The sequence below is a fragment of the Cydia strobilella genome, chromosome Z (genome assembly GCF_947568885.1).
Source record: "Cydia strobilella chromosome Z, ilCydStro3.1, whole genome shotgun sequence".
NCBI classification, from domain to species: domain Eukaryota; kingdom Metazoa; phylum Arthropoda; class Insecta; order Lepidoptera; family Tortricidae; genus Cydia; species Cydia strobilella.
Window position 1 is genome coordinate 49,101,116 of NC_086068.1, and position 238,188 is coordinate 49,339,303.

Consider the following 238,188-nt stretch of genomic DNA (forward strand, 5'->3'; position numbering starts at 1 on the left):
AGTTTAGCGAGTAAAATCAAGCCCTGAAAAGCCCAATGATCAGAGACATACTGTATACATATGTATCTATAAATTTCATTTTTTCCTCCCAATATGATCTACATGACTCATTAAAGCAGGTATTTACATAGTTTACGTACACTCCTTCGTCAGCGGTATGAGAATAAAATTATATTGATTTAGATGAAAAATGATTGATCGTTGAATTTGGTATGAAAATAGCGAGTACCAAGGAAGGACATAGGATAGTTTTTATCACGAAAATAATCATTGTACGCGGTCGAAGTCGCGACTAGAGGCTATAAAATCTAAAAACAAGTTACGAGTATATAATTGATTTTCGACTCAATAATGCAGTGATCGATAAGTTCATACATGGACGAAAACTAAAATAGCACTAGTTTCTTTCGCAAAATATTTTTTTTAGTCGTATTTCCTGTCGTATGTGTACCAAATTTCAACTTAATTGGTCCAGTAGTTTTGGAGAAAATGGGCTGTGACAGACGGACAAACAGACAGACGCACGAGTGATCCTGTAAGGGTTCCGTTTTTCCTTTTGAGGTACGGAACCCTAAAAAACACGTAAGCAATTAAGGTAAGGTGGGATAAGACTATCACCGGGGTAAGACTATCACTTGTATGGAATCCTCATACTGCATGTTTGTCTTGCCCGTTAGCAAAATAAACTATGTTAGTCTTACCTTACCCCACCTCGCGCACGCGCACGAGTGTGCAGTGGGCTTAAGGTGAATATCACGTGTTAAAAAAAAAAAAATGAATATTGGCGGGAAGCTCTTGTTGCGACTTTGCAATTTGTGTATTTTATTTGTTTGCCATTGTTTCATTTTACTCACAATCGAAGTGAAAAGCAGTGTGTATAACTCAGGCACAAACGCGTATTTTTATCCTCGGCTATATTGGTCCTCGCTTAAAATTATAACTACATTTTGTAGTTTATTTCTATAATAACTATGCTGTATAGTAAGATTTTAATAATTTAGTAATATATAAAACACGGATATTATCCGATTATGCTTTATTGTGTACAGTCGCCATCAGATATATCGGAGCAGCCGAGGTGCTCAAAAATCCTCTATTGTCAAGGCGTTAAGTACGTGTTCAGATATTTGTGAGCACCTTGGCCGCACCGATATATCTGATGGCGACTGTACTATGGCAGTGATTTGATTGTCTTAGTCTTAAAAAAAATACTTTGTGCACTAGAGCATAAAAGTAGCATTTTGTGCAGCCTACATCTAGCACAAAGGAGAACTTTACGAGCATGAGAAGTGAAAACGTTGTTTCTAGTAAGTAGCCTTGCTTTTTATTGTCTCGCAAAAGGTGAGAAAAGTATTCTCCTTTGGGCTGTTTTCGTCTTGGGCGCTTCGCACAGGAATTAACTCGTAACACCCTCGCTACGCTCGGGAGTTAAATCTGGGCCCTCATTTACCCAGGATTCAATATCGCGCCCGTGACACAAAACGGTGCTATATCCCCTCTGCGTAGTATAGTAGATTATATACTATAAAATTAAAGTTTGCCCAAATATTCCCACGCGATACTGCCATAAAAAGCTAGAAATGCCATTCATCTGTTGTGGACAGTTGTGACAAAGCAGGTAAACAACCATTATCCAAACAATTATAAGACGTTTACGATGTTTGTAAGGTAAGGACGATGTAAGCATTTACAACATCTCGGACATTGTCACTAAGTAGGTATATCTAGATCCTAGAATGTCGCAGAGATGCAACACGCAAAGGTTTCATCAATGCAGGAACTAGATAAGTAATTAACACCTTTTATTGAAGACAGCATAATAAACTCATTTCTATATGTACTATGTCACAATTCCACAATTACCTACATTCACAACGCAAGCTTTGATAAGACTTTCACTTCAATGTATTTACGAGTATAAGCGTGGTATCCAAGAGTACTTACAAACATTTTGTCAAGCCCGACTAACCAATTTGTTTGAATTTATTCATTTAATCGGCAATAATTAAGAATTATGTAACAATTTTCTAGTCAAGGGTTTTCGAGTTAACTACATTAAAACTAGAACAATTCTTAGTTTTTAGAGGTGAATAATGGTTTAGGAAACGATTACACAACGCTGGGCGGCAGGCCAGGCAGGGTCAGGGGGAGAACTGACTCAGCGACCTTCACCCGTTACTTCGGGGGTGAACCAATTGTTTACCCAGCAACGCGATTCACAGAACCAACAAAAGCTAACTACAACTTTTAGGAAATATTGATAGGTATGCGATTATCGGGAAGCGGAGCATGATTACAATAATGATGGATTGTTCGTTATACGATTAGCTAGCCTAAATACCTTTTGTTACGAGTAGGTTAACGAAGTTACAATGCCTGTAAGACAAGAAGAAGGTGTGGAAAGGATACGGCCGCTTCTCCGTACAAATGTAGTCCCCATTTTCCTCTATGTATATTGACATTATGGAATATATTTTTACATAATTTGATATATATTTACCATATACATAGCTATGCTCCTACGTTTGACTTTTTCGATTTTATGATTATTTTAAAAATTAGGGGCGAAAAACAGATTTCATACAAAAATTTTAATGCTCCTAACTTTTATAATACTTAAAAATTCGAAAAAAATCAAATGTAGCTGTGGTTGATATTCAACTAATTGTGTCAAAATATTTTTAATAATGTCAACATCCAGAGAGGAAAATGATGACTACGTTGGTATGAAAATGCGATTTCGCGCGGTCCTCCACTTTCGTCTTAATATGAAGAGGAAAAGGGACGGCCACTTCTTCCCACAAAGTAGTCCCCATTTTTCTCTCTGGATATTGAACATTATGGAAAATATTTTTACCTAATATAATATATACCATATATAATATGTACCACAGCTATGCCGGACGTTTGACTTTTTTAGATTGTTTGATTACCTATTGTAAAAATTAGGACAACACATTTCATATAAATCTTTAAATGCTCCTAACTTTTATAATAAATAAAAATTCATAAAAAAAACAGACGTAGGGGCATAGCTGAAGGGTACACGGAAAGAACATGTCTAGTCACTTTTTTCTTAAAAATGGAATTTTTATTTCAAAATGTAGAGCTCTTAATGAACTATTAGCTATACCTTTTGCTACCACTGTATAATATATGTATCACAATTTTTTTTTTGTTAAAAAAGACCTGGTCACGGAATTACCATACATTTTGACATGGTTCCAAATTTTAAAACCTCGATTACTCAAAATGTTACTAAAGTGACTAGACATGCACTTTCCGTGTACCCTTCAGCTGTGGTTGATATACATAAAGTGCAGCAGGGCAATCCTGACTGCGGGAAATTTCAACTAATTGAAATGTCTTCCATGTTTCACATTATTAACTTCAGTGTCAACTATGTCCAGATAGCGGAAAAGCTTGTTCATAATTTCACCATAGATGGCTTTGATAGACCGAATAATTTCTCATCTAATACGCGATTATGTTGTTTTCTACAAAATTCCTTGTGTGCACGTGCGACTTGGCTCCTCAAATATTCTATAAAAATAGTGGTCTCTAATTTGTTTTTATACGTTTTTCAAAGTCGAGTCGCATATTTATAGCTTATTTTATGTTTGTATGTAATTTAATGTAAGTAAAGTAGTTTATGTTATAATAGTATTTTGACGATAGTTTAAATAACCCCACTAAAATGGAGATGTCGGCTAATTTCGTCTGTTTGGTATTTGAAATTATCCCTCCATGTTTAATATGAAATTAAAGAAACACTAGTGATGTAGGTACACGATTCGAGGTTTTTATCGATGTCAATATTTAAGAATACTGACCCTGTTAAGGACTATCTACATTTTTATTTTATTACCCATCAAATTTTACATTAATTTATACTATGCTATAGTAATTTTAGTTTTTTCTATCGCAGATAAAAAAAAGATGTGTAAACCAGTAGACACATTATCGACTGATTTTTAAGACACGAGTCCCATCAATATGTACTATAGAGACCAGTTCATAATTCATAATTTTTTTATTGCATGATAGTGAGTACAAAAGGTGTTAGTATATACAAAAGTCCATCACAATCTGCCGAAATCCAGCACGCAATATATCTTAATTCTAAAACTACAAACTAAATTAATTTGAAATTACCCTGATAAAATCTTGTAAGTCTTTTTTTGGAAAACTTAACGTAGCTACATAAATAAACGGGTTCAATGTAGATCCCTTACGCCATGCCTTAGGAGGACAGGTTTAGTAGTACTAGTTCACCGTAACCAAACTTATTATCAATAGTTATAATTACAACCATTTACCTTTATATATATAAAAAAAGCATTTGAAAGTATACAGACTCAACATTTTTGGATGTGAGTCTAAAACAATTAAACCTAGATAACTAATCTACAGTATGACGGAAATCAATTGTCCGTAAAAGTACTGAAAGTATTGTAGATTTTAGTTTTCGGTAGTCAAAGTCGTACTTTATAACTTACCAGTCGAAATTGTCCCGCTGCACCTTACAACTAATTGTGTCAAAATATTTTCAATAATGTAATATGTAATTATTATATTATTAATATGTAATATGTATTTTCAATAGTATAATATCCAGAGAGAAAAATGAGGACTACGTTTGTGTGAAAAGGCGATTTCGCGAGCGTCCTCCACTTTCGTCTTAATATGAATAAGATTTGTTGTACACTAAGAAGAGAAGTATAAACTTAATGATTTGACAAAAACAGGTACCAACCTATCAGGCTTCTTATTTAATGTACTAAAGTAAAGCATACGTTAAACACGAGCATACGTTTTTTAGGTACCGATTCATTAAGAAATGTAATTTAAATATAGCAAAAGAACAGTTTATTTTATACCCTTTGTACTGGTAGGGACTGGAGTCTGAACTAGAACAATTATTGTCTAAGTCAGTGTAAAAACAGCCATTTTCTACATGGAACTAGGTATGTGCATGTTCGTTCGTAGACATATAGATCTTGGCCCACTTCAATGTAAAAGAAAATTGATTGATGAAATGAAAAAAAAATATGAAAGAATGACATAGTAGGAAGTTCTCATTGTATAGTATTCAATCCAAGTTAGCTTTTATGAATACTTACCAGCAAGTATAAGGTTTTTTCCGCGTATGATAATGTTGATATTACAATAATGGCATTGATTTATTCTGGCAGCCGCCGCCGGCTGCGGCGAAGGTGGCGAGCACTGCAGCACCCTTGACCTCGCTGAGCTCACCACCAACCCCACGAGCTGGTTCGAGGAACCCACCCCCCGGTTTAGTCACACTAGTCACAGCAGACAATGGCCCAGTCATCGACTAAGGTCACATCGTGTAGTACTGGGTCAACTAGGGCAAGCGTTCAAATAATATTATATACGAACATTTGAATCATGCAAAAGATTTAGTTAAAAAAGTATTTTCTGGCGTTAAAGTAATATAGAATATTAATTTGACGGTAGGTATAGTATAGGTAGGTTTCTATTCCCGTACCTATCTATAACTTATGTTGATGTACTTGTGGAATATCATTCTAAAACTTGTAACGCTTTAATTTATATAAATATATTGTTTATGAGTAGGTAAGTACTTTTAATTGAGGTTTGTGTAGCTATAGCTACTGATGGACCGAGCGGTGAATAATAATGAAGAGAAAAAAACCGGCCAAGTGCGAGTCGGACTCGCGCATCGAGGGTTCCGTACATTACACAATTTAATCAATGTATTTTTATGTGAAACGTGAGTGAAAGGTAAATTGCAGTTTACGATTTATGAGGTATAAAAAAAACTACTTACTAGATCTCGTTCAAACCAATTTTCGGTGGAAGTTTGCATGGTAATGTACATCATATAGTTTTTTAGTTTTGTCATTCTCTTATTTTGAAGTTAGAGGGGGGGGGGGGAGGGGACACATTTTACCACTTCGGAAGTGTCTCTCGCGCAAACTATTCAGTTTAGAAAAAAATGATATTAGAAACCTCAATATAATTTTTGAATACCTATCCAATAGATACCCCACACGTATGGGTTTGATGAAAAAATTTTTTTGTGTTTCAGTTCTAAGTATGGGGAACCCCCAAAATGTATTGTTTTTTTTTCTATTTTTGAGTGAAAATCTTAATGCGGTTCACAGAATACATCTACTTACCAAGTTTGTTTCAACAGTATAGTTCTAATAGTTTCGGAAAAAAGTAGCAGTGACATACGGACGGACAGACAGACAGATGACGAATCCATAAGGGTTCCGTTATTTTGCCATTTGGCTACGAAACCCTAAAACGAGCGTCAGTAAGAAACGCAATAGACACGTGGATACCAACCAGTGTGGCCTTTGATTTCCATTAAAACGCAGGTAATAACTACATACCGCAAGTCACCATCTAAGTACATCATTAAACGCTTGCGTTGACGCCGAAATACTTAGGTATACCTGGAACTTTCAATTATTATTCAATTTCTGAAAGTTATTACATTATATCCCAAATTGTAATTCGCAACTTCGCTTCAAATGTAACGTCAGTTACGGTGGAATAACCCTTGGGATCAATAAGTTAACCAAGAATATTTACCGGTTGAAGATTTCCTTCTTCCTACTGATAAAGTTCTTCTTCGAAATATTATTGACAGTCGTTAAAGCAATATAAGTACCATATTTATATAATAAAATTCTAGTTATAAGTTATTACATTTATACGTACATAAACCATTCTACTAACTACCAATTATGTAAAACATTCCATATGGTCTGAAACTGTAAGAAGTCATGAGCAAGCGGAGTCATGTGTTACGTTTGCCTCAATTATCTCATTGATACTAAGTAAATAGTTAGTGGAAAATATGATGCTATAATTTATGATTTTGTTTCTCGAGAAACTTCAATAACTGCGTATATAGGAAAATTGCGGGCATGAAACATTAGCTATGATTCTCCTGTGCAACCGTACTTAGGTACCTTGAAACATTCCGTGGCATAATAATTGTTCGCAACTTGAGATTGGAGCCTACCGATGAAGATGATAAATACATAAATGCTATCAAAGAGAATATATAGGATAGAGGGGTACTGTCATAGTAAACTTTGTAGTCACAGTAAATTTACTGCCATCTATCGACACACGATTAACACTAGAAATAAAAAACAGGCTAAGTGCGAGTCGGACTCGCGTTCCAAGGGTTCCGTACATTACACAATTTAAACAATGTATTTTTTATGTGAAACGTGAGGAAATGTGTTTAAAAATCCCGTAGGGGTCGGATCAAAAACTAAGTAATTGAGTCCGACTCACGCTTGACTGCAATTTCTAATAGGTTTTCCTCTAATCTATAGGTAAAGATCTATTTTGTGTATTCTTTTCAAAATTTTAGACCCAGTAGTTTCGGAGATAAAGGGGGGGAATGGTCATTTTTTGCCTATTTTCTTGAATAACTTCTAAATTGTTTATCCTAAAATTATAAAATATATATCTGAGATTCTCACAATGAGCTCTTTCATTTGATATATACCACGATATAGTTTGAAATTTTTAATTTTTTAATTTTCTGATTTAACCCCCAAAAGTGGCCGCCATGTTTAAAATTAATTTGTTTACGTTACATGTCCATCTTTGGGTCACAAACTTACATAAGTGTACCAAATTTCAACTTAATTGGTCCAGTAGTTTCGGAGAAAATAGGCTGTGACAGACGGACAGACAGACGCACGAGTGATCCTATAAGGGTCTCCGTTTTTTCCTTTTGAGGTACGGAACTCTAAATATCAAAAAATGTATGTATATATTTAGATAAATGATTTTTTTTATTTGTAGTTATTATTTTTATACGATTTTGACCCATGTTCTTTCACTGATGTGTTAAAATTGTTAAATATCAAACGAAACCTTTAACGCCATCTAGCCGAGAATAGGCTAAATATTGGTATTGGTGGTAGCGCCATTTGTGCGAGAACCATATGTCTCTTAACAAGCAAGCAATCTCCGCTGCTTCAGTTTAGGCACTTCGTTAGTACATAAAATACAAAAAGTTAAATAATATATCAACACAAACAATCTAGCAAAAGTACTCAAGACAAATTAATTGTCTTATATCCGATAGTTGCATGTAGATGTGCAATTAGTGGTCTGTTATTTTTCTCTCTACCTACCTACATTATTTCAATTATAGGATAATTGGTGACTGATTGCTTCATTTTAGGGTTCCGTAGTCAACTAGGAACAGTAGGAACCCTAATAGTTTCGCCATGTCCGTCTGTTTGTCTGTCTATCCGAGGCTTTGCTCCCGTGGTCGTTAGTGCCAAAACGCTGAAATTTTGCATGGATATCTTAATCAATGAATGGGACAGTGGTAAAAGAAAAACCAATTTTTTTTTTATGTGGGGATGAATTTTTTTTCGCTCCTACCCTATGGTGTGGGGTGTCGTTGGATAGGTCTTTCAAAATGAATAGGGGTCGTCATAAACCATTTTTTAATAAATATAATATTTTCGGAAATAATGGCTCCGAAAGAAAAAAAAATTGTGTCCCCACCCTCTAACTTTTGAACCATGGGTCCAAAAAATATGAAAAAAATGTTCTGTTCTTTCGATATTAATTATCATAAATAAATGGTTTGAGAATTTAATAAAAAATACCAAATTTAGCTTTATTGAATGATTTTAAGTCATAAACTTTAAATTCCATAAGAAACATTTGTTTTTTTAAATGATGTTGAATGTAATTCTGAACGCACAAGTTGAGTCGATGCAATTTCAAAACGCATCGTCAGAAATGTCAACATTGTCAACAAAAATTTTCTCACCGACTCCGATGTATTTTTACACAACTTCCAGAGTTTTCTGTTATAATATCGTATTATCGTAAAAAAATGAGTGATTCCAGTGATGAAGATGATCTAACGCCTGTGGATGCCTGTGGATTTCCTCGCTACAGTGAGGGGAAAAGTTTTGTGATACACACGGGTGCAAATGTATTTTACTTCTCGTGTGTTGAAACACTCGCTACGCTTAGGATTCTATTTTAGAACCACTCGCTTCGCTCGTGGTTCAACTATAGAATCCTTTCGCTTGATCGTGTTTCAATTCCACACTCGCGGGTAAAATACAACTTTGCACCCTTGTATAACAAATAACTATTTTAATACAGTTGCTCAAAAAGTGCTACTTTTCGTGGCTGTTTAGCGTGCGGAAAGTTGGTTTTCGCGAACTAGTGCTTTTTACTTTTCCAATTTTTTAAAATTTTTACTTGTTCCAATTCATGACTGATGAGTGTTAATATTAGTTTCCTTTAAACGTCGTAATCAACACAAAAACCTACTATTAATGTAAGAATACGAAAAATATGCATATTTCATATTTTATTACTTACCTCTTCATCATTATAAGTATTATACCACGTTTATTTTTTAATGTTGAAAAACCGTTCTCAATAAGTTGTCTGAATGGAACGGGACGTCTGTCAAAGAAGAGGCGTATTTTCTTACTGCAAGAATGTTTTAAGTTTCCAAAGGCAACATTCAATATTGTTTTTATAAATATAAGATATAAAAATAATCGTAAATAACTATATTTAGGTAATAATAGTACGTTTTAATATTTACAATTGTTTCTGTCTTATAGAACATGCATTTGAAAAAAAAAACCTTTCATTGAAATGGGTTCAATAAAAATCTAGTCTAATCGAATAAAAGCTAGAAAAACACCTCTTCGTAATGTCAATGTCAATGATGTCACAGAATTAATAATATAAAAGTTGCGAATTCCATTCCTTACTTGATGATTTTCTTATTTTTTCGCAACTGTATTAAAAAACGTCGTTCGATACACGTGCAGAAATGTCATTCTTCACTCGTCCCGGTACCGGTCATATCTCGGTACTCCTGAAGTAATGACATACTTTCTGCACTAGCATCGAAATGTACTATTTCACACCACATCCTCGACATTGCCCAATTACTTATATATCATGCAAACCTCACCTAAAGTAAGTTATTATTGCTGTAGGACTCTATGGAATAATTTTTCATACGAATTCAAATCTCATTATTAACCAGCGGGAGATTCAGATTATGAGATTCAGTACCATATCATGACCCGACGGGTTATAATGAGATTTAGTACAACCCGGCAAAATTAGAACTTATTTGAAAATCAAACTGGCTACTACAAGCCATATATGTATGTTACGCAAAACAAAGAAAATAAAACAAAAGCTGCGAGTGTCGCAAAACGCTGCAGTATTAGCAGGTTGAAGTTGAAAGATTATAATTTGTAGGTAGGTACGTTTTTTTGAAATAAGGCATAAATATATATACATTCTCAAACTTTAAAAAAATATGTGTACGCTCTTACGCCTTAGGCAATAAAGTCGTGTTCACATAATTTTGAACCATTTGTCTGGATCGATATTTTTGGCTTCGACTGTACTTTAAGTTTTAACAAAACGTTGTTTCTAGTAAGTAGTCTTGCTTTTTATTGTCTCGCAAAAGGAGAGAAAAGGAGAATTCCTTTGGGATAAAACTGTTTTCGTCTTGGGCGAGTTTGAATCCCTCGCTGCACTCAGAATTCCGTTTCAATTTCGCTACGCTCAGGAGTTAAATCTGGAGTTCATTTACTCAGGATTCAATATCGCGCCTGTGACATAAAACTGTGCTTTATTCCCTCGGTGCATAATCTACTCGTCGTTCGTCGTCGTGTGAATCAGATAGGTTCATAACAATGAAAATTATTAAACGTACTTTAATTTAACTACTTATATTTCATTAAAAAAACCGAGCAAGTGCGAGTCGGACTCGCCCACCGAGCGTTCCGTACAAATTTTTTTTGTAATTTTTATGTTTTACAAATTTATAGTTTTCAGATTTTTTCCTGTAGGTACTAGTAGTGAAAGACGATATTACTTGCCAAATATCATAGTTCTAGGTCAACGGGAAGTACCCTATAAATTTTGAATCCCTTGAGAGGGTCGAAACATACGTTTTTTGCGGCATAAACGGCCGTATCTTTTTTTACGTTAACTTAGAAGTTTGATTTTTTCACTGCTTCATGGGACTGTAGACCTGAGTACTTAAATATGGTTTTAATTTCAACTCAATACCTCCACGCGTTCCCGAGATAAAGGGTCTTGACAGACAGTCAGACGGACCGACGGACAACAAAGTGATCCTATAAGGGTTCCGTTTTTTCCTTTTGAGGTACGGAACCTTAAAAAAGACCTTAAATCCTATGGTCAGCATCCCGGCTGACTTCTTGGTGTACGACCTTTTTGGAGTTACTGCCTTGAACACAAAAATAATCCAGGGGAGGCCGACTACTCGTAAGCTGTCATCCAGACGCCACGACACTGAAGTGTCAAAACTTAAATTGAACTTTATGCATATGCACGTAAGTCTATGTTGCTCTGTGGTCTATGACCGATTAATCGGTCTTTGGCATTGATCCTGCGGTGCGTATATATCGGTCCTTTGGCGTCCAAAAGGTTAATATTGATTTATATTTATTTTTATTTTTATTATAAGTCAGACAATTGTTTTAAAAATTATGCTAATACTCGTATGTACCTATTTACTTTACCTACTTGTGACATGAAAATTATAATAAAAAAAACAGTTTTCTAATTACAATCAAAAATAGGCAAGAAAGGCTGACCACAGGTGCATGGCTGTCCACTGGAGCATTTACCCTAGGTATCGCATCAGAAACTTAATTTTCCGAAAATGCAACCCTTACCTGATGAATAGTAAATATGTGATATTATGTTAATTTTATACTTGGTCGAACTTTAGACGTCTACACTCGATTAAGTACTGTAGAATTTACACCGTTTTTGCGAGGGAAATTTCACTTTCGACCAGTAGGTATAAATTCAATTACATATTTTCGTTTGTATGTTTTAAAACAGTGGAAAAGCTAGTAGTCACGGTGGACTATATTTTTGCAAGATTTTTATCTTTTTAGGTAAGTACTTAAAATGCAGTTTTCCGCGGGGTGAGCTTTCGTCAAGTTTAAGTTTAGGGCGGGCGGAACGTCGGCGGCGTCGAGTCGACGGCTCCTGCGGCGACGGATCCGGTGCGAACGGCGCGGGGTGCGCCGGGCGCCGTTATAAGCGGCGGTTATCGGCGCGCCGCACACTCGCTCTCCCAATCTCGCGGGCTGCGGTAGGTCGTGCCGAGGGCGCAACGATCGCAGTCACATTTCCCGCCACGCGTCGAGCACACATTTTCTTTGAAATTTCGTGTAATTGCAAAGAAAAAAGTGAACAACGGGAGATCATTGGTGCCTTTGACGAGTGTGCTGTGATATATGTTTCAACTTTAATTTTATTTTCGTTGGTACTATTCCGGCGATTAGTAAAGCTTTAATCTTAATCACGCTAGTGAAACGAAAACATACATTTCGACCGACGTTTCAAGTAGTAAGGATTTCGAGGACTGCAAGCAGCAGCAAGTTACAGGCAAGTAGATACAATTCTTTTCATTTATCATATCGGCGTACCTACAGCATAGGTGTTCACTTCAGTTCTGTCCATTAAATAAAGATAAGCAACGTTAGTTGTAGCATTTAGTTACTAACATTCTTAAAATGTATTATAGGTAGGTTTCTACCTACTTACCTTTAGGGAGAATTGTCTTATTACTGAAACTTGTTAGCTTTGATTAGGGTACAGTGAGCATCAATAGTAGCGTATGAGACTATGCATCAAAAGTACAATCTCTAATAACTTTACTAAAAGAGTCAGAGGGGTGAATGTAAATAATATGTAGCTCATACTGAAAAACTTTTACTATGGGGCCAACTCTGAATTGCTAAAAAAAATATCACCTGTTCCATAGAAAACATTGACTGATTTACCGAAATGTATCAGACGGAAATTTTTTTTGAGTTTCGGGGTTGGCCTTATGGTAAAAGTTGTCAAGTATGACCTACATGTTCACCCCTCAGTTTGGTCAGTGATAACAAAAGCACCCTGTATATAAAACAATTGTGTGGCAGATGATGTTGACGCGTTGTTATGCTAATATTAATGCTGACTGATTTAGATGCTGCACATTTACAGACAAATGCATACAGTATCTTTAGCAACTTGAAATATAAAGCAAATGTTTAAATAGTCTAAGCTAACCCTGCTCCGCCTTGGCAGCGATAACATTAATGAACCTACCTATTATTTTATGTACCTAATCGTGATTATAATATACAATTTAGTGTTACTTAGGGACGAGTAATATACCTATTAGTAGTTAAATGAATTACCTGACAAAGCCTAAGAAAAAACAAACTTGACGTGAACCGAGGTTATACAGTTAGACCAAGAAAAGTCTGCAACGATTTTGATAGCACACGCAGTGCAAGTGTTATTTATACGTCATAAATTCATAGAAGTTTGACATTTAAAATGACACTTGCACTGCGTCTGCTATCAAAATCGTTGCAGACTTGTCTTGGTCTGACTCTACGTCTCTGTGTATATCTGCAGTTATCTCGCTGATAAGAACTGATCTTAGATTATGCGCTAAATAAAAGAACACAAAAGTACACAAACTACATAAATGCGGTGTTGACAACCTGACCTTAGTTTGCTTGCTTTAGTTACTTTTGACAAATAGCAGGTTGGATTTATACAAACGTGTATGTATCTATGTATAGAGTGTGTGAAGTGGCAGAGTCAATAAACAGTTTGATTCTCAAAAACGTTTGCCCTGTCAACAGCGTGAGCGAGGCTGCATGAGTCATGAGCTTGTGCATCGAACCCGCACAGTAGGTTTTAACTTTTGGAAACCAGTAGGTTAATTCCTTGTCATGATTTCGGTTGTTGTCTTTTTAATCAACGACGACAAAACAACCACAGACTTGTGTATCATGTGTATGTAGGTACCTATAACCTTTGGGTTGGCCGAAAGGTTTTGAGGACGTGAGATGGCGCGTCGTCGAAACGTGCAATGTAAATAAGGTACAGTCCGCAACAAATGCGTGTATAATTTTTAGTGTACACTGATTTGTTTCTTAAGCTTAGGTAGGGACAAGGTCGACTCACGTAAGCTTAATCTGTTTAAGGGTAGTTTTTAGGGTTCCGTACCCAAAGGGTAAAAACGGGACCCTATTACTAAGACTCCTCTGTCCGTCTGTCTGTCACCAGGCTGTATCTCATCAACCGTGATAGCTAGACAGTTGAAATTAACACAGATGATGTATTTCTGTCGCCGCTATAACAACAAATACTAAAAAGTACGGAACCCTCGGTAGGCGAGTCCGACTCGCACTTGTCCGGTTTTTAATTAGAACAATCCGGCGAAAATTAGACAATCACTGCTACTGCACCGCTGTAGCTGCGATGCTAAGACGGACATCGTAGTTGGGCTTTTTCATTTTAACTTGTACTTTAAAGCGCTACTAAAGTTCTGTTTCAGTAACGTCTAATCGTTACATTGCTGACAAAATGTATGGTATTTGACATTGACCGTCAGTTTTGTGACGATTGCTAACCGGCCGTTAATGGTACACAGTTAAGTGAAAATGCCTAGTTATGTCGCTTAAGAAGAAAATAAATGCAGTTATCTCTATTAATCTGTCTAGTCTCTACATACTACACTAAACTTGTCAATTCAGATTCTTTCTTTCTTTTGGTTTATTAATTAAAAGAATATATGCCTTAAAATGTATTGTACTTATATACGTATTTTGTATAATATCCTAAATCTTGTTGTACGTGTATGTTGTTACACTTGTCTATCATATATTTCACTTTCACTCTCATCTATTCCAAGGGTAACTGGGAGAAATGTCTTAAATTGAAAAACTTATCAAGTAAAATGTTTAAGAACTTATTCTACTTACCATTGGCATTTTTTTATCTAAGTCTAGATCCCTGGCTTCTTAAAAGTGATTCACTCAATATCTTGTTTATAACGCAAGCTGGTTAACTGTAGATAATCATGAACTTTAGCAACCACGAGTCAAACAATGAGTCAAACGGGGTCCCTTTGTTTGACATAATTATTGAAGTCATAATGTAATGATTGTCATATTATCATTAGTCATAATTCTGAAACCGTCAACTTTTCAGGATTTTTATGTTAGGTTAGGTTTGTTTTAGGACAATCCTGAAAAGTTACGCGTTTCTGAGAAAAACCAAATTATGGCTAACGAAAATGTGGACAAACAATACATTATGACTTAAAACTACATGGAAAACAATAGAGAACCGAGTCAAACACAACCATAATTATTTTACATAAAAATATTTTCTACGGTAGTCACACGTCTGTGTGGTTCACGAGTTATAGCAAAATATAGATGCTTCAAAGCGATTAGTGATTACTATTAAATGACGTAAACATCGCGTCTGGTGTGTGACCTCTCGAGGTGTCTTTCTGGTGAATCATAATGTTTATTTGTAGAACATTTCAAGTTCTATAGTGACCGTGGAGCTACTTGTAGTCAGACCGGACACAGCGTATTCTTGGGTCATACACATTTTATACTACCTACCTACCTAGGTATGCTTAACTCGTTCGCATTTTCCCTGTATGTAGACATCAGAAAGTTAAGGGAATCTGAAGCTATTTTTACAGCTTACAGGCGGGATGCATTTTTTCTGTAGGTACTTGACTCAAATAAGAAAAACGGGAAATTGTCGTGACCTTTTTTCTAAAATGCGTTTTTTACTCTCTTGTATATATTAGGTATGTTAGTTTCTGATTGCAAATTACGCTGCCGATCCTTATGCCTGGATCAATCCACACCTAACGAGTATAGTGGCGAGTCAGGGGGCCTAGCCAAGGTGACAATCGTTTGGGCTTCGCCATCGAATCGCTTTGTGGCTCTCTATCACTCTTCCATAATAGTGTGTCAGTGACAGTTGCGTTTCGTTCGCTACGGAGCGTTAGCGATTGGCATGTTGTCTACGGGGCCAGTGCTCTCGACCGAACGCTGGCAATCGCCGAGTGCTCAGTCGAGTACTCGGCCGAGAAAATAGCCACAATCACTTTACTAGACCGAGTGCCCACCCCGCGCTGACTCGCTCACTGACTCACTGGGTGTAGACCATGCGCTCGCCCTGCGCACTCGCCACTAGCCGATATGCGCTGCAAAGTGTATACTACCCACCATTTGATTGAGTATTTAACTGTTAATCCGTCCGTTTCTAAGTAACGAGAGCTGATTGCAATTCCCTAATAATAGTTCTCGTAGTACCAGGATCAGGTCTCCTTAAAATCCAAGGTCTTGTCGAAATACGTACGAGACTACGACCTTTCTCCCCAACAAGTTATTCATTCCTCGTTTTGTATTATTATAATTTTCTTATATTATCGAATGATTTTATTGCGATTCATTATTAGATAAGTTAAGCTTTCGCGCACGTCGTCATTGAACACACTGTGACTCGCAACAAGATTCAAAATTGTGGCTAAACAGTCACTCGGCCATTTTACTCTCTTAGCCGAGTGATATTTTATTGTGTCGCCACTGTTCTCGTTAGGTGTGATCCAGGCATACGTGATTATGCAGATTATTGCAGATGGCCAGGGTGACGCTCATCTCATTAATATTGCGTGCGGGCGTCCGGAAGAGGGAAGGGCGCAGACGCAGGGCCACGGGCACAGCCCCGAGAGATGCGCGAGCGCCGATAATCAGCGACACGTGGTTACTTGTCTTGTTATGACATACTAATTAGCGGTTTCTGAAATTCATAATTAATGAAAATACACAAATAGATTAATTATAAATTACATGTATGTAGGTATAAATAATCTATCAAACCGGTTGTAAAGGTAACATGTATCCCCCAACCTTCTAAAACTTGCCAACAAAACACAGTCTTGTCTGACAATAGAAGTGTTTAACTTATTATTTAAACAAGCTCAAGCGCAAAAATTCAGTAAAGTGTAAATTATTATCGATTAGTTCCGTCATTATTCAGTAGAGAAACACCCACTTTTTATCATGGCATTCGTCATAAAGGAAACAACAATTAGCGACGTAAGATCGTAGCCCCCCGTCTCAAACACCTATCAGGTAGAATTTGTATTCACTATAACATTGAGTCTGAATAAATTTCGCAAAATATAATTGTCCTATAATCAATCAGTGCCAAAATTTGTAAACAGTGATCAAAATAGTTAAGAGCTAAGCGCACCTATCTATAAAAAATATTTAACGTTAGGTAAGAGAATTGATTTGATTCCAATGTCGACGGTGAAACCGTCACCTCCGACATGCTTAAGCGAGCGGAACATTGCTGGCGACACCTCTATCAGATTTGAACTTTCGGTTCCGAAACCTCGTTGTACCCCCTAACCCCGCTCCGGCTGCAACCGCTTTTACCTACTGTCGCTAAACAATAAATATAATTATAAATAAAATAAAATAGTTAAAGCAATAGACAAGTCGCTCGTATTCTGCTTTGCAGTTATGCGGGCGTTACAATTTTACTATCAGGTTAATACTTACGTCGATATCAATTTTGTCTCAGATCGCGCAGCGCTTCATGACATATGTACCTACCCATGAAAGTGTGCGTAATTTATAATCACGATAAGAAAGATAAGATTTTAGCTGAAAATTCAGTGTTTCAGTTGTCTTCACAATGAGTGTACCCCCTTGTCAAAGCGAAGTTAGTCTCTTATAAGTAAGATATTTATTTGAGTACATTTTAGCTATAATCTTTTTTATCGTTTTTGGTTTATCGGTCTATATGTGTTAGTTACTTGCACCGTCGCTGTTCCTTAGTTAACAAAAGTGTCTACAACAATAATCTTTTGAAACGATAATCATGTTTGCGGGCGCACCCGCGCGGTGAATCGGTTCCTAGTAGGTATGTAGGTCATCACATTGTTAGTAATTTTATACAGTTAACAGCAGAAGTAGCTAAGCTGGCGGGATGTTCAAAATTATAAGGACACATCTTTGAACTTACATTTTATTAGGGAGTAGGCGTGTGTAGATCATTTTTTACATTTAATCCACTTATTAGTTTCTGCTGCTGACAATACTTACCAAAGGGTCATTTGAGATTCAACTAAAATTATGCGTCTAGCTAATAAATATGTTTCAAAAACTTCAAAACCTACTGAAATACTTACTAAGATCTTGATTTTGTAGTGTTTTTATGTAGTTACTTTATAAATCAGTTTAATTAATATAAAGGTATTAAATTGTTAGAGAAAAAAAATTGTTTAAATAAATGTCACTTTCCATCAGGTGTGACTAGGGCCAATCGCCGATCAATTTATAATAAAAAAAAAAATAGATATTTCTCAAATATTGGCATTCTTATGCATAATTTGCACTGCTGTAAATATGTAAGTAACTATGCGTACGAATTAAATCTCTACCAATTTTACATCAGATTTGTATAACATAATAAATGATATAGGTAATCTAAAATTCTTTGTTACAGATAACAAAGACTCAACAACGTCGTGCAAGCATAATAACCACGCCCGAGCTATGAATAGATAGTTTAACCAGTAACAAAACTTTAAAAGTTTACTATTTTTACAAGTGTAATGCCAATTAAGAATTAATTGGCCTAGTGATAATTGAAGGTGCATTTAGAATATAAATAAAAGTACTAATGTACTTACCGTTAACAATAAAAGGAAGCAAAACTTCAAGACAAATGACGTTCGTGAGCGTGAGGAGCACATTGCGGATAGGGCTGGCGGCGCTGACCGCGCTGGCGCTGCTCGCGCGCGGCAGCGCGGCGCCCGCCTTCGCCGGCACCGACAACGCCATGGTGAGTCCGCCATACTTTATATTATTCACAATACTTTATTAGTATGTATTTGCTACTGAGAACGATAAGTATACCTATTATGTAGTGTTACACACGAGATGTTTATTTTTTAAGATCTAGTAGGCTAATAAAATAATTGTAATACTTAATCAAATTAAGAAAATCTGTGTCTGAGGCAGCTTGATAAACATTTCGAACGTATAAGTAATATTTATACCGTTATATTTTGGACAACTGTTTCATTTTATAATATAGTTGTTTAAGTTTATTATTTTAAAATTAAAAATGTCCCTTCAGAATAGGATAAAATATTAGTTATATTGAACGCACGCTTGTTAGACCTAATAGTGACTTACATTTGAATAGAATAGAATAGAAGAAATTTATTTAAAAAACACTTAAATTTAACCTTAGTATTACTTGAGACATACAGAACACATTTGCTGTTCGCGTTTTTATCAACCAAATAAATATTTCCCGAGATATGTTAAAAAAAACTGGCCAAGTGCGAGTCGGACTCGCGCACGAAGGGTGCCGTACCATTACGCAAAACACGGCAAAAAACACATTTTATTCTGTTTTTAGTAAGTATTTGTTGTTATAGCGGCAACAGAAATACACCATCTGTGAAAATTTCAACTGTCTACCTATCACGGTTCATATGATACAGCCTGGTGACAGACGGACAGACAGACAGACAGACGGACGGACAGCGGAATCTTAGTAATAGGGTCCCGTTTTTACCCTTTGGGTAAGGAACCCTAAAATAGACTAGCCAGGACAATTTAAAATCGGAATTGGCAATGACTCGATTCGCAAGATTGTCTCCGCTGACTCATTGATTCCGAGAAAACGAAACGGCGTCTTTAAATCATGTTGAATTGAATCAGTGTAGTAGTCCGCACCTACGTCGGAGTATATAGTAACAGCATCGTTCATTCATAGTGAGTTCACAACCAGAGGCGATAAGAAGCCGGCCTCCACCGACCACTCCAAAACAGTTTGTTTGTCTTCTCACTTAGTTTGCGTAATACCATATAGGTATGAATCATATCCACAATATGAAACACACGCTACACCTTAGCAGGATATTGGTCATTAGAGTCAATGAGTTTGCGTCATTTTCATGTTTATCGGTTATCCGTAACGATGTACTACAAATAAAGTAAGTAACCAGTGTGTATCCACTAGTGGACATGGACAAATTCGGCTTCGACTAAATTATCTTTATTACATTATCGTTAATCAATGATCCCACTACTCACGGATTTTAAATTTAACGCAAAAAGGAAATCCTTGCCAATGAAATACCTAAGTTCGTTAGAAAATATAACATGAGTCAGTAAACCAGTCGCGAAGCCAAGTTTCGCCGGCATGTTCTGGGCCGTAGTGGGCATACCGACCAGCGACCATGTGCTTGCTAACTTCACCTTCGTCTAGTATTTAGCAATAAATTATATAAAACTTTTTTTAAACTGATAATCATTTGATAAGACAAGTGTGATGTAACTTCTCATCTGGGTAATCCTTACCCTACCTGTAATAATTTAACTAAGTTCTTTCGTAATGCTAACGGTACTTACTTTATTATTATTTTTTCACAATAACAGTTAAATGGCATAAGTGAAAAGCGTATCTTAGTAGCGAAATAATATAATTCTAATAGATTTCGTTGCGATTTAGTCAGTAATTGATTAGCTCTTTTCACAACAAATAATAATAAAGCGATTGCTTGTACTATGTCAAGGTAGTGACAGTTCATTCTACCTACTCACCTTGTTTGATACTGAACATAAAATAATAATTAAAGTAAAATTAAGTCGTTTTAATAAACTGATACTTTTTGTTATTGTAATGATAAAGTTTTTTTTGTACTCGTCGTAGGCTCTTTAGACAACAATATATAGCATAATTTATGATCCATTATTAGTAGGTAAATAATAAGAAAATAACGAACAGCTCAAGGAAGATAGCCATCATTGTACATTGAGACCGGATTATTGACGTGTGATTAGGAAACTTGTTATAGGTGAGTAAGATGGAATTATTGATGAAGAAGATTATACATAAATAGGTACATATACGTATAAGTACTTAGTAGTCGGAACTTACAAAGTATAAAAGAAAACGAATATCTATGTACTAATACAATACAGTGACATATTTAACTATCAAATAAAAAAAGTATTGAAATGCAGAAACGGTTACTAGGTTACGCCACACCATCACCAACATCGGAGCCACATCGTCTTTAGTCACGGAATCGTAATGCCATTCTGTTTCCTGATGTTTGCTATGGGTAGGTATAGAACAAGTTACCTACCAACTAAAATATTTTTTGACACTAACTTTTATTGCAGACTGTACTTTCTCTCCATTGCATGTCTCAAGTACTTCTCGAGGTATTTCTTATGAACCTAAAATCAATCTGTTTTTTTTTTCCATCGAAGACTTCATTTGGCTATCTTCTGACTGCATCATCAGATCAGTTCCATGTTACTATATTATTATATTGCCATCGGATATTCGGAAGTATGCCAAATTTCCCCTCAATCAGACATCGGGAAGTGGTTCAAATTTAAGTTGCAAGATCAAGTTTAAGTTACAAATCAAGATTTGGACAAATATAATCGCAGTGAAGCTAAATAAAAGTGTGTTAAAAGAGGCTCAAACACAAAAATACTTAATGAAAATAACGAATTCTAATAGTTAATATAGCATTACCCTTATAATGATTTTATTGCACTTGTGACAATCGTCATAAAGAATTCGCATTTCAGATATGCATTATGTGTATTTTTTATATGTATATTTTTTATGTATATGTAAATGCAAAATGTATATTTTGTCTTGAATAATAATAAATTCACTTATACACCCTAATGGCGAATAGGTACTGTTAAATCCCAGGTGCCCTTAAGTGGGGGGGTCATTCTCCTGAACAGCAGGAGAACAATGGCCCGGCCAGAAAGTGCCAAGAACCTGATGCTCTTTGTTTTCATCACTCCTACCTGACTCGATTAATGCGATATAAAAATTCGACTCGTGTCTCGATGAGCGGACATCTCTCGTTAAATTTCCTACGACTTAGAGGTACAATGAACTCGCGAGGCACATTCTTTGTGCGAGTTAAAGTAATGTTTTAAAATGCCCTAAATGAAATAAAACTATGAAAACGGATTATATCGCGTATATTGAATTTATAATACATCCCGACGTTTCAAACCCTTTACAGCGTTCGTGGTCAACGGGTGACTGAGGAAAAGACACACAAAAATAATGAACCATAATAAACTATAAACTTTAAAACATATTATTATACTCAGAATGTCCAACATCATCCAACACAAAGGTTACAGTCTATGTCTCAATTGTTCCTTTATCAGATGGACTACAGGATCCCAAGCTGGTGGTAGAGAAAAGTCATCTTCCCTATTAAAGTTTGGATATTTCTTAATCTCAATGGCCTTGCCCTTGACTTGGCCTTGTAGCATTCTGGGTATGTATCGCTTCTCCTTGGCTAGAGGCTTATCAACTTTATTGAGTGCAATCACTCAATAAAGCCAATAAGCCAATGCTTAATCCATGACATTCTCCCAGACTGCAGACCTAGGTCGATGGTGCTTGACATCAGCTGTGTGTTCCTTCACCCGAGTGGAAATACTTCAGTTCGTCTGCCCGACATATGATAGGCCAAACTTACAGTCCAGCCTGTACACTCCTGCAATCTGTAGCGACAAACGCCTGGTAAATGTCGTATGTCGAACAATTTGTATAGCTCTGCAGTCGCGAGAGGCGCCAGGCAGTGGTTCTTCCGCTCCGCATCGCACTGGCGTTTTAGGAATCTCGTATCTCGACATCGCTCCAGCATCATTCCGTGCAAAAAAACGTGTCCAAAAATAACATATTTAAGCGGACAATGCTACCAACTAAAGTCTTTTAACCCCAGTCACGACTCACGATCCTGTGAAAAGCTTTTTTAAGATTTCGCAGCAGATTATATTAGTAACCTTACAACGGTTAGGAAGCGTCGTCAGTTATCTGAAGCGTGCGTAAGATATAAGATAATTTAATTTGAAGCGGAAAATAAGGACTATAAACAAGAAAAAAACTGTTACGATTGCTCTATTTTTGAGAATATGTTTATAACAAAAAATAAAGTCTTTTGTGGGTACCTTATACATTTTTGGTCGAATCTCAGGAAGTGTATGTCTGAGAAAGTAATCACAAGTATACAAATAAATAATAAGTACAATAAAAATAATAAAAAACCGGTATTCTGAACTTCTTAAGTGATTCTCAGTGCATATTTCTTTTAAACAGTAAACCGGTAAATCGAAGTCGCGATGAGCACGAATAATTGTAGAGCGCGTATTAGTGGGCCAGGCTTTAAGTCACCGACACACTTGTGGACAATGGCCCGCAGCCTCAAATCGCCCGAGACAAAAAGAGACCCGGTCACCGCTAATACCGTAATATGCAGTTCATTCTTAAAACTAACGGCTTCCGTTATTTTCAATGTCATATGGACGACGTTTTAGCTCTTTTAGGGTTGACGGTGTGGCGTGCAGACGAGGGTATGGCGGCGTGGTGACGGCGGTCGCATGCGCGGCACGCACGCAGGAAGCGCCGGCGACCTTCGGCACGCGCGCCACGGTCGCTGCCGCTCCATTGTTCGGGGCAAACATCACATCGCTGCCCGCACATTGGCGTGCTCTACTTACAATTTGACATATCATAATAGTGGCCAATTAAATCCCTGTCACATCACTATGAATGCCGTTCCAAGGTCACATAATGACAAAAATTAGGACAGGCGAGCTAGCGGTTTAAATGAGTTCTCGAAATGTTGATTGTAATTGTATCTATTTTTCTGAACAAATAATACTAAGTAATATAAAACAGACACGTAGGTACCTACCTACTACAGAAACTTGAAAACATCTCCTTTGACACGTGTACTACAGACGATTGGCGATAATTAGAAGATTAAAACCTATTATCACTGAAAACTAAGACAATGTGCTCTCAACACGTGCCCAACGTGCCGACGACGGACAAAGGGCAGACTCGCTTGAGTAACAATAGAAAAAATATCAACATTTTCTACATTCTACTACGGAAAAGTAGAGGTTCACACGCGATTGATTCTATTTTAATCTTTTGACAATCACATCGTAATTGAAACTAATTACTGGTGCAATTATCCATTGCATGCGCGGATGAATGAGCTGAGCTCAGAGCAGCGACGCCGATGTCCGCGTCGCCTTCTCCGGCTAAACGATACTCTGCTGCTCTACAAGCTGAAAGCAGCTCCTTTTTACAGAAATGTGTCAAATCTACATTCTTAATTAAATAACATTTGATTCATAGTTACAATATAGCAAGTTATAATTACACTACATGTTGACTTTGGAATATAGGCCACCGAAGGAAGACCAAACATTGCCAATCGGGGGAAATAATTCGTGTATAAGCCAATTTTGTCATAGTTGTATTGTAGGGAATGGTGTTTTAAACAACATACTAAAAATACCCGAGGGTGGGGGTGAAGCTAACGGGTAGGTGGGGTTTTAGGGTTTTTTTTAGGGTTCCGTAGCCAAATGGCAAAAAAACGGAACCCTTATAGATTCGTCATGTCTGTCTGTCTGTCTGTCTGTCCGTCCGTATGTCACAGCCACTTTTTTCCGAAACTATAAGAACTATATTGTTGAAACTTGGTAAGTAGATATATTCTGTGAATCGCATTAAGATTTACACACATAAATAGAAAAAAAAAAACAATATATTTTGGGGGCAACAACAATATATTCCAATATACTTAGAACTGAAACTCGAAAAAATTTTTGTTCATCAAACCCATACGTGTGGGGTATCTGTGGAAAGGTCTTCAAAAATGATATTGAGGTTTCTAATATCATTTTTTTTAAACTGAATAGTTTGCCCGAGAGACACTTCCAAAGTGGTAAAATGTGTGCCCCCCCCTGTAACTTCTAAAATAAGAGAATGATATTATTATGTGTGAATGCACAGGTAGCTTAAAGCCTGATACGTGCACATCAATGTCCACTTGTGTTTTGTAGTCTTCGAAAGTGTTCATCGAGTTTGTTTTTAAAAGATTTTATCGAGGGTGCACTGATCACTGACTCGGGCAAACTGTTCCACACTTTCACTACGCGGTTCGTCTTCGCGGTCGTCTGGGGTTGCTATTACTCTGCGTCCGTGTCAGTTTCAGAGTGTCCTCTCAGCCTGTCATTTATGTTACGTTAAAATATATCGCTTAACCCGGGTACGTTGTAGTGTCCTGTGAGTATTTTATATGTTTCTATCAAGTCACCGCGTTGCCTTCGCTGCTCCAAGGTTGTCAGGCCCAATTCCTTTAATCTATCTTCATATGGTTGGTTACGAAGAGATGGTACCAATTTTGTGGCTCTTCTCTGGACTCTTTCAATGAGATTTATATCCTTAAAATATGGATTCCACATAAAACGAAAAAAAATATATGATGTAAACTTCCATGCAAACTTCGACCGAAAATTGGTTTGAACGAGATCTAGTAAGTAGTTTTTTTTAATACGTCATCAATCGTAAACCGCAATTTACCTTTCATTCAATCAACTCCCATACAACAAACGTGATTTTATGCCGTTTTTTTTTTGTAATGGTACGGAACCCTTAGTTCGCGAGTACGACTCGCACTTGTCCGGTTTTTTATAGTTTTTCTTACGAAAACACATACACGTAACTCGTAACTGACACGGGAGGTATAGGACACCCTAAGAGAATCCAAACTGGCACCAGTGGCACCGTCAGTGATAAAAAAAGAGCAAATTAATAAAAACTTAAATCGGATATAATAATTCCAAAACCGTGCAACTTTTACAAAGGCCATGTTAAGCTGGTTTGGATCCTCTTAGGGTATCCTACCTCGTGTCAGTTTGACGTGCTATTTTTGGGACAGCCTATATCTATCTTGTAAAAAACTATACAGATAATTGAGACACAGGGAAACATACTTTGAGAGCCAGGAAAGTTGCAATAAAGATTATTTAATGTTTTTATTTTTTATTTACGTACAAGATTATTTTTTGCTGTGGGCTACCGTTTAAGAGTTATTTACGAAAAACTAAAAAAACGACCTTAGAACAAATTATATGTAACTTTCCCACTTTAATATATTTTAAAATATAGATCCTAGCAAAAAAGTGTACTGAATCTTTTTTTTAGAAATTTTTTTATGTAGACTACTACATATAGTAGAACATTTTTTGCTAACAACAACAACAACAATTTTATGTAGATTACTTATGTAGTAGAACATTTTTTGCTACGGGCCACCGTTTAAAAGGTTTTTACGAAAAACTATAAAAAGGAACCCTAACCCCCTCCCCTGCCCCCTACCTGTAAGCTTCACCCCCACCCTTAGGTATTTTTAGTATGTGGTTTAATACACCATTTCCTACAACTATGCTAAAATTTGCTTGTACACGAATTATTTCCCCTGTATTTCCTTCGTTTGGTGGTCTAATAATAATTTGACATGAGTACGGTTGTAAGTAAGTGATCCTCGTGATACCTACTGTTTTTCAAATAATTACTGATGTTTCCTTGTTTACAACGCATGGCTAATACTACCCACATTCCTGAAGCCATTTACGCTACCATCGCGAATAAATTACCGTAAGTAATCATTAGTAAGCGACGCCAAAGAAATAAAGCACCGCCGCCCTAAGTATTACGAGCTTCAAATGATACAAACAACTTGTTACATAATATTACATTTCCTAAGTTGCACGCCTCTTGCTGTAAATCATTATTGTATCTACACATAACAAGGGCTCATACGAGTATTGTGCCTCATAGGTGAAGCACACAGCGATGCGTGCCGGCACCATTACGACACAATTGTGCAGTGCATCTATCATTAAGATACCAGTAATATCATAAACGGCTCGTGGTCAAGATATTTATTTTATGCAAACTTGGAAAAAAATTAGCAAGTCCACGAGCTGACAGTGGCGCAGCGAAATGTGCAGTCATCCCATCGGTATGTAGGATGGTTTAAACGTGCCCGTATACTTTATCTTGCAATCGGATGCAACTGCGTGATACAGATTGATAATTAGGAATAAATTAAGTACGACACCTTATTAATTAAGTAACTACTTGTATACTTATGTACATATAATGAAATACATACGCAGTAAACGTCTGAAAATGCATTCATTTGTTTGGTACAAGTTATGGCCGAAGCGTTTTTGAAGTAACTTGCAGTGTTTTTTTCTTCTTCTGGAGTAAGATGATGATGAAAAAAGATTGTTAATGCGTGCTGAGGTGGCGAAGGCAGAGGACGCACCGGTACGTGTAGTGTAATGTAATAGGTCATAAGAATTATAATAAGCTTAATGCATTTGCTATTGATTGTCCGGCTACAATAGGCCAGCATATTTTTTTATAATGACGCCACTTGCATAGATACTTCGAAAGGAAATATTTTGATTTCTATTGGCTGAAATTTACCTTTGAAAAATATCGTGAAATGGCGACGCAAGCGTTTATTTCATTGAATAAGAATTCGCAACAGAGATTAGAAGACAAGAGCGGTTTCTCCATGTAAAGTATATATAATATCAGAGAAGATTGTAGTAGGTACTTACATAATCTACTTCCTGGTATCGGTCGCGTGACGTGCTCTTATAGCAATAATAACATCATGGGTCATCTAAACCGGCCGAGGTACCTACTATCACAAAGTGACGCTTTACAATACCATCCCATAAAGCGGCGGAAACGTAATTACATTCACGAACTTACTTAGAGCAAATTAAATTTTGATCATAATATTGTCTTCGGTGACCGCGATAGTTACTTATGAAATAAAACTATGAAAACGGATTATATCGCACACTGTAGCTTTTCCTCAGTCACCCGTTGACCACGAATGCTGTAAAGGTTCGAAACGTCGGGATGTATTATAAATTCAATATACGCGGTATAATCCGTTTTCATAGTTTTATTTCATAAATTTTGATCATCATTGGCATGAACTTTAAAAGCAATAGTTTTTTTAAGTCTTGTGTAGGTACCTACCGGAAACAGGTATTATACATAGAATTTATGAATGACTTCTCTCGTTTATTACATATATTAGCTTTTTATGGTTTCCTTTTATTTTGTACTTACATAATGAAGTATTCAAAAATAAGTTTTTGTCTGTCAGATAAGTAATATAACATAACCATGCAGGGCGAATTTGAACTTTGCGCTTAAAATTATACTAATGCCGCTTTGCGATTATGGTTATTTTTACTATTTAAAATTATTGTTCTTAGTCTTTAACCACCCTATAGTTTATCGTAATAATTCATGCTACCGTACAGCTCAGACTGTAGGTACCTGTCAAGATCCGCGTCAGCGCATGATAAGAGTACGTACGGTTACTAGTACCTTCATAGGTAAGATTACAAACATTTCTGCAACACATTCGTAAGAGGAATGTTGTTGTAACTCGTACTAAATTTGAATGAAAAGAATTTAGTTACCTAGCTGGTGACTTCAAATGTTCAAATAGTAAAAAAAAATGCCATAATATGTAGCAAAGACCTATACTATACTATACTATACTATACTATACTATAACTCCGTATATGATGAATAAAGTCTAAGGAAAAAAACGTGCCTCGGAAATCAAGAAAATTTGATTCTCGCACAGATGGCGCTACCGCCAATACCAACGTTTGGCCTTTTCTCGGCTAGATGGCGTTGTAGGTTTCGTTTGTTATTTAACAATTTAACACATATCAGTGAAAGAACATGGGTCTAAATCATATAAAAATAATAAATACAAATAAATATACATATTTTGATATTTTTATTTTTAGTTTTAATCGGGTGTCGATAGATGGCAGTAAATTTACTGTGACTATAAAATTTACTATGACAGTACCCCTCTATCCTATATATTCTCTTTGTATGTAGGTACATACAATCACAATAGCGATAGCCGCAACTGTAACCTAGTGCCCGATGGTCTACAGAAATGTTTAAGAGTCAGCTGCAGAGCTTCTGTGGAAGCTAGCAGCCGCCATACAATTGATGTTACGCTTTTATTATACAACGACATTCTGAAATCAGAATCAGAATCAAATGTTTTATTTGTGATAAACTTAAAACTAAAACTACATACAAAGTATAACTAAAACTACAAGCATTCATAAAATAGGTAAGAGTTAAAGTTTACCACGAAATGGTCTCGCCTCAGCATAATACTGACCCGAAAGTCAGCGCTGATCTTCCGGCGAGACCATTTTGGGCCACGATCGCAGCCGTACGACACGGCCCAACCATAAGCTGAACGCAGCCTTTGCAGCAGCGACCAGCGCCATCTTGTCTACTGTCTATGGCAGTACTTGACAATGACATTATTGACAATAACAAAAAATGGCCATGGCGTACAACACGATAAAATATATTTTTAGCTTTCACTCGTTTAAAATTTACTTTTACAACTATATCAGGTAAAATAAAATGTAATTTGACATGGACGTTTAAGTAACATCATAAATTCCAATTTTATTCAGGGACCATAATTTTATATCCACCACGCAGGCTTCATCAGGTGAACACAAACTCACAATCAGCCACAGGCTTCGTCACAAAACAATACAGCGGTATAATCTGCAACAGGATTCTTACCTCACTTACTTACTCTAAAAGTATACATTAAAAACCCTACACATAAAATACACCTTCTAACTCGCCGCCAGCAGGCAGTGTGCCCAGCCATTTCCCCGTTGAATGGCGATGCTAATTCTCTGGGCAAAAAACCCGTGGCTTCCACCAAACGCGACGCCAAATTCTTATATAAGCGCAGGGCGCTGGGCCCCCATGGCCCGTTTCGGCCCCAAAAGGCTCAACTACCGAGCGTGCTGTACTTGCGCCGTTTGCTATCCTCGGCTGTTGAAGCCGCATGACCAGTACCAGTGCTGGTGCCCAGTAAGTAGGCCGCGGCAAAAGTGTCTACGCACGTAGCGTCCCAAGCCAGAGGCCGCCCCATACTCCAGCAAAATGCCGTCGGGCCTCTTGCCGTCATCCCTCGCTAAACCAACACGAAAGTTTAAAACTCACTACTTTTTAGGGTTCCGTACCCAAAAGGGTAAAAACGGGACCCTATTACTAAGACTCCGCTGTCTGTTTGTCCTTCTGTCACCAGGCTGTATCTCAAGAACCGTGATAGCTAGACAGATAAATTTTTTACAGATGATGTATTTCTGTTGCCGCTATAACAACAAATACTAAAAACAGAATAAAATAAATATTTAAGTGGGACTCCCATACAACAAACGTGATTTTCTTGCCTTTTTTTGTGTTATGGTACGGAACCCTTCGTGCGCGAGTCCGACTTGCATTTGACCGGTTTTTTTAATTTTAAGCTTAAATCTTGTTACAAATAAGTTTTTGCAAAGCTCGCTTGACACTTATTATAAACTAGCGACCCGCCCCAGCTTCGCACGGGTTACCCTTAAAAAATTATACACCTAAACCTTCCTCAAGAATCACTCTATTGATAGGTGAAAACCGCATGAAAATCCTTTCAGTCGTTTTTGAGTTTATCGCGAACATACATATAAAGTCCCATAAGACTTCCTTCGTATGACATCGTACACACACGCACACACATAACATCTATCGTAACATATATTTATGTCTGGTACTAGTTTTCGTTGCTAGAAATTGTAAATGTAAATTGGGCAGTTTGTCCAAGTCGGCCAACCCGCCATACAAAGGCCAACATTTTGTCGAGTCATTAATTTCAACACGATACCGAATATGCCCTTAAAGGGATCCCCACTATATTTTTACACCTTGTATAAAACTTGTACCTACTCGCTCTATGTTTTTGTATTATAATTTTTAGCAACGAAAACCAGTACCAGACATATAAGTGTTTCGTAAATGGCAAATGGTCATGCCAAGATTCATGTAATTTTAAAATGAGAGCGTAATTTCGATGGGAGCAGCTTTTTGGCGGCGGGTTCGCTTTAAGCCTAATTTTCTGACACTTTGTCCGCATAAAGGATCCTTTTCTATTTATTAACCTGTGTGATGTTAATTATTGTCTACAGATGGGGCAAATTTTGATTTAAAATCTGTGTTTGATCTTTCATGAGTTGCACGCGCAGCCCGGCCGCTCGATTTTGTGTTTACAATATCCATTATTGATCTCCTTTTAAAACGTCAATAGCCCCAATACCACCAAACCCAACGAGTACCACCGAATACATCATGTATTGGTGGAATACCACCAAATTTGAATTATTACAGTAATTGGACGTGATCTATCAAATTTAATTTATTACAAAAATAATTTGGCAATCTCAACAAATACTAATTTAAAACTGTACTAAGCAAGCCCAAACATGACGGCTATTAAGATAATATAACGAGCTTTCAGATAAATTAAAGGACGAAATATCGGAAAATAAATTCACACATAAACTCAAACAATTTCTAATAAATAAGAACTACCTCAAGCCTTCAAGAATGTATTAATGATATCGAAGAAAAATAACAAAATAGATCTAGGTACATAAATATCTTCGGTCTGCCTCTATTCACAGCATTGTAATGCCCCTTCGGCCCTATGCATAATAAAATCCATTAATACATTATATTCATATTTTAGCTAAGTAGTTGTGACACTGATAAAATTAGGATTTTGAAATTGCAATTTGACAACTTTTTACCATTAGCCTATTATTATAACCTATAAAAAACGACATCATTAAATTAAAATAATAATTATTAATATTAAATTGACAAATCAATTCAACTAACCTAGATATATTCCTAGATTAAGTTTTAAGATTTGCCGTCATTTATTTTAATTTAATTTAATTACTAATAAGTAAGTTTTATTATGTTACCTTATACTTAGACTAGCCTAGAATAGAATAGAATAATAGTACTATTGTGTGCCCTTATAGGGTGTCATGATCTAGCTATATATATAATGTAACACCTATTGAATGACAATACAATATACAATACAATATTGAATAAATTGAATTTGAATTTTAATAGTGAATGTTTCTTTGCTATTATTATAAAGGTAAACGATGTTAGTTTAATTGGACATTGTATCCACTAATTATTACTATTTATTTAAGTAGGCACAGAAAACTATGTATGTATGTATGTAGTACTTCATTATACCTACCATTTTAGCTTTCAACATGTTGATTGTTGTTGGTAAACAACAACATATCGCTATTGTATAAATGGCCACATAGGAATAGGTAGGTGCAATAATTTCATTTTTCCTTTACAATATAATTAATAATGTGGCACGTGCAATCGTTCATGTATGTGGTAAAAATACATACAAACGTAGGTAATACGTGGGTACGTAATGACCGCCGGTGGCTGGATGATGAGCGCAGTTTGTAGTCGTCATTAAATGCCCGCACGGCATGGCACGGTGCTGCAATACTTTACCTGCAGCAAATCATATCAATCTCGAAAATTTTACTTTGTTCTCAAATACTTAGTAGATTAAATTATAATAAACCAGCCACATTGAAGCCTATTGTTTACCTACTAACACATCTTTAACTATGTAGTCTCCGCTCCGGCTTGGGCAATAATGCATTTGTATATCCACTGTTCGTAGGTACTAGGTTTGTGCTTATTTCAAACGATTGTCGTGAAATGTTGTTGAGCAGCAGCTAATGTTGTTGAGCAGCAGATAATGTTGTTGAGCAGCTTCGATAATTGTATGGATTTATTTGTCGATTAAATGGCGGAGCCATGGACCTTAACAATGAAAATCACTTAACAATGAAAATCACCTTACCTCTTTTTCCAAGGCTCGAAAATGTCCTTAAATTATTATCTACCTACTAAGAATCTACGAGAAAGTGCGTCATTGTTTGTTTTACTGACCACATTTATGTAAATCCTACCTGCTTACTTTTACTTACAGTACCGGTCAAAAGTTCACCCTTTATTTTCGGTACAAATGTATACTTTCGTACGATAGTTTTTTTGCAGTTCGGATGTCTTAATTTCTTTCCAACTGATCCGTTTTTGTTTTCAGAGATGTGTTTGATTAGTTAGACACAATTTACGTATCTAATATAATATTTTAGAGAATGAGCTGTTTAGAAATGTACGTAAAATGTGTCTGACTAATCAAAAACATCTCTGGAAACAATAACGGATCAGTTGGAAACAAATTAAGATCCGAACTACAAAAAACTATCGCACAAAAGTACACATTTGTACCGACTACAAAGTGGAACTTAAACTTTTGACCGGTACAGTACTTTATCGTTAAAATGTATGACTCAACTACTCACAACAGACTACAAACCTACTACTTGCAAACTTTCGTGTCTGAAATAATCATTTTATGTAACGCTCTAGGTAATTTTAATTTTTAATTCTATCTTTTTCTCGTAATTCAAACAACAGTATATTATTTACGGTCGCGACTACAACTTGTAGTAGGTACAAAAATTAGGTATACGTATGTACAGTCGCCTTCAGATATATCGGCGCGGCGCTAGAGTGCGTGTTCAGATAGTTTTAAACACCTCGTCCGCTCCGATATATCTGATGGCGGCTGTACGTACCTATTATGCCACACTTTCTATGTAGGTACTTACAACGTTTGAGTGATACATTATCATTCGGAAATAGGAAGACGACGTCTTGAGTTTACTATTAGACGTGCGGCGCGGCGTGCCGTGCCGAGTGTAGGCCAAAATATTCGTGCCAGTAAGTAGGTATGTGGGGCGCGAGCTGGGCCCGCCGGCTCCTGCACAGCCTGCGACCGTTACTCGCAAATCTCGGCCCATACTGACCCAGATACACTCCCACTGATATTAATCATACGATGACATTATTTTATGCGTAAAATTACTTTCTTATCCGCCAACAAGAGCTTTCTTATTAACCATCTTTGACACATTGGTTTACCTAATAATACATTGGTCCGTTACATGAATGTGGACCATAAAGTTCCATTTTATTTGTTCTATAACACGTCATAATATTTAAACATACATAACTTATTCAAGTGTAAAGATTAATATAATAAATTAATGGAAAAATCTGTCTATTTCAAGGAGGATACATAGTTTCCTTTTAGACAATGTTTTTGAAGGATTTTTTCCTATAGGACCCCTTAGGTTTCTTTATGTCCGTCTGTCCGTTCGTCTATCTGTCCGTATGTTACTGCCATTTTACTCAAAAACTATAAGCTATATTTTAATGAAATTCCGAAAATTGGTGTACTTTGAGAGCCGCTACAGTTTCGAAGCTAAAATAAACAAAAGAAATATTAGAAGGCACTTCATACGTTTTACTTAAAGTAAAAAAAAAACAGTAAAAATCAACCTGTGGAACATCATTCGATAGGTATTTAAAAACAAAATAAAGTTTAAAAAAAAGTGTTTTTAACTATATTAAGTTAGTGAATTGAAAATAATCGCTCCACAATTTAATAAAATTACGCTCCCCCACAACTTTTGATCAGAACGTACAAAAAATTTAAAAAATATTAAGCAAACATAGCTTAAAGAAACTTTTCCTTCTTAGTACCTAAAAGTTTCATATCTGCAAGCTACTTGTTGAATGGAGTTTTGAAACATACTCGTATATGTGTTATAGCTTGTTTGTTAAAGTACTCTCAGTCGCCATTCGGTACCGCGGCCAAGTGGTCGAATGTTTTAGTCTGGTTTATGAGCCTTCACTTTAATACTGTATACATACACTAGCGAAAAATAATCTATCATATTTTTTCAGATACATTTGCATATTTTTTTGGTAATTTCTCAAAAACGGCTCCAGCAATTTCGATTAAATTTACAATATAGGGACGTATAAAAACAAACAATTCGATCAAAGTAGGGTATATTTTTAAAATAATTAGTTAGGCCGAGTTTTCGCGGTAGGCCGGTGGGTATTAAATTGTAAAGTAATGATTCGATTTAATTTTCAAACCAGAGGCTAACGAGAGCGAAACATCGATCCATCTAGGTTTTATCGTTGATAAGATTCGCTTTTGAGTGTTTTCAAATAATAAATTCAATATTTATAACATACATTAAGGCCGTTCCATCGGTTTGCCGCTGTCTTTGTCACATTTCGCAAGAAAGAACGGGAAAGAACATACGCGCCAAGTGTCAATTTTGATCGAATTTTGTCGGTTTTTATTTATATAAAAAACGTTACCTTACAATATCGAAATTCTAAAGCTATGAAATTACTATTTATGTTAAGATTGTTTTTTCTTCTTTTTTTGTTTATAGTATCACATAATAAATAACCGAGTAAAGTAGGATTAAAAGTCCAAGTTAGAGGTTACTTTGGGAATTAATTGTATCGAGCGAAGTGTCATAATTCGTGTATCGGAAGCTATGTTGTTAAAGATAATATAGTCAAGAACTACATATATTTTTTCCACGTCTACGAATATCAACGCCTCTTAGAAAAACATGATCATATAAGGAGATTTTTCGCCTTCTGGCTCAGGGAATCGCCTTAATTGATGAGTGTGAAGTCCCCAATCCGCATTTTGCTAACGTGGCTGACTAAATGCCCATGTTGCCACGGGCAATGGGGCGTAAGTATATATATATATATATAGGATATAAAGTCTAATTTCACGAATTTTCGAATAAATACCTGCAAGAACAGGAATATGATAGATTTTTTGCCGCTACTGTACCGACATACAACCTAACAATGGTTACCATGAACGGGTAATATAAAATGTAGTTCTCTTGAAAGTGCACAGGAAAGGCGTTATGCGTGCTGTAGTTAAAGCATAAAGTGATACTGCATGGAAGTCAATGCCCGCGGTAGTAACGTGAATGTATGCGCGCCCAAAATATGCGGTCTTGTACAGACGATGTACAGCGCTTGAAAGGTAATGAACTTGATGGTATTAGATGGCATTATTAACAAATCTCAGTACCTACTTAGACTCATTATACAGAGCAAATGCTTGAATCAGACACATTTATGAAGGCAATTTTCTCATTGAATGAAATTATTTAAAGACGATTATCACGCTATGATTGCGTACAATAGTGCTATGAATGTTTTATCAGGAACTAAGCAAATATTGACAATTAGCCTCATCTTATGGATACCTCAGTCTTTAAGTTGTAGATAATATTTTTTGAAGAAGAATATTTTATGATGTTCGTTTGGTCACGAAGTGTTCAATATCGAGCCGTGTACACGTTGGTAGTGAACAAAAGCTCATCCCGCGCGGCGGCGGGCACTATTTGCCGCGGTTGGCGCTGTCGTGCCAATGCGAGATACGTGCGCGCCACTTGCAATGCGTCGCACGCCTGCCACGCCACATCGCAAGGTCGTCCATGGCTGAGCCTTACTATATCCGCACTCCATACATAGTCATTTAAATCTACCTACCACCATCGGGCTCCATAATATATATACGAGTATTTCAGTTCCCTTACAAAGAACGGAGCCCGAGCCAATAAGATTATTAATTTCCCACGTACCAAAGTGTCGTATTACTAGGAGCCATAACGCCTTCAATATTTTTATTTATGTAATGCAAAAAATCCATCATTATATTTTTTGTAAATTAAACGAGGTTGACGAGCGCGTAATCCTTATTATAAACACAACACAGATGTCGTGTGATCGTGTCTGTCATAGAGATTACGAGATTTTTTCCGAACGTGCTTTGTTCGTTGAAGACGATACGAGATTATATATTTACGTCAGCTCATTATCACCCTTACTCAGCCGAAGTAGTTGACAATAAACAATGGCCCGTATTTTTGCGATAACCGGTGATAAAAAAAAGTAATTGTGTGGTTGTATGAAACCGCGATGCAAGTGAAACTTTTTTTCGGATTGTCTGAAAATTTTCAGATAAGTTTAAAAATATCTTGAAGATATGGGCATCAACAAATATTCAAGAAAAGTCAAGATCACCGACTCCGAAAATAAAAATAAAACCGGCCAAGTGAAATGTCTTTAAAAAACCTGTAGGGGTCGGATCAAAAACTAAGTAATTAAGTCCGACTCACGCTTGACTGCAATTTCTAATAGGTTTTCCTGTAATCTATAGGTAAAGATCTATGGTAATTTGGTAATTTGGTATGGTTGGATATGGTAAGTTTTTCCCTATTTTCTTGAATAACTTCTAAATTGTTTATCCGAAAATTATTAATAAAATATATTTGAGATTCTCACAATGAGATCTTTCATTTGATATATAACACGATATAGTTTGAAAAAAAAATATTTTTTAATTTTCTCATTTACCCCCCAAATCGCCTCATGTTTAAAATTCATTTGTTTGCGTTGCATGTCCGTCTTTGGGTCACAAACTTACATATGTATACCAAATTTCAACTTAATTGGTAAAGTAGTTTCGGAGAAAATAGGCTGTGACAGACGGAAAGACAGACAGACAGACGCACGAGTGATCCTATAAAGGTTCCGTTTATTCCTTTTGAGGTACGGAACCCTAAAAAATAACTGAAAATTTGGGTAAGTACGTCATACCGACAAAAATGTACAAAAACAGCTGTTATTGTTTAATGCGACATTGAACACTAACAATTTCAATTTATGAATGTCACAAGAAAAGGGGTTGATTCGATTGTAAGATTATGACATTTTTGTGACGTTACCATTCAAATCAGGAAGGTGCTGGCGCAAAATTGCCAAATTTCGATGTTAGTATGCAGGTTTAGGGGCAAGTTGTTTATTTCGAGAGCTCGATTGTCGCCATAAAAGTGTTTTAATTTTGTTCATGTGGCCGATAGATGAGATTAACGCATATTTAAATTCTGACCAAATTGTCTGGCCTGGCCTTATTTGAATTTTGAGTCAAAACATTTATTTAATTACATAATAATTACTTATCCGATATCCTTGTCTTAATTACTATAAAATTGCACAATTTTCGAAATACTGACGAACAATTTAGTTCGCCTAATTCTGGAGGCAACTATTAGAGTAGCTATATCAAGTGTATTTTTTCATGTTCATTTGTTTTCTTATCCATGTTGCCTCATCTCATTATGTATCAAACTTTAAAATCTTATGATGAAGTTAGTTAATTTAAATTATATTTGTTAGGCGTAGCTGAAGTTTTGTTGGTTTGCTGAGTTGTTTGTTTGTTTGCCGCAGATGTACCTGGCGCAGTACGGGTACTTGAGCCCGACGGTGCGCAACCCGTCCAGTGGACACATCATGGACGAGAGCTCGTGGCGCCGTGCTATTGCTGAGTTCCAGAGCTTCGCTGGACTCAATGCGACAGGTAATTAGCGGCTCGTCAGATGAATTCATCATTTTGTACCCACAATTGTCACCACAAGTTGTAGTATTTTTACAATTAAATCTGTTTTGGTGATCCAAAAAAAAACATTTCAGCTTTCAGTCTGTGAAGTAGATATAAAATCTAAATGTTTCGTTACATAGATACTTGCTATAAAAACTATGCACAAGCATTGTGCACAAGTTAGTAATTATTTCTATTCTATATTGATTGAAATAAATCTTCCGCACACACAACATGACTCGATGACTCGTGCGCGTGACCGTGCATTTCTTGGATTACAAGGGTTTACGTAATTATGTAATGGTAGCCCAAGAGGTCCGCCTTGGCCTTGCACAGGCGCAAGGCAGCCGCTCGTTAGCTCCTCGACCTACAATTTACCGGCCCTGGGCCCCGACTTCGCAGTCGCCATCAAACAAATTGCCAATCCACACAACACGCATATCAGCTAATAAATACCTTAGAATTACATGGGGAGCTACTTGAAACATCTTCTGACACGTACGTGCTTTGACACGAGAAGTAGTTTATTGGTATCGACTGATATTATGTAAGCAAATAACGCAGCGACGCACATTAATACATTATTCATTAGTAGTCCGCGCACGAGTTTCATTTGGATTAGTTAGAAGCTCGGACCGTGCCGTTGACTTAGTTCGAAAACTTACCTAACAACCTTAGGTAGGTATTCTTTCTAGGCACAAGACGACGTTTCAACGTCTAAAGATGACGTTTATTGAGGCAAGTTATAGCTATTTAAATTGACAATGTGGTTTTGTAATTACTTCCTTCGTTTTAGCTAGCAGAACAAAAAGTACAGGTTTTGTCTTTGATTTTCCTTATTATTGTTACTTACTTCGTTGTTTTCTCGAATGACACATAGTTTGTTCTTTACATCTATGAGTACCTACTAGCAGTGCATTTGTTTGTCTAAATAGCATTTGTTATTCGTCAATTAATGTTTAATTAAAACAATGCTTCTTCAGATTATGTACATCATAAACGTAGACGAAGGACTAACAAAAGATATAATAATTCGTGCCGATGTAGCGTTTTATGTCATAAGGAATGAATTAGAACGTGAGATGATAAGTCGATGATATTATGAATATATAAGGAGGGCGCAGTGACATGTGTGTGAATGTGTTTGTGGCAGGCGAGCTGGACGAGGAGACGACGCAGGTGATGTCGCTGCCGCGCTGTGGCGTGCGGGACAAAGTCGGCTTCGGGGAGAGCCGTGCCAAGAGATACGCGCTGCAAGGTACCTACTTATCATTTCTTAACTTTAACGTTCTCATTTCTTGTATAATTTTTTACTCTGCTAGCCAGGCGATTTTATATTTGCAATGCTATATCTTAATTTTTGTTTGTACTCGTTGTATTTAAAAAAAAAGTATTATGTATATTTTAGTGATATTATTGTATATTTAAGGACCAGCGAAATTCCTTTGATACCGCATAAATTACCTACCTACTAATGTTGAATTGTGTTTTTAATCTTAAGAGCCGAACTCTGGCCTAAGGGAGAAGGGAAAGAAGGGGATACACTGATAACAATATATGAGGGGAAATAGGTATACGAAAGTATGAATTTTGGTTAATTTTCAATTTCTTAGCCAACCCCGTTTCCTCCCATTTGGTGGCAGCCATGGGTTTACCTTTCCATTGATAATACAGGGTCCCGGTGGCGAGTGAAAAACCTGACCTACAAGATCTCCAAGTACCCGTCGAAGCTGAACCGAGCGGAGGTGGATGCCGAGTTGGCTAAAGCGTTCAACGTCTGGGCCGACTACACCGACCTCACCTTTACCCAAAAACGATCTGGACAAGTCCATATCGAAATAAGGTAGCTTACCTATCCTATAGGTACTATTTTATACTATTATCACCTTAATACATGTCCCTTATACTATAGGCTCTCTTTGTTCTTCAAAAACTGATGAGAAAGTTGCATTTTACAAGCTTTTATTTTACTTGCAATGTAACTATGTATGTTTGTACGGGTCAAATGTTGCAAGTTAAATTTAACCCACTTTCCGACTTCCGATGAAGCTGAAAATTTGCATACATATGTAAGTCGGGTGTCAATATAATATTATGGTACCATCGAGCTGATCTGACGATGGAGATAGGAGGTTAGTTGCCTGTGGTAAGAAAAGTAAAGCTTGTACTAAGAATGAAATTTTCGCCAAAAACTTATTATTCACAAGAGTGGCAAAGTAATATGATGCAAGTTTTGAGTTGTTTCCTCGTGTCTCGTGCTGATAGAATGGACTGTCAAGTGATGATTTTGAATGATGATTATTTAATAACGTTCATTTGGATTCAATTTGTAATGTTTTTTTCTCGCATTTACATATGTGGTGATTTTTTTGTGTTTCACTCGGTAGCAAAGTTTGTTTATCCCTCATGCCTTAAAACCCATGCAACGCCCAAGATTCCACTTCGAACCACTCGCCACGCTCGTGGATCAATATTGTTTACCCGTGCTAACGAGGGCTTAAACATCAACTGTGCCCCCTTGTAAAGCAAGCAATAATTTAGATTTGTGTTCCTCGTAAGTTCCAGCGTAGTTGTACAAGATTTAAAAGTTATAAGATTTACAAATTAAATTCGAGTTTTGTAACTTATAGAAATAAAAGAAAGTTCCAAACTCAAAAGCTAATAAATTGCTCTGGGTGTACGATGATAGGTATAAGTAGTATTGATGAGTATAATCATTCATTTTTGTAAAAATAAAAATAAACTTATTTTACATTACAAGGGTATTCAGACAAAATCAATATAAAAAAGCGCCATACCAATTTCTTGCACCTTTTAAATGCCAACATGAGTGCGACCGCACTCGATTAGATTGTTATGATATAGCATTATGATTGTAAAATATAATTATTCCTCTAGTACTTATTTTAATAATTATGCCAATTGTAACCTCCAAAGAAATGAGGATCACTTGTTAAAATCAGATATTGTGCCAAATCAGAAATCACAGCACGTCGATATTCATTGACCAGAATTAGTATTGTGTACGGGGTCATTCGACTGTATAAAATGCGTTTTTCGTTACAATTCACGAATCTCTGTTGCGTAACGAATGCTAGTATTACAAAAAACGGAAGCGAAAATCCCAAGCGACACAGCGCAATGAGAACGTCCTTATCTAGTGATACTCGCATTTTATTGCAGGTTTGAAAAGGGAGAGCACGGGGACGGCGATCCGTTTGACGGGCCCGGCGGCACTCTGGCCCACGCTTATTTTCCGGTAAGGAATTTAAATCAGACTACGTACCTAGTGACACTACATACCCAAATAATATATTTCTAACTAAACAAATACCTATTCTTAAATATTTTTGAATTAAAACAACATCCAGAGAAATGAAAACGGGTCAAATTTGTACAGAATATAGAATTAGAATTATACAGAATTGTACATAGATGTGCCTACCAATTTTCATTAGTTTCATTACTCTCCTTAGTTTTTAAAAATTGCGAGCACTTGAACTTAAAGTTAAGAAATTCGGTGTCCAGAAGAGCTATTTAAGAGCTTGTTAGTGTCAGACCAAGATAATTCTGCAGCGATTTTTATAGCAGACGTGCTAGTGTTATTTAATTGTCATGATTTCATGGAAGTTTGGCGTTAGATAACTCTATCTTGGTCTGACTCTAAATAAATCTACCTCCGTTTCGATTTATAATTTGTGCATGAATGAAATACATTTTTCACATCACCAATTCAAAAAAGGGGTTTTTCTTCCCTGCTAGGAGGGATCAAAGTGGTACTTTTCTTCCCTGCTAGGAGATCAAATCAAAATAACACTTTTCTGTTCTAGGACACAATTTTTAAATTTTTTTGCACATTTTTTTTTTGCTTAAATAATATTTTTAATCCTCATAATTACCTCATAGGTGATGTGAAAAGGAGTATGTGTCACATGGTAGCAAAATTATTTCTATTAATATCACTACGCGTAGGATTCTACTTAAGAATCCCTCGTTACTCTCGGGAGTCTATTAAAGAATCCTTCGCTTCGTTTAGGATTCAATGTACGTCCTCGCCGTAAATATGTCATTTTACTCCCTTGTGACACAATCTACTATTATTATAGGATTTGTTTCCTACTTATTCACGAGTTACTGCAAGGTTTAATTTTCGTGCAGATTTACTACGTGCAGTTTTAAATTGAGTGGCATATCTTTAAAAACAAAGAGAAAAATAATGTATGTTACGACACGATTACACTATTAAATAATATAGACTTCTGTATGTGCCACATAATTTATTTATGGTGAAATGTGGCGGAAGTAGCATATTGCAGTGTAACAAATGAAAGTTTACGCCATGAAATGTGAACAGTATGTTCGTTTTGGATACAAATCATAAATTTCCGCTTTGTGCTGATATATTTTTACATGACTGACAGTGTCTTTTATTTTAGGTGTACGGTGGTGACGCGCACTTTGACGACGCAGAGATGTGGTCTATCAACTCGAGGAGGGGAACTAACCTTTTCCAGGTGCACTATTATTGCTATCGTTACTTATAATGTATTCATTTATAACACATAACACCGGAAGTATGATTCACAGTTATTGCTGCGTCATTTCTGTAACGTACTGCGTCAGTAGTTGCTCATCGTGCCCTCTTACATTAATTTAATTACATGTCTTTTAGTAGCACCAATTTACGATTTTTATTTACTGTTTTTTTCTAGGTGGCTGCACACGAGTTCGGACATTCGTTAGGTCTCTCGCACAGTGACGTTCGTTCCGCGCTCATGGCGCCCTTCTACAGAGGTTACGACCCCGCCTTCCAGCTAGATACGGACGATATTCAAGGCATTCAGGTAACACTCAGTGTTTATCATAATTTAATTGTACAGTTGGCCTAGTAAAAAACTATGCGTTTTATCATAGAGTAACTGATACTAGAGCGGTACTGTCATAGTAAATTATGTAACCCCAGTAAATTCACTGCCATCTGTCGACACACTTTAAAACTAAAAATAAAGATTTATAAAAATACGATAGAATGTATTTAAATATAGATAAATGATTTTTTTTATTTGCATTAATTATTTTTATGATTTTGACCCATGTTCTTTCACTGATATGCGTTAAAATTGTTAAATAACAAACGAAACCTTCAACGCCATCTATACGACTGTAGGCCAAAACTAGTAGCGCCCTCTGAACGAGAATCAAATTTTCTTGATTTTCGAGGCACGTTTTTTCCTTAGACTGTATCCATCTATTACGGAGTTATATCTATCTTTGGTTTTATCTACAAACGCATTTGTCTGGAAATCTAAAAAGGTGAATATTTATCTGGGGGCACGGTAAATCGAGCAAAACAAAGAGGCACGGCCGTACCATCCTTTTCTCGAAGCCACTCAGGCCATTTTCAACGTACTGTAATTTTGTGATACCTCTTTCACTAGGTACTCAGACCTGAAAAAATAGGAGAAATATGTTTAGTCAATAGAAATTACAGGTGGTGAGGGCATTATTCGGTTTAATTGTTTGATTATCCCACTTATATTCTTGATTATTTATGATAACCTAAGTATTTAAAATGTGTTTTGCATAGGCACTCTACGGGCGTAAAAGTCAGACTGACATCGGAGGTGGCGCGCTGGCGCCGGCTGCGCCGCGACCCACCACGGCACCGCCGTCGGCAGAGGACCCAGCGCTGTGTGCCGATCCCAATATCGACACTATATTCAACTCCGCCGACGGAAACACATTTATATTCAAGGGTAATTAACTAATTCACGATTTTTATGGTTCCGTTTCCGTACCTCAAAAGGAAAAACGGGACCCTTATAGGATCACTCGTGCGCCTGTGTCTGTGTGTTCGTCTGTCACAGCCTATTTTCTCCGAAACTACTGGGCTAATTAAGTTGGAATTTGGTACACATATGTAAAGGGACCCACTGATTACCAGTCCGCATGCTGTCTGGCCTTATCGGGCGGACTGCGATTATTGCCTGCCGGCAATAAAAGGGCTCACTGTAAGTGCATTGTCCGATCCGATACCGGATGTAGAATCCTACATCCGCGGGAGCGCCGCCGTTTTTAGCGGTCACGCAAACTACAACAAACATTATGCCTGCACATACGCACACAAACAAATACTATCGGTCCGACAGATGACGGGGGACTCCGACATGGCAGAAGTTATCGGAAGCGCTTTTCCGATATCGGATGTTGGAAGGCGCCTGACTCCTGTCTCCTGCAGCTAGCCTGTCTGTTTGTGTGTCTGTCTGTCTCCATATGGCATCAAGTCCGCCTTTTTTGCGTTATCTATCGTTTTTTTAACCGCCTTCATTAACCACCTTAAAAAAAAAGGTTCTCAGTTAGTATGTATGTATGTATGTATGTATGTATGTATGTATGTTTGTTTATCCGCGATTATCTCGCGTTTGGCCTAACCGATTTTGATGCGGTTTTAATAAAAGTGTGTGTTACATTATGGAAATGGTTTTAGTATACATAGAGCTGTACCTAGCGGAACTCAGGTTTGGTGCAGATCAGGTTTGTTTTTGTTGGTTTGGCACCGCCTTCAAAACTAAGTAATGAGGGCTATCGTTTTTTTTGCTTAACAGTTGGCGCCTCTGTTGATGGTGGTCCAAAAGACTAAAGAACAGCTGTCAGTCATTGAAGTGACAAGTGACATTTGACATTTCGAACTTTGCGAAGACCACCATCTACACTAGCGCCCCTAGCGGCGAATTCATACGCGTTAGCCCTCATTACCCGGATGGTTATTAATTTGCTTCTCCTTGGATTTCACGGGCCTATAAATCCCGGTCTTTTGATAGGCTTGCGTGAGGATATAGATCCAACACGTAGAGGCCCCCTTGGAGAGCTTTAATGTCATGTAGAACGCCTGCTGGAGCCCGTTCACAGACGCAACAATAGACACGCAAAATAGGCGCCAGTCGTCGAGTTGCGGAAAATCGCACGAACTACAATACCGGTCTATGGATTGAAGTTTCGGTGGACAATGAGACTGGGCTATTGTAAAGAAGTCCGGACACCTGCCATAACAATGCTAACACACGTTATCGAGGCAGGTGGTGACTTGCCTCTGACTAGATGGGCCCCTGAAACTGCTGCCGGCTGGTCGTCTTCAGACCAGGAGCAACACCGGTGTGAGCGGCTCAGGGGTGTTGAGATGTGCGCCGACACTGCTGTTAACAGCCACTGTGCCAACTCGCGTTTTATGCATCTTTCACTTCCACCCCTGAAGCATATAGCTCTAACGACTCCTCTCTGGACGGCCAATGAAGGCAAGCCAGAGCCTAGTTCCGCGGGTCCCCTCCGACCGACGAAGACACGTCGGTGACGAAGACCCTGACCGACTCTCGGGAGCACCCGGGTCGGTGGGGTCGTTACTCCCCAACAGCTCGCCACAAGCTGCCCTGCGGGCAGCAATTAATTTGATTGTTGTTAGGTATTAATTACTTTTTAGCAGAAATTTGCTTTACGACGGGATAGGGACTGGACAAGGATAGGGGTGGGGTATATAAAAATTATTTTGTGTTTTTAAGTGGGTTGGTTTTTTGAAGGCGGGTCCCTTTTTTAAAAAAATAAATGAAATTAAGTTATTTTGGTTTTTTGTGATAATGACTTAATAAATGAGTAAATCAATACAGAAAAACTTGCATTTTACTTCCATGCAACATCCGATATCGGATGGCAATGTGAAAACACTAAGAATATCAAAAATATTTTTTTTTATACTTTAATAAATTTCTATGCAGAGTTAGCTTCGCTTGGTCCGACTCTACTTCTATTTAAAACATTCCCTCTTTACGTTGTGGAAAAACGACAAGAAATGTCACGGGTAAAAATTGGAATATCGGGTAAAAATTGACATTTAATTATCGAATTGCCAGTAGGTAATCCTGAAATACAAATGACAGACGAATTATAATGTAACATTTTCATAATTTGTATGCCTGTCTATGTTATACTAGCTGTTGCCCACGATACGTTCGCGTAGATTTGTATGCCTGTCTATGTTATACTAGCTGTTGACCACGATACGTTCGCGTAAAGTTGTATGCCTGTCTATGTTATACTAGCTGTTGACCACGATACGTTCGCGTAAAGTTGTATGCCTGTCTATGTTATACTAGCTGTTGACCACGATACGTTCGCGTAAAGTTGTATGCCTGTCTATGTTATACTAGCTGTTGACCACGATACGTTCGCGTAAAGTTGTATGCCTGTCTATGTTATACTAGCTGTTGCCCGCGATACGTTCGCGTAGATTTGTATGCCTGTCTATGTTATACTAGCTGTTGCCCACGATACGTTCGCGTAGATTTGTATGCCTGTCTATGTTATACTAGCTGAAATAAATGTCATATACGAAGGAAAAATGACCAAAGCCTCCAGTGTCCAGAGCTGGACACTGGGCGCCACAAGCCCTTGGGAATTGTCATATACTTGGAAATTTCGACCCATGCCACCGTGACCGGATAGCCGAGCGGTTCAGGCACCTGTCCGGTAAACGGGGGTACGCTAGTTCGTTTCCAGCTCTGGACACTGGAGGCTTTGGTCATTTTTCCTTCGTATATGACATTTATTTCAGTTTATAGTTTAAATAGTAGTGTGTCTACTTGAAAAACCACAAATTAAAATATTTTCATAGAAAATAATTTAATTTGTTCTTAGAGTATTAATGGCAGCGCCATCTCTCTTCGCTAGCCCGTAATCACCCGAGTTGATTCAGTTAGAAGGTCGAACCATACTGTTCTACCTTAGAGATGGCCAGGGGGCGCCACAAGCCCTCGGGAATTGTCATATACTTGGAAATTTCGACCCATGCCACCGTGACCGGATAGCCGAGCGGTTCAGGCACCTGTCCGGTAAACGGGGTACGCTGGTTCGTTTCCAGCTCTGGACACTGGAGGCTTTGATCATTTTTCCTTCGTATATGACATTTATTTCAGTTTATAGTTTAAATAGTAGTGTGTCTACTTGAAAAACCACAAATTAAAATATTTTCATAGAAAATAATTTAATTTGTTCTTAGAGTTATACTAGCTGTTGACCACGATACGTTCGCGTAGATTTGTATGCTTGTTTATGTTATACTAGCTGTTGACCACGATACGTTCGGCGTAGATTTTTATATTTATTGTTGTAATTCTACATGAACATATGTGTCGAAAAAAATATTTGTTCTAGATAGGTACAAACTGCCAATCCCTTTTTAACCCTATTAGGGGATGAATTTTCATAAGCACTGAAAAGAATTTCAACCCTCCTTTAACTACCCTGGGGGATGAATTTTCAAAAACGCTGCAATAACTTTTTTTGTATTTTATTAAAATGAAGTTTCAAGTTCTCAGCTTAAATACTTGAACCCAATACGAACTTTCATCCCCTTTTTAACCCCCTTAGGGGTAGAATTTTTCAAAATGGCTTTTTATTTCTTGCACATAATATAGTTTCGGCTCTGCGTTGACGAGTTAGTCACTTTAGTCAGTCAGTGAGGACAGGACATACGCAGCCTATCGAGCTTAATTTGAGACTATTTCACTGACTCCTTGGTACGATTTAAAGAAACAAAAGATTAACAAGCTCTATAAACATGTTATCCAAGTGTCCTCTTCATGATTGCTCAATTGAACAGCTGCGGAATAATTTTTCACGTACTTTTTGGATCCCCTTCAATACCTGATCGGCAGCTAAATATGCTACGGTGACTGCTAACCATCAGGCGGGCCGTATGCTTGTTTGCCACCGACGTGGTATTAAAAAATGATTTCTTTAATAATAGTGCGCGCGATACCGATCTCCAGACATCATTGTCAATTAATGTTTGTCTCATTTAAGCGCAAAATAAACTTAAGTCAACGTATGGGGCTACTAAAGATGTAATTATTTTATGTTGTCGTATACAGGTGAACATTACTGGCGGTTGACTGAGGACGGAGTAGCATCAGGGTACCCGCGTCTCATCTCGCGCTCGTGGCCCAACTTGCCCGGCAACATCGATGCCGCCTTCACCTACAAGAACGGCAAGACCTACTTCTTCAAAGGCTCCAAATACTGGAGGTACAATGGACAGAGGATGGATGGCGACTATCCGAAAGAAATTAGCGAAGGTAATGCCTTATGAATTTCGATATTAATTCTATTTATTGTTAAAACTGAAATTGAAATATAATGAAAAAGCACTACATTGCTCAATTTCATTTGTTAATTGTAGGGGTATTCTTTCAAACAAAAACAACAGAATAATTTAAATAATATAAATTAAATTAGTACTATACTACGTTATTGAGCTGTTTATTAAATTTACCTAATAACAAAAGCTTCATGCGACCCCAGCGGCCGTACATGTGGATTGTATGCAATAATGAGGTATATTTCCGTTGTATAGGTACTTGTAAGTTTAAAAGTACCTTTTTTGTACATTTTAGTGACGTTCGGAAATTGTGTACAGTAATAATGATGAATTATTTTTAGGTTTCACTGGTATTCCTGACAACTTAGATGCTGCGCTCGTGTGGTCCGGAAACGGCAAGATTTACTTCTACAAGGGCTCTAAGTTCTGGAGGTTCGACCCTGCGCAGCGGCCGCCTGTTAAGTCCACCTACCCCAAGCCCCTGTCCAACTGGGAGGGCATCCCTGACAATATCAACGCTGCCCTTCAATATACGAATGGCTACACCTACTTCTTTAAGGGAGGCCAGTACTGGAGGTTTAACGACAGGACGTTTAGTGTAAGTCTTAACAATTATCTGGGCTTGTTAATTATTAATTCAATTTTGGTCTTTAATATATACTCATTTAATAGTTATATTTTACATCTAGTTGTAAATATTTTTATAAGCACTATAGCTTGCCTAGATTTCACAATTAAGAGTCCCCGGCAAGCTCGATCGAATTGCACCTTCCCATACAAACGGAATTTCATTCTCATTTTCAAACTGCGTGTTGGATTGTAATGAAACTTTGCACATAATTATTGCCTGTAGTTAGTTTATATAGCCCCAGTTTATAAAACAGATGAAATAGAGCAAAAACTAATTTTGTATGAAAAACTTAAATTCGCTGTATTTAATATTGTCTTCGGTTACTCATGAAATAAAACTATGAAAACGGATTATATCGCGTATATTGAATTTATCGCTGTATTTTTTAACTATGGTATCTGAAGCTACATAAACTAATTACAGACATAGATATACCTTATCCTATTGTAAGTACAAAGTTTCAGAGCAATCTAGAAAGTCATTTTAAAATGCGAGCGTAACTACGTTTGTATGGAGAACCGAGCTTGCCGGGGACTCTTTAAGTCCCGCAATCAATAAGATGCTTGACTTCCATACAAACTCAACCCCGTTTTTAATACCTTGCAGGATGAATTAAAAAAAAACCCTGATATTAGTTTTATTCTCTTTTAATAAAATACCTTTTTACTAACCCAGGTAGCATTTAGACGTCACGTATAAATGACGTCATTATGAAATCACTTGTACGTCGCTGACGTCACTTTGCTACCTGGGAAGTTTCAAGTTCCTAGCTTAAAATAAAATTTGAACCCCATACAAAGTTTCAACCCCTTTTTAACCCTATTAGGGAATGTTTTTAAAAACGCTTAAATTACTTTTCTTGTGGCAAAAGGCATGGGACTTTTGGGTGCATACCGTGGTTCTAGAATCCACGGAGTATACATATTTTCAATTTTTTTTCGAAGTCAGTCAAAGTCTTAAAATAAAACACTACATTAAATGATTGATTGATTCATTAATCTAGAACATTTTAACCAATCTAAATAAATAACAAAAACATTATTTATTTAAGAGTGAACCAATCTTTCTCTCGATTGATTAGATTGAGTTATAATTTGCGGTATAAGTTCGTAGACAATTTTTATACAATCAAGTTAACTTCTTCACATAACAATATCTCGTTGTCTTCTTAAATGGATGTTTGTAAAAGCCTTTTTAAACAGATGCGGCATCATTTGACTTTAGGTTTGTGACAATATTTTTTTTGTCCTCATTTCTACTATATTGTGTTTGTTAACCACGTAACATCTCAAATCATGACATTGAATAAGATTTTATTTTTACCCTGACTAACTTGGAAAAAAATATTTTAACCTGTACGACTATGGATTCTAGAACCATGGTAAGCACCCCAAAGTCCCAAGCCTAAATTGAAGTCCATATGGTTTGGCAGGTGGACTCGGATAATCCCGCGTTCCCACGCAGCACGGCTTTCTGGTGGCTGGGTTGCTCGAGCGCGCCGCGCGGCACAGTTGGAGGTAACGCGCGGCTGTCTGCCTCCGTGCCGTCGGAAGACGACGTCGGCGAGATTCAGTTCGACGCAGGTAGGTTCGGGGACCCGGGCCACGACCGTCACACCTTAGCTCATTTCAAATTTACAAACGTGCAGTTACACCGGTTAAACTACATATTTGTAACATTTCCAGGCTCGATTAAAATATTTCACACTGGAAAAACCGAAATACCTTTACAATTCGGCACAATATTCAATCATAATTCTAATAAAATAATAAAGAGTTTAATTTTTTGATTTAATTGCGAATTGTAAGCGGCATTATTAGTTATCAGTTCCGTAACATATTGCGGGTTTTAATGGCGGTTGATTTGTTAAACTTAATTTTACTTATGTATATGGGAGATACTTCGTCAGCGTCACCTTATAATATTCTAACGTGATTCGGTAGTAACTGTATTAGAGCTACACCGCTCCCGGCACGACAACCAGGGATGTGCATCGAAGACATCTATTGCTAAATGTGCGCTTTTGTGTTTCTTTTTTGGATTATGAATTATGTCTATCAATCTTAATTTACGTTCTTCAAGTTTTGTTGAAGTAATTTTCTCTGTATTTCATTCTATTTCACTTGTGTGCGTTTCTATTTTGTGTTCATTTAATATGTCTTCTATTTCAGTGCAATCATTACTAATCCCGTTTCAGTTTCAGTACTTTATCGATAACATATGCTTTGTTATTACTTGCAAATAAAGACTATTTAAACAACTAATTTTCCATATAAAAGCTAAACTTAATTACTAACTGTTAATTAACCACTAACCAAAAATAATTAGCCAAAATATTCCGTCACTTGAAATTACATTTTCTCATTTGCCGTATAACGCTTTTAGCCGATGCTGCTTAATGAGAGAGGTTGGTCTGCGGTGTGGGGAGTGAGCGGGACTGGTCCACGTGGCCTCAGGGCGCCTCCGAGCCTACCTCCGCGGACGTGGCTTAAAACCGAACGAGACTTTAATAACACAATAATCGCAAGTCTCGTTCGGATTTTTCCACTTGGAATACTTAACATTAGCTTTTAAAAGTTTACAAACAGTAAATATTTGACTGTAGTGGCTTTCACAACTCACAAAGCAAATAATACAACACTTTATTTGTTGAGCACCTTATGTGTGTACATAATTTTGCGAGTGCTGTGCACTATCCAGTTACACAATTTGTTAAAGCAGCACCAATTGTTTTGTCTGAAATCTACACTATTATGTCTCACCTACATGACGGTGCGTGGTAACAGTTCACGTTTCGATGTGTGTGTTTGTGTATTTTGTTTTTCTAGGTGTAAATCCATCCGCTCCCAGATCATTCTTCTGGTTCAGGAAATAGTCTCCGTGGAGCATTCCTGAACATTGTATATAGAGAAATTGCATAAAGAACAAAGACTCAATTAGTTACATAGGAGAATATATGCGAATACCAGTGAGATTATATACATAAGCAGTGATTTAGAGCGGCCCGCTTGTCACGCGCTGACTGTACGTTCAGGTTCATTTCACGTACCTATGCATGCTTATTGCCTGGTAGAATAATGCCTGCATGTGACGGATTTTGGTGCTTGTATACATAATATTATATTTAAGTAATTTCATGGCTTGCCGGTGCTCATGGCTTAACTTATGTAGGCATACATAATATTCATATGTATAAGATTGTGTGAAAACGAATCCGAGTAAGATGTAAGATTTAGCAATTAAGTAATATGTTTCTGACGAATCAGCAATTGATTTGCCTACATCTACGAGTACAAGTTGTTTATTGTTTATTCTGTATTGCATTTACATGTTGTTACATAAAGGTGTTACAATATAATTTCGAGTACAGTGACATGGATCCTGCAAGTTGTTTATTACATTACAATTTATAAAGGTTGTACCTATTTAATTGACCGGGTATTATCTAATCTGGTATTACCGAGGGATGTCCTCGGGTCCTCGCGTTTTAGATCTGGTGAAACCTGTCAAGCCAGTGACGTGGGCAATACATATTGTTATGAATTGAATGCGGTTCCAGTTGTGCATAGCATGTTCGCCTCTCAGCTATGCTTTACTAGGAAACGACGTAAGATTTTTACTATGCATGTAAAAGTGTGAAATGCACTTTCTAAAATAAATAAATCCACCCACGTTATAAACTGGAAAAAATAGGTGTGTATATATATATTTTGTATGTACCAACGAGTTAACTACGCATTGCTATTATCATTGACAAAATGCACTGTAAATATATTTAAATCTCAAAAACTCAAAACACTTTCGTAAACTAATATACCTACCTACTTACTGGCAAGTGAACGATTTGTTACTAACCAAAGATAATTGATTATAATAGAGAGGTAGTGTTTAGAAAAAAACGTACCCCTTAGTTTGACATCAGAAAACAGATGGCGCTGTACTGCGCCATATGATTTGCTGTCACTGAATTGTCAAACGTCAACTTTCGACAATCAGAGTTACCGCAGCTGTACAAAGCCATCTCGTTTCCCTGTCAAACTAGAAGCACGAAATAGTCTTAGATTTTACGCATCTTATTCAATCAATGTATCTTTGTTACTAACTAAATATACAACACATTTTTAAGCATGAATAACAATGACTCCACTGTAGTAAATAATGTAAGAACACACTTTAACAGAGTTTAAGCGGTATTTGTTTTTAAAACTCAACTATTTAAGAGGTAAATTCTTAGACTGATGTACATTGTACGTCCTAATCTAAGAATCCTGTGAACATGGAACTGAGTGGGTCCATTGCATGTGTAATTACGTGTGTAGAATAGAGATATTATGTAGTAGTTAAACGTAGTGGGTCAAGTTAAATCAAGTAGTGGTTAGAGGGTTTTGGTTGCGGTGGATTAAGTATCCTTTTTAAAGGAAAGTTAATGTTTCAGTGGTCAGCGTCCAGTCGGGCGGCGCTAGACTGTAGTACTTGAGCGGCCGTGAGCCGTGTTATATAGGAGGGCTCCCTCCGCCGCGACAACAATCACCCGTAATTGTAGGTTTTTGTTTTCATTTTCAATTTTGTTTCTTACCTAAGCATTTGACATGGCGGTAATTTCGCTGCTCAGTTCTATTTCCGCTCTTCCGACTTTAGCACAATCGAATTAAGTAGACTTAATCCGAAATCCTTCCAAAGATATGAATTTGGTATGTATGTTAATTAAAGGTCTCTTTTTCATGACTGTTTGACATTTGGGGACCTCGAGGAATCGCAGCCATCTTGGATAATTTGTACCATCCTGGAGAAATTTGCATTTTACTCTAAATATACGTTCTCTATGAAAATATGGTGTAAGGCAACATTAAAGCTTATTAAATTCTACACAAAACAGTCCTAGATATCTTTGCGGAAGAAATACATCTTGTTATATAAAATAATAACTGAATCCAAATTTAGCGCTTATACCCTTTCAGGGGATATTATCTTAATATGAAACTTGGAGGAATATGAATTCCACTTTTGTCTATACATTTGTACATGTTCTACCCCAATATCAACATTTAACTCGACTGCGACTTAAACAGAAAGTAGGGTTATGGGATTAAATACTGAAAATCTGTACACCCTGTAGCTCCTTGCCCTTCACAACCTGTTTACGCTTGTTTTATTAAAGAAAAGTCAATACAGCCGCCTTGAGAGGACGCCGAATATTAAATCATATGTTTACTCCTAGCGCCTAAACTATTAAGTGGATTTCAATAAAATAGACATCAGTAGATCCATAATTGGTACACGAGTGCTATGCAATACAAATTTACTAAAATAAATGGAGGAAAAATGTTTAGGACTTCAAAATGTAACTGCAAAAACAAATTGTAGGTCTTAAATGGGGTTTAAACAATAGTGACAGTGATGACATTTGACACCTACAATTTCAGGGATCCCTGTTTGCGTGTCATAAAATTGGAGCTTCGGGGACCACGGGGATCAAACGCCATCTTGAAAAGTATGTCTTTTTTGGTTTTTCTGTTTTTCTCGGAATATCTGGGTTTAATGTGAATACTGTGTATGGCGATACGAAAGCTTATTAAATTCCACACTAAAAAGTTATACAACACCATGTCCCAAAAACGAAGCCTTTTTCTAGAAATAGGGCTTACAAGTTACAAGGGAAGCTTACAACTTTCCACACATTTTTTTTATTCGTGGTTGGGTAGATAATGTTTTTGTGTTCCAAAAATTGGTAAAAAAATTATACAAGTATTTTTTTCTGACCGGTCTTAAAATAATTTTTTTGTAGGAGATGATTAAGACCTTTTGACTTCTGAGCCATATTTCTAGAAGAAAGCTCCGTTTTAGGGACATGGTGTTTTATACCTTTTTTGTGTAGAACTTAATAAGCTTTTGTTTCGCTATACACAGTATTCACATTAAACCCAGATATTCCGAGAAAAACAGAAAACCAAAAAAGACATACTTTTCAAGATGGCGTTTGATCCCCGTGGTCCCCGAAGCTCCAATTTTATAACACGCAAAGTAAAAATATGATTTACTATTCGGCATCCTCTCAAGGCGGCTGTATTGATTTTTCTTTAATAAAATAAGTGTAAACAGATTGTGAAGGGCAAGAGGAATCTACCGATATGTCATTTTAAAAAATCCGTCCAGTGTCCTGATCTACAGGGTGTACTGATTTTCTGTATTTAAACCCATAACCCTACTTTCTGTTTAAGTCGCAGTCGAGTAAAATGTTGAAATTGGCGTAGAACGTGTACAAATGTAAAGACAAAAGTGAAATTCATGTTCCTCCAAGTTTCATATTAAGAGAAAATCCCCTGAAAGGGTATAAGCGCTAAATCTGGATTCAGCTATTATTTTCTATAACAAGATGTATTTTTTTCGCAAAGATATCTAGGACTGTTTTATGTAAAATTTAATAAACTTTAATGTTGCCTTACACCATATTTTCATAGATAACGTATATTTAGAGTAAAACGCAAATTTCTCCAGGATGGTACACATTATCCAAGATGGCTGCGATTCCTCGAGGTCCCAAAATGTCAAATAGTGTGGACATGAAAAAGAGACCTTTAATTAACATACATACCAAATTTCATATCTTTGGAAGGATTTCGAGGTTAGACTTAATCCGATTGTGCTATTAATTTTATGTCAAAACATACAAGTTCTTATTAAATATTTTTGGATCGTTTAATAATCGTACGGCATAGTTTTGCCGTTGTATTTTTTCAGCAAATTGTCTAAAAACAAAGGCATACAAGAAACAAAATTAAAAAATATATTATAAATTATAAGGAGAGCAAACTCAAAAACTAAGCCTAGGCCTACAAATCTTTTATTTTCACTTGCCCAGTATATAACACATTCACCGACTGAGGCGGATTCTCCGTTCGTAGGCTCTTTTCACTACGAAGCGGATAAAACGCGTTATCGGCTACGAGCATAGCGCGTAGCTCGCGCTGGCAGTGAATGTGTTAAAGAACTTGTAAAATTTTGTTTCTGAGTCGCAATAAAATTATAATATTACATATTATATTATAATTCATACCTAGGTTTAGGTTATCATTATTTTTTTCGACGCTTTGATTCTTAATTTTTTCTGTTTGAATGTTTAGGTAGGTACTAGGTACGTAGGGACTAGGCATGTCATGTACTAAATGTTTGTGTTACAATAAATTACACCGTTCCGTTTATTAGTAAAGTAAGCACGCACCCTAGCTTTGCACTTTCCAAGTTCCTAGCCAAATAGTGAGACTCGCTGCGACTAATAAATAGTGTCGAAGGAGAGTACAAAGGCTAGATGACATATGGGCCTCGTTAACTGATCGTGGTTGCAGATGGTGAGGAGGCGTCTGGTGGGAATGGCAGCACGAGCGCGCGCCTGTCTGCCACCATCGCGGCGCTGGCGCTGGCGCTGGCGGCCGTGTGCTCCCGGTTCTAGCAGTGCGCCTGCGCTACCTTGCTATTATTTACAATCGATGCCTAACTGATCTTGTGACATGGTGCGACAGCCGACTGGCTACAGTCGCGCCGCTAACCGCGGGAGTTGCGCCCGCGTAAGCGCCTCGCCGCTTCACCGACTGTTATTGTGTGAGTGTGCATGTCAGGCTTCGGTATATTGTGTATAGCGAACGCCAAGTGTGATGATGATTGCGACCTTTTATACTGTTACGAGAACGATAATTTAATGCAAGTCATAGTTTTTATACTTATTATAAATAGATGATGTAAGAACGAGTGTGATATTGATATGTAAGCGACGATTTTTGAATAAAACTAATGAAGTAAAATAAATTTGTTTCACCTGATATTCCCAAAACGTCTAGCCGCCCAGAGACCTATTTATATGAAGGTATCCCATTCTATATCCATTTTGAATCTTTTCATTTACCTTGGCAAGTTTTGACGTGTGGGCGGCTAGATGCAATGCTATAAGTAAAATCTATTTCAGATATATGTTGGTAAGGGTGGGATTCCACTTGTCCAAGATCTTCGTCCAATGTGCATTGCGTCTCACATTTTTTAAGCAGAATGAAACTACCACCTAAATATACATAATACACAGAATACATATACATAGAATGTGAGATGCACATTGGACGAAGATCTTGGACAAGTGAAATACCACCCTAAGTACAACGACGCAGATGGTAATAGCTATGAATCATAGCCTATGATACTCGATGTTTCAAATAAGATCGTGGAAATGAGTTACCCTCTTACTCATAAAACTCGGCAAACCTCTGTTAAATTTGATCTCTTTCTGACAAGCACAAATATCAAAAAGACAGAGAGGCACAAACAATTTTCAACGTCTTGTTATACCTCTCTCGTCTCAAACGTCTCACATTTTTAAGCAAAATGTGACGCAATTTTAATTTGACAGACGTTTATGAATAATGCCGAGGAATAATGCCATAAATATTTAGGGGAGACAACATGGTCCCCAAAATTTTGTCAACTTTAGCCAGTCTTGCCCTAGTCCCCAGTGCAGAGCGTGGCAATATCGAGGAAGAAAGATTTACCGAATAAAGGATGAGTCACGTTAGACCGGGCCGTGTCCGGACCGGAGCTTCCGGCGCTTCGTTTTCTATGGAAAGCATCACGTGATCACCTGTCATGTCATAGAAAAGTTAGCGCCGGAAGCTCCGGCCTGGACACGGCCCGGTCTAACGTGAGTCATCCTTAAAGCACTAGCAATTTCCTTCCCTATGCGAAGGCGGTTCAAAAGGACTAGATTCTCAATTCGGTTGAATGTTTGGTTTTATTAATAATTTAATGCTTGTTACCTCAGAACTCCGTCATTTATGGGCCGATTTGGAAAATTAAGCCTCATGTTTAAAAGTATTAGTCCCATTTGTATCATAATCTAGGTCTATGGATAGGATCTATAAGGAATCAAGGAAGCTCTCCAAATCTTATGGGCACGGCAAATATCTATTTTTGTATTTTCATCTACAAATCAAGCATTTGCATTAAAACAGTGCTATTTGGTGAAATGGAACAAGTGACGATAAATTAAAGCACGACCGAAGCTCGAAGGGAATGTTTTAAATCGACACGAGTTGCGAATTACCTATTCACACACATGTATCGTACAACGTTTTACAGTACATATAGGTAGCCCTTAAAATTTTCAACATAGTTATGTAATGTGCTTATTATCGATTTATCGCACTAGTGCGGTAAAGTATAGTACCATATGTACTGTAAAAAATATATTCGCATTAGTTTAAAAAAAAACATGGCCAACATTTGCAATGAAATATCCCTCACAATTTAATAGTATAAATAATATTGTAATCGCATGACTAGAGCCGGGGCAGCTAACAACTTTCGGACCAGCCCTGCCACCACAATACTGATCATCGTCAATCAGCAGTGAACTGACATTAGAGGAATCTAGCGAACGTTTTACTCGTATAGTGCGACATAAAATAGTAAAAAATAAATGTTCACTGGCAATAGGATTCGACTCATTGTACCTGCGACATAGCAACGCAAACCATGGCACATCTACTGGCGTGCCCCGCATGCCCGCATCACTGCTCGGAGCTGGATCTGAGGGACGCGACAGCCAGGGCTGTCAACACCGCTGCCTACTGGGCATCCATCGTATAAAAATAAAAATGGAACCACCACACGAAAACAAGAAGATGTGATAAATTGATATTATTTGCCAGAGATTTTTAATTATTTTTTCACCTCAGCAGCTCGAACAAGCCTACTTTCGTCACTCCAGGGAGTGAAACAAAGTAGCTTTTTTATTTAGTGAAGGCCATGAACTGCCGCTTCATACTTTTATTACTTTTTTTTTGGTCTGCATTATTCTGTGTAATTCGAAATACATTTTCATTTTCATACATTTTTATTTAAATCATACCCCACAAGAAATTGTTAAATGTTTTTACCACCATAAGGCCGATTTTTGAGTAAAAAAACAACAAAAAGTCCAATAGAGACAACCTGAAATGCATGCATGAAACAACCTGTACTAGCTGTAGGTATGTTTTTCCCGTACACATTGCCGGTGCCTTGATTTATTCACATTTTCCATACTTAGTACGTGGGGTACTTCCCCAGTCGACTTTCATTAATTTAATCGAGTGTCAAAACGTAGCTAAATAAGTTCCACTTCAGTAAACATGAACAACGTTATCAACGTATGCAGTTGTTTAATGCAATGGAAACTTATTGACGTATTGTGTATAGTTCCATTTCATAGCATGATTGGGGTGACGTGAAGGTAGTTTGACCTTAATTTATGCATAAGACTTCGTTGAAGGGTAATTAGTTATGAATGAACAGTGTAAACACTATAAAACTGCATGTGTTCTTTTCAGTATCTGTAATATAGCACAATATAGTTCTCATTTCTCATGCTCTGAAAGAGGGTCATTGTTGTTCTAAAAGGTGTGCAGAAAAAAACACGTGTAATTGTGCGCGCAATTACAATCCGGCGTATTAATAAGATCACACGTGTGTATTTTTAGTGTGTAATTGTCAGATGGTTGACTACTTAAACATAATATGTTCTCACTACTGAGGTGAAAAAATATATGTGCAACACGAGAGCAAAGTTATTTTACATCTCGTGTTTTTGAGTCCCTCGCTACGCTCAAGATTCTCACTGCGCTCGAGCGCCAAAATACCTCGGCAGAAATGAGTGCCTTTCATCCCTTGGTTAACAATCTACTATACTTTTAAGTTGGATTAAGTTGTTATTGTACTAACCTTATAAGGTGCCGCCTACTCACTTTTACATAATTAGATATTACTTGGCGGATTATTCTCACCTGTTATCTACTAGTTACGAGTACCAAGTTGTTATTGTTATAACTGGTAAATATATATATAGGGAAAGATATTGCCAGTAGTTGTCAAAAATTAACTTTCAACATAGTTATGTAATGTGCTTAATATCGATTTATCGCACTAGTACCATATGTACTACTTTGGGACTCGGTAAATACCAGTAGCTAAAGTTGGGAAATATTTCCGAGTAAAGGATGACTCACGTTAGACCGGGCCGTGTCCGGGCCTGAGCTTCCGGCGCTTACTTTTCTATGACATGACAGGTGATCACGTGATGCTTTCCATAGAAAACGAAGCTCCGGAAGCTCCGGCCCGGTCACGGCCCGGTAGTACGTCTAACGTGAGTCATCCTTAATTACCACAACTTTCACGAGTTTTACTTATTATTACTTATTAAAGAGACTTAATCGCGTATAATTAAGTTTTAAAATTACTTCGGTTTCGTCCCCACTCCCCGTTCTAAAGGCGTTACAAACCTGAATTAGCTATGAATGTCTTTATCTGACATTTTGACTTATGTAGGTATTTGTAAGAAAGGGATGAAACATAATTTAACTAATTCAGGCTCGTAGTTCTATGAATAAGGGGGTAAGCAGCTGCGCGAGTTCTTCGGACTACCCGCACTTGGTCGTTTGTTGGGACGATGGTTTTAGGATCTCATACGCTTGGAATCTAGTCATTAGTATGTAATTATAATCCCGCAACCCCCTTAGAATATTTTCAAGTCCACTATTAAAAAAAAATGATTGCTCCCGATACAAACATTCAACCCATTTTAACTCCATTGCGGAATAAATGTCTAAAAACGCTGAAATAACTGTTCTTGTTTTCCATTATTAGGACATTTCATATTACAAAAAATTTTGTTCCCGATGCAAACATTCAACCCTTTTTTCACCAACTTAGGGTATGAATTTTGAAAAACGGTGAAATCAGTTTTCGTCTATTTTAATATAATGCCCTTTTATGAAGTTTCATGTTCCTAGCTTATATTATGTCCTTCTAAGCATTTGTTATCAATTCAAACTCAACCCAATTTTAACCCTTGGGGATGAATTAAAAAAAAACGCTGAAATGACTTGCCTTGTATTCTAATAATATGCCTTTATACAAATTAGACCCGCACTCACAAAAATGTTTAATCTCCATACAAACCTTCAACCCTATTTTCATCACTTTGGAGGATGAATTTACAAAAACGCTGAAATTAGGTTTCTTCTCTTTTCATAAAATACCTTTTTAAGAAGTTTCAAGTTCCTAGCGAAATATAAAATTTGAAACCCATCCAAACTTGCAAACCCTTATTAACCCTTTTAGGGAATGATTTTTTTAAAGCACAAATTACTTTTCTTGTATTCTCATAATATGCCTTTGTACAAAAATTTAAGTCCCCGGCAAGCTCGGCCGAATTTCACCTTCCCATACAAACGGAGTTTCCTTCTCACTTTAAAACTACATGTTGGATTGTAATAAAATTTTACACGAACAATGACATGAGGTATGAAGTCTGTAATTAAGAATAATTAATAGCTACGGCGCGGGTAGCTATATGCACACCTCGCCTAAAATGGATCGTTTTATTCCCTAGTCATACAATCTACTATTATTACAGACCTAGATAGACCTTACCCCATTGTAAATAAGTAAAAAGTTTCAGAGCAATCTAGAAAGTCGTTTTAAATGAGAGCGTATACTTACGCTCTCATTAAACGTACGTACGTATTACGTAGTCGTTTTTATGGAGAACCGAGCTTGCCGGGGACTTAAGTCACGCGCTCAATAAAATGTTTGACCTCCATACAAACTTTCAACCCCTTTTTACTACCTTGCAGGATGAATTTTCAAAAACGCTAAAATTAGTTTTGTTCTCTTTTAATAAAATACCTTTTTACGAAGTTTCAATTTCCTAGCTTAAAATAAAATTTGAACCCCATACAAACTTTCATCCCCTTTTTAACCCCCTTAGGAGTTGAATCTTCATAAACGTTGTATTAACTTTTTTATAATCTCATATTATACCTTTCTAAGAAAATTTTCGACCCCTTTTTATCCCTGTTCGAGGATGAAATTTTAAAAACGCTGAAATTACTTTTCTTGTATTCTAACAAATATGCCTTTTTAAAAAGTATCAAGTTTCGCGCTCAAAAAATTTATTGATCTCCATACAAACTTTCAACCCCCTTTTTTTCAAAAACTGAAATGAGTTTTCTTCTATTTTGATAAAATACCTTTTAACATAGATTCAAGTTTCTAACTAAAAAAAAACTAATGCCATACACTCTCAACCCATTTTTAACCCCCTAGGGGTGGAATTTCTAAAAATCGCTTCTTATAAATGTAACCTGGTGTGCAAATTTAAATTTTCTAGCTTTTGCAGTTTCGACTTTGCGTTGATGAATCAGTCATTCAGTCAGGACACGCATTTATAGATAGATAGATGTTTATTCCCGTTTTACTAAATACCACCAAATGTTTTTTAATATTCAATAGTAATAAAAATACATAGATAAGCAGGGAGGGGGTTAATTTTTGGTTTTAAAACCAATCTGCAGGGGGCTATTGTAAAAACAAGAGAGAGAAGGAGTAGGATATCTCCTTTCGTCGAGTTTTGTCTTGTCCACATGTCAACATGTATCACAATGTACTATTATGGAAGGACGCTTTAGCAATTGCATATTGGACTACAAATAAAAAGACACATTTTGTGTTTTTAATTGGTTTATTTAACGTTTTTCTGGTTCTCCAATAATTTTTATATCTACAAATTCCTCTTACCTTAGTAATTACAAGTTTATGACAATATTTTTCGTTTTTATTCCATTTTCATAAACGTATTCTTTAATAAACATCTCCACAATTCATCATAACACGGTCGTGCGACCTACTGTCTCAATCGTTCTAACTCTTAGGAAAATGCAAATAATATTAATTCCAAAATCTGTCTACAATCGAACGTGACTAATCTTACTTCGAGTGTGGAACGATGTCTACCTACATGCGGCAGCGGGCCGACAGCGAGTGTGGTCACGGCAGTCGGCTTCGGCAGTCGGCGGTAGGGGCACTGAGCACAGCCAGCACAGGCTACGCAGGCGGCGCGCGCGCGGGGCGCGGGGAGGACATCACGCCGTGTCAGCGGCTGGCGTTACGCGTCACGCCGCACTCGCCCTCCCTCCTCTCCCTACGTCCCGCGCACCCGCGCGTTTATCTCGCTCGCCACCGCACGCCACCTTATCGCACGCTTAGAGTAAAACCACTTAGAAGGCGTAGCCTTAGTACACGACCACTACTCGAGAAACACCTACAACACATCCTAGATCATATCAATATATTGGAGCCCGCGTGCTGTGTGCTGTGGCAGTGTGAGCCGGCCGGCGGTCGCGCATGCACCGTTGTGCTTACGGCAGTAATTACGAGTAACATTTTATTCTACGCTACCTCTCTCACTATCATTTAGGCATCTTTAATGATATTATATAGATAGAGATTATAATTATTGTGAAGTGCGATCCTATTGGACAGATTGACGTTATTTCGTCATGAAAGTTGTTAAAATTGTAAAATAAAAAACTGAATTCTTTCCGTTTGAAGTACTTTTGATTTCTGGCAATTGTATATATATTTATATGATCTAGAACTGATTAAGAATAAAGGGGTTGACTGGTGATTTTTAAAATAAAATAATGTAAATGAAGTTTGTAATCTGACCCTAGCACCTACTTTGAACAGATGAAACCTAGAACAATAACAAAATATTTGAATATAAACGGTTCCTAGGTAAACTCGTATCTAAACCAACATAAATCTATTAAATTAACACAAAACATTTATATTGAAATTTAAATAACACTAATTACATGTATTATATTAATAACACTAATTTATGAACAAACACGTGATTTAAATAAATTTCTACACATTTGTGACTTTAAAATAAACAGCATATACATAATAAAAGGTTGACCACTTAACGTTCGGCAACGTTTACAAACGTACAAAGAGAACTCCGGGATGCAGTAACTAGGACCATAAAACGGTCATCATATGTATCAACATTCGAATAACGCACGACTATGTATTTGGATCATCATAAGACTTTAATTACAATTGTATCTTAAGTACTAACCACCTTCATTTCTCTATATATTGAAAAATTGAAAAGGCCATAACGTTCTATAAACTGTTCGTTAGTCACTGCGGCCAAAATCCGCAAGTCGCGCGACGGGCTCGGCGGGCAGCAGTGTTCCGGGTGCTCTCGGGACGAGTCATACCTACCGATGCAATCCGCAAGTCGAGCGGCAGGCTCGGTGGGCGGCAGTGCTCCGGGTGCTCTCGGGACGAGTCATACATACCGATGCAATCCGCAAGCCGGGCGGCAGTGTTGCGGGTGCTCACGGGACGAGTCATACCTACCGATGCAATACGCAAGCCGCGGTGCAGACTCGGCGGGCGGCAGTGCTGCGGGTGCTTACGGGACGAGTCATACCGACCGATGCAATCATTCCCATGTCCGAGCGATTATCAGTACTTAGTCGTTGTAAAATACTCAAAAACACAGTATCATACCTACACGTACCTACAGAATAAAGGCCAAAGGATCGCGCCGTTAATATTCGCAAACTTAAAAATACGAAGGTGAGACAGGTTTTAAAAGTACCTCTATTAGTAATTTATTTAGCATCATGCTTTATTATTTATTTTAACTCAAACCCTTACACAAACATATAAAAATGTGTAAGCTTGTTAAAGTTCATCGTATCAATGGTCAACTTTCATGAATATATTTTGAAATTTATTTTGGCAGCGGATATTCTCGGACCCAATCGAGAATGATGTCTATTCGAGTCTTCATTCTATAGTCACTTAAAATTTTACGATCAGATAGTTTCACAGATTCGAGTAGGTAAAGATAAACCGCGAGAAATTTGTTTGTATATTGACGGTACTTTAGTTATATACGTACGGACTTGTAGGTTACGAATTTGGAGGTTTGTTGCGCGATATACCTACTCAGTGAGGAATAAGCCACGAATGCTTCGATATTTAAGACTTACTTAATGTTCGAATTTAAACTGTTGTGAGACATACTTAACATTAAATAATTTCACGGTTTAGACTCGCTTGTCGGAACATGTCGCGCGAGTGACTAAAACAAGTGAGTCTAAACCATGAAATTATTTAAACTTACTTAATGTACTTATTCTCACTTCCCTAATGGGATTACTTCATCACTTTCGTTATCCATGTCATTAGGCAATACTGTCCATTTGCAAACGTACGATTCAAATATTGAAAGAAATCAAGTCAGTTATTCCATAAACAATTAAAGATCGTTAATAGAACGTTAAATTGTATATTAGTTGAAAACAAAGTGAGGTGGGTATTGGTAAGAATAATTGTACCTAATGCTTATTGCAGTGGTTCCCAAAGTTGACTAGTTCCGACTCACCTAACAAAAACTGCCAAATTCGGGACCCACCTCTTGGCCGTCTTAAAAAGGGGGCATAGAATATTATTAGTAACGCTCGACCCATGCTTAGGGAACTGTTGGCTTATTGTATCCACGTCTTAAGGCGCCGGAACAAGCGTAGTTTACACAAGATTGAAAAAAGTGTTAAAGGCGTTTTACTCACTTCAATCCAATATTTAGTTAATTTAGTTTACTAGTTAAAAACCTCAAAATAATTATTAGTTGATGATTAATGATGAAGTTCGACAAAAGAAACAAATGGTGCAAATAATAGGTACCTATTGTGTCGACTACCGATGCATGACACCACCAGTCAATAAATTTAATAATTTCGTGATTATTGATCTTTCTTCACAAAATAAAATCCTTGATTCCCGTTGAGTTATTGTTACTAGAGACGCCATACCAAACAATTAAATTGTCACAATCACAAACTGCACCACGTGACTAAAACGTCGTAAGCGCCATGAGTTTTATGGACGCGTTTTGGTCGTGAGTTTCACGCTCCGCTTCTATAGTTTGTTGTCAAAACAACATCAACTCATGGCGCAAAAGACTGGTTCTCTGTGCCGGTTCTATACGTTAGTAATCAATGTTGATTCCTGCCCTTTTTGTTAGACGGTCTATATGACATCTATATTTATTGAGACGTAACATGGATTAAATACGTTTACTGAAGACACTTAGGTAAATATAAGATGCAAGTACAATTTCAAGTAAGTAGGTAATTTTGCTTACAGACGAGTTTTGCGGGAGTGTAACGGCGTAGCGCAGCGTGTTGCATGAAAAGCGTGGTGAACTCGGCACGCTGATTGAAACATACTCCGGTAACAATTCCGGTAACAACCAGAAATTATGTAAACATTTATATTTATCCTTATTTTATTTCGAAGTCAGTCACTTTAAACTAACAAACTATCTAGGAGTAGCGATAAAACGTCTTAAACTTTTCGTTCTGCGGGTCTAAAAATAATTTTAATTGATAGATCATGCGCTTTATTCGTTGCTATTATTATATAAAATAAACTACAAATGTATACTCAGAACTTGGACAATGCAGGTTTAGATACTCGTAGGTTAAATCAGTAGCAATACACGTATGTCTGATTTCTAAAATCTCTGATAACTACAACAGGTAGGTACGTATCAATCTAAATATTTGTAACACGTGCTTGCTGTGAATTGAATCCCCATAATTATATTTAGAATGCTTATTTTGATTATAGTGACTGCGAGATGCCCAGTGACCCCTGCAGTAGCGTTATAAAATATCTTTGTTTTCATCCAATTCTATAATACACCTACAACATCCAAATAAAATAATACTTATGCCTAAAGCTTTGCTCAAATCTAAAAGATCGCGTTGCGGGATGTGGTTACTTACATATGAATACCTACGTATTTCCTTGATCTGATTTAACAGATAATAAATGCGATTCGGTTTATGATTACGCACATATAATAAGTCCTTTATAAATTTTGGACAAGATGGGCCAAGAAATACTACGAAAGAAATCATCTTAATATTCTTAATATATTTTATTTACATTATTTTATTTTAAATTGAACGGCGCTGATACAGATTTTAAAAGCCCGGTAACGATTTTAGAGCAAAAATGTAAAATTGATAGATTTAGTCGTAGAAATTGTACACCTTCTGTTACGTAATATCTAAATGACAAGTATTGGTTTCTATTAGCACGTCTTCTCATCTTGCCTTTTAATAATGAGGTCGCGAGCGTGCGTCATGGGCTATGACGAGAAGGGGCAGTTTTTAAAAATTCGTCAAAAAATTATGGTGGTAAATTATACAAAATGATGTATAAAAACAGTTTCAGCAAATGTTGTAGATTGTTTAAGTACCAAAATTACGTTGAAATAAAGTCGATTTTCAGAGAAATTGTCACTTGTTTTAAAATAATTTCTGGAGAAAATTGATTTCGTCTAACTTTCATTTACACTACTTCAAAGTCATAATAACAAAAATGTAGGATATGTACAATACAAAATTACCATTTTTAGCAATCCAAACTACACGAAATTTACAAGTAAGACCGACAAAATCAGTTCTTTACGCGCGTTTACCTAACTAAACGTCCATCAGAAAAAAAATCATTACTAATTTCATTAAATTAGTAATCAGGCTCATTAGCCTAAATTATCTATTTAACGGCAAGATAAGAAGACGAGCTAATAGAAACCAGTACTTGTTATTTCTATTACGTAATAAAAGGTGTACAATTTCACCGACTACATCAATCACTTTTAAATTTTTACGACTAAAATCGATACCGGGCTCTTTCAGTGGCTCCAGTTTGGTACTTAGCGGTACGCGGTACCAAAAGCCTTCATACCAAAGTAACGTTACTCTTAAAGATGTGGTAACAAATTTCAAATCCAGGTTCTACATCATAATGCTCTCACTTAGATTTGGTCAAAACTTTGCATTAGCACACGAAATTCCTAGCGTGATATTTATTGAGTCTCTTATACATATAAGCCATAACGGTTCCATTTCACTGCGACAAAAATATCAGAATTCACAATCATTACCTATTTACTAATTACTGCGATACCTGATACATTTTACTAATTACTAAATTGTTTGAATTCTCTCTGGGTGTTACGGCATTCATGGTTACGTCATGAAGTAGGTACATACGATTAAATACAGATATATATTGTTAACCATAAACTTATACATAGTATCCAAATTTCAGTTAAATTTGGGTTAGTCATATTATAAAATATTTATACTTCCATAGCATTTTGGAATCTCGGTACATATTTGTATGGTATTTCAGGTATCTGTCATAAAGATCATAGGTAGAGGAGAGTCGTCTATACCTATTGTACCGCCTGTTAAATTATACCAACTGTTTTCCCATCAAACAACCTCGTTTATTTACACGTAAGGCACCAAACAGTGCTCCAATGGAATTAAGCTTAATAATCTAATCAAGAATGGCATACGACTACAAACGAAGGAAAGAGAGAAAAAAATATGATTTTTGTCGGACTTGATCTAACCTCTAATGTGGGTTTGTGACAACATAACTTGTGATCTATCGCCATTAACAGTAACTATTATACTACAAATATAAACGGGTTTTTTGTGTAGGTTTTAAAAATTGTCTAATTTTTATGTTTTCGGATTTATACTGATTATTTAAAATCAATAGCTAGGTAATCGTTTAACCCTTCGTATGTCTAAGCACTGATCAGTACGGACGAATTAAAATCCATTGTTTTCCATCCAATAAGTTTAAATTCGCTCGCATTGATTAGTGCTTATACATACGAAGGGTTAAATCGTATATAACAGGACATAGGTACGATTTAAACGACCAAGTATTTTTGAGTCTTATAAGTATGAATTGGCTTCAGGCAATAAATATTTGTTATTTGACCCTTAAATAAGCAATAAACTTGCAAAATGATTCATAGATACAATTAAAATGGGTGGTACGATTTAACCAACTCGTCGGCTAAATCGTACCAATGGCAGTGCCTCCGAAAAAAATTTTTTTTTGGCTATGTTAATTTAATCTCAGAATGCTCATATTCTTCATACTGAATGCAGCCAAGATACTTACTGAACATTTATATGCACACTCAATCACATTTATAACTACCTTTATAAACAAAATTTCCATATTTAAGTAAAAACGGTTACGATATAACCGACTCTCCCCGAACCTAATACCTACAATATAAATTGCCATCGGTAATCTGTTCATTTTTTGAATCTGTGACCAGTATTAACTTCCGAGAATAATCATCTGTACAAGTACACTAATTTCCCCATAAAGTAGTGTGCCTCGTCATTGCCGCACTTAATGAACTGCGATGCAGCATTACAAAGTCCCTCTCAAGCGATAACTAACTTGTAAAATGTTTTAGAAAGTTGCACCATGAAGCCCTGTAGCCGACAGCTTGGCCGTCACTAATCACAGGTGACGTTTTATCACGACATATTAGAGAGTGATTTACTTATGCTCCAACATATAAGCAATTTAGTAAGTCTGCTGTATGTTGTGTCTGTTTAAATTCAACAACCGGTGTCGGAGGCCTGCGCTCTTCAACTCACCCACCAAATTGGATCTGGTGTCCATGAGGCTACATAGTGTCCTTTGAGGTACCGAACGAGAGGAAATAATTGAAGAGATTTGTATCTTCGGAATAGAAAAAAAAGTACTTACAGCGCTTACCATTGTAAAACTCCGAGAGAGCTTTATTGATGGCGTTGCAATTGTACTAAGTAATAAGTGGTACCATTTACACAAAAGCTAAGGCACACAATTTGTATGCAGGTCAAACAGTCCATATTATGTATTTTTCTGAACTACTACTAAACGTAACTGTAAAGAAGTCCATGGATTGCAACTCCAATAAGTCGGTAATCGCTTAAGTGTAACATTATATGAATATGAAACGTGATGACATTTCAAATTATTGCTTAAGATATATACGTCAGAGTCTCTCTCAAAGATATTACATGTACCTACTTCATTTCGCTCTTGGGCATAGTTTTTTGGAGTGGTACATTAGGCACTCTGGTCATATTATGGGACTAAAACCTACACATTTGCGGTTTTGAATACATAACCCGTAAGTTATTGTTAGTCTTGGTCAAACACAATCTTAATCACAGAGCTCCGTTTGTAGATGCCAAATGAAAATGACACAAATGTCAGGATAATTTTACCGGTTTGGTTACAATTCTCAAAAAGTTCGAACGCATCGAGTATGATACTAACATTGAATACTTTGAATATTCGCGTCTACCTATTGGTGTTTTCCTTACTTTACTCTAAGGAGCAGGACGATAATCTATGTCTTTATCAACTACATTGAAACGCTGATTAATCGTGAACGACCCCAAAAGCATGAATAACTGCTTGTTTTGTGCGTAATTGTGACAGTTAACTATTTGTATAAACTAACACCATAGATATGGTACTTATTATACATACGTAGTGAACAAGTGACCCGCCTAGCAGCACCCGCGGCCGCGCCCACAGAGCGCGCGGCACCTGTGCGTGTGCGCTCACCGCAAGCGAGGAAGCGATCGCCGATATAATTGGCTACATTCATCAACAATATTTTATGTTTGTTCAATAAACACCAAGTTAATGCAAAAATGGGAAACCGCAATTTTTAGTAACATTTTTGTAAAAATATTCCATTAAAAAAAAACATATCTTCTTTATTGCACAAATGAATATTAAACACTTATTATATAACTATACATGTAGGTACTTAAATGCATTTTACGGCGTTAACTTTATCTTCCATGATTATTTCCATACATTTTTTTGCTGCCGTGTGGCCTGACTAACTTCACAGGCCGTACACTTTTTGTATGGGGCGTTTTAATTAGGAATTAAACGAAGTTACCTACAAGTGAAGTTGGACATTTATTTTCGCATTTAAGAAGTTTCTGGGGCACAAAAGAGAGCAGAGGTTTATGCCATATAGTACAGTGTTATTGACCCTTTTTAATTAACATTAGTAAATAAATAGTAGGTACCTACGACTGAGTGTTAAAAATAATAAAAAGTGTCGTCCAACTCATTACTGTAAATTGATTAATTTCCTACAGATTTAACAAATAAATATGTACAAATTCCCAATGAATTCTTACATTTTTATTGTGTACCTAATGAGACTGGACATTAGTGATTAAATAATGACCCTGAGGCGATTTGAACTCTATAATCTTGTTATGAAACGGTTATAGATATGATTTGTCAGCTGTCAACATTGGCATTTCTGGTTGAAGAAATGTCACTGTTAACAGCTGGCAGATCATATGTATAACCGTTTCATAACAAGATTATAAGGTTGGAAACGCCCTCCGTTATGTAGTCGCCTGTTAAACTCGCTCGCGTTAACCAAATAATGCTAAAAAGAAAGACAGCTATCATAGCTACAAACTCTATTTGTAGAGTTTGTAAAGCGCCAGCCGATTGATTGCTGCTCGCCAGCGGTGAGACAAGGTAAGGTGGAAGTTACTCCACGCCACAATGGCGAGCCAAAGCGAGGCGACAATGCGAACTGAACCATAAGATTAAACTGATTATTTACATTTAATGTACAGACTAACGTGATTCGTTTGAATAGACTTAAGGAGCACGGAAATTATGCCAATCGTGTTCCTAATGAATTAATTCTCCGGACATAGTTTACAGCTAAATACGTAAGGTTTCATACACTGTTTTACATAATCAGCTTCTTTGTTCATATTATTTGTGCGTTAAACATTTACACTTTATTATGTACATTAAAACGTACGTACATTTAAAAAAAGAACGTACACTCTCACCAGAGAGTACCCGTTAGACTAAACCTACGGAGAAGGGCACTGCACTCTGCGTCTGCGTGCAGCAGGCAAGGGCGCGCCAAAAGCCGCGCGAGGCGCTGCTTCCGCCCCCGCCCCCGCCCCGGAACCAGGCCAAACCACTCATGGATAACTTGGGATATCTACATATTTACTACCAATTATTGCTAACTTCGTGTTACTACAGAACCAAATTTTATAAGATTCCATGGCGAGTGGACAGGGACTGTGACATTAAAAAAGTCCATTTACGCTTACTCCCTAGCTCTACAATGCTGTTTGGCTTTATCTATCGCGGAAATGAATTGTATGTAATAAGTATGCTCCAACGACATTCTAACCGAACTTCCTTCCTTTCGTTTGGTCTTTCGATCTACTCGAATACAGAATAGCGAATACTTGAAGATATCGAGATTTAAGAGTAGAAAAATCCACAAAGAAGGAATATACGGTCAATGTGTAAGTTTTAACGAGTGCTCGAAATTGTTTCATAATTTATCATCCTAGTAATTCATTTATTATTACTATACTTTAGACACTTTGATATAATTTAGTACATACATGTAAAGGTTTTCATTAAAAATGAATCCCTTTGAGACAAGGGAAATTTATATAATGGATTACGGATCTAGATTATAGATAATAATAAAAAACATAATAATGACACGTTGCTTGCAGATTTATAATGTGTAGGTACCTCTATAAGGACCGCAACCTATAATCATTTAATTTAAGCAATCTAAAACATAATATTTTTAAAGGAATAAGCGTATTTTAATCATTCCTTTATCCATGAGCTTGAATAATTGTTATGCGGATCTGCTTCCTAGGTACTTCCACAAACAATCAGCTTTGACTTGGTGGTCATTGAAACCATACATCATTTCTACATAATATAACTACTTATGATGATACTATGATTTACCAAGTGCTTTACGCGTTGCAATGATATTGATATTGTTAAGTTAGTTTTAATATGTAATGTTAAAAAAAGAAGGGTGTAATGTAAGTTTTTAGTTGCCAAAAGTAGTTAAAAATTTAACACTTATTTCTTAATAATTGCCCAAATACCTGCAAAAAAATATCGCTTTCGGCGTGGATATTGCTTTATACATAATCATAAAAATTCTAATGGACATTCTTTTTAATCGGACACTATCTAACTATACAATCAATCTTGGAAATAGAACAAGTATTTAAGTGTATAAGTGACATAGTGGATTGGCATTTTCTCGAAAAGTCTTCTAGAAATCGATTTTCGCTCATGTCATGTCACAAGCGCGAAACTGGTGGGAGTAGTTACTGTTACGTCATAAAGTCGCCAGTAGAAACTATTTTTTCTTTTAAACATACCATGTGGGGTACGAAATGAAAGGGCTTTGTGAGTAGATCAGAATAACACACTGTAACATTTTCACTACTTAGTCTAACAAATTGTTAGAAAACGTTCAAAAATTTCACATGTTATATATTTGTAATCTACTCGTAAAGCCCTTTCATTTGGTACCCCACATGGTATGTTTAAAAGAAAAAAGTTTGTACTGCCGACTTTATGACGTCACAGTAACTACTTGTCATCTCAGGACATTATACTGAATGCATTGATACCATATTTACCCATATCCGAGATGACATGAACGAAAAGTAACCTAAAACCTGTTCCGCCGCCCTACTAACAGCAAAGAAATGGCGCGATTGTGAGACGTTAGTGAACGGCGACCGCGTGAATAACGGCTGAGTTCAGTGAAGCGGTGCAACGGACCGTGCGCCCTACGGCGACGGCGGCACAGGCGCGCCCGCGCCGCTCTAGGCCGGAGTTGGTAATGCGCCCGACGCCGACGGCGGCACAGGCGCGCCCGCGCCGCTCTAGGCCGGAGTTGGTAATGCGCCCGACGGCGGCACAGGCGCGCCCGCGCGCGCCGGCCTAGCCCTGAGTTGGTAACAAATTAAACACCTAACAAGCATTAATAGACCTTTAGCACCTTTGTAGTGACTTTGATTAAGTACGGAATTGGGAACAACGAACTTTTTTGACATATGTACACGATAAAAAACGTAAAAAATAACTTACTTAATATTATTATCATTTATCATTTGAATACAACAACTACATCCCCGCCTGAGGACAATATTTTCAACAAATATCCATTCAATAAAGTCTTCATAACCATTATTTATATTTTGTTATCGATCACATTATGTTCAACGACACCTCTATATTTTTAATATTTTTCAAAAATAAGTAAAAGTAACAAACATTGTTATCAGATCTTCATACACGAACGACTATATTCCTGATGAAGTTTGTTTTACACAATATCATATCTTTGACATAATATACATATACAATAATATATATTAAAAATCAATTCATTATAAAAATCATTATCAACCATGATACATCTGGCAATACTTGAATGATAGTTCATAAGACGGATATTATTACATACAACTTGCATTATATGTATTATTAGTCGTATTTTACTTCTTACAAAACAACAACTACTTTTAATTATCCCTAGATTAGTTTAATCAATATTTTTCATAGACCAGCACTTAGGCGTCGGCAGAGCCAGGGCGGCGCGCAGCTTTCGCGGCGGCGGCGGCGGCGCGCCTCCGAGTCCCACTCGTTACTACCTACTTCAATGAAGGCTCGCGAATCTATCAAAACAAATTCTGACACAAAAAAATACCAATTCATCTGTCAACTATCTATTGTTCCAATGAGCAAAATCACTTTCTTCAGTTCTTTAAGTACAGTGCCATCCGTGTATTAGTGCTTACTTACAACCTATAGCAAAGTAGGTATAAATCCTTTTATGATACTGAACAACGCGGAGCCAACTACGGCCAGTAGTTATTGCGAAACCAGCAGAAGTATCATCACATAGTAGGTGAAGCCGCGTTACCCAGTGGTGAGGATCTGCTTATAGTCATGTAGCAGATTTGTTCCTAATATAATTAATTAAAACATTTATAAAATAAGGATGGTGTTGTAAATCAACTAAGTCATTGACGGTAGATCGTAAATGACGTAGATAAATTTCGTTTTTTCAACTTTTAAAAAATACTGCCTCTATGTAAACTAGTTTAGCAAAAATAACTAAAAAGTATAAAGTGCCTATTAACGATGTTGCTGTAAAACTCTATTTAAAATATACCATCTTCACTTCAAGCAAAATATCGTTTGTGCCTGAAATATTAACATACTGGCCGGAACTTCGGCTTACGAGATTAAATGCATAAGTTGAGTACATTTGGTGTTTCTATTTTTTGGCTTTTGAGTGTATCGAGCATTCGGACACAAATATTCACTTAGAGTAAGTACGAGCATCGCACTCGCGAGGCGCGGCGACGGCCCCGCCCCGCCAAGCGCGACCATCATTGAACTCCTAACCGCGCGGTAATTTATTATCATAATACAGTACTAGTAGAAGTTCTGATCGCAAACATACGATCGCGAGACGCGGGGGTGCGACGCACATGAACGTAAAACTATAACCTCGAATCGCGCACATTCACTAGATGCTTGTAGGCTGTCCAGTGGGTCCGTAAGTGCGTGGCGAGCGGCAGCAAGAGCGCGACGGCGAGCAGAGGCGGACGCGGCGCGCGAGGCGGCGCGGCGGACGGCGCTGCGTACGGCACGGAGCAGGTCGACAGGCGCTCCTCCACCGGCGCGCAGTGCTCGGCCTCGGGCCGCGCCGCCTCGCTCAGCCGCGACTCGCAGCGGTAGCACAACCGCTGCTCGCAGTACCAGTAGCAGCACTCGTCCCATCCGTAGTTGGACTTATTCTTCTGTGCGCCCGTTTCTGGTATTCGGGGGTCTGAAAACATTACAGGTTTACTTTAATTTACGTTCGCCTACTTCACTAGAGAAAAGTAGATAACAGTGGCGGAGCGCTCGCAGATATCGATTTTCCCCAACTTGCCGAATTTTCAAACATATAAGACATTTTCTTTGAGCTGACGCACAAAAGGAAAGCATTGTTAGATCCGGCTTTTTTACGAATATTTCTTACTCGCGCCACTGGTAGATAGGTACGCTCATACATCATACACATCCATCACGTTAGATGTAGGTAGATACAGTTTGCAGAAAAAGTAACTAAGAAAACAAAGTTTCAAAATCATCTGGACTATCTGTTATCGGCATTTTCCCACCATTTGGGGTAGAATGCGTGGGAAAATTCCGATAACAGGGTCGAGTGGAAAAAACGAGGGGAGGCCTTTGCCCAGCTGTGGGACACCAAAGTAGGCTAATAAAAAAATAAAAAATAAAAAGTGGACTATCTAACTTATTCTCCTAGGGCCGGCTTGCATTAATACGATTGTGTAGAAAAGGTAACTAAGCAAACAATGTATTCAACAAGATCTAGGCGATATACTTAACTCTCATTTTCTTAGGGCCGGTTGGACTAACAGCGTCTGTCATTGTCATCGTATGGCAGCTGCTTTCCCCCTTTTTGATGTAGATCAGGAGGCTGATTCTGATTTAACTTTTGACCTTCAAATTGGTCACGCTGATTGGTTCATGACATGAGAAAATGAACGTCATGCCTGTGATGCGCACTAATTAATAACCAATCGTAACGTCGAGGTCGTGTCAAAACATGACCAATAAAACACCCTCACCAGATTGCAGAGTCGTCCCCACAATGACGGTGAGCGACCACCCGACAAGGTGGGGTCCGACACCATACAGGCTCCAAAGCAGGGATGCGGAAGAGCCCCCTGACACCCTCCCAAAAGTGTATCGAGAAGCAACACACGACCCAATAAAACAGTAAATCTGTTCGTTTCTTACTACAATAACTTTTTCACCACACCAGCTGCTAAGAAAAGGCTCTCTTGATTGTTCGAAAACTGAAGAGAAAGGTGTATTTTATCCACATGTGAGGCAAAATAACCAAATGCAAATTTTGAGTTGTTTCCTTATGATGGCTGGTAGAATTGACTTTTAAATGATAAATATTTAATATTCATATTCATATTCATTTTATTTGGTAATATTTAATTACATGTCAACCTTAATATAAAATATATTACCTATACAAATATCATTATTATCATTAGAGCGTCTTACACTATGTATTAGAGAATAACTCCCTATGGTCGTAAAACGCCTGCTCGAGAAGCCATTTTTTGAGCTTAATCTTAAATATAGGCGCACTTGGTGCAGCAGTAATGTCAGCCGGTAGGTGGTTGAGCACCTTACGACCCATGACGTTCGTAAGTTTTCTCGATTTTGCGAGTTTATGTGAGACAAGGGGCAACTTTCGAGAGCGAGCGCTGCGGGTCGCGTACCTGCGCGCAGCCACATCATTGATCACGGGTGTCGCATTTACCTCTTCTCGCGTAGTCACTGCCATTTGCAGGATTAAAAGTGAAGGCAATGTTAAAATACCTAATGATTTAAAGTGGGGTTTCGCCGAGTCCGTTTGGGGTACGCGCGCTATGGCTCTTATTGCGCGTTTTTGGAGTCGAAATACCCTCTCCCAACCGGCCGCCGTTGCCCACAAGTCGACTCCATATTGGAGGTGCGCATGCACGGTCGCGAAGTAGCAAGATCGAACGATTTCCCTTGGGAGAAATCGCGCCAGCCGTTTTAATAGGAAGCATGCCGTTGCTACTTTGTTGCATACTTTGTCGATTTGGTGACTCCAAGTCAGGCCTCTATCGAGTTCAAACCCTAAGAATGCTGTGTTTGTGACTTGGTTAACCCTTAACCACCTACGCAAGGTCTCTCAGACCTTTGCAAATACAAAATAGTGAATAACTCAACACGTGTTCATTGCACGGACCTCTGTGACCCTGTACCTTTCCCTGCAGCCGTCTCAGTGCCGGCCATGTGATCGACGCCTTCGGACATGTGTCTTTGTGAATTTGGTGAGCAAAAGACTGTCGTCGGTGGTCTCAGCGACCTTGCCTAGGTGGTTATATACTATATCTCGCTGGTCTCTGAGACCTTGCCTAGGAGGTTACGTTTATTTTTATGGGCTTGTAGTTTTTAATATTTTAACGCATTTTATGTTTTTTCTTTGTAAAATTGTTATGCCTGCACTCCACTAATAGGGGATGGAGGGTAAAAGTTACAAATTTCTTAATTTTTATGATCTTTGTATAGAATTCATATAGGCTTCATACTAAATATTTTATCTCTCTAGGACATCGGGAAGTGCCCTGGGTACACTAGTTCTGTATAAGTATTTAGAACTGCACCCCCTTTATAACGGGGTGCAGTTTTAGGATAGCAAGCGGGGGAGGGTGAGGGGGGGGTGTTACGGTACAGCGTTTTATGTAGACCCTAATAGGCTCATCAGGACATCGAGAAGTGTCCTAGTTTTACTTGTACACCCCCTTTTTTAGAGGTGGGAGGGTGAAAGTTACAGATTTATTAGTTTTACTGTTTTATGTAGGTATCTAAAACCTAGACTACATGGGAAAGTTCAGCTTTCTAGGACAGATATAATGAAGTATTGAATAAAATGTGTAAGTATTGTATTTATTGGCTGTGCATTGGCTGCCGCGAAAAATGGCTATTTGAATAGCTTGCAATTTTATAATGATAATACGTTTTTATATAAAAATTATAGCTAATTAGCTAGACTGATTATTGTTCTTTAAGATTTATTAATAAAAAAATATATCATGCAAATAATATTTTGTGATCCCTTGTCCCAAAGGATTTACAATGTTTTTTTTTGTTAAAAGTAAGAAAAATGTTATATGTTAAGTTCAAGCTATATGTTATTGATTAATGTTGTATCGGTATTTGTTAATAAATGCCTTCAACGAATAGATAGGTAAATATTATTTAATTGTCCCTCTAACATAATTCTTATAAATATTTTAGACCCATTTCAAATAGTGGTCTACCAGACCTTTTGTAGGTGGTTATGCTATAGAAATCGGACGTAGGTAGTTAAGGGTTAATAAGGTCGCCATTGATCGACACTAACAAGTTCCTAATCTGCCGCCCAGAGAGATCGAAATGTATATGATGCGTTTTCTTTATGTTTAAGATCAGACCATTATTTGTGAACCAGTTGGATACTGTTGCCGCGGTCAAACTTAGCTTCCTCTCAAGATCGTCGTACGTCGGGGCGCTCACAACGACGGCCACATCATCGGCGTATATGAATGTTTCACCGGTTCTAATGGCGTCCGGTAGGTCGTTCAGTAGAAGGGAGAAGAGAATGTTGGAGACTGAGGACCCTTGCGCTACGCCCATGTTAGTGGTCACTGAGTCAGATCTTACTCGATCGTGGTCGGCGACCACAACCTGCCTCCTGTTCCGCAGTAAGTCGGCCATAAGTGACAGCGCAGGTCCTTCAACCCCATAGTACCTAAGTTTGCTGACTAGTACATTTCGATCTGCTACGTCAAAAGCTAATAACATTCATAATAATAACATTTGCTTTGATGTGTTTGATATTTTACAGTTAGTATTTTTCTTGTGTTGGTATGGTGAAAAATGTTGTGTTTCACTCGGTGGCAAAATTTGTTTAACCTTCGTGCCTTGAAACCCTCGCAATGCTCAATATTCCATTTTTCGAACCACTCGCTTTTGGAAGTATCGAGACGGCCAAAGCCACATATTTTGAATAAGGTGTAGAATTTGTGAAGTTAAGCCGTGTAGAGTTAGAAGCTACTTACATGAGATCTGATAATTTTTTGGCAGTGCGAGTCATATGGTCTCGTCTTGGCAAAATATTACATGAAAATGTTTTTGGTACGATAGTTACATCAGAGTCGGCGTCCAGTTTGTTGATTGTGAATGTTGCAAACCTGAGTTGGTTTGCAACATTCACAATCAACAAACTGGATACTTTAAAAGGATACGTTTGCATCAGGCTACAGTGATCTATCGGTCGGTTCAGTACTAGTCTTACTGGTTATGAAGCTTTTTTTCCCGAAAGCATGATGATAGCAAATTGATAGCAAGCCGCTTTGCCGATTTTTTTCGAAAAACCCGTAATTTCGTCCCTTAGCAGCCGAGGTGAAAGCGAGGTCTGTTAAAAAACAGAAAAAAATCTACAAGTTTCACGGATCATCCGATTTCGTTAAATTTGGTGTCAATTGAAATAAAATAACTTTCTTTACCGTAAAAAAATTGAAAACCTATTTTTCCTTTTACGATTTATTTATGCAAATAGTGTGTTCCACATAAAATATGGCTACGAAAAGTACTTTATGATAAAATCAAACATATTTTATATTGTATGTTGAAAACCGCATCAAAATCGGTTGAGCCGTTTATGATATTCAAGTTTTAGAATTTGGCTAAGTTTTATTTACATGGCGATTTTTAGTACTGTCATATTGTTGAGTCGGGACCAGGGATTCTGTTAATGACCAAGTTTATGCGCCGTAGGTTAGGATAGGCAGGATACACATGTCGAAGTGTAAGAGTTTTGATGGAAGGTTGCTCTTCATGGACCAGAAGCTCTTCCAGGCGTTTTTGATGCGTGGATCAATTTCCTTGAATTTTCCTCGAAGGATGCTATCTGGCCCAGGCAGGTGTATTCGTCAACAAATTATGTATCGTGCCCATCTATAGTGACCCTACGTTTCACGCCATTGATCATTAACTGGATTTTGTCCTATTCATTTCGAGTCCGTCTTCAAGACTTACTGTGCCTTCTAACATTTTCTCTAAATGGGGTGCAGTGTGGGAAAACAAGACTATGTCGTCGGCAAAACGCAGGTTTGTCAACCTTTTTTCGCCGACGTCAATGCCCATTGTTTCCCATTTGGCCACCAGCTTCTGGACGATTTCCTGTAGCCAAAAGGTAAACAGCTTTGGAGATAGTGGGTCATCCTGTTTGACCCTTTTTGGATGCGGAATTAGGGCCGGGAACTTGCAGTTTGATGCTTGTAGGACTTTTGCAGTAGATGGTTCCGATAAACTTGTGCCTATAACGCAGCTCGCGTTGTTCGCTGTGTGGCAAACGATGTGTGTTGCCCTAAACATGGGCCGGACCTGGGGTAGCCCCTTTTAACGGCTACTGGTATGTACAAATTCGTAGGCAGTTTTCCGCCAGCCCTATTTAGGCCCTGGGACTCCAACACGCATATGTCCATCATCCCGTAGCATCCTGACGTAACTCCTGCCTTTATAAGGTTATCTGGTCCCCTAGAAACCATTTTATTAAATTGTATGATGCACATACGGAGCACAGAACGGTAAATGAAATACGCAAAATTATTATTACAGTAAAGAACAAACTTGTAACTAACCTTCCCTCAACTTTAGCTGCACTTCACAAACATACGTTGCGTGCAGCGTACCGTGTGGGCCATATACAGGGTAATTTATTAAAATGGGACACCCAAGTGGCACCAATTTGGTCAGAACTAAGTCAACTAGACAAATGCGTCTGACGTTGCTAACGAAGGCTCTGTGGTTGTCAACGCGTCGATTTGCCATGTAGTGCACCGTGTTTTTGTGAAGGTATATAGCAATAAAAGGTGAGTAATAAGTAAGTAGCTAATAATACACATAGATATATGTATCTTTTCAGGGTATTAGAACCGTATAAAAATGATTGAATATGATATCAGTTCCAATTTCATACTTTTTTCAACTTTTTTTTAGGGACATTCTTACACAAATTGATTAAGTGACACGGTAAGCCCAAGGAGGCTTGTGTTATGGGTACTCAGACAATGATATATATAAATACTTAAATACATAGAAAACACCCATGACCCATGACTCAAAAACAAATATCTGTGCTCATCACACAAATAAATGCCCTTACCGGGATTCGAACCCAGGACCATCGGCTTCACAGGCAGGGTCACTACCCAATAGGCCAGACCGGTCGTCAAACTTAAAACGATATTACGTAAGTCTTTTTCCAGTTTAACTATTATGGCCAGTACGAATGAGGACGTATAATATACACATATTTTCAACGTAGAAAAAGTAAATACCCACAAAATACTCAAAATTTACTATGATTTACATGCTTCTTGGTCTATAAAATAAATAAAATAATTTATAAATAAAACTAAGCCAACTTCTGAAACTTGAATTTCATAAACGGCTTAACAGATTTTGATGCGGTTTTCAGTATATGATGAGAAATGTGTTTAATTTTATGACATACTTACATTTATTATTATTTACATTTTACTTTTTTATAAGACATTATTCAATGTGGAACTACTATTTGCACAAATAAATCGTAAAAGGAAAAAATTGGGTTTCAATCTTTTTACACTATTTTATTTTTCAAAATATTTTGTTTTTATTATTTTTTTTACAATAAAGAATGTCATTTTCTTTCAATTGACATCAAATTAAACGAAATCGGACAATCCATAAAACTGTAGTTTTTTTTGTTTTTAACAAACCTCGCTTCACCTCGGCTCCTAAGGGACGAAATTACGGAGGGTTACTAATGTATTACCGAATTTTTTTGCCAAATTTTCATATCCCAAACTATCTTTACCAAAAAATTTAAACACAACTAATCATTTCCCAACTTAACAAGTCGCATATAAATATTTTCCAAAATGGTATGAAAAAAAAATTGAAATTTCCTTAGTTTGACAACATTTATTTTAGCAAATTATAATTACTCGAAATGATTAGTTGCCAAAGAATACAAAAACCATAACGAAATTTGGTCAATTTTTTTTTTCGATAAATTAAAAGGATCCTAATTACGGATTCTTCGAAAAATATCGTTTTATAGGGCCTGCACTATCATCTTGCAAAGCGGCTTACTATCATTTTAGTGCAGCTTTTTTTATAACAAGAATGACTATACGTACGTATTAAAAATGGGTGTCATTTAATCGATCTGCAAAATATTCCTTTTTTGATGAACAAAAACATATATTTGTTCAGCAACATAAGATTAGCAAGTATTTCTAAACCAGTTCGCAATTAATTGCTGCTTTGGTTGGCAAATTAATTATTCCGTCTGCCGATCAAATAATTAATTTGCCCACTACTCCCCATTAAAAATAGAGCGTTCTTACTACGGCTGGTCATATGCCGCTGACGGTGAGCTAAATAAGATATGGCGACGCGCACGGTAATAAAATTTAACATAACATTAACATTGACATAAATATTACAGGAAAAATAACACACATCTTGATTTTTTTTAATTAACAAAAAGATTTTCGAATTTAGTTTGAAATTCACCCACCTTTGCGTGTTTTTAGAAACATATTAAATTATTGATCTAATTTGCTTAACAACATTTTAGAATATGCTGAAACAACCTTTGAATAGAAATAATGTATAATTGAAATAAAAAGCCTTGCATTTATGTGTTACATGCAAGGCATTTGGGCATCAATAAAAAAATGGAACTTCGTTATAAACAAAGCGAAAAGTAAGGGACGTAAAAAATAAACTACCTTTCTTTGGAAGATTTCAGGGGCGGTCTGCTTCCGCTTTCCTGTTATAAGCTTTAAGTCGTTTTACACTCATTACGTTACAAGCAAATTACCATGCAAGTAAATTAATGGTATACCTATAACAAACAACATAAGAACCAAATCTAATAATTTTTAAGAAAAAAAAACCGACTTCAATGGGGGATGCCGCTGAAAGTTTACTTATTGTTGATGGTGCACTCTTAGATTCCAGACAATGAAATCAAAAAGACAGCATCTTTTGCCTAATTATGTAGAAAAGTAGGTAAAACCACCCACTTTTCTAGTAGCATTACGGTTCTGTGAGGGTCGCAGTTCTAACCTAACCTAACCAACTTTTCTGATAGCATTTCGTTTCTGTAAGGGTCACAGTTCTAACCTAACCTAACCTACTTTTCTGATAGCAGTTCTGTTCTGTGAGAATGGCAGTTAAAAACAACAATAACGTGAACTGTGCGTCATTGAAGAGTTCCGTTCTGATCATCATCAACAGTTCCGCTTCATCAAATGTGACATTTTTAAATGTAAGTGTTTGATTTGTTGATGAAAATACTAAAATCACTATATGTATGCCTTAAACCTTTGAGGAGTTCCCTCGATTCCTCATGGATTCCATCATCAGAACTGCGTTTTGACAAAAACGGGACCAATCTGTATGTATATACTTACAAGCAAAACAAGAATTTTCAAAATCGGTCTAGAAATGACGGAGTTATGGAGTAACAAACATTTAAAAAAAACAACCGAATTGAGAACCTCCTCCTTTTGGAATCTTGAAGTCGGTTAAAAACAATACTATATTGTATTGAAATTTCTATGAGATTACACTAAATACACCTTTCAATAAAAATAAAAATTGTTTAAATCGATTCTGATAATGATAGATAATTATCTCTAAACGAATGTAAACTGCAGCTGCACTGTTGCGGCGTCGTTGTTGCCAATTTCCTTGATAAAATGAGTGACGTTTGCCGCCGCATTACTGCCGCGATTATAACGTTCAATTCGTCACTCATTTTATCAAGGAAGTTGTCAGATACTCGTAGAGCGGCGACAACAACGACGCCGCAACACTAGTGCTGCTCCATCCGAACATCACCTCTTAGATGGATACAGTCTAAGGAAAAAACGTGCCTCGAAAATGAGAAGATTTGATTCTCGATCAGATAGCGCCACTACCGCCTACTCTCGTATAGATGGCGTTGACAGTTTCGTTTGTTATTTAACAATTTTAACGCATATCAGTGAAATAATAAATGGGTCAAAATAATATAAAAATAATTCATGCAAGTAAAAAAAATCATTTATCCATATATAAATACATTTTTGGATATTTTTATTTTTGTAACAATACAAATTCTCACGGCGCGCGGGCTCGAATACTTTCTCGCTCGCACAGTACTGCGTCACACCGGCCAGCCACCGAGGAGCACCGAGCGCGCACGACGATCGCTGACCGGACCGAATAAAAGCCGCGTCCGCGCCGCATCAGATTGACTTAGCTTGCGGCAGCCTTAGCGATAGGTACACCTCTGTCCTTTGGCGAGTAACAATGAGTCGGGAGTTCGATAGCCCACTTGCAGTCTTCTCCCAGACTTACCTAGGTCCCTTGGCGATAGATTCATAGACTGTCCCTTGGTTATTTTTACATTGTGAGTTGAGACTCACAGCAATGAAAACTACCCGCATTTTAAGAAGAAGTTATGCCTACACTACATTTTTTCTACATACGAAATGGATGTAAACGAAATAAATAAGGAGGCAAACGACGAATCATCTAAAGAAGGTAGTAACAAAATAAATTGAAGACAAAGTAGCAACAGAAGAATCCACAGTAACACCAATGTAGTTGATGTATGCTATCAGACCAGCTTCACTCCAGGGGGAGGGTTCTGACGAACACCCTCTCAGGCGGTATCTACGGTAGGATAGTTCCAACTAGTCGACTTAGTGAAACTGGGAGACAGCGTTCTACACAAGTCCTGGTACTCTCTCTTTAGACATACGTGTGCCAGAGGGAGAGACTATAACAATAAATACAGATCCTGGTACTCTCACGGGACGTCATCGGGCACCAGAGGGGGAGAATATAACAATACAGATCCTGGTACTCTCACGGGACGTCATCGAGTACCAGAGGGGGAGAATGTAACAATACAAATTCTCACGGCGCGCGGGCTTGGATACTTTCTCGCTCGCACAGTACTGCGTCACACCGGCCAGCCACCGAGGAGCACCGAGCGCGCACGACGATCGCCGACCGGACCGAATAAAAGCCGCGTCCGCGCCGCATCAGATTGATTCAGCTAGCGACTGCTTTAGCGATAGGTACACCCTCTGTCCTTTGGCTAGTTTCAGTGGGACGGGAGTTCGATAGCCACTTGCAGTCTTCTCCCTGACCTCCCTAGGATTTAGCTAGTGCCTTGGCGATAGGTTCCCGACTGTCCCTTGGCTCTTTGCAACGGAAGTAGGCGTGCTCAACCTTGCCGTCTACTTCACGTTTTAATTTAGTTAGGAAGTAAACCTGTTTTGTATGAACCCGTAATTACTACATCTGTATGTACTTATAGGTATATAAGTCAATAAAAAGTATTGTTGACATTGGCGTTTGAGTGATCAACCCTAAACCCTACATTTTTAGTTTTAATCGTGTGTCGATAGATGGCAGTGAATTTACTGTGGCTACAACCATGGAGACTATATAAAGGAGCCAAATCTCTATGTATGAAAAGTGTCCATCAAAAAACAGTAATTAGGCGGCGCCACCATACACCGAAATACTGCCAAAAAACAACCTACGTAATTTGGTCGGTTTATTTGTTGCCTTATATGGCTTATGTCCCAGAGCCTAACTAGCGCCACCGGAGAGATTAGGAACTATTATTTAAAGTTGAAAGCGATCACTTTTGCAACAATTCTGCCATAAGAGATGTGCATCCTTTCTATACCATCCATAGCTACAACATTTACTATGACAGTATCGCTTTGCCTATATTATAATAGTCCTGGCGGTTCACCCCGAAATTCAGTACAATGCTGCAAATGGTTAACACCAAGCTATGAAAATCGGCACGATATACATACAAATAAATGTCCATATAAATCAAATTGACCCGAAGCCCAAAAAAACAGGAAAGGAGTAAGACATATTTTTGTATAAAAAATAATAATTTACAAACCTATCTTGTGTGGTATTAAATGAAAGAGCATACTGAGCCGGTTTTAAAAATATATCACATCATTACATTTGTCACGTGTAAATTAAAATAAAAATAATTTTCAAAACATACCAAGTTTGGGCTCCTTCAGATACAATATGGCAATTTTTTTTGTACAATATACTACAAATGATACGTGACACCCTCATATCTAACCTCAAGAAAGCAATTTTGAAAATAATTCCATTAATATATTTTTTTTATCAAATATTACAAAGTAACACAGTTATACTTCAGTACCTATTTTACGAAACTTATGGAACGTACTGCAGATACGGCACATATTAATTGGTGGGCCAACAAAAACATTTTGTTTTATGTTGTAGTAGAAACAATTGCTTCATAAGTCAGAAACGCGCATGTGACACCCTTCATATAGCAACATCCATACCCTACGAAAACCGCTTAGCGTTGATTGTTAGTCTTCATAGGCTACGGAGGCCAAAATCAAGAAAAAAACTGTCTTAAAATTGAATTTAGCAAGGAGCAGGTACCAGGGCCTCATGTTACGAGGAGGTGTCGTTGACCAACTCGCCGGGGACGCCGGGCCCGGCAGCCGGGGCGCGTATGAGTATGAAGGTATCGCGGGCCGCAGCAGCTCGCGTATCTTAGTCTTAGCTTTTGGTTTGTTTACCTATATTATTCTATTCTAGTTAAAAGTATTATTTTTATTGTCTCGTAGAAAAAGTTTTGTATACAATAGTGATATAATCAAGCTTTTCAATCTCGTACCTTACTTAAGCAACTCAGCAAGCTTCGTTGCTTAAACACTGTACTCGACTGAAAAGCTCTCTATTATATCACGATTGTATAAAATACTATTTTGTGTCATAATTAGGTACAGTAAGTACTTAAAGCAACGGCGCAAAGGAACACATATATCTACTAAATAAGCGTATTGTATCACCAGGGAATAAATAAAATGATATTTTGAATTTTGAAAAATGCAGTCTTATCAAAACATTACATATCACAGTCAAGCTGCAAGTGTCGTAACGCAGTTCTTATATACTAAAGCACAAAGGCCTATATTGCTCCCGCAGGAGTTATGGATTGTGGAGAAAAAAAAAAGCTAAAACTTCCTAGAGAGTTATAGTTTTTTTTATTATGTCACTAATTCAGACGAACCAAGTAGGTATAAATGAGTTTTACTTTTAAAATACTGACGTTTATAATATAGATAGATAGATAGAATACTCTTTATTGGCACACCTCAGTAAAAGATAGAGCTTACAGAAACAATTGATTAAGGATAGAGGTAGACAACAGGCGGTCATATCGCTGAAGAGCGATCTCTTCCAGACAACCTTTGGATAGCGGAGACAAATCATTTATTTAAGAAGAGTAGTGTTCTACTTTCATACACACAATTACAGTAAATAAACATATACAAATAAGAAAATTAAAATAGACATACATAGACATACATAATAAATATATATAAAACAGACTAAAAATATAATAGATATAGCAGCAACATGTCAGCCATAGAGTAAAGGATAACTAGGTGTATACACTTATTAAGGGAGAGATAGATAATGTTCTTTCAGTATTTTTTTGAATACAGCAAATTACTCTATGAATACAGCAAGATTGAGCGCGTCTAATGTCCAGAGGTAAGGAGTTCCAGAGTCGAACAGCTTGGAAGGTGAAAGAAGTGTTGTAAAATTTTGATGAAGAGGATGGGACAGAAAGAAGCAGATTGCGTGACAGCCTCACAGAAGTAAATAATATTTTTATAATATATAATATTTTTGTTTATGTTTAAAACTATCTAATTTGAATAATTTAATAGCCGCTTAATCAGAATCAGAATAGCCATTTATTAGTAGTCGCTTAATAGTAGATTGTTAACCAAGGGATGAAATGATGCCTTTCACCCGAGTTAAATACTCTACTTTTCATTTCGAATACGAGGAAAGTAAAATGCATGTGTGTTTTTTTAAAAACAAGACAAAGTATACATTTTTATAGTATTTCTTGAGGGTACTTTCAATTAACAATTTAGGCAAAAGTATTGTTATTTATGGAATAGGGAGTTAAATATCAGAATGGAAATTTTATAACAAATTCATTTAAACCCAAATTTCAATTGCTTATTGTAAAAAATAATCGTACTTGGAACGTAAAATGCTCTAGTGCAGACATGTATCATTTGCTGCACACCTTTTAGAACAACAATGACCCTCTTTCAGAGCATGAGAAATTAAAAATATATTCACACAATTTTCAATCGTAGCTGAATGCCGGATGGTCTGTGCCTTCGATGCCTAACTTATCAAAAAATGACAATATGGCGGACGAATGGTTTGAAATGTCACCGTATTTAAGAATTAATTCGCTTAATAAAATTAAGTTTTTTCTTCGCGAGTGTGATGAAACACATTGAATGCTGATTAAAGATTAAAGTTTTATTTAATAGACACGTAATTTATAGCTACAAAACAGCAAGGTTGCATTGCATTATTTTAGTCAGTACGGGGGGGGGGGTGCTCAGAGCTCAATCTCCACCGACTTGCCTATTTTAAAACCTTATCAATGTAAGCTTTATTTTTTAATAGACGTAATGACTTGTCAATCGCAGACAACGCTTTACTCGTGCTCAATAAGAGTATTAGGGTTCCGTACCTCAAAAGGTAAAAACGGAACCCTTATAGGATCACTCGTGCGTCTGTCTGTCTGTCCGTCTGTCACAGCCTATTTTCTCCGAAACTACTAGACCAATTACGTTGAAATTTGGTACACATATGTAAGTTTGTGACCCAAAGGCGGACATGTAACTTAAACAAATGAATTTTAAATATGGGGGCCACTTTAGGGGGGTAAATGAGAAAATTAAAACAATGTTTTTCAATATCGTGTTACATACCAAATGAAAGAACTCCTTGTGAGAATTTCAATTACATATTTTTTATAATTTAGGATAAATGTTTTAGAAAAGAAAATAGGCAAAAATGACCATTCCGCCCCCTTTATCTCCGAAACTACTGGGTCTAAAATTTTGAAAAAAATACATAAAATAGTTCTTTAAAGTCTGGCAAATAAGAGTACAAATTAAAAAGTGGCAGCACTGTAGTGTCGTCCCGTTTCTCTTAGATTGATTTGAAAGGGACGACACTACAGTACAGTTGTACTCTTATTTGCCAGACTGTACTTATAGATGACAGGAAAACAATGTGCAGTCAAGCGTGAGTCGGATTTAATTACTTAGTTATTGATCCGACCCCTACGGGTTTTTTTAAAGACATTCTTCACTCACATTTTACATAAAATAATACATTGTTAAAAATTGTATAATGAACGGAACCCTTGGAACGCGAGTCCGACTCGCACATGGCCGGTTTTTTTATAGTTGAATAGTTGAGGGAGTTTCAAGTCCCTCGCACACAAAAATGTTCGTTCCCGCTCCCGCTACAAACTTTAAACCGCTGTTTCACCTTAAGTGATGAATTTTTAAAAACGCTAAAATCACTTTTCTTGTATTTTATTAAAATCTGGTTTTTACGAAGTCTCAAGTTCCTTACTTTGAATAAAACTTGAAACCGATACCATAGAGTAACTTATACTAGAGCGGTACTGTCAGAGTAAATTTTGTAACCCCAGTTAATTCACTGCCATCTGTCGACACACTTTAAAACTAAAAATAAATATTTATAAAAATACGATAAATTGTATTTAAATATGGATAAATGATTTTTTTTATTTGCTTTAATTATTTTTATGATTTTGACCCATGTTCTTTCACTGATATGCGTTAAAATTGTTAAATAACAAACAAAACCGTCAACGCCATCTATACGACAGTAGGCCAAAGCTAGTAGCGCCCTCTGAACGAGAATCAAATTTTCTTGATTTTCGAGGCACGTTTTTGCTTTAGACTGTATCCATCTATTACGGAGTTATATATATCTTGCCGATACCAACTTTTATCCCCTTTTTAACCCCCTTAGGAATGAATTTTTCAAAACCGTTTCTTATTTCTTGTACTTGTACACAGTATAGATGGAACCCGATGTGTAAAATTCAACTTTCTAGCTTATGTGTTTCGGCTCTGCATTGGCGATTCAGTCAGGGACATACCTACGCATTTATTATTGTATCATCTTATTCCTCATTTTAAGTAAATATATTGACTGTATGAACTCTGTTTTTTTTTCAGCAGATAAAATAATGAAGTAAAATACATAAATGAAAAAAAAAAAAAAGTTTAGAGCAGATGTGGATAAATGTAGGGATATATCCAAACTAACCGTTATACACTATCCATCCGACTGAATTTGAATTTGAAAGGAATTAGACTAATAATGCATTTACATACGAACCTAGGCATAGAAAGGTAGGTTCGCCGGCGTATTGTGTGGGGTACGCTGGCGCGCGGTCTGCGGGCAGGAAGTAGGGGCAGTGTTGCTCAACCAGCTGGCAGACGGACAGGCAGGGCTTGAGGCGAGCCAGCGGCCGGCCGGGCCCGGCGGCGGCGGCGCGCACCCAGCGGCCCACCACGCCGCCGCCGCGCCGCCGGTCCAGGTGGCCCACGCGCTCTAGGTGCCGCGCGCGCCAGCGCGCCGCGTGCTCGGCCGGTGCCCGCCGCGACCGCCCGCCCTCTTCGCCGCCCTCCTCGCCGCCTTCTTCCACCCACAGCGGCACTATAGTGCTGCACGCCCACCGACGATACGTCTCCTGTAATTGTAAAATACTAAACTAAATATTGTTCATGTCATTCATAATAATCGACCACCTGCTAAGTAAGTATAGCCCTCTAAGTCCCAGAAGCATAAGTTTTGGTTTTGAATTCGGAAAATTAAATCAGGAATAAAGCAAATTGGGAACAATTCAAATTATTTTATGAAATATTTTGATTTGTGTTTTTCAAGTAGTCACACTACTATATATATAAATTATAAACTGAGATAGATATTATACACTAAAGAAAAAGTGACCAAGTCACCGGTGGCCGGGTGGTCTATAGTGGTCAGGACGTTAGCCGTGTAAGCTGAAAACGCGGGTTCGTTTCCCGCCTCGGCCACCGGTGGACTTGGTCACTTTTTCTTTAGTGTATGATATCTATTTCAGGAATAAGGCGTTTATAAGGGACTTTGGGGCTCAGAAGTATAAAGAAACATGTGTACCTATATTTTAACTGTTCGTTCGAATTTAAACTGTTGTGACACATACTAACAATAAATACTTTTTCGGTTTAGACACTTGTTTTTGGTGTAATGCTACGTAACACGCAAAATACGAGAAGCGATCGAGATTGGGCGGCGCCCTAATTTCAATCGGGATAGCGGCTGGGCTGTGCCAGTGAGTGTTGTGACAGTTTAGTGGACATAGTGAGTTTGTGCTGTGTGTCGCTACAAGTGTGGTGACCCAAACCCAAACACACCACTGTCACCACTATGCCCGTCTACAACGACAGCACAAGACCTCCCCCAACCGGTTTTCTCGGCGCGCGCAGCGGGCGACGCGGACGCAGCGCGCCGTAGTACGCGTCTACGCGATACACGGCCGTCGTGAACGCTGCTCGCACTGTTAGTGCTTGAGAAAGGAGACCTAGCTCTCCGAAACGTGTCGCGCGAGTGACTAAACAAATGAGTCTAAACCGTAAAAGTATTTAAGATGGTGTTATATTTAAACACCAAATTATTATATTTTAGTCTCATATAATTGTTGGATTTATCGTTTTTGCTCGCCCAGTACAAATATTCAGCAAATATCGGATCGGTCGAGCGACAAATCTAACTTCATATGTTTATTATATAAACATATAATGTTTACTATATAAATATATAACGATATTATTTCATTAGTAAAACATTAAATAGATAAATTCAAGTGTCATTTTGTCATTTGACATAAGTGTTACTAATGGGATTGGGATGCAGTTAGTCCCACTGTGATACTTAAGAGTAAGCACTTACTGTCATTTAATTGTATTACTTATACCGGGTCCGATTGCATAACAATTTGTTACTAATAATATTAGCAAAAGTCTCTTTCTAATCAATGGAATTGGAAAGAGACTTCCGCTAATATTATTAGTTACAAGTTGTTATGCTTTCGGCCCCTGGTTGTATAATTATGTCTATTCATATTTTCTCTAATATTTTTGTTATTGTGTAACATAAATCTCTATGTGGTTTTAAACTACACAAAGTTTTACAATTAATTCTTGGTGCGTTCATTGCGTGGTTTATAATACGGCGTAAACAGTGCGGTTACTGCAGGGAGATATGTCCTTTTAAAATGTTTCGCAGTCACTCGTCGGAATAAAGCGCATAAAACGGAATATTATACTTAATTACTTATTACAACTTATCTTGCTCATCGTCATCATCATCATCTAATGGCAAGTTCTAATGCTAGTTTGATCAGTCGATTTCGAGGCCAGCCTTGACAATTAAAACTTATATTTGTACCTACCTAAGTAGGTAGGTATTTAGGTATCTTCTATAGTTTTAGTAGGTAGGTACTTATTCGTAAAATGATTTCTAAGCGTCGGCAATCGGCAACCCTAGCGTTCGGTTGTGCCGCTTCCGCCGCTTCGCGCGGTGTGGGGAGCTGTGCGTTGAAGGTCACTCCATAGTATTTATGTGTAGGTATCAAAACGGTAGGTATTTTTGCGTTTTCTTTGAGAGATAAGTAAGTTTGAGTTCGTGTTCGTGTGTTGTGTGTATTCTGAGCTATGGGCCTGTACAAATTTGAAAATAAAAAAGTAATAAATACTGTAGTTGAAAATGTTTCAATTCGTTACCTTTATTCCTTCCTCCTTAATATGATAAATGACCTAACATCGATAATATTTTGATATTGCCGTGTCGACACAAGCACATCTCTCAGAAAGCAATAAAATTCTTCGGCGAAAATGTGATAGTGTGCCTGTTTTGACACTTGTGACTCGTCCGTACACAAAAACAGATCGAGGTGTGCAAGATCTGTCTGTGTAGTGTGTCATTTTCTATGTATTTGTGTCGTCATTACAGATTGGATTTTGTATGTTAGTGTGTGAGAAGTGCGACTGTGAGCACGTTACCCCCGCAAAAAATGGCAGAAAGATTTGTACGGTAAGATATCGCTTGGGCTCCTCCCTTCCGACGTGTCGGAAGGCGGTGTTGCTCGAAGCTTTGAATACTTATATAATATTATAGTACATTGTGCAACGAGGGGGGTACTTAAGTGAAATTTTGCATACGAGGCCTGCGGCTGCCGTGCATTAAAGACTCGAGTTTGCAATATTCTTTCCCCCGGAGTTACACAATGTTTTTCATCACACTTGCGGAGAAAAAACTAAATTTTAAGCGAAATAATTCTTAAATACGGTGACATTTCAAACATTCGTCCGCCATAATTGTCATTTGACAGATTAGACATCGAAGGCACAGAGCAATCCGGCCTCGATTGAAAATTGTGTAAATCTTACCTTTAAACGAGCAATTCTTGTATATATCTATATATATTTATTTATATATTATATATAGGGGATCTCGGGGGAAACGGGTCTAACGATTTCGATGAAATTTGCTATATTGGATATGGGGGTTTTCGGGGGCGAAAAATCGATCTAGCTAGGTCTTATCTCGGGGAGAACGCGCATTTTTGAGTTTTTATATGTTTTAGCAAAGCTCGGTCTCCCAGATATTATATTTTAAAAGGCTATTAATTAATCAAATTAAATATTTTTAAACAAAAACATTACAATTAAAATATAAACGTTAGTATTTTGCAAATAAAATTAATTTTGTACCTTGAATTTTAGATTTAGAGAGAAGTATTTTACTTAGAGCCTACTTGGTTCGTATGAGTTAGTGACATAATAAAAAAAAACTATAACTCCTGTGGGAGTAGAATGGACTTTACCGGGAGCAGCGGCGGGAGCTGCGGCGGGAGCTGCACATGCGTGAAATAGCACGCTTACTGAGCAAGTGTGATGAAATAGTTATTTGTGCAACAAGAGAGGAAAGTTGGTTTTTCTTGCGAGTGTTTATTTTGAGTCCCGAGAAAGCGAAAGATTCTATAATTGAATCAAGAGCGTAGCGAGTGATTCTAAGGTAGAATCTTGAGCGTAGCGAGGGACTCAAAAACACGAGATGTAAAATAACTTTGCTCTCGTGTTGCACACATAATTTTTCACCTCAGTAGTGAGAACATATTAAAGGTTAAAATGTATTTCGAATTACACAGAAAACAGAAAAAAAGTATTATAATATGTACCATACGATACGATACGATACGATACGATACGACACGACACGACACGACACACGACACGACACGACACGACAAGACACGACACGACATTTCATGGCCTTCACTAAATTAAAAAGCTACATTGTTTCACTCCCTGGAGTGAGGAAAGTCGCACTTTCCTCACTCCAGGGAGTGACGAAAGTAGGCTTGTTCGAGCTGCTGAGGTGAAAAATTATAAACACTGTTATAAGGAGACATGAGATACTTCGCACGGCTAAGCATAAATAATAATGGTACAAAAAATTCTTTCGCATTATTTTGACGTCTATATACTCTAATTAGTAATTGATCGTTACGAGGGTATTGCTCGTGCTGTGTAGGCTTGGTTAGTCAAAGGATAACATATGATGAAGAGATCGATTATTGTAAATAAATATTTAGATAGTCATTATTAATTGTAACATTTATAACTATTCGAGCGAGACACGCAGATAAATATTGTTGATTCCGAACGCGGCTATAGAGTGGCACTTGAAGACTTGAACTTTGACAATCTAATCTCGATGCGATTTTGATTTGACTTTACTCTATGGCATCTCGCTCTATCCATCCATACTACATATACTATATACTATACTAAATGCGAAAGTGTGTCTGTCTGTCTGTTACCTCTTCACGCTTAAACCGCTGAACGGATTTAGTTTAAATTTGTCATAGAGATAGTTTAAGTCCCGGGGAAGGACATAGTATAGTTTTTATGACGGAAGTCATCCTTAAAGAGGGTGAAAAGGGGGGTGGAAATGAGAATATTAATGAAATGCCTGTTAATTGGTGTAAGCATTTAAGCATATTTTGCTCAAAATTATTGCCATTAGATTATATCCAGGCGATATACTTGAACTGCTGGAACTAATTCCACGCAGACGAAGTCGCGGGCAAAAGCTAGTATAATACAAAAGTATAGGCGAGATGTTTTATTAAAGTTCGCTTCGAATGCAGCTCGAGCTCACTTAACTCTGGCATATGTATGTACTTGTAGCGCAAGTAGCGCAACAACGTAAAATAGGATGTAAGCCGCGCCTGGCATAGCTAGCAGATATACAGGATTTCGCAGATAACAGTACAAATCATGAAATCGTACTACTTATTATTAAAATATATAAAAAATAACCAAGGTTACATCAGATGACACTCTTGCTAACGTGGGCAGGGAAACCCATTGTCTAAAATGTAGATATACGAGTATAAGTGAAAGCGAATGGGTAACTTGACTACCCCGGATCATGTCGAATTAACTTGAGAAGTTACCGGTGTTCAGATGTTATAATGTAATCTTAATGTGGTACGACCTTGACACAACATCCACTGTATTTACGCGCACCAGTCAGCGCGAGCAATCGTCAAGCTCGTATTATACCAAGGTAGATAACCTCAACAAATCGTACAATTTGAGTACCGCTTGGGATGGTACAGACAAATCCTGCAAAATAAGTATTAATCGTCAGTTTTTAAAGCATAGAGCTGCTTAAGTTTAATTTTTCATTGATTTTTGTAATTTTTTAAATAGATGGCGCCATACTGCCCATGACTGGAGCAAAAACCGGACAAGTGCGAGTCGGACTCGCCCGCCAAGGGTTCCGTACTTTTTAGTATTTGTTGTTATAGCGGCAACTTGTTATGCACGAAATATGTTTATAAGGCGTGCCTGTAGACTTTATAATGAATGCGTAAATCTTTCTAATATTGATGTTTTTGATTGTGATATAGTCTCCTTAAAGAAAGCATTTGTTTGTGAAAAAAAATAGCTAGTGATATATTCTATATTGATGTATAAAATATACACGGTGTTACTTGAGCCACTGAAAACCTGAGACACCCCAACAGTTTATTTTAATTTTAAACTCATATTGAGTATTTATTCTTTAATCCGATAAATATTTAAAAATATATTCGTTGTTTAGTTTTCTTAACAATTCTATTCGACTGGTAATTCTACACAAGATACTTCGTCATTAGTGACATCAAAGAATTGCTAGTTACCATCGTAAACACTGTTAACTGACCATTTGCATACCTTACTACAACGAGATAAGGTTTACCAATGGCAAGTTAAGGGTGTTGCTCATTGACAAATAACTTGTAGACTGGGCATGTAAAAAAAATAAAAAAAAATAAAAAAATTACCCCATTAAAATAAAGCGCAATCGATTCTCCTATCGAATCTGAACAAACTGTTTTTAGGTTTTCAGTGGGTCATGACACACCGTGTATACCTAGATATATATAGTATACACTGTGTATGGTGTATATAAGTGTAGTACTTAACTTTGCAGGTAAATAAATTTAGAATTTGTGGATAATAGTTTAATAATTATATAAATACTAACCTCAGATATTTTGTAGCAAAAGTAATTAAAAAAAAAACATTGTTTAAAAATTTATAAAATGTAGCACCTTTATATTTAACTAAGGAAACTGTAGGTCTAACTTTAAAATGCAATGTATAATTACCAAGCACTTTGTAAATGACCGTTTGTTTCTTGTTACATAATAAAAAAAATCTGTAAAAATTTCAACTGTCTACAGCTACCACGGTTGATGAGATACAGCCTGGTGACAGACAGACGGACAGACGGACAGACAGACATACGGACAGACGGACAGAGGAGTCTTAGTAATAGGGTCCCGTTTTATACCCTTTGGGTACAGAACCCTAAAAACATACTTTTAATTTGTTCATAATATTGAAACCATTGGAGTAGCTATCATTAAATACATCGAAAACGTAAAGGACGAGTAGGACATTCAACTTAACTAACTTAGCGGTTTTACTCACGTGTTTTTAGTCACTCGCGCGACATGTTTCGGAGAGCCTAGGTCTCCATTTTCAGTACGTGACGCCCATCCATCGTGACCGCTACTCACTCGGGCACTGTTAGGGCTTGAAAATGGAGACCTAGGCTCTCCGAAACATGTCGCGCGAGTGACTAAAAACACGTGAGTGAAACCGCTAAGTTAAGTTAATATGTCTCACGATAGTTTAAATTCGGACATTCAACTTGTAACGCATGAAGCGGTAGAAATTTTACAGGTGTCGGTGAAATAACAAAAATACTCCAAATTTTCTCCATGATTGGTGCCGTTAATATATACCTATGACGAATATTGACGCTTAGTTTTTGTATGTGAAAATAAAAAATGATAAATTAACCAAGCAAGGCGAGAAGGTAAATGTACGTGGTATAGAGCCGGTTACTCTTGACGGTTCTCGACCCTTCTCACTGTTATCTTTATAGCCATTTTTAAAATTACGTCTCAGGGAAAATCACGTCGCTCGCTGAGGCAGTGATTAATTAGTTATCAAGAATGCGAGCACGTTGCGTACACCGTCCGGCAAAATACATTTCTGAATTTCCTGATAAGGGAAATAAAGCAGTTAAAATATAAGCACGATTTTTTACCAACGAAAACAACAAGTTTTACATAAATATAGTGATTCAAAGGCAAATGTCAAGATTGTCAAGTTCAAATGTTATTGTATTAGGTATTTTATAGATATTATCTGCTACAACCTTTTAACTTGATATTTAGTTGTTACTGTTTTAGGGTTCCGTAAATTCCGTACCAAAAAGGTATAAAAGGAACCCTTATGGTGCGACTCTGTCTGTCCTTCGTCCGTCTGTCTGTCACATTGCTGAATATCCCGAGATTTAAAATTTGGAATAGTTATGAAACAACGCTAACCCACATCAAGTGTTTTTTTTTATTAACCATGGAAAATGCCCAAAGAGGGGGCAAAATTTCAAAATCTTATTAGTATGTCAAGTGGAGTATCATTTTTTTATAACATTAACATTATCATAAATATTACAGGAATAGTAGATTGTTAACCAAGGGATGAAAGGCACTCAATTCTGCCGAGGTATTTTGGCGCTTGAACGCAGTGAGAGCGCCAATAGTCCGAGGCAGAAATGATGCCTTTCACCCGAGTTAAACACTCTACTTTTCATTTCGAATACGAGGAAAGTAAAATGCATGTATTTTGTTAAAAACATGGTTAAGTATACATTTTTATAGTATTTCTTGAGGTTACTTTCAATTAACAATTCAGGCAAAAGTATCGTTATTTATGGAATGGAGAGTCAAATGTCAAAATGGAAATTTTATAACAAATCCATTTAAAAACTCAAATTTCAATTGCGTATCGTAAAAAAATTAAAAAAATCGTACTTTGAACGTGAAATGCTCTAGTGCAGACACGTATCATTTTCTGCGCACCTTTTAGAACAACAATGACTCTCTTTCAGAGCATGAGAAATGAAAAAATATAAGCACACCTCTACTACTACACTGATAAGCTTTTTTAATTATCAAAAAACATTTTTTTTTTAATTTAACACGCAATTTTACCCCTCTTACAGGTGTTTATTATACTTGAAAATTTTATGAGATTCTTAATCGGATTGAAATTTTTATTGTCATACTCTACGACGATAGATTATTTGCTCCTGTTATTAAATAATATTTTATTTAGGTTTCTTAAATATACTTTACAGAGCACATAAGAAGCACAGCGAATCGTGTCAGGAAATTGATATATACCTTTAAAAATCTTCGAGATGTCATGGATAAGCCACTGCTCAAATTGACCTACATTGCTCTAGCTCAATCCGTCATTACGTGTTTCATCTCAGTGAGGGGTAGTGCAGCAAACATATCTAATACTTCTAGAGAGAGCCCAACGATCGTTACTTAAGGTAAATTATTTTTTTCAAAACCGAGAAGATTCTCAACTCACTGTGTGTGTGCCAATTGTTCATATTGCGTAGTTCAGCATCAGCACACCAACATATACTTAATATACCACATTATGACCAATTACTGAAAAAACGCAACTTTGTCTTTCCTTAACCTGCACCTAACCTTTCCTGCACTTAAGTCGCATTTTGCTAAAAGATTTGGTTTATGCAAGCATTTAACAGTATACAAGATAGTCAACAAAGACATTAAAACCTGTTCGGTTAGAGAGGCTCAATATAAAATCAAAATATGGTTAAGCACTTTGAATTATGGTAAAACAGAAAAAATATTAACATATTAATAACATAACACACGAGTGTATAGATCTTTTCCCCAAAATCGTTAATTCCGCGTAGCAAATTATCCATGCGTATTTTTCCACGCGAATTTCTACCCATACCCTTTTTAGGGTTCCGTAACCAAATGGCAAAAAAACGGAACCCTTATGGATTCGTCATGTCTGTCTGTCTGTCCGTCCGTATGACACAGCCACTTTTTTCCGAAACTATAAGAACTATACTGTTGAAACTTGGTAAGTAGATGTATTCTGTGAACCGCATTAAGATTTTCACTCAAAAAGAGAAAAAAAACAATAAATTTTGGGGGTTCTCCATACTTAGAATTGAAACTCAAAAAATTTTTTTTCATCAAACCCATACCTATCTATGGATAGGTCTTCAAAAATAATATTGAGGTTTCTAATATATTATTTTTCTAAACTGAATAGTTTGCGCGAGAGACACTTCCAAAGTGGTAAAGTGTGTGTGTGTGTCCCCCCTCTCTAACTTCTAAAATAAGATAATGACAAAACTAAAAAAAACTATATGATGTACATTACCATGCAAACTTCCACCGAAAATTGGATTGAACGAGATCTAGTAAGTAGTTTTTTTTAATACGTCATAAATCGTAAACCGCAATTTACCTTTCACTTACGTTTCACATAAAAATACATTGTTTAAATTGTGTAATGTACGGAACCCTCGGTACGCGAATACGACTCGCACTTGGCCGGTTTTTTTTATCATTCGCTTGTTTCTCTATTCTCAAATTATCGCAACCTTTTAATTTCTTACGCTATGATTTTCCTTCAATCAATACTTTCGGGCGCTTTTTTTTTTTCGAATTATTTTTAATAAACGTAATGGGGGGGGGGGGTAATAACCGGAGAGTTTATTGAATAGGTGTCGGATGAACGATTTCTGCAATCTTTCCAACATCCGTATGTACTGTTGTTCATGGGGACTCCAAATTATCGCATTCGTCTCAAGCCGGCTTCGTACATACGCGTTGTACAGTATTCTGAGGGGCGTTCTGAGACTTCTGAGCACTGAAAGATTTTGACTGGCATATATTACGAAACCTAGGCATTTACTTGCAGCCTTGCTGGTGCTGACAATATGGTAAAATAAACAATAGTAATAATAAATAAAGAAGATATTAATTATGAGAAAATTTTGACCTAAGAATTAAAAATGTTGTGATAAATTATCGTGTGTGGTATCATACATCTCGGTCATACATACCAACTGATGAAAAGGCGCAGTTAAAGGGTTAAAGAGTTATTTTCAGTTGGATATATGGATATTACGTATCATTTTATGATTAATATGTACCGTATCGCAGTACAGTTCCATATGTCTGGTTAAATAGGTATTGAAGTAGAACTGTGTCACTTTCTAATATTGAAAAAAAAAAAACAATGAAATTATTTTCAAAATTGCTTTCTTGGGGTCAGATATGAGGATATCACGTATCATTTGTGGTACCTTCTACTAAAAAAATCAGCCATATCGTATGTGGAGGAGCCGTAACTTTGGTATGTTTTGAAAATTCTTTTTGTTTTAATATAAAAACAAGGCTTAAATGTAACGATGTGGTGTATTTTTAGAATCGCCTCAAAAAGCCCTTTCGTATGATACCACACACGATAGGTTTTTGAAAAGTTTTTTTTTCTTTTTTCATACAAAAAAAAAAAGTTTCAGCACTATTTCCTAAGGGAATTTTTTTAGGAACTGCGGGTCAAAAATTTTGTTTTGACCTCTAGTATGCGAGTGCCAAATGGCTAACCTGTACATCGATTTGCGGTTTTTCCTTGAAATTAGGGTCGAGCGGCTTCCACTACAAGGAATTCAGTATAAGTATTGTGTATTATGAGTGAGAGAGTGTGTGTGTGTGTGTGTGTGTGTGTGTGTGTGTAACCTTAACATCGATTTGCGGTTTTTTATGCGAACGGCTTACACTATTGCCTTCGTTTTTAAAGTCGTTTAGCTTTAAGTTCTAATTTTATTAAAGTTGGTGTCATAGTCTGCAGTGTGGCATGCATTTTGGTATTTTAGCTGATATCAGTGTATTCTTTAGCGCCTAAGCAATAAAAAACTAGCAAACTAGGAAAAGTGCCATCCTACGAGACAGACATAACCCAGTGCAGGTGTCACGGGCAATGTATATATCTTGCAACAACATCTAGCCACAGAATAAGTAATAGTATGATCTAGCAGTGTCTAACTAGAATAAGTTTACTTAACATTGTTTAAATCATAAGATTCACTAAACTATTTTGATTTTTGATTTAGATTTTTTGATTTTCAAGATGTGGGGAAAAAATAAGTACTTCTTGTTTCCGCCTTTTTTGTCTATAAATTCAGAATTTTTTTGTGTGCTAATAAACGCTTCGAATACATTTTTCCATACTTCATTCCGAGTCCAATAAGGTATCACACGTATTTTTAGGAGTATAAAAACATTTTACTTAAAAATAGTAGGCAAATAAATATGAAGTAGATCAATGCCGGTTGCGGTAACAAGCTAAGTACCTACTTAACAAATAAATGGAATAGATCGAAGAGTTTCCGTTTGTCGGAGCGCATCCGACAACAGCCACTCGGAAAGGAAATTCGCACTTTATTCAGTTCGTGGGCAACTCTTCGTCGGTCGCATAGTTTCGATAAATTATTAAATAGGCTTGATGGCATTTGTTTATGAATATAGTATCAGTCGATCAGGTTTGTTTTTAGGATCAAAAGTCTAAATTGCATTAAATTCAGAAATGATAGAATGGTACAATTACTTTTTACCTTTCTGAAAGTAAAAAAAAAGTAAAATTTTGAAACTGTCAAGTCCTGTATTTTTTATCATTTCCATATATTATTTTAATATTCACATTATTGTGAATAATTGCTCATTTGCTATCTATTTTACTAGATTTTGTTATAAAATTCAACATGTGTCATTATCCCTATTACAGGTAGGTCTACTTGTTTCATCATTCGGTCTCCTGGTTGTAAATTAAGCACATATTGAATATGATCAAGTTTTAATAATGTACCAGTATGTTTAGTACATGACTAGACTAGTTATTAATTTTTCAGTTACAGTTAGCGTCAATAAACAACGCGCCAAAAGTGTCTGACACTGGAATATTTTTCCAGATAGAGATATATTTCGACAGTTCGAGTTCAAGTATCTGCAACAGTTAAATTATCCTATCTGCCAAGACGAGCAAAGCGAAGCGCAAGAGCACTACCTACCTTTTCTCGAAGCGATTCGTCGTTTTTTTTAACTTGGGTTTGAATTATACCAGATAAACAAAATTCTCGGGATATCAGGCCAATTTTATTTTCAGGACTGAGTAAAAGTACCTACGGTATCTCGAATAAAAAACAATTTTATTAGATGATATGCAATAATTTGTAATCCACATGTCAGATTCAAGCACATCCAGTTTAGATGAAGACAGTTCCATGAGTGTCTCGTCTGGTTATTCTGAAGCTAGCTCAATCATAAGTTACGTTGATTTAGATTCAGAGGGCCTACCGCGAACACCGAAGTTCCCGAATTGCGGGCATCTCTCTTTTACTCCAATCAAGGCGTAATTAGAGTGACAGAGAAAGATGCCCGCAATTTGCGAACTTTGGTGTTCGCGGTAAGCCCCAAGACTTCGAATTAAAAAAAAAAGTTTTTGATTGAAAATATTTCCTTAGTTTTAGTTATGAAATATTATTTCATATTCTGCAGTGAATTTCGACGAAGTAAAATATCGTGATTCGAATAATCCCAATAAGACCAACATTCACTGTTTATAGTCCCCGATACTAAAATTACAGTTCGATTACCTACCCAATCTTTACCTATCCAGGTTTGTGCTAAAATAACTGTTGGACTGGGCAGATTGGACTAAATTCTTACCTATTTAGTTTTGTACTAATACGACAATTGGTATTGTCATGTATTTTCCATCGAACTGTCACTTTAGTATTTGAGATATAAAAACAAGTTGGTTTACACCGAGCTCCCTTTAGTGAGCTGTGGCAAAGAGCCGGAACAAACGGATTCAAGTATCATGACCTTTAGTGTCGTACTATAATTACATCACAGTGTTGTCAGCATAGCAAAATCCGTAAAATAGCACCGGCACGCCCCCAAATCCTACGACGCTTCACTTTCCGCACAGACTATCGTTTCGTTTCGTCCTCTTGACCGCGGCGGCACGTGATTGGTCAAATTAATTATAGTTGACTACAGTGTTTGCCTGTGAATATTATAGTTGAGTCAGGAGCCAATAGTGAAAAGTATGCGATTTTAGTTTGGTATACGAAGTCTTAATTTAACTATTACAGTCTACGAGTAGAAAAATATATTATCGTGATTTAATAGGGGGTTTCTTCGGCGATGAAGGATAGTTATTTAAAAACATACCTGTCGGTAAATATCATTAGGTACGTTCCAGTTCAATATGCTTAAAAAGTAAGGTTAAAATATATTAATGAATTAAACGACTTCTCTGCATGAAACACTACCTATAACCAAAGACAATAGAGTGTATAGAGGGTTATTGTCATAGTAAATTTTGTAGTCACAGTAAATTTACTGCCATCTATCGACACAGTTAAAACTAAAAAAACCGGCCAAGTGCGCGTCGAACTCGCGCACAAAGTGTTCCGTACCATTACGCAAAAGATGGCAAAAAAAAACGTTTGTTGTATGGGATGGGATTTGATGTTATAGCGGGGGTTAAAAACGCAGTTCAGGCACGCTGTTTTTCCAATAATTCAAGCTATTGGCACAGAATAAGTAATAGTATTCATACAGAACGGCCACGCACCGCCCCGCCCCAATTCGAATTACCTCGCCCCGCGACAGCAGATTGACGACCTTTTGCCGAGCGCTCAGTTTTTAACCCCTCGTATGCTCAGTAGCAGATCTGCTCCATATATATTCAACTTAAATACGAAGTTGTCATGATTGCTATTTAAATGGCAATTTTTTGACGTAGTATACGAAAGGTTAAGCAACTTACTCACAGAATGACGCATGCCGCGTGTGTGCCGTTCACACATAGAAACGCAAGTGATTTTTGATGTATAGCGTGTCCGCCCTGTGCTATTGGTTTCTAAACAAGTTAGATAAATTAACTATGCGAGCACTCGGTACAGTACAACTATGTGTTACATACAATTGATACACAGGTTTAAATAATTATTTACTGATACAAATTAAAAGTATCCCAACCGCGTTATATATGTCGATATGTCGCAGTCAAATTTCGACATTTTACAAACGGCGCCATTTTACAAACGTTTTCACATTTGCAAATTGCCGAAGGCAAATTGCTAGTGCGCTCAATAGTGTTTGCAGTTTTATCAATCTCAAGGTCACCCAAAACCGAATTAGACCACCCCACTATCCACGTGGTCTTGTCTGTCCTACCCCTAGAGAGCAATTACGAAATACGGAGGCACGGAGGGAGAGCAGCCCTCGCCCACTGTGACCGTGCTTCGTTACGCGAAGGCGGAAGGGCTGCTCTTCCGCAGCGCCGCAGCCACCCAGAACCAAAAGCTTCCTCCGTCCCACGCGCCCCTCATAAGTCCGACGAACTTCAGATTTGATGGACATCCCAGCAGCACAACACGTGGCAAATTAAAGAACTAATTCGACCAAAATGCCGCGGCAAATTGCAAACGGCGCGGGAAATGTCATAAGGTATTTTACAAAATGCCGACAGTTTACAATTTGCTTTCGGTAATTTTACAAACGGCGGATTCTCACAATTTGCCTGCGACATATACATGTTTATGTACGGTGTTGGAACAGTAAGTAATAAATTATAAGCACCTTTTGAGACCTCAGCGTGACGCGGCAGCCAGGCTCTCCCATCCATCAGAGAAGAAACTGCCTAGATATTTAGCAAGGATTATCACTAATACGCCAAGCAAGATATTATGTTCCGGCATTTATAGATTAAGAAGTGATAAACAGTCGTTTCCTTGAGACACGCATTTTTATCTATTTTGTCTTATTATGCTTACATTTCAGTCAACTTTTAGTAATTCTTTGGACGTTAAGTTTGATAATGATAACTGTAAGCTTTACTTTCTAAACATCGAAATGTATCGCCGACTTAATTTAAAGACATAAAAAAAGTAGGTAACATCTATAGAATATTTGAATTAAAAATATAGGCTGAGTTAAAATTTGCCTATTCCCAGTATTCATAGGAACTATACTACTTACATTATGTACAAGATAATATATACTTACAGGAACTTAAAAGAATTACCAAAAAACTTAAAAAAAAACCGGCCAAGTGCGAGTCGGACTCGCGCACCGAGGGTTCCGTACATTACACAATACTAGATCTCGTTCAAACCAATTTTCGGTGGAAGTTTGCACGGTAATGTACATCACATATTTTTTTTAGTTTTATCTTTCTCTTATTTTAGACACACATTTAACCACTTTGGAAGTGTCTCTCGAAACCTTAATATCATTTTTGAAGACCTAGCCATAGGTACCCCACACGTATGGGTTTGATGAAAAAAAATTTTTTTGAGTTTTAGTTCTAAGTATGGGAACCCCAAAAATTTATTGTTTATTTTTTTCTATTTTTGTGTGCGGTTCACAGAATACATCTACTTACCAACTTTCAACAGTATAGTTCTTATAGATTCGGAAAAAAGTGGCTGTGACATACGGACGGACAGACAGATTGACAGACAGACAGACAGACCGATATGACGAATCCATAAGGGTTCCATTTTTTGCCATTTGGGTACGGAATCCTAAAAATGCAATCTTATAATGTTCTTATGGAGTCTTCTTTTAGTAGGTAGCTAGGCGGAGGAACTAAATAAAAGCGCAGAGAACGCAATACCACCTTTGGCCTCAATTTGAACCACAATTTGAACTGTCGTTTGCCCAATTTATCATACTCGTCATGAAAAATCAATCAATGAAAATAGTACATTTTATTGCAAGTGTGCAAAGTGTGTCATTATGCACAAATCCCGAGAAAGACATTGGATAAGTACGTAACTCGTAAATAATTACACTAGCACACGTACCATGAAAGTAGCCAATTTTGCCCGCTTTTTCCGAAAACACCTATTAAATTACATCTTAAGACTTTTTTGCTCAGCACGTCTATTGTGCTCTTGCATCAGTTTATTTGAAGAAAAAAAATTAATTATGTATTTACACACTTTTTTGACGTTTTAGAGGGTGGGCAAAGATATCCGGAGTTTTCGCCAACATTGCCCACGTCATTTGAGTGGAAGCTTAGTGGTATAAGCGTGCGACTTTCAATTTCGTTCCGATGACTTTTTCGGAACTTATGTACGATATATCATTTATTATTTACCAGACTAATCCCAATAAGGCCTAGTTCCCCTAGAAGATGATGATGTTGAAGTAAAATTTAACAGAACAGTTCTTTGATTGATGTAAATATAAGTTTTGTTAGCGCCAAATTATATATTCAAATTATTATCACGGACCGATCCGGTATCCCCGTCGAGGGTTTTGTAGAGGGTATTTCGTAAGGCTTTGCTTACCAAAGCCGTTGCTAACTAAAACCCTTTCGTTTCGCTTTTTAAGCGCTTCATAATACGGGTAAGCTGAATACCAGTTCCTAAGCGCTAACCTTGGAGTAGTATCGATTATTAATTATTACGCGTACCTATGTTATTTTAAACTTTCTTTTCGTAAAAATAGAATCGAATATTGCTCGTTTATGTTTAAAGTGAAGGATTGGGTGTCTAACGTGTTGACAGCACAGGTGTGATAAAAAAAAAATTAGGAAGGGGATACTTCAAGGATGCCCTTTCATTTTAGCGGTATCTCTGAAAGGGAAACCTCTTCCTAGAGCTCATTCAAATGAACGGGTAAGCAAAGGGAAAGCCAATCGTTGGGGCTATTCGATAAACGATTAAGACATTTAACAGTAAGTTTAGAAGTAAGGGGTTGCCGGCCGAATGCATATATACATATATATGTATATATATGGGATAGTTATGAGGCCGACAACCCCTTTCCACGCCGATGTGTGTATAGTGCTTTTCTCAAACATGCAACGAAATAAATAAAGAAATCTCCACGGAATTAAAGTCTTATTTCTAAAGAAACTAAAAGTAAACGAGGCACAAAATATAACTACCACCTATATGTATATTTATCACACGTGTCGTATATTTTACACATGTAGTTTATCAACTTATTACAATATTTTTAAGATATATTTATGTATCTGATTTTTTCGCCTTGCATCCGTCTGACTGTAGTTTTAGCCACATAACTAAGATTACATAGTTTTTATGTTGATATTATGCTTCACATACACCGTTGTCTTAAACATTAAATATAATTAACAGGTATTAATTTAATATTTTCGTCAAAACTCATATAAAATAACACAATCAACAACGCACAATAAATCCAACTACCTCCAAAACGATTAAAAAAATACCTACGCGTGTTTGAGTAGACATTTTACCGCTAATATTTAAATGAAATATTTTAAATCTGTATTTGTAATTATAGTTTGTCAAAGGACATAGACAGAAAGAATCATACTAACTTTATCTTATACTAGTACTAGCTAGTTTTTTTTTGTTCTTGTTTACTGCCAATTTGGTTTGACCAACTACGAGTATAAATTTGCAATTCAATATTATTGGAACTTGTTAATAATGTTTTATTTATGATTTTTTTGGAAATTTTATACAAATAAAACTGCAAAATATACCAAATATCGTTTATTGCTTTTTTAGGGTTCCGTACCTCAAAAGGAAAAAACGGAACCCTTATAGGATCACTCGTGCTTCTGTCTGTCTGTCCGTCTGTCACAGCCTATTTTCTCCGAAACTACTCGACCTATTAGGTTAAAATTTGGTATACATATGTAAGTTTGTGACCCAAAGACGGTCATGTAACGTAAACAAATGAATTTTAAACAAGGGGGTCACTTTTGGGGGTAAATGATAAAATAAAAAATAAAAAATATTTCAAACTATATCGTGTTACATATCAAATGAAAGAGCTCATTGTGAGGATCTCAACCATATTTTTTTTATAATTTTAGGATAAACAATTTAGAAGTTATTCAAGAAAATAGGCAAAAAATGACCAAGGGGGGGGGGGGCTTTATCTCCGTAACTACTGGTTCTAAAATTTTGAAAAAAATACACAAAATAGATCTTTACCTATAGATTACAGGAACACATATTAGAAATGTGCAGTCAAGCGTGAGTCGGACTTAATTACTTAGTTTTTGATCCGACCCCCTACGGGTTTTTTAAAAACATTTCACTCACGGGTCACATAAAAAATACATTGTTTACATTGTGTAATGTGCGGAACCCTTGGAACGCGAGTCCGACTCGCACTTGGCCGGTTTTTTTAATAGTCGTATTGGCAGAATGTCATTCCGAACCAAAAATCAAATATTGGTTATAGTTTTTTTTTATGGCTGAATGCCATGATGCTGTGTCACAAATATATGTGAAATGCAAATTAAAAAAAAAGCCACTTCCCAGCCTAGGCCTGCAACTTTGTATCAAATTTCATTACAGACCTCTCGTCTAGCCGCGCCTGAGACGTGATACTTCCCAGCCTAGTATAAAGAACGTAATATCAATATTACATAGCATGATTGAGAAAAGGCTTTTTTCTGGGAAGGGGTGGACGGGTCCCTGATTATTACATGGCTTTAACTTTTTATACCTATCTATACTATCCATATATGTATAGACAGAGATACGACTGCACATTATATAGAGTGGAACATTTCTAGAGACTGAGCTGAAAGGATAATTTTAAAACAATATCATTAAAATGAAATCTTTTTATATCAGTGACAACCCTATAAAGTTAAGTTACTAACATTTTAAATTGACACATGTCATGCATGTCTTTCATCGGATCTACTTGCTAGGGTTGAAACATACAGATTTTTGCACTAATATTTAACAAACTGTATCTCAAAAACGGTTAAAAATATTAACGTGATTAATAAGTGAAAAATAACGTAACTACGTAGCCTAAACAATTCCTCGTTTGTATAATCCAGGTATTGCAGCGCATCGGGCATGTTTGCGGAAGCGCGAGTAGACGGCTTCCATGCCATTATTCGGAAGAGTAATAACGGCATACTGGGCGTGATCGCTAGCAGTTTAAACTCCCCCATAGCGAGACACTGGAATAGCCTTCATGTAGTGAGTTGACCTGACGGAATTTTGTTGACATTATTAATATTTATTTTGTATTTGTTGAATTTTTGTAATGTGCCTTTTTATTTGATTTATTTGTTTAATGACGGAAATTTTAATTTAATTTAATTTTAAGATTTTTTTAAGGTTTATTTATTGTTATTTTAATTGTACTCGTGATTTTAATGTAATATGGATCTTGTTATCTGCAATAAAGAATACAATACAATACAATACAATAAAAGTCCCTCATTCTGTTCCACCCGACATAGTGACTCCATATTACAGTGAGTATATTGAGTGATCACATAGTAGGTACTCTGTGAATGTGTGACTTATTTAAGTGAATAAAACACTCCGGAATCCATAGGTGTATTATGGATTCACAAAGCTCTTAACGCTCTGTACGCATTATAAATGCTAATATTGTTGGTATACTAGTAAAGGCATTGGATTCTTTATAAAATAATAGCGTAGGTTATTTTTTGGTCTGATAAGCCCGTATTTTATTTATTATCAGATTTTTGGCGATTGTAGGAGCATTGGTGATATGTGCCTAATTCGCACACAAAATCGTGAAGGAGAAGACTTTTGCTTAATCTGCCTATAGACCAGTACTTGTAATTTCTATTAGGTAACAAAAGGTGTAAAATTTCACCGACTAAATCGATCAATTTTACATTTTAGATTAAAATCGTTACCGGCCTTTTAAGACGGAAGTGGAGGACCCGTGCGAAATCGCCTTTTCATACAAACGTAGTCCTCATTTTGCTCTCTGGATATTAACATTATTCAGCCACAGCTATGCCCCTACGTTAGATTTTTTTCGAATTTTTAATTATTATTAGAGTAAAAAGCATTTAACAATTTGTATGAAATCTGTTTTTCGATCTTTCGAGTTTTACAAAAAAACGAAAAAAGTCAAACGTAGGGGCATAGCTATGGTCAATATAAGTACATCAAATTATGTAAAAATATTTTCCATAATGTCAATATCCAGAGAGGAAAATGGGGACTACGTTTGTATAGAGAAGCGGCCGTCCCCTTTCCTCTTAACTCGCTACACCCAAAGATATATGTAACTCCGTATAAGATAAGTAAAGTGAAAAAAACGTACCTCAGAAAATCAAGGAAAATGTATGCTCGAATAGATGGCGCCATACCTTTGGCCTATACTCGTCTAGATGGCGACACCGTTTGATATTTAACAATTTTAACACATATAAGTGAAAGAACATGGGTCAAAGTCATACGGCGTTCTAAAAAATAATCCGACCCCATGGACCCGAGTGCTCCAGAGTCGGTCAGGGTCTCCGGCGTGTCATCATCGGTCGGAGTGGAACCCCAAGAAGACCCACAGGACTCTCAGCTCTGGCTTGCCTTAATTGGCCGTCCAGAGGGGAGTTGTCAGAGCTATATGCTCCAGGGGTGGAAGTGTTAAATGGCATAACGCCGCGAGTAACTTCAGAGAAAGCGCAGCACACCTCTCGACACCCCTGAGTCGGTCACGCCGGTGTTGCGCCTGGCTGTCTTTACGATGGCGCATCAGGTGCCCATCTAACGAATGCCGAGTCACCACCTGCCTCGATAACACTGGATAGCAGAATGTCATGGCAGGTGTCCGGAACTCTTAGCAATAGCCCAGTCTTATTTTCCATCCAAATTTAAACCATAGAACTCTTTCCATTTTTCTATAATAGCTCCCAGTGCAGCCTCTATACACTCCACTCTATCCTCTTTGCTACACCTTAAGTATTTGTAGGTACTTATACTCGTACTTGCAATTCCAAGAGAAAAATTCTTTTAAACGCTGTTCCAAATTAAATTAATTACGAACCAAATTCAGTACCATATCTTGAAACCTATATTATTCCGAGGCACTATTTAATTAATGCCCAGAATTTTCTCATGGAAGTTGATTCATTTTCGGCATTTCTGCCTGACTTAGAAGCGCTACCTGTTCAATAATGCACGGCGTAAAACTGTTTCAGAGTTGTTAAGCCGTTACCATTAATAAGAAAACGGTTTACCTACAGAAAGCGATTAAACTAAATGAATTGTTTATTTTAGGTACCGTACATTAAGTTAGGGGGACAGTCACACTATTGATGGCCTATGTAGGCCAATCAAATTAGATTTTTTCGATGAATTAACTCCCAGCAAGTTAGCCTATAATATTTTTCAAACTGGAAGGTTACGATGATAGATGTCAATTCAATACAATTTTGCGACATTTGGCATTTTTAGGTTATAATTAGTATGGAGATGATATCTATCATCGTACCCTTCCAGTTTGAAAAGTACTATAATGAGCTATGCTGTGATCTATGATTAGCGCATTGATATTAAAATATGACTTGATCATTTTGAAACATATTTTACAATGCATGTGCTCGAAAAGTGCGTTTCCTACGGAGCCATATCATGCGGAAAGTACTACTTTTCCGCACTAGTGCTTTGTTTTCAATTATTTTTACAGTACATATGGTGCTACTTTCTTTTAAAAGAGCACTTTTCCGCACTAGTGCTTTTTGTTTTCAATTTTTTAATAATTAAACTTATTTGCCATGATATGTTTTTTTATTTACTCGCACAATGCATAGTAAAACATTGTATGATACACGTGCGTAAAGATGATTTCCGCACTTGTTGCATAAATAGCTATATACGCTCACTGTTATTGATCAGTAATCTTTCACAATAAGTAGGCACCACTCCGCATTTGACTGCCTGAAATCTCCATCCAAAAATTTAAAGAATTCAAAAAAAGTTTATTCGTGTTTTGAGATTTAAATTCCAAATTCCAAAACATAGTTATAATCAGCATTGTGCCAAACTTCATCTGCTAGTCTGCTACCTCTCATTTGGCAATTTTGCCATAATATATCCGACGTAATTTATAATATTATTATGAAAATTGCTCAGAACCATGTAGACTGTCCTGATCTACTATCTAGCAAACTTGAAGTTATCAGTCCCCTCACGCATATCCTCTCGCACTAAAAAAACGTTCCATGTTCCCTTCGTTTATACTAGTTACAGGAAAAACTTCTTTCTTCTAATAGGCCAAGAAATAAATGCTCAAAAAAGTTATAGAGGGAAATGCTTGGAACTCAATGTTTGACTTCGTAGTTTTGTTTAGACTAGTTAGGTGAACATATCAAAAGTCCCCGCCCGTAACCCCTGTTGCCGGCGGGGGGGAGGGGGGGTTTGAAGGTTCCATTTTTCGGTTTTTCGATTATATCTCGGAAACTATTCGTCTGAGCGACATGGCCACTTATACAAAATGAAATGTGATTTAATTTGTTACAAGTTTTATTCAGTGAGGTTTTTCGATATCTTGTATAGTTTTTGAGATAGGTATCCGCTCTTGAAGGTTTATTTAGGACTCTCATTTTAATTAATAACAGATTTTAAAATTTTGTTTTTAAAACCTGACGTCGCAAGCAGACATCGATCGGGAGCAGACTGAAGTTCGCGGCGAGCAATGGAGCCACCGGGTCGTCCTTTCGCCACGCGAGGTACATACACTTTTTCCTTCTATCTTGATATTGATATAGTTCTGCGCGTATCGCAGTTATCCCCTCTCCATAAATATTGCCGCAACTTTGAATATTCCCCATTACACAATTACTTGTTATTAAAAAAAAGTTGTGATTGGTGAATAAAAGTTTTGATTAGCTAAAAAAATGTTCTACGTGTCAAGCCTCTTGTGCGGAATTTTACAATATTTGACGTAGTCAAAGTGGGCGCAGTTGCTCGCGGCACAATACTCGTCGAGACTCGACGTTCGACGGTGGAGTTCTAATCAGACTTCTGGTTAGTTCGTTTTGTAAGGTACCTATACGTTTGAATCTGGCCGAGTTTGGTAGATGTTACGATAGCTAGATATAGCTGCTCGTAGGTCTAGGGAGACAGTAATTATTGTGGCTTTAATATTGCAGCGGCACGGAGCAGCTGTGACACAGCGAACAATGCCGGCTTCATCTGGCGTGGCGCGGTAATGGGTCACCTGCTGCAACTTGACAATGGCAAATGCGTTCAGCCGGCAAACAACGTGTATGCAGAATTATATATGTCACTACTTCACCCTTGCTTTAAGTACATCTTAAGTTTGAAATTGCTCTTAATTAAATGAACATACTCGTATATAAGGTATATCGTTTTGACGAGTTACAATACATTTTTGAACAATTAGTCACCATGTCATCAATGCACTTTCGCGAAAACTAGTTTTGACTGAAAAAATTCAGTTTAAACTAGTTTTCACCTGGGCACTTTATGAAAACTAGTTTTAACTAGGGAATACGCGTTTTCACTGAAAACGGATTTTTAGGGTAACATTACATATTACACAGAAATGTAAAACCTTCACCACGTGTACAGCTCGCAATTTGTTGCACGGTAAACAGGTTCTACGGGATAAATCCTTTTCTCTAATGCTCTTGGAAAGTTAGTTTACAAAGCTCATTTTCTCAAGAAGCTCGCTCGATTCTCTATTGTCCTGAATTCAGACCTTTTACTTACAATGTAGCTACTCGGCAACAGCACAAATGTTGCATTAGACATTTATACTTTACAACGCAATATTAAATAGAAACCAACAAAGGAATGTTATGTTCAGCAAATAGATGAATAGTATGTTTACGATATTTTGTTTTAGTATTTTGACACAGTTACTAATAAAAAGTTGCTTGTTCAGTTCATAACTATTACAATTTTAACTATAAAACTCCCGTGAGACTCAAACATATTAGTAATCATCCCCGACCCGGTTTAAAATAATCTAATAACTATTACAATTTATTACAATATTTTTTTGCATGATAAAATATTAGTAAATACAGCATCCTTAATTTTCACGTGTATCCAGATAAACTTGACCTGTGCTGAAAATTTTGTAAGACGTCCAAATATTATTTATGAACTACAATGAATAGTTGTTTGTTTTACAAGGGGGCAAAGTTGTTATTTAACCTCTCGTGCTAATATTGATATCCGAAAAAGCGAAAGATTCCAAAATTGAACCACTAGCGAGAGTGGTTCGAAAAGTTGAAAGTTGCGAGGGTTTCAAGGCACGAGGGATAAACAAATTTTGCCACCGAGTGAAGCACAATTTTTCACCACACCAACGCAAGGAAAATACTAACTGTAAAAGATCCATTCGAAACCGAATCCATTCGAAATGAATGTTAATAAATATTTATTATTCAAAATCATCATTTGAAAATCAAATCTTTCCACCGAGTGAAGCACAATTTTTCACCACACCAACGCAAGGAAAATACTAACTGTAAAAGATCCATTCGAAACCGAATCCATTAGAAATTAATGTTATTAAATATTTGTTATTCAAAATCATCATTTGAAAGTCAATACTACTAGCCCACATAAGGAAACTACTCAATATTTGCATTTGATTACTTTGCCACACATGTGGATTAAATGCAACTTTCTCATCAGTTTTTGAACAACCAAGGGAGTCTTTACCAGCTGGTGTGGTGGAAATAACATTATATCTCCCTAAAAATTCTAAATATGAATAAAGTCTAGTACATTAAATAGCCATACAGATGATCAGTAGGTACTATTAGGGTTAGGCCTGCCGCGTTCCTGCAGTGCCTCCATCATGTTCGCGGAAGCCAGATTTAAGTATTTATAATTAGACTGATATGGGTGTACTATTTACTGTACGTGTTGCCTGAAAATAAAACTTTATTTATTTTATTTTATTATAATGTTGGTACCGCGACTATTTAGCGAGACTCAACAATAATGTAGCATTGTTACCATCCGTAGGAAAAAGGGTGTGTTTTGTGAACTGAAAGTGCCGATGAAGATAAACGAATTTCGACACGTACCGTTTGCGATTCGTTTTGTTCAGCAAAGTGAGCTCATAAGAGATATTTAATATATAAAGAGGCTTAAAATTGGAATAAAGAAATATATATATATGTAATATATATGTCGGAGCGTGACTCCAGAAGGACACATTGCAGCGTTACATTTCAGTTTTAGACGCCTGTATACAATCGATTAGCAAAGTGTTGCTATGTATTACTTTGTTGATAATGTAATTTATCGAGTTATGTAGAGAGTAACGCCATCTATTGGCATTCTTGTTGAAATAAGATTAGGTACAGGCTTCGGATCGACAAGTGGTTTAGCTTGCGCGAAGTTAGGTACGAGTTGGCAGTTTTGTTGGTAACTGGTCAAGCAAGTTGGCCTACATTCATTTTGGTGGGAGCGATTAGGCTCCGCCGCTCCGCGGCATTCATTCCAAGATTCTCGATCGGACCGTGCTAGATATCGGACGTTAACCAACCTCGTGCCTAAACTCACTACGTTCCTGAAGGCTTATACCTAAAGGATTATTTTGAAAGCTTATAGATTCCAACATTATTTAATCATTTAGCTAAGTGTTTTATTCCAAGTGTTAATTTGATTTCTTATGAGTCATTAGAGGTTTACTATTGTAAATATTAGAAAATAAGTGTTGTTTTGAAAAGATGTGTCCCGCCGAGTTTGTTGCCGGTCCCATATAGGGTTAAATCTTCTCGGGTCAAGAGGTGTACGGTTGGAACCGGAATAGCTTTGTTTGACGTTCATAATCGCATTGTAATATGCCTACCTACTTGAATAAAGAATTGAACGTTTCGTGATTCTTTTATTTTAAATTAAATCGATTTCCGTGGCTAGAGTGACTAGTTATTTTATCATTCAGTACGAAAGTATAGTAGGCACTAGGTTGACGAGTCCGGAGTATTATTTCATACACTGGTAGCAGTGGTAGTATACTATTTAGCTGTGTAGGCATACATCGCTGTACTGCGCCCACTACCGCCACCGCTATAGGCCACCACTCGCCCCCATGTCCACGACATATATATATATATATATATGTATTGTGCATGTGGTTTCATTTTATTAAAGGTAGGCGGAGTTTCATCATCTATAGGTATAATATATTCTTATAATTAAGCAGTAGAGAGACAAATCAAATCAACAAAATGTAATAATCTATTGATTCATCTCTTGCAGTCAACATAAATAATCATAAACTAGGTTAGTCAATAGGAAGTTAAGCAACACCCCAAGCTCTATTAAGTAAATGTCGAAGTAAATAGTTGATGCGCGCGCCGTGAGCCGTGAGTGAGCATCAAATATGCAGCACAACTGTAGCGGCTCGCCGAGTTGCCAGCGCAGCCACCGGCACGGAAATCTCGATGCCAGACAGCTGACACTGATGGACACGCCCCGATGTGACAGGAACTAGCTCATACGATTGTGTCAAAACTATTTCGGTTCCTTTGCAAGGTAACAAGGGAATTATGTAATTGGTTCTGAAGATGTAAACTCATGGTGTGTATTTAAAATTCTGATACAATACTTGTAAAAAATACACAGTAGGTGTACAAAGCTATTAATTACTCATAACATGTTGGGTATGATTAACAAGTTTAGTGTTTCGACCACTACAATATATACCAATAACACTAATTCCGCGTGCGCGCGAATTGCGTGCACGGATGAGGAATGTTAGGAATGTGTGTGTGATTTTGCCAATATTACGTTATCGATAATATACAACTTGTATTGCCGCCGCGCGCAAGTTAAATAGGTAGGTACATAATTATGAAAATAAAGATTAACTACTTTGTATGTTTTTGTTAAATAAAAATAAATACACTTTTTACCAAATTCTACATAATTTGTATTGTATTGTAATGAAGTGAAAATAAATGAAATATATTTATTGTCAGGGAATGATTGCCATGTAGACAAATACATTAAAACTAGAATACGTATTAAAAATAATCCATATTCGGGTTAAAGATATTTTATTTGTCTCAAAAGAAATATTACATTTCACTTAATGAGATAGTAATACATGCAAAAATTATGTTGGCTACTGAGCGTTAACAGTAATGCAAAATACATATTATGTTTTTTAGAGGGACAGTAATAACAAAATGAGCAAAACAATAAAAACTGACATAAGCTAATTAACAGATAATAACTTCTTGTGGTGTTTTTATATTCCCAAGTGTGCGATTCTAAAACATGTGGCGGGTAGGCATATTAAATATTCTTTGTATACACAAATTATCTTAAATCTTAAATGAAAGTTCACACGCGGTTAAATGATCTAAGAACAATAACGAAATGCTCAACTAGAAAGACGTGGAGAAACTGACTGCAAATAAATCCATGGTCCATAATGGTCAAGCAGATGGCATCGCATTCTCACGCCGATAAGGACTCGACAAAAGATATTAGACAAAATAATTTTTTAAATGGAAATGCTGGATTTGTTGATGAAAATACAAAAATCACTATATGTATGCCTTTCAAATTTGAGGAGTTCCCTCGATTCCTCATGGATCCCATCATTAGAACTCGAGCTTGACAAAAATGCGTCTTGAAAACCTAACTTGCTTACCAATCATAACGAAGAGGACAAATCGCCAAACGTGAACTATGCGTCATTGAAGAGTTCCGTTCTGATCATCATCACCAGTTCCACTTCATCAAATGTCACTTTTTTAAATGTAAATGCTTGATTTGTTGATGAAAATACTAAAATCACTATATGTATGCCTTTAAGATTTGAGGAGTTCCCTCGATTCCTCATGGATCCCATCATCAGAACTGCGTTTTGACCAAAACGGGACTAATCTGTATGTATATACTTACAATCAAAAAAAGAATTTTCAAAATCGGTCCAGAAATGACGGAGTTATGGAGTAACAAACATTAAAAAAAAATTTAAAAAAAAACATACAACCGAATTGATAACCTCCTCCTTTTGAAATCTTGAAGTCGGTTAAAAAACCGAAGGTAATAAACACATTTTTTTTTTGCTAATGTCATGTCAATAGTACAAACGTGCAGATGGTGCGTAACAGTAAACTCTACAATTGAAATTAGAGTACAATCTAAATTTGGGCTAATGTAGCTATGTACAAGCAAATTTGCACTAGTAGATTGAATCGACAAGACTTGATAAACTTGCTTTCTTATCGTTGCCAACCAAGGTTCCGGGCGAGTGCGGGGTGTGATGCGACGTACGGGCGCGGCGCATACCCTCCCACTTCCTCGACCTCCGAATGCACGGAATTAGCGCGCGGACAGTAAGTAGGTTTAGTAGGTGTTAAGACCAGTTACTGTACATTTTGGGTTACGTATTTAAGCGCGCGGTTTGCAGTGTTGAACATATATAACGTTGAATGTATAGTGTCATTAGATTATCTAATGTAAAGTGTAATTTTTCCTACATCCCGTTGATGAACGCTGCGTTTTTCGCATTAAACAACCGCACGCTTTAGGGCCGATAGATACAGACGGACTGCAATTTATATGGGAACTGTACGCCGACTTTAACCCTTTTCGGGAATGAATTTTTAAAAACGTTTTAATCATTTTTCTTGTATTCTAATAATATGCCTTTGTTCAACGTTTTAAGTCCTACGCTTAAAAAAAATGTTTGGTCTCCATACAAACTTTCAACCCCTTGTTCACCCCTGATGTGTATTCAAAAACACTGAAATATAGTTTTCCTCTATTTTAATATAATACCTTTTAACAAAGTTTCAAGTTCCTAGCTTAAAATAAAACTTGAATCCCATACAAACTTTCATCCCCTTTTTAACCCCTGAGCTTAATGCCGATGCGGATGTAAAACAGGTCGGTACAGGGCGTCTTAGCGGAGGCGTTAGTGCTAGGTAATTTTGTCATTAGCAAATAGGAATCGCGTTACGTTTTTGTGATTCGTCGATCGAGCACTTATTTAGCCTATGACGGACAGCAACAAGAAGTGACGAGTTTAAATTGGACTTTAGTATAATAATGCGATTGTAAGGTGAAGGGTGTTATATGAGTAGTGTTGTCAGATTATAAATAGACGTTGTAATTTGCGTATATTCAGTTTTGTCAAATTACTTATTGTGTGGTTTTGTTCTAAGTGTTTCGTTTCGAGTGAAAAAACCAGTGGCAGCGGCGGCGCAAAGTGCGACGAACTTTTTTTTTAACAAGACGAAGATGATCGTGAAAAAGCTCACTGTATTATCATATTATCGGAAAGAACTTACAATCACGTCATCAAAAAAAAAACCATTAATCTATGCACCCGGATCAGTTCAACTTGTCCAGCGGTGAAGTGCCAGTACAAGGAAAAAGAGATCGCTGATATTTTTGTTTATTTTGATACCTATGTATATTATTATTTTTAATTGAATAGTGTAGAACTAGAATAGTTCAGTAAATAGTTATTTTACCAATAACAAAATCGTTTATATCCAGAAAAGTTGGCCAAGTTACTGTTTATTAAAGATAACGCACCTGTATTCTTGTTCAAATAAGTACTAAATTTCGTTTTTCTTTTTAATAAAAATTACTAAAATGTAATATTTCACGTTTTTTATGTACCTTATCTTGACATCCGCATCCGCATCCGCGGATGTGAGTTTTTAAATATCCGCATCCGCGGACGCGGCATCCGCAACATCCCCGGTCCCTATTTCTGTATCTGCATACTGCATCTTTTGCTGCACAATGTTCTATGCAGCAAATTTTATTTTAAGATTAGTTTTATTTATTTTTAGTTTTAGTTTTTAAGTTTTATAAGTTAGTTATTTAATTTAGACATACATTACACATTGTTATCCTAATAAAGTGTACCTTATGCTATTATTGAAAATTGATAATATAATGTTCTATGCTCATGTAGAATATATAACCACCAACATACAAATCCACGCGTACGAAGTCGCGGGCAACAGCTAGTACCTATTGTAATAGACACATGAGACATGCCAGTGGGCCAATACCACGGGACGGCCGGAGCGCGCCGGAGGCCCCGGCAATGCAGTTGCCAATGTTGCCATCCACAGCAAAATATCGACATCCCACTGATCTGATTAAACAGAGTTGATTCCAGCCTGCTCAAATCCGACTTAAAGTACCTACTTATCTTAACGAATTGCCTAAAGCTGACTTAAAACTTAAATATACTAAGGATTTGGTCAGAGTATGCCCTTGGAAATATAATCTAGTTTCAGTGTATTTTTTTTCGTGGCTCTTGATCCAAAATTGTAACAATTAAAGAAAGGTGATAATTGATACCAGAAACCTAATACTGGGTGAGCCGATAATAAGGCAAAGTTAAGGGCCTACTTAATGTTGATTGACCCACAAAGCAAATGATTGGAGATATTGTCGCAAAATATATTGTACCTAATCAATTGAATCGCATATAAAACATAATTAGACCAATTTACAAAGTTAAATTTCGTAAATACGTATTAATAGTTTTACTGATTTCCTTTGTTGTTTTTCGATAGTTTGGTGGGTAAACAATATTTTGTAATAATAAAAATATATTTACTTACAAAAGTATACCCATAATGTATAAAACTGGCACAAAAGAATTTAATTGTTAATGACATCAGATAACTGTGTAACAGTAAATAACTTCTGTAAATCGACACCACTGAAATTAAAATGACATAAAAATCATAACAACATTATCACGAAAAAACGAGTTCGCATGGCAGCCATCGAGACAACTTGAGACTAGGACTAGGATTTGCGTTGCTATTGAATATCGAGGAGGAATAGACTTAAGTAGGATTGTAATTTTTTAGACTGACCCTAGGGCAGTGGGCATTATTCATAAAACTTTATGAGCCTTAATTAGCCGTAATGTTTTATCTCTTTCTTACAAATACATAAGTCAAAATGACAGATAAAGACAAACGATTCATATCTAATTCAGGCTTTAATGCGTTTCTGAATAACGCCACCTTTAGGCGAAGCTTCAATGAAACGTTCGATTTCATTATCGCGATGTTAGTCGTTAAATTATAGTTTGAAAACAAAGAAACTGTCTAATGAATTATGTTTACAATTGATAATTAATTACAAGGTATATAAAAGAGAACCAAAAATTTAACTAGTAACTGCGAACTCGATTTGATAAAAACTAATTTATGAGATGAGAATTAATTATTGAGTAATCTTTGTTTGCCTCCTGCAACACTAAGTTAAAAAAAAAACCGCAAAACATATCGAAAAAAATATAACATTTTCCGAGTATTCTATATATCTTGATTTAATTAATAGAACACCTTCAAAGTTGCCTTAAGTATCAGAAGAAATGCAAAAGAAAACCTTTGAACAAAAAACACGAGCTCGTTATAAAGTGAATATACAATTGTATAAGCGTTCGCATCATTTAATTTTGTAATATTTGTACATACATATATTAAATACATTCGCAGCACAGGGCGGTACACGCGCGAGGCGGCGCGCGGCCGCTTCGCTCGACAAACCAAATCACACCTAATTTACTTGAAAAACGGTGATGAAGACGCTGAACATTTCTTAGCTAAAGGCTCGTTCCTTTTATTCAAGAAATTACTCTAAGATTTTAGATTTAAGATTGGTTAGGTTGGTTTTGTGGAAGTTTCGGAGCATAAATAAGAACGGAGCGGTCGCGCGCACAGACGCGTGGGCGAGTCACGCTGTACTTTCGACTTGCTCGTCTTAACATATTAGGCAAACGCTCCTTAACATTATCATAATATTCATAATTAATAATAATAATAAATAATATTTCAGCCTATAAACGTCCCACTGCTGGGCACAGGCTTCCTCTCATGCGCGAGAGGGATTGGGCTATAGTCCCCAGCCCCACGCTAGCCCAATGCGGGTTGGGGACTTCACATACACCTTTGAATTTCTTCGCGGATGTATGCAGGTTTCCTCACGATGTTTTCCTTTAAAAAGCTAGTGTTAAATATCAAATGATATTCCATACATAAGTATTATCATAATTAGGTAATAATAATCGACAAACATATGTAGCACAAACATATAAAGCACAAATTAAATATAGTTTCCAGTAAGTGATATATCCCTTTTTAACCGATTACTAAAGGAAGTTTATGTTCTTCCAAAATATGAAGTATTTTACTTAAGCATTGTACAGTTTCATGGAACAAAAGGGAAGTATCCTTATCTTATCACACACTTCATACTCATTTAATCTGAAATTTTACATATAATTTACTTACGAGAGTTAAACAAACCTGAAAAATTAAACAAGTTAAGTATATGTCATTACTTACGTATATATTGCTTCAATTCGCTAATGCAATGAAATCATTTATTCATGAAATTCAAGCAAATTAAACTCGCATAGATAAGTTGAAGCAATAATTGTGGGTTTGTCACATACCTACTCTACTATGTAATACGAAAGAAGAACCCAAATGATCGCTTCAGCCCTGCTGCGGGGAAGGGGGGGGGGGGTGTACGTACGTAGTACGGCGTAAGGTGTAAGATGGCGAAACATCCAGGTTGCTGTTGCATACTACTCATTTGATTCTACTGTTTAGTTTGGTGACATTCATGGTGGTGACTTATTATGTACAAAATTACTGCGGTTTGTCACAGAAAACGGAGATGTATTTTTCGTTCCGTTGCAAAAAGATTTTTCCCCTCACTAGCTCGGAAAGTTGTCTTTTATCCTTTAAAACTAGCAGGGAAAAACGCATTTTATCCACTAGTGGGGAAAGTAATTTGACCGTGGATGGAGCGTGTTTAAGTAGCTTGACAGATAACAAAACGTAAAACGCTCATAATAATGATTCGTTTGATATTAATTATCATTAAACAAATGGTTTGAGAATCTAATAAAAAATACCAAATTTAGCTTTATTTAATGATTTTATGTCATAGACCTTAAAGTTCCATAAGAAACGTTTGTTTTTTAATAATGATGTTAAATATAATTCTGAACGCACAAGTTGAGTCAATGCAATTCCAAAACGCATCATTGACATTTCATACGTCAGAATTACAACATTGTCAACAAACTTTTTACTTACAAACTTCTCACGTAAAATACAGAATTTCCAGTTTTTTGTTATAATATCGTAAAAAAAATAGTGATTCCAGTGACGAAGATGATCTAACGCCTGTGGATGTTGTACTTTCCTCGCTATGGTGAGGGGAAAAGTTTTGTGTTACACACGGGTGCAAATGTATTTTACTTCTCGTGTGTTGAAACACTCGCTACGCTCAGGATTCTATTTTAGAACCACTCGCTACGCTCGTGGTTCAACTATAGAATCATTTCGCTTGCTCGTGTATCAATTCCACACTCGCGGGTAAAATACAACTTTGCACCCTTGTATAACAAATAACTATTTCACCATACTAGCTCGTAATAATTATTTACGATACAAGTTCGGAAAAAAGGAAATTCGAAACGAGTGGGGCTAAATTAAATCACGACCGAAGGGAGTGTTTTAAATCGACACGAGTTGCGAATTACCTATTCGCACGTGTATCGTACAACGTTTTACAGTACGTACGGCCCTTTAAATTTTCGACATATGCACGAAAAGTAGCACCATATGTACTGTAAAGGTTCTCTATTCTTCAAACCCGATGAGAAAGTTTCGTTTTTTAAGTTCCAAGAGCGGCGAAGTATATCAATACAAATATAATGTGATGACTTTTAATGATAAATATTAAATGGCGTTAATTTGGTTTTGATTTGTAGTGCTTTGCAGTTAGGTATTTCCTCGCTTTGGGCAAGTGAGTGGAATGTTTAAATTGTTTTGACTGTGACTGTTTCTTAAATCCAATTTGTGTACTCCGAAATCAAGCAGTTACTATCCGGTATCCGCCGAGATATAATAAGGGCCGGATAGGCCGGATACCGGATAGTATCCGAATATCCGGTGCATCTCCAGTAAGTTTACCACGGAGTACAATAGAGATAGCAAGTATTGGGCGTTCCACTATGGGGTAATTGCGTCTATTCGAGTTATTTTTTAAACAACATAGTTAATATAGCTCCCTCCATCTAGAGAAAAAGGCCAGAAATACTTGGAGGACAACACGTAACATAGAGGGCGTTTTACCGAATCGTATTCAAATAGCTATTTTGAGAATTAGTTTCACCCCAGACCTACACGGTGTATGAGGTAAGTCCACAAAATCCCTTTACAACCTTGTTTTTCTTTAGATATTTGGTAATATTTCGTAATAAATGTGCTCAATATTAATAATAAATGAGACATGCAAACCACAATCTGCATTAATATGTAAGTCTACTAGAGCCCATAGCCATATTTTCTCACAAGCTAAAGACCGACACACAAAGCTACTAAAGCTTCGACAAAATAACGACCTTGCATTACCTACATCTAGCCTAACATTATACCATTCAGGACCTCATACGATGTGCATAAAAATATATAATAAGATTAGTACAACCGGATTAAGTCTCACCTCGAAATCCTTCCAAAGATATGAAATTTGGTATGTATGTTAATTAAAGGTCTCTTTTTCATGTCCACACTATTTGACATTTGGGGACCTCGAGGAATCGCAGCCATCTTGGAAAATGTGTACCATCCTGGAGAAATTTGCGTTTTACTCTAAATATACGTTCTCTATGATAATATGGTGTAAGGCAACATTAAAGCTTATTAAATTCTACACAAAAAAGTCCTAGATATATTTGCGGAAAAAATACATCTTGTTATAGAAAATAATAGCTGAATCCAGATTTAGCGCTTATACCCTTTCAGGGGATATTCTCTTAATATGAAACTTGGAGGAATATGAATTCCACTTTTGTCTATACATGCACAGTATTCACATTAAACCCAAATATTCCGAGAAAAACAGAAAAACCAAAAAAAGACTTATACTTTTCAAGATGGCGTTTGATCCCCGTGGTCCCCGAAGCTCCAATTTTATGATACGCAAACAGGGATCCCTGAAATTGTTGGTGTCAAATTTCATTACTGTCACTATTGTTTAAACCCCATTTAAGACCTAAAATCTGTTTTTGCAGTCACATTTTTAAGTCTTAAACATTTTTCCTCCATTTATTTTAGTAAATTTGTATTGCATAGCACTCGTGTACCAATTATGGATCTACTGATGTCTATTTTATTGAAATCCACTCAATAGTTTAGGCGCTAGGAGTGAAAATATGATTTAATATTCGACGTCCTCTCAAGGCGGCTGTATTGATTTTTCTTTAATAAAGCAAGTGTAAACAGGTTGTGAAGGGCAAGAGGAATCTACCGATATGTCATTTTAAAAAATCCGTCCAGTATTCTGACCTACAGGGTGTACTGATTTTCAGTATTTAAACCCATGACCCTACTTTCTGTTTAAGTCGCTGTCGAGTAAAATGTTGATATTGGGGTAGAACGTGTACAAATGTATAGACAAAAGTGGAATTCATATTCCTCCAGGTTTCATATTAAGAGAATATCCCCTGAAAGGGTATAAGCGCTAAATCTGGATTCAGCTATTATTTTCTATAACAAGATGTATTTTTTCTACAAAGATATCTAGGACAGGGCTCGGAACCGGTATTTTTTAAAAACCCCGAAATAGCCGAATATTTTAAATTTTTTTATGCTTATTACGTAGGTCTGAATCATGTATTTAGGAAACAATTTTGCATTATTAAAACGTCCCATTAAAAATGAAATTATAAACAAAAGAACGAAAAAGAACGTAATAATACCGATATTTTTGTATGGAGCAAATACCGGTTTCCGACCCCTGATCTAGGACTTTTTTGTGTAGAATTTAATAAGCTTTTATGTTGCCTTACACCATATTATCATAGAGAACGTATATTTAGAGTAAAACGCAAATTTCTCCAGGATGGTACACATTTTCCAAGATGGCTGCGATTCCTCGAGGTCCCCAAATGTCAAATAGTGTGGACATGAAAAAGAGACCTTTAATTAACATACATAGCAAATTTCATATCTTTGGAAGGATTTCGAGGTAAGACTTAATCCGGTTGTACTATTATGAGCTTCCCAAGTTGTGATACTACGCAATCTGTTTTTATTTCCATTCACTTAGTAAGTTAGTAGTCTTAATTTTCATCTTTCTAATGTATATTAAAAGCGTTTTAAAACATTTTCGGGGGGGTCAGAGAAAAAAATTACGGGATTTTCATAATTGGACTGATATGTTAAAATCAAACTTGACCTCATAGCAAACTTTTCTTTATTAATTTAAATATACGTCATATGTAACCTTACAAAAATTAACTTAAATTTATCTTATTTAAACTCACACACCACTCAACACATTACATTTAGAAGATAAACGAAAGTACCCGCGTATTTAACAGCGGGTGGGTAAATATCGGGTATATACCGGGTAAATACGCGCTCTCGGGTATTTACCCGGGTAGTTAACCATCTCTAGTCGGAGCGGTGCCAAGACTCTCGGCGAGAGGCTCTCGACGAGTGTGAAGGTACAGCCGGCAACACAGTCATGTCATGTCATTCATCGGATCTGCTTACTAGGGTTTAAACATACAGATTTCTGCACTAATGTTTAACAAACTGTATCTCTAAAACGGTTAGAAATATTAACGCGATTAATAAGTGAAAATAAAGTAGATAGCAAAATAAAAGTCCCTCATTCGGTTCCATCCGATACAATTGTGATATCGTCAAATTGATTTTAAAAATCTGAATGAATGTTGTTGGAAATACTGTAGCCGATTAAATTCGATACAAAATTGCGGTATCGGCGTGATCGCATCGCGGCCTGAGCCACTCTTAACTTTTTGGGTCAAGCGGATTGTGACCGGTGCATCGCGCACGCGGTCCCAAGTCCCCGGTCTCCTACTAATTTATTCCGTCTAGTCTTGTACACCTTGCCAAAACGTCTATATATTAGGTAAAAATTACATTGATTTTCCTCTCGAAGGATGTGTAATATGGTTGCAAACTGGTTTATTTACTTTGCAGCTCTGTAACATTTTTGTCCCAGGATATTAAAACCGAGAGATACTAACCTAATCTACTCAAAACTGCTCTACAATTTCTTCAAAACCACCCTTACAGAATACAAGGACTTTTCTAAAAACGTTAGTGATTACTACTATATATCTTAAAGAAGAAACTACATATTTTTCGTGGGACCGTGCACGAAGGCAGCGCCGCCTAGCGTTCGCAACAAGGTAGGCGCTGTCAAATAATGAGCTCAACAAAATAAAGATTGTTCCTAAAAATATTTACTATAATGCACTTAACAATGTGCGGAATCTTTTCATTTTTAATGTTAAATACACTTGGTTTTTGCTTTACTGAAAATAGTAAGAATTACCATTACGTTTTGATGGCCCACTTCGTGATCCTCTTCCTGGGGATACGTATGATGCTTGCAACTCTTGCAAGTATAAAAATTTTGCCCTTTTTCACAGGTTTTAAACAACACATTTTATGTTAAAGATTATGCTTTTGACGGGCTTTCAATAACTGTCATTATAACTAATACCTAAGGGCCCGACACTCTTTGATAGAGAAAGATAGTCTTACTGCGATTCCTATAAGAGGAAAGAGAAAATAGTGCCATGATTTGTCCTTATCACCGACCGGGGTGCATCATAGGTAGGAGGCGATGGCGAAATACCGGAATTTATAAGTGAAAGAGAAGAAATCCTATGCTGCCCAAATTTTATATAAATATTCTTTCTCTTACCCCCGGTCGCTCGGTGGCGCGTCTATAACTACTTATATATACTATATCTGTAAATACCTATTACAATCACCTAATGTTGGTACACTGTACTATTTTATTAACATCCAAGCAAAAATCTGTGTTGACGTAGACTAGAGAAAATATATGATATAAAAGGCTAATTTATAGCTTGGTGTTGAAAATAAATAAAATTTACTATTACTGTTTCTCCAGTATTATTGCAGTTATTGTGACCCATTTTTACCGTATAGTATTAAGTAGTACCATAATCGCTTTTTGTGCAGCACTTTAAAGATTCTTTTGTATGGCCCTATAAGCGTTCTAGGAGCTAATTTAAAGAACTTAAATGCTCTTTGACTTATAGAGCCAAAACACTTAAAAACCTTAATAGTACAAGCAGTCACAATGGTTACCATTATAGGCCTACTATATCACCTTTTGTTACTTGGGGAACTATGGTACGAATAGCCCTTTTTTGCATCTTGAAAGCAGAGTGCATTGTATTTATAAATGTCTTATTGTCAGTTCGTCTCTCATACTACGGAGCGCATATCAAGCAGAAGTCATTGACATGTTTACATGATGCACTTCGTGTTTCCAGTATAATTGTGAGTCTATATGTATCCAAACATTTTCCGACAATGGAATTAATTGAACTTAGATACCTATTATAAATCAGGTATTACTTCAATCGACAACCATTCTACTACAGCTTCCAATAATAAATAGCCGCGTAATAAATTTGAGTAGTTTGTAGTATAAATGTACCGTTGGTAAATGTTTAACTTTCATTATACCTACAGAGAACTCGGAGTAGGTATTGTAAATACTAGGAGAGACGCCTTTCATATTGTTTTATAAAAAGTGCTCCACTGATTGATTATTGTTAGTTTAGAAGAGAAGCCAACAAAAAAAGATGCAATACTCTATTTTAAAACTAAAATAACTAAGCATCAATTTTAAAGGTTATTTTAATGGACACCACAGATCACCCGAGGCAGAGGCAGGCCAAAAAGGAGATGGCGAGACGACCTGCGGGCTCAGCACGGTCGCATTTATATTGCCTGTCACCATGCCTGTCACGTTCTAACAAGTATGTAAGTGCGAAAGTGACAGGCATAGTGGCAGGTGATAAAAATGCAACCATGCTGACACCGCTGGACTCTTTTTGTGGCGGCTATAGCGGGAGCATGCACAAAGCCGTGACGAGTGGCGGAAGACAGGGGAGGCCTTTGCCCAGCAGTGGGGCACAATAAAGGCTATTAAAAATAAAAAACCGGCCAAGTGCGAGTCGGACTCACGCACCGAGGGTTCCGTACTTTTTAGTATTTGTTGTTATAGCGGCAACAGAAATACACCATCTGTGAAAATTTCAACTGTCTAGCTATCACGGTTCATGAGATACAGCCTGGTGACAGACAGACGGACAGACGGACAGCGGAGTCTTAGTAATAGGGTCCCGTTTTTACCCTTTGGGTACGAAACCCTAAAAACAAAACTCGTGTAGTGTTAACAGTAGTTAGTTGCACTATTACTTAACCTGCCCGATACGCTACATAGTCAGTGTCCGGTCGGTACTTTGTCTAAGTCTTCTAGAAATCGATTTGCGCACAAGTCTTCTCGGAGATGGGTATATTTGGTATCAGCGCAATCATTATGATGTTAGTATTATGTCCTGAACATAAATATATGAGATGACAAGCGCGAAAATGGTGGGGGTAATAACTGTGACGTCATAAGGTCGGCGGTACAAAGAAATTTTTTTTTTCTTTTAAATATATTTACCATGTGACATATCAGTTGAAATTTTCACAGATGATGTATTTCTGTTGCCGCTATAACAACAAATACTAAAAAGAACGGAACTCTGGGTGCGCGAGTCCGACTCGCACTTGGCCGGTTTTTTATTATAACTAACACTAAATGGGTATAAGGTCTGATATGTATAACAAAATATTTGAATTAGAATTATATTACGATTTGAGAGTAATTTTCACGGCATTTCATAATAGAAATAAAAATAAGAATTGATGTAGGTAGATAAGTATAAGAAAAACATACTCTGCGGTGCTAGTTAAACATGTTAATAGTAATAAGATTATTAGTAGGTATGTTGCCACCATGCGCATATAGGAGTACCTACAGACCCTGGGTCGTGATCGTAACTTTTAATTACCCGCACTGACTAAATAACGATGTTAATCATCTTACGGTCCGGCGCGCCGGCACAATCGACTCCTTCACGACTCAGCTGCGAGCTTGCCCTGCCCTCTTACTAGAGGTATCTCTGTATACTTCACTATATTGCTAAGAAACATGTACCCCTTAAAGCGGAATCCTAATAAGGTGTTTGCCTTCGGTATTCTGCGGCACTCACTCGTTACTCGTTTCGCTATCATGTCCTTAGGATCGATTAAGAACGTTATAAGATGTATGAAATTACTTGCGGCTGTTTACCTAAATAAGTTTTCTTATTTATGTTGGTAAGATTCAATAAAAAGGAAGTAGTAGGTTTTTCTCATATCATGAACAATCAAACGACGCTTAAGCAAATCATGCGTTGGATACCTGATTTAGTTCCTACTAATTTTAAGGTTAGGCATTATACTTATTTCGTCAACTGCATCCTCACTATGCTATGTTACCCCTAAATGGATTAATTTATACATACCTACGTAGTATTAGCGGTTCATTAAATTTATTGCTATACATATACCTTGAATAAGGGAAAAATAGTTTCAGTGTAGTTACCTACCAACTTGAGAGTAACGCTAGAGATCGTCATAAAAAAGTTTCGAAAGAGAAGTGTGAAGTTTGAGGGAAGACAATCTGAGCGTGTGCGGGGAGTGGAGGGCCGGCGGGGTGATGCGAACACGGCGCGGAACGGGGGCGCGGGGCGCAGAGGTTACGGATCAGCTGGGCGGCGGCCATATTGATTCTCCGGCCTGTTTGATCGGCGCCTCCCGTCGCCCGCGACCGCGTCTCTCCACTCACTAATAGATGATAACTTTTATGATTTCAACTCAAATCTGAAGCTCGGCCACGCAACCCCCAAGAGACCACCACGCGACCCTTGCGTTTGCTATACCTACCTATCCGTACCAATTCTCGGAAAAGAAAAATCTTAATCATAAGAAACGTTTAACATTCATTATGCAAGCTTCGTAATATTTTTAGATAATTTGATATGCATTACAGGACGATAATTTTAAAGCATAAGGAAATTAAATACCTAGGTACTGAAGAATAAGGACATTTCCTCCCATTTCGCGTTCAGTTTATAATACCTACAAGTACAGTCTGTACTGTACGCCTCAAACTGACCAACATTTGTTCAGCAACTTTTTAAAATTATGAAATTTTTAGATTATACCTTTTTCATACTAATTAAATATTATTTTCAATGTACGCATCTGTGTGTTTGACGTTGCTTGTCACCCTTTAAACATAACACATTTTGCAATACATTGCGTCTTAGAATAAACTTTAAAGTGTAATGAAAATCAAAACACAAGTTATTTTTAAAAGTTAACAGCCTCCAGTTTAATTTAATGTTCCTGTTACAGGAAACACCCGGTATACTCTGAACTCTGAAGGAGTTGAAGTTATTTCTCAGTATTGTTCGGAATTGAGGAACTAGACACACCAAGACCTCTGGACTAGAGATGCCACGAATAGTGGTTTTGGCCGAATACCGAATACCTACTAAATATTCGGCTACACTCGGCCGAAGCGCCGAATATTCGGAAAAAAATGTGTACCTACTATTTCCAGTCACATTTAAGTATTATAAAAAGTGGTCGCCTACAAAAGACACTGTTTGCTAAATTTTAAGTTATGTTGCTCATTAGTACGTAGTGTGTGTAGGTAAGAGTCAAGTGAATCTAGTACGAGTAAATAAAATCATTTGCCAACAAAAATTGTTGTTAAACAGAAAATATTAATTTATAACAATTTTCCAAGAATATCTTCCTCAGCAATTTTTCTTCATAAGTAGGTGTAATAGGTATTTGGCCGAATAGTACGCTATATTCTACCGAATACCGAATATTAGGCAAAACATTCGAATAGGCTGAATACCGAATAGTTTCCGAATATTGTGGCATATCTCTTCTCTGGACATTGAACCTAGTGATGGCCTCACCAGAATTCACGTGCAGCCCACCTCTTCAACCTTTCGCTAACATTTCTAATGTTCTTGCATTATTGTATGCATATAATTGTCATCTGACCAAAATTTTAACATGTGGGGGCCCGATTTTATTACAATTTCATATCCTATCTATTGTGACTTACGGTCAACTGTACTGATCATGGCCTGGTTTCTCTTATTTTCCGACCTATAGGTACTCTGCCTGCACTGGATTCGAATGAAGCATACAATCACTTATATAGGTACTTACCATAATATAGGCTTAGACGACTTAGACACCTTCACTAATAACTGGCCGGGAAAAGCTCTACAACGGAAGTCATGGAAACAGGCTATTTAAAATATATATAAATACATATATAGGCTACGAAGCGAGCACTGCGCCCGAAGATGTCTCAAGTACATCTACACAATCTGCTGTGGAATGGAGTATCGAGACAAACCACTCAATAAATACATGTGACGCCCCGCACCATTAATTTTAAGAGCTACAACACGGCGTAGGTACACGTGCATGAGCATGACTAGTAAAATCTCATCTATTGAACACTGTCCAAAGTGTCGGGTGGAGTGGCGTAGACGAATTTCAAGTGTTATTCTTTAAAGTTGAGAAGGCGCGCGTGCAAGAGTAGCGGCTGAGACGCCCTTACACTGAATTATCGAGATCCGTATGTCTTCCGGCGTCGTCCAATCCTCGGCTCTTTTAATATGCAGCTGATCTCATACGGTTAATTATCGCTACATATCTACTAAATAATTCAGTGATAAAATACGACAGGGCCATACATAACTGACCGAGCATTAGCGAAGCTCTCCGGTTAAGGGGCAAAAATGCTTTCGTATGTCTGGATGTTCTCTGCAGGTCGCAATCCTCAACCAATTCTCGTGAAATTTTGTTAGCAGGATAATTTTTTTGTTGGCAGGATATAATTTTCTTAACAGGATATAATTTTGTTAGCAGGATATATTTTTTTTAGGAGCATATAATTTTGTTAGCAGGATATAATTTTGTTAGCAGGATGTAATTTTGTTAGCAGGATGTAATTTTGTTAGCAGGATGTAATTTTTTGTCGATTCAGTTATTGGAATTTTTTCAAAATGGAGATGGGGGTTCGCGAGGTCTACAGCTCACAGAGCCACTAATACCTATACACCTAGGAGTGTTAGGGTCGGCAACGCGCATGTAACTCCTCTGGAGTTGCAGGCGTACATAGGCTACGGAGACTGCTTAACATCAGGCGGGCCGTATGCTTGTTTGCCACCGACGTAGTATAAAAAAACCCACCGTGTTTTCAAAATGGAGATATGGGGGATCGCAAGGCCTACAGCTCGCAGAGCCAATAGTACCTATACACCGTGTTTTTATTGAATTTCGTTAACGTCGGGCCGGGTATGGCTAAGTACGAGGGCTGATTGAAATTTTTTTTTTACATTCTTCTTATGCCATTTTCAACAGTCATTATTTAGCTGTCATCCTGCGAATTTTCAGTTGGCGTCATTATTTAAAAACATTCCGGCCGCTCTAAATTTACGTGTAGACAGAAATTAGAACAACTTACTGTAATTAAATATCTTCATAACCTAGAACTGTATGAAGCAGATCCTCAATACTTTTTGACAAGATTTGTAACTGTGGAAGAGACCTGATTTCACTACCTACTACACGCCAGAGGCCAAACAGTAATCAAAGGAGTGGGTTCATGCTGTATTTTCGAATTAAAAAAGGGCATGGCGATTTTATGGGCCAATAACATCAGGGCGTCAGTTATTTGGGATGCAAAAGCAGTAATAGTGGTTGACTATGCTGAGAAGGACGTCAATATTATTATTATTGCAAACTCTTACGCCGTTTACGCGAGGATTGAAGGAGGATAAAGCCCTGAACTATTGGCATTTGACAAAGGAAGTTCTCTTTTACTAGGATTATGTACGTGTTTAGTCACAAAAATCGATGGCGGATCTTCACAACTTTGTGGGTTTTAAATATTGCACCACCCACCCCATTCATCCGATTTAGCACCATCGGGCTTCCACATGTTCCTACTATTAAAAATACATTTGAGTAGTAAGAAATTTTCACATGAGAGGTCCATGCTGAGGTGAAAGGTTTAGTCATGTATTTTGAAGGCTTGCAGAGAAACATCTTCAAAAATGGTGTAATGGCCTTAGAACTCAGATGTAACTAGTGCATTGAGCTCGGCGAAGACTACATAGAATAATAAAAATATTTAAAAAATCTTCGAATTTGTTTTCATACTTAGGCCGCGAACTTTTCAATCAGCCCTCGTATACGTTTAAGAAAACTAATTGTCGTAATTAATTTAAAAAAAATGTTTGTTGCATACATGCGTTGTTGTAACACGGGCATTACATTTAACTCAACCAAAAAAATTAAAACTGACATCATCCATCATCTCCGTACTGTTTGTCTAACCTTAAAACGCAAAATTGAATCGAGATGACAACTGTCACCGTATCCAAGCTGTGTGAAAAATAGTATAGTAGATATTAGTGGTTAGAAAAAAACATTTTTATTTCTGATGATAAGCGGTTACCGTAACCCATGGACATTAGTGATAGATACCTAGACTAGATAAATTTTCTTCAAATAGGTAGCACAAATTGGGTTATTCCCACTACCTTGAAGTAGTTGTGGTCGTTGTGGAAAGTTTTCTGTAACATTTTGAAACGAAGTTTTATTAGCCCTAGTGCCCCTAGTTTTTAAGCTACCGAATGACACTACAAGTGCGCCCCTTTTGGCACCATAAAACTTGAAGTAGTGCAATTTTAAAATGGTGGTTAAAAAGTTAGTATGGGCATGATTTGTCGATAAAATTCATCCCAAGTACTATACGTGGTTAACGGCTCCAATATAGCTATCCAAACACATGGGTACCTACTTTGTATAACCTGTAAAATAATTCGTTACTACAGAGGCCGTGTAAGTCCTTTTCACGCCGAGGTATATATGTATGTATAGTACTTTTCTCAAACATGCAATGAAATAAATAAATAAAAAACTCCATGAAATCAGTTTTATTGATTAAAAAAAAAACAAAGTAAACTACACACAAAATATAACTAACACGTATATACGTGTCTAGTCAATATCTTTATTACACGTATATTTTACACGTGTCGTGTATTTTTATTACCCGTATATTTTTATGTTTTTTATCTTTGATTTCTTCGCCTTGTATCTGTCTGACTGTCGTTTTCGCCACATAACTAAGTTTACATAGTCTTTCATGTTGATATGATGTTTCACAATTCACATACATCGTTGCCTTAAGCATGGAGTATAATTTCCACAGTTTTAACGATTTTATAGTTACTTCCAGTTCTTTAAAATATGCCACAAAAACTGTTTCTAATAAACTGTGGGCATTTTTCTTAGTTTTTCAAATAATAAAATTGCCATAAGCAACCATTATACTTTGCCTTTAACTTGGCGGCAGCAAGTTATTTAAGAACAATTCTGCTTACACTGTCAATGCCAACTCCTACGATTACAATTAATATTAATTTTATTTTTTCGTCGGCATTTTCGTCGGAACTCACATTAAATAACAAAATCAACAACGCACAATAAATCCAATAAAACAGAATTACAGGTTTTTTTAACTTTGCGTCCATAACAATAAAAAAAATACCTAAGTACACGTGTTTGAGTAGACATTTTTACCGCTAACATGTAGATGAAATATAGTTGGTCAAACCAAATTGTCAGTAAATAAGAACAAAAAGAACTATACTCATCCTTTTCTTTTGGGCGCTAGTACTAGTGTAAGACAAAGATAATATGATTCTCTCTGTCTATGTTTGAAATGAGACAGTCCTTGACTAACTATATTTTAAATGTTTATTTGTGTAAGTAGTTAAATTTGTTATTTAAAATTATTGAATTTTGTTAATAATGTCTTATTTATTCTTATAATGTTTAAAAAAAAACTGCAAAATATAGCAAACATCTTCTTCTTCTTATGGTGCCGTCTCCTGCCGGAGGTGGCTATCATCAGGGCTATTTTAACTTTTGACGCTGCAGCTCGAAACAGCGATCTGTACGGCTAAGATGGTCGGCTCCTTATCATTTGTCACCATGCCTGTCACATTCTAACAAATATGTGCGAAAGTGACGCATGGCATGACAGGTGATAGAAATGCGACCATGATACCGCTGCTGGTACTCATCTTGAACCAATACCAGGCTTTTGAGCCACGAAGTACGTCTTCTTCCACGTTTTCGTTTGCCTTGGATTTTCCCCTCGATTATCAGTTGGAGGAGGTGGTATTTGTCATATATACAATACATGACTAAAGTACTGCAGTTTCCAAATCTTTATAGTCTACAAAATGTCTCTTCTCTTTTGCACTCTCTGCAACACGCTGTCATTGGTTACTCTACCCGTCCATGAGACTTTCAGTATTCTCCTGTACACCCACATCTCAAATGCCTTTAGACGTTTACCTATAGCTTTAGTGAGTGTCCATGACTCAGCACCATACAGTAGAACCAAAAAAATACATAGCACCGTGCCAATCGCACCCTGGTAGAGATTCGGAGGGACCGGTTGCAACGACGGTGATTTATTATCAGGAAGGCGTTACGAGCTTGCTCTATTCAGCACTTGATCTCGACACTGTGATCGCCCTGGTCATTAACAATACAGCCTATTCTTTTCAGGGTTCAGCTTTCGGAACCATACATAAGAATCGGGATGATGTAACATTTAACCATTCACCACCTCCAGTTTTAGGTTTATTTTTCTGTTAGTTAAAAGTTTCCTCATTTTCTGAAAGGTGATTCTTATATTTTTCAAAATCTTAAAATTTTGATGAGGTTGCTGTGTTGGACTATCGAATGCATAGCAAACATCGTTTATGGTTTTTTTTGGGCGTAGTGGCAGAATGTCATTACAACCCATAAAGCAAATACTGCCTACATACTCGTATAGTTTTTTCTCAAACATGCAATGAAATATTGATATTATTTTCTTTACATTAGGCTGGGAAGTATCACGTCTCAGGCGCGGCTAGACGAGAGGTCTGTATGGAAATTTCATACAAAGGCCTAGGCCGAGAGGTGGCTCTTTTATAATTTCCATTTCACATGTATTTGTGACAAAGCATCATGGCATTCAGCCATAAAAAAACTATTACCAGTTCGGAATGACAATACGCCTATTAAAAAAAAAAAAGATATTTGATATACACTTTGTCAAGGGACTGTCTCATTTCGGGCGTAGACGGAGAGAGTCATACTGTCTTTGTCTTGCACTGGTGCAGGCGCCCAGAAGAAGGGGATGAGTGTAGTTTTTTCAGTTCTTATTTACTGACAAGATTTGCTTGACCAACTATATGTGGGTCAAGCAAATCTTGTCAGTAGCAATGTAAAGCAAACTAAAGTAGGGCAACACTCAAAGAGCAGTATTCATGCAGTATTGCGCTAAGAAAAGCAGCAATGTACATCGAACCAATAATTGTTTTTTTTTCCGCTGAGCGCGCTCTTTGTACGTCAACTCAAATTGCCGATCGCGGTTTATACTTTATTGAAACATTTTGAAATGGTTATTATTATGGAGTAGAAACGATGATAATATTGTTAATCAATAGGTGATTAACAAATTTGACAAGATGAAAAAATATTTAGAAACGGATTATGTTGGAAAAAAGAATGTGAAACACATCATTGCTTCCGCAGGTACATATCCTACTGGATTTTAATATTTAGCTTACTGGGCGGTTCCATCCCCTTAGATCATTTTGTAAAACTAATTTATTAAACAAAGAATTTTGTGTTTGTATAAACCACTGAGCAGTCACTGGTAGGGTATCACTGTAACTATTCCTCTCACGATTACAGGACTTATTAAATATCAAATATATGGACTATTTACATTTTGATATGATTTTGTTTTAGAAAACATAGATAGGGAGCAAACAGAATATCAGCACTGCGATAGGGGGCTGTTTTGGACGCCAGTTCAGAATCTGAAGGAGCTCGAAGATAATAAATATGCCACTTGTTAATGTAAACAATTGTATTTTTGTCACATACCTGTGTACATTTTTATATGGTTGTATATTATACACATTAAAAATAAAAACAAACAATTGTTATTTTGGTGTGTATTTATTTTATAGGTAAACAAGATATACCTAACTTTAGCTTACGCTATAATTCAGGTCATTCATCGAAAGAATATTATTGTTACCAATGTTGCTCTCAATATTTTTGTTAAATTTCAAATAATAAGTTTATTTTTCGCGTTGGTTGCGTTGTACACGTACATAAACCGCCGTAGGTAAGTTGTCTAAAGAGAAAATACTACGAACGCCTTATATTGGGCGAGTTTTAATCCGGCAACAAAATATGTAAGGATTAGATTGATGTTGCGAATGAACGGCGATATATTCAAGGTTCTTAATACTGCTTAAAAAGTTTCTTTGTAAAAAGTCGAACCAGTCGCTGAAAATATTAGACATGTGGGCCTATGGACGGTTTTCAGAACTCCATTTGTGGTCTTATTGGATAGATTTAGGCATATTTTTTTAATTTTATTTATGCCTTTTAACCCTAAAACAAAAAAACAGCACATAATCTTAAAAGTTCAGTGCTTCCCAAGTTCTTACGCACGATTATACATTGTGGGCACCTTAAGTTCATGCACATTTGCATAATCTTATTTAATATATTGGTATTTAATGGTGACAACAGAAATTCTCCTATAAAATAGAGACGATTCAAAATATAAACAAACAAGATGGCGATCCACATTCACAGATAAGACACAGATGACACGTGATTTTGGAATTATTCGAACACAGTGTTGCTAACCCGCGATTTTTCAAATTTGCCGCCTTTTTCTACTGTCAAGATTTGCTTGACCCACTATATTTTCCAGTTTTATTTGTATAAAATCTACAAAAAAATGAATAAAACATTATTAACAAATTTCAATAATTTTAAATTGCAAATTTAACTACATATACAATTACACTAAAAATATTTTATTTCAATATTAGGGGAAAAACATGTCTACTCAAAAATGCGTAGGTAATTTTTTCATCGTTTTGTAGGCAAAGTTGAACATTTTTCATTCTGTAATTCTATTTTATTGGATTTATTCTGCGTTGTTGCTTGTGTTATTAGCGGAAGCAAAATTGACTTAATAACTTGCTGCCGCCAAAATCAAAGGCGAAGTGGATGCTTAAGGCAATTTTATGAATTGAAGAACTAAGAAAAATGCTCACAGTTTATCAAAAAGTTTTTGTGGCATATTTTAAAAAACTGAATGTAACTATAAAATCGTCAACACTGTGGGAATTATACTCCATGTTGAAGGCAACGATGTATGTGAAGAATAATATCAACATAAGACTATATTTACGTGGATGTGTGTGTAAAATGTGTAAAATATACGACACATGTGATAAAGATAGGTAGGTGGTAGTTATATTTTGTGCCTAGTTTACTTTTAGTTTTTTTAGAAATAAAACTTTGATTTCGTGGAGATTTCTTTATGTACTTATTTCATTGCATGTTTGAGGAAAGCACTATACATACATCGGCGTGAAAAGGGGTTGTCGGCATCATAACTATTTGGCCTCACTACGTTCGGCCGTCTATATGCATTCGGCCGGCAACCCCTTACTTCCCAGACTCTGTAGTAATGTACTATTTTTAAATGGCTGAATGTCATGATGCTGGGTCACAAATATCTGAGAAATGGAAATTAAAACAGAGCACTGCCATTTTGTATGAAATTTCATTAAATATATCTCTAGTCAAGCCGCACCTGAAACTTGATACTTCGCAGCCTATTATAAGCAACATATACTGTGTCAAGCTATTTCCGTCAGTAGAAAAGAGCGGCAAATTTAAAAAAAGTAGGCGCAAAGGGTTATTGTCCCATAGAAAATTTGAATTTCGCGCTTTTTTCTACTGACAAACTTGTTTTACCGCCTGTAATATCAATATTTCATTGCATGTTTGAGATTTTTTTTTACATGTTACTAACAAAAACTGTATTTTATATTAAGCTTAGAATAATTTTAAAAGTGGAAAAATTACTGCCTTGGGTGAGACTTGAACTCACGGCCTCTGGATCGATACTCCAGAGCTCAGCCAACTGAGCCACCAAGACCTCATCCATAGTCAGCAAATCTTCCCACGTTTTTGTATTTTATATTAATTGAATACAGAGTATATCTAAGAATTTTAACTTTTATTCCTAACTAAGTTTGATATTATCATACTACATATAATGGATAAGAGTAACACAATTATATAAGTAGAATATGAGGATAGAGACGAGAGAAAGAGAGAGAAAAAGAGAGAGAGATAGAGAGAGAAATAAGTGAAAACCATCTGCATAATTAATACAGACAGACTGTACTTAGCCTATACTCATTAAATGTCATGAAATTTACTAGGTATATAGATATATTGCAGGTGCAGCTTTGTCCAAATCCTAGTAGGTTCCTAGGTATACTGTAAATGGAAACAAACCGTGAGGTAAATAATGTAATTATTGTGTAGGTAAGTAAGGCGTATTTTTTTTTCTTCCTTCTTCCTTATGTACCTACTTATAATTATAATATAAACGCAAATGTAACTGTATTTGTCTGTCTGTACGTTTATCGCCGGTAAACTACCTACTTAAAACTTTAGAAAGCTTATGGACTAATGATAAGCACATGCTAATTTATTTATGAAAATCCAACCCAAAGAACCCATGAGGATTGAGCCGTAGCAACAACTAGTATTCTATAATATGTAAGTAAGTATGTATACAATAAAAGTAATCTCCGGGATTAAATATCCTGAAAAGAGGTCGTACAAAGAAAATATTATCCACCTTAAAATTTTATCAGTGCTTAAAGACTTACCGCCATTAAATGAAATATGAATGAATAGGTATTGTTGATTTCTGTAAAGACTTTGTTAAATACAATGAAGTAAGATACAATGGGTTTATATTAGTAAATTTCCGTGCAACAATATTTACCATCCACAATAATATTCAATAACTATGTGTATAGTTAATAGTTAACCACCTTCGAAGTTTGTTAACGTAAACTAAGGTAAGTATTGCCTAGTCCGTATTGAGAGACCAACCGTCCCCAACAAGTAGGGAGTATACTTAGGAATTAAACGAACTTACCTGTAAGTGAAGTTCGATTCAAAATAATTATATTAGCTGCACAAACTTCGAAATGATGTATAATAACTTATAGTAGGCGCTATCAGCGTGCCTTTGATCATGACTTTCAGAGCAATAATTCAGAGTAAATAAATAAAAAAAATCAACGAGAATTCACACAGCTGTCGAAACTCAAGTGGGTCTCTACTCTATTCTAGTATCCATACGAAACGAACAGTTATCGATACGAAACGTCAATTCAGTATGTTTTTTTAAATATAAACCGCACGACATTTGATCTCGAGTGACATGAGAATGGGGACTTCATTCCTTTGTCTATAATTTTAAAAAAACATTCGTCTTGACCAAGGGCCTGATAGAGAAAGATAGTCTCATTGCGATTCCTACAAGAGGAAAGAGAAAATATTTAGTGCCATGCTTTGTCCTTATCACCGACCGGGTGTGATCATAGGTAGAAGGCGATGGCGAAATACCGAATTTTATAAGTGAATGAGAAAAAATTCTATGCTACCCAAATTTTATATGAATATTCTTTCTCTTACCCCCGGTCGCTCGATGGCGCGTCAATAACTACTTGTATATACGATCGATCCTTGACGGAGGATCGAATTGCTGCCATTACTGCTGTCATTTGTTTGTTAGTTTTATGCTGTTACGAAAGTAGAATTGTGAAAAGTTGTTTGTAATTTACATTTTAGTTGAAAATATGAGTAGTTTGTTTCTGTATATGTTCAAATTTATTTTTATTGCATTATTTTAATATCTATAGTCTATAGATATTTTACAGGTAGCACTAGTAGCAATGCAAGTCATTTCCCTACGGCTTCTAAACCCATCTTAGAGTACTTATGATATGTGTGTAAATAAAGTAGTGTATGCAACTGTACATAATTAATTAGGCCTTAAAACACTCGTGTGATTCTATTATAAAACTCGCTGACGCTCGTTTCATATAACCACACTTCTCTTTTAAGACATATTATTATGTATCAGTTGCATAAAATACTATTATGTACTTACCAAAAAATTGACCGATTAAATACAAGTTACAATATTACAATTAAAAGAAATATTGGTAGTTTTGTTGCAACATATAATCGATCCAATAAAATTGATTTAAATTTATGAAAGGAGAAGGTAGAAATTACTTGAATTTAATATGATTTCCTTTCTATTTTTTTTTATTAACAGTAACTGTGTTTCACTTGCGGAATATGTACACTTTATAAATCTTGCATAAAATCCCGGAGGATAGTTAAGAGCCCGGTAACGATTTTTGAGCAAAAATGTAAAATTGATAGATTTAGTGGTTGAAATTATACACGTTTTGTTACGTAAGTAATATCTAAATAACAAGTATTAGTTTCTATTAGCACGTCTTCTCATCTTGGCTTTTAGTAATGAGGTCGCGAGCGTGCGTCACCGGTAATATATGAAGAGAAGGGGCAGTTTTTAAAAATTCATCAAAAAATTATGGTGGTAAATTATACAAACTGATGTATAAGAACAGTTTCAGCAAATGTTGTAAATTGTTTACGTATCAAAATAACGTTGAAATTAAGTCGATTTTCAGAGAAATTGTCACTTGTTTTGAAGTAATTTCTGGAGAAAATTGATTTTGTCTAACTTTCATTTACACTACTTCAAAGTCATAATAATAAAAATGTAGTCTGTAAAAGGTGGAGTACAGGATATGTGTAATAGAAATTTACCATTTTTAGCCGTCCAAATTTTACGAAATTTACAAATAAGAGCGACAAAATCAGTGCTTTACGCGCGATTATAACCGTCCATCAGAAAAAAAATCATTACTAATTAAGTCAGTCTGTTTTTAAAAAATTGATCTGTAAAACCGCAAGATGAGAAGACGTGCTAATAGAAACCAGTCCTTGTTATTTCTATGACGTATCAAAAGGTGTACAATTTCAGCGACTAAAACCATCAATTTTACATTTTTACGACTAAAATCGATAACGGGCTCTTAACACAAGCAATCGAATGATCCAGCGTAACCTGACCAAGAACTTCAAGAACTGAGTGAACATCCGCCGCTCGCCAAGTATTCAGGGGAAAGTGGTGTAATCCCGGACAGCCGTTAATTGTGGACGTTCATGTTTTGGGCGATACGGAGCCCCTTAACCCCCGTGACTGACCGCCATCAGGGAAATGTTCTTGGCACTTTTGATGCTCAGATGTATATACATTGCGATGGGGGGCTGCCGACCTGCTTCACGCTAGGTGTCGTCAGATATTTTCGCGAGGTTTCATGTAATTTACATATATTTTGAACTACCTGTGTCTGTAAAATTCGTTCGCGTGGTGTTAAGAGCTTTGAAATTGTTATAGACGCAATAAGTTTAATTGAAAATTTAATTTTTTTTATCACTAATACATGATAAATGCATGATATTTTTTTTGTAAAAAAAAATGGATACTTAACGAGGTAATAAGCACGAGAAAAAAATAGCTATTTTTTGGGTGAAATTTTCACTAATAATCATACAACGGAGAACGCATAGTGTTGGCTGTTGTATCCCCAGCCAACACTATGCGTTCCCCGCAAAATCAGATAGCCCGTATACACGGCCTATGATAGATCTGAAATAAAAAATGTTTGAATCAAAACATTTTCGAAAATACTCGGTGTAACATGAGGAAACCCAATAATTTTAACAGCATATTCCTGATCATATTTAAACACTAAAATGTCCTGTAAACTTTTCTGTAATTCTTCTAGTTTCAGAGTTAATACCAATTAAAAAAAAACAAGGTTTTATTGTTACATAGTGCAAAACGCATTTTTGATGGCGATGTTGCCACTATGGGAGGTAGTCTAAGTATCCTTATTGATAGATGTCAAAAAGTGACAAGTCGTAACACTGTAAAAACTAGGTTTTACGAAAAATAAAAGTCCATTTTAAGTGACAAGTTAACCAATAACATTTACTTTTTATGTACAAATACATTTAAAAAATCTAAAAAAAAAAAATTTTTTTTTTTGCGAAATTGACCTAAACTCTTATTACATTTTTTCCTTCTTTTGGCCTCAGAAAGCTCGCGTGGTTAAAATCTTTCGGCTTCCTCGTGAACACCTTGTATATGCTTGTAATACACTTTATTATACCTAAAGCTGACCTAGGACTATTATAGCTACAATGGTTACAACAACAACATAACATTCTTGCAAGAGTTAAATTAATTTACAAGAATAATTTCGATACTGTTCAAACATGTAAAATTGCTTGGAGTGCATAGTGTTGGCTAGATCCAACATGATCAAATATGCAAATATTGTTTACTTATAGACTAAAAACTTTATTAAATTTCGTTAATGTAAAATCGTTAGGTATGTGTTACAACATATGAATAAATTATAATTACATACTTACCTAGTTAAAAACCGCCAAACACACTCAATAAAAGTCTTCAATATTCAACTTTTTCAAAATTGCCGCCATCTTGCTTATAAATGGTTGTAACTTTTTTTAAATACAGTATTGCCATCAAAAATACCAAGCGTTCCATTTCTCATTCAGAATCACTTTTAAGACCAAGATAATATCTAGTTTTGGAAAACTAATCACTTTTAGTTATGTTGGCTGCTGCGCATCCATCACCATGCATAAGGGTTGTGTCCGCAATTCACCCACTTTCCCCTACTTAATATTTTTTATTTTTTATTTATTTATTTTATTTAAATATGAAACAAACGGTCATACATAAAATATTGTAAAAAAATCTTCATTTTGCAAATGGAATTCAGCTAGCCAAGGCTTCTTGGCTAGGCCCCTGATAATAAGTTGACAATGGTCTATGTTTTCGGATACGTAGGGCCATTTTGTAATATTTTGAGGTAAGGATTTTATGGGGCCTCTGCGATTGGCGATGGAGGCTCCGATCTAACCGTAGCTCAAGCGACCACTAGCATCTAGTTCTCGTATGTAAGCATTGCCAACTCACTTCAGGGGGATAACTAACTATATATATAATATTGTCTTCGGTTACCGCGATAGTTACTCATGAAATAAAACTATGAAAACGGATTATATCGCATCGGATCGGATTATTGCCTATCGGGTGTAGGGTTGGAGCCGGCATAGTTTATTTTTATCGCGTATATATATATATCTTTACTTGAAAAATAATTATAGTGTATAACTAGCCTTATGAACCGATTTTGCATGTACAACCAGCCTTAAAGTTTGTAGTCTATGATTGTTCATTATTTTAGTATGTGGGTATTTTTGCATTTTGTAATTTTTCCTCAGTCACCCGTTGACCACGAACGCTGTAAAGAGTTCGAAACGTCGGGATGTATTATAAATTCAATATACGCGATATAATCCGTTTTCATAGTTTTATTTCATAACTATATATAATCAAAGAGAATTAAGAAGACATAGTGCTCACTGCATTCATAGGATTTATTACCAAAAAGACTATTATTTTCGTAGTCTACATCTAGCGTCAAGTAGCGGAACTATCAGTACTGCTAATCGACACTAGATGTCACATGTGTCGCGACTGACGAAAAGTGTAATCTTCAGAATTCTCTTTGGTATAATACAAACGATTACCATATTTTCTTAAGCGATGTTTAGACTAGCAAGAACTTGCATGAAATTCTCATTACATTGCGGTATCCGTAAAACAGTTTGAATGCAATTTACCTTAGTAGTCGGCAGTGTAACGTAAATTGCATGCAAGTTCTTGCTAGTCTAAACCTCGCTTTATAAACGAGGAATATGTTTTATACTTGCTGCTGTTCTTTGTAAACCTTTATTTCTGACTAAGATTCTCTGCGAAAGTTTTGATTTGATAGGTAAGTATATTCATATTCTTTTATTGATAAAATTACAAATTATACATGTCATAAATATTAATAAGTAAGTGTATGTCAGTTTAATCACAATTCATTTAAATAACTATTATCAATTGAAGTCAAATAAAATAAAACAATAAATAACATGTAATAATAGTACTTATGACTATAAGTACTTATTGAAAGACATCAGCAGGGAAACATGCGACCCAGTAACACTAAAAGCATTATAATGAAAATATTGATCTCTTGAAAAAAAAATAGCTACTTAAATAGTTCATACTTGCAGCGTGCTCAGCTCTTGCTATGAATTCATATCCGTTAAAGGTTAATTTATTACTGGTATGATTAAAGCGATACGCCCGGTAGGTAGACTTTGTGAATAACAGTCCAAATAGAAGCTGAGTAACGTTTTGTGTTGAGTTGTCACGCCCAATTAGGGGAAAAACGAAATACATTAGTTGAGCCTGCCCACAGGAGAAAGGCTGGGACAAAAAAGAGATTTGCAGGGAGTCTAGAAATTGCAAGTCCGTGCCACGCTGTCACGTGCCACCAGGCGAAGCCCCGACATCAGCCGCATAAAAACCATCCATCACAATTCGAAGAGCCTTTAAAAAAGACGTAAAAGTATCGTAATTCCATTGTTAATTTAATCTTAGGATTAAAATGTGCCATGTTCTCACACATTTAGCTAAAAGTGAAAGCGAAAGCGGAGAAATCAATACGATTTGCATCCAATCATTACTAGTATGTATTAGTTACGTGACGCGGAATCCTGAATCTCGATATGCATTCCGCTAAACAATTAAGACAATAAAATAATAGTACTGGACCGCGAGCCAGGCGCAAATTTCGTCAATAATCGCCTCCCGAGCGAAAACTCTTATAGCGGTTAACGGCTATGTATGATGAACCCTCGTGAACGTCAGCTGCCGCTCCGTTGGTGGGTTGAGGAATGGCAGCCACCTAAACGCGTAACAAGGTCTTTCCACCGCGATACAACCGGCTGACGATTTGTTTTATTAACAATAGCATCTAAACTATCATCAGACAAAGTATCAAACGGGAGGCGATGACGCCGATGACTGAAAAGAATTTTCGTTTTTACATGTTCATGTTACTAGCTGACGGTCTTTCCACAGCGATACAATCGGCTGACGATTTTGTTTATTCACAATAGCATCTAAACTATCATCTGACAAAGTATCAAGCGGGAGGCGATGGTTAAATGTTTTTATAGATTATTTGCTGCCATTCCTCAACCCAACAACGGAGCGGCAGCTGACGTTCATGAGGGTTCATCATACATAGCTGTTAACCACTATACTAGTTTTCTCCCGGGAGGCGATTGGTCATGGAAATCTGTTCCTGGCCCGCGGTCTATACGTAACAAGCTAGGGTTCTTACTCGTAAAATACAAGGGCCGAAGTTACAAAACAATACGTAGACGAATTTTCTAATAACAGCAAACACCTAAAATTTACCTACGAAATAGCTAGGAGGATATAACCAAACGGAGCCGCCACGTCTGTAATTTGCTGTACAAAAAAGTCTGCCAATTTTTGCGGGGGAGGGGAACGTCTATAACGTCAAAATAGCCATGTCAGATAAACGTCAGTCCATACATTGTGTATGATCATTGGCCGACTATTTTCGACAGAGGGGAATGCCTGTTAATGGCTACTCCGTAGACGAAATAGGCATACAAGAGTAAAGGATGACTCACACTAGAACGGTCCGGTCCCGGGCCGAGGCTTCCGACACTTCGTTTTCTATGACGGGTAATCGGTGACCACGTCATGCTCTCTATAGAAAACTGACGTGTCGGACGCCGAACCCGGACCCGTACCGTTCTAGTGTGAGTCATCCTTAAATCAGTTTTATTTGTAGATTTTTTTTGTGTCGGTTCTTCTGGAAACAAATAAATCACTAATAAATACCAGAGGACATCTTACACAGATCAACCTAGCTCCAAACTAAGCGAAGCTTGTACTATGGGTGCTAGGCGACGATATACATACTTTTATAGATAATTTAGATAAATACATACATAGAAAACACCTATGACTCAGGAACAAATATTTGTATTTATTACACAAATAAAGTGCCCTTACCGGGATTCGAACCCAGGACCATCGGCTTCACAGGCAGGGTCACTAGTGTCACTACCCACTAGGCCAGACCGGTCGTCGTATATAGTCTCTGTGTCACTTAAGGGGCCCCCTGCGGGCTGAGCACGGGCACGGTCGCATTTTTATCGCCTGTCACCATGCCTGTCACGTTCTAACAAGTACGTAAGTGCAAAAGTGACAGGCATAGTGACAGGTGATAAAAATGCTTGTACATCTTTTTAAAATCATTATCTTGCAGTTTCTGAAAAAGTAAGTTAGTATTCGGTAATGAGTAAATTAATGGCAGAGCAGAGGTAACTCGCGAGAGCAACAACAGTGCTGAGAGAATTGATTTTATGTTCATTATATACCTTCCTACTGCTGCTGGGCCTGCCTCAGCCAACCGACAAAGAGCTATAACTGTCTCACCGAAAAGTAATAATAACAAAAGAAAAACATTGCTACAATAGCTATGAAACTCGAAACCATTCATTAATGGGACTGGCTTTTTTATTTATGAAAAAGAAAATATTATGTAAGTAACATTACACTTCTGTCAAAAATGTTTTAAATAAGTATACCTTACCTAACGTAGGTATGCGTATTTGAACATGTAAAATATAAACAAAAAATTAAACTAAAATCATATAAACTAACTGCCAATTTAAAGTATATACCGGGTGTTTCCTGTAACAGGAGCATTAAATTAAACTGGAGGCTGTACTCCTTATGGCCGAAAGTTAAACACTACTTTTCAACTCCGCACTTATTACTTAGGTACCATATATCGACAACACAGCTGCCTGTAATAAACCCTACTTCGACGCAATATAGTACATTACTACAGAGGCTGGGAAGTAAGGGATTGCGGCCGAATGTATATATACGGCCGAACGTAGTGGGGCCGGATAGTTATGAGGCCGCAACCCCATTTTCACGCCGATGTATGTATTGTGCTTTTCTCAAACAGGCAATGAAATAAATAAAGAAATCTCCACGAAATTAAAGTTTTATTTCTAAAGAAACTAAAAGTAAATCTTTATCACACGTGTCGTATATTTTACACATGTATTTATCAATTTATTGCACAAATTTTCAAGACATATTTATGTATCTTATATTTTTCGCCTTGCATCCGTCTGATTGTAGTTTTAGCCACATAACTAAGATTACATAGTTTTTTATGTTGATATTATGCTTCACATACATCGTTGCCTTAAACATGGAGTATAATTAACAGGTATTCATTTAATATTTTCGTCGAAACTCATATTAAATAATACAATCAATAACGCACAATAAATCCAATAAAATAGAATTACAGCATGAAAAATGTTCAACTTTACCTCCAAAACGATTAAAAAAATACCTAAAAAAAGCATTTTTTTTTGTGTCGCAGAAAAAGTATTGTATACAATAGTGATATAATCAAGCTTTTCAATCTCGTACCTTAACATAAGCAACATAGCAAGCTTCGTTGCTTAAACACGGTACTCGACTGAAAAGCTCTCTATTATATCACTATTGTATAAAATACTATTTTTTAATAGGCGTATTGGCAGAATGTCATTCCGAACCAAAAAGCAAATATTGGTTATACTTTTTTATTATGGCTGAATTCCATGATGCTGTGTCACAAATATATGTGAAATGGAAATTAAAAAAGAGCCACTTCCCGACCTAGGCCTGCAACTTGTATGAAATTTCATTACAGACCTCTCGTCTAGCCGCGCCTGGGACGCCCCCGCCTAATATGAAGAACATAATATCAATATTTTATTGCATGTTTGAGAAAAGTGAATTACCTACTGTCGTTCTGTGTAGTATAGTACCTACATACCTGCGCCGCACCGCACATTGGTAAAAGTGAAACTGAATGAATGAATGAATGAAGTTAATAGAGGAGAGGCCAATTCGTAGAAACTACCTTATTTACGATTTTCGTAGGAGCGAAAAAGTTTGTACCGACAAGTGGTATTGTTGGAATCAGCATGGTCTACTGATTATCAAAATGCATGTTGTCGCTTCCTAGGTGGAATGAGTTTTTATGACGTCACAAAGATGGCGCGATTTGGTGTTAGATTTTGTCGATTATTGCTAAAACTATTTAGCCGATTAAACCAAACAACACGTGTAGAGCATTCTTCAACCTAAAAAAAACAAACAAATCAAAATTAAGGAAATCCAAACTAATTTTTATTTACATTTCTAACACGCATTAATTCATATTGGTTTTACCTGAAATTTTAATGATTAATACAAATAAATCAATCCCGACCTTGTTGTCAAATAAATAAGCAAAACCAATTCTAAATTCTTAAGAGTTAGGTTCTTGCAATTATGTTATCGGGCGTAGTTGCCCATTTTTTAGGGTTCCGTACCTCAAAAGGAAAAAACCGGAACTCTTATAGGATCACTCGTGCGTCTGTCTGTCTGTCTGTCCGTCTGTCACAGCCTATTTTCTCCGAAACTACTGGACCAATTAAGTTGAAATTTGGTATACATATGTAAGTTTGTGACCCAAAGACGGACATGCAACGTAAACAAATGAATTTTAAACACGGGTGCCACTTTTGGGGGGTAAATGAAAAAAAAAAGTTTTTTAAACTATATTGTGTTACATACCAAATGAAAGAGCTCATTGTGAGAATCTCAAAAAAAAAATTTATGATTTTAAGATAAAAAGTAGAAGTTATTCAAGAAAATAGGCAAAAAATGACCATTCCCCCCCTTTATCTCCGAAACTACTGGGTCTAAAATTTTGAAAAAAATACACAAAATAGATCTTTACTTATAGATCACAGGAAAACCTATTAGTCAAGCAGGAGTCGAACTTCATTACTTAGTTTTTGATCCGACCCCTACGGGGTTTTTACAGACATTTTACTGACGTTTCACATAAAAATACATTGTTTAAATTGTGTAATGTACGGAACCCTTGGAACGCGAGTCCGGCTCGCACTTGGCCGATTTTTTTAACAATGCAATGCAGTTGACATTTAATTTCGATAATACTTGCCTGAAAATGCGGAAGCTAATATGAGAGCTTTTAACCAAATGTATTATAAAATTAACATTAATGATGACATCAAAGGAATGTAACAATTAAATAAACATGCAAATTACTTATAAACTAAAATAAACCTAAGAATGAGGAAAACTAAATAACAAATACATAATTATTACCCCCCACTTTGATTATCTCCCGGACCAAATGTGCCAAAAATGCTGGCGGCATTACCTCGCTGAACGGCCAGTGAAATCTGTTAAACAAGGAAAGAACCAGAGCGGGGGTCGCAGCCCCTTTCCCTTAAGCGTCGCCCTATATCCTTAATAAATGCTTTTAACTGAATAATATGCATATATGGCTGTTAGCGTGTGCTCGAAGTACAAATAAAAAAAAAAACTTTCGTACCTAAGGCCAAAATGCAATTTTCCACCCGGCTATCAGCTTGTGAATGGTGAACTTTCCGAATAGGAGAGATGAAAAAGATATATAGGTATTAATATCGAGATGTGAGTGTAACGAATGCCGTAGGTAACTTTGTCCAGTTATTGGGTGGAATATTCCAGGGGCGCGCGGGACGAACAGCCGCGGCGGCGCTGGCCGCGCGCCAACACCAACACTAATGAGGGCTAACGCGTATGAATTCGCCCCTAGGGGCGCTAGTGTAGATGGTGGTCTTCGCAAAGTTCGAAATGTCAAATGTCACTTGTCACGTCAATGACTGACAGCTGTTCTTTAGTCTTTTGGACCACCATCAACAGAGGCGCCAACTGGTGAGCAAAAAAACGATAGCCTTCATTCGTTGACGTATTTACATAGTAATTGCTTCGTTTTTGCTCTAAGTGTAACCGGATCTGGTACTCGTCTAGCACTAGCACGCACCTACAATTCAGGTAGGACTTAGGAAGTAGGACAGCGAGGAGAAGCGAGCTCAGAACCATCGCGCACCGATATATTTCTGATTCCTGAGATAATCACTTTTGTATAGGGTCATTGCGCTAGTTTCTGTCCAGCTCTAGTTTTCGTCTACTAGACGGAGTTGGTACAAAAAATTGCGTAAAATAAAATCAAAATTTGGACATTGCATTCCTTAATGTCTAAACAATAGATCTATATACATAAAAATAATCTTTCGCAAGTAGCGAATTAAAAAATAAAATATATTAATTGCAATCCATCCAGTGGACGAAAACTAGAGCTCGACGGAAACTAGCGCAGTTACCCTATTTCGCACCCGTGGCAATTCAACCATTTATTTTCTGTTAAGAGGGGTCTAACGCAAAATTGTAGTTTTTATATTATTATTGAGTTTTTGAACGTTTCAATCAAAGGCAAAAGGAGATTAGACATTAGACTACATTTACAATAAAATTTGTAATTTTCATTTATTTTCAGTTGCAGTTCAGCAATTCGTGGAATAGCAATTTCTCTTCGTTCACTTCGTCCGAAAAAATCGCTCTTCCAAGAAATACCATGCCCGTCCTTTGCAACAATGTATTAAGGGTCTCCGGCAAGCTCGGTTCTCCATACAAACGTAGATCCGCTCTCATTTTAAAACGACTACTTAGATGGCTCTGAAAATGTAATTAGTTTATGTAACTTCAGATACCATAGTTAAAAAAATACAGCGAATTAAAGTTTTTCACACAAGACTTGTTTGTGATCTATTTCGATTGTTTTATGAACTGGAGCAATATAGACTAATTTCAGACCTAGATATACCTCATGACATTGTATGTGTAAAGTTTCATTACAGTCCAATACGTAGTTTTAAAATGGGAGCGGAACTACGTTTGTATGGGAAGGTGCAATTCGGCCGAGCTTGCCATCATACCATTGTCAGCTACATTTATACCACACGCACCAATAAAAGAGTGTGAATGGGACACACTGGTGATACAATATTAGTAGGTATCCTAATAGAGTAACTTATACTAGAGCGGTACTGTCATAGTAAATTTTGTAACCCCAGTAAATTCACTGCCATCTGTCGACACTTTAAAACTAAAAATGAAGATTTATAAAAATACGATAAAATGTATTTAAATATGGATAAATGATTTTTTTTTATTTGCATTAATTATTTTTATGATTTTGACCCATGTTCTTTCACCGATATGCGTTAAAATTGTTAAATAACAAACGAAACCGTCAACGCCATCTATACGACAGTAGGCCAAAGCTAGTAGCGCCCTCTGAACGAGAATCAAATTTTCATTATTTTCGAGGCACGTTTTTTCCTTAGACTGTATCCATCTATTACGGAGTATATCTATCTTTGCTATTACTTAATTTTGAATAATATTATATACCTGTGGGTTGTTTGGTGGAATCAGCAACAATTTGCCATTAACCCCTCGTATGCTTAGACACGTATCCGTTCGTGACTATTTAAATCTCAAGGGCCTGACATTCTTTGATAGAGAAAGATAGTGTTATTGCGATTTCTATAAGAGGAAAGAGAAAATAGTGCCATGCTTTGTTCTTATCACCGACCGGGTGGCATCATAGGTAGAAGGCGATGGCGTAATACCGAAATTTATAAGAGTAACAGAGAAAAAATCCTATGCTGCCCAAATTTTATATGAATATTCTTTCTCTTACCCCCGGTCGGTCGGTGGCGGGTCTATAACTACTTGTATATACTATGTATATGGTTACATAGATTGTTTAAATGTCAATGTCACTTTTTCAATGATCAAATGAGGGCTAACGCGTATGAATTCGCCGCTAGGGGCGCTAGTGTAGATGGTGATCTTTTCCATAGTTCGAAATGTCAAATGTCACTTGTCACTTCAATGACTGACAGCTGTTCTTTAGTCTTTTGGACCACCATCAACAGAGGCGCCAACTGGTGAGCAAAAAAACGATAGCCCTCATTTGACAGGCCGCATACGAGGGATTAAATTGTTTTTTTTTAACATACAATATTATTATTTTTTGGCCCGGATACTACTCCTTTATAACATGCGGAGATCAGTATCGTATCGGTGTGACATCTTTTAAGCATTTTTCAAATTGGGCCAAAAGTTTATAAATGAAGCGACTTCGTATTACTTTCGTAGACGTCTACGATGCTACGAATGACAAGCTACGACAAGGCTACGACGGATGCATCGGATGGACGGAAGTTCTACAGATTTAGGTTTATTAACTTGTTACGGTTTGGCGCAATTCATTTATTACGTAAGACGATTTGTGCCAGTTTTTGACCCCTCCCTCCTTATATTACGTAAGAATGTAAAGGAAAAAAATTATACACGTTTGGTTTGTTTTAGTGTTCCATTTTTCAAAAAAATCATTTTTGGTACGTTTATTTGTACCTACAATGGTACTGGAACCTGTCTAAGCTAGCTCTGCACCGTGTTTGATAGCATAGAGTGTGGGAGTATTATTTTAAACGTCATAATTTCATAGAAAAAAAAAATCGCATCTGTGACCTTACATAAGAACTATGAAACCCCCTCCCGGTCCTTCTAAGAAAATATAAGACGCTCGATCCCCCCCCCCCATCCGTCTTACGTAATAACTGAATGGCCCCTTTTTGGTCTTATTTTGATTAGGACATGCTCCGGGGAAATCCTGATTCTCAAATTCCCGGGAACACCCGGGAATTTTATGGTGTCGAAAGACCCGGTACTGAAGACCCGGTACCGGTACTTCCCGGTTCTCATCAGTATGCGTATCTATTCCCATTTCAATAGTAGTAATGTTTTAGTACTTTAGCTCGGGGCATTAAATCACATTTAATAATGGTGCTATGAAACGGGGGAACAAATAATTTTTTTTGGGTACAAACCAACCAACCTTCTAGTAAAGTAAGCATTGCAATCGATATTACGGATAATTTCTGATACATCGTTCAGTACTTTAATGCCGGTTCCAAAATGGACTAAGTTATTAGTCTAGTAACCTATGTATGTTTGTGTCGTATGTATTTAGACGAATTTGGTGTTTATCTATACATTTTGACCCGGGTGACTTAAGCTATATCTTTAAACAACTTTTACATCTTAAGTAGGATATTACATTCGAATATTCTTCTTCTAGGAAGTTCGTTCTATATGAAAATATTCCGTTCTCGGGTTGAATTTTTAACTTCTGTATTCCGTACCGTCATAGCGCTATGTGTATCGAGTACGGCCGTGTGACTCGTACCTCGAAACCTTTAAGCCCAGGCGGAGGCAAAGTGTGCCGGTTAATTTCGTAAAATAGGTTGAATGCTGCTCCTGGATTTGCTCTGAGTATAGGACAGGTATATTGTCGCAGGAAAATGATCATAACAGAGATTTGGCCAAATCTCTAAGGGATATGATCATCTCACGCACACACATACACCTCATAAGCAGTTTAAAACTTAATTGATCTACTTCCACTTATTTTTAGGGTTCCGTACCTCAAAATGAAAAAACGGAACCCTTATAGGATCACTCGTGCGTCTGTCTGTCCGTCTGTCTGTCTGTCCGTCTGTCACAGCCTATTTTCTCCGAAACTACTGGACCAATTAAGTTGAAATTTGGAACACATATATATATACCTGAGATATTCACAATAAGCTCTTTCATTTGATATGTAACACGATATAGTTTGACAAACTTTATTTTTTAATTTTCTCATTTACCCCCCAAAGTAGCCCCCATTTTTAAAATTCATTTGTTTACCATGCCCATCTTTGGGTTACAAACTTACATATGTATTCCAAATTTCAACGTAATTGGTTGATGAAAAAAAAACACACAAAAACGGTCGAATTGATGGCCTCCTCCTCAATCACCCAGAACCCCGGAAGGCATTTTTCGTGGCCAAGGCCAATGTTCTTTTGATTAGTGTAATCCATAATATGCAACAACTATACACATGTAAGTTAATTACAGCAACAACTTTGTACATGAAATGCAATGCGTTGCTATTTTTTTAATCTCGATTGTACAGCGGTTGCCAGTGTTACTAAGTTGCCAGAGGACGGAGGACGCAATGGATAAACTTTATATAGCTTTAACTACGGCAACTATGATTACCATATGAGTGTGCTGCTCTAGTTTCTATATTATTCAGACAAAAGTTTTAATGATGCAATACAAAATATAACAATGATTTGAAAACGTATTACACTGGCATATTTCTAGCAAATGGACTTTAATAGTTATAATTGTAATTATCCTAATGCAAACTTTGACATGACTGTGTTATTTCTAAACTAAACAATTTATGTTTTCACTTCAGTAGTAAACATATTCTGTTACGGAAAAGCATGTAATTAACCGAGATGTAAATAATGTCCCTATATATGTTCGTGTTAATAGACGCAGTAAATATTATATACCTTCTGTAAATCGAGACACCAAGTAGATTATGCGCCGTGCTAATCTAAATATGTATTTGATTATTATCATACCCCGTTATCAATGTTGCAATTCATTGAAACTAAGGGTTGGCAAAACTATCTACCTTAGGGAACTCTAACTTCACATTTGTTGCCCAACTTCACCCCAATAAAATGTTTAAATAATAATTTTACAAAAAAATTACACTCTAAATTACCCTAACATCGCTACCCGTCCCCAACTTCGCCGAATATTTTATTTTTATTATGAAAATTATATTAAAACTTATTCCAAATCTTCTATACATTGAATTACTAAACGGTCATGTTACAAGTTACCTATAGTGGAATTATGATTTAATGTTAAGGCCAAGTTGTGCACAAAAGACGAATTTAGAGTAGGTAGGCAGGGAATTTAAGCTTCCAATAAACTGCAACATTTATAACCCCAGTAGCATAAATACGCCATTATGACGTCAGCGACGTCATTATGATGTAATAATGCCGTCATTATGACGTCGCTGACGTCATTTTGCTACCTGGGAACGGGGTTGATTATTGTTGTATTTTACATTAGGAGTCTCTATTACTAAAACGGCTGGGACAGACATTGCCAGTGACTTTTAACGTTCACATTTACAACACAACACTTAAATTGAACGCGTGAGATACGGGTACGCCAGAACGCTTTTCGCTTGATATTTTAGCTGCGACACTAAGAGCACTAACTTAAAGAGAAGTTCCATAAATTATACTCTACTATGCAAACAAGCCCTAAGCGACTCTGCGCCCATAACGAGACTATTTAAAAGACTTGGGCTAGAGATAACGTGTGCTATTATTCTTGTATCTAAATCAACATTACACAAAGTAGGTATATAAGATATTTTTAGTTGCTTTTGTATTATTTTTGTTTATTTGTATACTTATTCAAAAATTTAGTTAATAACAGTTGATATAATTCTGGGTTTCTGTTTGTTAGTTCCGAGGAAATAAACAATCATGATGTTTAAGCAATTGTATATGAATTACATATATGATATAATTAAACTGTTATAGGTATATAAAACAAGCCGAAGTCTAACGCATAACACGGTAACGCCATGTTCAGCGTTGCATAAGCTAAGTAGCAAATGCTACAAAGTCAAAATTGCTAACCATTAAACAAATGTGTAATGGTTAGCAATTTTTACTGTCTACATTTATTAGTCTTTCATTTGAACTCAATTAAACTTACTCTACCTATGTAAAAAATGATGGTGCATACTCGTAGGTATGGCAGCAGTCATCGGAGTATGTATAATCTTAAAAAATAAAAAAAATCTGTTTTAAAATGTTTACAAGCAAAAACGGACAAGAACCTAAAACATAATCATATTTATTAAACGAATACTTAATTTTGTACGGTTTATACTTAGGTATATTCTTTTATGTCCCGATTATGAGCTAACTATCTAACGCATACTTCATGTTAACACATACTATATACAAATACAAAGTACCACATGCGTATAAAACAATCATAAGCATTTTTTATAAAATAATCGTCGTAAAAAGGATTGAGCGTTGACAGTCGTATTAAAATTGTTGAAAGTGTGTAAATGTGGGTCTCGGGATACTCGTACAAGTAGGTCACAAGGCGCTCCCAGATACCCGCGACTGCGGGCCGCGGGCCGCGGGCCGGGCGGTCGCGACGCGACGGACTGACGTCCACGTTCATTCCTCTTGGCTTTCACGCAAACTAACTCTACGAGTAGACACTACACTTCTGTCATTCAATTTATTATAATACGAGTATTTACCATTCAGCAGCTAGCTGGTTAAGAACAAATCAAACAACCGCATAGATAATATGAATGGGAATCACATTAAACGCAGATTATCTCTACTTAAGATTTAGAGGTAAAGTAGGTATTGGAAAGTGTTAGGAAATTTCCGAAGGATAGGTAATTAGATATAGGGGCGCAGGCAAGAACTAGGTAATCCGACTGCCTTTTGTTCCCTATGTCAACTGTAAATCTAAACCACTACACCAACACGGTCTTCGGATTATGAAGTTTTTGACAATCGTCTACCATACAATCACGTCTAAATAATAAAAGAACAATGAAAATGGGTCTCTTTGCATACAAGTTCCCATATTAAGTGACTCGTTTCCTTTGCTCATGAGCCCTCATATTTACCCATAAAATCAAGTTTAACCTATAAAAAACAATGTTGATAAACTTATTCTTATTACCGTATACCTTATCCTTGGCAACTAGATCAATAACGTCAAAAATAATAAGTTTTTGGCAAAAGTTTCATTTTCGGTACAAGATTTAATCGCTGACTGTACTTTTCTTTCCACAGGCAACTAATACTCATCGAAACAATTCTACCAACCCCAAACACAATCAGTTTGCGTTGTTTTATCACAGAGTTCCCATGGCCACCTCCTGTCTCCATCATCAGGTCAGCTCCATGTCCTCATAATAACATTGCATTGTCATCCGATTTACATAAGTATGCAAAATGTCAGCTTAATCGGAAATCTGGAAGTGGGTCAAATTTAGCTTCCAAGATTTGACCCACACTAACATACTAACAGGGCGAGTTAAAAATAAAAGCTCGTAAAAATAAAATATCTCTCAAGTGCGAGGTAGTAAAAACAGTTATAGAAGGTATTGTCGAAAGTAAGGCATGTAAGATTCAAATTGCTGCGGAAGGTAGGTGAAATCATTGCGAGACGGCAAGCCACGCATGCGCCTACCGCACGCCTGCGCAAGGCCACTTAACCTCAATCCGAGACGTGTTTTTGAATGAAACTTCATTCCCAAGCCGGTGGCCGCGACCACACTTTGCTTTCAGCCGACTTCGGAGCTTAGACGAGTTATCCTCGCCGGTCGACTTACTCACCGGAATGTAGGTACGGCACGTATGATGGATTGTCTTTTATTGGATTACCATTAGGTACTGTTTAGTACCTACCTAGGTATTTAACGCTTATAGTGTGACTTACGAGTAGACTGAAAGATTGAACTTGAGGAATCGATTGAATTGAATATATGTATTGATTATATTATATCATATTCAAACAGATGAAATAATGATTTTTCATTTCGAAATCTTCCTCAGGACTATTCCATGTAACTGCGGATATTATTTAATTACTAACTTATTAACACTAACCCTTGGGTTGCACATATAGCATTTGTATAATATAATACAGAGTTTAGTGATCGTTTAGAGAAAATTTTTAGTGTTATCTTGTTCATAACTTGTTTCGATATAAGTTTTTTTTTTTCGATTTGGTAGCCGACCAGCGACTAGGTAGGGTCCCTTAGTCAATTGCTTTAAGTCATTCAAAAAATATTTTAAACAGAGTTTTTAGACCACTCTTACCAACATAATGTGGCTTTTTAAGATGTGTTTTGTGGGTGGTTTTCCTTAAAAGTTTGCCTTTGGTGTAGCCATAAAATATTTTTTTTTAAGTAGAGCATTTCTTTCACACTGCTTTTTTCAAAACGTTTGCACACCGACATCCACGGGGTAATTAATAGGAATTCGTTGGAGCGCATGCATTATCAGATCAGCTCCGTGTTGGCATATTATTCCATTGTTAACTTAATTGCGGAAGAGTATTGTAAAGGTCGACCACCTCTACAGTCTCTTTGCTTTGACTGGCACATTATTTATTTTAAATTTAGAGCACGCCCCGAAATGATTTTTTGAGGGATTCTAGATAACGCAGCCAGCACTTCAGAATTTATATTGGCTTTGTGATAAACAAACGAATTGTATTTGAAATCAATTTTAAATATAATTAGTTTGCATATAAGTGAAAGCTCTACCCACTAGGCCATACTTTGCGAGTTACATTTGACCCAACTCCAGTTTACCAATTATAAATGTTTTAAAATGACTGATGATGAGTTATAAAAATAGTATGTTTTGTCAAGAATGTAATTTCTAATACCAGAACCCCTAGTGTAAATTTCATTCGATAGCGTGACGAGCGTTTGCGTTATGTCTGTTTTTATCGGATTTTAAACAGCGCGCCAAGCGGGACGTTGTGGAAACTCAAAATCCTATACAAAATGAGACTTAACGCAAACGCGTACGTCACGTCACGCTATCGAATGAAATTTACACTAGGGGTACCTACAGTTTTTATCACTGACACTGACTGTACTTTTCTTTGCATAGGTAAAGTAGGTACCGGCTCGTCTACGACTTCTCTGCGCGTCTACGACTCATCGAGGTATTTCTAGCGAGCCCAATCTCAATGTGGTTGCGTTGTTTTATTAAAACCGGACACGGACAAGTACGAGTCGAACTCGATCGATCGTTGTTGTTGTTTGATCGTTTAGTATTTGTTGTTATAGCGGCAACAGAAATACATCATCTGTAAAAATTTCAACTGTCTAGCTATCACGGTACATGAGATACAGTCTGGTGACAGACAGTCGGACAGACGGACAGACAGATGGACAGCGGAGTCTTAGTAATAGGGTCCCGTATTTACCCTTTGGGTACGGAACCCTATAATAAAGTGCCTAGGCCACCTTCCAGTTTTTAGCCTCCGCCTGATTTTTTCGACAATGTATTAAAAACGTCGTTTAATGTAAGTCTGCAAGTGTCGTTACGTCATTATGTACTTGTCCTGTGTATTTTATTCACCTACGGCTCATGAGTAACATCACAATTGCAATACAATGTAGGTAGGTACTATTTCTAATTTCACGATTCTAACTGCAACGTGTTATGTTAAGCGTTTTCTGTCTGTATCTATCAGGGAGAAACTGAGTCACCGCCCCTTTTTTCATGGGTGTCTTGTCTAGCTCTCTTTTAGAGGTATGTAAGTGTAGGTATTATACTGAACATTGAGGCGTGTAAAATACCACCTACGTGTTTACAAAATGTCAAACTCTATGGCTATCATATGCTGTAGTTCATTTAAATAATTCACTCGACTGCGTGTGATGGAAATTATTTTGTATGCCGTCACTCTTATTTACCTTCCTATATGGCAAAACAAATGGCAGACTGGTGGGAAGGCGCCTTATATATTCTGGAAATGTATCAAAAATAGCCAGGGTGGCTTTCACTTGGAAGAAGTGAAGAAACATTAGTCACTTCATAAAATCTACCCCAATAATAGTGGCCACGGGGTCTTCCCCGTAGCTAATCATCGCATTGCCCTATTTTGTAACATACAGGTCTGTGATTTCTTATCAAGCATTTTGAATTTACGAAACTAAAATAATACGCATCAAGTCATCACATCCATAAAATTTCGATTCTAAATCTCTTTGCAGCAGTAAGTACCGATATCAAAAATACGAGTAAGTAAATCTGTCCGAAAGTAACTCTGTCCGTTTGTCTGAATTAGAAAACGAATTAGATAAAAAATCGTACGGAGATAGTTGTTTGAAGCCCGAGGAAGGACATAAGATGTATTAATCAATCATCATTATCATCATCCCACGCAGATAAAGTCGCGCGCAAGAGCTAGAGTAGGTATTCTTATATTTCACTAATATGGTCGATGTTATGTTATAATAGTTTCACCTGGGGAAAAATAATATTCATATTAAATTATTCAGTATTCAAGGTTTACCTCTTAATAAAGGTTTATTTCAACTTTTGTTAAAATTTGTTTAGTAATTAGGCTTATCAGGCGATAAGCCCTAAAGTTAGGGTTTGTAGTCAATAAGGAACGTTTGTAGTTTTACTTCATCCATCAGTCCGTAGCTTAGATACCGACTAAATAAAATCTAATATTAGGTACTAAAATGAGAATAGGTACTGCCTACTGGTACTGTACGAGTATACATTACAGCTATCAATCACTATTGTCATATTCGGGATTCTCATCATTTTTTCTTTAAAAACCTTTTAAAAACAGGTATGTAAACATTTTCAATACATATAAGACAGTGCCAGACATCAATATTAACCTGAGTTCTTCAAAAGGTTTACAACTAGAATGTTTATATGTTTTTCGATTTCACAATCCGTTTTTTGGTAATAAGTACTTAAAGTATCTGCTCAGATTTTATATTAAGAATCACTTGACTTTTGTATTTTGATTTTTTTCTGCCTTTTTTTTATACTTAAATAGTTTTTCTTTCTTATAAGGTTTTATTGTAGTTCCGTCAACTCCTGAGCTACTGCGTACATGTATGATCACTCGTAGGTCCTAATGGTCCATCATTCGGACTTTGTTGTACATTTTTGACCGACTTTGGTTTGTTTGCTTACTTGATGCTCTGGTGATGTGATTGTGCTGCCTACGATAACTATGACTGTCTACAAAATATTTTTAGAATTTACTCAAGTTACTCTATCCAAGTGGCCTGCTATCATACACACACGAGCCTTCCAAACGGATGCCGTTACAATGGATTCATGCAAATAGACGGCATCCAATTATTTAGTACACTGACGATCGAGCCATTTTATACGTCCATAGGTGCTCTTGCTTCACTTGCTTTATCGGTACCAAAAACCATTTCTAGCCCAAAAAAAATGTATACGTGCTGTTTGCAACGTCCATTATCTAGAACCATGCAGATCATTATTCAAATCTACAAAAGTTCTTCCACTGCCATGCATGTATATATTACAGGCATCTTTGTTTGTAAGAGAGCACCCTGAATATTTTGACACTAATAGTAAATTTTTTCCTAGATCGACCAGGCGTGAAAACCAAATATTCTTACCTAGAGCAAGAAAAGATGTGTTCAAAAATAATGTATTTTCAATGGTCATTCAAATCTACAATAAATTACCAAAACACATATTAGAAATTGAACCGAGGCTATTTTAAAATGCCCTCTGTATATGGTTATTATTTAAGTGTTACTACACAATTAAAGATTTCATGTCCGACGAAAATCAATAAGTAAATTATTTTATTAACATGTTGACATATTGAAATATTCTTTTTTGTTTATTATTCTCTTATTCATCATTTTTGGTAATTTGTCAATTTTTAATGCAATAATTTTAAAATTGACATGTTTAACGTAGTTTCCTACCCTGACACTTAGTTATTTTAATTATTTCGTAATTGTAATTTATATCATCTGATATGCTTTAAATGTTTATAGTTTAAATTGTATTTACCGTATGCAAATGGAATTGTTACTTACTACTGGGAACTGTGGTAGCCATTTATGTGAAAAGGCTTAAAACACCATAAAGTATATGGACGAAGAAATGGTTAAGAAAAAGGCAATCTACCAACTTAATGAAAGAATTGTTATTAAAACCCGCTGATTCGAGAAACTACCTTAGAATGGATGACCCAACCTACTTTAAATTACTAGAACTTGTGACTCCCTTGTCTCGGCCTGACATTTTTACAGTGAATTCGTTGTCGTGTCGTTACTTGGTGGCAGCGCCATGCAGTTGCAGACTGAATACATTCACGGAACGTTTGGAGTGCGTCCAGATGGCGTGGCGCACGTTTGGTGTACGTTTCTAGCATTGGCGGTCACTCCAAAGTCGCCACGCCGATACGTCCAAATGGAGTGGCGTGCTGGATTTCAATCCAAATGGAAATCCACGATTAGGATGCCGTTTAAAAAAGGTTACACGTTTTTGACTTTCACGGACCGATTTTGTAATGCAGCCACGCTATTTGGACTGTTGGAAGGCTCGTCAGTGGCCACCTTTAGTATCCTGCAGTAATTAAACAAGTTTTCATAATTATTTCTATATTATATTGTCTTCGGTTACCGGTAAAATGCAATACCCCTCTACAGACTGCAGGAGTGTACAGGCTGGACTGTGAGTGTGGCCTATCATATGTCGGGCAGACGAAACGGAGCATTTCCACTCGGGTGAAGGAACACATAGCTGATGTCAAGCACCGTCGACCTAGGTCTGCTGTCTGTGAGCATGTCATGGATAAAGCCAATCACTCAATCAAGTTTGATAAGCCTCTGGTTCTTGCCAAGGAGAAGCGTTACATACCCAGAATGCTGCGCGAGGCCATTGAGATTAAGAAATATCCAAACTTTAATAGGGAAGATGGCTTTTCTCTACCACCAGCTTGGGATCCTGTAGTCCACCTGATAAAGGAGCAAGCGAGACATAGACTGTGAGACCGTAGTGTTGGATGATGCTGGACATTCTGATGTTTTGAAAAGATGTGTCCCGCCGAGTTTGTTGCCGGTCCCATATTGGGATACCCTCCTACAATTTAGGAGGGAATTAAATCTTCTCGGGTCCGTGGTGTAGGGTTGGAGCCGGCATAGTTTATTTTTATCGCGTATATATATATATCTTTACTTGAAAAATAATTATAGTGTATAACTAGCCTTATGAACCGATTTTGCATGTACAACCAGCCTTAAAGTTTGTAGTCTATGATTGTTCATTATTTTAGTATGTGGGTATTTTTGCATTTTGTAATTTTTCCTCAGTCACCCGTTGACCACGAACGCTGTAAAGAGTTCGAAACGTCGGGATGTATTATAAATTCAATATACGCGATATAATCCGTTTTCATAGTTTTATTTTATTTCTATATTGTTGTTTTATTTTTAGCGGAACTATAGTTTTTAATATTCTAATCTGTAGTTTATGGATTCGTAGTAAATAAATTTTATAGGTTCGCCCATAGCTGGATATGCCATAGTTAATTATGGAGTCGGCCAGAGCAATATACAATAATCGGAGTATGTTATATGGCATTTTATGTTTAGTAATACAGATTGCTGAGGAAACCCCCTAGCCTGTTGCACACACTATCGATGTGCGGTCCCCAATTCAACGAGGTATCAATTTTTAACCCAAAATAAGTATGGTTGTTGACAACTTCCAACGACTCACATTTACCGCTACAGTAGGACTGCGCTGTGTGCATGCAAGCATGCTCATGGGCCACGATTTTGGGTGTATCATAAATTTTAACATACGGAGAATAAATGTGCATTACTTTAGTTTTGCTATAGTTTATAGACAGGCCAATATTGTGAGCCCATTTACATAGCATGTTGAACTCGCTCTGCATCTGACACTCCGCCACTCTTATATCTGTATTAGCAATTAATAAACATGTGTCATCAGCGAACTGGTATACCGAGGCTGTTTGGAATATATTAATCATATCATTAACATAGATTAGGTACTCCGTCGGCCCCAAAATTGATCCCTGCGCTGTGCCGTGGTAGGATTAGAGGACGTCACTTTGCTCTCCGGCAAGACTAACAGTGTTAAATCTGTGCTGGTGGTACTGCTTGAACCAATTCAGTGTGGGCCCCTGTATACCACTTCGCTGTAGCTTTTTGTACAATGTCTCGTGATTCAGTGTCAAATGCTTTGCTAAAATCTATCATGACTACTACCACCTGCTTCCTGTCATTTAAGTGCTGGTTTACTTCATCAGTGTATTGTGCAAGTAATTGAGTTGTGCTTTTACCTTTCTCTTACCCCCGGTCGCTCGGTGTCGCATCTATAACTACTTGTATATACATATGTACTTTGTCTATGGTAGGTACGTACAATACTGTTCCACAGTGACGAACGATTTTTTTTTAATTTGGGGCTCCGACAAATACTTCGTCCCGTGCCTGCTATACGGCCACATCTCAAAATTAATGATCATTGGAGATTCAATCTTAATCTTAATTAAAAATAATAAAGTTAAGATAAACCGTGTATTCTGTTAGTGAGTTTTCATGTAAAATGTTGCCAAGACGAAACCATAAGGCTCGCACTGTCAAAAAGTTATCTGATCTCTTGTAGAGCCAAGCTTCTAACTTTACAAATTCTACACCTTAGTCAAAATATGTGGCTTGGCCGTTTCTTTGAGAAACCTACTCCTTGAGGCAGGGAAAGTATGAGGTTATACCGTTACCAAAATTATTCAAAAATTTAATCTATAGTTAAATGCTCGCTTGAATCTTAGTCACACGCCTTATCTACTTAATAACAATAATAACATGTCACAAAAAGATTACATGCCACCAACTACATAAATATAAGTTTGTGTATAATAATACCAAGTACTAGTATTGCGTTCGAAACTAGGACAGGCCCGCGATGGGGTAAGCTGCCAAATTGTGAAAGCTGACAAGTTACACTTGTTTTATAGGACTGATAAACCCGAGCTGCACTGGAATCTAGCCGGCTATTACAGTAATTAATGAATGAAGAAAACGTGATAACTAAAAAACGAATATTTTCATTTCCAGGAGTCTCAGAGCATAATAAAGTGCCTTATAACTTTACTCGTACTTACCCATTTACTTCAGTAATAACTTATTCGTAAATAATAACTATATTCTCTTGAAGATATTGCGTGTAATGAATAAGTAGTATATTAATGCAGATGTCGGGAAAGAAGGGCTTGCCGACCGAGTAGGTTTAGACGACTGAGCGTATCGAAACCGCCGGATGTTTACTCAATATCCACTACTGTATTGTTTTTTAACCTTTCAAAGACATGTATCGACTGAGAATAATCAATGCAAACAGGCCGCGTATGTACATGACCCGGTACAGCTTTTCAAGCTAAAGGATAAAGTGAGATAGGGAGATAATGACCTTATATGTCTCGTTCTTACAAGACCGTTGTGTATGATCGTGCGAATACTGCTTAATAAAATCAAAGACTTCACAACATCTATATTTTTTAAGGATCTCATGTGTGTAAAAACACCGTGTATAAATATTTCATAAATATTATTTAATATTACACAATTATTTTGAATGAACATGGCAGTATGAGTTGTGCCTTAAGCTTTTCAAAATTAAAAGAGGCGTCAGCGTTTTTGATGTTAAGATGCGATTCGAGTAATACCTGATGCTTAAATAATTGATTATTATATCATAATTCCTCGCTATTTGGAAAAAAGGAATATATATTCGTCTTGTTTGCCGTTCATCACAGTTGACAGACAATACTATGGACATAATAAAATTCCTAAATGGATAAGCCAAAGGGAGTATCTTCACAGCAGTTACGTCCTTTTACTATAATGGTATGATCACGCGCCATGTTGCGGAATTTCACTGGAACAAATTTTTCATACTATACTGAACTGTCACCCTATACATGAGAATGAACAGCGCCCTCTTGACAATGATCATATATTACTGGTCAAGCTTTACATCAAATTGCAGAAATTTATTGAGAGCGCCATGAGTTCCAACAGGCAACACATGATGCAAACATCCACACATCCATCTCCTTCAGCCGCATCAGTGCCTCCTTTACGTTTGTTCTTTGATATTTGACCTTTGGCGTGGATATTACGGATATTTAAATCTAAGTTCAAAACTTCATAATAGGTAGATAAATTACACCAAAATACTACTTATTTCATCAGTAATTATACATTGATGACTTAATTTACCAATATAGTTATGTATAAAGAGATATTTACCAGTCATATCTTTTTTCTGTTTGTTATCTTCCGAGTTTATTTACGTTTTGTTTTAATTATTTTGATGCTTCTTTTCCTCGAAAAATAAATAGTTTAACACAAAAATATATAAAAATAAATATCATTGTTTACATAAATAAGCCAAAATTCTCCTCAAATTGTTGTCTATTTGGCCCGATTGTTGACTGGTAGAGAATGCCTTTAGGCATTAAGTATTTAGGTGTTTTGTGCAAAAAAGTTTAATTAAATAAATAAAATTGATATGGTTGTGACAAGTCAACTGGTGTTGTCACTATGTTTCGCCTTGATATGTTTCTGGCGGCTTTCTCGCACAACGTATCAGCATTGCGATACAGCGGGGAAATGCCGCCAGCATCCTTGGTACAATGCCTCAAGGGCCTATTTTAGATTTAAGTTAGTTATTAATTTCGTTTACGTAGTACCACTGTTTCGCCTCAAGTTCCATTTTATTTCATATACCTATATGTACTTGGTCAAGCAAATGTTGTCAGTAGACAAAGGCGCGAAATTCAAATTTTCTATGGGACGATAACCCTTCGCGCCTACATTTTTTTTTAATTTTCCGCTTTTTCTACTGACAAGATTTGCTTGACCAACTATATCTGCGATTTCATGGACCTTTTTTTACTTTGGTAGCGATTATTTCCTAAAATATTGACTATCCGAAAATGATTTTTCAAAACCCATTTTCGTTTTGAAAGACCTATCCAAAGACCAAAAGCTATTTCCTCTTTACTGGTAGGGGAGGTACCCTGGATCTGTTTTTTTCTAATTGTTTTTGCTACTTTTTTGGCGTTATCCAGCATAAATTGCAGCATTCTGGTATAAACGATGACAGAGCTAGGTCGCGGACTGACAGACGGACATGGCAAAACTGTATGGGTGCCTAATTGACTACGGAACCCTATAAAACATACATCAAATCATCCATCTTACTTAAATCATATAATTTTTTTAAATACGTTTAGAAGTTGTATAACTAAGCTGTGTAGTAAACGGACGAGGAGGTGGCATGTCAGAAACTGTAGCCATTTCCCCTTCCCCAAGCACCTGCGACTGAAAGCTGAAAGCTTTCAAACGTTTGCCACTCCGTTAACTCTAGCGTTATAAGAAATACGCTATTATTGTTAAACATGCAGCAGCCTATTGCTATTGTTTCCTTAAACATGGAGACAAATGTTCTTGATGAAAGGAGCGTTAAATTGGCAATCTTAAACAAAAGGTAACAAGGTTTTTGCCCAATAAAGATAACTTACATTTTTTAACATTACTAATTTAAAAATAAACTTTTGAGAAATAACAAGATCAATTAGGTACCTACCTATTATGCCATCTTAGTTGGATCACGACCAGAAAATATGAATGTTATCTATGAACATAAGCTAAATCCACAATCCACAGCAGTGCTGGCTATATTTCACTACTCGTAAATCAGCCGCAGCGCAGGTAACATATTCGACATCTACTAAAATGGCTTCCAAGTAATTCTGTGAGGACTAAAAATGAACCTACCTGAAAAATACCGCTAACGTGACAAAATACAGTCAAAAAGAGATATTATGAAAAAATATATACCTCAGGCTAGATTATTATCGGGGCTAGACTATAGTTTGATAACCTTCCTAGAGGTGGCTTCTGATTTAACAGTTTGTTGCGGTTTTAATCTTGTTTTAATACGAATTTGACGATTGTCACTAGGCATCTCACGTGAACTAATAAGTGCGAGCGAGATGTCTAATGATACGACTTCCGACTGTATTTCGCGACGCGTACACCATTCATTATGAGCGATTGTCAAGTCAAATAGTTAAATCAGAATCAGCTCCATGTATAAATGTCATCATCTACACACAATATTATTAGGTGAATAAGCATAAGCAAAATGTTTGAACGCTACGGCCCTACATGTCTGAACCGTATAATGAAGAAAGAGCAATAGTAGATTGTTAGCCAAGGGATGAAAGGCACTCACTTCTGCCGAGGTACTTTTTTATATTAGGTACTACTTGTCGAGGGTACTTTCAATTAAAAATTACGTAAAAGTATCGTTATTTATGGAATGGGAAGTTAAATATCAGAATGGAATTAAAACCAAATTTCAATTGTTTATTCTAAAAAAACCGGCCAAGTGTAAGTCGGACTCGCGCACGAAGGGTTCCGTACCATTACGCAAAAAATGGCAAAAAAAATCACGTTTATTGTATGGAAGCCCCACTTAAATATTTATTTTATTCTGTTTTTTGTATTTGTTGTTATAGCGGCAACAGAAATACATCATCTGTGAAAATTTCAACTGTCTAGCTGCCACAGTTCATGAGATACAGCCTGGTGACAGACGGACAGACAGACAGCGGAGTCTTAGTAATAGGGTCCCGTTTGCACCCTTTGGGTAAGAAAACCTAAAAAATGAAAAAATCTTACTTGGAAAGTTAAATGCTCTAGTGCAGAAACGTATTACTTTCTGCACGCTTTTTAGAACGATAATGACCCTCTTTCAGAGCACGAGCAATGAAAAAGAAATATGACAGTGCTGAGCTGAATAGAAACGTAATATTCACAGAACGAGAGCCAAATTATATCCACGGTCAAAGAAGTGTGTCAGATTAGACTGGTTGTGATCAAAACATTCAGTACCTAAACCTAAGATATAAAACCTACCTACTCTACAAAGAAGCGGGTCAGATTAGATTGGTTGTGATCTAAACATTCACTACATAAACCTAAAAGGAGATATAAAACCTACCTACCCTACAAAGAAGTGTGTCAGATTAAACTGGTTGTGATCAAAACATTCACTACCGAAATCTAAAAGGAGATATAAAACCTACCTACTCTACAAAGAAGCGGGTCAGATTAGATTGGTTGTGATCTAAACATTCACTACATAAACCTAAAAGGAGATATAAAACCTACCTACCCTACAAAGAAGTGTGTCAGATTAAACTGGTTGTGATCAAAACATTCACTACCGAAATCTAAAAGGAGATATAAAACCTACCTACTCTATAAAGAAGTGTGTCAGATTAGACTGGTTGTGATCAAAACATACAGTACCTAATCCTAAAAGGAGATATAAAACCTACCTATCTACAAAGAAGTGTATCAGATTAGACTGGTTGTGATCAAAACATTCAGTACCTAAACCTAAAAGGAGATATAAAACCTACCTACTCTACAAAGAAGTGTGTCCGATTAGACTGGTTGTGATTAAAACATTCACTATTTAAATAGCGGTTAATAGTACAGGTACCGGGCTTATAAGGACAATTTCCGGTGGAAGATCAAAACTCCCTCCGACCTACCCCTAATAAATTTACAGCTAAAAGCTACACTACAATTTGAATTTAAATAGTTAGTTAGACTAAGATAAGGCTGCAAAGATTTTGATAGCACAGGCAGTGCAAGTGTTATTTATACGTCATAATAAATGCGTTGCGACGATAGTCGAAACATAACAAACGCCGAGCCACATCGAAGTTGAATCGACCGAAAGGCAAAGATTTTGTATCCAAATCCAACTGAAACTCGAGCGCAGCGAGCGCGAAATTGTTCGCTACCAATTACACAAATTGTGATGCGAACAAAGCTAGAAAGTGAATAAGTGGACAAGTATATTAAAAAGCGAGACCGAATGCCGACGTTCGCACAGGGCTCTGCATAAGGTTAAAAGACTGAAGCGTCACAGTCGGTGACACAGCGAGGCGAGTTTTCATGCGAGGTCAAAGCCGTGCTGCAGGATAACGAAGTTCGCAAATTTCGAGCATTTTTCTTTGTCACTCTTATTACGCCTTCATTGGAGTAAACAAGAAATATCCCCGAAATTTGACCCAACACGTCGATGTGTGTTAAAAAGCGACGCCGAAGCTAGGCCGAGCTGCAAGAGGGCAGCGCTCACAGCTCGGTTCTCCATACAAACGTAGTTCCGCTCTCATTTTAAAATGACTAGCTAGATTTCTCTAAAACTTTGTACTTACAATAGGTTAAGGTATATCTATGTCTGTAATTAGTTTATTTAGCTTCAGATACCATAGTTAAAAAATACAGCGTATATAAGTTTTTCATACAAAACTTGTTTTTGCTCTATTTCGTTTGTTTTATAAACTGGAGCTATATAAACTAATTTCAGGCCTAGATATACCTCATGTCATTGTATGTGCAAAGTTTCATTACAATCCAACACGTAGTTTTAAAATGAGAGCGGAACTACGTTTGTATGGGAAGGTGCAATTCGGAAGAGTTTGCCGGGGACTCTTAAAAAGCTACTCTATGGGCCGAAATTCGAGCACAAAAGCAGACTGTCCACTCTCAATTCTTCTGCAGCTCGGTCTTTGGCCTCACACGGAAACGCGCCTCTCAGGGACAGTTTGAAGTTTAAATTTATCAAATAATTTCTTTTTTTGTAAACATAATATAATTAGTACATAATCAAATATACATATATTTCCCATGTAAAATATAATACATTACATTCGTATTAATTAAATACGGGGCCCAATAAGTTCCTATCTCTGCCATGGAGAAATGATAATACTCAGTAGTTAGCCACCAATCCAATGATTGTGAATGTAGTCTCTTTGCCTCCAAAAACGATTACAAAAATATCTACGCGTGTTTGAGTAGACATTTTTGCCGCTAATATTTAAATGAAATATTTTAAATGTGTATTTGTGTATTCACATTTATTGGAATTTGTTAATAATGTGTTATTTGACAAGTAGGATTTCTTTTTTCGTGTCAATTTTATATAAATAAAACTGCAAGATATAGCAAACATCGTGTTTTTTTTTTTTTTAATAGGCGTAGTAGCAGAATGTCATAACGAACCAAAAAGCAAATATTGCTTACAATTTTGGCTGAATGCCATGATGCTGTGTCACAAATATATGTAAAACGGAAATAAAAAAGAGCTACTTCCCGGCCTAGGCCTGCAATTTTGTATGAAATTTCATTAAATACCTCTACCTGCGCCCGAAACGTGATACTTCCCAGCCTAATATGTAGAACTTAATATTTCTTTGCATGTTTGAGATAAGTTTACACAATTTAATGAATATTATCCATAGCTATGCCCCTTCGTTTTACTTTTTAGATTATTAAATATAAGATTTAGGAGCGAAAACTAAATTCCATAAAACAATTAAAAAGCTCCTTTCTCTTACAATATTTAAAAATTCAATGCTTAGTGTAGGGTTCCGTAGTTACCCGGCCATCATAATAGAATGCCAAAAACAGGAGATATTTGTGGGTATCCTATATATAACAAGCAAAAGGAAGTACTTTAACAGCACTTTTACTAAGAAGAGAAGGGAAGACTATTTGCAAAAACACAAAAACGGCTTTACCGATCATGTTTGCTATAGTTTTCATTGAAAGTATTTACTAGCCTTTACTTGTAAGACTTTTTTCATATTTTTTGGACTTATGGTTCAAAAGTTAGAGTTAGAAGAGTGGGGGGGGGGCACTTTTTTTTTCTTTTGAAGTGATTATTTCCTAAAATATTATAAGTATCAAAAATGGCGTACCCCTATTCATTTTGAAAGTCCTATCCAACGACATCCCATACCATAGGGTTGGAGCGAAAAAAATTCTTCATCCCCACTGTAGGTGTAGGGGACGAGGGGTACCATATTTTTTTTTGTTTTTATTTTACCACTGTCCATGCCAAATTGCCGCATTCTGGCACTAACGACCAAGGAGCAAAGCCTCGGACAGACAGACAGACAGACAGACGGAGATGGCGAAACTATAAGGGTTACTAGTTTACTACGGAACCCTAAAAAACAAACGAAGGGGCATAGCTATCGTTAATAGGTAGATATACATCATATTGTGTAAAAATATTTTTTGTAATGTTAATATCTAGAGAGAAAAATGAGCACAACGTTTTACAAATTGGTAAGCCTACATTTAGGTGTCAATATAATTTATCAGATTGCCCTATTTATGACGAAGGCGATTCGCTACAGCCACGTAGGTACGTATCTATTGAGTTAGGGGGGCATTACCTAGTTACTCTTCTGCTTGAATGTTCTACCTATTTCTTTTTGGAATCATGATTTCGTATTTATAAAACAATTGGATCACTTAAATATATTTGAGTTTTTATGGCATAATAATAAACTTTTGTAAAATAGCCTTTTTGACTTACTGTAAACTATCCAAAGATTAACACTGAAAATAATTCGATTATTGATAAATTCCTATTTTATAGGAAAGGCGCTACTGCAGATGCTATACATGATGTAGTAGTAACTGTACCCAGTTATCTTCACTTCGGTGTCAGAAATTACCCCTTATTCATAATGCTTAGCAAACGCTAACACACCTCTGTTAAATTTTGTCTCTTTCTAACAAACAGGAATGTCAAAATGGCGGTTAGGGTCAGACGATTATCAAAGGTTTGTTAAATCTGACAAACGTTTATTAATAACGCCATTAGTATTTAAAAACGGAATAGGCATAAGTAGTGGAAATTATGTAAAGATTTACAAAAACTAATAGTACATTAGTGCAGGCGCCGGGAAAGAAGGGCTTGCCGGCTGAGTAGGTATAAACGGCCGACCGTAGGGAGGCCGCTTAGTGATACGAAGCCGGCATCGGCAAGCCCTTTTCACGACCAGGCATGTATAGTGCTTTTCTCAAACATATGCAATGAAATAAAGAAATATACCACTCAAAAAAAATCAAATGTCTCCTTCGACTTTGGCGGCGCCCTCAATTGCGACGGAGTACAATTAATTTCTTCGTCGCTATTATCATGGTAACTCACATTGAAATTTTATTTATAAATATCAATCACAAATATAAAATCCAGCTACTCGACAAAAGTTTTTTAATTTTCCCTCCAATCCCTACATAATGTTTTTTTTTACGGAAGTCGTGCGTATTTCGCGTGTGTAGTGTTCGAATAGACCTTATTAGGGTTATTATACACAACCTGATATAGCTGATCAAACCAAATGGTCAGTAAATAAAAACAAAAAAAAACTACTATACTCATCCTTTTCTTTTGGGTGCTAGTACTAGTGTAAGACAAAGATAGTATGATTCTCTCTGTCTATGTTTGAAATGAGACAAACTATAAATGCAGAGGATTTTAAATATTGTCTATGGTCTCTGGTGACTTAGGCCCCATTAGCACGAGCATTCGCTAATCAGCGAAATCGACTCCACACTCGCGTTCGCGGCTTCACGCCGCGTAGTATGGAGCGGGCTATACAGATTAGTATACTTAATATCAGTTCGTGTGTAATAGGCGTTAACGCGGATATTTTTGGTCCGATAACCATTCAGCTACTAGAAAAAAAATAAAAAATATAATTCAGCTGTTTAGCCTGTTCATGAACACAGACGCCATGTCTACATAAAATTTTTAAAAAATTACTTCGCGGCCTAGGCCTTCAATTTCGTATGAAATTCCTTTACAGTTCTCTCGAGTTGCTCCGCCCGAAACGTGATACTTTGAAGCCTGTTTTGACGCACATAAGGATGATATTTCATTGCATGTTTGAGAAAAAATATTTTTTAATCTTAATACTTAAGCGGTAACAATCGATTTTTCATCAAAATCTATCATGCTCATCGGGGTAGGTACTTCTTCCGCATCACTAGTAGGTATCCCCGTAAAACGAATTAGTCTTTCAGTAATTTAGCGAAATAAACCTAATCAAAAGTTAAATTTAGCAAGTTTATATTAACGTAAATTGTGTTCTATGACAGTGAGGTGCTTAGAAAGTGTTATCAAATATTGGGAAGAGGAAAAAAATACCAAAAATGCATGAAAAACACTTTAAATAAACGAGTAAACTTGAGGTTAGGCCGTGAACGGAGGAGACGGTTAGGAGACGGTGGACGACAAAGCTCTTTGCAGCCGCGCCATACCGGCACCATTTCATCCCAACCCACCAGCATTAGGTTATTAAAGATGACGCATCACCTCGATCAATGAGTGTAATAATAAAAAACTAAATAGGTATTTTACCAAACAAGTGGGTCACACTATTTATTTCCTATGTTAAACGTAATTTGTCATTGAATGTATCATGGGTGGTAAGTTGTGCTGCCAAAACTGGCAAGGATAATTATTAATTACCACGAACCTAAAAAATAAAACTGTCTAAAACATACCAAACGATACTACTTTTATGGCTGTCAATTTATTAATCAGAATGGAAAGCAAAAGGAATAATTGAAGCAGCAGCAACCAGTAAAATCGCCTTAACACAGCACAGCATATGTACATGCTGTAGTACGGGAACACTGAGCGTACTAGTAGTTTAACATCCACTCACCTGGCAGTCTTCACACGTGTGTACGGAATAAGCCTGCTCGCAGTCGTAGCGATGAAGGATGTTGACGAATTCGCAGTGCACGTGCGCGACCATTGTGTCGAGCCGGAGGAGGTCGTGCAGCGTGCTCTCGCAGCGGTCACCGCCGGCGAGGACCTCGGCGCGGGCGCCCCGGTCCAATGCGGAGGCGGGCGAGCGCTCGCAGCAGGCGCGCAGCCGCAAGTCGGCGAGGCGGCGCGCGCGTTCACCTGCTGCCAGCCCGCACAGGAGCGGCACGTCGCGCGCCTGCAGCACCTTCGCCGCGCCGCCGCCACTGCCGCACGCCGTGCCACCGCACTCGGGCACGCCGCTCGCGCCCTCCTCCTCCAGATCACACGCGCTCAGCCAGGGGTTGAGGCGCGCGAGCGGACTCACGGCCAGGCCCGCGGCCGCCATCAGCAGCAGCAGCAGCAGCGGCGGCGCTCGCATGGCGGGGGCGGCGCCGCTAGCGGGGGCCGGCCCGCCGGGCGCGGCGCTGCCTCATACCGCATCGCGCATGGCGACCTACTCGCGCGGCCCGGGCCGCGGGGCCGCCGCGCGGGGTGGGCGCGCCGCCATGTCGCTCGCTCGCCGCTCGACTGACTCCCCCCGGGTGCGCATCGATCGCCCCGCGCCCCGCACCCGCCGCTGCGCGCGCCCCTTAAGGCTCCACTGGCGTTATGTAACACTGCGCGCGCATGTGGAGCTCCGCCCGCCCTGTCTTGCGCCCTCTAGTGATAACACTGTTTTCGACGTCTGCCGAACACGCGGCTTAACACGGCCAACGGATCACATTTTGCTGGTCGTGATAATAGATGTCACTACAAGTTGTCTAGATAAGTTTCAATATCTATGTACGTGTGCCGTGTGGTTGCCGGGTGCCGTGTGGTTGCCGGCTTAAGAATAGCCCACTCCGTGCTTATCCATGGATGTCGTAAAAGGCGACTAAAGGAGTAAAAGGACAGTTACCTAAGTCAACTAGGGATTCCCAAGGAGGGTTAACGTCAGGCAGGCGGCCGGTTGTAAAAACTCAATGCCAAATCCTTTTAGCAGCATGAGTATCGGACTAAATGAGATGAGCGACAGGGCTAGGGCGTACCCCGCAGGCGACGCGCAGGGGCAGCACCCGGCTCCGGTGGGAAATGGACAAGGGTTGTCGCACCAGCCCGGGCGGGGGCGACGTAAGAAGCGAGCCCGGGAACCTAAGTATGTGAGATTGAGGTATGCCAGCTGGAATATAGGGACGATGACTGGGAAAGGGAGAGAACTAGCAGATGTAATGAAAGGAAGAAGGATAAATGTAGCTTTTTTGCAGGAAACAAAGTGGAAGGGTGCGAGGGCTAGAGAGATTGGGGAAGGATATAAATTTTATTACTGTGGGAGTGACGGCAGGCGAAATGGTGTCGGTATAGTACTCGATCGTCATCTAAAACAGAATGTCACAAATGTTGACAGGAAGAGTGATAGAATCATAGCGATGAAAGTGATGCTGGAAAACGTCACACTCAATTTAATAAGTGTGTATGCACCCCAGAGTGGATGTGACGATGTAGCGAAAGAGAAGTTTTGGGAGGATTTTGACGCAGTGACCATGACTATACCGGCAAATGAGGAGATATATGTGGGTGGGGATTTTAATGGACATGTTGGAAGAATGAATGTTGGGTATGAAAGAGTGCATGGGGGTTTCGGTTTCGGAACACGTAACACACAGGGTGAAGCATTGCTGCAAGCAGCTACTGCCTTGGACATGGCAATTGCCAATACCTGGTTCCAAAAAAGGGATGAACACCTGATAACCTACAAAAGTGGCAATCACGCCACGCAGATTGATTATTTCCTTGTGAAGCGAAATAAGATCAACTGTATCAAAGACAGTAAAATAATACCAGGAGAACACCTTACTTCACAGCATAGGCTGCTTGTAATCGATGTAAAAATTAAAATCCAGTTTTGTATCAGAACCGAACGGCCCCCTGCAAAGATAAGATGGCATATGCTAGAGAAGAATGAATGTGCTATAAAGTTTAAAGAACGTGTGATAGATAAAATGATAGAAATGAATGGAATGGAAGGATTGAATGCAAACGAATGTTGGAACGAGATGGCAAATTATATACGAAGAGTAGCAAAAGATGTCTTGGGAGAGTCGAAAGGGAAAGGTGTGATAGATAAGGAAACGTGGTGGTGGAATGAGGAGGTACAGGGAGTATTAAAGAAAAAGAAGCAAGCATTTAAAGAATGGCAAAGTGTTGAAACTGGGCAGGAAGTTGAGAAGGAAATAAAGAGGACAGAGTATATAGAATGTAAGAAGAAAGCAAAGCGTGCAGTTGCTATAGCCAGAACCGCAGCACAGGACAATTTGTACGAGTCTTTAAATAGCCCTAAAGGCGAAAAGCAGCTGTACCGCCTAGCGAAAGCGAGAGAAAGAAGTTCTCGGGATATGGCTCATATAAAATGTGTGAAAGATGATGCAGGTAAGGTGATTACGAAAGATGAAGCGATAAAAGAACGTTGGAAAGTCTACTTCGAAAGGTTGATGAATGAAGAAAATGAATGGGGCAGGGTGCTAGAGCACAGGCTGATAAATATGGGTGCAGTGAAAGAAATATGTATGGATGAAGTAAGAACGGCTGTGAGAAGTATGAAAAATGGAAAATCTGTAGGACCAGATGATATACCAGGAGAGGTATGGAAGTTATTGCGTGAGGATGGATGTATGTGGCTGACTTTATTCTTCAATAAGTTGTTGCATGAAGAAACAATCCCCGACGAATGGTGTGACAGTTTGCTGGTGCCCATTTTTAAAAACAAAGGGGATGTACAGGAATGCAACAACTATAGAGGAATAAAGCTCATGTCACATAGCATGAAAATATGGGAAAAAGTGATAGAGAGACGCCTGAGAGATGAGAGTGATATAACACAAAACCAGTTCGGGTTTATGCCGGGGAGAGGTACAACAGACGCCATTTTTGCACTTCGCCAAATGTGCGAAAAATACAGACATGCTAAAAAGAACCTGCATATGGTGTTTGTTGACCTCGAAAAAGCATACGATCGAGTACCCCGAGAGGTTTTGTGGTGGGCTCTGAAAGAGAAATGCGTGCCTGGGAAGTATGTGGAGCTAATCCGGTCAATGTACAACCGATGTTGTACACGCGTCCGGTCAGCAGCTGGCACCACCGACAGGTTCAGTGTCACAGTAGGCTTGCACCAGGGATCGGCTTTAAGCCCTTACCTCTTCCTGCTAGTTATGGACGCACTGTCATCGGACATACAGGAGGAGGCACCTTGGTGTATGCTGTTTGCTGATGACATTGTGCTTGTAGGTGAAAACGAACTAGAGGTGCAGAGCAGACTTGAGAAATGGCGGCAAAAATTGGAGAATGTTGGCCTAAAGATCAGCAGATCTAAAACAGAACACATGTTCTGCGATTTTGGCGGTCTCTCCAGTTTTGCTGCCATAGAACTCGATAGCGTTACATTGCCGGTCTGCTCCGACTTCAAGTACCTCGGTTCGCTCGTACAGTGCGATGGCGATATTGACCGCGACGTGAAAAACCGGATTAGCACAGGATGGATGAAATGGCGACAGGTTACGGGAACCATTTGTGACGCCCGTATGCCCCTTCGGTTGAAGGGTAAAATTTATAAAACGATCATAAGACCTGTCGTCATGTATGGATCAGAGTGTTGGGCCCTAAAGGTGAAGGATGAAAAGAGATTGCATGTAGCGGAGATGAGAATGTTAAGGTGGATGTGTGGCGTGACGAGAATGGATAGGATAAGGAATGAGTATATAAGAGGAAGCCTGAAAGTTGCACCCATAACAGAAAAAGTAAGGGCAAATCGCCTAGCATGGTACGGGCATGTGATGCGGAGGGATGAAAGTCATGTGACGAGAAAGGTATTAAGAATGAATGTGGAGGGAAGTACGAGGAGAGGAAAACCGAGGAAAAGGTGGATGGACTGTGTGAAAGATGATATGAAACTAACGCAAGTGAATGATGAGATGACGGGTGACAGAGATGTATGGAAGAAAAAGACATGCTGCGCCGACCCCAAGTGAATGGGACAAGGGCAAGCGAATGATGATCTATGTACGTGTGTCTGACGGCACCTGACGGGTTGAGCTATACTGCGTTTTGAAGGCATGTGAACAAGTATTCACGAAACCTAAGCATGCCGTATGCATTGAGCGCGCAGCGCTTTAACCTTCAAATGATACATGATAATGGCTGATTTCGATGTACCTACTACATACCTACTTTGGACCTATTGCAAGTTTGTAACTTTTACGTAGGTATTACTTGTGCAACGTTGGCTTCTCTGATACAATACAATCTTCATCGAGTTGAAATTCTGAAATCAAGTTCACGTTGTTAGTGTGTAATATAAATATGATAGTGGTATTAAAGTGGGCTCATGGACGTTACGAGATTGTTTAGTAATTTAAAGTAGATATTATCCTAGACGGCAATCTTTAATACCGACGACGACGATTTCCATTTACCAGTGACTTTTATTGTATTTTTTGTTATTACAATACGCCCCCGTGGCTCCTGTAAGTTATTACACGCCCCCCGTGGCTCCAAGTCTACCTAGTGCTTATACTTAGGGGACGTAGTGCGCTGTAAGTCATTATCATTACACGCCCCCCGTGGCTCCGAATCTACCTAGTGTGTATACTTAGGGGACGTAGTGCGCTGTAAGTTATTACACGCCCCCCGTGGCTCCCAGTCTACCTAGTGCGTATACTTAGGGGACGTAGTGCGCTGTAAGTTATTACACGCCCCCCGTGGCTCCAAGTCTACCTAGTGCGTATACTTAGGGGACGTGGTGCGCTGTAAGTTATTACACGCCCCCCGTGGCTCCGTATCCACTTAGTGCGGATACTTAGGGGACGTAGTGCGCTGTAAGTTATTACACGCCCCCCGTGGCTCCGAATCCACTTAGTGCGGATACATAGGGGACGTAGTGCGCTGTAAGTTATTACATGCCCATACACATCCCTAACGGAGCTCGTAATTTGGCGGCTGGTAAACTATCTGATACTGTCGATAAATGTTTATAAACTTGGTATGTTTATTGAAAATTATTCGTTTTAATTTTTTTAAAGGTGAGATGTAATGATGTGGTATATTTTTAGAATCGCCCCAAGAAAACCCCTTCATTAGATACCACATACTATAGGTTTCTGAAAAAAAAATCCATACAAAAAAGAAATGACTCAGCACTAAGGGTTTTTTTTTTCAGGAACTGCGGGTCAAAAACTTTGTTTTGACCTCTAGTATGCGTGTGCCTAACGGCTAAACTTACACTTACACTAATACCTATAAACGAGTAATTCTTATATATGTAAACAGTGTGGAAAAAACTTATGGGCCCTGGAGGGAAAGTACCTTAAAACCTTAAGTTTACTTAGTCATTTTACTTAAAGGAAACATTCTTTTATTTTTAAAAAGAAACAAAATTGCAATCAAATATTTTTCATAATTCGCTTGTCTCGCCCGGGAATCGAACAGACTTAAAATTAAAAGAATACTAAATATTCGATTTTATGGATATTTTGTACGATAGGCGTATGTGTACGTGTATGACCTAATGACACTTGGAGAAATTGTACCATTAACATGAACTGTATCGACTAGTAGAATAAAATAGAGTCTTTTTTTAATAGTTTTAGTCGGTTTGATTCCCGGGGAGCGAATTTAAAATGAGGTAAATTAAGGTTTTAAGGCACTTTCCCTCCAGGGCCCATTCATTTTTTCCACACTGTATATATATAAATAATAGATAATCATACATAAATAAATATTATAGGACATTCTTACACAGATTGACTAAGTCCCACGGTAAGCCCAAGGAGGCTTGTGTTATGACTTATGGGTACTCAGACAACAATATATATATATTGATATTTCGGGGATCTCGGAAACGGTTCTAACGATTTCGATGCAATTTGCTATATGGGGGTTTTCGGGGGCGAATAATCGATCTAGCTAGGTTTTACCTCTGCATGGGAAAACGCGCATTTTTGAGTTTTTATATTTCTTCCAGGTACTAGTACTTATTCATGCCCCGAGTTAGCACACGTATGATGGTAAATTAAAAGAATAAACACAATAGAAGCTGATGAGGTTGATCTATTAATATAAATCTGTATTTATCAGGTAGCGAGTACGACAAAGTTACAAAAAATTAAAATAAAATCATCATACGACATCGCCTTTTCATCATTTATATAAACGTAGTCCTCATTTTCCTCTCTGCATATTAATATTACTGAAAAAAAAATTGACACAATTAGATGTATTTTTAGTCACTCGCGCGACATGTTTCGGAGAGCCTAGTTCTCCATTTTCAAGCACTAATAGTGCCTGAGTGAGTAGCGGTCACGACGGGTGGGCGCTACGTACTGCGGCGCGCCGCGCGCGCGTCGCGCGCGCAGCGCGCGATGAGATAACCGGTTGAGGGTTGAGGGAGGTCTTGCGCTGTTGTTGTAGACGGGCGCGATGGCGGGTTTGGTTTGGGCCACTCAACACTTGGAGCGAGGAACAACACGAACTTACTATGTCCACTGCACTGTCACAACACATACGACGCGGCGCGCCGCAGTGACAGTGACAGTGATAGTCCATTTGCAACCGCAGCTGCGTTACTGCTCCGACACTACTGCAGCGGCCTGAACGCGTCGGTGTTATTGTCAATTTCCATAGTAAAATTAATGACAAGGCCGACTGCACGTAGCATGGCCATTTTTGCGTATTTAGTGTATTATTGCAACTGCGGCTGCAGACCGCACGTCAAATCTGTCACCTGCGAAATGTCTTTGGGTCACAGATATTAGTAGTTCTAAAACAAAGAGGATATAACCACTACGTTCTAATAAGGAGCTTATTACACCCAAGGATATACAACCCCGATGGTACAGTCGCCATATATTGCAGATATATCGGGTCGGCCCAGGAGCTCACAAATATCTGAACACGCCTTTATTGTCAAGGCGCTAGAGTGCATGTCCAGATATTTTTAGCACCTCGGTCGCTCCGATATATCTGATGGCGACTGTCCCTACTGTAAACTTTTTGCTAATCTATATTGAGCCATATCACAGAGCCAGTTAGGAAACGTATGTGTTGTACACAATAATTGTGTACAACACGCACCGTGCTAGTTGTATGCATGCACAATTGATCTTGTACCTCGGCAGAGGGGAAATAGCGTCCCAATTTGTCAGTAAATAAGAACAAACAAAAATCTACTCATCCATTTCCTTTAGGTACTAGTATACTGCAATGTTCTGCCACCAGAGTGCAGGACTAGCCTTTTTAGTAAACCATAGAGTAACACACTGTACCCACTACATACACATACATACAGTATACATACTGTACATACTGTACTGTACCTTTAATAGGTTTTTGACAAGTTTTCAGAGATAACAAAATATGACATTGATGCATCAAGGCGGTTTGTTTACAGAGGACCTACCGGAAAACGCGAATCCGAAATTTCGCTATCTGCCTCTTTATCGCTCGAATATGCAAGAGTGACAGAGATGTTAGATAACGAAATTTCGATTTTCATCTTGGTTTGCAATAGACCCTCAGATTGTGGTAGTGGCGCCCTGGCGCCCCCTACGCAGTTTCGCGTAATATTCCCTAATCCTGGCCAAGCTATATTTTCCTACGTGATTTTTTTTATCAGTTCATGATAAATTCATTAAATAAACTGTTCTTTTATTTTTTCGTAGTTTTGCGAGGATAGCTATAAGCTCGACAGGGCACGAGCGATAGAGAGGCAAATAGAATACCGAATAATCGGCAAAGTGGCCGAATAGGCCGAATAGTTGCCGAATATTCCTGGCAACTCTAGTCGTAATATCATATTATATAATGTCGTTTATGGCGACACTTAAAAGTTCTTTCTATCGGCCAAGGTGAGGGAAATAGCTTTCTTCATAAAGGATTTCTTGTCTCGCCCGTCAAGTTTTATATAGCTGGTGCGGTCATATCATAAAGAGTGCCGTCCCATTCACACCTGCAACTGGACAATATGAAGTGTAAATTACAAATTATTTTATTCATCATACTTCACTGTTTGGTACCTAAAGTAAGTAAAATTGGCTTAATATGGATACTTAGAAAGATAAATCTGTAATATTTTGCTAACACCGAACGACTGCCTGCCCACCATTGGATAATTTTATTCTTACGTGTCGCATCGTCATCTACGGAACCCACGAATCACTTTGCAGAAATCAATGAAAGACCTGATAAAAGAGCCTACCTGGCATGGTTTTGAGGGGACGTTTATTACAGACTTAAATCCAGCCGCACGTTTCTAACGGCCGAGTACCTATACGTGATGCAGGTGGATCAAGTGCGCACTCATCCCGTATATATCATCAAAGATAGATATATAACTCCATAATAGATGGATACAGTCTAAGGAAAAAACGTGCCTCGAAAATCAAGAAAATTTGATTCTCGATCAGAGGGCGCTACTAGCTTTGGCCTACTCTCGTATAGAAGGCGTTGACGGTTTCGTTTGTTATTTATAATTTTAACGCATATCAGTGAAAGAACATGCGTCAAAATCATATAAAAATAATTAATGCAAATAAAAAAATCATTTATCCATATTTAAATACATTTTAACGTATTTTTATAAATCTTCATTTTTAGTTTTAAAGTATGTCGATAGATGGCAGTGAATTTACAGTGGTTACCATGAATCTAGTATAACATGGATCGGTCATGAGGGGTGGGGCGAAATGACCGAACGGGATAAGTCTTATGCATCTTTCAGTAGTAGTGACAGAGAGCAATACATTACTTTTTGTCTTTGTCATAGTTTCACTTTTCCACCGCTGCCACAACCGAAATTGTGGCAAACAAATAAGTACATAAATAAGTAAGTCCGTGCCGTGTGCTTGTTTAATTATTGTTGTTTTCTATGAAATTGTGCTTTCTCTTATAAAACATAGTGATGGTTAGCGTTTTGAATTGATAAAATAATGGTGAATTTTTCTGTAATCGGCTGTAATAGCCGCTCTGAGCAAAAATATGAGAACATAACCTTTCACACGTAAGTACGGTATTTTACACCTTCCTCTTAACGCAATATGTGAGAATAACATCGTAAAATTACGTTACAGTCAAAGCAATGTAGAATCAAACGATTTAAATAAAAATATCACAATTATTTACGCAAATTAACAAAACATTATTTAATATTGTCTTCGGTTACCGCGATAGTTACTCATGAAATAAAACTATGAAAACGGATTATATCGCGTATATTGAATTTATAATACATCCCGACGTTTCGAACTCTTTACAGCGTTCGTGGTCAACGGGTGACTGAGGAAAAATTACAAAGTGCAAAAATACCCACATACTAAAATAATGAACAATCATAGACTACAAACTTTAAGGCTAGTTGTACATGCAAAATCGGTTCGTAAGGCTAGTTATACACTATAATTATTTTTCAAGTAAAGATATATATATATATATACGTTTAATCTTCTTCTTAATTTAGCTGCATAACAATCATGTTAGGGATACCAGATGAAAATATCATAATTTTATGGGTAATTTTGACCTCGAAGTTTTTTCGTATTTCTAATTCCAAAAAATAAAATAAACAAATGTTGTGAAGATTAAATGTGGTGTACATTAATTGATGTGAATAATGTGATTGTGATTTCATAAAATTAAAACTCATAATACATTTTATTTTACGTTTTATTTACTAAAGATGTTTAGTTTTGTACCACCTGCGCGAATTATAGGAGGTATTTCATTGTTCATACGCCTAAAAAGAACGGCCCATTGACATTTTATTCAACAATTTTAATACCGTCAAACTTTGCCTCCAGGGTAATCGCCCCAACGTGATATCAAATATTGGGGTAATTTTTACCAATATGGTATCCCCACGTTTATGACGTCATCTATGTCTATCCCTTACGGACGCACGCGGTAGGCCGCATCTATGTAATCCTAGGTCTATGGTGGTTACAAAATTTACTATGACAGTACAGTACCGTTCTATCTTATTATATCCTCTTTGATATCACGAACTCCATGAGTCTCGTTTCCGTCGGATTGCTGTGTGCGGTGGTCACGCATTTAGGCAAGAGGATAGGGAAGAAAATTTCACAATGTGAACTTACCTTAATGTTAAGAATAATTTTTCCTCTGCATTCATTTCATGTGAGTAATTCGGTTGTATTTCGTCAATGTTGAATTGCTTTTATGTAATCGGCAATTTTCCCTGAATAAACAATCACCATTAAATATCAGATTTTTTATTAATATTGCCTTCGTCTGACTCTGACTATTGTAGAAAGGCAAACAGGTCTTCTTTTTCGTGTAGCATGTAGCATTATCGTCACTCGCTTCTTCTCGTAAATAATACAAAAGTAAATTAGTATTTTATTTGTACGTCTGACATTATATGAGTTGACATTGACAAGCCATCAACGAACGCTGTTGCGACTGCACGCCGCAACAGCCTCAGTCGCCGCTTAGTAGTGCTGCCCCGTAACGTCGCATCAGTAGTGCAGTTACAAATGGTTTTAAAAACAAGATATGTTTGTCGAATGAGAGAAAACTTTCCAGGTGGAAAAAACATTTGAATATAGTCAATTTTATGTCGCGATTTTACATAATCACGCAGTCATGATTAGATATGTGGTTGAATAAAAGATTGATCCAACTGTTCTTCAACGACGCGCTCAATGCATGCCAAACATGTTCGTATGTCGACATAAACTTGTTGTCTACCTACGAGCAGAGATGCGACTTATTTGAAATACTTGTACCTATTTAAAATACAAATAAATATACTTACATATTTGGTATTTAAACATATTTTTAAGGAAACCATTTTGTATTTTATTTGACATAATTTTAAGACATATATTTTCTAAATAAACTACCGTCACGTGGACGTAAGGTGGAAGAATTGACTCACTATTCATTATTTTTTATTAAATACAATAGTTCTTGTAGTACTAGAAACGGCCAAGCCACATAATTTGACTGAGGTGTAGAGTTTGTGAAGTTAGGGCTTGTAGAGTTAGAAGCTTGGCTATACAAGAGATCTGATAACTTTTTGACAGTGCGAGCCTTATGGTTTCGTCTTCGAAACATTTGACATGAAAATGATTTTGGTGAGATATATTTCACTTCTTTTTGTAAGTTGCATAATGACAATCTTCCATCCCCTAATTTAAAGTGTTGGGGTAATTTACTATTAAAAATCATGAAATACGTATCTCCGAGGCATATTTTACGCGAATGCGAAAGCAGATTTGCTTTTTACTGATTCCCCATAAAAACTTCAACCCCCCTTTTCAACCTAACGCTTTGGTTTGGTCTTTCAATGCCTTTTTATTCGTGTAGCTACCGTTGGCGCTAGTTGCATATGTAGCTGTAATGTTCAGCCAAGGTATGGTTGGATAGGACCGATACAGTGACTCAGTGTTATGTTATAAGTACGATGCTTGTTTTATATAAATAATTTTAATTTCATCGGTATGTTGTATCTTCTTGCTGTGTAAATTTTTCTTATTTAACTATTTGTTCATTGTATGTTATTTTATGTATTTTTTCTTCTTGTCCGTTACCTTCCGTGTTTCTTCTCACCTGATGGTCTCATCGGAAAATCAGCGCTGGAAGCCACCAGCAACATGCTGAGATGAGGCCATTTCGTGGCACTTTAATCTTATTTTATATTTTCTTTTATATTATGTAATGTCTTGTTTGTTTGTGCTTACGAATAAAATTTTATTCTATTTTATTCTATTCTAAATGACTATCCGCGACGTAGAAATTCCGAGATATTATTCTTTCATTTCTTTCGTACAAGACCAGGTGAAAATGTTATCAAGGTCTAACGCTGGTACAGCCAGCAAATCAATTGTCAATACACCAGCTCGACCCGCTAACACTACACTACATATAAGGCATTTGTAGCCAGCAGCGATACTGCTTCAAATTCCGCGACAAATGAACAAGCTTGTGTATTGTGCAATAAAAAGGATCATTCCGAATAACAGCGTGGTGGGGGATGTAGTAGCCATCATCTGTGACGTCAGATTCAGGAACTTCGACGAGATATTTATTTTTCATATAATCGTCGATGACTTTGTTGTAGTCATCACGCAGTGAAGGTATTTGCTTAAATTTATTTTCTAAGAAAAGCAAGCGACGATGAGCCACAGCTCGGGAGTTTCCTAGCTGAAGAATCTTTGCAGAAGGGTAAGGCGACTGTGACTTTACGTATAAGCTTTCACACTCCGTCTCCTCAGGACTGAGGAAGCGTTTGTATGGGATCTCTTCTAATTCCTAAAATTTATTTAGGCTTGACTCAAGGTCATTGCGAATTAAACCGGCGAAAGAATTATAAATATCCTTCTGAACATAGTCACCCTTTTGAGGAGTCACCCATAAATACATAACCGAATGTGGTTTGCACTGCGGGGGGTGCGCACGAGCCAGACTATCATGTTCCCCAAGCATATGTACGGGAAAGGCTGACCTCCTAACAGAAGATCAATATTGCCTCGTATATTCCTGGTCAAGTCTGCGAGTGTTACGTTCGTCAAATGAGCTGTCGCATTTATTAGTTTCGATTACACACTCGGGAAGCGGACCAGTTATGCAAGATACCACTAACGCGTGTATGTAGTACATATTTGTAATTTGGATATATGTGCGATTCAATGTTTAAGTAGACATAACCGTGTATATTTTTGACATTAAATAGGTACCGTTAATAACGGGTTGGCTTAAAGTAATAAGAACTGTTATTTTCGAAATCATAAAAATAAAGACGATAATAGCTAATAGTTTCTGGATTTGAAATGAAAAACTAGATAATATCATAATATCTAATTTTGAAATCAAACGCTATAATATATATGGATCTATAAGCGGCTCTAAAGGGACCAAAATGATGGAGATTGTCGTAAATGACTTTTAGAATTTTGAGGAACCAGCTATCCAGCTGATGGCGATACTGCGGTATTCCAAAGTTTAATTTATATAGAATTTTTTAACTCGCAGGTGACTTACCCCGTTAGTCCGTAGTAGTCCTCGTCTATCATTCCAAAACTTAATCTTCTTAAGCGGGTGTTCAATATTCTTGCGGTATGCGGCGGGAGCGATAATATATATGAACTTTAGCGGGCTACAATTGCTATTAAATATGCGGAATCAATATAATAAATGTGTAGCTTGCGATAATTAAATTTCAAGTGAAGTCCGTTGTCTAGTTGAGATTTCGCACTAACGAAGTTTGTTCCGTTGTCAGTTTGTCAATATGTCAGTGTCCTGTCTCGGTGGCCAGAATTCACCTTAGTTTTTATGTAAAAGAGGTTAGTCGAAAAGGAATTTGGTGCAGTAGCGCCACCAAATTGTTTTTAGGTTTAGGTTAGGTTAGAACTACAACCCCCCACAGAAGGGACCTGCTTACAGAAAATGAATAAAAAAAATTGGGATATTGAAAATGAGAATCACGTCAAATCGGAATTTCAAATTTCGGAATAATGGCAATTCGGAATAGGGTATTTGACAACATTAAAAATATATAACGAATTGCTGTCATCCTGAAAGATAATAAACTAATAAAGTATATTTCAGTATATTTGAATGTAAATTATGTTTATTTTTTGGAAAATAAACGAAAGAAAATTTAATATTTTTTGAAATTTCATCAGGGACGTGAACGCTCTGTGATTGGTCAACGCTCGGATGACGTCACACGCGGGTAAATTCTTGATTGTCTCGAGAGTTTTAGCAGTTTTATTTGTATTCAGTTAATTTTAGTTACTGTTCCACAGTTTTCTGATATATTGCGATTTGTCCGTTTGTCGGTTTATTCGTATATTTATCGTGCAGTGGCACAATATTCATAAGAATCTCAAATTGGAGCCGAAATATGTGAAAGCTGATAGCGGCAACCTACCAGATATAGACGCATCAATGGTTGCACTTTTCTTTAAAGATAATCCGGATTACTATGCTGCGGAACTTAGAAATGTAAAAACAGCTGTGTGGGTATACGTAGAAATTGTTTATTTACGAACATTTCGATTTCGATGATACGAATACGACGACGATATATATATAGAATACGATGACGAGAATAGTATCTCCATACTGCACTTTAGTTTAAAAGAAAAAGTATTTATTGAGGAATTCTATGTAAGCATGTATGGGAAAATGAAACAAATTAATAAAGTTTTCAAACCTGTGTGGCATGATACATCTAGGTGTACTCTTTAAAATTCACCACTCTCCCCCTCCCTCCACCTGACGCTACACCCCCCCCTCACCTTGAAATGTGTCCCCGATGGTGGTTTTTTGACATTCTCACGAAAACTATAATAGGTACCAAAAAAGTGTCAAGGACAGAATTAATCCTCATTAAATTTGGAACAAAAAAGGCTTTATGTGTTTTTGTATAAGTTGGACGGTATTCAAGCTATAAGTACTTGTATAACCTTAAAATTACAAAATAACCATACTCGTTTGACGACGTGCATTATATTTTCAAAACGACTAGACGGATTTTAATGAAATATACCTAAAATTCACCGCAGTGAAGCCAGCTATCAAACAAAAAAAAAAACAAATTAAAATCGATTCATCTGTTTCGGCGCTACGAGGTCACAGGTAGACACACAAATACCAAAGACATAATAGGCTATTTGACTAATTTTTGAAAATGGTTTTAATTGATTGTTTATGACTTAATAATTACACTACATTGATATTTCCGTGAAATTTCCTGTATTAAATATAAAAAAACAATGTTAAAGTTTATTTATTTTGATCGCGCCTTAAACGCTGTTTTTGCAAAGGGGCTAATCACGTGACACGTGTGACGTCACACGCGAGTAAACTCAGTCAATGACCTTAGTAAATCTTATCGTTTATGTGCATTGAATTGATTATTTCACTGTAAAATGGTATATAAATGGTGTATAGTGCCGCAATGTTCAAGTACGACTATAAAAAATCCAAATAAATTGTATCCTCAGTATTTTTCTCTGACAGATTTTCCAATATATATATGGATAAGTTCGCCTCTGTTGTATTTAAATCTCTTTGTAACTGTTTTTTCGTATTTATTTTTCTATGTACAATAAAGAATATACATACATTAATAAATTGTTTGTTTCCGTTCCAACGAATCCCAAAAAAAAATGTGGTTAAAACTAGCGCGAAGAGACCCAAAGAGCATTTTAGCGCATACAAATGTTTTTATGTGTGAAGACCACTTCGATGTAAGTAATATTTAACTGTAAATAAATATGGTAGTTAAAACAGCGGATTTTGTTGTATTTAACGAAACAAGATCTAGGTATTTAATGTATTACTACATATCCTCATAACATAGCTCTTTCAGCATTAGTAGGTAGTTAGTAGCATACTGTTTCTTTCAAACTAAAGTGCAGTATGGAGATACTATTCTCGTCATCGTATTCTATATATATATCGTCGTCGTATTCGTATCATCGAAATCGAAATGTTCGTAAATAAACAATTTCTACGTATACTACACAGCTGTTTTGACATTTCTAAGTTCCGCAGCATAGTAATCCGGATTATCTTTAAAGAAAAGTGCAACCATTAATGCGTCTATGTCTGGTAGGTTGCCCCTACCAGCTTTCACATATTTCGGCTCCATTTTGAGATTCTTATGAATATTGTGCTACTAGATATACGGATAAATCGGAATATATCAGAAAACTGTGGAAAAATAACTAAAATTAACTAAATACAAATAAAACAGTTAAAACACTCAAGGCAATCAAGAATGTTTACCCGCGTATGACGTCATCCGAGCGTTGACCAATCACAGAGCGTTCACGTCCCTGATGAAATTTCAAAAAATATTAATTTTTCTTTCGTTTATATTCCAAAAACTAAACATAATTTACATTCAAGTATAGTGAAATATACTTTATTAGTTTATTATCTTTTAGGATGACAGCAATTCGTTATATATTTTTAATGTTGTCAAATACCCTATTCAGGGAAATTAGCTAAAGTTACGGCATTATGAATGGAAGTCTTTTTTTAATTTGAAATATTGAGATGTGTATGTTATAGACCAAAGTTATTTTTCATCAACCCTCCCCACCCCTCCCCCCCTCGGTGTCGCCGCCACACCGCAAAGGGCCCGAAACGCAGTTTTTCTCAATTTTTAAGGAAACCGTTCAAGATACAGAAAAAGTAAGTAGGAACGAAATGATCCCTAATAAATGTGCTATCAATCTCTTATACACACTATAGTACTATCACTTATAGTTTTTGTGCAATCTGTCACCAAAGATGCATTTTATTTTTTATTTAACGTTTTTTTCATTTCTAAGGTAACTTTTCTTTAAAAAAACTTACGATATCACCAAATTTAGTAAAAAGTAAATATGCTCTTTCAAATGAAGTATAACTTATTCTTAAACTCCTTCATTTGACGAAGTTATGCCATTTTGAAAATACATCGTCTTCAAATATTTTTAAAGTCAGCGAATATCGTTATTAACCAATTGTCTGTATATGATAAGAATCCTGACCAAATTTTATACAGCATAACCGAGGGTGAACCCACGATTATTACCCGGTGGTAATATATACACATAGTATGTGTATAACGATAACGTATGTGTATAACTATATTCGCTGACACATTTTTCTTTTTTTGGGATTCGTTGGAATGGAAACAAACGATTTGTCTGGATTTTTTATAGTCGTACTTGAACATTGCGGCACTATACACCATTTATATACCATTTTACAGTGAAATAATGAATTCAATGCACATAAACCATAAGATTAACTAAGGTCATTGACTGAGTTTACTTGCGCGTGACGTCACACGTGTCACGTGATTAGCCCCTTTGCGAAAACAGCGTTTAAGGCGCGTTCAAAATAAATAAACTTTAACATTGTTTTTTTTTTATTTTTAATACAGGAAATTTCACGGAAATATCAATGTAGTGTTATTATTAAGTCATAAACAATCAATTAAAACCATTTTCAATAATTAGTCAAATAGCCTATTCGTGATTTCAAAAATCGTAAATGTTATATTCGATGTTTGTTACTATCGGAATTGTTATAATCGGAATAGGGATGATGACACATGTTGAATTTTATAACAAAATCTAGTAACATAGATAACAAATGAGCAATTTATCACAATAATGTAGATATTAAATTAATATATGGAAATAATACAAAAATACAGGACCTGAAAGTTTCAAAATTTAAGTAATTTTTCAACTGAACAAGTTTGAGAACAAATACAATTATTTTATTAAATATTTTGATTTGTGTTTTTTAAAGTAGTCACACTACTATATATAAATTCCGGCCTTCACCACTGGAGGGCTTCGTCACTTTTTCTTTAATATTTGACATCTATTACAGTTTTTAATTTTTCAACTTCCAAAAAGGAAAAAAGTAAGGGTACTATTCGATTCCTTTCATTTTATTCAAAAAAAGATTGTACGGCAACTATATACATAAACGCAATATTTCACCGACAAAAACGCAATGTTGTTATTTTGTCCATACATTCAAAATGGGCTCTCAGTGAACTTGACGTCACGTTCACTTATCGTTTTGTTAGGAGCGTTTCGCGAGTGAAGTACGACTCTAGACTGACTATCATTTCTGACTTTGGTATATTTTTAATGCAATGGGTCCCATATAGACATTTGATCCTAAAAATAAACCTGATCGATTGATACCATTAATTAAAATTTGTCATCTAGCCTATTATGTTGGTTCGGAATTTAAAATTTCGGAATAATGGCAATTAGAAGTTCGTTATTTCAAAAATCGTAAATATTAAATTCGGTGTTTGTCACTATCGGCAAAGAGGATATATATAATAAGATAGAGCGGTACTGTCATAGTAGATTTTGTAACCACAGTAAATTCACTGCCATCTAGCGACACACCTTAAAACTAAAAATGAAGATGTATAAAAATACGATAAAATGTATTTAAATATGGATAAATGATTTTTTTTATTTGCATTAATTATTTTTATGATTGTGACCCATGTTCTTTCACTGATACGCGTTTAAATTGTTAAATAACAAACAAAACCGTCAACGCCATCTATACGACAGTAGGCCAAAGCTAGTAGCGCCCTCTGATCGAGAATCAAATTTTCTTGGATTTTCGAGGCACGTTTTTTCCTTAGACTGTATTTATCTATTACGGAGTTATATCTATCTTTGCTATCGGTCATCGATAATCAAAATTATGTAGTTCGGAATTAACAAAATTCGGCTTTTCTGCTTTTCGGAAATATAAATCTTCGTGATTTTCATCATTCGTAATTACAACAGTCGGAATTTTGATGGGTCGAGCATTTAAAAATTGTAATGATAAAATTCGACATTCTAAAATTCGGCATAAAATGTTTTTATGACTGTATTTAGTTATTATCATTGTGTTTTTGGCATTGGGCGATGAGAGTAAACCTATCCGATTAGATCAGTGACTCACATAAAAATATTAATATGCCATGTTAATTCCTTCGCAAAACGAATAAGTTGATATTAGCGACGTAGACAAGTTACGTGACGCAACGTATTTGCGTTGGTCTCTTTCGCACTCGAGAGCAGTAGTAAGTCCTAACCAGCGTTCTCATTTCGCTGCAATGACGTGCGCGCACGCACACGGCCGCGCCACGCGCGGTCGACTGCATTCTCTATTCTCTAACAGAGCGGGCTAAACAACGCTTGATAACGTTCATCTTTGACACTTCTCTATTATATTCACCTTATTAAACCCGAAACCGTCAGCAAGTTACCAAAAAACCATCAAAGTTACCAGTTATTGTGCAAAGCTCTTGATTTCAAACCTAATTATCAATTATTCGGTTAAGAAATCGGAACCAAGGTTAAATTTCATCACTATGGACGCAACAAGTAAGTAAAAATCTGTAAACGGATATTTTTAAGCGTATAATTCATTTTGTATCCTCTAAACATAGAAGAAAAACAAACGTGACATACATAGGTATTACATATAAAGACCAGGTAGACAACAAACAACCGTAAAAGCCTTAAGCACAGTTGTTTGTTCAATTTGTGTGCTATAGATAGGTACCTATGTGCCATGTGGTTAGATTTTGTTTTCCTATACTACTCACTAGTATTTAGGTTTTGTGCAGGAGAGGGTAGGTAGTTGTAAAGTAGTAAGCTGGTACTTAACGCCTGAATAAGGGCATGCAGGTATTGCAGGTAGAAATAGTTTGTGTGGAAGGCAGTTTCCAAAATAATATAAATGGGGTCCCAGCGCGCACAAGTTGTTTGCAGAAATCGCAAAGCGTCTGGTTGACGTAACTGGTGACCGAAGAGCTGGCGGCTTCCTCGCACAACGTATCAGCATTGCGATACAGCGGGGGATTGCCGCCAGCATCCTTAGTACAATGCCTCAAGGGCCTATTTTAGATTTAAGCTAGTTATTAATTTCGTTTACGTAGTACCACTGTATATATCTTGTATGTAAATAGTGTTTTTTTTTAATATAAATGTAGTTCTGCCATTAAATACCTACCTAAAAATCATTGCAATAATCGTGTTCAATCCATTATCACTTTAGATATTAAATAAATATACTTTATTTCTAAACTGTGACTGATATGGGTGAAGGGTCGGCAACGCGCGTGTAATATCTCCGGTGTTGCAGGCGTCCATAGGCTACGGTAACTGCTTACCATCAGGCGGGCCGTATGCTTGATTGCCACCGACGTGGTATAAAAAAAAATACAGACAAGGGCATAAATATATATACATTCCCAAAGTTTCAAAAATATGTGTACGCTCTTACACCTTAGACAATAAAGTCGTGTTCACATATTTTTGAGCCATTTGTCTGGATCGATATTTTTGCCTTCGACTGTACATAATGGAGGTAAAACAAATTCGTAATGAAACTGATACAGTGATACTTAACATTAAACTAGGGCAAAAATTTTACTTTCCATATTTCAAGATCAAAAAACTAAAAACGCAATGAACTCGTAATTTCAATTGGATTGAAATAACAATAAACTGTTAATAACTTAAATAAAGGTAGTATGTCGCTGCTTTTGTTAATGTTAAGAAATGTTAAGGATTAGATGCACCGACCGTAAAAACTTCGTATACAATAAAATTGAGCGAATGTTTAAAGGTTTGGTGCAACCTATCCTAAGCAAGCGAAAGATACTCCCATTTGCTATTAAATGTACATAGTATTTCATAATATCACCTACTAAGTCTGCTTATGACTCGACATGCTCTTGGCCGGTTTTATTAATTCTTATAATGCATGACGAAAGTACTGGTCATGCCCTGATTACCACCAAGTCAGCATTAAGGATGACTCACGTTAGACCGGGCCGTGGAAAGCACCACGTGATTACCTGTCATGTCATAGAAAAGTAAGAGCCGGAAGCTCCGGCCCGGACACGGCCCGGTCTAACGTGAGTCATCCTTAAGGGGCTACCTGAGGTTTTCATCGATTTTTGACAAGTTTTGAATCATATCTCCTACTTTTGCACTACATATAGAATTATAAGACAAGCGGCTATCGGTTCTTCAATCTTTTATCTCCATTTTTGTCTACCGGATTGTGAAAAAAATGAATACTTATTTATTTATGATTGTTTTTAACATTGTCTAAAAAAACACTTTTTTCGTACCTCGATTGCTGTGAAAGATCTTACTTATACGAAATCTACATATTTGGGTTCGTCTTAGACGTCTCAAAAAATTTGTCTAAGATTTTAATTTTAAACTAATTAACACAAAAGTTATGGCCAGAAAACCAGTTTTTTGGCCTAAAATTGTTCAACTTTGATGCCAAATATTTCGAAAACAATGAACTTTGAAGTAAATATGGGATACTATATTGCTAAAATCCGTTGCTGTAAATATACTAAGCTACAAAAAACATCAGAAAACTAAGGGATTCAAATCGAAGGTCATTGGGGCATGGGATCCCCTTAACGCATCAGTTGGAAACAAATTTCGACATCCAAACTGCAATAAATTATCGCACAAAAGTACTCATTTGTACCGAAAACAAAGGATGAACTTAAATTTTTGACCGGTACTGTATGACCTTACATGTCCCGGTCTTACAAGATCGTTATCTATAATCGTGCGCATACTGCTTAATAAAAATAAAAAACCGGCCAAGTGCGAGTCGGACTCGCGCACCGAGGGTTTCGTACATTACATAATAAAATTTTAACAACGTAGTTTGTATGCGAAATGTGAGTGAAAGGTAAATTGCGGTTTACGATTTATGACGTATTAAAAAAAAACTACTTACCAGATCTCGTTAAAACCAATTTTCGGTGGAAGTTTGCATGGTAATGTAAATCATATATTTTTTTCAGTTTTATCATTCTCTTATTTTAGTAGTTACGGGGGGGGGGACACACATTTTACCACTTTGGAAAAAGATGATATTAGAAACCTCAATATCATTTTTGAAGACCTATCCATAGATACTCCACACGTATGGGTTTGATGAAAAAAAAAATTGAGTTTCAGTTCCAAGTATGGCGAGCCCCCAAAAAAATCTTATAGTTTCAGAGAAAAGTGGCTGTGACATACGGACGGACAGACAGACAGACATGACGAATCTATAAGGGTTCCGTTTTTTGCCATTTGGCTACGGAACCCTAACAAAGACTATAAAACTTTTATATTTTCTCAAGGATCTATTATTTTAATTACTAGGTAATAATAATAAAACAACCCTTAAGGCCCCGTGGGTTCAGGTTCTTCACTAAGCTCTCACTGAGCGTAAACATAAGCGAGAAAGCTGTGCGTGCCCGGCATCGTGGATATCATGTTTTTATATTTTAATTTTTACAAAATAAAATAAAAAATATCGATGAGGTCGATCAAAAATAAAATTGGGCATTTTAGAAGCAATTTTCATATCATATTTACAGCTTTTCTGCAAAAAAAATTACAAGTTTTTAGTGATGAAAGGCCTCAAGATTGTTTGTTGAATTTTCGGCCACCGTATTGTGATCTATAGGCAATTAACCAAAGGTTGTCTAGAAGAGATCACTCTTAACCGTTACTTTTCTTGTATTCTAATAATATGCCTTTATACAAATATTCAAGTTCCGCACGCAAAGAAATGTTTGATCTCCATACAAATTTTCAACCCCGTTTTCACCACCTTGGGGGATGAATTTTCAAAAACGCTGAAGTCAGTTTTCTACTCTTTTAATGAAATACCTTTTTACAAAGTTTCTAATTCCTAGCTTAAAATAAAACTGGAACCCTATACAAAGTTTCAACCCCTTAGGTAAATTTTTAAAATCGCTGATATTACTTTTCTTCTATTCTAATAATATGCCTTTATACAAAAATTCAAGTCCCACACTCAATAAAATGTTTGATCTCCATACAAACTTTCAACCCCCTCTTCACCACCCTGGGGGATGAATTTTTAAAAACGCTGAAATATGTTTTCTTGCATTCTAATAATATATCTTTTTACCGAGTTTCAAATTGCTAGCTTAAAATAAAACTTGGACCCCATACAAACTTTCATCCCCTTTTTAACCCCCTTAGGGGTTGAATTTTTTAAAATCGCTTCTATTGTACACTTTATAAATTGAACCTGGTGTGCAAATTTCTACTTTCTAGCTTTTGTGGTTTTGCCTCTGCGTTGATGAGTCAGTCAGGACACGTGCATTTATATATATAGATAATAACCATACAATCCTTTAACTGCGCGTTTTCATCAGTTGCTATAGTTTGTTTAGCTTTGCACACAAAATATCAAGTTTGGGCGGCTCCTTCAGATATGATATACCTAACTGATTTTTTTGTACAATATACCACAAATGATACGTAGTATTGTCATATTTAACCCCAAGAAAGCAATTTTGAAAACAATTTCATATAGTATTTATTTTTTATTTTTTGTCTATAATTTTTCAATATTTTGAAACAAAAAAATTCCTAAATGAAATTATTTTTAAAATGAGGTCACCGGTGACCAAAGGTAGGGTTTGCAATCCGGATATCCGGTTATCCGAATTATCCGGATATCCCTCGAATCTAGAATCCGGATCCAACGTCTCACAGGATCCGAATAATTCGGATATTTCGGATCTCACGGAAACGTTAAATATTGGTCATGGATGGAACTCATGGACCCATATATTTTCGAATAAAATTAATGAATGATTTCGTTCATTTGACATAAAAAAAAATTGTACATTTATTTTATTTAAAATCAAATACCTCAAGCTAGGTACATCACGCGATCACTAGTAACACATAAAACTAGCTATCTGGATGGAATAAGGGTAAGTATTAGTATGTTTTAAAGTAATAGGGTATTACACTGTATTTAAAATAAATTATTTCACACCATGCATGAAATAAAGCACCAGATAATTATTATAAAAACATAGATAGCAGTTATTTTTAAACATAATTTCTATTTAATCAATTGGATTGAAGTATAAAAAGTAGGTTAGTTGACCGTGGTCCGTGACGTCACGATGTAATTTTTCATATAAATTCCATATTAGCAAATCGTTTTGACAGTTCTAAAAAAGAAACTGATTTGACTAGGTAGTAGAATACCCTATTGTTATCAGGCTTTCGCCCAGTCGCCTGAGTCGCCTGTGGGTCGTCTACCTGGAACGTCATTAGACATTAGTGCTTGTGCGTGTCGTGTTGTTATCATTGACTTTTTTGTGTTATCGTGTCGTTTCCCCATCTTCTGTTAAAACGTGCACGTGCTTGATGTGCTACATAATAGCATTGTAGTTTTTTTTTTCTATAAAAACTGATTGTTATTATTTAATTGTTAATTTGCGAATAAATGTTTAATTTTTGTCATACTTTTCTACACCGATTTCAGTACGTTAATTTAAAATAAATCCTACTAACCATGAAAATAGCCTTTTTATACCGAATCCTTGTAGAACGTAACTTTTTTTATACATATCCGTATTATCCGAAATATCCGTATATCCGGATACGTCAAATTTTAATATCCGAAATATCCGGATCGGAAAAATTGACGGATATTGCAAACGCTAACCGCAGGGCTCGCAGCTTCCTCGCTAAAAGAATTAGTCTAGCGGTACAGCGAGGAAATGCTCTCAGCATCTGCGACACCATGCCGCAGGGGGATATTTTTTAGTATTTTATTTTAAGGTTAGTATTATTTATTTTTAGATATTTTCAAAATTACTTTCTTGAGATTTTTTTTTTCACGATATATTATTTTTATTTATTTACATACAAGATATATACAATGGTACTACGTAAACGAAATTAATAACTAGCTTAAATCTAAAATAGGCCCTTGAGGCATTGTACCAAGGATGCTGGCGGCATTTCCCCGCTGTATCGCAATGCTGATACGTTGTGCGAGAAAGCCGCCAGCTCTTCGGTCACCAGTTACGTCAACCAGACGCTTCGCGATTTCTGCAAACAACTTATGCGCGCTAGGACCCCATGGACCTAGAGTTTCAACTCCAAATGGAATGAAATGATACTCTCTACCGAGGCTGAAATTAAATATGAAAATATTGTGTATTATTTGTTGTATATTTTACAAAAAAATATTCAACGGTATCATATCTGAAGGATAAGCTTGCTACATATGTTTTGAAAATTATTTTAATTTTAATTTAAAACACGTGACTAAAATGTATTGATGTGATACATTTTTAGAACCGGCTTAGAATGACCTTTCATTTAATACAACACACGATAGGTTTCTGAAAAAAAAAATTCTTTTCCATACAAAAAAATTATAAAGTCATTACTCCTCTCCTTTTTATTTAATTTTTTGGTGCTTCGGGTCAAATTGATTTATATGACCTAAAGATCAATCGCGCCGATTTTCATAGCTTTAACACCATTTGAAGCGTTTTTTGGCGAACCGCTATCACTATTTGTAACACGGGGTCTCGGTCTGGTAGATTAGGTACTATATACCCATATAGTACCTCATTAAAAAATCGATTCATAAGATACCTACATTATTGTATAATATACTCGCAGGTATGTCAGTTATTTCTGACCATACACTCTTAGAGTTGTTGTTAAAGACCCCGTCTCTAAGCTACTTAATTTTTAATGTATATTTTAGTGGAAAATAAGATGGGACTTCCGCCTCCGTATGAACCGACTGCCCCGAGCCCGGCGCCACCGCCCTCTTATTTTGGCGACAATCCGCCGCCGCCGGCAGGGCTGGCAGTACCAGCAGTGCCACCACGCACCACCGTCATCACGTCGCCCGCGGCGCCCTCCGACCGGCCCATCAAGCTAGGCCCCGGCCCCACCGGTGCTTCCTGTCCGACTTGCCATAAGTCCATTGTGACTCGTGTAGACTTTGTACCGAATACTCGTACTCATATAGTATCTGCGGCGCTTTGTGTTCTAGCCGGGTAAGTGACCTATGTTACTACTTAGTGTTGCGAGAGCCACAATTGTTATCTATTGTGTTGTGCATGTGCATGTCTCATGGAATCAATTTGAATAAATATGCCTTATATATCTTACTTACGTATCACAATGATAGGTAACCAAACCGAGAGATTTAGATAGACCTCTTTACTTAATATAACATGGTATCACCGAGTTAGCAATCATTGTAAGCAGCATCTATCAGAGCCGGTTGTTTCACTCAAGTACTTGTAAACACCTCAGAACTTCTTTTGAATAAAATAATTGTGGTGTGACTACATATTGCACATCGAGCAAAGTACAATTCTGAACATGCGAATGTATAATTACATTAATTTCTTTGTCTTTATGGTTATTCATTAGAGTAACATAAATATACAAGTATATGAATAATTATTATTTTTGTATGATGTGGGAGTTGTGAGACACACTCTCCTTGCCTCCCTGGGTAATAATCGACGTATACAATTATTTGTGTATTATGTGGGACACAGTCTCCTTGCCTCCGTGGGAATGAATCGACGTATACAATTATTTCTAGGTATTATGTGGCATACAGTCTCCTTGCCTCCTGGGTATGAATCAACGTATACAATTATTTTTGTGTAATGTGAGAGGACGGTCACAGTCTCCTTGCCTACCTGGGTCATGAATCGACGTGACAATTATTTTTGTATGGTTTGGGGCACAGTCTCCTTGCCTCCCTGGGTAATGAATTGACGTTACAATTATTTTTGTATGATGTGGGACACAGTCTCCTTGCCTACCTGGGTAATTAATCGACGTATACCAAAATTTTTGTATGATGTGGCACAGCCTCCTTGCCTCCCTGGGTAATGAATCGACGTGTACAATAATTTCTGTATGATGTGGGACACAGTCTCCTTGCCTCCCTGGGTATTGAATCGACGCATACAATTATTTTTGTGTGATGTGGGACACAGTCTCCTTGCCTACCTGGGCAATGAATCGACGTATACAATTATTTTTGTATGATGTGGGACACAGTCTCCTTGCCTCCCAGGGTAATGAATTGACGTTACAATTATTTTTGTATAATGTGGGACACAGTCTGATTGCCTACCTGGGTAATTAATTGACGTTACAATTATTTTTGTATGATGTGGCTCACAATCTCCTTGCCTACCTGGGTAATGAATCGACGTATACTATATTTTTTGTATGATGTGGGACACAGTCTCCTTGCCTCCCTGGGTAATGAATCGACGTATACAATTGTTTTTCTATGATGTGGAACACAGTCTCCTTGCCTACCTGGGTAAAAAATCGACGTATACTATTTTGTCGGGGTTCGCTTGGCAATCTACGAATTTCAGAGTCGGAGGTGTACATTTTTGTAATAGCGACTGCAATCTCATCAACCTATAGCAAAAAAACTAAGCATTTTCTGTAAGCTTGGTTTTCCATTGATAGTGCATATTTTCTTTACGTCAGATGTTGCTGCGGTTGCTTCGTGCCGTACTGCATGCGCTCCTGTAAATCTGCCAATCACTACTGCCCCGCATGCAAAGCCTTCATCGGAACATACCAGCATTCCTGAACTGCTGCTGCTGCTTATAGCCAACAAATATAATATCGGAATCTTTTAAGGATGTTTCAAACAAATGTGGAAACAGAAACTATAATAAAGAGCTATAAATCATATTTAGAACTAGGAAAAGTATATAACGGGATAATAAACGTAACTCTAATTTATAATGCGGTAATGTGTACCTAAACGTCAGTTTACTTTTTTTATTCTGGATATGAGATTTAGTTTTCAGAACCACTCGCTTGGCCGATTTTAGAAAGAATATTATTTGTTGATCGCTCGTACGGTCCCGCCCATACTTATTTAAGGTTACAATCAGATTAAGATTGTACCAGCAGCAATGCAGTGGACAGCAACGCTGATGCTGCTGCAGTCGTAATCCGAATGTAACCTTTACTGATCATGCTAAAATCACTGTGAAGTGCTACTCATCAATTCTCAATTGTATTAATATCTGTTCTCTACTCATATGTTAAGAACAGAAGAGAAATGTTTCGTATTGTGGTCAGGGACGTAGCTAGAGGATATGGCGCCCGGGGCAGTCACCCCCTGACGACTGACAAAAGTTTCCCCGCTGCTGCCTTTTGCCCATTTCGGCGCCCCCCCTTGGATAGTTGAATTAATGTCTATATTACCTATAGGTGCCTAATGCATGTATTGATCTAAGTTATTCATATTTAAGCGCACACTATCGAATATTGCAATGAATGAATGTTAAATGGCAAAAGGTCTAATCTAAGTAAATACAAGCTCTCTTCGTATATTTTGTATGAAAACGAGATTATTTTAAGAAAAATATAATATGTAAGTATTCACGACCAAAATATGTAGATACTACTTAAGTAGGCAAATTAATTATAATACGGTGTTTTTGACAAGAGCGTGACCGGCGTGTTTTTAGGGTTCCGTACCCAAAGGGTAAAAACGGGACCCTATTACTAAGACTCCGCTGTCCGTCTGTCCGTCCGTCTGTCCGTCTGTCTGTCACCAGGCTGTATCTCATGAACCGTGATAGGTAGACAGTTGAAATTTTCACAGATCATGTATTTCTGTTGCCGCTATAACAACAAATACTAAAAACAGAATAATATAAATATTTAAATGGGGCTTCCATACAACAAACGTGATTTTTTTGCTGTTTTTTGCGTAATAGTACGGAACCCTTCGTGCGCGAGTCCTACTCGCACTTGGCCGGTTTTTTTATTCAACAATGAATTGGCAATAGTTACTCGTGAAGTAATCTTTCGCGTAAAATATATATTTAAAAAAATATTAGGTTCTTACTTAATTTTGCACTATAGCAGTTTTTCATGATTACTGAAAGATGGATTGCGACAGTGTGAAGTGTATTTCAAATTGATTTGATTAAATCTTGGTTTTGAGTTTATTTTGTTTCGTTGAAAAATACTTTAATCTGGGCTAATAAAGAAACTGCTCGTCGGCTCATGACAATAACCTACTGTCCGCGCGCGAATTCCGTGCACGGCTGAGGAATGTAAGGAATGTTGGGCGTCATGACAGAGTGTCATTTTGTACGTACGGGCGCAGCGCACATCCCCCCACTTCCTCGACCTCCGAATGCACGGAATTGGTTCGCGGACAGTAGTAGCGCCAGTGGTAAATGTTTGGCTCATGTTTGGCGATGCTCCTTCAAAGGAAGTTCTTGCATAATCCAGTTTTATGAGTGACATCATTGGAGCGCCATCTGCTTATGTGTACAATAAAATTAACAAAATACTAAATATATACAATTTACAACTATATAAATGTAAAAAAAAAATTAACCGAGTGGCTTAAAACACTTAACTACGAGGAGACAGAGGCTCTGATATATTAAGTTGATATACTTGATATTAACTTAAACTTTACAGTACCTATGACCTTGACATTATACTTTACAGTACCTATTGTAGAAGAAAATACCTATTGTATAAGAAAAGTACGATACATAGTTCTATGCTTTACAGCACCTGTATATAAGAAGTGCCGATAAGTACATCACCTCACCACCTGCACTCACACGATCTCATACACACACACACACACACACACACACACACACACACACACACACACACACACACACACACACACACACACACACACACGCACACGCACACGCACACGCACACGCACACGCACACGCACACGCACACACACACGCACACACACACACACACACACACACACACACACACACACACACACACACACACACATATATATATACACACATTTAATGTAGATAAAATTGTATTAGCTTAAGTTTTCTTTCTGCACTACAACTTGTTGCTACGGAGGAGCGGGGCTTCCTGATACTGATACAGGTATAATACAATGTGTGGCCTGTAATAGGAGCAAAAAATTGTACTGTAGGCTATACTCCTCAAACTGACCAACATTTGTTCAGCGACTTTTAAAAATAATGAAGACTTCGTATTTTTCATACAAAATAAATATTATCTTCAATGTACTTACGTGGCTATCATTGTGATTGACGTTGCGTCTTGGAAAAAACTTTAAAGTGTATTAAAAATCTAAACACAAGTTATTTTTAAAAGTCGCTGAATAAATGTTGGTCGGTATGAGGAGTACAGCCTACAGTTTAATTTTTTGCTCCTATTACAGGCCACATATTGTATACTTAATAGGAAGTCCCAACCTACTACCTTGTAATGTAATATTTTATGTCAAACATTTTATTAATGTAATAAAATATTTTTCATTTTCGTTTTCAAAAAATATTTTCATTTTCATTTTCACATCAAAACGCCCAATAGATATCAAAATAAACATCACAGTTATGCTTGTTCACGTTGTGGTCGTTCATCACATGTTCAAACACGCCTCGTACTTATATTCATGGATTTTGTAATACCTCTACACCGACTTATTTTAATCGGGCACGCTCTTATCGTCCGTTGTATATGTAATAGTTATTCACGATACAAGTGCGGAAAAGAGGAAATTCGAAACGAGTAGCGATAAAGTAAAACACGACCGCAGGGAGTGTTTTAAATCGCCACGAGTTGCGAATTACCTATTCGCCCGTGTATCGTACAACGTTTTACAGTAATATGTAATAGTAATATGTTTATGTACTAGGCCCTTTAAACTTTCGACATATACACGAAAAGTGCTCTTTACGCACTAGTGCGAGAAAGTAGCACCATATGTACTGTAAAAATATTTTTAATGTGGCTGTTTAGCGTGCGGAAAGTTGGTTTTCGCAAACTAGTGCTTTTTACTTTTCCAATTTTTTTAAATTTTAACTTGTTCCAATTCATGACTACTTATTGATGAGTGTTAATATTAGTTTCCTTTAAACGTCGTAATCAACATAAAAACCTACTTTTAATGTAAGAATACGAAAAATATGCATATTTCATATTTTATTACTTACCTCTTCATCATTATAAGTATTTAATGTTTATTATTTAATGTTGAAAAACCGTTCTTAATAAGTTGTCTGAATGGAACGGAACGCCTGTCAAAGAAGAGGCGTATTTTCTTACTGCAAGAATGTTTTAAGTTTCCAAAGGCAACATTCGATATTGTTTTTATAAATATACGATACACAAATAATCGTAAATAACGATATTTAGGTAATAATTATTTACAATTGTTTCTGTCTTATAGAACATGCATTTGAAAAAAAAAACTTTTATTGAAGTGGTTTCAATAATAATAACAAAATCTATTCTAGTCGAATAAAAGCTAGAAAAACACCTCTTCATAATGTCAATGTCAATGATGTCAGTGTCACAGAATTAATAATATAAAAAAATTTCTAATTCCATTCCTTACTTGTTGCTTTTCTTATTTTTTCGCAACTGTATTAAAAAACGTCGTTCGATACACGTGCGGATATGTCATTCTTCACTCGTCCCGAGTCTTACCACTCGCCTACGGCTCGTGGCAAGATATCTCGGTACTCGTGAAGTAATGACATACTTTCCGCACTAGCATCGAAATGTACTATTTTCTACTCGTCGACTATAATCTGTGTGTGTGCTATAACTTCATATGCAACACTACAACCTTACTCTTTTCAACGTTGGATAGTCTATGGCACTTCCGACTCGAGCATAAGAATTTTTACAGTAGTTTTTTATTTTATTTTATGTAGTAGTAGAAACAATTGCTTCATAAGTCAGAAACGCGCATGTGACACCCTTCATATAGCAACATCCATACCCTACGAAAACCGCTTAGTCTTAAAATTGAATTTAGCAAGGACCAGGTACCAGGGCCTCATTTGCACGAGAGCTTAAAAAGCGTTGCGTGTGCGACGCACCCATAAGTAAGAGCGAGAAAGCGATATCTCTTTCTCGCTCTTATTATATCACGATTGTATAATAGTTATTTACGATACAAGTGCGGAAAAGAGGAAATTCGAAACAAGTGGCTATAAATTAAAACACGACCGCAGGGAGTGTTTTAAATCGACACGAGTTGCGAATTACCTATTCGCACGTGTATCGTACAACGTTTTACAGTACATACGGCCCTTTAAACTTTCGACATTTCTACACGAAAAGTGCTTTTTTACGCACTAGTGCGAGAAAGGCACCATATGTACTGTAAAATACTATTGTTGTGATATACATTTTAAAGAAATGACAAGTCTCAATTATACTTATAAAGAAGAATAATGTGATATTATCATTGCTAGTAAGTATATCCATTTTAACAAATAGGTACTTAATGACGTTTTATATTCAGTAGTTTATATAAAATTGAAACAAATGAACTTAATTTTGCGATCTACCGTGTCGTATTTATTAAAGAATAATAAATAATAAGATTACCTTTGGGCCAACCGCAAACATCGAAAAATCAAAATCGTTATCGTTTTTATGTTGGCAGTAGGCCCTCTGAATGGTAAGTTTGTAATCCAAAACCGCGAACACTTCCGGGCTCCATTTTCGCCAGACTTCGAAAATAGGTAGTTCGAAACAATCGAAACTGTTAGTGTATACCGGTTACCGGCCCTGACTAGTTGACTACAGTAGTGGGAAAAGGAAATGTGTCTACTTATACAGCTTATACTTCACATGATGAATTATTAAGAAATAGTTATTGAATAAACATTTTATATTTTATATAATTGTGGTATTATATTTATCTTGCGTTTACAGATATTTTCATCGTAGTCATATCGCTATCAGCCTTATATCACCCACTGCTGAGTACGCCACTTATCCCGGTCCTGAGCCAATCTCATCCAGAAGTTACAGATATTTTATATACCTATACAATTTTGAAAGAGGAGGAGGATCTTTACAAAAATACCCGTAGTTGGGTTATAGTTATTTGTTATACAAGGGAGCAAAGTTGTAGCAAAGTGATAAAATAGAATCCTGAGCGTAGCGAGTATTTCAACACACGAGAAGTAAAATACATTTGCACCCGTGTGTAACACAAAACTTTTCCCCTCACTATAGCGAGGAAAGTGCAACATCCACAGGCGTTAGATCATCTTCGTCACTGGAATCACTCATTTTTTTATGATAACACGATATTATGAGAGAAAACTCTGGAAGTTGTGTATTTTTACGTGTCGGAGTCGGTGAGAAAATTTTTGTTGACAATGTTGACATTTCTGACCATGCATTTTGAAATTGCATCGACTCAACTTGTGCGTTCAGAATTACATTCAACATCAAACCTCTTATTTAATGATAATTAATATCGAACGAACCATTATTATGAGCGTTTTACGTTTTGTTATCTGTCAAAAGCTACTTAAACACGCTCCATCCAAGGTCAAATTACTTTCCCCACTAGTGGATAAAATGCGTTTTTCCCCACTTGTTTTAAAGGATAAAAGACAGCTTTCCGAGCTAGTGAGGGGAAAAAGTTTTTCAACGTTTTGCTTGTCTTATTTACTTCTTTCAGTCGTCAATGTCGAACAGAAATGTACAAAGCCTTATTTTTCGGGAAAAGTAGTAATTTGTGTATTCACTAGCACTTACTCATTCACTGGTACTCTTGCCGTATTATTTGTATGTTGGATTGGGATTACATTCACAGGGCTTTTCAGTTCTTACTAGGTTTGCAGTAGGTATTACTTATTCGATATACACACATAGACTATAGACTTTTTTATAACATTGTCTTCCGAGTATAAACCCCTAAGTATTTTCGGCAGCTGGGGCAGCTGTGGTGTACGTCCTTCCACCTCTTCGTTACATACGGGACCACGCAGCAACATAACCACCTGTAAACGGGAAATTTTGTTTTAATATATATCATAAGTACATTTCTTTTTGAAACATTAGCTCTGTTGCCAGTTTAAATTAAAATTATTCGAATGTTAGCGATACCATCATATAAGGGCCAATTAGATCTTCACTTTGCTCGGGCCTTGAAACACTCGCGGGTAAAATACAACTTTGCACAGTTTGCACCCTAAGCCTGTGCTAGGGCTAGTTACAAATCTTGTGACATTTATTTATTCAGGGAGCGTTCGGTATTATAAACAATCGTATTAACGTGGGGGGCTGAAACCATATACATATATATATCATACAAAAACAATACAAGTATAATATTATAGATATTACATATATGCTCTAACATTTAATATGTTTGAAGTCGGTGCCAAGCCAAATAGTTACAATACAATACCTACAGGTCAATAAAACCCCCAAGCAACTAATGGACATCTTTCTTTCTTTCTTATCGAACCGCAGCGGGGACTTACATTCATTATTATTGTATATGATATATATTTATAATATGTATATGAGTGTGTGTGTGTGTGTATATGCGTCTGCTAGTGCGTGTGCGTGTGCGTGCGTGTGTGTATTATAATTAAAGACGAAATGATTGCGAGGGTAAATAGCATAAGTTAGGGAAATAATCGTGAGTAGAAGTTTTTAAATTCAGTAAGCCTGAGAGAAATACTTTCGTTTTTATATTTAACTTTTTCAGATAGTCTTGTTTTGTACTGTTGTTTAATTCCAATATTTTTAAGGTCACTGGGCAGTTTGTCATGGAGTCTTGGTCCAGCATACATTATGTGAGAAACGCCTAGTATTATAAGTCATGTTAACTCACCAAAAGAATATCCCCAGCATGACGGCGACGAGATGCGTGGTGGTGTTGTTTCGGTAGGTGGCCCGCGTCATGATGTCCTCCTGACAGTGCGGGCACCGGACGCCCACCGGCTCCGAACCCACCTGCAGCAAGTCCATGTCGATGGAGACCGCGTTCGAGCTCTGCGCGATCTGCTTGTAGCTGCTCGACTCCACTGAATAAATACTTCATAGGTAGTACAATGTTATGGAATTAATAAAGTTTTAGTTTTAGTTATATGTATTATACTGCGCAAGTGTTATATAGTAGGTTTTATATGGGTGCTTGCCTGAAATAAAATCAATTTATTTATTTATTTTATTTTATTTTTATGTAAACGTCATAATTTCATAGGAGTTTGACGTTTAAAGTAACAATTGCACGGTCTGGGTTATCAACTTACCAACTTAGCTGGGTCTAAAGCGAAGATTAGACTAGCAAGAACTTGCATGCAATTTACGTTACATTGCCTACGACTAAGCTAAACTGCATTCAAAAGTTTGATCAGATACCGCAATGTAATGAAAATTGCATGCAAGTTCTTAATAGTCTAAACCTCGCTTAACTCTACCTCCATGACTTGTCATAGGTATAAAATTAGACTTCCTTAGGTACATTGTATGTAACTTGAGAACATAAATTCATTTTTTAAACGAACTTACGGAATAACAAAAGTTGGAAGCAGGGAAAGAGACTTGCGAACAATAATCAAACAAGATTACAATTATCGGGAATACCATACAATACTTACTTTTCTTGTAAAACTGTCGTCATTAAGTTACCACAAATTGAAAAATTCACTTTATTTCAGTACTTTAGAACATAGCGTTTATAATAAGTTGAATGTTTTTTACGTGTTGTTTCTCTCTTTTGTAAGATAAAAATGGAGTGCTGATTATCCAACGGATATCGATAACACATAGCGTATGATACCTTTAGTAGGGCATCCATAGTACGTTAACATACCTACCTAATCGTATCTATCTACTCGTACATAGGCAAGTACTTAGAACTATCGGTGATAATTACCTACTTTACCTTCATAAACAATACGTAGGTACTTACGAGAAATACATAGGTTAACTAATGACTAATAATGAATATTTGTACTTTAGGTGTAGGTACATTAAGAGGCCGGTGTCGATTTTAGTCGCAAAAATGTAAAATTGATAGATTTAGTCGGTGAAATTGTACACCTTTTGTTACCTAATTGAAATAACAAGTACTGGTTTCTATTAGCACTCTTATCTTGCCTTTTATCAGTTTTTTTTTTAAACAGACTCACTAAATTAGTAATGATTTTTTTTCTGATGGACGTTTAGGTAAACGCGCGTGAAGCACTGATTTTGTCGCACTTATTTGTAAATTTCGTAATGTTTGGGCTGCTAAAAATTGTAAATTTGTATTACACATATTCTGTACTTGACCTTTATCAGATTACATTTTTGTTACATAGAGTTCGAGGAAATGAAAGTTAAACGAATTCAATTTTCTCCAGAACAAGTGACAAAATGAATATCGACTTAATTTCAACGTAATTTTGATACTTAAACAATCTACAACATTTGCTGAAACTATTCTTATACATCAATTTGTATAATTTACCACCATAATTTTTTCACGAATTTTTAAAAACTGCCCCGTCATTTCATGTATTACCGGTGACGCACGCTCGCGACCTCATTATTAAAAGGCAAGATGAGAAGACGTGCTAATAGAAACCAATACTTGTTATTTAGATATTACGTAACAAAACGTGTATAATTTCAACGACTAAATCTATCAAATTTACATTTTTGCTCCAAAATCGACACCGGCCTCTTAATCCTTAAACATATATTATAGTACCTAGACCTTAACCTTATGTTAACCTTGTGTGTTAACAGTTTTGTCGCACAGCCTTGGACTTGATTTTTTCTGTACTCATTAGGTAATTTACCATATAAATAAATAAATAAAAATAAAAATAAAAAGCCTTTTTATTCCACAACTACTAATAAAACATTTACAATCTTAAAAAAAAATATATTTAACCTTACATACTATAGTGTTAGGACCCCTGTCGGGTATAGGCCTCCTCCAACCTCTTCCACCGTTCTCGGTCTTGTGCCTCCGAAAGCCAGTTGTGGGATATCTTTTCAATATCGCCTGCCCAGCGCGCGCGCGGGCGCCCTGCTCCGCGCTTGCCTCCTGGGCCGAGCCAAGTAGTGGTTCGCTTTGTCCATTTTATATCGGTCATCCTTGCGACGTGTCCGGCCCACTGCCATTTTTGTTTGAGTGAGTGCTCGAGAGCGTCTATCACTTTAGTTTTTGCTCTTATGTTTGTGTGGCGTATTTTATCCATCAGTTTGATTTTTAATATTTTTCTCTCTATTGCCCTTTGACAAACTTTAATTTTCTGTTTTATGTTGCTTGTGTATTTCCATGTCTGACATCCGTAATTCAATGTGGGGAGAAGACAAGAATCGAGCACTTTTCGTTTCAGATATAGTGGAAGAGTGCTCAAAAGGACATCTGCCATACTCCAAAACTTCTTCCATGTCTTGTTTATACGTCTCTCTACCTCTTCTTCGTTGTTTTCTGGCCTGAAGGATACTTGTTTCCCTAGGTAGATATATTCTTGTACATAATCTAATTTGATGTCATCTATAAATACGTCTCTTTCTATATTGTTAGTCAATATTTTGGTTTTTTGTAAGTTCATTTCTAGACCAACTTTTTTACTAGCTGTGTTTAGAGTGCTAATTAAAAATTGCATCTCCTTCCAATTTTTTGATAGCAGTACTATATCATCTGCAAAAGCAAGATATGTAAGATATTTTCCTTGGATATATATTCCTCTATGTTCCCATTCTAAGTTCTTCATTACATAATGCAGGACGCTTATGAAAAGAGTTGGAGAAAGCGGGTCTCCTTGTCTGACTCCTCTTTCGATGCTTATATATCTGCCGGTGTTTTCTAGCTTGATTCTACTTCTGCAATTTGTGTATATGTGTTTTAGTATGTTTATGTAAGTTTCGTTTATCGTTGCTTCACTCAACGCTTTCCATATAAATTCGTGTTCTACAGAGTCAAACGCCTTCTGGTAGTCTATGAAAGCTATGTATAATGGTTTCCTGAATTCTCTATGCTTCTCTATGAGCTGCTCTACCGTTTGTAAATGGTCAATAGTACTAAACCCCTTTCGAAAGCCCGCTTGTTCTACAGCCAGAAAACTTTCTATTTTTGGGGCCACTCGGTTCTGAAGTCCCATTGCAAACAACTTATATAAGCTGGACATAAGGCTAATTGGACGGTAGTTTGCGATGTCTCTTGGATCGCCTTTTTTATACAGGATCACGATGTCCGACTCTACCCATTGTATAGGTACTTTTTCCTGTTGCAGAACTTTATTAAAGAGTTGGACAATGGGCGTCAGCAGTATATCTTTGGACTCAATCAGCATATCATTAGTTATGCCGTCGCATCCTGGGCTTTTTCGGATTTTCATTTTCTTTAATAGTTTGAGCACCTCGTTTCCGTCAAAAGGTTCTGGATATCCTTCTCTTTGCAATGCTACGTCCGTTTCATATAATGGTGTGTTATTGTGGCTTTTGTAAAGATTTTCATAAAAAGAGGTAGCTATATCTAAAATATTTGGTCTCTGTACATCATTGTTAAGTTGTGCAATCCATTTCTTGCTACAGTTTAGTTCTGCTTTTGCTCTTTTAATACTGCCTGAACTTTTTAGGTGTTTCTCTACTATGCGAGATCTATACTGCTCATATTCCCTTTTAATTCTCTTGTTAATTTGTTTATAGAGCGTACTTAACTCTGTCTTATCTTCTTTCGTGAGTGGTCTCTTTTTCTGCAATTCAGATCTACGTTTGATTAGTTTCTTGGTTTCTTCTGATATTTTTGTGTTTGTTTTTGTTTTGTCTTGATTCTGGTTTTTGTGTGTTGTAGCGTGAATGCTTTCTGTAATAACCGCCTCTATTCTATTATAATAAGCTTGGACTGGTTCAAATTCATTTGTACACGATATTTGTTCTTGTAGCTCAGACAGTTTGTTAAGATATGTTATTTGTTCTTCCTTTGTTTCCAGTGTTCTGGGCATGTATTTTTTGAAAGTTGCTCTTTTTTTCTTTGGTTCCTTCATTTCCCAAGTTCCTCTGACAATACGATGGTCCGACGGATATTCTAAATTCAACATTTCAATGTTCTTGAAGCGCCAAAATTCGTCCGAAAGTATAAAGTCTATTTCATTTACAGATTTCTTGTTTGGGGACATCCAAGTCCATCGACGTTTAGTTTTCTTTTTAAAAAATGAATTTACTATGTATAATTTGTTCTCTAGCGCAAATTGTATCAGTCGTTGGCCTCTGGCATTTCTGGTGCCCATCCCGAATTTGCCTGCTATTAAGGACTCTTCTGGCTTTGGTATACCTATTTTTGCGTTAAAGTCTCCTATGAATATTTTTCTTTTGCTTGCTAATTCCTGGGCGTGGTTGAGCGTGTGGTAAAAACTCTCTATCTCTTCGTCGCTAGCATCACTAGTAGGCGCATGCACTTGTATAAGAGACAGGTCTGAATTTTCGAATTTTAAGTTTAATATGGCGACTCTCTCGGAGATACCTATGAAACTATGAATATTTTGTTTCCATATCTTTTTTATTAGGAAGCCAACTCCTAAGTGGCCTTTCTTTTCCCCAAAATAACAAAATATGTTGTCGTTATCTTCTTCAATCTGGTATCCCTCTCTTCTTACTTCTGCTAGGCCTATAATATCATATTTCACATTTTGCAGTGCATGCCTCAACTCGACCATCCTTTCCTCTGAAGAGAGTGTTCTTACATTATACGTGCAGATATGTAGGTTTGGAGGTTTGGGTATATTCTTTGATGATTTGTTACTTGTTGGAGGGTGGTGGTCTGATTCCCCACGATGACCAGTCGGCTTGGGGAATGGTGGTGTTTTTTTTGATTCATGTTTATTTAATGTATTTGTGTTCCGGCTGGTATTTAATTGCTAATTATTAATAGTGTTTGATTGGTCCGCTGTTGCGGACAGTGAGTTTGATCTGCTTCTCATCACGTCAAAGGCATTAACTCGGTTAGTTTTTCCATCTAAAGTGGCCTGTAGCTTTGTAGGTTGGCTTACTTGTTGGGGTGATCTTGAAGGTGGTCTTTTCCTACTGTCTATGTTGCCCTTTAACACCACCAGCTTATCATAATTTATATATGCTGTGTTTCCCTTTTCCCTTTCCTCCTGTACTTTAGTTTGTAGTTCTTTCCTCTTGCTTTGTATTTCTTTGGGGTAGTCTTCGCTGGCATATATGTCTTTAAATTGTTTTCTCTCCTTCATTATTTGCCTTTTCTTTATTTCTCGGACAAAAGCAACTCTGACTGGTCGTCCTTTGGCCTTATTTTCCGCACTTTTCCTACCAATTCTATGTATCTTGTTGATCTCGTTGAAAGAAAGTTCGATGTTTAGGTCGTTCTTCACTTTTTCTTTTACTTTTTCAAATAATTCATCTGTTGAGTTTTCATCTTCCTGCAAACCGAAGAGTATAATGTTGTTTTCTTTCTCGTTTTTTTCTAATTCACACAGTTTTTCTTCTAAGTTTACCATATATATATGTATATTCTTACTTTAAGTACAACCTTTGAAAAGGTGCAAAAATGCTACCCACTGTGTTAAGTGTGATTGTTATAGGTACGAGTATACACACCGTGTCTAATAAGTCCGATAATCACCAATTTTAGATTTATGGTGATATTAGCTTTTGCCCGCGATTTCGTCTGCGTGGACTTAGTAACAGCAGCTAAAGTAAGTATAGCGCCTGGAAAAATTCTCATAGCAATCATTCAATTTGAGCATATGCACCCAAATTAGCAGGCACTTCATTAATTATCTTAATTCCACCCCGCTTTTTACTTTCTTAAGGGATAATTTTCGGGATAAAAACTATCCTATGTCCTTCTCAGGGACTCAACCTACCTCTATGCCAAATTTCATCGATCGATCGATTCAGTGGTTTAAGCGTGCAGAGGAAACACACAGACAGAAAGGCAGACAGACAGACTTTCGCATTTATAATATTAGTATGGAAGTATGGATTAGAGCGCTCTAAATTAAAAAAAGGCCCCTAAACGCGAACACTAGTGTCACAAATTGGTATTATTATCAACGTCCGCCCCCCATTTTATTACAGGCATTTATTTTAGGCGCTCGAATTCGGCAAGCCAAATTGGCGTTGTGTTCGCACGGCCTGATTTGATCGGACAATTTAATCAGATTGGCGAAAAAATGTCCTCGGCTGGACAGCTTTTTAATATAAACGTCAAACTTCAAACGAGATTTATATAGTCTCCATGAAGATTATGCCATTTAAATAAGGCCCCATTCGCACAAGAGCTTAAAAAGCGTTGCGTGTTTGACGCACCGATAAGTAAGAGCGAGACAGAGATATCGCTTTCTCACTCTTACTTATGGGTGCGGCGCACACGCAACGCTTTTTAAGCTCTTGTGCGAATGGGGCCTAAGGCCTCATACTCACTAGTTGAAATTCAACAACGCTTGATAAAAAGCACTAACATCGCACCGCACCGCGACCTTGGAGCAGTTCTAGGAATAGGTAGTACTGGTGTGGGCTTCCACACTATCGCACCGAACCGTTAAAACGGTGCGATCCTACCTTACAGACTGCCGCACACGTGCGCCAGTGTTGCCAAGTGTCCCATATTTCCATGAAGAAAAAAAATGAAAAACATGGAAATATGGGACACTTGGCAACACTGGCGCACGTGTGCGGCAGTCTGTAAGGTAGGTCTTGTCGATGCTTAACCACTCAGTGTAAGATAAAGATAGTATGCCTGACCAGTAATATATGATCATTGTCAAGAGGGCGCTGTTCATTCTCATGTATAGGGTGACAGTTCAGTATAGTATGAAAAAATTAGTTCCAGTGAAATTCCGCAACATGGCGCGTGATCATATATTCCTGGTCAGGCTTTTACATAGACCTAGCATTACATAGATGCGGCCTACCGCGTGCGCCCGTAAGGGATCGACATAGATGACGTCATAAACGTGGGGATACCATATTGGTAAAAATTACCCCAATATTTGATATCACGTTGGGGCGATTACCCTGGAGGCAAAGTTTGACGGTATTAAAATTGTTGAATAAAATGTCAATGGGCCGTTCTTTTTAGGCGTATGAACAATGAAATACCTCCTATAATTCGCGCAGGTGGTACAAAACTAAACATGTTTAGTAAATAAAACGTAAAATAAAATGTATTATGAGTTTTAATTTTATGAAATCACAAATCACAATCACATTATTCACACCAATTAATATACACCACATTTAATCTTCACAACATTTGTTTATTTTATTTTTTGGAATTAGAAATACGAAAAAACTTAAGAGGTCAAAATTACCCTTACGATATTTTCATCTGGTATCCCTAACATGATTGTTATGAAGCTAAATTAAGAAGAAGATTAAAAACGGCTGACCTCAGACTCGTCTGAGTAGCTGACATATTACCACAAACAACCTACGTAATTTGGGCGGATAATTTTACAAATAATGTTTTGTTAATTTGCGTAAATAATTGTGATATTTTTATTGAAATCGTTTGATTCTACATTGCTTTGAGTGTAACGTAATTTTACGATGTTATTCTCATATATTGCGTTAAGAGGAAGGTGTAAAATACCGTACTTACGTGTGAAAGGTTTTGTTCTCATATTTTTGCTCAGAGCGGCTATTACAGCCGATTACAGAACAATTCATAATTTCATAGAAAACAACAATAATTAAACAAGCAACGAACAAGCATCAAACAGAGAACCTATTCTTTATGGAAAGAATACTTTGATAAGAGATCAACAGAAAAGGGTATTTGGTACAAGACGATCCAACCTCATCCTCTAATGACACCGTGGATTGATTGTTTTCTTAATAGACGTGACATTGTATTGATGATGAGACTACGTTCTGGACATATCCCATTGAACCAATTCGGTTATTTAATGAAGAAAGTTCCTTCTCCTAATTGTGATGAATGTGATGTAGTAGAAGACGTGTACCATGTTATAATGGAATGTGTCCGGAATGAAGCTGCTCGGATACAACTGGCTTTTTCGAGCCATAATACTATGTTTGATGTCGGGGGCTGCAATAGCGTTCTGGCTGATCCTTTGTCAGACTCCGCCATGGCGCTACTGCAGCTTGTACAAAAGGCTATTGTTAATAGATTAAGTTAATTGTAAGAACATTGTATTGCTGTTTTCTATGGAGCGACATGTTCACCTCGGTGACAAGCTCTTAAATAAAGAGAAAAAAAAAAAACTAACAAGCATGACATGTCACGTACTTATTTGTTTGCCACAATTTCGGTTGTGGCAGCGGTGGAAAAGTGAAACTATGACAAAGACAAAAAGTAATATATTGCTCTCTGTCACTACTACTGAAAGATACATAAAACTATCCCGTTCGGTCATTTCGCCCCACCCCTCATGACCGATCCATGTTATACTAGATTCATGGGCTTTTACTATTATTTATTCTGTGGTACTGGCTACTGGCAGCCCTGGTCACGTCACTCACGTCAGGGCCGTTCAGAGGGCCTACCGCGAATCACGTTCGACGTGTTGCCTCCCTGTCACACTTACGTAAAAATGTATAAGTGCGACAGAGAGGCAACACGTCGAACGTGGTTCGCGGTAGGCCCCCATGCATCATTCGCATCCGTTGTGGTTATGACAATTTGTGACTCGTTTTGTTTCACTTTGGTGTGATTTATTCAACATTCTGATTCAAATTAACATCTTACACCTATTTACAATACATTTCTAGAAACAAGAGGACCAAAGTAGCATAATAGTACCGATTAAAATGTGATAACATATATACAAAGTTTATATATTATTATGAGTAAACCGCACATTTAGCATCACCAATCAAATAAAATGTAAATAAGAAATTAACCTCTTGGAATAGAATAATTGTACACCACAGTAGTTTTAAATATGGATGTGGATTTGTTACGGCCGGGCACAGTGCCTATTTCCCCTGATACAGTACTGTGGTTCGAGTTTTTGTTGGACCAAAAACTTCTCAAGGAACATCTTCAATACCCTAACCCAGGTCAGGTATATGACGAATTACTTCCAGGTTACATTTGAACATGAGTGAATTGGTTTTAAGATGCAGTAGGCTCAGAGAACGGAGTTTAAAAATTCGTAGCAATTTTTTTAGATCACATGGTTGGATATCTGCATGATATCCGCAGTCCCAAGCATACACATCCATCTCAGTCACGCTTACATTCAGTGAGTGAGAGAAGGACAGGAAGCTACTGGGCCTTAAAGCAAGAACTACACATCAATTAGGACCTGGGTCGTACACAGAGTTTAAAACAACAGTTGTTGATACTGTGGACAAGAGTTAACAGGTTGTATGCGTATGTGCAATGACTTTATGACATAGGTTAAAAGAGAAGGAGTACTGCTTTATGCAGATAAGGGTTCAATCAGATGATTAAGCCGATCTGTAACTTACACTTGAACCTAATTCCTGTCTATAACCCACCTACAATAATTTATTACATTATTTAAAACCTTGTTTTTATATCTCAGTTACTAAAATTGACAATTACCTCTAATCAGGGCTACGGTTTTTGTGTTCACCAGTTGGCGCCACTGTAGGTTTAGAAAAACAGATCTCAAAATTCTTTTATGCTTATTTTTATAAAATCAATACGTTCTAATATACACAAAGGTATTTTAACATCTAAATGTCTCATTTTTTCGACCTGTTCAAATTTGCGTATATTTTAGTGGGCACTTTTTTTAAACCACTAATATTTATTGAGCTATATCTATTGTTTACCATGATTAATCAAAGATGGACAAAGATTTACCACAATTATCAATAAGAAGTGAAAATTCCCAATAAAAAAGCTTGAAACCCCCCAAACTTTTTATTTATTTATTATAAACTGATCTGCGATTGGCCCTAGTCACACCTAATGGAAAGTGAAGACAGGGCCTAAGATGGAGCTCACCGGTGCAGTAACAGCCTATTCACTCTTGTTTTAAAGAGACCGAGGTCATATTGATCAGGGAATACAGATGGCGGGAGCGCATTCCATTCCTTAGCCGTCCGTACCAAAAAGGAGGAGGCAAAACGTCTCGTCCGAAAAAATGGAATGTGGACCACGAACGGGTGCATTCGCTCCCCGTGCCTGGATGTCCGATGATGGAAAGGGGAAGGTGGAATCAGGTCGTGAACTTCTATGCATTTGACATTTTGAAAGACCTCCATCTACACTAGCGCTCCCAGCGGCGAAATTAAACGCGGTAGCCCTCATTGGTCCAAATGATCTGTCATTTTAGTTGAAATTTGTAGAAAAGCCAGGATGATGGTAGCAATGAGGATATAATAGGATAGAGCAGTACTATCATAGTAAATTTTGTAGCCACAGTAAATTCACTGCCATCTATCGACACACAATTAAAACTAAAAATAAAAATATCAAAAAATGTATTTATTATGGATAAATGTTTTTTTTATTTGCATTTATTATTTTTATATTATTTTGACCCATGTTCTTTCACTGATATCCATTAAAATTGTTAAATAACAAACGAAACCGTCAACGCTATCTATTCGAGAGTAGGCCAAAGGTAGTGGCGCCATCTGATCAAGAATAAAGTTTTCTTGATTTTCGAGGCACGTTTTTTCCTTAGACTGTATCCATCTATTATGGATTTATATCTATCTTTGTTGGGTAGTAATTGGCCAGTCAATTTTTCATTTCAGTGTCTGACATATTTTAAGGGAGTTAAAATGTATGACAAAAATTTCTTAAATTTTCAGAGCCATCAGCTACCGATTTGATAGTAGAATTCTTGTCAGTGGACACTAGCAATGGGGTTTGGAATGGTCGGTGTAGCGAGCGCGTGCTGGATCCAGACCTGGCGCCCCCCACGCCCACGCCCACGCCCACGCCACCTTCCTCGCGCAGCCCCCAACACCAACACCCGGTGATCACGAGGAAGCAACAAGCCCTTAAAATACTTGCACTTAAAATTGCATCCACTCTTAACTGGAATTTAGGTATGTCACAAAAAAAAGTAGTATCTAAAGTGTTTTTAGTATCATGCAATCTCTGAACTAATACATAACAAAATTATTTTTAAGTGGAGGAAACGAGGGCCTTTGCCCAGCAGTGGGACACTAAATTAGGCTAATAAAAAAAGTGTAAGTCATAAAATGTTACAACAGTAGATATTACATTACAAATGAAGCTTCACAGTTTATTAAAATAATCAGTGCCGATTAAACAGGCAAAGTATACCAAGGAGTAAGCCCAGTTTACCTATAAGATAGAATTATGTAAGGTCCTTCAAATTGTGATGTACCTTTGTAAAATAATTTGCCATAACATAATTACCCATAAATCCCATACTGGTTATGGACTGCTTTCAGATACATTTGAGGCAAAACTGACACCTGTAATTCAACAACAACTAGTCCAAGATTTGGTGTTCATGGCTACTGATGGTGCTTTCTCCATACCACCACAGGTATTCCTATATTGAAATATTTAATAAAACAGTGATAGACATATAGTCAATTCGTTTTCATATGGGTGTTTAATCAGGTGCTGTTATTTTAGGACATTTGTATGAACATGATCAAGAAGCCTCATATACAGTTTGCGTTGACTCTGTACCACCGCTGGATCTTGAGGTTTCCAGTAAAAGCTGCTCTCCAAGCAAAGTCTGCAAAGCTCCCGTTTATACACCAGTAAGTTTCATTATTATTATTATTACACTAATAGGGCATTTCTATTTCAACCACTCAAAACTCTAAAAACTCACATTTATTCAGCAAATAGGCCACAAGGGCACTTTTACACGTCAACATGGACTTTATATACATAGAAGCAATAAAAATAAATCATCAACAATTATTAAATACAATTGCAAATAGGTAGGTATCAATTTAAAATGAAGTCTTATAATTACTTAGAGATTTATAAAAAAATTTTTAGAGTTTTAACTGTCTCTAAGTGACAGAACTAGAAGAAATTACAGTTCATCAAATTATCATAAGAGGTCTCCAAGAGTCAAAATTCTCTATAGTTTAAATATTCATTAAAAGAAACAAACAAAAGAGAACCAAATGAGTTGTCTTACTGTAATAATTATACTCAAAATCAGACCGGTCTCCACGGACAGAACCTATTCACGAGATGACGCGTATCTCATCCGTCACCTCCCTCAACCATCATTCGGGAAAGTAGCGACCCGATCAACGACGCCACCGTAAGCAAAGACTTAAGCGAACATGACCTGCCTAAACTAAAGGGTAAATAAAAGTTGTAATTGGTAATTTTTATATTATTTATACTTTATACTCAGAATCACGAGCTCTTTCCATCCTTACCGGAAAAGAATGTATCCAAGTTTTATTATTATTCACAACGACGGGACTTAATCGCGTAAAATTAAGTTTTTAAATTACCTCCGACGTTTCGTTCAACGTTCAAGTTAATAAACAAGACCAAGTGCGGGTAGTTCAAAAAACTCGCGCGCCTAGAAGGTGTTGATGTCAACTTTAGCCAGTCTTCTCCGAGACCAAGCGTCGGAGGTAAATTTAAAACTTAATTTTACACGATAAAGTCGTTGTGAATAAAATGAGTAAAAGTCGTGACGGTTTAAATCAATGTTTTGTAAATCCAATTTTTTTTGTCACGTTTCATTACAATTTTCCATGAACGTAACAAAACGGACAAACAAAAATGTATGAAATATTGGTGACACAACACTTTTTTCTCGTATTAGGATCGAAAGAGCTCGTGATACTGAGTTGAAATAGTTAATATAAAAATTCTAAAATTAATACACAAGTTGGGGATGCAACTTTGCCTACTACTAGGCGCCTCTATAGTGGTGTGGTATTCAGCGTGTATCTATTGAAACGCTTGCGTCTTCGCTGTTCAGCGCAGCTACCCCCTGTGCCCCCCACCCCCCATCTGCGACGCATCTGCGAATATCACAATTCAGTACGTTGCCAGCGTTAATAAGTATTTACATTATTCAGGTGTACCGTACTATATTACTTAATAATATTAACATTTCTCTTACAGCCCAGGTATACCACTGGAAAATGGCTATACCCATATGAATTCAAACTTTGATAAAATTTTGAGAATGAATGAAAATTTACGCAGCCAAAGCATTAAATACTTAGATGAAGTCATTGCATATTACGATTCTCAATGCAGTAATCAAGAGAGCAAACATATCAAAGTTCCAATTATGGAGACTTTTGTACACCTAACTGAAGATACAGACGTCATGGCTCACAATTGGGATGCTGGCAATGTTTACGTTAGCCAGTATGAACTTCTAATGCAAATCCATTTTGATCTCTGCTACAATTACTTTTTCTATGGCCAACATGAGAAAGCTAAAAAACACATATTGGGTTGTAGAAAAAACCTTAAACTGCTTGAAAGTGAAGTAAACAATAAAAGTTATGGCAAGTATAATAAAATCCCATGGGGAAACTTAAACTATGCAAGCGTGTCGGAAGAAGATATTTTGGGATACATAAGAGCTCTCAATTTAGGCCACGAGCTGTTAGATGAGGATAGATCTCTGTTACAAAGGCTGCAGGAATGTGTAGCAAATGACTACACAGGCATCATTGCCGTCTTGCAAGCAGACAATTTGTCTAGAGAAATACCAATGATCCACAGACAAGTGGCAGAGCTGGATATACAAGCCGCCGCCTCCACCGGCGCTGTATCAGTGCCCAAAGACCTCGTGATCCGAGTGTCGGCATTAAACGCTGTTAGGTATGCTCTTGAAGGAGGTTTGCCGTCCACCCACCCAGATTTTCTAAACAAATTCAAAACCGTCGGTATCAAATTTATTGATGTAATTTTTTGGGCTTTAGCTCCGGTTTTGATGTCTACCCGTTTGTCCAAAGATGACTGGGAAACATTGAGATTTTATTTTCTACATTTAGCCACCTCGTCTCAAAGTAGATTGCCAGTAGACAGAATAGACGAATATTTAAAGAAATACGTAGGTAGTCGTGCGTCGGAAATCCGAGCAAAGCTAATTTCTGAAAAACATTTGGAAGCTATTATAAAGGATCAGATCAATAGCGATGATGAAAATATGCACATACCGCGCGAATTGCTCGTCGACGACTGGGAGGCGACCGACTTCAAGTACAAGCACGCGCCCGACTACGAGTACAAGGCTGCGCCCGAGCTAGAGATGGGGCGTCTGAAGAAGCGGCTCGTGGAGGCGTCCAGCGCCGACGACGTGCGCATGTGTCTAGTGAAGTTGGCCATGATGTCGCCCTCCTCGCCGCTGTGGAAGCTGAGCCCCTACTGGAAGCCGATCGGGAACCTGAGTGTATTGCTGGCGTCGCTGCCGCGGGGATTCCTGCAGGACTTCGGCGTGGTGGTGTCGGGCGCGGCGCGCGCCCGCGCCGAGGCGGGCAGCGCGCGCGCGGCGCTGTCGCTGCTGTCGGTGGTGGAGGGTGAGGCGCGCAGCCAGCTGGCGGGCGGCAACGATCCAACGCTGTACCGGCTGTGCCGCGTGCTGGCTTGGGAGGTGCTGCTGCTGCAGGTCAACCTGCTGCTGGCCGAGTGGCCGCACCACCGGCTCAACGTCACGCTGCTGGCCAATAAAAGCAAGGCCGCCATCGCCGCCGCCAATTCCAACGATGCAATCGGCCCGCGATCGCAGGTTTATACTTTTTTACCATTTAGGCCTCATATTTACTTAATATACTTTGCGAGTGACTAGCGAGTGAGGTGAAACAGTAGATTGTTAACCAAGAGTAACAAGGCACCCATTTCTGCCGAGGTAGAGGTAGGTAGTGAGAGCGCCAGTAGTCCGAGACGGAAATGGTGCCTTTCACTCGAGTTAAACACTCTACTTTTCATATCGAATGTGAGGAAACAAAACAAGACAAGGCAAAATCAAAATCAGTAACTAAAGTACTACCTAATAGACCTGTGGCCATGATTCTTTACCTAAGGACTTATATAAGATATTAAATAACAATTTAATGAATAAAATAAGCAATTTTTATATTATATTATATTTTTATTTTATTTTATTTTCACGAATATAGTGCTAAATAACTTTAATAACCCATTTAATATCGTACAAACGTTTAACTCCTGCTGGCTGTATAAGATACTGCCTTTGCTCATTTACGCAAGTGTATGGTTTATTTATTTTAACAATTTACATCATTTTTGATAAAAAAACGATTCAATGCGGGATTTGTAAAATTAGAACAATTATCAATTATTCCAGGCGGGGAAATAAAAACACAATTATTTTATTTTGTTTCCACCCAGTTGCTCGTGGGACGGGAACGCAGAGGAGTACAACACTTTTCTGCACTAGAGCAGAAACGTATCACTTTCTGCGCACTTTTTAGAACAACAACGACCCACTTTCAGAGCATGACATATGAAAACATAATTAAAATCCTTATATGTGTGTCGCAGGTAGTGCTAGCGGCGTGGCTGTGCCTGCTGAACGTGTGCGAGTGGGAGCCGGGCTGCGCGGCGCAGGCGGCGAGCGCGGGCGCCGGCGCCGTCGACGTGGCCGCCGCGCTGTGCGCCGCCTGCGCCGAGCTGCAGCGCGGCAAGGGCGCGCGCAAGTTCCCTCGCCCGCTGTGGGACCACGGTCAGTTACACTACAGTACATTCACAATAATCTTAATAGAAATAAACCGACTTCACAAAACAGTTCGTAATACCAAGGACAATAGAAGCATTTAATTATTTACAACCATAGTGCATCTCATAACAATTTTAATTAGCCTCAACTTTTAAAAATCTTTTGTCGTAGAGGCATTCTGGTCTTTGTGAGCAGTTCCATTTCACCAAATTGCACCATTTAAATACAAATCCTTGTTTTTAGGGTTCCGTACTTCAAAAGGAAAAAACGGAACCCTTATAGGATCACTCGTGTGTCTGTCTGTCTGTCCGTCTGTCACAGCCTATTTTCTCCGAAAATACTGGACCAATTAAGTTGCAATTTGGTATACATATGTAAGTTTGTGACCCAAAGATGGACATGTAACGTAAACAAATAAAATTTAACCATGGGGACCACTTTTGGGGGGTAAATGTGAAAATTAAAAAATAAAGTTTTTCAAACTATCGTGTTACATATCAAATAAAAGAGCTCATTGTGAGAAACTCAAATATATTTTTTTTATAATTTTAGGATAAACAGTTTAGAAGTTATTCAAGAAAATATACAAAAAATGACCATTCCCCCCCTTTATCTCCGAAACTACTGGGTCTAAAATTTTGAAAAAAATACACAAAATAGTTCTTTACCTATAGGTGGTCAAAAGTGGTCCCCATGATTAAATTTTATTTGTTTACGTTACATGTCCATCTTTGGGTATATAGATTTATACCAAATTTCAACTTAATTGGTCCAGTAGTTTCGGAGAGACAGACAGACAGACGCACGAGTGATCCTATAAGGGTTCCGTTTTTCCTTTTGAGGTACGGAACCCTAAAAAACATACAACCAAACTGAGAACCTCCTCCTAGTCCTCCTTTGGAAATCTTCAAGTCTGTTAAAAAGTAATCCATCATCAAGTGATGGATTTTGTGAGCATGAGTTTTAACCCCATTAATCGAGCAAACTACTCTATCTCAGTTGTAATTCTGCTCTGATTTCATTTTCATTACAGTTATTGTGTTATTTGTTGACAGTGCTAAACACATTCAACAACAACTTAAACGGCCCCTCGAAACGTTCCATACACATGAGCAGCCACCACCACCACGGGCCCCCTAACCACGCCAACCACCACGGCCAACTGGAGCACCGCAGCCCCTACCACCTGCTCCTCCAGGCCTTGAGGGAGCCTCTAGCCATCAGCGTGATGCTCTCGCTCCTCGCTAGAATATACAACGTGATCGTCGACGACCCCTCGCTCGAGCTGGTCGTGGAGTACACTAGCCTCTGGCCTAACAACATTTCAAACGTCAATAACTACAACCCAAAGCATATTTTGGAGTCGCTGACAGAGTTGCTGGAGAGGAGTTTGAAACTGTACCCATATAATACTTCTTGGTGAGTTTCCTTTCAGATGTAAGTGATTTTTTGTTGCTGCTTTTTTTTAACATGGTTGTATGGCAAATAAGTCGACTTTCAAACTTTAAAAAAAATTAATTGTTGTAATTGTGATGCCTGCCATACCTGAAGAGTAACAAGGGCCCCGTTTTTACTAAGACTCCTCTGTCCGTCTGTCTGTCTGTCACCAGGCTGTATCTCATGAACCGTGATAGCTAGACAGTTGAATATTTCACAGATCATGTATTTCTGTTGCCGCTATAACAACAAATACTAAAAACAAAATAATATAAAAAATATTTAAGTGGGGCTCTTATACCACAAACGTGTTATTTTTTGTTTTTTTTTGCATTATGGTACGGAACCCTTCGTGAGCGAGTCCGACTCGCACTTGGCCGGTTTTATACAATTTTGTAAATTTTGCCTTTTTATGAGCTTAAAATATTTTATGTTTTGGTTTGAGTCTGCCCTTGCAAATGTTATAGAGTACTCCTAGTTTCCGTCTGATTTTTGATAGCATTTGTCATTGATTAAAATGTGTAAAAAATTTACCCCCTTTTAATGTTTATTTCTTCGTATTATCGTTTGGCATAATTATCACGTGATTAGCATCCATCAGCTGCCTCATATTTTTTTGTCACGTATAAGGCTGCGGTTGTACGGCGACGCAGAGATGGCGGCGGGTCGTCACGGCGCCGCGCTCCGGCGCTACCTGTGCGCGCTGGCGGCCGGCTCGTGGCACTTCGCCAAGCGCGCGCCGGACGAGGGCGGCGTGGCGCGGCGCGCGGCGCGCTGCTGCCAGGCGCTCGCCGCGCCGACGCAGGCCGCCGCGCTGTGCCAGCTGCCCGATGAACCGGACTACACGCCCGCGTTCAAGTGTCTCGCCGAGAAGGTACATACATAATACATATTATATCGTCTTTGTCACTCTTCTATATGCGTGCGATATAGAGGTAGATAGCAAAATTTTGATTTACGTTTGTCGTTTAGGCTCTCAGCTGCCATTATATTGTCGATCAATTAAGAAGGTACTATATACGGCATGCCACAGTCCGCCAAACGGTTGTATACATTCGTCAAGAGCCTCTAGCTAAGAGTAGAGTCAAAAACCCGAGCCTATCGGAGAAGGGCGAGACGAGAAGGGAGCAGTATGTGCACACTCGTTCTCGGCATGTCTCGAGTTGTGTCGACGAGTTAGTACAACCAGCAACCAGCAATAGGTTACTTGGTAGAGATCTCTTGACTGCAGAGTGCCCTGGACGCCGAAGCTTATGTTATGTGTATTTTGCTTGCAGGCGGCGAGTATAGGTATAATTTTATACCTAAATCTGACTTTTGTGAAGGTGTGAATTTTCTGTACGGTAGTACTATTAGTTATTCCATGCTTATGTCAAAAATTACATTGTGCAAGAACATCGAGTTAACATGCGCCCCAGCCCTTTTGTGAGCATGCTTGCAGACTTAACGTAATAAAGGATTTGAAGTTAATATAACAAATACAAAAAAAAGAATAGGCACGAAAAGTTCGTCAATAGCCGGGTTCACACCGAGCGAGCATACGCGCGAGGCAATTTCCTCGCGCAAAAACGGCCAGTGTCAACGTGCCCGTCTGTGTGGACCCGGCTAATCGTAGAAATTTCGAGATTCTCCCCTTTTTCTAGTGACATAAATGGTTGGCCAGACACATGAATCTAGTATAACTGGATCGGGCATGAGGGGTGGAGGAAAATGACCGAACGGGATAGTTTTATGTATCTTTCAGTAGGAGTAGCAGAGAAAGCGCTGTTATTGTTTGTCCTTGTCAATCTCACTTTTTTTTCCACCGTAAATTTGTATGGTTTATGGTGGGCTACAAATCTAATCGACCAATCATATTGTCGCATTGCGTATGTTCCGACCCTCACGGGCGCACGCGTGTAGCTGATCTATGTAATGCTAGGTCTATGACCAGACAGCATGTCTTATTACGTTACAGACGGGCAACGCGGCCGACTCGATGGACGCGTACTACGGCTGCCTGTGGGACGGCACGCTGCTCGAGGTGGCGGTGGCGCTGCACGCGCGGCGCGGCGAGGGCGGGCGCCGCGCGCGCGCCGTCACGGCCGCGGGCGCGCTCGAGCTCAACGCCAACAACAGGTACTTACTGACTACGGCCGCCTGTGGGACGCACTGTGGCCTTATTCAAATCGGCTCTTATAAACGTAGAAACTGAAGTTGCTATTTATTTTTTGTTATACAAATAGGTTTTTTTAATAAAAGAATGGTTATTTTAAGTAGGTAAAATGAGCTAACTTAAGGTTGTAAGGCACTTTCCCTCCAGGGCACATTTTTTTTTTCCACCCTGTATATATATTGTTTCCAAAGAGGCATTCCTTTTTTACACTAAATAATGATTTGTATTGTATGAATGAACAGCGAGGACATCCAGCGAGAAGCTGCCGCCATACGCCGCGCACGGCTGCTCCGCGCGCTCACCAACCAGTACGTCTCCTAGGTTGAGCGCAGCGTTACTTACTTACTGCGCCATAGACCATAGGTATGCGGCCCTTGTACTGTACTACTACCATACCATCTGCTACTCCTGCCACCTTCGATTACAATCAAATCTTTGATATTATTGGTGATGAAATATTAATAGCAAAAAATAAATAGAAATGGGAGAAACCAAATATCGCTGATTTTTGCTTAAACAAAGCTTAAATCAAGAAATTTTCAATAAATGAGGGTGACGCGCTTAAGGCATGCTCATCATATGATTTGTATCATATATTTAAAATTTAGTATTTTTATGTTATTTTTGATATCATAGTTATTGCTGTACGTAGCAATACATTAGATCCCTTCATCATATCTATCTTAGAAATAAGTATCAAGTTTTAATTTAGAGCCGAATTACCAACCGTACCGTTTACCTCTGGCGTAGTCAAAGGAATACTAATACACACAAATCCCAAATAATGCAACATATCGCAGACGATGCAGGATACTGTGCATCTTATGGTTCATGTGTCTATGCCTCAGATTATTGAGTGTAGCAGTAAGATGCTACTTTGTATTTTTAGTCAATAAAATCGAATCTTATGTAATTTATGAATGTCATCAGAGAGTAATTTGTTTTCGCTATTATTTCGTTCATTATCGAAACAGAAAGAATAAAACCATTTTTACAAAACCATGTTTCATTTCAGCTTTTTTATTGTTCCGTACCTCAAAAGGAAAAAAACGGAACCCTTATAGGATCACTTTGTTGTCCGTCCGTCCGTCCGTCTGACAAGACCCTTTATCTCGGGAACGCGTTGAGATATATTGTTTGAAATTATAACCATACACTCAGGTACCATATACAGTCCCTTGAAGCTGTGAAAAAAATCAAACTTGTAAGTTAAAAAAAGATACGGCCGTTTATGCCTAAAAAAACCGTATATTTTGACACTGAAGGGAATCAAAATGCATAGGGTACTGGCCTAGAACTATGAAATTTAGCAAGTAATATCGTCTTACACTACAAGTACAGGAAAAAATCTAAAAACTATAAATTTGTTAAAAACTATTTTGTCAAAAAAACACAAGTTACATTTGTAAGGAACCCTCGGTGGTCGATTCCGACTCGCTCTTGTCCGGTTTATTATTTATTTATTCTAGTACTTATAACATTATGCGTAAGGTAGGGCCTCGGAGGAATTAGTACTGGAAATTCTGCCGTTTTTCGAGGGGGACGAGGTAGCAGACATATAAAGATACTAACTACAAATGCATCTTTTCCCCTCGTTACTACGCACCCATACTAAAACAATACTACAACACTAAGTTAAATTAGCACACTAATGCAGTAAAAACGATATGCGGACACAATTTCACACCATCGGTGTAGGCGTAATCGATCCGATTAATAAGACTTTCAAGTGTCTGAATATTAACGTATCGATATAATTTTCTAGACGTCATAGACAGCGCCACTTGGTACTCGAGGAATAATTTAACAATTATATCAAAATAACTATTTTACTGGATATCAAGATTACAGATATTGAAACTCAATTATTTATTGAAATAATTGTTGCTATAAACTAAAAAAAGGTGGATCTAAAAAGGGTACCTAAACTAACTGGGTGGAAAAGCCGAAACATGAACATCGAAAGTCTAAAATTTCTAGCAACTACTCGTATCTCTTTCAAGGGCTTAGGGTTCATCCACTAATTACGTCACACGAAAACCCAAAACAGATTAGGAAAGAAAATTAAACGATTAATATCGATTATCGTTCCAAAAACTTGTTATTTAACTGCACAGCGAATAAAATAATTTAAATAAGTTAATGTGACGTCACAAAGTTTGTGACTCCCCCCTCCCCCTTGTCACAACATGTCACATTTTCTTGACCCCCCTCTCCCCGCCTAAACGTGTGATGTAATTAATGGATGACCCCTTATTACACTTATGCAGGATAGCCTTCGGACGCATATTTGGGTGATGCTCAAAAACTGCCAAATATATATTTCAAATAAATAGGGATGATGACACATGTTGAATTTTATAACAAAATCTAGTAAAATAGATAGCAATTGAGCAATTTATCACAATAATGTAGATATTAAAATAATATATGGAAATGATAAAAAAATGCAGGATCTAAAAGTTTCAAAATCTAATTTTTTTTTAAACTTTCAATAAAGGAATAAAGTAAAGATACCATTCGATTCCTTGCATTTTATCCAAAAAAATGATTGTATAGCAACTATTTGCATAAACGCAATATTTCACCCACAAAATCGCAATTTTACTTATTTTCAGTACATTCAAGATTGTCGTTTTGTAAGGAGCGTTTCGCGAGTAATTAAGTACGACTGTCGGACTTTGACGACTATCATTTCTGAATCTTGTATTGCTTTGCCCATGGTCCATGTAGACGTTTGATCCCAAAAACAAACCTGATCGATTGATACCATTCATGGAAATTTGTCACTATGTTCACTTGGAAATTTTCCAGATTTTTAGTAAATCGTATCGATAATTATTCATAGTATCGACCATACCCTCATCTCTACTTTTAAAGGCTGGTGACATTTCAAATAAAGCCTGCAAATATAATTTTAAACTCTCTTTTAATTGCAGTTAGGTTCTCAATTTTTGGGGACAAATTAAAATATTTTATTATATAATTATCGATTGTGACTTGTGACATTGTATTTATTTGACTTTTTGCGCAGTGTGCAAGTTTCTTTGGCAGAGGGGTAAGTTATTGAAACCGGCTCCAGTTATAAATGATCTAAGGGTAGGGCTAAACACAAAAAAAACTGAAATATACCGGGTGTTTCCTGTAACAGGAGCAATAAATTAAACTGGAGGCTGTACGCCTCAAACTGACCAACATTTGTTCAGCAACTTTAAAAAATTATGAAATTTTTAGATTATACCTTTTTCATACTAATTAAATATTATTTTCAATGTACGCTGCCATCTGTGTGTTTGACGTTGCTTGTCACCCTTTAAACATAACAAATTTTGCAATACATTGCGGCTTAGAATAAACTTTAAAGTGTAATAAAAATCAAAACAAGTTATTTTTAAAAGTTGCTGAACTAATGTTAGTCAGTTTGAGGAGTACAGCCTACAGCTTAATTTATTGCTTTTGTTACATGAAACACCCGGCCGGTAGATTTGAAGGTACAGTCCGATAACTCTCAGAATGATCTTCGGATTTTAGAAAGATACATCGGGTATCGGCGATAACACGCGAAGGTGATACTGCTGATCTGCTTTCTTATTAACTCACAAAAAGTTTTAAACTTACCGCAAAAAATTAAGGATACCTATTGTCTCAATGTAAAATAAGCCCTAATTTAATGACATTATGCTTAATATTCGGTTGATGACTTTATTGCGATTAGACTTTTTGTCATAATCTAAATAGAATAGAATCAGAATTTGAAATTCGTCCATAATTTGTAAACAGAACGTCAAACCGTCATTTACTACTTCTGGCGGAAATTATATAGAGTTGTTAATACCAGTCACATATTTCAATCAATATGGTAAAATTATACAACTTTTTTAAAATCGGGAGATCTTTTAATCTATTATGGAAATCGTATACCATAATCCAGATTACATCGTAATCAAAACTTTCCAGATTTAACACAAAGTCCTTTTTCGGTCTCTTTTACTTTGGCGTTTCAATGGGCATGGATGGAGGCTTTTGGTCGACTTTGCTTAATATTTTTCTTAATGTATTTTTTGAAATTCCTGTTACTTCTATCACCCGGTCTTGAATTTTATTAAAATATTTACAATTATCACTTTTCTTAAACAATTCCGCTTCTTTGCAAAAATATTTATATACTTTATCTATGATTTCTCGTTATTGAATTGACCATTTACAGAAATACCCTTTTTAAGATGAGTCCCCATTAAATTAATTGGCAAAAAATATGAAATTAAATATTTACCTACTAGTTATGGTGGTATTAGCTACTCTATATAGTTTAAGGCTGAAAAGACGACTGCACTCTTTGGGTGTTGGATTGCAAGTATTGCAACTAAATTAGTAAGGCACTGTCATTTTCTATTACGCGATTACGTCCGATTTTACCCGAAAAACGAATGTCATTCTGAGAGTTAACGGACTGTACGTCACTATAATTACTATAAAGGCTTGGCCAAACACACGGCATGACCAGGCCTCCTTCACTCGCTCAAAGCCACGCGCTATATGCCTACCGCTCGGCGTATCGTCGACGATATAATCGACAGAGGGCCGCCGAACGCCCGCCTGAGCGCTCGCACCACACGTTTCCCGCGCTTACGCTTCGAAATGCCGAAACCACGTAATTATTGTGCAGTAGATGGGTGTAAAAGTCAAAAAACAAAAGAAAATTTGTCGTTTTTTTAGGGTTCCTTACCCAAAGGGTAAAAACGGCACCCTATTACCAAAGATAGATATAACTCCGTAATAGATGGATACAGTCTAAGGAAAAAACGTGCCTCGAAAATCAAGAAAATTTGATTCTCGTTCAGAGGGCGCTACTAGTTTTGGCCTACAGTCGTATAGATGGCGTTGACGGTTTCGTTTGTTGTTATTTAACAATTTTAACGCATATCAGTGAAAGAACATGGGTCAAAATAATAAAAATAATTAATGCAAATAAAAAAGATCATTTATCTATATTTAAATACATTCTATCGTATTTTTATAAATCTTCATTTTTAGTTTTAAAGTGTGTCGACAGATGGCAGTGAATTTACTGGGGTTACAAAATTTACTATGACAGTACCGCTCTAGTATAAGTTACTCTATGCTATTACTAAGACTCCGCTGCCGCTGTCCGTCTGTCACCAGGCTGTATCTCATGAACCGTGATAGCTAGACAGTTGAAATTTTCACAGATGATGTATTTCTGTTGCCGCTATAACAACAAATACTAAAAAGTACGGAACCCTCGGTGGGCGAGTCCGACTCGCACTTGGCCGGTTTTTTCATTTCCGAGAGATGAAGAAAGGTGAGTAGTATTTTAAATCTATCTTTATGAATTTTGTCACTATTTATTTCTTTGAACATAAGTAGATAAATCGTAAATTAAGGAGTTTTTTGAGTCAGGTATTATGAGTGTTGTTTTTAAATATTTGATTGACTAATATAAAATATGGTTGATTCGCAACATTCGTTTTATTACAATAATAACATAAGTAACAGTACAACCCTAGCGCATTCTTACGATGACGCGTTGGCACGTGGCTCGCACGGCGAGCAAGGCAGTCTCGACTCTTTGTGCGCATACTTATGGTACATTTCTTCTCGTCCTGAGCAGCAGGTATTATTATTAAGATTTTGTAGGCTATTATAGAGTAGGTATTTTCGCTTTTGTATGGGAATGATGTATCTGTTACGTAGTAACTATTTATTAATCTGTGGCATGACGCAGCGCCGCGTGATGCCGACGCCATGCCTGTTCAAACAGAGCGCGCGCGGATCGCGCCGGCCTCGCGCTCTCAACACGCCTTCATCGCGCGCGCGAACGCTTCTCATTCCTTCCGAAGCCATAGATCATCTCTTACGAGATTAATTAATTTTTCTATAATCACAATCACAGGATAACTAATATATTGCTACGCTCGCACGCTCGAGATTAATTAATTTTTCTATATCCATAATTACAATCACAGGATAACTAATATATTGCTACGCTCGCACCACGCACCGCGCGGGCGCGCGCTGCCTAACGTCCGACTGACGTGACCCAGCGGGCCAGCGCCCGCGCCGCGTGGACGCAAGGGGCCGCGCGGCGCGGGGCGCGAAGAAGCGGGGCGCGATGGCGGCGGGACGCAGTCTGTTTGACGTCGCCACCCTGTTAGCATGGGCGGCGGTCGCGCCGCGCCCGCGCCATGTGTTTGGCCAAGCCTTAAATGTACTCCATACAATACTTAGGTATATCAAAGATAGATATAACTCCGTAATAGATGGATACAGTCTAAGGAAAAAACGTGCCTCAAAAATCAAGAAAATTTGACTCTCGATCAGATGGCACCACTAGTTTTGGCCTACACTCGTATAGAGGGCGTTGACTGTTTCGTTTGTTATTTATAATTTTAACGCATATCAGTGAAAGAACATGGGTCAAAATCATATAAAAATAATTAATGCAAATAAAAAAATAATTTATCCATATTTAAATACATTTTAACGTATTTTTTTAAATCTTCATTTTTAGTTTTAAAGTATGTCGATAGATGGCAGTGAATTTACTGTGGTTACTAAATTTACTATGACAGTACCGCTCTATCTTATTATATCCTCATTGGGTATATTAATATTGAACACAGAGTGACTTCAAAGTCGATATTGACAAATACCTAGTAATATCATTTTTAAAATTAGCATTTTCAAATTTTCTAGTGGCACGTTTTTTACATTCATCTTTTAGAACCAAAGTGATATATAATTTGAAAGTTGGGCACAATATTACATAAATTGTTAAATTTAATATAGATAGCATGTACTAATTATAATAATTAGTATAATATTATAATCTCATCATATATTTTTTTTGAGAAAATTTACACAATAGAGGTATTGTCATCTATTCTATATATATAAATGCACGTGTCCTGACTGACTGACTCATCAACGCAGAGGCAAAACTACAAAAGCTAGAAAGTTGAAATTTGCACACCAGGTTACATTTATAATGTGTACAAGAGATAAGAAGCGATTTTGAGAAATTCAACCCCTAAGGAGGTTAAAAAGGGGATGAAAGTTTGTATGGGGTTCAATTTTATTTTAAGCTATGAATTCGAACCTTGGGTAAAAGATATATTATTAAAAAACAAGAAAACTAATTTCAGCGTTTTTCAAAATTCATCCCCTAAAAGGGTTAAAAAGGGGTTGAAAGTTTGAATCCATTACAAATGGTTTGAAACTTCTTAGAAAGGCATAATAGCCGCTAACAAAAAAAATTTCGACATTTTTAGAAATTCAACCCCTAAGTAGGTTAAAAAGGGGATGAAAGTTTGTCTTGGGGTTCAAATTTTATTATAAACTAGGAACTTAAAACTTTGCAAAAAGGTATTATATTAAAAAACAAGAAAACTAATTTCAGCGTTTTTAAAAATTCATCCCCCAAGGTGGTGAAAAGGGGGTTGAAAGTTTGTATGGAGATCAAACATTTTTTTGAGTGCGGGACTTGAATCTTTGTATAAAGGCATATTATTAGAATACGAGAAAAGTAATTTCAGCGTTTTTAAAAATTCATCCCCTAACAGGGTTAATAAGGGGTTGAAAGTTTGAATCCATTAAAAATGCTTTGAAACTTCTTAGAAAGGCATAATAGCCGATTACAAATAAAGTGATTTCGACGTTTTTGGAAATTCAACCCCTAAGGGGGTTAAAAATGGGATGAAATTTGCTTTAAGTTTCAGTTTTTATTCTAAGCTAGGAACTTGCAATGAAACTTTACAAAAAGGTATTGTATTAAAAAACAAAACAACTAATTTCAGCGTTTTTAAAATTCGTCCTCCAGGGTGGTGAAAATTATTAATAGAATAGAAGAAAAGTCATTTCAGCGATTTTAAAAATTACCTCTTAAAGTGGTTAAAAAGGGGTTGAAACTTTGTATAGGGTTCCGATTTTATTTTAAGCTAGGAATTAGAAACTTTGTAAAAAGGTATTTCATTAAAAGAGTAGAAAACCGACTTCAGCGATTTTGAAAATTCATCCCCAAGGTGGTGAAAACGGGGTTGAAAATTTGTATGGAGATCAAACATTTATTTGCGTGCGGGACTTGAATCTTTGTATAAAGGCATATTATTAGAATAGAAGAAAAGTAATTTCAGCGATTTTAAAAATTTACCTCTTAAAGGGGTTAAAAAGGGGTTGAAACTTTGTATAGGGTCTTAAATTTAAAATTTTAAAATTCGTAGAAAATATTTAATTAAAAGGGAAGAAAACTCATTTCAGCATTTTTCAAAATTCATCCCCCAAGGTGG

The 238,188-nt window shown here is 37.1% G+C and overlaps 7 protein-coding genes and 1 non-coding gene across 14 annotated transcripts; 5 read left to right on the forward strand and 3 right to left on the reverse strand.

Annotated features, from left to right (window-relative positions):
• The first annotated feature begins 18,426 nt into the window (after nt 1-18,426).
• LOC134754628 (matrix metalloproteinase-14) lies at nt 18,427-56,664 on the forward strand. 7 transcript variants are annotated; one of them, XR_010128950.1, is made up of 13 exons: nt 18,427-18,747; nt 37,936-38,065; nt 39,240-39,344; nt 39,761-39,929; nt 41,270-41,345; nt 42,523-42,600; nt 42,799-42,930; nt 43,674-43,842; nt 48,007-48,210; nt 48,575-48,831; nt 50,297-50,447; nt 51,693-51,888; nt 56,208-56,664. XR_010128950.1 is itself a non-coding variant. In XM_063690960.1 (12 exons), the coding sequence occupies exons 1-12, from the start codon at nt 18,586-18,588 to the stop codon at nt 56,309-56,311; spliced, it is 1,737 nt and encodes a 578-aa protein (XP_063547030.1). In that variant the 5' UTR covers nt 18,427-18,585; the 3' UTR covers nt 56,312-56,664. The 7 variants fall into 7 exon arrangements, 4 of the variants coding, with proteins under 4 accessions (XP_063547030.1, XP_063547032.1, XP_063547031.1 ...); XR_010128951.1 differs by lacking the exon at nt 51,693-51,888 and adding an exon at nt 53,300-53,403; XR_010128952.1 differs by lacking the exon at nt 51,693-51,888 and adding an exon at nt 53,300-53,403 and having other exon boundaries at nt 18,428-18,747; nt 50,297-50,381.
• Nucleotides 56,665-74,191: 17,527 nt separating this feature from the next.
• Nucleotides 74,192-176,925, reverse strand: LOC134754637 (uncharacterized). Its single transcript, XM_063690977.1, has 3 exons — nt 176,410-176,925; nt 90,436-90,790; nt 74,192-75,319 (listed from the first exon to the last, which is right to left on the reverse strand). The coding sequence occupies exons 1-3, from the start codon at nt 176,872-176,874 to the stop codon at nt 74,991-74,993; spliced, it is 1,149 nt and encodes a 382-aa protein (XP_063547047.1). The 5' UTR covers nt 176,875-176,925; the 3' UTR covers nt 74,192-74,990.
• On the forward strand, nt 91,063-91,136 carry Trnat-ugu (transfer RNA threonine (anticodon UGU)). The gene has a single exon. It is a non-coding gene; the product is annotated as a tRNA-Thr (tRNA).
• A 553-nt stretch (nt 176,926-177,478) lies between the features above and the next one.
• LOC134753781 (uncharacterized) lies at nt 177,479-182,494 on the forward strand. The gene is made up of 4 exons (XM_063689721.1): nt 177,479-177,645; nt 177,880-178,089; nt 178,387-179,202; nt 182,488-182,494. The coding sequence occupies exons 1-4, from the start codon at nt 177,479-177,481 to the stop codon at nt 182,492-182,494; spliced, it is 1,200 nt and encodes a 399-aa protein (XP_063545791.1).
• A 12,722-nt stretch (nt 182,495-195,216) lies between these two features.
• LOC134754650 (lipopolysaccharide-induced tumor necrosis factor-alpha factor homolog) lies at nt 195,217-205,715 on the forward strand. Its single transcript, XM_063690992.1, has 3 exons — nt 195,217-195,403; nt 201,612-201,909; nt 203,384-205,715. The coding sequence occupies exons 1-3, from the start codon at nt 195,391-195,393 to the stop codon at nt 203,487-203,489; spliced, it is 417 nt and encodes a 138-aa protein (XP_063547062.1). The 5' UTR covers nt 195,217-195,390; the 3' UTR covers nt 203,490-205,715.
• A 3,741-nt stretch (nt 205,716-209,456) lies between these two features.
• LOC134754118 (cell death-inducing p53-target protein 1 homolog) lies at nt 209,457-211,605 on the reverse strand. Its single transcript, XM_063690196.1, has 3 exons — nt 211,315-211,605; nt 210,546-210,738; nt 209,457-209,703 (listed from the first exon to the last, which is right to left on the reverse strand). Coding segments are annotated over exons 1-3 (309 nt in total). The 5' UTR covers nt 211,316-211,605; the 3' UTR covers nt 209,457-209,588.
• Nucleotides 211,606-215,571: 3,966 nt separating this feature from the next.
• Nucleotides 215,572-216,174, reverse strand: LOC134753782 (uncharacterized). The gene has a single exon (XM_063689722.1). The coding sequence runs from the start codon at nt 216,172-216,174 to the stop codon at nt 215,572-215,574; it is 603 nt and encodes a 200-aa protein (XP_063545792.1).
• A 3,131-nt stretch (nt 216,175-219,305) lies between these two features.
• LOC134754655 (integrator complex subunit 8-like) lies at nt 219,306-230,867 on the forward strand. The gene is made up of 10 exons (XM_063690995.1): nt 219,306-219,706; nt 221,441-221,680; nt 222,053-222,150; nt 222,243-222,373; nt 223,719-225,339; nt 226,116-226,296; nt 227,346-227,709; nt 228,358-228,601; nt 229,685-229,845; nt 230,125-230,867. Exons 1-10 carry the CDS (start codon nt 219,589-219,591, stop codon nt 230,201-230,203), a joined length of 3,237 nt encoding a protein of 1,078 aa, XP_063547065.1. The 5' UTR covers nt 219,306-219,588; the 3' UTR covers nt 230,204-230,867.
• Nucleotides 230,868-238,188: the final 7,321 nt, after the last annotated feature.

Excerpts from the sequence above, each read along its gene's own strand:
- LOC134754637 (XM_063690977.1), bottom strand. The coding sequence starts at position 176,874 with ATGCGAGCGCCGCCGCTGCTGCTGCTGCTGCTGATGGCGGCCGCGGGC. Across the intron at positions 90,791-176,409 it reads ACACGTGTGAAGACTGCCAG|GAGACGTATCGTCGGTGGGC; the intron begins GTGAGTGGATGT and ends TTACAATTACAG. Across the intron at positions 75,320-90,435 it reads ACCTACCTTTCTATGCCTAG|ACCCCCGAATACCAGAAACG; the intron begins GTTCGTATGTAA and ends TAATGTTTTCAG.
- LOC134754118 (XM_063690196.1), bottom strand. Across the intron at positions 209,704-210,545 it reads ATGCTGGGGATATTCTTTTG|GTGGTTATGTTGCTGCGTGG; the intron begins GTGAGTTAACAT and ends TCCCGTTTACAG.
- LOC134754628 (XM_063690960.1), top strand. The coding sequence starts at position 18,586 with ATGTACTTACCGTTAACAATAAAAGGAAGCAAAACTTCAAGACAAATG. Across the intron at positions 18,748-37,935 it reads CCGGCACCGACAACGCCATG|ATGTACCTGGCGCAGTACGG; the intron begins GTGAGTCCGCCA and ends TGTTTGCCGCAG. Across the intron at positions 48,211-48,574 it reads TCCGAAAGAAATTAGCGAAG|GTTTCACTGGTATTCCTGAC; the intron begins GTAATGCCTTAT and ends AATTATTTTTAG.
- LOC134754655 (XM_063690995.1), top strand. The coding sequence starts at position 219,589 with ATGGATGTGGATTTGTTACGGCCGGGCACAGTGCCTATTTCCCCTGAT. Across the intron at positions 221,681-222,052 it reads CACTCTTAACTGGAATTTAG|ATACATTTGAGGCAAAACTG; the intron begins GTATGTCACAAA and ends GACTGCTTTCAG. Across the intron at positions 226,297-227,345 it reads TCGCCCGCTGTGGGACCACG|TGCTAAACACATTCAACAAC; the intron begins GTCAGTTACACT and ends ATTTGTTGACAG.
- LOC134754650 (XM_063690992.1), top strand. Across the intron at positions 201,910-203,383 it reads GCGCTTTGTGTTCTAGCCGG|ATGTTGCTGCGGTTGCTTCG; the intron begins GTAAGTGACCTA and ends TCTTTACGTCAG.
- LOC134753782 (XM_063689722.1), bottom strand. The coding sequence starts at position 216,174 with ATGGTAAACTTAGAAGAAAAACTGTGTGAATTAGAAAAAAACGAGAAA.
- LOC134753781 (XM_063689721.1), top strand. The coding sequence starts at position 177,479 with ATGAGTATCGGACTAAATGAGATGAGCGACAGGGCTAGGGCGTACCCC. Across the intron at positions 177,646-177,879 it reads CCTAAGTATGTGAGATTGAG|GAAGAGTGATAGAATCATAG; the intron begins GTATGCCAGCTG and ends AAATGTTGACAG. Across the intron at positions 178,090-178,386 it reads GTTGGAAGAATGAATGTTGG|AACCGAACGGCCCCCTGCAA; the intron begins GTATGAAAGAGT and ends GTTTTGTATCAG.